At 43.6% G+C, this 224,028-nt stretch overlaps 1 protein-coding gene across 6 annotated transcripts; it reads right to left on the bottom strand.

Annotated features, from left to right (window-relative positions):
- Positions 1-9,090: 9,090 nt before the first annotated feature.
- LOC143784732 (excitatory amino acid transporter 1-like) lies at positions 9,091-222,249 on the bottom strand. Of its 6 annotated transcripts, XM_077273318.1 has the most exons (11): positions 221,579-221,673; positions 166,277-166,536; positions 101,912-102,162; positions 101,616-101,753; positions 100,293-100,497; positions 79,875-79,917; positions 57,724-58,058; positions 46,913-47,146; positions 17,989-18,183; positions 14,642-14,776; positions 9,091-11,641 (listed from the first exon to the last, which is right to left on the bottom strand). In XM_077273318.1, exons 3-11 carry the CDS (start codon positions 102,126-102,128, stop codon positions 11,449-11,451), a joined length of 1,695 nt encoding a protein of 564 aa, XP_077129433.1. In that variant the 5' UTR covers positions 102,129-102,162; positions 166,277-166,536; positions 221,579-221,673; the 3' UTR covers positions 9,091-11,448. The 6 variants fall into 6 exon arrangements, with proteins under 6 accessions (XP_077129433.1, XP_077129425.1, XP_077129443.1 ...); XM_077273310.1 differs by lacking the exon at positions 166,277-166,536 and having other exon boundaries at positions 221,579-222,249; XM_077273328.1 differs by lacking the exons at positions 166,277-166,536; positions 221,579-221,673 and adding an exon at positions 166,028-166,115.
- Positions 222,250-224,028: the final 1,779 nt, after the last annotated feature.

Genomic DNA, 224,028 nt, shown 5'->3' with positions numbered 1-224,028 from the left:
TTTCATAGAAAATGAAGATCGGTCTCAGGAGCGCAGAAAGAAGACTCGAACACCAGGTTGTATTTGAACCACAACGCGTTTCAAAGGATAACACCATCTTCATCAGGTGGGAAACTGCCCACCTGATGAAGACGGTGTTATCCGTTGAAACGCATTGTGGTTCAAATACAACCTGGTGTTCGAGTCTTCTTTGTGCGCTCCTGAGACTGATCTTCATTTTCCCTGCTATCGCGTCCTTCACTAGAGGTGTTCGGCTGGAAGCTGCTGGGGACTCTGCACCTTTTCTTCCCTCTCCCCTCTCTGGGTCTACCTCCTGGCGCTCCACTACTAAACTGCCTTTTGCTATAATCCAATTTTTTCATAGAATCATAGAATTTTAGAGTTGGAACGGACCTCTAGTGTCATTGTGTCCAACCCCCTGCTCAGTGCAGGATTCACTAAACCATCTCAGAAAGATGTCTGTCCAGCCTCTGTTTGAAGACTTCAATTGAAGGAGAACTCATCACCTCCTCATGGAAGCCTGTGCCACACAGTAATCACCCTCACTGTCAAAAAGTTTTTTTTTCTAATATCTATTCTGTATTTTCTCCCTTTCAGTTTGATTCCATTGTTTCTCGTGTTTCCATGTGCAAATGAGAATAAGGATAATCTGTCTACACTGTGACATCCCTTCAGATATTTGTAGAAAGCTATTAAGCTATTAAGTCTCCTGTTAGCCTTCTTTTTTACACGCTAAACATTCCCAGATCCTTTAACCGTTCTTCATAGGACATACTTTGCAGTCCTCTCACCATCCTGTTAGCTTTTCTCTGAACTTACTCCAGGTTTTCAATGTCTTTTTTTAAATGTGGTGCCCAGAACTGGACACAGTATTCCAGATGAGGCCTGACCAAGGAGGGATAGAGGGGGATAATTGCTTCACGTGACCTACTGTACATTCTATTTATAATCTGGACCTCGAGGGTCCTATAATCTAATCTGTATAAATAAGGGGGATGAGTGGAAGATTGCTTTTAATAAACCAGAGGGACAATAAAAAAAACCATTGTAAGCAAATTGGGTTCACTAATGCTCCTGGCGTTTTTCAGCACTTTGTAAATTACATTTTTTGTTGTCTGGCAGGTAGATTTGTGGTAGTCTATCTGGATGACAAATTGATTTATTCACCGGAACTTGAGTCACCTAAGGTACAGGGTCTGGCAGGTCTTACTAATACTCAAGGACAATAAATTATATGTCAAACCAGAGAAATTATTTTTTTCGGTTCAGGAGATCCCTTTTCTGGGATATTTCTTATCGTCCACCGCTTTTTGCATGGATCCGGTAAGAGTTTGGGAGGTACTGGATTGGGATCATCTTGAAGACTTAAAATCTTTTAAAAGGTTTTTAGGGTTCTCCAATTATTACCGTAAATTAATCAAGAGCTTTTCAGTAGTGGCCAAAGCACTGACGAATATGACCAGGAAAGGGACAGACTTTTCTAAATGGTCCAGTCCAGCCAGTGAGTTGCTACTTTAAAGAGATGTTTTGCTTCTGCATCGATTTTTATACAGCCTGACATCACTCAGCCATTTATTGTAGACATTCACGCATCAGAGGTAGGGGTTGGTGCTGTATTGTCATAGAGTTCATCTCCAAGTAAATGGTGTCTGTGTGCATACTTCTGCAAGAAACTGTTGTCCACAGTTAAACTATGAAATTGGTAATAGGGAACTCTTGACAATAAAGTGGGCTATTGAGGAGTGACATCATTGTTTTGGAAGGGGTAGTTCATCCGGTCACGGTAATCTCCGATCAGGGCTGGCTCTAGGTTCTCATGGGCCCCGGGCGAAAGAGTCTCAGTGGGCCCATTTAACACACACCACAATTCATGATGCACAGATATGGCACAGAAATATAGATATAGTACAATGCCAAAGATTTCACTTACTTCTTACATTACATGAGTGATTTCTTTTGTAAATTCTACAATAGCTCAGAAACCAGACAGTATAGTCCACCATACAGTATTATGGGCACCACATAGAGCTCCATACAGAATAATGAGCCCAATATAATGCTCCATACAGTATTATGGGCACCACATAGTGCTCCATACAGAATAATGATCCCCATTTATTGCTCCATACAGTATTATGGGCACCAAATAGTGCTCCATACAGAATAGTGAGCCCCATATATTGCTCCATACAGTAATATGGGCACTACATAGTGCTCCATACAGAATAATGAGCCCCATATATGGCTCCATACAGAATAATGAGCCCCATATATTGCTCCATACAGTATTATGGGCCCCATATATTGCTCTATAATGTATAATGGGCAACATAATGCTCCATAAAGAATAATGAGCCCCATATATTGTTCCATTCATAATGGGTCCCATATAATGTTCCATATTGTATAGAATGGGCCCCATAGAGTATAATGAGCCCCATATATTGCTCCATACAGTATAATGAGTCCCATATAATGCTCCATACAGTATATGATGGGCCCCATATATTGCTCCATACCAAATGGGCCCTATAAAATGCTCCATACAAAATAGTCCCCATATAATGCTCCATATATAATGGGCCTCATATGATGCTCCATGATGAGCTTCATATAATGCTCCATATATAATCAGCCCCATATACGATGCTCCATTGTATGATCGGCCCATATAATGTTCCATATATAATGGATCCCATATATGATGTTCCAGTGTATAATTGTCCCCATATATGATGCTCCAGTGTATAATCAGACCCACATATAATGTTCCATATATGATGGGCCCAATATATGATGCTCCAGTGCATAATGGGCCCTCTATATAATGATCCATATATGATAGATCCATACATGGTGCTCCAAACATCAAAAAAAGAAAAAATGAAATGCCTCTCATCGCTTGCCACTGCTCTGCTCTGAACTCCTCAGCGTCGCTGTCTTCTGGCTCTCTGCACTGTGACTGCTCAGGTAGAGAGGGCACCAATGTGACGTCATCATGCCCTGTGACCTGATCGTCAAACTCAGGAGACGGGGAAGACGCTGCAGCGATGGAGATGGGAGAGGTAAGTATCGCAAGTGCCGGGGCCCAGAACAGGTGGGGGGCCCCACTAGCAGGTGCAGGCACAGACACTGGGCCCCCATAGTGCGACAGTGTCCCTGACAGCGAGTGGGCCCCCCGCCTGTTCAGGGCCCTGGCACTTGCCCGGGTACGCTGGGTGCTGATGCCGGCCCTGTCTCCGATCATAAAAATCTTTTGTATTTGGAGTCTGACAAATGTCTGCCACCTAGACAGGCAAGATGGTCATTGTTCTTTACCAGATTTAACTTTTTTATGACTTATAGGCCATGAAATAAGAACATTAAGGTGGATGCTTTATCTCATTGTTTTCCGGAGGGTGAAAGTAATTGCGAGCCAGTTCCTATATTACAGAAAGGGGCAGTTATTGCTACTATATGTTCTGATCTGGAAAAAGAGGTCATAGAGGCTCAGGGGGATGCCCCTGCTGCCAGTCCTTAAGGTAAACAGTTCATCCCTGTGACACCTCAGTCTTAAAAATTTGAGTGAACATCATGATTCAGTCTTGGCTGGAAATCCTGGTACTAAAGCCACCATAAATCTTCTTACTCAATTTTTGATGGTCTAGGTTGTACGTTTGGGAATATGTGCCTGCCTACAGTATTTGTGCCTGTTCTAAGACCCCACACATTCATCCATCCTGGGCTCTTCAACCTTTGGCGATTCCTTGTAAACCATGAACTCATTTGTCTGTGGATTTCATCACTGATCTACTGGTGTCAGCAGAGAACACTGTAATACTGGTGGTGGTAGATAGATTTAACAAGATGGCTCATTTCATTGCACTAACTCGTACATGCTTTACCAAATGTGAAGTCTTTGGTGCAATTTTTTATTAAAGAAATCATGAAATTTTATGAGATTCTCTCTCATATGGTTTCCGACCGGTTCAATTTATTTCCAAATTTTGGAAAGCATAGGGATTAGTGATGGTGAGCAGTAAAATGCTCGGGTGCTCGTTGCTCGGGTCGAGCAAATTGGAATGGTCGGGTACTCGACCCGAGCAACGAGCCCAATGTAAGTCTATGGGAAACCCCAGCATTTTTACCGCGATCCCCCCGGGGGGCCTTTTAGGGTCTAAAAACATCTGAAATCGATGGGAACCGTGCTCAAATGACATGGGAACATAATGGGGAAGACCCCTGGAAGCATTTCTGACTTCCAGGTCACAGCTGTGATCAATGTTGTCAGAGTGTGATGCCACTTTTACAGGCGCACACTAAAACATACAAAAACAAAACCAAAATGGATTTTCCTGGGAAATGTGTTAAGGAACATCCTTTCAAGGGTAATAATTTGTATGCAAGGCAAAATAAAGAACCCCCCACAAAATGTACCACTTGGGCTATGTTCACACGTAGCGTTTTTGATGCGTTTTTCAACTTTAGCATTGCTTTCAACCAATACAAATGCATTCACTGGGAAATGTCATTTTAACATTTAACAACCTTTGCTGGCCATGTGGTGTGAGACATCATCAGACACATCTTGTATCCTTTATGAAGGAGAGACTCTTAAAGTCACAAAGCCTATTTTTATAGGGGCATCAGGTGGCATTAATATTCTTAAAGGGCCATTATTAAACAGTGGGTCTCCTATACTGTTCTTTAGCAGTTGCCCCTGGAAGAAGCCCTAAACAGTGATGGGTAAGAGTATTATTATTTGACTGGTTGTGGTTTATCTGGCTAGTTTTGTACATTTACCTCACTTGAGGATACACTATGGCTATGCTGATGTGACTACACCGGGTTTGTGGTTCCATTATTGCACTGTCACTTTATTTTGATATGGATTGAAATAATATATTCTTGCCTATGATGCTGTTTATGTGGTGCTGCACCTTTGTTGCACCTGCTTTCCCTTGTTTGTAACTCTGTCACTTGGTATTGATGCCATTACTATGTAAGCGCCTTTTTTTGTTTTAACTTTAATAAAATTTTGCAATAATTTATTCCATGGTGGATGGATTACTCTTTTTTCTTGCATGTTTACAAATTGTTGGGAGTATATTCACAGCTATTGCGATGAGTGGCTTGGGCAATTAGCCTAGTACCACTGCTTGCACTATGTGGTCTGTGCCTAAGATTTTGTATTCTCCTATACTGTTATAGCCTATGCAGTGAGTGGCTGGGCTGCCAAAAATTAGGATGCACCCCAATACCCCTTTGAAAAGACGTACAGGAGGGCCTCCTTAAAAAATTGAAGCTGAAAAACGAAGTAGCCTGAATTTCAAATAAGTTTTCACAGTGCATTGTACTGAGCATTTTCAATTTTAAAGGGTTTACTGAGACTTATTTTTTTTATTAAGGGCCTAAAAACGAACGGGCAGGTAGTTACAAATATCTGCCCGTTGTACCAATCGCTGATCTCCACTGACTTACAGTGGTCACAGACTGCTCATGCCCACGATTCTCTGGCTTTCACTGAGGTCACGTCGACAGAGCAGCTGCTTATTTTCCACTCTGCTCTATTGATGGAGCTTGGTTGCCAATGTCATGCTGATTGACAGCCAGCTCCCCGCTGCTTTACTGCGGAAAGCCAGCAGTCAATCAGCATTATGTTGGCAGTCACATCTCGTTGACAGAGCGGAAAAGAAAGAGCTGCTCTGTTGACATGAAGCTGCAGAAGGGCCAAAAGGAATGGTTTGCGACTGCTCTGAGCTGGCGTCCGGTAGAACAGGCAGGTAGTTACCAACTACCTGCTTGTCAGTTCTTAGGCACATATTAAAAAAATAAACTAGTCCCGGATAACCCCGCTCACATTAAATGTGGAACCATTCTCTTTTAACCCACCACCTTATTAACCAAATACACACACGTCTCATATTTCAATATTTCATGAAAGAACAGTTCTTTTAATTTTAAAAGCACAATATAAGCCCATCACCTTGAGAGCAGCTATCATTTTAATATTCTACACTTAATAAATCACAATGTTCCAGCTTAGGTCTGGACCAGTCTGTGTTTTTACAACAATAACATATATCAAAGACTAATCCATATACCTTAATTTACACATATGCCTCAGACTGCGGTCACACATTGCAGCCACAGTGTGTGTTTTTGCTGCAACCGCGTAAAAAAATGCAGCGTTTGCTGCGATTGTGGAGAAAAACCATGCTACGACCACAACATGTGAAAACAGCCTTAGAGCTTAGAAATCAATAAGCATCACACCCAATGTTATTTTGAATCATTAAATACAAACACATTTTCATATTGCAAAGATAAAACACCATCATAAACTGGAAAAACCGTGAAGGAAAACAAAACAAATATAATCAAAAAAGTCTATCACACAGTCAAAGTAATTTGAGATATTCAGATACCTAATCCATGGTAGCAGCATTATCATGGCTGTTAATAGATAAATTTATTATTTATATTACATGTCTTTATAACCTCATAAAAAAAATCATATTTTTATTGGATTATCTTCACAAAATTAAACTAGAGCTGAAATTCCTGTGCAGAACACAGTCAATATTTTCCTTAAGCCCTCGTTCTCGGCGCACACTGTCTGAACCCTATGATTAATGCATATGCCTGTCAAAGCATAAACTGTATATGTCTATCATTTCCATGGGGTTACATTCATTACTTTAACTAAAGGCTTGAGCGTTGTTTGTACAGAGTCTTACATTGATGAACAAAAGTATGCCAATATGTTTCACATATCGAAAAATAATTTACCGTACATAGCCCTGCTTCTCAGGGGATATTCACAGCATCAACCCAAGAAATATGACAAATGTCTTAATTAACTAATGTATACATCAGGGGCTTCTCCTGACATACACTGTAGTAATCATCAAACGGTCATCAAAAGTGTGTTCTTTTGGCCTCTGTCTGGTAGGTTGGCATCTTCATATGGTTTGTATTTTGAGTGTAGGAAAATGGGATGTGTTTCTTTATAACGGATACTTATGATGCCTCGGCATCCATCTTGCCTGTGGCCACTGTCAGACACACACCTCTTGAGTGTATGCGCCCTACAGTGGGCACAGACGCAATGTGTACCCATTTATTTATTATGTTTCCTTATATAGCACCATAATTCCACAGCACTTTACAAAATTTACAGATTATGGGGCTCATAATCTAAATTCTCCATCAGTATGTTTTTGGAGTGTGGATGGAAATGAGAAGAAACCCACGCAAACATGGGGAGAACATACAGACTCCTTGCAGATGTTGTCCTTAGTGGGATTTGAACCCAGGACTCCAATGCGGCAAAGCAACAATGCTAACCACTGAGTCACCATGCTGCATAATCTTACTTATGTTTCCTTAGTTCAAGGCCAGATAGATGTAGACGAGCATCAAATCATCTGTTTTTCTTTCACAGCCAAATTACATCCCAAAAATATTTGACAGCAAATCACAAATACATTTTTGGTCCTGCGACCTGTATGAAACTTACTGTACGGCAACCAAAGTAGCCCTAAAGGAAGAATACAATTAAAGCAGTTCTTCAGGACGAAAGGCTAATCCATATATCAGCGTTTGTTGTATGTATGATATTCACATGCTAGGTTTATATGCAGAACATCAATCAGCACAAAAAACTCAACCATGTCCTAGTATTGTCCGTTTTGAAGATAGGACTTGCCTAATTCAAATGAATACGTCAGTGAATTAAATATCCAGCACACTAATGCAATCCTTGAATTTTATTGCTGTCCATTTTTCACTGACCGTTTACTAGGAGAAATTTGGGAAAAATTATATTTTTTATTTTGAATATAAGAAAAAAAGGATGACATATGGATGAAAAAAGCTGACATGTAGCAAATTGTGCATCCTTATTTATCGTCCCTAAAAAAGATTCAAATCATACATTTTCTATCCTTGACTATCATACAACCTTCCCAAAGAGCCCAAAGAGGAAATGTATAACTTTCTAGAACTAAGGAAATATATTAGGGGGAAATTCTCTCTCCCTATATCTCTTCTGAAAAATCCCTTAAAAAAATACTATTTTTAACACCAAAAATCTATATACACTCTTCAGTTGTGGCATAACCATGTTTTGATTTTTCAATAGTTAAGTGGGAAGAAGATATGAATATATGTTTTTAGCCTGAGACATGGAAAGAAGCAATTGAAATAATATACAAATCAAACGTAAATGATGATATTCATGAGAATAATTTTTAAATCTTATCTCGTCGGTTCTATACACCTGTCAGATTAAAGAAGATTTTCGAAGACGGGTCGGACTTATGGAGGAACTGTAGCCAAAAAGATAACATATTACGTATTTTCTGGTCCTGTCCTAAAATAATCGACCTGTGGAAAGAAGTAGCTAATTTATTGAGCAAAATTAACAACTCTGTAGTTGAAATCTCTCCCCAACTAGTTTTGTTCTTGCTTGATTCAAATAGACTCCCCCCAAAAATTAAACATTTCGTAATCCATCTATTTGCTGTAACAAAAATACTTGTAGCATCTAAGTGGAAATTAATAGATGTTCCTTCCAATCCAGAAAGAATGAAAATAATGTCTACCCATAATTCTTTTGAACTTTCTTATGCTCTAAGAAATAATTATTTTAAAAACTACTATTCCACATGGTCATCTTGGAACCTCTTTCTTTCTTCAAGTCAGAATGACCCTTTTAGATAAAAAGCTTTATTATACGCCAAGAAGTACAATTACATATTTAACTAAGCAAATTGAAAACTGTTTTGTTCTTACTATTGCTTCAATAAGAATGATCTTTTTTTCCTGTCCCTACCCTCCACGTTCATCTGATCCAACCTTTTCCTTTGCTCTTTTCTTCCCTTACTCTTTGCATCTACTTTTCCTAATTCTTCGTTTTCCTCCACTTCCTTTTCCTCCTACCCTGACCCTTACTTATTGGTTTAATTGAATAAGTTTTAAGTCATTCTGTTATGTTTTATCATTCACTGTATTGACTATAACTATAATCCCCTCCCCAAAAATTGTTAAAAAATCCCTCAAATAAAAAGAATATTGTTGAAAAAGTTGACACATGGACCAAAATAGTCAGATCCAGCATACTAACATGAAATGGTTTATTTTATTTTTAGGAGAAAAAAACATTGATGTTTGCATTCAGTCTATTAGCTTATTGCAGTGATCACACATTCCGACGTTCAGTGCCGCAATCCTGTCTCTGACAGCAAAACTAGGGGACTGCAACTAGCTCCCCTTCACACATGGTGTGCCGTAGCTGTGGTTTGTACTTTCACTGTTCTTTGCATAAAAGTCTATAGGTCTGGGATATGGGATTGTAGATCTGGGAGAACCCATTTATTAAAAGTGGACTAAAAGAATAAAAATGTATAGCAAGACCGTGGGAAAAAAAAGTGGAAATAATTTTTTTCTGGTTACTATGAAACCACAATTGTAGGAGCAGTTTCATTTCTCAGTTACCTATTTTTCTGTTTGATATGATCACAATTATACAAAAAACTGTCCCAGTAGAACAGAATTATTTTCTGTGAATTGCTCTATGCATTTCCGCTCTTTGTGCCTTTATAGACTACTAGGGACCAAATAAATAGGAGGTATTTGCCTCTGTGGCATGCCTCATTGCAGAGTTATGAGCCATTATTTCTCACTTTTCTGTAGAGGTTGTGAATAGTATGTTAAAGTGAACCGGTCACATGAAAAAAGGCTATTAACCTCCAGACATGGGGCTAATCTACAGGTTAATAGAGTTCTGAACCGCCTGGCACCCACACTTAGACCCCCCTGTTGCCTTAAGGAAATTAACTTTATTCCCTCCGGCAGCGTTCGGCTTTCAGTCACGGGGATGCCTCCGGTGCGGTTTCTGTGCTCCCACACTGACTGACAGCAGCTCAACATTAGAGTTCAGCATTATGGTCGGGTGTCCATTAGTGCTGAGGGCGTTATTACATTTGCCGCACTCTATACACAAAAAAGTGATTGAACCCATGCTGGCACCACCCTCGTGACTAAAACCCTGTGGGGAGCTACTTATCAATAAAATGATTTACACAAAACCCTGTGGGGAGGAGTAAAGTACATTTCCTCCCGGCAGCGGGGTCTAAGTGCAGGCGCCAGAAAGGTTCAGAATGCTACTAACCTGCAGTTTAACCCCCTATCTGCAGGTTAATAGCATTTTTTCCACGTGACAAATTGGACTATAGACATAGCAAACAATTTATTATTTTCTGTGATAGTAAATAACTAGTGCCTGGATCAGAGAAGGTGGTCATCCTCAGGAGCAATAATGTACATACTTAAAGATAGAATTAAAAACTTATACTCACCTAACGTGCTAGTGACCGTTCTTGCGGTGTTGGCACTCGCCGTCCCAGGTACTCCCGTACTGTTGTGACATGTGACCCCGGCGCCCAATCAGGCCTGGTGTCACTGTCCCCATCTCTTATTCAATTGAACATGAAGAGGAAGTGAGACAGCAGCTGCAGGCCGAACTTCCTCTTTATGTTCGATTTGTCTGGCGGAGGTAGGGAAATGATGCCAAATCTGATTGGGTCGGGACCGCGAATTATGACACCGTTGATACGGCGCCAGCACAGGAGGCGAGAATAGACTTTTTTTTGCATTATTGGCCCAATCAAAAAGGGGTTGTCCAAGTAGTGGACAACATCTTTAATCATCTGAGCATAGTTTATATATGAAGCAGCCGTGGACAGGACCACATATCGTTTTCATCAATTATTAATTATAGCATTTACAATGTGCAGGTAAATACATAATTTCCATGTGCTTGTCTGTAGCACCATTTCAAGCCTGAATATTAATTAGCAACATGACTACATCTGCAAACCTGGATTGGCTTTTTTTCTCTTTTCTCAACGCAAAAGCCTTGAAATATTTGTGAGCTACAATAGTAAGCTTTTTTCTATTTATTTATTTATACTCAGATTTAGAGCGTTCCTCGCAATATCTTTTATTATTTCGTTAAAAGAAATAATTGTGATCACCCAGATATGTTACTGTGCATCCTCTGTGTGTATCCTTTACATCATGCCACATTTTTACACACAGTTGGTAACATACTAAACTTCTGGATCAGCAAAAAAGGAGCTCGGACATAAACTGTACATTATCCATAGAAATGACCTGCTTTGTAGGCAATTATCTACTTTCTGGGATTTTAAGCATTATTTTAACCGAGATCTTGCAGAAGTCTTCACAACGTAGAAGTGGTATTGCTGGAGAGATATGGCATTTGCAGAAGATCTTCACTGGAAAAATTCACCATGCCAGTTACAAAACCCCTTTGAAATTCACATCCATATTCTGTTGCATTTCCAAAATACTGTCCAAGGATGTGTTAAAAGTCAGACATGGGAAATACATGGAATGATGGGTCCAAGTCACATGTGCAGGAAAGAGATGACCGTACTCTCACATAGAAGTTTCTGAATGCTTCTGAATGTCATTATCGGCACAGATTAAATGATAGGGTTTTTCACTCTCCTCCAGTACAGAGTTTCCAAGTTCTGCATCTTGTTTCTGAAGTTCACGCCTTGAAAGGTGTTCAACTATGCCAGCTCCCAAGGAATCTCCAAGGACATTGGTAGTTGTGCGCAGACGGTCACTTAAAGACAAAATTGTAGAAAATAATTAATGCTGTATCACAATATAAGAAAGGAAGATGAAAACTTTTTGGGGGTTATTCATTAAAGGGAACCTGTCAGCAGTTTTGGCCGCTATAAGATACGGCCGCCGCCTTTCATGGCTTATATACAGCATTCTATAATGCTGTAGATAAGCCCCTGGTCCGACCTGTAAGATAAGAAAAGTAAGTTTTATTATACTCACACGGGGGGAGCGGGCCGCTGCGGTCTGGTCTGATGGGTGTCGCAGGTCCGGGTCCGGCTCCTCCCATCTTCTTGTAATGCCGCCCTCCTACTTGTTTCATGGGTCCCCGACATAGCGCTCCTGGCATAGCGCTCCTGCGCAGGCGTACTTATCTGCCCTGTTGAGGGCAGAGCAAAGTACTGCAGTGAGCAGGCGCTGGGCCTCTCTGACCTATCCCAGCACTTGCACACTGCAGTACTTTGGTATGCCCTCAACAGGGCAGATAAGTACGCCTGCGCAGGAGCGTGATGCCAGGGAGCAAAGAAGCAACAGGAGGGCGGCATCGCAAGAAGATGGGAGGTGCCAGACCCACACCTGCGACACCCATCGGACCGGACCGCCCACCTGGATGAGTATAATAAAAGTTATTTTTATTATCTTTCAGGTCGGACCGGGGGCTTATTTACAGAATTATAGAATGCTGTAGATAAGCCCTGACAGGCGGTGGCCATATCTTATATCTGCCAAAACTGCTGACAGGTTCACGTTAAGACTGGAGTAGCACACCCCAGTGTTAATGAAGCACTTGTTAGAATACACTGAATAAAGTAAGTTACGCCACTTTTGTGGCACAACTTATAAGGAATTTGACTGTCGGGAGTGACCATGTCTTGTCTCCCCCGTGCTACATTCATAATGGCGTAACTGGCTGTGACTGACATGTAAACAGCAAAAGTTGCAATATTAAAATTATTGAGACTTATTAAATTGGTTACCATCTTGATGAATTGTATTCACATTAATGTTGCATTTAAAGGGAGTCTGTCACCTCAAATTTACACTTCAAACCAACCACATGTGCCCAGATTAATCAATAATTGTGATTTTCTTGCTGGTCTAGATGAGGGGGCATGTTGAAGCATACACTCCTGATTCAGTAATAGGCGGATATCTTTTATATATCCAGAAGAGTGTGACGAATGGCATGCGCCTCCTTGCACCACTCCAGAAATCTTACTTCAATCTATGACTAGAGTAAGATTTCTGGCAAAAGGAACACAACAGCTCCTTTATTAAACAAGCTGTGGCATCCTGTTTCTGACGTGCCCCATTCCCGCTCCTCACAGTTTGGCAGAGCTGGCAGAGAATGGCATGAAAAAGTCACAAAATGTTTACGCAACTAAGCGTGTGCAAACTTTTAAGATTTTTCAAAGCAACTTAAGTCAGAATTCTGGCAAAATTGCTTAGAGGAGTTAGCCCCACAGTAGGAGATGATTCAACAATAAAAATAGTTTATTTTGTTTTTAAATCTGCTTCTCTGTTGCACAAAAAAAATCTTTAAAAACATTTTATTTGCAATATGCAAATAAATTTGTACAGTGCACCCTTGGTGTTGGTAAATTCCTCGATGCACCAGTCCACCACATAATTAGATTACTGCCACTTCTATTTTGATTGACAGCGCTGTCCGAAAAGAAACCGTGGTTATGTGATCACTGTCCCTGTGCAGGAGAGAGCACACAAATCACTCTCTCCTCGCTTCTGACATTGCTCATCTTCTCTGCTATCATTTCAGTGCAAGAGAGAACACAAATCACTCTCTCCTCGCTTCTGACATTGCTCATCTCCTCTGCTATCATTTCAGTGCAAGAGAGAACACAAATCACTCTCTCCTCACTTCTGACATTGCTCAACTCCTCTGCTATCACTTCAGTGCAGGAGAGAGCACACAAATCACTTACTCCTCGCTTCTGACATTGCTCATCTCCTCTGCTATCATTTCAGTGCAAGAGAGAGCACACAAATCACTCTACTTGCAGCTGACATCTCTACACAGCTACTGTATATCACAGCAAAGTCATCAGTGAGGAGTAAGTGATTTGCATGATAGCAGGGGAGATGAGAAATGTCAGCAGTTAGAAGAGAGTGATGCGCCTTCTCTCTCCTGCATAAGGACAGTGCGAACATAATGGAGGTTTATCAGTGATAGCTCTGGGAAAGCCAATGCTGTCAGTCAACATATAATGAGGCTCAGTAATCTAAATAAGTGGCTGGAACGGTTCACCAAGGCATACTGAGGATACAATGAGCATTTTCATTTGCATATCACAATAAAGTCATTTTTTCGGGCAACGTAGTATAGGGTTTTGTACTCAGCTGCGGTTGAGGTAGGCACAGGAAGCTGTTTCATAAAAATGTCCAGTCAGGCTTTTTTTAACTCACAAACCTGCTTAAGTATGAGTAAAACAAAATATAGCTTTCTCTGGCACAAAGAGAAAACAAACAGAAAATAAACAGTCCATTAGTACTGTGGGTCTGCCCGCTCAGGTCAGTATCTTTCAGCAAACACACTGGAGGTGTCCACACCTTCAGTCACAGTCACTGAATGAGACACTTTGTCTTTATTTTAGCTGCCAAATCACATCCCTGGGGTGGGGATATATGAGCAGTCATTCCCACCCATCTCTTATGACCGCCCTTCAATGTCGTAATAACTCTCAGCACTATATGTGCAGGAGCATGCTTTGCGAGCTCGCATCACGGAAGCTACCAGTCTTGATACATATCTCCCCTCAAGAACCTGTCCGATGGCCATCTTACAGTAGGAGTAGATCTAATGCAAAAAGAATGACTTATTGTTGCTCCATCTCCTATATGGTTATGTGTTAAGTTTGAAGTTTGTTAAAGGGAAGTCTGTCACCCCAAATTTACTCTTCAAGCTGTCCCTATTGTCTACTGGTTTCTTGTATTAAGTTATCTTTCCCTTATTCACATTTCCCATTGTATAGATACTTACAGGAACCAGTCTACTGCAATAATGAGCGTTATATCCTCAGTGGGGAGCCCTACTGATGTCAACACTATAACCATGGTAACCAGGCCAGCTTGAGGGATACCCGCAGCTCCGATGCTGGCAGCTGTTGCTGTGATACTGTGTGAATAATAAAAATGAGCTTCAGAAAATCTTCTTACACAGTGTATGATAAACAGAATAAGCATCACATTAAATCACAGTGAACAAGCGAAATCTACTGTAGATTCCAGACAACCTACTCTTCCGACTAGTTTAGATGCAGTATAATTAAGGATTATGTAAACTGAAATCTTAGCAAAATTTGTTGCATATTGATGTAGATCATGAATTAGCTGCATGAGCTGAATGGTATTCCTTTGTGATAAAGGTTCTAGTCACGCTGCTAAAATAAAACAATAAAAAATAGGAACATACTTTTCTATGGGATCAACTGGTAGTAAAATGTCTGACCACAATCAGAAAGCCCAATTTTATGTATTTATATTGCAATATTGCATACAAGAGAGCAGAACCCTGATGAACCAACATACAGTAGAGTTCTGTAACTCTGATCACAGATTATGAGTCCTCAAAGCAGGCTTGCTTTCTAAATTATTGTTAAAGTAGAAATATCTTCAAAACAAGACTATTTCAAACAGATTTTTATTCTAAGCAAAGAGCAGTTTTCACAATAGTTACTGGAATTCACAAAATAATGTTTTTTGCTGGTCACTTATCAGTGTAGTATTGCACAGGGTGAACAGAGTAATTTCATTATTATTACTGTCTGACTGTGCATAAACTATCTTTTATAATTATAGTAAAAAATATAATAATGAAAAATAGAACCTTCTCAAACAAGACTGTTACTACTACAAAAACATTAAAAACAAAAATTATCGCCAAAAGAATTTTGGATTCAAAGATTTTCTTGTTAACAGGTAGACATACGCAATAAGTATAAGGTGTAAAAAAAAACAAATAAAAAAAAACAGCACATACATAACAGAAATGATCACAGTCAATATGTTAGTCTAGAAAAATATACACTGCTCAAAAAAATAAAGGGGAACACTAATATCCCACATCCTAGATATCACTGAATGAAACATTCCAGTTACAAATCTTTATTCATTACATAGTGGAATGCGTTGAGAACAATAAAACCTAAAAATGATCAATGTAAATCACAACTAATATCCCTGGGCATGCTCCTGATGAGACGGCGGATGGTCTCCTGAGGCATCTCCTCACAGACCTGGACTAAAGCATCAGCCAACTCCTGGACAGTCTGTGGTGCAACATGACATTGGTGGATGGTGCGAGACATGATGTCCCAGATGTGTTCAATCGGATTCAAGTCTGGGGAACGGGCGGGCCAGTCCATAGCTTCAATGCCTTCATCTTGCAGGAACTGCTGACACACTCCAGCCACATGAATTCTGGCATTGTCCTGCATTAGGAGGTCTCACAAGGGTCTCACAGCATATGGTCCACAAGGGGTTTTGAGGATCTCATCCCGGTACCTAATGGCAGTCCTCTGACGAGCACATGGGGGGCTATGAGGCCCACCAAACAAATGCCACCCCTTACCATTACTGACCCACTGCAAAACCGGTCATGCTGAAGGATGTTGCAGGCAGCAGATCGCTCTCCAGGGCATCTCCAGACTCTGTCACATGTGCTCAGTGTGAACCTGCTTTCATCGGTGAAGAGCACAGGGCACCAGTGGCGAATTTGCCAATTCTGGTGTTCTGTGGCAAATGCCAAGTGGTCTGCACGGTGTTGGGCTGTGAGCACAACCTCCATCTGTGGACATCAGGCACTCAGACCATCCTCATGGAGTCGGTTTCTAACCATTTGTGCAGACACATGCACATTTGGGGCCTGCTGAAGGTCATTTTGCAGGGCTCTGGCAGTGCTCCACCTTTTCCTCCCTGCACAAAGACTGAGGTAGCAGTCCTGCTGCTGGGTTGTTGTCCTCCTACGGCCCCCTCCACGTCTCCTGGGGTACTGGCCTATCTCCTGGTAGCGCCTCCAGCCTCTGGACACTATGCTGACAGACACAGCAAACCTTCTTGCCACAGCTCGCATTGATGTACCATCCTGGATGAGCTGCACTACCTGAGCCACTTGTGTGGGTTGTAGAGGCTGTCTCATGCTACCACGAGTGTGAAAGCACAACCAACATTCAAAAGTGACCAAAACATTAGCCAGAAAGCATTGGTACTCAGATGTGGACTGTGGTCCCCACCTGCAGAATCACTTATTTATTGAATGTGTCTTGATAATTGTCAATAATTTCCATCTGTTGTCTATTCCATTTGCACAACAGCATGTGAAATTGATTGTCAATCAGTGTTGCTTCCTAAGTGGACAGTTTGATTTCACAGAGGTTTGATTTACTTGGAGTTATAATTCTGTTGTTTAAGTGTTCCCCTTATTTTTTTGAGCAGTGTATTACAGCAATAGTAGGTGTTAAGTTTCTCAAATAACTTTAATTCCTCCCCATCTTAGAGTGCTAGAATAATTTATCCACCTTTGTGTATATATATATATATATATATATATATATATATATATATATATATATATATATATATATATATATATATATAGATAGATATATATATAGTAGTGCGGCGGTGTACCCGCAGTGCAATTTAACAGGCAGTGACCCAAGAAAGTCCAACTTAAAGTCTTTATCGTCCAAAAATTGCACACAATTAAAGGCAGGTTTATCAACCGGATCGCAGCCAGGTCATCCAATACAGCCCATATGGCACCCCGTTGCCATGGATAACAGCACTGTTGTATCACCCTTGGGTGCGTCAGAAGCCGCCTTGTCTTGCCTCACACAAGCCTGTCCTGCATGGAGCTCCTGCTCTGCAACTTGCAAACAAACCACTGATGCACCCAAAGCTCAACACAGACTAAATGTGAATCGTGGACATGGGCTACTACCAAAACCTGGAGTGGAGGGAGAGATTTTCCCCACTACCAAACTTGCAAATGTCCCCAAAAATAAAAGCCCACGTCGGGTTTTTCCTAAAAATCTGACTTGGTCAAATAGTTTGACCAAATCCATACTTTCTTTTATTCTGCCTTGTAACCACAGGCATAGCTATGATTATAATGCACTCCAGGGGGTTCAATATACCTCTATGCACATATCTCTATGGGATACATAATGACCCTCGCAAATTACGCCTCCCACTGCTTCACTATATATACACATATACATACGCACAGACACATACCCACTCAAATAGATATGCACCTGAATGATTTGTATTCCAGGCAAAATCTTAAATACAGATAGTCCACGGATCTGGCTCAGAGCAACTTACCTGATGGTGATGATCTGCCCAAAGTTCAGTTCATAATTGTTTACTTGTGCAATAAAAATGGCAGCCAGTGCCTCATACAAAGCAGTCCCATCCATGTTTATGGTGGCTCCCACAGGCAGCACAAAACGAGTGACACGCTTGTCTACGCCATTGTTTTCTTCAAGGCATTTGAAAGTGATAGGTAGAGTAGCAGAGCTGTAGAAACAAGTCAGAAGGTGTCACACAATTAATGTACACACTCTAGTTACATACAGTAGTTGTTAATGGTCCGGCCTACTCAGCACCAAAATCATAAATACCTGAGGTCTATACAAAAGATATTTGGACTTCTCAATATGTCCATCAAATTCTTTTAGCACATTTGACATATACTGTACATATTCTGAAGTCTATTATTCTTCTCACGCATAGTGCCCCAATGAAATTGAGAATTGATATGAATGCCATATCATAGACAGTAGTTGGGAACATAATACTAATTGAAGCCAATCAAATAGGACCTTAGATGGAAATAGCCCACAGGTGGCTTTGAGTCTCCCATTTACATTACAATAAATCTAAGAAAAGCAGCTGCACTATGAAATGCTATATATGCAAACATTAAATATAGGTAGCTAGAAGGAATATAGAGCGCACATAGGGTCTTATCCGAGATAAAGGGAATATTCGTGAGAGATAGTATAAATTCACTCACCTATTATGGTTGTGTGAGACACAACCACTGCACTTAGCATTGGCGGCTGCTGCAAGCCCCGATGCGATGATCCTTTGCTAGGTGAAGAGAATGGGGCATCTAACTGCGCTGCTTGCCTGTCAGGATAATGTACCAGAGAAGTTTCGTGGTGATCACACCACTTCCTCAGGACAGTCAGAGCAGTCTGATGCCCCATTCTCTTCACCTAGCAAAGGAACATTGAATATAGCACATTTGAACTGCATTACTGCTATAGAAAACACCATAAAAATGAAGGGACCTTGCCCACAAATTGGCCATTTTGTGAGAACACATTAAATTTATGTTGACTGATGGTCTAAGGTGTACGGCGGCACTTGCTGAACATTGGGGAGATGTTGATCAGGCATGTCTGATTTCAAACTACTCATCGCATTGTTTGCAGATAAGTCGCCGGCTGACGTGTTAGGCCACGTTCACACGTTCAGTATTTGGTCAGTATTTTACATCAGTATTTGTAAACCAAAACTAAGACTGGAACATCAGAGGAAAAGTGTAATAGAAACACGTCACCACTTCTGTATCTATCACCCACTCCTGGTTTTGGCTTACAAATACTGATGGAAAATACTGACCAAATACTGAACATGTGAACGTGGCCTTAGCCAGAGGCTTTCTCGAAGGGAACACAAGAGCACCTGGCCTATTAAGCACTCCTGTGCGTGGGAGAGTTGGCTGAGATGGCTGAAAGATCGTCTGAAGCATCATTCGGCTGTCAGCCATCTATGTAATGTGTATGAAGGTAAATAAAACCCAGCAGTATATCTAGTTACAAAAGTCATTTTTAGGCAGTGGATGTAATTTATACTAAAACACGGAAACCTATTACGGTAACTCCTTCCATACTGTGCAACTTTCTATTTTTGCACTTCCTCCCGTTCATCCAAGAGCCATATCTTTTTCATGCTTTTGTTGACAGATGTATCAAATCTTGTTTTTTAGCGGGACGAGTTGTAGTTTTGAATGAAACCATTCATTTTACCATTCAATCTACTAGAAAAAAAACAAAAACAAAAATTCTTGTGCAGTGAAATTGTGAACAAAAACTCAATTCCACAATTGTTTTTATATTCATCATTGTTTGGTAAAATTGTCTTGTGAATATGATTCTCCAGATCCGTATGATTTTTCAGTTTCTGAGCTTGCATCAAAGAACGGGCCCCTACATGACATAATACTTTTAGAGATGAGCGAGCACTAAAATGCTCGGATATTTGTTACCCGAACCAAGCAATTCCTAATGCTCAAATGCTCGTTTCAAGTAATGAGTATAATGGAAGTCAATGGTAAATCGGACAAATTTTCTGACAGACCCTACAAGGAGAAAATAATAATTTTTTAATAATAATAATTTTTATTTATATAGCGCCAACATATTCCGCAGCGCTTTACAACTTATAGAGGGGACTTGTACAGACAATAGACATAACAGCATAACAGAAATCACAGTTCAAAACAGATACCAGGAGGAATGAGGGCCCTGCTCGCAAGCTTCCAAACTATGAGGAAAAGGGGAGACACGAGAGGTGGATGGTAACAATTGCTTTAGTTATTTGGACCAGCCATAGTGTAAGGCTCGGGTGTTCATGTAAAGCTGCATGAACCAGTTAACAGCCTAAGTATGTAACAGTACAGACACAGAGGGCTATTAACTGCATAAAGTGTATGAGAGAAAATGAAAAAATTAGAAAATGTAAGTGCAGCGCCCCGGAGTCCTGGTCGTTGCAGTACTATGGCTCCGCCACTAAGGGGGGCTATGGTACGTCTGATGGCACTGAAGGAGTTCATCTGACCAGGTATCACAGACACCAATACATTTCACAGCCGGGCCTCCAGGGGGAGCTAAGGGTTCTATTCATTAGGCCACTCCTCACATACTGGTAAAACTGGGGGTCAGGCAGGAAGTTAGAGAGAAAGCTGACTGGGTTGGAACCAGGCAACACCTTGTGGCAGAGGGTGTTGTGGGGGAAGATTCGGTAGGGTCCCTGTCAGGGGTGGGATCCTGACAGAGGCCTGGCAATTGGAGAGAACGTAACGGGACCGTGCCTGCTCAGTATAGCGGCGGTGCCCAAGGAAGGATTGGAAGCGAGATAGATTGTGCTGAGTGAGAAACGAGATCAAAGCAAGAGGAGAAATACCAGTAGGAGTCGTGCTGTAAGACCGAGGCAACATCCTACTGAGGCGCACAACCGGCGGCCGGAACGCCGAGGAAGTATTTATATATCTAGCTCCAAGCAATACTTCAAACCAACGGCAGGACAGTCAGTCTCAGGCGGGCTGTCTCACATACATCACCTATGAAGACATGGGGGGCGCACTAGGAGAGGGGCGACTCTAGGGTCCCGGAAGAGCTCCGAGCCTACTCGTCATACGGGTGCCGTCCCAACCATAACACCGGGAGGGACGGAGGAGAAGAACATCATCCGAACGAGTTGTGAGGGAACATAAGAAACAGACACAACAGTTGTGGGGAATTTCCGTAAGCACAGCAGGGAAGGACCACAACACATAGCGCTAGCAGGAAGGCACAGATTTCCACCTGCAAAGAGAACTCTGGAGGTGCCATTGGACCGGCTGGACTTGCGCAGCCTGGTTATCCGGAATCCGGACTGAGGACCCAGAGATCTTCAGTAAAGAGGTAAAGAGACTGCAACCTGGTGTCCTCGTTATTTACTGCACCGCACCATCACCACCGCCCTCACCTATCATTCACTGTACTTCGCCTCCCCACCAGCAGGGTCACGGACCGGGCCTAGCCACCGTGACAACCCCAGAGCAGAGACTCAGAGGCCCGGTACCGGGTACCCCTCGGCCCTGCGGCGGTGGGGGCGCTACATAAGAACCAACAAAATCCTCCAAAACCAACACTCTCAATATATAATGATTTTATTAATTTACATAATTTTAAGAACAATAAAAATTGGAAATGCAAGCAAACCATACAAATGATGGCGAAACTCAAACACTGGACATGAGAAACAGTTTATAAATGTATGCCCTAACTAGGGCAGTATAGAAAATAAAACATCCTAAGGTAATCATGCAACCAGTCTGAACAAAGATGTAAACAAAATCAATGCAGAGGTAAAGTGCATAGTGCAAAACGGTTGAGCTAAATGTAAGGATGTAGATGCACAATGAAGAATAGATCAATCTCTTAGCATAGTGCTATACTAATTATGTCGGTTCTCATCTGAAGGCAGGAAATATCAAAAAACATAATATGATGAAATCATTATAATATATAGCCTTCAAAGAGAAACCAAAACAATAATAATGTGCACACCATAACTCGAGGTAGCTAGGTATAAAGATGGCAATAGACAATGTAAATTCCCAGAGTCAATATAAATACCCTGTATGTAGTCACGTCCAGCGTACCCCTTAACGCGCGTTTCGATGTTGTATCTTCCTCAGAAGGGGTGCATAGGCTTCCCAATAGGATAGACCACCTATTTATACTAAGATCTCAACTCACAATACATATCCAATAATTAACACCTGTCTGCCGCCAAGGTCCATGCAGACCGGAAGTGACCTGCGCCATCTTGGGTCAGCGTGCCCCGGAAGTGCCCATCGCACCACGTTGTCATGGCAAAAAGTAGCCACAAAACAGCGTGCCTGGAATATCTCCTATCTGCAGCACAAGATCGCTATAACGATCAGTGCGCATGGCACAACTAGAGCACCTCCCATCTGCATCACATGATCGCAGATGAGTATGGGGCGGCCCCCAAACGCAGGGCAGCGGGGTACTCAGTACCGGGTCTCTCGGTTCTGGGGATGTCACGGTGGCCTGACCCGGTCCGTGGCCCTGCTAAGGGGCGCCCAATTAAAGATTTAGGTGAGGGTGTAGGTCGCAGTATATAACGAGGACACAGGGTTGCAGTCTCTTTACCTCTATTAAGGTTGAACAATTAATATAAATGTTCAATTCTCTAGTTGCCTACTCCTGGCCTAATGGATATTGATCATGTGCACTAAAGAAATACACCAGACACAGTCAGCTGTAACTCTCCTTGATCAATGTGTGGCTCAGCTCCAAGAAGGGAATTTATTAGTGAAAACACAATGTTATATATCTCCTGTAAGGGGGCTCGGTTAGCTCTAAAATGGGAGTGATCGGATGTATTCCATTGGTTAGTGGGTTGGGCATGAGCAAGTCCATGGGCGGATCCATGAGGTCATCAGGGTGGGTTGGTCCGTGAGGTCATCAGAGTGGGCGTCGCTGTGGGTGGATCCATGAGGTCATCAGGGTGGGCGTCATCTTGGATACCAGACCACACGGTCTGCTGAAACAGGAAATGGCGGCCATCTTCAGTGTCTTCATTGTTCATCTTGGATACCAGACCACACGGCTCTGGTAGAGGAGATGGAGGCCATCTTCAGTGTCTCACTTTGTCTGAGGAAAACTTATGTAAGGTTAAACAATACATGTTATAGGTTGCTTCTCTCAATTATCTTATGTGTTGAGGTTAATTAAGTATTTGATCTTATGGCTCTCCTCAACAGTCCCCCCTAAATACTTTATTAACCTTTTCTTTTATCTTGATCCCACCGTGGTTCCCTAACCCACCAATGTTAAGTGTTATTATGACATCAGAAGCTTCATGACAATATGGATGCTATAGACACCAGAGAATGTGTGACCAATTATGGGTATACCGAGGAGGTATATCGGAGCGTGTTACCAGTGTCCTCGGGACTTCCCTACCTGCTGGATCTATTACTCTCCAATCTCCCATCTCCATGGTTACTTACAGTAAAATACACATGTGACTAACCCTGATGTACACATCCTAGATCTGACCGTCTTGCCCGGGAGGGGGAATTGGAGTTTTCACCAGTTTGAGACAAGTTTTCCCTTGTGGAAAACCTCCCTTTGTAGCTGGACTTTGACAAGCAGGTCAGATCCTACTCTGTCCCTAACTGTCTAACAAGTTTATAATGTGAGAGATGGATCCAGGAGGCGCTCAGCAACCCTGACTGAAGTAGGAGTAGTCAGGAGCACTTGGTAGGGACCCTTAAATCTCAACTCCAGGGAAGTCTTTCTGACGAACTTCTTAACCAGCACGTAGTCACCGGGTTGGAAAGTATGGGTACCTTCAATGGAATCTGGATCTGGAATGGATGATAAAACTCGTGCATGTGTTACTGACAGTTCTTTAGTAAGGGCAATGACATATTTCACCAAAGTATCACTTCCTAAGGCTAGCTGTTGTGGAAAATATTGACCCAACCTTGGAGGCCCCCCAAAAAGAATCTCGTATGGTGTGAGTTTAGTGGGACCCCTTGGAGTGTTTCTGACTGAGTATAAGGCAATGGGCAAAATGTCTGTCCAAGGAAGTCTGACCTCCTGACTGGCTTTCAGTATTTTATTTTTCAAGGTGCCATTCAATCTTTCTACTTTCCCACTGCTCTGAGGGTGATATGGAGTATGTAAACCCAAATCCGCTCCCACCAGTGTCCATAGTTCCTTAGTCAGTGCTGCAGTGAACGCAGGTCCTTGGTCACTCTCAATTACCTCTGGGACCCCATATCTGCAGACTACTTCAGTCATCAGTCTCTTAACAGTCACTCTGGCAGTCATGTTTGTTACTGGATAGGCTTCGGGCCATCCTGAGAACATGTCAGTCACTACCAGTACATACTCGTACTTCCCTACTTTTGGCATTTGAATGTGATCAATCTGAATCCTCTGAAAGGGATAAAGTGGTTTAGCCAAATGTTTCTGAGTAACTTTCTGAGGCGGTGCTGGATTGCATGTTGCACACACAAGGCAGGACTTGCAATATTTTTGGGTAATAGTAGAGATTCCAGGTGCCATATAAGTCTTCCAAATTAGGTCATTCATCTGATTCTTGCCTCTGTGGGTGATACCGTGTGCCCATTCTGTCACTGAAGGGTACAGATTACGGGGTAGACAGACCTTTTTGTTCATCCTCCAGACTCCATCTTCATCCTTTTTAGCTCCTCCTTCTTGCCATGACTGCTTTTCATCATCTGATGTCTTGTCTTGATGTAGATGGATGATCCTCATAAGAGAGCCTTTAGTCCCTTCTTCAGTGTCTTGTGACACGTACACCGCTGCTTTTTCTTTCCCAAATGGATCCACAGCATAGGTTTTTGCTGTTTTGTCAGCAAAGAAGTTCCCCCTTGCTTCTGGAGAATCCAATCTCCCGTGAGCTTTGATCTTGATCACTGCAACCTCTGAAGGTAGATTCAGAGCGACCACAAGTTCTTGCATGGTAGCAGCATTATTACAGGAGTTCCACTGGACGTTAGGTATCCTCTGGCTGCCCAGATACTGCTGAAGTCACGAGCCACTCCAAAAGCGTATCTTGAATCCGTGTAGATGTTGACCACCTTCTCTGTTGCTTCCTGACAAGCCAACTTCAAAGCCTTAAGTTCCGCTTCTTGTGCAGACATGCGATGGTAGGGATCTGGCTGAGATGACCTGGTCATGTGTAACCATGGCATATCCCGTATGGAACCTTCCTGTTTCATCTGCAAATCTGGAACCATCAGTGAAGAACATCACGTCAGCATGTGGGAGTGGGTCTTCAGACACGTTTTTCTGGGAGGCTACTTCTTCATGCATTTGTTCAAGACAGTCATGATCCTCTGAGTGTGTAGAGGCATCTTCTCCGAGAGCATCAGTATCATCATCCACATCCCCCCTGGAAAGAGGAAGCAGCGTGGACAGTTTGAAGATGCTGCAGCGGACAAGAGTGACATTATCCGGAACCAAGAGCAAACATTGGAGTCTCATATGATGCTGCACCAACAGATGTTTAGGTTCCAACAATAGCAATTATGTCGTGTGGAGCCATTAAGAGAACTGGATGTCCTCAGATGATATCAGAAGTTTTGTCCAGAAGCATATGTGCAGCATGAACAGCTCTGAGGCAAGTCGGGGAAGCTTGAGACACAGAGTCCAGACGGGCAGAGTAGTAGCCGATTGGTCTTGTTCTTCCCCCATGTTTTTGTGCTAGGACTCCGGAAGCATGTCCTGCTACTTCACTGACAAACAAGTAAAAAGGTAGTTGATAATTTGGGATTCCAAGAGCTGGTGCAGACTGTATGGCCTGTTTAAGAGCGTAGAAAGCTTCCACGGATTTAGTACATAGTGGAAACGCTGACGTCTTGAGGTCATTGTACAATGGCTGCATCAGCTTTGAGGCATCTGGAAACCTTTGGCAACAATAATAATTGATAGGTCAGCCAACTCATCCGAGGCCCTTGTCTTAGGTTCTTGGCATAACTCAACACCAGAGTCCCATGTCTCGTCATGCTCCTGTAGAAAGGCATCGGCTGTTTTTCTGGATCTAGAACTTGGTTCAACAGAGTAGCAGCTTGCTGGGGTGTAAACTTGACGTAGAGGGTGGGCTCCTCAGACATGAGCATTGGCACTGTTGGCGGTGGCACCTGAAGCGGGAGTAGAGATGGCACCGGGAGTGCAGATGTAGTCCCTTGTGTATGAGGAGCCGGAGGAGGTAACAGTCCTGGAATGAGGGGCTCTATTTGGGCAGCTCCAGTATCATGGTATGGGCTCCAGGTGACGCAGGCAGTCTTAAAAGCTTTAACAGTCCTGTCCTCATTAATGTGAGTTATTGCTGCATGAAGTTGTTGAGCACTAACGTCTGGATGAATAGGGTCATAAGTAGGGGTCACAGTGTGTATGATCATTCTACATGGAAGATTGCCAGCTTTAGTCACCGCTATATCCCCAACAGCTATCTGACCACATGACTCAACAATGATTCGACTGTCAGCTTGAATAGTCGCCCCTCCTGCTTCCACTATAGCTCTAGCTACACCTCCATTGTGCTCTAACCGAGAATTGGCAGCATTAACGTATTAATAGCGTCTGTCTCCATTGTTGTTATGTCACCCTTTCCCACCACTACCAAGGGTCCCTCAGGAAGTTCTTTTTCAAAAATAGGTTGCCAACATTCCCTCCCCTTTGTGCTTCCTGTGCTATTGGTATCCCCCTCCCCCATTGAGCCCCCCCTTGATACAGTCGCCACCGTCCCATACAGGTGTGCGCTTGGCTGCGAGACAGCCTGTGAGGTACTGGGCATAGGGTTATGTAGACTGCGTGAGAGTGCTGTTGTGGAAGCATTGGGAGGAGAGGCCGCTGCTTGGAGCATCTCATGTGGGTGTGCGGCTAAATTGGCATTGGAAGTGATAGTAGAAAGGGTTGGTGCCTCATTGGAAACCACTGAGATAGGAAACATGGGTAAAGCCTGTTCACTTCCCGAAGGAATATAGTATTGACCGTTAGTGGTCATTACTGGGTAACAAGGATTTGGTGATGTGGTGTGTAGCCTTAATCTGAGATGTTCACCACCAGGAGCAGCACATTTGCCATCCACAACATGGCTGCCGTCAGAATTACATTTGCCATCCACAACATGGCCACCGTTAGCATTAACACCTTTGCCACCAACAAAATGGCCGCCGTCAGAATTATATTTACCACCAACAAAATGGCCGACGTCAGAATTATATTTACCACCAACAAAATGGCCGCCGTCAGAATTATATTTACCACCAACAAAATGGCCGCCGTCATAATTATACTTACCTCCAACAAAATGGCCACCGTCAGAATTATATTTACCACCAACAAAATGGCCGCCGTCAGAATTATATTTACCTCCAACAAAATGGCTGCCGTCAGAATTATATTTACCACCAACAAAATGGCCGCCGTCAGAATTATATCTACCACCAACAAAATGGCTGCCGTCAGAATTATATTTACCACCAACAAAATGGCCGCCGTCAGAATTATATTTACCTCCAACAAAATGGCCGCCATCAGAATTATATCTACCACCAACAAAATGGCCGCCGTCATATTTAGCACATGGCTCTGGGCCACCATTATACGGTGGTGGCCGCTCACAGGATATATTTTTGTAATACACAACTCAAAACTCTATTCTTTCTATTCCTTTTCTCTTCTACCCAATTTCCAATTTTTTTTTTATTTTTTTTTATTTATTTTTTTTTACAGACTTTCAGAGACTCTTTCTCCTGCCCTAGCAATAGACAACAATCCATTATCTTGTAGGATACCTTTTCTTTCTTTCTTTTTTTTTTTTTTCTAAGACAATCTTCCACTCCAGGGGCTGTAACCATCCCCCCTTCTGGCATTCCACACAATTTCCACTAATTTACACGAGTCTAACTTGCCATCTGAATTTGGCTTAGTGCCCATACGGCAGAACTGCATTAATTTCTCCATCTTTCTATAGATATACAGTATATATATATATCTATCTATCAAGATAACAAACACCAAACAAACAATAAGACGGGGGAGATGACTCAAACCTGAGATTCTAAAGGGAACTGAGTCTGCAGTACTCAGTTCCTATTGCTTCTTGTCACGTGGTCCCTGTCTGACTTCCGTGCTCCGTACTTTACAAACCAATTATTCCCTACTTTGTCAAATTGCTCCCTAACTTACCGGTCCCCGTGCAGAGTCAACTCACTCGATGTCACGGGGCAAAAAAAAAGAAAAACTATAAATTTAATTGGCTCGAACTGAGCCAATTCGCTCCAAGTTTCAATGAGCCGCTACACAATTTATTATGCCCGAACTGAGCCAATTCGCTCCAAGCTTTACCGGGCCCCCCTAGGCCGAGTCAATTACTCCAGGTCCTAGTCTCTCTTGTACAGAACTGAAAATCTTATCACAGGCGACAACCGTATACCACAGACAAAAATTATTTTTTTTTTTCTACACTTGCTCTCCTTCTCTAAAAAAAAAAAAAAAACCTGTTAATCCCGTTCTACCACATGCTTTCCTTTCTGTAAACACTTGCCTTTTTTTTTTTTTCCTGGAAACCTGTTCTTCCTGCTCCAAACACAATGCTTCTCCTAACTACTAGTCATCTCCCCTCTTCACAACATGTAACAGGCAGCAGGCAACTAAAATATGTGACGGTTCTTGCAATTAAATGACCAGCAGCGGAGAGACCCTTCTGCCGTCTTACAGATACCAAGGAAACCGGACACGGTCAGGCAATCTGCACAGGATACCCCGAAGGACACAGGTAAAGACTACAGATTATAAAAAATCAGCAGACTTACCGTGTTCTGTTAAGGAGTTGATCAGTCTCCAGGTTCGGGGTACTCAGTGCATCCAGCCGTTCCAGTCGCCGGTTTTCAGGGTTCAGGGCTCTCCTGCTGGCCCCAGGTTGGGCGGCCAAATATTAAGGTTGAACAATTAATATAAATGTTCAATTCTCTAGTTGCCTACTCCTGGCCTAATGGATATTGATCATGTGCACTAAAGAAATACACCAGACACAGTCAGCTGTAACTCTCCTTGAACAATGTGTGGCTCAGCTCCAAGAAGGGAATTTATTAGTGAAAACACAATGTTATATATCTCCTGTAAGGGGGCTCGGTTAGCTCTAAAATGGGAGTGATCGGATGTATTCCATTGGTTAGTGGGTTGGGCATGAGCAAGTCCATGGGCGGATCCATGAGGTCATCAGGGTGGGTTGGTCCGTGAGGTCATCAGAGTGGGCGTCGCTGTGGGTGGATCCATGAGGTCATCAGGGTGTGCGTCATCTTGGATACCAGACCACACGGTCTGCTGAAACAGGAAATGGCGGCCATCTTCAGTGTCTTCATTGTTCATCTTGGATACCAGACCACACGGCTCTGGTAGAGGAGATGGCGGCCATCTTCAGTGTCTCACTTTGTCTGAGGAAAACTTATGTAAGGTTAAACAATACATGTTATAGGTTGCTTCTCTCAATTATCTTATGTGTTGAGGTTAATTAAGTATTTGATCTTATGGCTCTCCTCAACACCTCTTTACTGAAGGCTTCGGCATCCGCAATCCAGAGCACTGCTAACAGGGCTGGCTGAGACCGGCCGGTCCGAAGGCACATTCTGAGTTCCCTTTGCAGGTGGAAATCAGTAGCCTTCCTACCAGTGCTGTGTGTTGTAGTACCTCCCTGCTGAGCACCACGGGATAGTCCTCACAACTGTCGTGTTTGTTTCTGTTCTTTCTCTCCGTCCCCCAGATGGTTTGGATAGGACGCACCCGTATGACGGGGTAGGCCTGGAGCTATTTTATAGGGACCCTAGAGACGACCCTCTCTCACAATTGCCTCCGTTGTCTTCATTAGGTGTAAAAGGTGAGACAGCCAACCTAAAGTTAACTGCCCTGCCGTAGTTTAAAAGTAATGCGTAGAGCCTATTACTTCCTCGGTGCTCCGGCCGCCGGCTACGCGCCTCAGAAGGATTTTGCCGATCTTGAGGCACGACTCCTTCTGGTTCTATCTCCTTTGTGCCGTGATCCCGTTTCTCACTTCTTCACAATATGCTTCGCTTCGTGTCCTTTCTTAGGAGTCTGCCGCTATAAGGTACAGGCACGGCTCCGTAATGATCTGTCTGTGCTAGGCCGCTGTCAGGATCCCACCCCTGACAGGTCCTCTCCCGAACTCTCCCGGGCTGCTTTCTCCCTAACTTCCTATCCAACCCCCAGTTTTACCCATGTGTGAGGAGTGGCCTAATAAATAGGACCTTTTGCTCCCCCTGGCGGCCGGAGTGTGAAGTGACTGTGATACCTGGCAAGGTGAATTCTTTTCGTGCAATCAGACGTACCATCACTCCCCCTGGTGGAAGAGCGACGCCACTGCAACGACCAGACTCTGGGGCGCTGCAAGTACACATTGCTATGGTGATGTGATACTTGAGTATGCCGAAAGCACATAGACGCAAGTAATACTGCCGTTAGTATGGAACCAAAGAATCTCATATGCCCAGCATAATGCTCCATAGACCTCAGACACAACAGGATGTGCATACGTATAGAATCATGCCACATAGGTCAGGATATAACCTTGTTAAAGGTTATTGAGGAACAATAATATTACTTCAGTCCCAGATAGATTTAGAACATCTTACCATATAAATAAAAGTTATTTTGCTTATCTGTTCATTCCCTCTCAAAAAAGGAAGATGTCATTATATAGAACATAGGGACATAATACAGAAAACATTAACCACATAATAGGACAAGGACCATGACAAACATAACACAAAAGTGACACAAGATAATAGAATCATAAGGGTGATGCATGCAGGCCCACATGGATCACCCTAAAATATGAATCTAAAAAAGAAAAATATGTAAAATAAAGTAAAAATGAACAGTAAAAATGAAAAAAAAAAATGAAAAAAAAATAAAAAAAAATATATATATATAGGGTATTGGCGCACTCAGGAAAAAATGGACCTCAGTTTGTTGTAAACATTTCTCCTATTAACCCTTAGAAAAATTGAAATCATGGGGCTAAAACAGCATTATAGTGGTAAAAATGTAGTTATTGTTTAAAAATGTGGTGTAAATATGATCAATGAGTTCATTGGGGGGGGGTCTAGTTTTGGGTTCAATTTTCTCATTGTGAAAATGAAAAAAATTGGGGGCTAAAACATTTTTGTGGGAAAAATACTTTTTTTCATTTTCGTAGATCATTGTTGTAAAATTCTGTGAAACACCTTTGGGTTCAAGGTGCTCACCACACATCTAGATTAATGATGAGTGAGCATGCTCGGATAAGGTGTTATCCAAGCATGCTTGTGTCCTAATTGAGCATTTCTGGCTTGCTCAAAAGAAACACTTGAGTCACCGCGGCTGCCTGTGTCTTGGCTGTTCAACAGCCACAACGCATGAAGGGATTACCTAACAAATAGGCAATCCCTGAATGTGTTGCGGCTGTCACACAGCCGTGGTGACTCAAGCATTTTCTTTTGAGCATGCCTAAAATATTCGATTAGGACACAAGCATGCTCGGGTAACACCTTTTGCTCGCTCATCACTAGTCTAGATGGATTCCTTGAGGTGTCTAGTTTGCAAAATGGGGACACTTGTGGGAGGTTTCCACTGTTTAGGCACTCGAAACACGACATGGCATATGCGAATGATCTCAGCCAAAAATTAAAACAGTACTCCTTCCCTTTTGAGCCCTGCCATGCGCCCAAACAGTAATTTTCCTCCACATATGGGGTATCAGCATACTCAGGAGAAATTGCACAACAAATTTTGGGGTCCATTTTCTCCTGTTATAGTTGTAATAATAAAGAAATTTGAGTCTAAAGTAAAATTTCTGTGAAGCACCTGAAGAGTTAAACTTTTTGAATGTGGTTTTGAGCACCTTGAGGGGTACAGTTTTTAGAATGCTGTCATTTGTGGGTATTTGCCCTCAAAGTAGCTTCAAATGTGATGTGGTCCTCAAAACAAAATTAGTCCAGTAATTGTATTTCCTGGAGTCCATCATGACGGCACGACAGGAGGTAGTACTACTCATCCTCTAGGGACAGGAAACACACGAGAGGTTAAAAAAACCTCCACCTCACCCTCAGTGTTTTTACCAATCACCACACCAGGATGGATGCAACTCTATTTTATTGAATTCTTGCACACAAATGTTCACTTCACATAAGCATTCAGAATTCAGGAGAGGGAATGTAATGGTGCTGCATTATGGACTCCTGGAAATACAATTACCGGTAGGACTAACTCCTACTTTCACTGGACGTCCCTCAAGACAGCACGACAGGAGAAATACCAAGTAAATGGCATCTCATGGTGGGACTACTGCCTAAAGGACTTTCTGTCCATAGGCTAGCTGTTGACCTGATATTACGTCTAGCTTGTAGTGCATACAAGATGTTATGCTAGACCAAGTTGTGGCCCTAAAAATCTGATCTATGGAAGCTCACACACTCACTCAGCCCAGGACACTGAAATTGCTCTTGTGGAGTGTTCCTTAATGTTAAGTGGGGTCTAAGGGGTAACGTTTCTCCTTGTGGAGAGTGACATACCAGCTCTGGCTTGTCAAGGTAAGGAGGCTTATTCGCCATGCAATGCTCGATACTACCAACAGGTGGCGCTATAGAGTTAAGTCCTCTTTTTATCTGAAGAGGCAATTTGCATATTAATATTAAGTGGACATTCTTTCTTTTCTGATTAATATACCAGAGAAATGGTTGAAGTAATTAATTTGGATAGGTTTGTCTTTGAGGCTTTCTTACCTTTATTCCTTCCTGAATGCTGTACAAACAGGTTTGAGTCCTGTCTCCAGGAATTTGTAGCTTTCACGTAATGCATCACTGATCTTCTTATGTCCAGAGTGTGGAATAATCTTTCTTTCTCATTCCTTGGAAGCTGACAAAAACATGGCAGGATGATATCCTGGATCAAGTTTGCCTTTGATTCTACTTTTGGCAGGAAAGAAAGGTTGAGTCTAAATCTAGACTAGGATTTGCAGATAAGGATCCCTTACTGACAACGTCTGGATCCCCCCTAACCATTTTGCAGAGGTGACTGCCACAAAGAATGGTGTTTTCATGGAGAGAAAGTTGATGCTACCCTCTTCCTGAGATTCAATGGGAGGTTTGCATAAGGCACCTAGCACTAGATTTAAGTCCTATGGTAGAATACTTTTCCTGATTGTGGGTCTCAACCTGGTAACAGCTCTAATAAATCTCATAACCCACGGGTTTTCTTCTAGAGGAAAGTCTATGAAGTCGCTAAGAGCTGAGATTTGTACCCTTAATGTGCTAGGCTTTAATCCTTTTTCAAATCCTCTTTGGAGGAAATCTAGGATCTTAGGAATATCTGGACAGGGTCATTCTTTAATGAATTCCCCTGCATATAAGCAGAATTTCTTTCATACCTTGGAATAGATAGCCAAAGTTACTGGGTATCTGCTTGCCTGCATAGTAGTTACTACCCTGCCTTATAGTCCTTAGGAGCTTAGGATCTGCCTCTCAGAATCCAGGCTGCCAGGCATAAAAAGTGTTTATCTTAATGTAGGAGGGGACCTGAGTAAGCAGGTCATATCTGTCTGGAAGGGCAACTGGATCTTCCAGGGCCATGTGGCATAACATCGGGAGCCAACGCCTTTGGGCCAGAAGGTGGCGATCAATATTTCCATTGCTCGTTCCTCCTGGATCTTCCTCTGTACCCTTGGTATAAGAGGAAATAGGGGAAATGCGTACAGAAGATCTGCTTCCCAACTAAGGGTACTGTCACACAGTGGCACTTTTGTCGCTACGACGGTACGATTCGTGACGTTCTAGCGATATCCATACGATATCGCAGTGTCTGACACGCAGCAGCGATCAGGGACCCTGCTGAGAATCGTACGTCGTAGCAGATCGTTTGGAACTTTCTTTCGTCGCTGGATCTCCCGCTGTCATCGCTGGATCGTTGTGTGTGACAGTGATCCAGCGATGCGTTCGCTTGTAACCAGGGTAAACATCGGGTTACTAAGCGCAGGGCCGCGCTTAGTAACCCGATGTTTACCGTGGTTACCAGCGTAAAAGTAAAAAAAAACCAAACAGTACATACTTACATTCCGGTGTCTGTCCCCCGGCGTTCTGCTTCTCTGCACTGTGAGCGCCGGCCGGCCGGAAAGCGAGCACAGCGGTGACGTCACCGCTGTGCTTTCCGGCTGGCACAGACACAGTGGAGAGAAGCAGAACGCCGGGGGACAGACACCAGAATGTGAGTATGTACGTTTTTTTTTTTTTTTTTTACTTTTACGCTGGTAACCACGGTAAACATCGGGTTACTAAGCGCGGCCCTGCGCTTAGTAACCCGATGTTTACCCTGGTTACCCGGGGCCTTCGGCATCGTTGGTCGCTGGAGAGCTGACTGTGTGACAGCTCCCCAGCGACCACACAACGACTTACCAACGATCACGGCCAGGTCGAATCGCAGGTCGTGATCGTTGGTAAATCGTTATGTGAGACGGTACCCTAAGAGACAAGGCATCTAGCCCTTCTGGATTGTCTCTTGGGTCTATGGAGAAAAATCTTGCTAAATTCGGAATTCCTTCGTGTTGCGAATAGAGCTACAGGTGCTTCTCACAAAATTATAATGTTATCAAAAAGTTAATTAATGTCATTTCTTAAATACAAAAAGTGAAACTCATACATTATATAAAGTCATTACAAACAGAATCCTCTATTTCAAGTATTTATTTCTGTTAATGTTGATTATGGCTTACAGCCAATGAAAACCCAAAAGTCAGTATCTCAGTAAATTTGAATACTTTATAACACAAGCTTGAAAAATTATTTTAAAATCCAAAATGTTGGCCTACTGGAATGTATGGGCCACCAACAAAATTCCTCTATAACAACTAACTATGATCCTCTTCACATGAGACAACATACAACCAACTGAGGTAGTGAAGTAAAAAACACGATCCAAATTATATAAAATATAATTCTTTATTCATATATTTAAACAGGGATATTCCATATATATCAATACATATACCATAATTATATATAATAACAAATAACCGTAAATATAATAAGCAGCAGTGGTGAACCCACTATTGCACATGGACTTAACTAGAATTAGGCAACAAAGACAGAATGTAGAGAGTGACCTGTCCCAATGCCGTTACTCCATCCAAAATACAAGAATATTATATCAACAATAGTCCATAGTTTATGGATTAATATGGCCCCTTTTCAAGAGTCGAACTAATGGAGCATGCCAATATAATATCTAAATAGATTTTATAAATAGATTATTTGGCCTATATAGATAGGGGTACGTATAAACTAATTTGGCATGATAACTAAACCGAGCCCATATCTACCGGGGTGAAAAAACATCAAAAAGATATATTATAATGAGGTGAATCTATCATCTGCAGTTATGTCGATATAGATAGGGGTAGATGTAAGCTAATATCGCATGCTACAAAAGCCCTCCAAGAGAACCAAACCCATGTCTACAGGGATGGAAAACCATTAAAGGACATATTATAATGAAGTGAATCTATTACCTGCGGTCATGTCGACAAGGGGTAAGGTCACACTGATACCTCGATGCGCGTTTCGCTGGCTCCGCAGCTTCGTCAGGAGGTAGCTACTAGTGTATATGGCGTCTATATATATAGTAGTAGTAATTACCTAACTGTCTGCAGCTGTAGCGGCGCGTACCCGGCATGTTGTCGCTCCGTACTGAGCACGGCGCTCAGGAATAACGTCTTCCGGTCACATGATCCGGTCAGCTGACCAGACCTGTAACCAAGACTACGCAATGCCTGTGTTGAGCGCAGTGCACATACCGAACAACAGCGCATGCCCGGGACGCGCACCGATCTGCACTTATAACAGGCTTCTCCTCTGGTAAGAACTCACCACTGCTCTCAGCATAATGACTGAACATAGCCCAAAATGGGATACGGATTGTGTGGACTATATTACCTCATCCATTAATGTGCAATTAAAAATATATACTATGAACAATTTATGCAATAAGTGCATATACATGTGCAATAAGCGTGAAGTATATATATATATATATATATATATATATATATATATATATATATATATATATATATATATATATATATATATATATAAGAATTACTTATTTTACACATACAAAATGGTAAAATACAATATATAGTATACATAAAATATATAAAGAGGACAAGCCCTTCTGATCCATGTATAGTGACAACATATCTACAATATATATATATCTAAAAGTGCAAACGTGCATATCTGAAATTGAAAAATTATTCAACCTAAAAAGGAAGGGAACAGAGCAATATGACCACCCATTGACATATAATATAATTACAATAATAAATATGAATCAGTCAGATTCCAATGTTGATATTGATGCAGGTGACCGAAATATCATAGTCCACTATGTTGATCATACATTGGGCCATTATTCATTTGTTCTTGCATCGCGGAATACGAACCAGAGAATAGATGCCTGTAATGCTACATATATATATATATATATATATATATATATATATATATATATATATATATATATGTATATAAACAGAAATAAGTTACTAAACAGAAAATAAAACAACAATACTCTAAATAAAAACAGACAGACAACATATAAAACTAAAATTCACGCCGTAATTTAAATGAAGGATTTGAAGCTTACCATTTCATTGAGACCCTTGGGTATAAGAGTATCGAGGGTCACTATCCATTTCGTCTCCCTTTTTAGCAATTCTTTTTGATAATTGCCTCCTCTGACACCTAACTGCACTCTATCTATGCCTCTAACTTTAGATCCACTAGGATCACTGTTATGAAAGGCTTTAAAATGCCTAGGGACTGTTTTAAGTGTGGTTATATCCTGCACTTGAATAGCCTTTTTTATATCATTCACATGTTCCAATATCCTGACTCTCAGTTGGCGTGTAGAGCGATTCGACGTCGCAGGTAACAAGAAACATATCATGTTCCAGTTGAACGTCATTCAGTCTCCTAAGGATATCAGAGGTATCCCTAATGAAAGAAGGCAGGGTCTCAACACTCCTCTGTAAGTAGAAATCAACAAAACGACACACATCCTCACAGAGACCACCAATTCCAGAGACTATGGGCCGTCCCGGTGGGTTGCGGGCATCTTTGTGAATCTTGGGGGTGAGGTAGAAAGTTGGAACAATCGGTGTATTATTTGTGAGTCCCTCTAACATTTTTTTGGAGATAATTCCATGTTCAAAACCCTGTATAAGGATTATATCCAGTTCATATTTGAATTTATTCAGGGGATTGCTTTCTAGTTTAGCATAACACTGTTTGTTATACAGTTGTTTTAAAGCTTCACGCTACTGGAATGTATGTTCAGTACATGCACACGATACTTGGTCTGGGCTCCTTTTGCATCAATTCGGCGTGACATGGAGGCGACCTGCTGAGGTGTTATGGAGGCCCAGGTTGCTTTGATAGCTGCCTTCAGCTCATCTACATTGTTGGGTCTGGTGTCTCATCTTCTTCTTGACAATACCTCAGATTCTCTATGGGGTTAAGGTCAGGCGAGTTTGCTGGCCAATCAAGCACAATGATGTTGTTGTTTGTAAACCAGATATTGGTACATTTGGCAGTGTGGAAAGGTGCCAAGTCCTGCTGGAGAATGAAATTTCCATCTCCAAAAAGCTTGTCAGCAGAGGGAAGCACGAACTGCTCTAAAAATTTCCCGGTAGACAGCTGCGCTTACTTTGGTCTTGATAAAACACAGTGGACCTACACCACCAGATGACATGGCTCCCCAAACCATCACTGATTGCAGAAACTTCAGACTAGACCTTAAGCAGCTTGGATTGTGTGTGTCTATCCACTCTTCCTCCAGACTCTGGGACCTTGATTTCCAAATGAAATGCAAAATTTAATTTAATCTGAAAACACCTTGGGCCATTGAGCAACAGTCCAGTTCTTTTTCTCCTTGGCCCAAGTAAGAAGCTTTTGGCATTGTCTATTGGTCATGAGTGGCTTGACACAAGAAATACAACACTTGTAGCCCATATCCTTTATACGTCTGTGTGTGGTGGCTCTTGACTCCAGCAGCAGTCCACTCCTTGTGAATCTCACCCAAATTTTTGAATGGCCTTTTCTTAATCCTTTCAAGGCTGCGGTTATCCCAGTTGCTTGTGCACCTTTATCTACCACACTTTTTCCTTCCACTCAACTTTCCATTAATACGCTAGGATACAGCACTCTGTGAGCAGCCAGTTTCTTTAGCAATAACCTTTTGTGGCTTACCCTTCTTGTGGAGTGTGTCAATGACTGCCTTCTGGACATCTGTCAAGTCAGCAGTCTTCCCCATGATTATGGAGCCTACTGAAACAGACTAAGGGACCTTTTTAAACTCTTAGGAAGCCTTTGCAGGTATTTTTGTTAATTATTTTAATTTACTGAGATAATGACTTTTGGGTTTTCATTGGCCATAATCATCAGCATTAAGAAAAAAAACACTCTGTGATCACTCTGTTTGTAATAACTCTATATAATATATGAGTTTCACTTTTTGTATTGAAGAACTGAAATAAATTAACTTTTTGATGATATTCTACTTTTGTGAGAAGCACCAGTATATGTGGAACCCTGCATCTCCGGGTTAGCTGGTGAAACACTTCTAGATTTAACTTCCATTAGGAGGACCAGAGATTTCTCCTACTGAGAAAATCTGCCACTTTGTTTTTGGAGGCTTTCACGTGAACTGCTGAGATGGAAAGAATATTTGCTCTGCTAAGGCCTGTAGGAGTTGGGCTCTCTGACCTCATGGCGATGTACAAAATAAATCGTTGTGACTGTCAGAAAATACCTTATGAAAAGTAGAAAAAGAAGAGGAAAGCACTACTGAAGGATGTACATACACACTAAACTTCATATAGTAATAACATAACTTTTTGTCACACAGGTTCCAAACATTTAAAAAAACAAGTAAAACCATGGGGGTCCCATCGCTCAAACCCCATAAAAAAACATGTAAACAGCGCAACTACAGATGGAGAATATACATAGGAATATCATAAACAATTGTATGAGAACACTCTGTGTCTATCTAGATTTTAGCAAGTAAACCGTGAACAACAATGAATTGATAAACTCCCAAAGATACCTGCATACCCAAAGATGGATAAATGAGGCCCCAAATCTCCTAATATATATATGACAAGCAGTATGTACAAAACTGGATATAAAGTAATCAGGATGAATAGCTTAAATGCTCAATCCAGCATGGTGAGGCATAGTATATGCTAGAATTGCACAAAGCATCAAGAATAGCCTCAAAATCGAGGCAGTAGCACATACGTGCAATCCACTGGCCCCAAGTAAGTGCAGTAAGATACACACCAGAATAGAAAGGTATTAAGGGCTCAAGTGACAATGTCTATACCACAGGGAAGCGGGAGGTCAGGCAGTCATAGGGAGCATGAGGGAGGATGGGAACCAAACCCTAGCCCCACGCATATCACCGTGTCAGGCACGGCTTTGTCAGGGGGAATTGTCAGAAAAAACCTTCACATGACAATTTCTAACAATATCTTGACATTGTTGCAGTGTCTCCCATACTGCCTTTAAATCTGTATAATTGGACGATCTCCTTCGATCTCCGGGGGAACATGTACCCTGAAGGTACTGACCTTCCACTTTTGCTCCCCAGCCTATCTGGCTTGCGTTGGTGGTAATACGGATGAAGAGGGATAGCATCCATTGTACTTATTCCGGAAGTCTCTTCTGGAATGTCTAACATGACTGGGAATCTTTAAGGCTTGCCGAAACCTTCATTTTTCTGTCTAGACTGGACGGATATCTGTTCCAGACTGACAGGATTGTTTTCTGTTGTTGTCGTGAGTGGGCCTGACTCCACTGTACACTTGTGATACAGGACGTCATCAGGCCCAGAATTCTTAACGCGTACCTGATGGAGACCATCTTCTTTTTCTGGAATTCCCGAATTCTGTTCTTGATTTCTCCTTCTTTATGAGGGGTAGGGAAGACATTGTAACACTCACGCCCAGACTGATTGGCGCGAGCGAGGATTGTGGACTCATTGTGCCACAAACCAGACATGGAGAGGCAGGACTAAGCAGCTACCTTGGTGTTCACTGGAGCTTCTAGTGGTGAGGTCAGGCTTGTGCGGCAGGTAGCTGCCAAGTACCACTCCAGAGCGGCGCCTGGCAGTAGCAGCTGACAGCTGACCCCCAAGGGGACAGGACACTGCAATGACAGGTGCAGGCAAGTACTGACAGGCACAGGTGATATGCCTCTGGCAGGCAGGCACTGCTGACCCTCTGGTAGGCAGGTGGGCACGGTTGACCTTCTGGCAGGCAGGTTTGCACAGTTCAGACTGGAGGAATAGGAACAGTTATGGGAAGAAGTGGGACACTGGCAGGTACGAAGGACACGGACTGGTAGGAACCATTTCAGACTAGGAGCAGTGTCACAAAGGACTGGGACAAAGGCGGGTATGACACGAATATGGGAACAGGTAGGATCCAGTTCAGACTCAACAAACAAGGAGCTGCAGATGCGGGACAAGGGCAGAGCCGCAGAGGCAGGACAAGGACAGAGCCACAGATGCGGGAAAAGAGCAGAGCCGCAGATGTGGGACAAGAGCAGAGTCACCGATGTGGGACAAGAGCAGAGCCACAGATGCGGAGAAGGAGCAGAGCTGCAGATGCGGAGAAGGAGCAGAGCCACAGATGCGGAGAAGGAGCAGCGCTTTAGATGCGGAACAGGAGCAGAGCCGCAGATGCGGAGCAGTTGCAGAACCGTAGATGTAGAGCAAAAGCAGAGCCACAGGGGCAGAGCAGAAGGAGAATTGCAGGTGAAGAGGACAAGCAGAGCTGCAGGTGCAGAGCAGAAGCAGAGCCGCAGGTGCAGAACAGAAGCAGACAGGACTAGATTCACACAAGTACTTACAAGGAAGTAACAAGTGTACACCAAGGTCGCAAGCATTGTGCAGAGACAGCAGAATAGAGATAGGTTTTGGTACAGACACTGCAAGTTTAAAGAGTAGGAACAAGGATAGACACCAGGGTAGGGAAGGCTCCTGACTAGAATATAAACAGGCTCAGGAATGGGACTTCGTTCTACAAGGTGAAACACAGGTACTAGTTCAAGATACAGGATTCCGGCCTGGGTATACAGCCCCCAGGGTGACAGAAACAGGACAGGAACTGGCAACTCAGAAGTTGAACACAGAGAGAATGTTGCTCAGGGATCTTCCCATTTGTGGAGATACCTTAAGTATCAAGTGCCTCTTGGCAACAGACTGGTGACACATTAGGAATGCGCAACCTGTCTCTTTAATAATCAGGAAGAGCAGGTGCCACCGCCCTAAGCTTACAGCCAGGAAGTATGTACACAGCAAGCAAAGAGCACATGGTTTACAGCATGCAACACGCAGAGGGCAGAATTCATTGCATGGCATGGAGTGGTGAGTAAGTCGGTGCATCTGCATGGTGGGAGATGGGAAGCCATGCAGTGATGCCGGCAGGGATGTTACAGACATCCTGTGATGTGAATCGTGGAGGACTCTAAAGAACACCTTTTGAGTATCTGGTCATAAGTTGGATTTTTACCAGTTGATGTGCCACCCTAGATCTTCTAGTGTGTCAGTAGTCTTGGCAAGCTGTTGATTGCAGAGGATGATTGAGTCTGCCACTAAAAAGATATTGTCCAGATATGGAATTACAATAATTACCTTCCTCCTCAGAAAGGCTGCCACCTTCATCATTATCTTCGTAAATATATATGGTGCTGTGGAAAGGCCGAATGGTGGACACCTGAACTGGAAATGGTGGATTGATTCCTGATGTTCCCACGCAAACCTCAGAAATTGTTGGTGTTTGGGATGGATGGGCACCTGGTAGTATGAGTCTTTTAAAACTAGTGTGCACATAGTGGAATCCTTACCTATTAATGGGATGATTGATCTGACTGTATGGTACGGTATTTGCCTGAAGAGTGAAGACTTTTTTTATGGAAAAAAAGGCAGGAATAGTGACCCTGACCAATCTCCGAAAGGGGTACCTGGCTGTCTGCCCCTGATCTTAGGAGGTTCCTGACATCCCCCCCCCAGAGTCTTTTTTAAAGGGGAGAGAGACTGGGGTCTGGTGATGCGATACTGTTGAGGGGGAGATGGGAAAAGTTATTTTCTGTATCCTTCCCCTATGGTTCTCAGGATCCACTGGTTTTCTGTAATGGCCCGCCAACCTGTCAGGAAAAACTGCCGTCTCCCTCCCACTTCTCTTGCGTCAGAGTCTCCCCAACCTTCCATTCTTCCCCTTCCACCAGTAATCCTGTTTGTGGGACTGATGGGGTCTACTAAAGGAGTGATACTTTCTTGATTTTTCTTCTGGGAACCCTTTCTGGTCATTGAGGCCCTCTCTAAATGTAATCTAAATCTGGACCAAAGACATTTGTGCCTAAGAATGGGATAGAGCAGAGCTTGTTTTTCAAATGGATATCCCCTGACCATGTTTTAAGCCAGATGGCCCGTTGTGCAGCATTAGATAACACGTTACTCCTGGATGCAAACCTCACAGACTCAGCTGAGGCATCTGCCATAAATTGTGTCGCCATTTTTAACATAGGGTAGGGAATCTAACATAACATCTCTGGGGGAGTTGGATTTTAATTGGGTTGTTAGCGCATTGATCCAGATACACAAGGACCTGGCTACCGTGTTGGCAGCTATGTTAGCTTTAATGATGGCTGCTGAAGATTCCCAACTTCTTTTTGGTAATCCCTCTGCATTTCTGTCTAAAGCATCCAGAAGGCAGGAAGAATCCTCAAAAGGTATTGAGATCTTTTTTGCCACTTTGGTGATGGAAATGTCAACCTTTGGGATTTCTTGCCAAATCTTGACCTCCTCTGGATCAAAGGAAAGATGGGCTTTAAAATCCCTGGGAATGACTAGTCATTTTTCTGTATCTTCCCATTCCTCCAGAATCATTGCTCTTATATGATTGTTGACCGGGAACACCATTTCACTGTGTTCTCAGCCCTCTAAATATCTTGTCCTGTATCGTGTGTGGAACCTGAGCCTCCTTTATTTTCATGGTAGCCCGTACAGCCCTTAAAAGATGGTCCATATTTTCAGATGAGAAAAAAAATACTACCTTTCCTCTGAGGGCATCTGGGGGATACTTTCTGATTCTCCCCCAACATTCTAATCTGAATAATAAGAATATGCGTATGCCTCCTCTGCAGACTCTTCCATCTCCCATCTGGCTGTCTTGTGACGGGAAGTACTCTGAGCTGGTTGTGATGGTAGAAGACTAGCAACAGTGCTTTGGACTTCTTCTCTAATCATGGCCCGCAGATGAACGGCAGCTTCCAGACCTCGGCACAGTGGTATCCGGAAGGAACAGAACGATGATAGACAACTGAAGTTCGGAGATGTGCCAGCGTGCAGGAGACTCCGAGTACTGCTTCCCACGTGATCAAGGACCTGCCAGTCACGTGGTAGAAGGTTTTGGAGCAGCAAAGGGCAATTTTGCTTGTCAGCTGCAGCTCCCACTGTGATCCCTCAAGGAGGGAGCAGTAATACAAATTGAAAAAAGTAAAGCGGTCTGGATGGAGCGCTGATGACAGAGGCCACCGGACACAGGTTAGGGATTAAAAATCTTTAATCACAACGTGTTTTAACAGCCAATCGCTGTCTTCTTCAGGTGACAATGGATAAAAAGGTTAACCTTTTTTTAACCTTTTTATTCATTGTCACCTGAAGAAGACAGCGATTGGCTGTTGAAACGCCTTGTGATTAAAGATTTTAAATCCCTAACCTGTGCTCCGGTGGCCTCTGTCATCAGTGCTCCATCCAGACCGCTTTACTTTTTTCAATTTTCTATTTAAAAGATAGGAATATTGCGTTCTTTTAGCTATAAGGTTCACCCTCATCACAATAGATTAAGGTCGCTATGGGGGTTACTTACACTGCCCAGTGACTGGTCGGCTGGTGCTTCTGAGCGAGAAGGCTTAGAATCCATTTTTCAGATTGTGCACACACACCCTCTGACAGCACTCTTTTATAGGGTTTTACCTTGTCCAAGTGGGCTTCATACTTCCCCCATAGCATTTCCTTGTGTTCCATGGTGAAACGCACAATGCGCCGTCCTGATACACTGTATCCCTCTAAACCAGATAGGTGTTCTAGGCTGGAATGCACGCGCCTCATCAGAAGGCATCCTGGGCCGGAAATGCGTTCAACGTTGGAACGCACACCTGTGTGTGTGACCCAGAAGTTTGGCGGGCAGCTGCACCTTGGCGCCGAGAGACCTCCGCAGAGAGAAGCGGCGAAGTCGGGAGGCAAAACGCGCTCTACCGACTGGGCTGAGGGACCCCTGCCCAGTGACGTATCAGCCTGGAGATTCTTGACAGTGTGAAGGGAAGAAAACTCCCCTGCGATCCCCCTGAGCTCCCAGGTAAAGCTTCTCTTCGTGCTCTGTCCTACTAGGGACAGGAAAAACACTGAGGGTAAGTTTTTTGGGGGGGATTTTAACCTCTTGTGTGTTTCCTGTCACTAGAGGATGAGTAGGACTACCTTCTAGAACTACTGTGGTCATGAGGGATGTCCTGGGAAAAATAGTTTTGTAAATTTTGTTGGAAAAATGTGAATCACTGGTCAACTATTAAAATTGTGCTTATATAAAAAGTAGACATGTGGGAAATATTTATTAACCATTTTGTGTGGTTTAAGGGCATAAAAATTTAAAGTTTGAAAATTGAAAATGTTTTTAAATTTCCACCAAATGTCTGATTTTTTCACAAGTCATAGCGAACAAATTTTAGCACTGTCATGAAGCACAATTTACAAAAAAAACCCTGTTTGGGAGAGAAGAACAGACAAATCGCGGCGCCCTAAGTGCATAAACACAATATTATAGTCTTTAAAGGGTGCACAATTTTATGCACTCACCTGATAAAAGACTGAAATAGCTTTAGATTATGTATCCTCAAAATTCCCTCTGAGATACTTTTCAATATACAGGGCTTGCAGCTTGCCTCGGGTGGATCCAAGTGAAAGAGCCAGAGTAGGGCTCACACAGGATGAGTAATTCAAGAAAAGCACATCCAGCCCATGAATGGCAGCGCTTCCCAGGACTCGCATCCAAAGATGATATTTTATATTTTTTATTTCATAACTTAAAATAGAAGAGATACAACGCGTTTCGGATACAGTATATATCCTTCTTCTGGTATCATAAAAACACAGTACAAATCCTCCTGAGGATTTGTACTGTGTTTTTATGATACCTGAAGAAGGATATATACTGTATCCGAAACGCGTTGTATCTCTTCTATTTTAAGTTATGAAATAAAAAAATATAAAATATCATCTTTGGATGCGAGTCCTGGGAAGCGCTGCCATTCATGGGCTGGATGTGCTTTTCTTGAATGAAGCACAATTTGACAAAAAAAACAAACAAAGAATCTCCGAATCAATGGGATCTATTGAAGCGTTCCAGAGTTATTACCACAAAGTGACACTGGTCAGAATTGTAAAATTTGGCCTTGTCATAAAGGTGAAAACAGACTTGGGGGTAAAGGGTTTAAGAAGCCCTCGGCACTCATTAGCTACAGTAATTGCATCTTTTTGAACTTGCTACCTGTATAAAAGACACCTGTCCACACACACACACACACACACAGTAACACTCCAACTTCTCCACCATGTGCAAGATCAAAGAGCTGTCTAAAGACACCAGGGACAAAACTGTAGACCTGCACAATGTTGGGATGGGCTACAAGACAATAGGCAATTAGATGGTGGGAAGGCAACAACTGTTGGCACAATTATTAGAAAATTGAGGAAACTCAAGATGACTGTCAGTCTTCCTGCAGGGCACGCAAGGTCTCACTGCTCACACCATCTGAATATCCAGAGGAGGCATGGGAGAAGGTCATGTGGTCAGATGAGACCAAAATACAACTCTTTGGTATAAACTCCACTCATCTTGTATGGAGGAAGAAGAAGGATGAGTACAACCCAAAGAACACCGTCCCAACCATGGAGCATAGTGGATGAAACATCATACATTGGGGATGCTTTTCTGAAAATGGGACAGGATGACTGCACTGTATTGAAGGGAGGATGGATGGGGTCAAGTATTGCAAAAATTTGGACAATAATCTCCTTCCCTCAGTAAGAGCATTGAAGATGGGTTGTGGCTGGGTCTTCCAGCATGTCAATGACCCGAAACATACAGCCAGGGCAACTAACAAGTGGCTTCGTAGGAAGCATTTCAAGATCCTGGAGTGGCTTAGCCAGTCTCCAGACCTGAACCCAATAGAAAATCTTTAGAGGGAGCTGAAAATCAATGTTACCCAGCGACAGCCCCGAAACCTGAAAGATCTGAAGATCTGTATGGAGGAGTGTGTGCAAACTTGGTCATTAACTACCGGAAATGTCAGACCTCTGTAATTGCAAACAAAACTTTCTGTAAAAAAAATATTAAGTCCTGTTTTCCTATTGGATCAAATATTTATTTAATTCAATAAAATACAAATTAATTATGTAAGAATAAAAAATGTGATCTTCTCAATTTTTGTTTTCTTAAAGATTCTGTCTCATAGTTGAAGTGTACCTACGATAAAAATTATAGACCTCTCCATTCTTTGTAGGTGGGAAAAATGGCAAAAATGGGCAGTGTATCAAATACTTAGTTCCACTATTGTATGTACAGTGTGTTCTATACGTCATGAAGAGACTATGTTTGGGAACAACTATTTATGAAAATTTTCAGTAAATTGAAAAATATATTAATATAATTTAGGTCCTATACAATTACATCTAGCAATAGATTAGCATATGGTTCTGACATGTCTTATTTTGTTTCCATTACGTACCTTGATGACGTTCCCAATGCAGTGATTAGAGCCTGTAGTAACCCACCAATGAATGGCCAGGGGTTCCTCCGAGTAACAATGAAAAATAACAATGGAAGTACAACCAAAGCGTGGATGAGAAGTCCTATTATGACAGTGATTGTGTACATTCCGAGCTGTCCCCCCATAACTAACAGATCGTCCATTTCAAGGATTTTTCCTGAGATGAGAAACAGAATTCCGATTGGAGCATACCTGTGAACAGTTAAAGAATGCGTTGCATGTTATTATACATTTTGGATATAATAATTTATAGTAGACCTAGGCATTTTTAATGCTTTAACCCTTTACGTACTGTGAGATAGCGCTCCCTGGGTGTGTTGGGGGACACTCGCTTGGCAACAGGATTAAAGCACTCAGGCACGGTTTCTCACATAAACAGTCTATTCCGGTTTATTTAGACTCATAAACCGCACACTGAACAGTTCACTATATAAATCAATGGAACATAATAGTCACCGACAGTCTGTTCCAATGGCAGATACTTCTCTGCCCGTAACCCCTTTGTCTGGAGTTACCTTACAGGAGCTGCTGCTCCACACACTGAGTCCTGTCAGTCCTGGTTCCCAGGAAAGCTGCCTAACTGGGATCACCGTCCTTGTGACCAGGGCACTTCAGATAGTCCAGACCCACAGAAGGAATGGTAGCTTCCCCATAACAGTAGCCATCACAGGCTCTGCAGATATGGCCTCTCCATGCGCTATTCAGGAAGTCCAGTCCCAGGAACTTCCAACACACAGGCCATCAGTCCATGGCCTCATCATGTGCTTCCAGGAATCTAGTCCACTCCAGGACATTCCAACACACAGGCCTTCCGGGACCTTACACTCTAACCATTCAGGTCCATACACACTGAACATGTGACCCAAACCATGGTCACATTATGTAGTTGTAACCACCCCCATAGGTGGGAGGTGTGTGTGGTTAGTCAGTCCTGCCCAGCTCTCTGACAAACCCTGCAAGCCTCCCTTTAAAGCTACAAACACTTGTGGAACTACAGGTCCCAGAATAACATTACTTCAGTCTTACAGTGCAGAGAATCTCCTCCGCGACACATACCGGCCATTTGGAATAATGCCAGACGTTATCTCACCATCATAGTTATGCCTGCAACTGCTATGCATTCCCATGGCCTCAATACGACTCCGTGCGTATTCTGAGGAGAACATGCAGTGCCCCCTAGCTGTAACAGGGGTCACTGCATCACAGTACCCAGACATTTTTTGGTATTTGCCCTTAGAATTTTTCCTCCCCTTGTTCAAAGGCTTTTTTTCTGTGATAAATTGTAGTTTTAATTACACCATTAATTTTAGTCAATACTTGTATTTTCTAATGACAAACTTATTTATCATCATGTTTTTCAACTCTGCACCAGATTCTCTAACTATACCTTACTGGAAGTTATCTCAAGTTGAGCCAGAACTTGTGTGACATTTTTTAGACACTTTTGTATTGTAACAGTTATATGAAGCATATGAAAAGATGACTTAGCTAAGGCCCGATTCATGCATCTGTTGTCGCAGACTGAATACAGACCGTGGTGCACAGACTGGCCATGGGTATCTGAACCCAAACTAGACATCATCATATATGTCTAAGAGGCTGTTGGGCTTGGGTGACTTGTCTACGTGTGTCATTAAGTGGGCCTTCTCAGTAACTGCACTGGTCAGGTCAAGGGTGATGCTGTGGAACACATGCTGGTGTAAGGTAGAGACAGTACACCAGGAAAATTAGTGGCGGCTGGGGATCAAGTACTGAGAGATTTCCACATGAGGTTGTGCAAGGCCTCAGTGTCCACGAGCCTACATTTCCAGGGCAAGCAGTCTGGAAATGTGCCATTTAGTGTTTGGACCCATGGGTGGCTGGGTATTTTCTTTCGTGTTCCAATGCCTGGAGCAGGGACAGCTGAACACTGCACTGGGACAAGGCATTGGACATGGTTAATGATCGTGCTTGCGAATGTGTAACGACAGGTGTAGGGCACAAGGCATCAACGCCTGTATCAGGGAATTGGCAAACACATAGCATAGTGGAAAAGGCACCAACAAACATCGATTGTGGACCCAAGAGTTCGGCACACCTAGTCTTTGATGACATGTGCCAAAGCATGCTGGTCAAGCCCCTGCTGATCTTGGTATAGCACAGGTTGCAATTGTCAGAGAGGAAATACAGCACTCCCGGTCAGGATCAGGTGTCTGGACAGGATCCAGATTCGTAATATACAGGCTCTAAGAAGAATCCAGCACTCCGAAGTGAGTATAATGAATAAAATTAGAATATTATAGTAGTTCTTATAGATATGGTGTGTTATAAGTGACTTTTTGGTCAGTAAAGACGTTTATCAAACATACACGTGTGTCGGGAAACAAAGTGTGGGAGAAGAAATAAAGCAGCCAGTGCTGTGTGTATGGGCGACATCCATTGCTAGACCATGGATGATCACAGGTTGCAATTGACCATTCTTTTATTGTCTGCACTTTCTTTAAAAAAAAAAAAAGTGCCAGACTGAGGAACACCTAACCCTTGGCCTGGGAACTTAACGTGTGTAGGTGCTCTGGGGAACAGTAGCCTGAGCTCTCCATCTGGCCACCCCACTGCCTCTTCCTGCCTGTTGCGGTGCTGTGGATGCCTCCCCCTTTACATTACTGGCTTTGCTCTGCATGGCAACTTCCCAGGTTGGGTCAGTGACTTCAACGTCCACCTCCTAATCTTTCATTTCCAAACTATGGGCCTCCTGACTTGTTGACTGAACAACATCAATTGTTGGCAATTGTGTCTTTTCATCTAGATCTTGAGACCCTAATTACCATTCCCCACCATTGTCTTCTGACTGTGGCTGCTCAAATATTTGGACATCACTCCATACAATCTCCTGATCTCCTCATGTCCCTTTTGCAACATGCAGGGTGAGAAGTCAGATCCAGTAAATGGAAATGTAAAGAGTTCTTCGGATTGTTTGAGTGTGGGATCACTTGATTCCTTGGACCTGCCATGGTGGGAAGAAGGAGAATCAGGGTGAGGATTACATGGTCCAAACTCTTGGCTAGTGAGACTGGACCGTGTGGAAGACAGGGTGGTGCTGGGAAGCATACTGAATACATTATCTGCCATCCAACCGACCACATGTTCATGTTGTTCTGGTTTCAAGAGTGGTGTCCCATGCCCCCATGCAAAGTGGGACATGAAACTAGGTCTCGTGGCTGAGCGTGTTTCTTTTGCTACCACAGCAGGCACAGTTTCACCTGGCCCACCGCCTCAGCCTCTGTGTGCACCATCAGCAGCACATCCACTTCACCATCCTTACCACACGCCTTGAACATTTTAAATTAGGTACATATTTATATTTCTACAAACTTTACAGTATTAATATGGAAAAAAAACATTTACTTTTAGGTTGCTGCAGCAGTATACCTATACAAGTACTGCAATAACAAAATTAAACCCTGCCTTTATGCCTCTAATCCAAAAACTATCCCTTATCCACCTGAATGAAGGTAACAGTGGTTATACTAAAGGCATAGCTCCCAACCGTCCCTCATTGTGCGGGACTGTCCTGGTTTTGATGCTTTGCTGGTCCCGCAGATAGCAGGAGAAGCAACCGACACGCCCCCTTGTGTTAAGCCATGCCCCCTGCAGTCTGTTTATCTTCCAGTGTGCGTGGTACAGCTCAGAGGGAGAGAGAGGAGACATGTTTGAGGTATGCGTCACGCCCCCTTGTGTTAGGCCACACCCCTTCCCCTTCGGGTATGTTCCTGAGTGAGTCTCCAGTGTGCGTGCGGTACAGAAATTCAGAGAGGGAGACACAGAGGGGACACTTCTGTTCTTTGAGGTACATAAGTTACAACACAGTCAGTCACCACCTCCAGGGCTTATCTGCCGAACACAGCCCTGGGTGCCACAATAAGCAGCATACCAGTGGACTGCTGAGCTAATCTCATGCCTGGCTAGTAAACTAATCGTGCGTGGAATGAGTGGGGCTGAGCAGGGTGGGATGGACACACTCACAGCCTCCTCTGTTACTGGCCTCTGCTGCGGTGATTGCAGATCGACGTATCAGGTATGGAGGAAGTCTGTGCAGTTAGCCGTGTGTGTATGAGGTGTACGGAGCGGAGCGGTGTGTGTACGAGGTGTATGGAGCGGAGCTGTGTGTGTATGAGGTGTATGGAGCGGAGCCGTGTGTGTACGAGGTGTATGGAGCAGAGCTGTGTGTGTATGAGGTGTATGGAGCGGAGCTGAATGTGTATGAGGTGTATGGAGCGGAGCCATGTGTGTACGAGGTGTACGGAGCGGAGCTGAGTGTGTACGAGGTTTACGGAGCGGAGCCGTGTGTGTACAAGGTGTACGGAGTGGAGCCGTGTGTGTATGAGGTGGATGGAGTGGCGCTAAATGTGTACGAGGTGTACACAGCAGAGCCGTGTGTATGAGGTGTATGGAGTGGAGCCGTGTGTGTACAAGGTGTATGGAGCGGAGCCGTGTGTGTATAAGGTGTATGGAGTGGAGCTGAATATGTATGAGGTGTATGGAGCGGAGCCGTGTGTGTATGAGGTGTATGGAGCTGAATGTGTATGAGGTGTATGGAGCGGAGCCGTGTGTGTATGAGGTGTATGGAGCGGAGCCGTGTGTGTACGAGGTGTACGGAGTGGAGCCGTGTGTGTATGAGGTGTACGGAGCGGAGCTAAATGTGTACGAGGTGTATGGAGCGTAGCGCGTGTGTACGAGGTGTACGGAGTGGAGCCGCGTGTGTATGAGGTGTATGGAGCGGAGCGCGTGTGTACGGAGTGGAGCCGTGTGTGCAAAGTGTATGGAGCACAGCCACGTGTGTAGGAGTAGCTATGTGTGGCCATTATATGGTACAAAGTATCATGTGCGGTCATTATACAGTATGGAGCATCATGTGCGGTCATTATACAGAATGGAGCATCATGTGGGGCCATTATACAGTATGGAACATCATGTACGGTCATTATACAGTATGGAGCATCATGTGGGGTCATTATACAGTATGGAGCATCATGTGCGGTCGTTATACAATATGGAGCATCGTGTGCAGTCATTATACAGTATGGAGCATCATGTGCAGTCATTATAAAGTATGGAGCATCATGTGCGGTCATTATACAGTATGGCGCATCATGTGTGGCCATTATACAGTATGGAGCATCATGTGCAGTCATTATACAGTATGGAGCATCATGTGCGGTCATTTTACAGTATGGAGCATCATGTGTGGCCATTATACAGTATGGAGCATCATGTGTGGCCATTATACAGTATGGAGCATCATGTGTGGCCATTATACAGTATGGAGCATCATGTGTGGCCATTATACAGTATGGAGCATCATGTGCGGTTCATTATACAATATGGGGCATCATGTGTGGCCATTATACGGTATGGAGCACTGTGTGGCCATATTTTTTTGTTTATAATTATTGTATATGAAACTGTGATCAGCAGTGCTAAATGGGTGTGGTTGGGACGTGGATATGGGTGTGACTCATTATGAATGGGTGTGGTTAGAGGCGTGGCCTAAAATTTGCCGCTGCGTACCACAAACTTTGTCCCTCTTTCCCATCTTCAAAAGTTGGGAGGTATGCTAAAGGACAGTATAAAACCCTGAAAGAACTTTTTGTTTAATGGTGCAACAGAGACATACAAGTAATACAACAGCAATATTAAACCCTGCCGATATGCCTGTAATCCAAAACTGTCCCTCCACTGAATACATGTAAGAACAGTTTTACTAGAGAAAGGAAAATATGTAGCCCTGAAAAGCATATTTCTTTTACTGGTGCAGCAGCGGTATACAAGCATTACAATAGCAATATTAAACCCTACCTATATGCTTGTAATCCAAAACTACACCTCAACTGAATGCAGGTAACAGAGGTTTTACTAGAGAAAGGAAAACATGTAGCCCTGAAAAAGGACTTTTCTTTTAATGATGCAGCAGCGGTATACAGGTACAGCGGTAGCAATATTAAACACTGCCTATATGCTTGTGGAGCGTCCCCACGCAAGGGCAATGGGGTACTCGGCAGCGGGTCCTTCGGTTTGGGGAATGTCACGGTGGCCTGACCCGGTCCGTGGCCCTTTGAGGGGTGTCCAATTAAAGGTGTAGTTTGTATAATGTTCGTGACGCCACCTGTGGTATTCGTTCAGGGCGACCAACGCTGCTTAGGGGTCCGCTGGGGTGATGTTATGGCAGCAAGATGGTATACCTTCCCACAGGTGAAGTGAATCCCCAGGGCTTCCCAGAAGTGTAGATAGTGATGGTGGATGATGTAAGGCGCAGTGAATTACGAGGACACAAGGTTGCAGTCTCTTTACCTTGTACTGGAAGCTTCAGTATCCACAGTCCAGGGTACAGATCACAGGGTAGGCAGAGTCAGGTCGATCCGAAGGCAAATCCAGAGTCCACTTATCCAGGTGGAGATCATTAGCCTTCCTACTAGCGCCTGTGTGTTGTAGTACCTTCCTGCTGAGCAACTCGGTAAGGTCCTCACAACTCTCGTGGATGTTCTAGACGTTGTTTCTTCCTCTCTGTCCCCCAGATGGTATGGATAGGACAAACCCGTATGACTGGGATGGCCTGAGGCTTGTTTATAGGGACCCTAGAGACGCCCCGACCCCCACAATTTGCCACTGTGTCTTCTTAGGTATTAAGGTCGGGCAGCCAACTTGGAATTGACTGTCCTGCCGGTCTCTGAAGTAATGCGTAGAGTCAATTACTCCCTCGGTGTTCCGGCTACGCGCCTCAGAAGGAGGCTGCCTGTCTCGGGGCAGAACTCCTCCCGGTGTTTTCTCCTAGTGCCGTGATCTCGTTTCTCACTCTTTACAACACAGTTCTCTTTGTGTCCTTTCTTAGGATGCTGCCACACATGGGGCAGGCGAAGCTCCGTAGCTTTCTATCCCGCTAGGCCTCTGTCAGGATCCCACCCCTGACAGGGACCCTCTGTCTGCAGCTCAGATGTTCCTCCTTCTCCCCCTGTCTGCCTGACAGGTCCTCTCTGGGTCAAACCCAGGTAGCGTCTCACTCACTTCCTATCCAAAACAACAGTTTTACCCTTCTGTGAGGAGTGCCCTACTAGATAGGAACATGGCTCCCCCTGGTGGATTGGAGTGTGAAGTGTGGTGTATGTTTGGTGATACCTGGAAGGATGGACTTTATTACCTTCAGACGTAATATCACTCCCCCTGGTGGAAGAATGACATTACTGCAACGACCAGGAGTCTGGGGCGCTGCACTTGCTCTAAAATAAGTACTCCCTCCTATAACAACTCTCCCTGAACTACTTCCTGAGGATAGTTTACAGAGCATTGTGGCCCTTGGTCTCTTATAAGACCCCCTGAAACAATGCAGCCGGACAATCAGAGTAATTCCAGTAGCCAACATGGCTACTTCATTACCGTGTATGTCAGGCAATTCCCGCATAATTATTGACTGCCTATCAGGGCGTGAAACATATGGAACAGGGGCTTGAGCATGGTGCTCAAGCACCCGTGATACTCGATAGAGTAACGAGCGTACCCGAGCACCCCGCTCATCACTATTCAGCACCTGTGTCTCTAACTATGGAGATAAGCTGCTGTAGGAGATTATTCTGATAAGTAAAACACTCAGAAGGAGACTGATGACGTCAGTACATGGCGCCTGCTCAGACCAGCAGTGGAACGAGGAGGAGAGGTGAGTATTGTATTTTTTTTATGGGGAGTGCGTTACACTATCACTCTCTCTCTCTATATATATATATATTGCATTATACTATATATAGATGCCTATAGGGAGTGTGTTATACTATATAAAGAACCACAACAAGATTCAGAAAACGGGGTGGCACCAGGATAGTCAATCTTCACAGGCTATTCTCTAAGCAAAAGCATGCAGACTTGAAACACTTCCAGACTAAGCAATCAAGGGTGGTGCACTAGTAATGTTCAAAAGTAAAAAAGGAGACTTCACTTATAGCAACCAATATAACAGATCTGGCACTCACCCCTAAGATGCTGTGATTAATGTCCTTTATTTGCTACGACCAGCATTTAAACATACATGGAGAGGCGGCAGGAAAATGAAGAGAGGAGGGTGCGGGGAGACAGGTGAGGACGACAGCCGTTTCGCACAAATGCGCTCCCACGGGTCCAAGTGCCTTGGACCCGTGGAAGTGCATTTGCACGAAACGGCCGTCGTCCTCAATTGTCTCCCCGCACCCTCCTCTCTTCATTTTCCTGCCGCCTCTCCATGTATGTCTAAATGCTGGTCGTAGCAAATAAAGGACATTAATCACAGCATCTTCGGGGTGAGTGCCAGATCTGTTATATTGGTTGCTATACTATATAAAGGCCTATGGGAAATGCATTATAATATATAGTGGCCACTGGGGAATGCATTAAACTTTATAGAGTCCTATGGGGAGCGCATTATACTATACAGGGGCCTATGGGGAGTGAATTAAACTATTAAACTATATAGAGGCCAACGGGGAGTGTAGTGTACTATACTGAGGCCTATGGAGGGTGCATTATACTATATAGACATATGGGGAGTTCATTGTACCATAGAGGCCTATGGAATGTGCATGATACTATATAGAGGTCTATGAGAAGTACAGTATACTATGTGGAGGACTATGGGGTACTTTATACTATATGGAAGCTATTTAGGGGGCCATTATACAGTGAGGGGATTACAGTGAGAGCCGTCATACAGTGTGGGAGATAATGTGGGGTCTTTGTACAGTGTGGGGGCAATTATACAGTGTTGGAGCCATCAGTTTATGGGCTATTAAGGGGTCAGTATACTGTGTGGGGGGAACAATACAGTGAGGTGGCATTATATACTGCTCAAAAAATAAAGGGAACACTAAAATCCTACATCCTAGATATCACTGAATGAAATATTCCAGTTGTAAATCTTTATTTGTTACATAGTGGAATGTGTTGAGAACAATAAAACCTAAAAATGATCAATGTAAATCACAACCAATATCCCACGGAGGTCTGGAGTTGGAATGATGCTCAAAATCAAAGTGGAAAATGAAGTTATAGGCTGATCCAACTTCAGTGGAAATGCCTCAAGACAAGGAAATGATGCTCAGTAGTGTGTGTGGCCTCCACGTGCCTGTATGATCTCCCTACAATGCCTGGGCATGCTCCTGATGAGGCGGCAGATGGTCTCCTGAGGGATCTCCTCCCAGACTTGGACTAAAGCATCCGCCAACTCTTGGACAGTCTGTGGTGCACCGTGACGTTGGTGGATGGAGCGAGACATCATGTCCCAGATGTGTTTAATCGGATTCATGTCTGGGGGATGGGCGGGCCATAGCTTCAATGCCTTCATCTTGCAGGAACTGCTGACACACTCCAGCCACATGAGGTCTGGCATTGTCCTGCATTAGGAGGAACCCAGGGCCAACGGCACCAGCATATGGTCTCCCAAGGGATCTAAGGATCTCATCTCGGTACCTAATGGCAGTCAGGCTACCTCTGGCGAGCACATGGAGGGCTGTGCAGCCCTCCAAAGAAATGCCACGCCACTCCATTACTGACCCACTGCCAAACCGGAAGAATGTTGCAGGCAGCAGATGGCTCTCCATGGCGTTTCCAGACTCTGTCACATCTGCTCAGTGTGAACCTGCTTTCATCTGTGAAGAGCACAGGGCGCCAGTGGCGAATTCGCCAATCCTGGTGTTCTGTGGAAAATGCCAAGCGTCCTGCACTGTGTTGGGCTGTGAGCACAATTCCCCATCTGTGGATGTCGGGCATTCGAACCATCCTCATGGAGTCGATATCTAACCATTTGTGCAGACACATGCACATTTGTGGTCTGCCGGAGGTCATTTTGCATGGCTCTGGCAGTGCTCCTCCTGTTCCTCCTTGCACAAAGGCTAAGGTAGCGATCCTGCTGCTGGGTTGTTCCCTCCTACGGCCCCCTCCAAGTCTCCTGGTGTACTGGCTTGTCTCCTGGTAGCGCCTCCAGCCTCTGGACACTACGCTGACAGACACAGCAAACCTTTCCACAGCTCGCATTGATGTGCCATCTTGGATGAGCTGTACTACCTGAGCCACTTGTGTGGGTTGTAGAGTCCGTCTCATGCTACCACGAGTGTGAAAGCACAACCAACATTCAAAAGTGCCCAAAACATCAGCCAGAAAGCATTGGTATTGAGATGTGATCTGTGGTCCCCACCTGCAGAATCACTGCTTTATTGAGTGTGTCTTGATAATTGCCCATAATTTCCATCTGTTTTCTATTCCATTTGCACAACAGCATGTGAAATTGATTGTCAAGCAGTGTTGGAGTTGTTTAAGCATTCCCTTTATTTTTTTGAGCAGTGTATGATGTATAGGAGAGCATCAAACTGCACAGAGTGGAGTTGTACATTCTGCAACCATTTTTTGAATGAAATAAAAAGCACAACAGGACTGATATAAGTGCCCTATTTTTATAGGGAATTTAGATTTCAGCCTAACACCTTTTATGAGGAAAGTGCATTATGGGAGCTTAGATGACAACTACTACAATAATTGGATGATTTAAGACTATCATAGTGGAAAGAAATCATGGTATTTGCCATCATTATGCTCAGAAATTATCAGTATACAGTAGCTCTGATTTAAGATCTTCTGGTCATTACTGCTAAGTTTCTTAGATAAAATATGGAAATGCTTGTAGAAAACTCACTTGCAATTTGTACATCAGCTTCACTGTTGTCTCTAAGAAACATTTCCTAGCTCATATCCACAAGTTCCACATGTTACATTAGCCTTACCATATTATGATTGCCACCAGCCTCATGATGGCTTCATTAAGACAATCAAAGAATTCCTTGAGCGCTCTTCCTTGTTCCTTCATGTTTCCAATCACCAGTCCAAAGCACATGGAAAAGACTACAAGGCCCAAAGCATTGACGCCATTTGCAGAACCGGCTGCAGGAACCACTTCCTCTATCTCCATCATCTCCTGAAGTCTTCCCATGGCCCGAGTCACATTCTCCACTATGTCACTTATGTTAACTGCCTCAGTGGGAAGTTCTGTTGGTACTGTAATGTTCTGGTCAGTTGGAGCGGGTATTTTGTAAACTTTTGTGTGATATTGTGTCTTGTACTGCATAGAAAAATATATACTTTATTACAAATTAGCAACAACAAGGATTAATGTTAAATTACAATATTGTCATAGTCAGGTCATAGTAGATATTTAACCTTTTCATGATCTTGGACGTACCCAGTACATCATGGAAGGGAGTGACTTCCCAATCTTGGATCTACTGGGTACGTAATGGCAAACATGTGGCACCGCAACCACAGTTGCAGTGATCACATTAAGGTGCCTGCTGTTTCTAACAGCAGGGCACCTGGGATCGTCATCATGGGATCGTCATCATGGGTGGTTTTAATGCCCCCCTCGCAACTACGATCGCTATGATTGGCTGTTCATAGCTTAATAGTCAGTCATAGCGACTTCACAATTTCTTGCATTTAAAGAGTCTGAAATACTGATGACCATCCTATAATCGGTGCTGTAACAGCATCGGTAATAGGCTGGAGCCTAGCAATGCCAGCATAAGTAGGCTCAGCATTGATTGGTGCAATGAAGTTAATCGCACCAGTCAGAGTGCAGACATGTGATCTGACCCTACAATGACAGCCGTGCACTTCCTCATTCCGGCTTGGATACGTTGCAAAGTGATGATTGGGTCGTTCTGTTGTGCTCTGCTGAGCCTAGTGGTGCCAAACGCGTTTTCAAGCCTGTGCCATCACTTCTGCGGGTGTTGCTAAAACAAGATGTTCCTGATCCGTTCTGGATCCCTGACTTTTCCGTAATCCAGTCTAATCCCTCACTCTTCCTTTCTCCACCATTTTACCCTTCTCCATCTCCCCTAACTCCTTCCACATCCCACCCTTCTGCCGTCGAGCGCTGATCAGTACTCGATCACTCGTTTCTTTGTCAATTTTTTACTTGTTCGTGCGTCCTGCAGCCGCCGAGCGCAAATGAATTATAGAAATCACTGATCGGTACCAGTGTTCGCTTTTTCCAGGACTTTTTTTCCCCATAGCTAATTTTTCTCGCTCCCCCTTTGCACCACCTCCGTGCGTGCGTCTTATAGCAGCTGCACATCACTGATCAGCACCCGTGCTTGCTTTTGGCCATAACTTTTTTATCCCCTTTTTGCACCACATCCATGAATGCATCCTACAGTCACTGAGCGCTGGTCAGTGATGCACATCAATGAACTGCATCCGGTTGCTGCCTAGTAAGAGGGTCAGGTATTGAACTAAACTCTACAAGCTGTGTGAGAGTACCTCAAGGTACAACCCACAGGTTTAGAGTGTATGAAGGGAAAGGCACCCAAATTCAACCTGCTGAATGCACCCTGTCCTGGGAGTGACTGGGAAAATTGTTATGAACTGGTGGCTTAGGAGCAACATCAGACGTGCTCTGGAGGAGGTGGTACCTGTACTGACCGCAGACCCTGAACTTAACACCGCAACTAGCAGTAGCCGTGGGATGTACCTACCAGTCCTAGACACCTCGACACAGCCGGAGAACTAATTACCCCTATAGATAGAAACGGAAAACTATCTTGCCTCAGAGAAAATCCCCAAAGGATAGACAGCCCCCCACATATATTGACTGTGAGAGGAGAGGGAAAAAACATACGCAGACTGAAAACAGAATTTAGCAAAGGAGGCCAATCTAGCTAAATAGACAGAATAGGACAGAGTACTATGCGGTCAGTATTAAAAAACCCTAGAAAAATCCACCACAGATAATACAAAAATCTCCACACCTAACTAAAGGCATGGAGGGAAAATCTGCTTCTCCAGAGCTTCCAGCTTGACTGAATAAATCCACACTGACAAAGCTGGCCAAGAAAAACATAGAAATGCACTGAACAATAAAGTCCACAGTATGTGGACTGCAAAAACCAAGCCATGACTTATCTTTGATGATTTGAACAGATAAGCAGGAGAATCCAGGAGGAGATGTGAATCCACCAAGGAACAATGAACAACTGGCACTAACCAAAGGATCTGGCCAGACTAAATAGCCCAGTCAGAATTGGTAATAAGTGGAAGCACCTGATGACTGAAATCCAAAGGAGCAGCAGTACCACTTATAACCACCGGAGGGAGCCCAAGAGCAGAACTCACAACATTACCACTTATAACCACCGGAGGGAGCCCAAGAGCAAAATTCACAACAGTACCCCCCCCTTGAGGAGGGGTCACTGAACCCTGACCAGAGCCCCCAGGCCGATCAGGACGAGCCAAATGAAAAGCACGAACCAAATCAGCCGCATGAACATTGGAGGCAACAACCCAAGAATTATCCTCCTGGCCATAACCCTTCCACTTGACAAGATACTGAAGCCTCCGCCTCGAAAAATGAGAATCCAAAATTTTCTCAACCACATACTCCAACTCCCCATCAACCAACACCAGGGCAGGAGGATCAACAGAGGGAACAACGGGCACCACATATCTCCGCAATAAAGATCTATGGAAAACATTATGGATGGCAAAAGAGGCTGGAAGTGCCAAATGAAAAGACACAGGATTGATAATCTCAGAAATCTTATAAGGACCAATAAACCGAGGCTTGAACTTAGGGGAAGAAACCTTCATAGGAACATGATGGGAAGACAACCAGACCAAATCCCCAACCCGAAGCCGGGGACCAACACACCAACGACGGTTAGCAAAATGTTGAGCCTTCTCCTGAGACAACGTCAAATTGTCTACCACATGAGTCCAAATCTGCTGCAACCTGTCCACCACAGAATCCACACCAGGACAATCAGAAGGCTCAACCTGCCCTGAAGAAAAACGAGGATGGAAACCAAAATTACAAAAGAAGGGCGAAACCAAAGTAGCCGAACTAGCCCGATTATTAAGGGCAAACTCGGCCAATGGCAAGAAAGCCACCCAATCATCCTGATCAGCAGACACAAAGCATCTCAAATAAGTTTCCAAAGTCTGATTAGTTCGCTCGGTTTGGCCATTTGTCTGAGGATGAAATGCGGAAGAAAAAGACAAATCAATGCCCATCCTAGCACAAAAGGACCGCCAAAACCTAGAAACAAACTGGGAACCTCTGTCAGACACAATATTCTCAGGAATGCCATGCAAACGAACCACATGCTGAAAAAACAACGGAACCAAATCAGAAGAGGAAGGCAACTTAGGCAAGGGTACCAAATGAACCATCTTAGAAAACCGATCACAAACCACCCAGATAACAGACATCTTCTGGGAAACAGGGAGATCTGAAATAAAATCCATAGAAATATGCGTCCAAGGCCTCTCAGGGACCGGCAAAGGCAAAAGCAACCCACTAGCGCGGGAACAGCAGGGCTTGGCCCGCGCACAAGTCCCACAGGACTGCACAAAAGAACGCACATCCCGTGACAAAGAAGGCCACCAAAAGGACCTACCAACCAAATCTCTGGTACCAAAAATCCCAGGATGGCCAGCCAACACAGAACAATGAACCTCAGAAATCACCTTACTAGTCCATCTATCAGGAACAAACAGTTTCCCCGCTGGACAGCGATCAGGTTTATCAGCCTGAAATTCCTGAAGAACCTGTCGTAAATCAGGGGAGATGGCAGAAAGAATCACCCCTTCCTTGAGAATACCAACCGGCTCAAGGAGTCCAGGAGAATCAGGCAAAAAGCTCCTAGAGAGGGCATCAGCCTTAACATTCTTAGAACCCGGAAGATACGAGACCACAAAATCAAAACGGGAGAAAAACAGGGACCATCGGGCCTGTCTAGGATTCAGCCGTTTGGCAGACTCGAGGTAAATCAGATTCTTATGATCGGTCAAGACCACAATACGGTGCTTGGCCCCCTCAAGCCAATGTCGCCACTCCTCAAATGCCCACTTCATAGCCAACAACTCACGATTGCCGACATCATAATTGCATTCCGCAGGCGAAAACTTTCGAGAAAAGAAGGCACACGGTTTCATCAAGGAACCATCAGAATTCCTCTGAGACAAAACGGCCCCTGCCCCAATCTCAGAAGCGTCATTCTCAACCTGAAAAGGAAGAGAAACATCCGGCTGATGCAACACAGGGGCAGAAGTAAATCAGCGTTTAAGCTCCTGAAAGGCAGAAACAGCCGCAGAGGACCGATTCGCCACATCAGCGCCCTTCTTCGTCAAATCGGTCAAGGGTTTAACCACACTGGAGAAGTTAGCAATGAAACGACGATAAAAATTAGCAAAGCCCAAAAATTTCTGAAGGCTCTTCACAGATGTGGGCTGAACCCAATCATGAATGGCCTGAACCTTAACCGGATCCATTTCAATAGACGAAGGAGAAAAAATGAAACCCAAAAAAGAAACCTTCTGAACTCCAAAGAGGCACTTAGACCCCTTCACAAATAAAGCATTATCACGAAGGATCTGAAATACCATTCTGACCTGTTTCACATGAGACTCCCAATCATCGGAAAAAATCAAAATATCATCCAAATATACAATCATGAATTTATCAAGATAATTCCGAAATATATCATGCATGAAGGACTGAAACACAGATGGAGCATTAGAAAGCCCGAAAGGCATCACAAGGTATTCAAAATGGCCTTCGGGCGTATTAAACGCAGTTTTCCATTCGTCACCCTGTTTAATACGAACAAGATTATACGCCCCTCGAAGGTCAATCTTAGTAAACCAACTAGCCCCCTTAATCCTAGCAAACAAATCAGAAAGCAAAGATAAAGGGTATTGAAATTTGACCGTGATCTTATTCAAGAGGCGATAATCAATACAGGGTCTCAAGGAGCCATCCTTCTTGGCAGCAAAAAGAATCCCGCTCCCAATGGTGACGAAGATGGCCGAATATGCACTTTCTCCAAGGACTCATTAACATAACTCCGCATGGCGGTATGTTCTGGCACAGACAAGTTGAAAAGTCGTCCCTTAGGGAACTTACATCCTGGAATCAAGTCAATAGCACAATCACAGTCCCTAAGTGGAGGAAGGGAACTGGACTTGGGCTCATCAAACACATCCTGGAAATCTGACAAAAACTCAGGAATTTCAGAAGAGGAGGAGGAGGAAATTGACATCAAAGGAACGTCATTATGAATCCCCTGACAACCCCAACTAGTCAGAGACATAGATTTCCAATCCAGCACCGGATTATGTACCTGTAACCATGGAAAACCCAGTACAATAACATCATGCAAATTATGCAACACCAGAAAACGACAATCTTCCTAATATGCTGGTGCCATGCACATGGTTAGCCGTGTCCAAAACTGAGGTTTATTTTTAGCCAAAGGTGTAGCATCAATGCCCCTCAAAGGAATAGGGGTCTGCAAAGGCTGCAAGGGGAAACCACAACGCTTGGTGAATTCTAAGTCCATCAATTTCAAAGTGGCGCCTGAATCCACAAACGCCATGACAGAAAATGACGACAATGAGCATATCAAGGTCACAGATAAGAGAAATTTGGGCTGTACAATACTGATAGTAACAGACCTAGCGACTCTCTTAGTACGCTTAGGACAATCAGAAATTACATGAGCAGAATCGCCGCAGTAAAAACACAACCCATTCTGACGTCTGAATCCTTGCTGTTCAGCTCTAGTCAAAATCCTAATACACTGCATAGGCTCAGGACTCCGCTCAGAGGATAATGCCATCGTGTGCACATCTCTGCGCTCGCGCAAGCGCCGATCAATCTGAATGGCCAGAGACATAGAATCATTGAGACCAGCAGGCGTGGGGAACCCCACCACAACGTCCTTAACAGATTCAGAAAGACCCTTTCTGAAAATTGCCGCTAAAGCATCCTCATTCCATTTAGTGAGCACAGACCATTTTCTAAATTTCTGGCAGTATGATTCTGCCGCTTCCTTGCCCTGACACAGGGTCAACAAGGTTTTTTCTGCATGATCCACTGAATTAGGTTCATCATACAATAACCCTAGCGCCTGAAAAAAGGTGTCTATATTAAGCAAGGCCGGATTCCCTGTTTCCAGGGAAAATGCCCAGTCCTGAGGGTCACCACGCAGCAGAGAAATGACAATTTTAACTTGCTGAATGGGATCACCAGAGGAACGGGGTTTCAGAGCAAAAAACAGTTATTTTTAAAGCTCAAAAACTTGGACCTGTCCCCAAAAAACAAATCAGGAGTTGGAATTCTAGGCTCTAGAACCGGAGTCTGGACAACATAATCAAAAATACCCTGTACTCTTGCAGCAAGTTGATCCACATGCGAAGCCAAAGCCTGAACATCCATGTCAGCGCCAAACTCCTGAACCACCCAGAGATTAAGAGGGAAGAGAAGACAAAGTAGACTGCAGAGAAAAAAATGGCTCAGCACTTTTCTTCCCTTCTTTGCATTTAACTCATTCTTGGCCAGTTGTACTGTTATGAACTGGTGGCTTAGGAGCAACATCAGACATGCTCTGGAGGAGGTGGTACCTGTACTGACCGCAGACCCTGAACTTAACACCGCAACTAGCAGTAGCCGTGGGATGTACCTACCAGTCCTAGACACCTCGACACAGCCGGAGAACTAATTACCCCTATAGATAGAAACGGAAAACTATCTTGCCTCAGAGAAAATCCCCAAAGGATAGACAGCCCCCCACATATATTGACTGTGAGAGGAGAGGGAAAAAACATACGCAGACTGAAAACAGAATTTAGCAAAGGAGGCCAATCTAGCTAAATAGACAGAATAGGACAGAGTACTATGCGGTCAGTATTAAAAAACCCTAGAAAAATCCACCACAGATAATACAAAAATCTCCACACCTAACTAAAGGCATGGAGGGAAAATCTGCTTCTCCAGAGCTTCCAGCTTGACTGAATAAATCCACACTGACAAAGCTGGCCAAGAAAAACATAGAAATGCACTGAACAATAAAGTCCACAGTATGTGGACTGCAAAAACCAAGCCATGACTTATCTTTGATGATTTGAACAGATAAGCAGGAGAATCCAGGAGGAGATGTGAATCCACCAAGGAACAATGAACAACTGGCACTAACCAAAGGATCTGGCCAGACTAAATAGCCCAGTCAGAATTGGTAATAAGTGGAAGCACCTGATGACTGAAATCCAAAGGAGCAGCAGTACCACTTATAACCACCGGAGGGAGCCCAAGAGCAGAACTCACAACATTACCACTTATAACCACCGGAGGGAGCCCAAGAGCAGAATTCACAACAGAAAATTGTGTGGGATTTGATGCACCCACTGCAAGATCAAGGTTATCATCTCTACATAGATAACTTTTATACCAGCATCCCACTCTTCAAATCCCTCTCTGTGCGAGCTACTGCAGCATCCGGTACTGTCTGCAAAAAACAAAGATGCCTCCCAAGACGTTAATTGGGCAGCTGCTCAGAAAGAGAGAGCAGAGCCCAATGTAGCGACAACATGCTGGTGGTCAAGTACAAGAACAAGAGCGATGTCCTTTCCTCGACCACCATACATGGTCCACAAGCCAGACTGTCCTGGGGAACAAAAAAAATATGGGAGAAGTTGATCTCACTGATCAAGTCCTCCAACTGTACAGTGCCATGAGAAAACCTAAGGTGTGGTACAAGACGCTGGTCATGCATGTCATACAGATGGCAATGTATAACATTTTTGTGCTATCAAGAGGGGAAAGGCCAGACCGGTACCTACCTTCAGTTCCAGAAGGTAGCGATCAAGGCCCTAATATTTGGCAGTTGGGAAGGAGCGGACCCCAGTACTTCCGGAACTGAATGTGCTCGTATCGTACCAAGTCAACATTTCCTCGGTGAGGTCCCTCACACCTCAAAGAAAGGAAGTTTGCAAAATAGGTGCAGAATGTGTTACAGAAGGGGGATAAGAAATGACATCATTTGGCAATGTGACACCTGCCCTGAAAAAAATTGCCTGTCTATAAAAGAATGCTTCAAACTGTACCACGCATCCATGTATTACTAAATGTATTTCTGCACAATTTACATAAGCCAACTTGATGCAGTCTACACAATTTACATATGCCACCACATTATAAAAGTCACATACCAGGAAAACACTTGATCAGTTCCAATACAGGGTCACCTATGGGGGAATTTCTATGGTTTAGGCACATCAGGGGCTCTTCAAACGCAACATGGCGTCTGCTCACGATTCCAGACAATTTTGCATTCAAAAGGTGATCATTCCCTTCCGAGTTTTGCCATGCGCCCAAACAGTAGTCTTCCCCCACATATGGCATATCAGTGTACTCAGGAGAAATTGCACAACAATTTTTGGGGTCCATTTTCTCCTGTTACCCTCATGAAAAAAAATAAAATTTGGGGAAAAAAATAAAACCTTAATTGTTTCCTTCAGTTGCTTCACAGGTACTGAAGCAATGTGGAAGGGTTAATAAACTTATTGATTGTGGTTTTGAGCACCTTGAGGGGTGCAGTTTTTAGAATGGTGTCACTTATGTATTTTCTGTCACGTAGGCCCCTCAAAGTCACTTCAAAAGTGATGTGGTCCCTTAAATAATGGTTTTGTAAATTTTGTTGGAAAAATGAGAAATCACTGGTCAACTTTTAACTCTTCTAACTTCCTAATAAAGAAGTGTTCTGTTTCAAAAAGTGTGCTTATGTAAAGTAGACATGTGGGAAATATTATTCATTAACTATTTTGTGTTACATAACTCTCTGGTTTAAAAGGCATAAAAAAAAGTTTGACATTTTCTCCAAATTTTAATTTTTTTCACAAATAGACGCAAGTCATATCGAACAAATATTACCACTATCATGAAGTACAATATGTCACAAGAAAAAAACAATCTCAGAATCAGTGGGATCTGTTGAAGCATTCCAGAGTTATTACCACATAAAGTGACACTGGTCAGAATTGTAAAATTTGGCCTGGTCGTGAAGGTGAAAACAGGCTTGGGGGTGAAGAGGTTTAAGAAAACTTATGAAAATTGTATATCTCTCACTAAGGCTGGTGTCACACATCGTAGGGAAATGCGGTCCGTTTTTTACAGGCATGATAAGCAGAAAAGTTCCTGAACAGTGATCCGTATTCAACGCGAGGATGCAATTTTTTCTCAAAAAATTATCCGTGTGCAATCCATAAGGCATCCGTACGGCGAGATTTTCTTGCCGGCTTGCAAAATGGACATAGAATGGATTCATGGGCTCAAATACTCGTGAAAACAATGAAAACATATATACAGTCTATATATACATATATATATATAAACATATAAACACACACATATATATATATATATATATATATATATATATATATATATATATATATATATATACAGTTAGGTCCATATATATTTGGACAGAGACAACATTTTTCTAATTTTGGTTATAGACATTACCACAATGAATTTTAAACAAAACAATTCAGATGCAGTTGAAGTTCAGACTTTCAGCTTTCATTTGAGGGAATCCACATTAAAATTGGATAAAGGGTTTAGGAGTTTCAGCTCCTTAACATGTGCCACCCTGTTTTTAAAGGGACCAAAAGTAATTGGACAGATTCAATAATTTTAAATATAATGTTCATTTTCAGTACTTGGTTGAAAACCCTTTGTTGGCAATGACTGCCTGAAGTCTTGAACTCATGAACATCACCAGACGCTGTGTTTCCTCCTTTTTGATTCTCTGCCAGGCCTTCACTGCGGTGGTTTTCAGTTGCTGTTTGTTTGTGGGCCTTTCTGTCTGAAGTTTAGACTTTAACAAGTGAAATGCATGCTCAATTGGGTTGAGATCAGGTGACAGACTTGGCCATTCGAGAATATTCCACTTCATTGCTTTAATAAACTCCTGGGTTGCTTTGGCTTTTTGTTTTGGGTCATTGTCCATCTGTAGTATGAAACGATGACCAATCAGTTTGGCTGCATTTGGCTGGATCTGAGCACACAGTATGTCTCTGAATACCTCAGAATTAATTTGGCTGCTTCTGTCCTGTGTCACATCATCAATAAACACTAGTGACCCAGTGCTACTGGCAGCCATGCATACCCAAGCCATCACAGTGCTTCCGCCGTGTTTTACAGATGATGTGGTATGCTTTGGATCATGAGCTGTACCATGCCTTCGCCATACTTTTCTCTTTCCATCATTCTGGTAGAGGTTGATCTTGGTTACATCTGTCCAAAGAATGTTCTTCCAGAACTATGCTGGCTTTTTTAGATGTTTTTTTAGCAAAGTCCAGTCTAGCCTTTTTATTCTTGATGCTTATGAGTGGCTTGCACCATGGAGTGAACCCTCTGCATTTATTTTGATGTAGTCTTCTCTTTATGGTAGATTTGGATATTGATACGCCTACCTCCTGGAGAGTGTTGTTCACTTGGTTGGCTGTTGTAAAGGGGTTTCTCTTCACCATGGAGATTATTCTGCGATCATCCACTAATGTTGTCTTCCTTGTGCTCCCAGGTCTTTTTGCATTGATGAGTTCACCAGTGCTTTCTTTCTCTTTCTTTCTCAGGATGTACCAAACTGTAGATTTTGCCACTCCTAATATTGTAGCAATTTCTCGGATGTTTTTTTTTCTGTTTTCGCAGCTTAAGGATGGCTTGTTTCACCTGCATGGAGAGCTCCTTTGACCGCATGTTTACTTCACAGCAAAATCTTCCAAATGCAAGCACCACACTTCAAATCAACTCCTGGCCTTTTATCTGCTTAATTGAGAATGACATAACAAAGGGATTGCCCACACCTGTCCATGAAAGAGCCTTGGAGTCAATTGTCCAATTACTTTTGGTCCCTTTAAAAACAGGGTGGCACATGTTAAGGAGCTGAAACTCCTAAACCCTTCATCCAATTTTAATGTGGATACCAGCACATGAAAGCTGAAAGTCTGAACTTCAACTGCATCTGAATTGTTTTGTTCAAAATTCATTGTGGTAAAGTCTATAACCAAAATTAGAAAAATGTTGTCTCTGTCCAAATATATATGGACCTAACTGTATATTATATATATATATATATATATATATATATATATATATATATAATATATATATATATATATACAGTATATACACACATACACACACACAGTACATTGGACACACTCTCATTTAAGGATTTTTCTGTATTTTCTTGACTATAAAAATTGTACATTCACACTGAAGGCATCAAAATTATGAATTAACACATGTGGAATTATATACTTAACAAAAAAGTGTGAAACAACTGAAATTATGTCTTATATTCTAGGTTCTTCAAAGTAGCCACCTTTTGCTTTGATGACTGCTTTGCACACTCTTGGCATTCTCTTGATGAGCTTCAAGAGGTAGTCACCGGAAATGGTCTTCCAACAATCTTGAAGGAGATCCCAGAGATGCTTTGCACTTGTTGGCTCTTTTGCCTTCACTCTGCGGTCCAGCTCACCCCAAACCATCTCGATTAGGTTCAGGTCTGGTGACTGTAGATGCCAGGTCATCTGGCGTAGCACCCCATCACTCTCCTTCTTGGTCAAATAGCCCTTACACAGCCTGGAGGTGCGTTTGGGGTCATTGTCCTGTTGAAAAATAAATGATGGTCCAACTAAACGCAAACCGGATGGAATAGCATGCCGCTGCAAGATGCCGTGGTAGCCATGCTGGTTCAGTATGCCTTCAATTTTGAATAAATCCCCAACAGTGTCACCAGCAAAGCACCCCCACACCACCTCCTCCATGCTTCACGGTGGGAACCAAGCATGTAGAGTCCATCCGTTCACCTTTTCTGCATCGCACAAAGACACGGTGGTTGGAACCAAAGATCTCAAATTTGGACTCATCAGACCAAAGCACAGATTTCCACTGGTCTAATGTCCATTCCTTGTGTTCTTTAGCCCAAACAAGTCTCTTCTGCTTGTTGCCTGTCCTTAGCAGTGGTTTCCTAGCAGCTATTTTACCATGAAGGCCTGCTGCACAAAGTCTCCTCTTAACAGTTGTTGTAGAGATGTGCCTGCTGCTAGAACTCTGTGTGGAATTGACCTGGTCTCTAATCTGAGCTGCTGTTGACCTGCAATTTCTGAGGCTGGTGACTTGAATAATCTTATCCTCAGAAGCAGAGGTGACTCTTGGTCTTCATTTCCTGGGGTGGTCCTCATGTGAGCCAGTTTCTTTGTAGTGGTTGATGGTTTTTGCAACTGCACTTGGGGACACTTTCAAAGTTTTCCCAATTTTTCGGACTGACTGACCTTCATTACTTAAAGTAATGATGGCCACTCGTTTTTCTTTACTTAGCTGCTTTTTTCTTGCCATAATACAAATTCTAACAGTCTATTCAGTAGGACTATCAGCTGTGTATCCACCAGACTTCTGCACAACACAACTGATGGTCCCAACCCCATTTATAAGGCAAGAAATCCCACTTATTAAACCTGACAGGGCACACCTGTGAAGTGAAAACCATTCCGGTGACTACCTCTTGAAGCTCATCAAGAGAATGCCAAGAGTGTGCAAAGCAGTCATCAAAGCAAAAGGTGGCTACTTTCATGTGTATTACAATGCCTGAAGTATAGATACTATCTCCACACCAACGGTATCACATTAATACCGTTTATGATGCTCTTTGCACGCCGGTTTCAGCACACTAAGCACTTTCTTATATTAATTTTGATAATGTCACTGCTTGCGTCCGTACACGCGCTATATAGCGTAATATATTTAATTACTCACTCATGGCTGTTTACATCTATGCATTACCCCCGTTTTTAGCAGGTGCTTTCATTGACATCTTTAGTCACGCTGCTTACTATGTTATTTAGTCTCAAACTTCGCACGCGGCACTTTATTATTGTTTTAGGTATCCATAGCAACGCGTCAGCTGGCGTATTTCACGCATGCGCCATGCTCTCTTTTTGGCAGATCTAACGCCCATCCTTCAGGCATTGTAATACACATGATTATACCCGGCTTTAGCAGGTGCATTTACATCTATGTATTAACATTTTTAGTCACGCTGCTTACTACGTTATTTAGTCCTAAACTTCGCACGTGGCACTTTATTATTGTTTTGGTATCCATAGCAACGCGTCAGCCGGCGTATTTCACGCATGCGCTATGCCCTCCCCTTGGCAGATCTAACGCCCACTCTTCAGGCATTGTAACACACATGGTCACACTTTTGCCGGAAGTAACTATTTCCTGGGCCCTCCTTCAATACAATTTCCTCCAATAGGTACAGTTTCTTGATATATAAAAACTGGCTTTCCCCCTGCCTAGACACGCCTCCTGAAGAAGCGGTCTGTGAAACGCGCGTCGGGGCAGAGGGACGCCGAGGTAAAAGCCACACTACATCGCTCTGGTAAAGTGCAGCATTACTTTGTCTTTATTTAGCTTTATTCTACACAAGAACTTTGCAATCACTAGTCTATGTACCCTAATTGGGCTCTTATCACGTTTATGCTTGTTTTATCGTCATACCAAGATAGTCTACTTGTTAGACATCGGTTACAACATTATTAGCATGCATTAACATGGTTGTCCTAAGGATTTAGCATTTGGGCAGTGTATCAGTTTGTTCTTTTACATAATTCTACTTATGACATTTCACAGTGTAACAGACAATTGTTGCACATTATACATTATTGCGCTGTTGCATGTTGGTGGCTTTCCTATGGATGTAGTCCCTCTTTTTACGGAACTTGCATTTTTTTCATATTTTTGTATTCATGTAACATGTTGACTTGGTTTTTATCTTTTTGTGTTCAATAAATTATATTTTATTCTAAAAGTACCACCTGTTTTGGAGTTTACTACATCACAGAAATTCCAAAAAAAGTGATTTATGTATTATGTATTCAGTGGTACCTGTCCCCCTGGTAATGGGGTATTATACTGAGGGCAAATTATTGTGAGTTATATATATATATATGCCTATATAAGTGTAGGTGCTGATATTCCCAAGAGAGCTCCAATAGGCCCCATAGAGATTGCAAAGAAGCTAGTGAAGGCATTCCATTATAATGAAAAGTAGTATGGAGGGAAATCAGAGACAGAAGGTAGAACTAAGGGTACTGTCACACTCTGCTTCCCGTTCTGACTGAGTGCCGCCGTAAAGTGAAAGCAGAGCGCAGCGGTGACGTCACCGCTGTGATCTGCTTTAACTTTACGGCCGGGAGTCAGTCAGCGCGGGAAGCAGACTGCGAGGGACCTGACGGACACCGGAATGTGAGTATGTAGTGTTTGGTTTTTTTTACTTTTACGATGGTAACCAGGGTAAACATTGGGTTACTAAGCGTGGCCCTGCGCTTAGTAACCCGATGTTTACCCTGGTTACAAGCGAACGCATCGTTGGATCGGTGTCACACACACCGATCCAACGATGACAGCGGGAGATCCAGCGACGAAAGAAAGGTCCAAACGATCTGCTACGACGTACGATTCTCAGCAGGGTCCCTGATCGCTGCTGCGTGTCAGACACAGCGATATCGTATGGATATCGCTGGAACGTCACGGATCGTACCGTCGTAGCGACAAAAGTGCCACTGTGAGACAGTACCCTAAGAGGAGACCAAGAGTGGTAATATCACCATATGGGGCAGCCCAGCATGTAGTGTCAGCAGTCAAAGAGTCAGGGGGAGAATAGTCCCAAGACCAGAGGAGTGTGGGGGAAGCCCCATGAGTATCGCTGCTCAGTGCAGCTTCGTCAGGGGAATGCATCTTGCGTACTTATCTTTAACATTGGGTACGCAGGCCATGCGAATGTATGCGGATATCTCCGCATGCTTCGGTTCTGACACTGCGGCATCCGCAACAAAATGCAACATGTTGCATTCAATGCGGGTCGGCGCAGCATCAAAACGATGCATGCAGAGACATCCGCATACATTCGCATGGCCTGCGTACCCAATGTTAAAGATAGGTACGCAGGACGCATGCCGACATAGGCGGAGCTGAATGGAAGAGGTGCGACAGTGGGTGGGGCTTAACGGAGGAACTACGTAGCCCTCCGCAAAGCCCTCGTCCGCAAATGTGAAACCAGCCTAACAGTTTGTCTGTTATCACCAGCCCCCCTCAATTGCAGTAATCCACCCTCCCTTGGCACCTGCCTGTGTGACAACAGTCTGGAACTTTGAGACAATGTTATCCCTTCCACATCCTCCTCTGCTTCCTCTTCCTCTTGGACCACCACCTCCTCCTGCAGGCTATTCAAAATCTGCTCAAGCATATAGATGATACTGATGACTGTGTCGTCAACACTAACCATCTTAGTAATTATTTCCAAACTGTGCAGAAGGGTGCAGAGGTCCTTCATCTGTGCCCACTCCGTAAATGTGATATGCGCCATGTCCGTACTGCATTGGCCCAGGCTATACGACATGACATAGTGCGTCAGGGCTCGTTGCTGCTGCCACTGGCCCTGCAACATGGGAAAAGAGTGGAATGCCACCGTTTTGACAATCGCATATCAACATGTTGGTTGGCGTGGACAAAGACCTCTGTATCGATTTAAGTAGATGGCCTGAGGGGTGCAAATGACAGAAGTGAGCACACAGCTTCCATGCTTTCTGCAGCAGCTCACCCAGGCCAGCATAGTGGTGGAGAAAACGCAGTACCACCAGGTTGAGGATGTGAGCCAAGCATGGCACATGTGTGAGCTTGCCTCACTGTAGGGCTGACACCAGGTCCACACAGTGTTATCGGACACATCCTTCCCTGGATGCAGATTCAGCGGAGACAGCCATTGCTCAAACTCAGCCTGGAGAGCTATCCACCACTCTTCAGCTGTATGACTGCGATCTCCAAGGCAAATCAATTTTAACACTGCCTTATTGCAGTAAGCCCTTGCTGCGCAGGTGATGGTGATTTGCTCTGCACTGGTGGAACACATGTCTCATGAAGGCAGAGGTTGGGGGCGCAGGTGAAGATCCTAGAGGAGAAAGAGGAGGCAGAAGCAGTGGAGGAAGTGTTAAATGTAGAGGTTTGCCCTGCAAGCCTTGGGGGATTCCAAGACTTGTGGAGCAGCGCCTGCCCCCACAGCCACCAGAGTCACCCAGTGCCCTGTCAGCGAGATGTAACGCTCTTGGCCATGATTACTCATCCAAGTGTCTGTGATGAAATGCACCCTAGCAGACATAAATTTAGTTAAGGAACAGGAGGTATTGTCTGCAACATGCTGGTGTAGTGCAGGCACAGATTTCTTAGAATAGTAATGGCGGCTGGGCAACTGGTATGGGTGGACTGTGATGACCATCAGCTTTCAGAAATCGTCTGCATCTACCAGGCTGAAAGGCAGCATTTTCATGGCCAACAGATTGGAGATGGTGGAGTTCAACCTCTTAGCTTTGTCGTGTGTAGGATTAAACAATCTTTTACGTGACAACATCTGCAGTACTGAGAGAGGGCGGAGCGCGGTGAACTGGACAAACTGCTGGACCGTGAGGGAGGTGCAAGCGGAGATGTTACGGTGGATTGAGAAAGTTGTGTTGTGATCTCTGACAGCGTGCCTGGAGTGGGTAAAGAACCCAGGTTGTGCAGTCGGAGACCTGCATCTCAATAGTTGTCATGGTAACAGAGGAGGAGGAAGAAGCAGTAGATGCGATTGATGGGACGGCTGGGCAGCACGGTGGCTCAGTGGTTAGCACTGCAGCCTTGCAGCGCCGGAGTCATGGGTTCAAATCCCACCAAGGGCAACATCTGCAAGGAGTTTATATGTTCTACCCATGTTTGCGTGGGTTTCCTCTAGGTTCTCCGGTTTCCTCCCACATTCCAAAGACATACTGATAGGGAATTTAGATTGTGCGGCCCATCTGGGGCAGCGATGATAATGTGTGCAAAAACTGTAAAGCGCTGCAGAATATGTTGGCACTATATAAATAAAGAGATTATTAATATTTATTATGATGATTGTTGAGGTCCACTGGTCCGCATTTTAGAACAGTGGGATTCGCAGAGTAACGCATGTTGATTGCGCATGTGAAAGTTTATACATGTAGTAGTCAAATTATTGCACTTTTTACCTCAACTCCATTTTTTTTGCAAAGTTGGCAAATTACATGAGTTGTCTCATCCTTTGCAGTGTCAAAAAAGGCCCAGGCTAGGCAACCCATGCCACCCCTGCAAGCTGCAGACCTGCGGATGCTTCTGGTCACAGCCACAGTTGTGGCTGAGGTTGTATTGCTCGTCGTGGCTGCATCACTACATGTTTATGCCGTATGGCGTAACGTAACCACCTCGTCTTCCTCCTCCGATGACCAACTCAGCTGTGTGCCTCTGTGTTCATGCCAACTGGGATCTAACACCTCATCATCATCATCCTGTGTGTTATCACATTCCTTTCCCTTGGAGTCGCCCTCCTTCTGTTCCTGCCCTGACAGCACAGTACAGTCTGCATGAGCCTCAGATATCTGAGTCTCATCAGGATCACTCCCCCCAGGGATTAATGTGTGGTGACGAGGATGAGAATGCTGCTCGGACTATACTTTGTCCTGCCCTGGATCCAAGCTAAAAACATTTTGGGCATCGGTGTACATTTCCTCCTCTTGCCTCTGTGAAGCTTTTGAGTACACTTCTGATGACCATGGCATAGCATGTGTGAACAGCTCTTCAGACTCACCCATCTGTGGTTCTCTACAGTCAGTTGTACAGTTGGAGAGTTGGGACATGGGGGGAAGCAAGGGGAGTTTGGGTACCACCTCTGTGGACTGTACTGGTTGTGATGTTGAGGTGGAGGAAGAGGAGAAGAGGCCACTTGAAGCTGCGCTTGCCATCCACTCCAGCACATGCTCTTTCTGGGCTTCATCAACAAGGCATACCTGCCAAAGAAAGTTAATGGAGTAGCCCGTCCAGTAACGGAAGTTGTTGTCTTTGCATAGGATGTGAAGTTGTTGGTTCACTAGTGCTTTCACAAACATTACCACCTACCCCATGTACACCTTGAACACCAAGCCTAATTCCCCTTCCACCATGGTATGGCTTTTTCCCAGTCATGTTGCTCAGATAGTGTGGTAGGAGCACAGTATAAGCAACAAAAACTTAGATTTTAAACTCTGCACCATCTCTGCAAACAGCTAATTTGAGCGGCAGTTTATGACAAGGTGAAATATGTCGTGCTGTATCATTTTAGTCACAGAAGAAAGAATTGTTTGAGTGTGGATGAGGTGTTGTGAATTCTGTTGTGGGTTCTGCTCTTGGGCTCCCTCCGGTGGTTATAAGTGGTAGTGTTGCTGTTTGTCCTTCACAGCAGTCATCAGGTGCTTCCACTTTGGACGGGGCTATTTAGTCTGGCTTCACCCTTTAGTGAGTGCCAGTTGTCCATTGTTTTTCTGGAGGATTCACATCTCTGCTTGGTTTCTCCTGCTGGATTGTCCAAATCATCAAAGATAAGTCCTGGCTTTGTTTTTGCAGTCCACCTGCGGTGGACTTTATAGTTCAGTGAATTGCTATGTTTTTTCTTGTCCAGCTTTGTCTGTGTAAGGATTTATTCAGCCAAGTTGGAAGCTCTGGAGTCGCAGAGTTACCCTCCATGCCTTTAGTTAGGTGTGGAGATTTTTGTATTCTCTGTGGTGGATTTTTGTAGTAATTTAATACTGACCGCACAGTACTCTGTCCTGTCTTTTCTTTCTAGGTAGAGTGGCCTCCTTTGCTGAATTCTGTTTTCAGCCTGCGTTTGTAATTTCCCTCTCCTCTCACAGTCAGTATTTGTGGGGGGCTGTCTTTCCTTTGGGGATTTTCTCTGAGGCAAGATAGTTTTCCTGTTTCTTTCTTTAGGGGTAATTAGTCCTCCGGCTGTGACGAGGTGTCGAGGGAGTGACAGGAACATCCCACGGCTACTTATAGTTGCGGTGTTAAGTTCAGGGTCTGCGGTCAGTATAGAGGCCACCTACTCCAGAGCTCGTCCATGCTGCTCCTAGGCCACCAGATCATAACAATGAGGTCTGTATGACAAAGAAGATATGCTACAAACAATTTTTAACCCCTTACCGACATGGGACGTACTATTCCGTCCGATGTCGGCTCCCCCGCTTTGATGCAGGGCTCCGCGGTGAGCCTGCATCAAAGCCGGGACATGTCAGCTGTTTTGAACAGCTGACATGTGCCCGCAATAGGCGCGGGCAGAATCGCGATCTGCCCGCACCTATTAACTAGTTAAATGCCGCTGTCAAACGCAGACAGCGGCATTTAACTACCGCATCCGGCCGCCCTGCCGGATATGACGTCATCGCCGACCCCCGTCACATGATCGGGGGTCGGCGATGCATCAGGAAGGTAACCATAGAGGTCCTTGAGACCTCTATGGTTACTGATGCCGGCGTGCTGTGAGCGCCCCCCTGTGGTCGGCGCTCACAGCACACCTGCATTTTAGCTACATAACATGATGATGATCGCTGTTATGTAGCAGAGCCGATCGGGCTGTGCCTGCTTCTAGCCTCCCATGGAGGCTATAGAAGCATGGCAAAAGTAAAAAAAAAAAGTTTTAAAAAATGTGAAAAAAATAAAAAAAACACAAAAGTTTCGCCCCAATCAAAATAAATCAATAAAAAAAAATCAAACCTACACATATTTGGTATCGCCGCGTTCAGAATCGCCCGATCTATCAATAAAAAAAAAGCATTAACCTGATCGCTAAACGGCATAACGAGAAAAAAAATCGAAACGCCAGAATTACGTTTTTTTGGTCGCCGCTATTTGCATTAAAATGCAATAACGGGCGATCAAAAGAACGCATCTGCACCGAATTGGTATCATTAAAAACGCCGTCTCGGCACGCAAAAAATAAGCCCTCAACCGACCCCAGATCATGAAAAATGGAGACGCTACGAGTATCGGAAAATGGCGCAATTTTTATTTTTTTATTTATTTTTTTAGCAAAGTTTGGAATTTTTTTTCACCACTTAGGTAAAAAATAAACTAGTCATGTTAGGTGTCTATGAACTCGTAATGACCTGGAGAATCATAATGGCAGGTCAGTTTTAGCATTTAGTGAACCTAGCAAAATAGCCAAGCAAAAAACAAGTGTGGGATTGCACTTTTTTTGCAATTTCACCGCACTTGGAATTTTGTTCCCGTTTTCTAGTACACGACATGGTAAAACCAATGATGTCGTTCAAAAGTACAACTTGTCCTGCAAAAAATAAGCCCTCACATGGCCAAATTGACAGAAAAATAAAAACGTTATGGCTCTGGGAATGTGGGGAGCGAAAAACGAAAACGAAAAAAGCTCCGGGGGTGAAGGGGTTAAATTAGGTCATCCCTACTGTACGACGTTCGTAACAGAAGAATTTTTTTTGTGCCTGTGGATTAGGCCTCTGTAACAGACTAAATGCTGCAAACAATATGAAAGTGAGATGTCCCCTACTGGACATTAGTAACAGAAGTGATTTTTTTTATATGGGTGATGCCTGTATAACCTAGAAGATATGCTCCAAAAAATTTCAAATTCGAATTTAGCCTGCTGTATCGTTTGTAAACCCCCCAAAATGTAGTTTTTTCTATGTGCAAAAGCTCTGCACACACAATTTCACCACCACAAAATTACAACAGGGGATATGGTAGGTTGTATCATATTTAGCAACAGAAAATCTCGGAACAATTTCACCACACCAATAAATGACAAGGTGGGATATGGCATGCTGTTTCACATTTAGCTAGTGAAAAAATAAGATTTAGAACGCTATATTCATGCTTGGAGCACAATAGAAGCAGTGCACAACATACTTGTATGACTTGTGCCCTGCTGTCTTTGTCTGTGGACCTCAGTAACGGCAAAAAAAAAAATTGCTGGAAGGTCAATGTCATCGCCACACAGGACACTACCTAGCTAAACTATCTGAGTAAGAAACAACCACCTAGCTAACTAGCTAAAATCTAGATGCTAACACTGCCAGCATCAGGAACAGCCTCTGTGCTGTTACAGTGTCAAAATGACGCTAAAACAAGATGTCCACTATTTACATGGAGAGGGACATGCGATTTCAGCAGCCAATAACACAAGCCGTTGGGTCAGGACATTGTGGATGTTTCCTGCGCCCTGATTGGCTAGCCGCAATGTGCGCACAAAGTTATGAAAAAAAGTTACTGTTTACAAACACGCCGCTCCTCTGAGCTCTGCAAACACCTCCCCTCAAACACGTGTCGCACGCTCATGATACACCACCATTATTGTTGCAAAAGTGCTGAAAATACTTTTGTGGCAACGCAAATATTTTACTGCACTTTTTACCGAATGTTACCGATTTTTCCCGATTTTATAAAATTTTGCTCGTGTTTGTAATCACGAATCCGAATGTGCCATATAGGTGCTGAATTTATGTTTGGCTATTTTTTTCCGAACAAATTCGCTCATCACTAATGTGCACACGATCAGTAAACGCTGCGGGTTGGATGCTGCTTATTTGTGCAGCATCCAACCCGCAGCGTCCAGATGTTACAGCATAGTGGATGGAATTTCAAGAAATCCTACATCACTTAATGAATTTGATGAATCTTCTGTGTCGTGCACCTCACCAGAAATCTTGCCTTATTTAGGAATTGAAAAAAAACATTTCAGGTTTAAGAAATTCCGCCACTTTCGAAAAATAATCATACCCAGTCCAGCCCTGGCTCCTCCCAAGTATGTGCACATTTTATATGTGTGCCCAATGTAAATATGCATGTGTTTACATGGGTGGTCATTGACAAAGGTGAAGGGCAGGCCCAAACACAAGACCTACACAAAGGCTAAGCTTTAGCCTTTGTGTAGGTCTTGTGTTTGGGCCTGCCCTTCACCTTTGTCAATGACCACCCATGTAAACACATGCATATTTACATTGGGCACACATATAAAATGTGCACATACTTATACATTATTTGCACATTTACACACATTATCCATGTATATACATAGTACAAACATGCACTCCAGGAAAAGAAGGTGCTGCACAGAACTTTAGTTCTGCCCAATAAAATAGTTTAAGATGATAAAAATAAATTTACATGTTCATAAAAAAGACAAGTGACATGTGCATTACATACCTGTTTAAAGCAGGCTTCCACCAGATTGGGCGGGAACATGTTCCTTTAGAAAAAACAAACAAATACAATTACATTAACCCCTTACTGACAGAGCAAATTTTAACCTAAAGGCCCCGTCTCACTAAGCGACGCTAAAGCGATCCCGACAACGATACGACCTGTCAGGGATCGTTGCTGCGTCGCTATGTGGTCGCTGGTGAGATGTCAAACAGTGAGATCTTCCAACGATCGCAGCTGCGATCTCACTATTTGACATCTCACCAGCGACCTGTAGCGACCTGTACAACGATGTCACATGGGAGCTATTATGACGATTCAGTGTCTGAGTCGTCAACGAGGTCGTTGGTAAGGTGTCAAACACAGCGATGTGTGCTACCCAGCGGGACCTCAACGATCAAAAAACGGTCCAGGCCATTCCGACACGACCAGCGATCTCACAGCAGGGGCCTGGTCGCTGCTACGTGTCACACATAGCGAGATCGCTACTGAGGTCGCTGTTGCGTCACAAAACTTGTGACTCAGCAGCGATCTCGCTAGCGATCTCGCTTAGTGAGACGGGGCCTTTAATGACCAGGCCATAATTTTGATATGTGACCAGTGTCACTTTATGTGGTAATAGCTCTAAGGGTATGTTCACTAGAGATGAACAAATATTTCATTGTTCGGTTCGGATTACGATCACCGAATTTTCAATATTGCAATAAGCTGTCTGGGCCAGCATTTACAGCTTTCAATTGAACATCACAGTAAGACGAGGTGGGTGAGGGATCAGTGCAGGCTTCCTTTGCTGGGAGCCCTGATACCACATGCAACACCTTTACCTGCTTTCATGCTGAGCCACACTCAGGTGGCACAAATATCAGTTTTGTAGTCTACCATTGTCAGAAAAATTTAAGGATAGTAACACGGGTAGTTGAGTCCAAGGAAGTGAAGGCCTGATGGTCTCGGAGGCTTACCGCTACAGGCAACACGCATGAAGGAGACCCAAACAGGAGTGTTCACATTACCAAAAAGTATTGGCAGACAATACCAAAGTGCATTTATTACACCACAGTATAGATAGTATAATAGAGACTGACCGGTCTTCCACTACGCCCAATATAGCAGTTGGAAACCCAACCAGGAGTGTTCACATTTCAAGAAATGAGGGCCTTACACCATAAAAGTGGCATCAATTTCAACACAGTAGAAATAGTATAATAGGGACCAACAGGCCTTCCACTACACCCAATACAGCAGATGTACATCCAACCTGGAGTGTTCACATTTCCATAAATTATTGTCAGACACCACAAACATGGCACCCATTTCACCACAGTAGAAATAGTATACTAGGGACCAGCAGGTCTTCCAGTACACAAAATACAGCAGATGGACACTCAAATAAAAGTGTTCACATTTCCAAAAATTATTGGCAGATAATACCAAAGTGGCATCAATTTCACCACAGTATAGATAGTATAATAGGGACTGACAGGTCATCCACTACACCTAGTCTGGCAGATGGACACCCAACCTGGAATTTTCACATTTAAAAAATGAGGGACTGACACCACTGAAGTGGAATAACTGTCACAAGAATAGAAATAGTATAATTGGGACCGTCACGTCTTCTACTACAGCTAACCCAGCAGATGTAGACCAACCATGACTGTTCACATTTCTACAAATCATCAACAGCCACAGCAGAAACAGAAGCAACAATAAAGATATCACAGAGTGCAGTTACAGGACATTAATGCATCACAAGAAAAAATGCAATATCACCCAGTCTGTACAGTCTGGGAATGGGGTGCAAAGGTCCTTGGAGATCCATGACTTGTTCATCTTGATGAAAGTTAGTCGGTCTACACTTTCAGATGACAGCCAGCGGCGCTTATCTGTCAGGACACCACCAGCAGTGCTGAAGATACGTTCTGAGAGAGCACTGGCTGCTGGGCATGATAAAACCTCCAAAATGTGAAAGTGTCTAAACCCTCTTTGATGCCCTCCTTGATGGTATTGATAATCAGTTCTAGATACTCCTGCACCATTCTCTCCATTCATTCACCACGTGGAAGACTTGGGCCGGGGTCACACTAGAGAGGAATATGGACGTATGAGAGGTGCAAAAACAACGTATTGCACACGGACCAATGTTTCTCTATGGGGCAGCTCCTATCTGCCGTATATTTCTCGGCCATATTTATGGGCTGAGAAAATCGCAGCATGCTGCATTTGTCAGCGTATTGCGCAAAAAAATCAGCAGAAAAGTTACTGAACAGTGATCCCTATTCAACGCGAGGATGCGATTTTTTTCTCAAAAAATTATCCGTGTGTCATCCGTATGGCGAGATTTTGTTCGCCGGCTTGCAAAATGGACATAGAATGGATCCATGGGCTTAAATATTCGTGAAAACATATATACAGACTATATATATATATATATATATATATATATATATATATATATATATATATATATATACAAAAAAAGATAAAAACAGCACAAGCTCACCGACGGGTGCCAGGCCTCCCAGGCAGGACAGTCCACTCATCCACCCAAATATCATAGAAATTGGAAAAAGGGAGGCAGCACTCCAATATTTGCAAAGGTGAAAAAAGCTGTGACGTTTATTTCAGACCCACATCTTCATACGACGTTTCGGCTCACACTGAGCCTTTCTCAAGGCTTGAGAAAGGCTCAGTGTGAGCCGAAACGTCGTATGAAGATGTGGGTCTGAAATAAACGTCACAGCTTTTTTCACCTTTGCAAATATTGGAGTGCTGCCTCCCTTTTTCCAATTTATATATATATATATATATATATATATATATCTCAAACCCGACAGGATATGACACATGGTTTACATACAGTAAATCATTTCATATCCCTTTTTTTTTTTAAAAATATTCCTCACTAATAATGTAAGAAGTGTCTGTGTGCAAAATTTGGGAGCTCTAGGTGTTAAAATAAAGGGTTAAACAACGGAAAAAACTGTTGTGGGCTCCCACGCCATTTTCTCCGCCAGAGTGGGAAAGCAAGTGACTGAGGGCAGATATTAATAGCCTAGAGAGAGACCATATGTAATAATTATAGGGGATAACTCAGGAGACTCTTTGCGTGGAACAAGACAACTACAGGACACAGTTTTATAAGTGGTAAAGTCTATATTATCACACAGTGATTCAAACAGGTGCAGAGAGAAACTCAAGTCCACAACACTTGGTGCAAATATCAAATGCAGCTCAGCAGTCTATAGGAAACTTCAGAGGAAAATGCAATCACGCTGAAAGTCTATGAAGCACAATTATTCTTAAGGATACTTGACACGAATAAGTCCTTGCTTAGTCCAAAACACAGATAGATATGCTTATAAGGCAGTTCAAACAATATCTTAGCTCAACCAGGGAGGTCTGGGTAATAGTCTCAGGTTCTTGCAAAGCAGCAACAGCTTATATGTCCAGCAAATGCAGATGGAAGTAAACACGAGCAGCAGATGAAGGAGGATTACTGGAACTGGTGTATGCAGCAGGAACTCAGAGCAGAGTAGCAGGATAACCCCACAGGTTCACAGGAACAGGTATATAGCTAGGGAGTCACCAGAGGTCAGGAGCTGGATGCAAAGCAGAATACTCTAGCACAGACTGAAGGCTGGGGTGGAGTTTTATAGCAGGAAGACACAGGGCACATGAGACCAAAGACGCCATCTTGAAAAAGGGCAGTAATGCACAAAAAGGTAATAAAAAATGTTCAGAGTCCTGACATTACTCCCTCCTTAGAAGCGGCCTCAGGACGATCCTGAACCTGGTTTCTCAGGGAATCTCTGATGAAAACGAGAAATCTTCTGTTGGGCATTGATGTTTTCCACAAGTTCCCAAGAGTCTTCCTCAGGGGGATATCCCTGCCATCTTATCAGATATTGGAGCCGATTCCTGCAAATTCTGGAATCAACAATTTCCTCCACCACAAATTGTTCTTGCCCATCAATCACCACAGGCTGCGGAGGTGGCACAACACGTCCCTGGAAGGTATTAGGAGATACAGGCTTTAGTTAAGATACATGAAAAACTGGGTGTACCTTCATAGTCCTAGGCAGCTTCAGCCGGCAGGCCACAGAGCTCACAATACCGTTGATCTTGAAAGGGCCAATGAATTTCTGTCCAAGTTTTGTGAAGGAACGTTTAACTTCAGATTTTTAGTTGCTAACCACACGGAATCTCCTACCTTGAACATGGGTGCAGGTTTACGGAATCTATCAGCAGATCTCTTATAACGTTCTTGAGCTGTGGTCAGGGATTCCTTCAGAACCTCCAGATTTTGCCTCATTGCAGTCAGCCTTTCCTCCACTGCCGGAACCGGAGAATTAATTGGAGACCTAGGTAAGATACACGGATGATAACCCAAATTGGCAAAGAAAGGTGTAAATTTAGTGGAGGCGCTCTGAGAATTGTTATATGAAAATTCGGCTAACAGCAGCAACTCCAACCAATCATCCTGGAGATGGCTGACATAGCATCTTAGATATTGTTCCAGCGTCTGGTTGGTACGCTCAGTCTGACCATTTGTCTTGGGATGGTAAGCGGAAGAGAGACATACATTAATATTGAGTGCAGAGCAAAACCCCTTCCAGAATCTTGAAGTGAACTGCACTCCACGGTCAGAGATGATCTCATCCGGAACCCCATGCAACCGAAAGACATTCTGTGTAACCAAGTTCACTGTATCTTTAGCTGAGGGGAGGCCGGTGCACGGAACAAAATGAGCAGCTTTAGTCAGGCGATCAACTACCACCATGATTGTATTCATGCCCCCCGATGTAGGCAGCTCCACAATAAAGTCCATTGATATAGACCCCCAAGGGCGGGACAGAATAGATAATGGTTGTAGAAGACCCGTAGGTGCCACATGAGAAGTCTTGTAACAAGCACATACCTCGCAAGAGAGAACATAGTCCTTGGTATCCTTCAGGCAAGTTGGACACCAGAAGAATCAGCTCAGGAACTCTTGAGTCTTCTGTACCCACCTGTGACCATAGTTACATAGTTATTAAGGTTGAAGGAAGACTTTAAGTCCATCTAGTTCAACCCATAGCCTAGCATGCCCTAACATGTTGATCCAGGGGAAGGCAAAAAAAACCCATGTGGTAAGAGTAAGCTCCATCATGGGGAAAAAAATTCCTTCCCGACCCCACATACGGCAATCAGACTAGTTCCCTGGATCAACGCCTTATCAAGGAATCTAATATATATACCCTGTAATATTATACTTTTCCAGAAAGGTATCCAGTCCCCTCTTAAATTGAAGCACTGTAATGAGTCACTCATTACAACATCATATGGCAGAGAGTTCCATAGTCTCACTGCTCTTACTGTAAAGAATCCGCGTCTGTTATGCTTAACCCCTTAACGACCGCCGATACGCCTTTTAACGGCGGCCGCTAAGGGTACTTAAACCACAGCGCCGTTAATTAACGGAAAAAGGAAAAAAGTTTCCATTAAATGGAAAAAGTGAATAGCGTCCCCCAGAGTCGGATTTTCTCTGGGGTCTCGGTTGCCGAGGGTAGCCGAGACCCCAGAGAACATGATTCGGGGGGTTTTTACCGACCCCCGAGTTGCGATCGCCGGTAATTAACCGTTTACCGGCGGTCGCAACAAAAAAAAAAAAAAACGCGATTTGCCGTTTAATTTCTCTGTCCTCCGATGTGATCGCACATCGGAGGACAGAGAAATGTGGTCCCCGATGGCCCCCAATAGCCCCCCAATACTTACCTACCTCCCCCGGTGCTCCTCGTGTCTCCCCATGGGCGCCGCCATCTTTTTTCCGGGAAAAAATGGCGGGCGCACGCGCAGTGCGCCCGCCGCCCGGCACCCGGATGTTCTTTGGGGTCTCGGCTGCCGGGGGTAGCCGAGACCCCAAAGAACATGATCGGGGTCGATTTGCACCGACCCCTGCTTTGCGATCGCCGGTAATTAACAGTTTACCGGCGACCGCAAAAAAAAAAAAAAAAAAAAAAGCGATCAGTTATTTCTCTGTCCTCTGATGTGATCGCACATCAGAGGACAGAGAAATAGGGGGATTCGGGGACCCTATCATACTCACCCGGGGTCCCTGGGTCCTCTTCTGTCTTCTCCTGCCAGCCGGCTTTTTCATCATGGCGGGCGCATGCGCAGTGCGCCCGCCATCTGCTGCCATCTGCCGGCCGGCAGGAGAAGACAAGTTGGGGCTAAAATTAGGGTTAGGGTTAGGGTTAGAGTTAGGGTTAGGGTTAGAGTTAGGGTTAGGGTTAGAGTTAGGGTTAGGGTTGGGGCTAAATTTAGGGTTAGGGTTAGGGCTAGGGTTAGGGTTAGGCTACTTTCACACTAGCGTTTTTTGGCTTCCGTCGCAATGCGTCGTTGGAGAAAAAACGCATCCTGCAAAAGTGCTTGCAGGATGCGTTTTTTCTCCATTGGCTTGCATTAGCGACGCATTGCGACGGATTGCCACGTCGCATCCGTCGTGCGACGGATGCGTCGTGCTTCGGCGGACCGTCGACACAAAAAAAACTACATGTAACTTTTTTGTGCGACGTCCCCCACATATTTCAGTGCCACGTGCCACGTATTTAAGTGACACGTGCCACGTATCAAAGTGCCACGTGCCACATATTTCAGTGCCACGTATCAAAGTGCAACGTGCCACGTATCAAAGTGCCACGTGCCACGTATCAAAGTGCCACGTGCCACGTATCAAAGTGCCACGTGCCACGTATCAAAGTGCCACGTGCCACATATTTCAGTGCCACGTGCCACGTATCAAAGTGCCACGTGCCACATATTTCAGTGCCACGTGCCACGTATCAAAGTGCCACGTGCCACATATTTCAGTGCCACGTATCAAAGTGCCACGTGCCACGTATCAAAGTGCCACGTGCCACGTATCAAAGTGCCACGTGCCACGTATCAAAGTGCCACATGCCACGTATCAAAGTGCCACGTGCCACATATTTCAGTGCCACGTGCCACGTATCAAAGTGCCACGTATCAAAGTGCCACGTGCCACATCTTTCAGTGCCACGTGCCACGTATTTAAGAGACACGTGCCACGTATCAAAGTGCCACGTGCCACATATTTCAGTGCCACGTGCCACGTATTTAAGTGACACGTGCCACGTATCAAAGTGCCACGTATCACGTATTTCAGTGCCACGTATTTAAGTGACACGTATCACGTATAAGTGCCACGTGTCACGTATTTAATTGCCACATATTTAAGTGCCACGTATCAAGATTTTCCATGGAGAACAGACACATCCAGAGATATGTCTGCTCTCCACGGCTGCAGCAACACACTGACAGGAGCCATAGTTCCTGTCGGTGTGTCACTGCGCATGCGCGAGCGAGTTTACCGGCGGTCATTGACCCCGGCACTCTCGCTTAACGGCAGTGCTGCGTGGGAAAGTTCAACGCAGCTGTACTGCTGTTAACCGAGACGCCGGAGTCATTGAACTCCGGAACAGTACGCGATACACTGCTAGGAGCTTTGCTCCTGGCAGTGTATCGCCGGAGAGCAGCCGATCGGCGTGGGACACTCGTTTTATGGATTCTGCGGACAGGGAGTATGAATTTGGTTTATTATTTTTGGATTTTTTCCTGGAGGATCGAGGGCTTCGCCTACAAGTGTGCTGTTGGTGAGTATATACTCTGTGTTATATGTTGTATGTACTGTGTGTCATGTATGTGTATTGTGTGTAGGTGTTTTGTGTAACTTTACAATTGTGCTAAGTCGCCGGACACAGGGACAACTCTCCCATCCTAATACCGGATGGGAGTAGTAGTCCCATACGGCGACTTAGCACAATGGTGGCACTAGCGTCGCATGGGGACACACACACGCACACACACGCACACACACGCACACACACACACACAGAAGGACTCCATGCTGCTTCACTGGGGGGCGGGGGCTTCCCTCTTCCTGTCCGACGTCACGTCCGGTCCTGGGTGTCAACCCCTCCGTACAAAGACGCCGACACCCAGGACAAAGGCGCTGTGTGTGGAAGGTAATATGGGGCCCTAGGGGGATACGCAGACACGCCGCTGCGTAAAGAATTGACATGTCAATTCTTTTTACGCCGGCGTGTTTGCAGACAAAAGCGCCGCGTTTTTTTGCGGTGTGTCTGAACGGCAAAGTGAATTTCTCATTCACTTTGCCGGCAGACGAAAATGACATTGCGCATTTTTGAAAAGCGCCCGCAAAATAGCGCTCAAAAATGCGCTATGTCTGAAAGTAGCCTAAGGCTTCTTTCACACTTGCGTCGGTACGGGGCGGTCGCAATGCGTCGGCCCAATGTACCGACGCACGTTGTGAAAATTGTGCACAACGTGGGCAGCGGATGCAGTTTTTCAACGCATCCGCTGCCCAGTCTATGTCCTGGGGAGGAGGGGGCAGAGTTACGGCCACGCATCCGCGGAAATGGCGGACGCGACGTACAAAAAAAAGGTTACATTGAACTTTTTTTGTGACGACGGGGGCTAAAGTTATGGTTAGGGTTGGGGCTAAAGTTAGGGTTGGGGCTAAAGTTAGGGTTAGAGTTGGGATTAGGGTTAGGGTTTGGATTAGGGTTGGGATTAGTGTTACGTTTGGGATTAGGGTTGGGATTAGGGTTAGGGTTGGGATTAGGGTTAGGGGTGTGTTGGATTTAGGGTTTTGATTAGGGTTATGGTTAGGGTTGAGATTAGGGCTGTTTTGGGGTTAGGGTTGTGATTATCGTTAGGGTTGTGATTAGGATTATGGATCGGGTTGAGATTAGGGTTAGGGCTGTGTTGGGGTTAGGGTTGGAGTTAGAATTGGGGGGTTTCCACTGTTTAGGTACATCAGGGGGTCTCCAAACACGACAGCCAATTTTGCGCTAAAAAAGTCAAATGGTACTCCCTCCCTTCTGAGCTCTGCCGTGCGCCCAAACAGTGGTTTACCCCCACATATGGGGCATCAGCGTACTCGGGATAAATTGGACAACAACTTTTGGGGTCCAATTTCTCCTGTTACCCTTGTGAAAATAAAAACTTGGGGGCTAAATATCTTTTTTGTTGGAAAAAAATATATTTTTTTATTTTCACTACTCTGCATTATAAATTTCTGTGAAGCACTTGAGCTTTCAAAGTTCTCACCACATATCTAGATAAGTTCCTTAGGGGGTCTAGTTTCCAAAATTTGGTCACTTGTGGGGGTTTCTACTGTTTAGGTACATTAGGGGTCTGCAAACGCAACATAACGCCCGCAGACAATTCTATCAAAGTCTGCATTGCAAAATGGCGCTCCTTCCCTTCCGAGCTCTGCCATGCGCCCAAACAGTGGTTTACCCCCACATATGGGGTACCAGCATACTCAGGACAAATTGGACAACAACTTTTGGGGTCCAATTTCTCTTGTTACCCTTGTGAAAATAAAAACTTGGGGGCTAAAAAATCTTTATTGTTAAAAAATATATATTTTTTATTTTCACGACTCTGCATTATAAACTTCTGTGATGCACTTGGGCATTCAAAGTTCTCACTACACATCTAGGTAAGTTCCATGGGGGGTCTAGTTTCCAAAATGGGGTCACTTTTGGGGGGTTTCTGCTGTTTAGGCACATCAGGGGCTCTCCAAACGCGACATGGCGTCCGATCTCAATTCCAGTCAATTTTGCATTGAAAAGTCAAATGGCGCTCCTTTGCTTCCGAGCTCAGCCATGCGCCCAAACAGTGGTTTACCCCCACATATGGGGTGTCGGCGTACTCAAGACAAATTGTACAACAGCTTCTGGGGTCCATTTTCTCCTGTTACCCTTGGTAAAATAAAAATTTGGAGGCAAAAAGATCATTTTTGTAGAAAAAATGCGATTTTTTTATTTTCACGGCTCTACGTTATAAACTTCTGTGAAGCACCTGGGGGTTTAAAGTGCTCACCACACATCTAGATAAGTTCCTTAAGGGGTCTAGTTTCCAAAATGGTGTCATATGTGGGGGGTCTCTACTGTTTAGGCACATCAGCGGCTCTCCAAACGTGACATGGCGTCCGATCTCAATTCCAGCCAATTCTACATTGAAAAAGTAAAACGACACTCCTTCTCTTCCAAGCTCTGCGGTGCGCCCAAACAGTGGTTTACCCCCATATATGGGGTATCGACGTACTCAGGAGAAATTGCACAACAACTTTTGTGGTCTAATTTCTCCTGTTACCCTTGTGAAAATAAAAATGTGGGGGCAAAAAGATCATTTTTGTAGAAAAAATGAGATTTTTTATTTTCACGGCTCTACGTTATAAACTTCTGTGAAGCACTTGGGGGTTCAAAGTGCTCACCACACATCTAGATAAGTTCCTTGGGGGGTCTAGTTTCCAAAATGGTATCACTTGTGGGGGGTTTCCACTGTTTAGGCACATCAGGGACTCTCCAAACGCGACATGGCATCCGATCTCAATTCCAGCCAATTCTGCATTGAAAAAGTCAAACGGTGCTCCTTCACTTCCAAGCTCTGCGGTGCGCCCAAACAGTGGTTTACCTCCACATATGGGGTATCGACGTACTCAGGAGAAATTGCACAACAACTTTTGTGGTCTAATTTCTCCTGTTACCCTTGTGAAAATAAGAATTTGTGGGCGAAAAAATCATTTTTGTGAAAACAAATGCGATTTTTTATTTTCACGGCTCTACGTTATAAACTTCTGTGAAGCACTTGGGGGTTCAAAGTGCTCACCACACATCTAGATAAGTTCCTTGGGGGGTCTAGTTTCCAAAATGGTGTCACTTGTGGGGGGTTTCCACTGTTTAGGCACATTAGGGGCTCTCCAAACGCGACATGGCGTCCGATCTCAATTCCAGCCAATTCTGCATTGAAACAGTCAAACGGTGCTCCTTCACTTCCAAGCTCTGCGGTGCGCCCAAACAGTGGTTTACCTCCACATATGGGGTATCGGCGTACTCAGGAAAAATTGCACAACAAAATTTGTGGTTAAATTTCTGTTTTTACACTTGTGAAAATTAAAAAAAATGGTTCTGAAGTAAAATGTTTGCAAAAAAAAGTAAAATGTTCATTTTTTTCTTCCACATTGTTTTAGTTCCTGTGAAGTACGTAAAGGGTTAATAAACTTCTTGAATGTGGTTTTGAGCAGCTTGAGGGGTGCAGTTTTTAGAATGGTGTCACACTTGGTTATTTTCTATCATATAGACCCCTCAAAATCACTTCAAAGGTGATGTGGTCCCTAAAAAAAACATGGTGTTGTAAAAATGAGAAATTGCTGGTCAACTTTTAACCCTTATAACTCCCTAACAAAAAAAAAAATTGTTTCCAAAATTGTGCTGATGTAAAGTAGACATGTGAGAAATGTTATTTATTAACTATTTTTTGTGACATATCTCTCTGATTTAAGGGCATAAAAATACAAAGTTTGAAAATTGCAAAATTTTAAAAATTTTCGCCATATTTCCATTTTTTTCATAAATAATCGCAAGTAATATCGAAGAAATGTTACCACTAACTTGAAGTACAACATGTCACGAAAAAACAATCTCAGAATCAGCGGGATCCGATAAAGCGTTCCAGAGTTATAACCTCATAAAGTGACACTGGTCAGAATTGTAAAAATTGGCTCGGTCATTAAGTACCAAATTGGCTCTGTCACTAAGGGGTTAAACCTTTTTTCCTCCAGACGTAGAGGATGCCCCCTTGTCCCTGTCACCGGTCTATGATTAAAAAGATCAGCAGAAAGGTCTTTGTACTGTCCCCTCATATATTTATACATTAACATTAGATCCCCCCTTAGTCTTTGTTTTTCCAAACTAAATAGCCCCAAGTGTAATAACCTATCTTGGTATGGCAGACCCCCTAGTCCTCTAATAACCTTGGTCACTCTTCTCTGCACCCGCTCCAGTTCAGCTATGTCTCTCTTATACACCGGAGACCAGAACTGTGCACAGTATTCTAAGTGTGGTCGCACTAGTGACTTGTATAGAGGTAAAATTATGTTCTCCTCATGAGCATCTATGCCTCTTTTAATGCATCCCATTATTTTATTTGCCTTTGTAGCAGCTGCCTGACACTGGCCACTGAATATGAGTTTGTCATCCACCCATACACCCAGGTCTTTTTCATTGACGGTTTTGCCCAGAGTTTTAGAATTAAGCACATAGTTATACATCTTATTACTTCTACCCAAGTGCATGACCTTACATTTATCCCCATTAAAGCTCATTTGCCATGTATCAGCCCAAGCTTCTAGTTTACATAAATCAGCCTGTAATATAAAATTGTCCTCCCCTGTATTGATTACCCTGCAGAGTTTAGTGTCATCTGCAAATATTGAAATTGTACTCTGAATGCCCCCTACAAGGTCATTAATAAATATGTTAAAAAGAAGAGGGCCCAATACTGACCCCTGTGGTACCCCACTGCTAACCGCGACCCAGTCCGAGTGTGCTCCATTAATAACCACCCTTTGTTTCCTATCCCTGTGCCAACTCTCAACCCACTTGCACATATTTTCCCCTATCCCCATTATTCTCATTTTATGTATCAACTTTTGTGTGGCACCGTATCAAAAGCTTTTGAAAAGTCCATATACACTACATCTACTGGGTTCCCTTGGTCCAGACCGGAACTTACCTCTTCATAGAAGCTGATCAAATTAGTCTGACATGATCGGTCCCTAGTAAACCCGTGCTGATACTGGGTCATGAGGTTATTCCTCTTCAGATACTCCAGTATAGCATCCCTTAGAATGCCCTCCAGGATTTTACCCACAGTAGAGGTTAAACTTACTGGCCTATAATTTCCGAGTTCAGTTTTTGTCCCCTTTTTGAATATTGGCACCACATTTGCTATACGCCAGTCCTGTGGTACAGACCCTGTTATTATGGAGTCTTTAAAGATTAAAAATAATGGTCTATCAATGACTGTACTTAATTCCTGCAGTACTCGGGGGTGTATCCCATCCGGGCCCGGAGATTTGTCAATTTTTGTGATTTTTAGATGCCGCCGTACTTCCTGCTGGGTTAAGCAGGTAATATTAAATTGGGAATTATTATCACTAGTCATATTGGCTGCCATGGGATTTTCTTTTGTAAATACTGCTGAAAAAAAGTCATTTAGCATATTGGCTTTTTCCTCATCCTCATCCACCATTTCACCCAGACTATTTTTAAGGGGGCCAACACTATCATTTTTTAGTTTCTTACTATTTATGTAGTTAAAGAATATTTTGGGGTTATTTTTGCTCTCTCTAGCAATGAGTCTCTCTGTCTCAATCTTTGCTGCCTTGATTTGCTTTTTACATAATTTATTAAATTTTTTGTATTTATTTAATGCCTCCTCACTACCTACTTCCTTTAATTCTCTAAATGCTTTCTTTTTGTCACTTATTGCGCCCCTTACAGCTTTATTTAGCCATATTGGTTTCCTCCTATTTCTAGTATGTTTATTCCCATACGGTATATAGTGTGCACAGGTCCTATCCAGGATGCTAATAAATGTCTCCCATTTTCTTTGTGTACTTTTATGTCTCAGGATATCGTCCCAGTTAATTGCACCAAGATCCTCTCTCATCCAGCCAACTTGGAGTCATGTACCAACTTGAGGATCTGCAGACGGATGACCTCAGGGACGTAGATACATCGATCTCTGTACCACATGCCACCCTTAAAGACAAGATTAATATCCACAGGTGGGTTGGCCAGAAATACATCACCGTCATAGGCCTCCCTGCACTCCTTCCACAAGTCCTGATCGTGGCTAACTCCGATGAAATTGGCATCAGATAGAATGGTCTTGGACGAGGCTCCAGGTACGGAATCCGCAGCATGGATTTGGGATAAAGCATCAGCCTTCCCATTATGAGAACCTGGACGGTACAAGATAAAGTTAAATTGATTTAAAAATAAGTTCCAATGAGCCTGACGAGGAGAAAGACATTTAGCGGATCTAAGGAACTCTAAATTGCGATGGTCAGTTAGCACTATGATCTGTTGTGCAGCTCCTTGCAGATGATGCCTCCATTCTTTGAAAGCCGCAGTAATAGCCAGCAATTCCTTGCCTCCCACGTCAGAATTCTTCTCTGCTGAGGTTAGTCTATGGGAAAAGAAAGCACAAGGATGTAGCAGACCCTTCTCTCCAGTTCTTTGGGAGAGAATAGCCCCCAAAGCATTATCAGAAGCGTCCACCTCCACAATGAAAGAAAGTGTTGGATCTGGGTGTATCAACAGCGGTGCTGATGTGAAACAGATCTTAAGCCGATCAGAAGCTTCTTGAGCCTGTGATGACCACTTAAAGGACTTTTCCTTCTTTGTCAAGGAAGTAATGGGACGGACAATATCAGAAAAATTTCGAATGAAGCGTCTGTAGAAATTTGCAAAACCAATAAAACGTTGGACCTCCTTAACGTTCTTGGGTACCGGCCAGTCAAGGATAGCCTGAATCTTACCAGATTCCATGTTCAGCCCCTGGGAAGAGATGATATAACCTAAGAACTGTATCTCAGAACAATGGAACTCGCATTTCTCCGGCTTAATATACAGATGGTTCTCTTTCAGACGTCTTAAAACAGTTTTGACATGTTCTTCATGTTCCTGTAGAGAGTCAGAAAATATTAGTATATCATCCAAATAGATCACTACAAACTGGTCCAACAAATCTCTTAAAATGTCATTAGCAAGGTGTTGAAACGTTGCAGGGGCGTTACAAAGCCCGAAGGGCATCAAAAGAGATTCAAAGTGTCCATACCGGCATCTGAATGCTGTCTTCCACTCATCCCCTGGACGAATACGCACCAAATTATAAGCCCCACGAAGATCCAGTTTAGAGAACACCTTAGCATGGCGGACTCTTTCCAGTAATTCAGGAATCAGAGGCAAAGGGTAGAAGTTTCGTACGGTTACCTTATTGAGTTCCCGATAGTCAACACAGGGTCTCAGGGTCCCATCCTTCTTCTTTACAAAACAGATAGGTGCCCCTGTTGGTGAGGAAGAAGGACGTATGAAGCCTTTGGCCAGATTTTCATCAATATACTCCTTTAAGGCTTGAAGCTCAGGTGCCGCCAAAGGGTATACGTTACCAAACGGAATAGCTGCCCCAGGAAGCAACTCAATGGGACAGTCATAATGCCTGTGTGGAGGAAGCTGATCTGCATTCTTCTTGTCACAGATGTCAGAGAACTCTTTATATGCTGGAGGTAAAGAAAATACCTGTACATGTGGTTCCATAGCCGTGGACTCAGGGACAGCTTCTGTTAACACTGAGTTGCTCCTTGTTGGAAAGATAATCTCCTTGGTCTCCCAGTTGATAATTGGGTTCTGAGAACGCAACCAAGGAATGCCTAAAATCACAGGAAAATGAGAAGAAATTAGCAAGAAAGAAAGTTGCTCCTGATGATTAGGCTCCAACAAAATTTCAAGGGGTACGGTCTCCTGATCCACAGGCCCAGAGATTAAAAGTGACCCATCCACTGTTTCCATGGTAATTGGAGAGGCTCTTTGCTGAATTTCAATACTATGTTCCTTGGCAAATGCGATATCCATGAAATTGCCACCTGCACCTGAGTCAATCATAGCTGCACTGGAAATCCACTGTCCTGAACACAGGATCTTAATAGGGAGAGAACAGTGAGAGTTCTTTTCCTTAAGCTCCTTGGGGGGTGAAGTCATAGAAAGCGAATGGAATACAGCGTTTAAAGGCAGGCTACATTCAGAGATGTCAGATTCATCATCACAGTTGTCATACTCCCCTACTGCTGCTAGCACCTTGTTAGTCCGTCTAGGACACTTAGGACAATTGATCAAGAAGTGGTCAGACTGGCCGCAGTAGAAACATAGACCTTCACGAAGGCGATTCTCCCGGCGCTCATTGATCTCGCGCCTCTGAACGGAATCAATTTGCATGGGCACCTCCTCCACCTCCCAAGATGTTTTACCTGCAGGCTCTTTGGAAGGAAGGGAAAAGTTAGAAATACGGTCATATGCAGCAAACTTCTCCTGCCTACGCTCAGTAAGGCGAATGTCAATGCGCACACAATGCTGTATAAATGTCTCTAGCTCTTGTGGTGACTCAGAGCGAGCTAGTTCATCTTTTACAATACTAGACAGACCCCTTTTAAAAATAGGCAATTGTGCATAACTGTCCCAATTGGTATCTATCGCTAATCTCCTGAATTCAGTAGCATACTCAATAACAGAACGTTTTGCCTGGCATAAAGATGATAAAGCAGATTCAGCGGTTGCACGGCGATTAGGATCATCAAACATTAATGCTATGGTGGCCAAGAAATCATCCAAGTTATTAAACCGTGGGTCACGAGACTCAATCATCGGATTCGCCCAGGCGAGCGCTCGTGCGGTCAGCAGCATTATTACACACAATACTTTGGATCTATCATTAGGAAAACGGTCAGCATCCACATCAAAATATAGCATACATTGATTCACAAAGCCACGAAATTTGTCGCGATCACCATTAAATCTGAATGGGGGCAACTTAGGTGGGCTAGCTGGTGGCGGTTGCCCAGAGGGAAAAGTCGCTTGTGCAGCTATTTGCGTGCTTATGTCCTGAAAAGCCCATCCATACTGGGACTCTATGCCAGCAAGTTTGTTTTCCTGGGCTGCCATGCGGGTGCATAAGTCCTTCAAAGTATGTCCAAACACTTGTTGATTGTGTTCAAAGCTTCCAAACTTCTTTTGCAGACCTTCCACATCTTTCTGCAGTGATCTAATTATGGAAAACACCTGCTCTAGTCTGCTTTCTGCAGTCATTGTTCCAGCAGTCTCTTATTTTTTAGGCTAGAGTATCCTGTAATAATTATAGGGGATAACGCAGGAGACTCTTTGCGTGGAACAAGACAACTACAGGACACAGTTTTATAAGTGGTAAAGTCTATATTATCACACAGTGATTCAAACAGGTGCAGAGAGAAACTCAAGTCCACAACACTTGGTGCAAATATCAAATGCAGCTCAGCAGTCTATAGGAAACTTCAGAGGAAAATGCAATCACGCAGAAAGTCTATGAAGCACAATTATTCTTAAGGATACTTGACACGAATAAGTCCTTGCTTAGTCCAAAACACAGATAGATATGCTTATAAGGCAGTTCAAACAATATCTTAGCTCAACCAGGGAGGTCTGGGTAACAGTCTCAGGTTCTTGCAAAGCAGCAACAGCTTATATGTCCAGCAAATGCAGATGGAAGTAAACACGAGCAGCAGATGAAGGAGGATTACTGGAACTGGTGTATGCAGCAGGAACTCAGAGCAGAGTAGCAGGATAACCCCACAGGTTCACAGGAACAGGTATATAGCTAGGGAGTCACCAGAGGTCAGGAGCTGGATGCAAAGCAGAACACTCTAGCACAGACTGAAGGCTGGGGTGGAGTTTTATAGCAGGAAGACACAGGGCACATGAGACCAAAGACGCCATCTTGGAAAAGGGCAGTAATGCACAAAAAGGTAATAAAACATGTTCTGAGTCCTGACACCATAGTTATTGGCCCCCCCCCGGCTAAAAATACCTGCCCCCAGCCACCCCAGAAAAGGCATATCTGTAAGATGCGCCTATTCTGGCACTTAGCCTCTCTCTTCCCACTCCCGAGTAGCAGTGGGATATGGGGTAATAAAGGGTTAATGTCACCTTGCTAATGTAAGGTGACATTAAGCCTGGTTAATAATGGAAAGATGTCAATAAGACACATATCCATTATTAATCCAATAGTAGGAAAGGGTTAAAAAAACACACACATTGAGAAAAAAGTATTTTAATGAAATAAATACACATGGTGTTGTAATAGCTTTATTATACACTCAATCCAAATGACGACCCTTGTTTTCTGAAAAAAATTAAAAAATAAAAACAACAATATCCCACACCTGTCCGCCGTACAGTCATGTCCCACGATGTAAATCCATCTGAAGTGCTTAATTATTTTACAACCAGGAGCCTGCTAATGCAGCTGCCCCTGGCTGTTAAATCTGGGAAATTAATGGAATACAGGGGAACATAGCTACCTAGACTTGCGGTGCTGCGCCCCCTACTGGCATAACCTCATATGAACTCTAGCGTGAGAAAATATTCTGAAAAAAAAATCACAGGTTCAGCCCTCAACTCATGCTCTCACCAGGTGGTGCTTCTATGGAAGCAGGCATTAATGTGAAGTCAAATGCGGGCAAGATCATAAATAAAGCAGTATACAAAGACAGGCCAGTTTATCTATAATGTTGCCTGTGTCATGTGGGGTCCGGTGCAGCCCCAACGCGCGTTTCGTGTGGGCTTCCTCGGGCCTTCCGTCGGGGCTGAACCGGACTCCACATCACACAGGCAACATTATGGGTAAGCTGGCCTGCCTTTGTATACTGCTTTATTTATGATCTTGCCCTCATTTGACTTCACACTAATGCATGCTTTCATAGACCAGGAAGCCTGTACCACCTGGTAAGAGCATGCTTTATATGAGCTGAGGGCTGAACTTGTGATTTTTTGACAGTATCCCTGGGTAACCATATTGCAAATTATTGGCACTACAAGCACTTTATATAGTAAATAGGACATTAGTGCCACCTATTCAGGTCTAGCATTATCCAAACCCTGTACACACCTGTGATGTGCATATGTTCTTCACACCTGAGCCTTTTCTCTGCATTTTGACTTTCCCTATACATACTGTATTGTGTGCTAAATTCTTTTATGCTTTTTTGCTAAATAAAATTAATTTGTATTATACACTTTTGGACTTATACTCCATGTTTTTTGTAGGACCCATGTTATTGGGAGTGTCCAATTATATTCCCTACTGGTCTTTTACTATGGCATAGGACCAGTTTTGATATTGTAGTTACTATGTTTCAGCAGAATCTCGTATATGTACCCATATACGTATACGAGATTCGTAGTCTTTGGGGCTGTTCCGTGCCTTTTACACAGACTGTATTGTCAGTGAAATACTCAAGAAGATATGTCCATTTCACTCTTACCATTTTTTGTGCATGTAAAAAACACCGACATCTGAATGAGGTCTATAAATGATTTACACTAAATAAAAACCAGAAAAAAAAAACATTTTTATTTTGCTAAATTAAAAGTAAACTTATTTGTTTGGGTGTTTTTTTTTTCAGTCAACCTAATAAAAAATGAAAGCTAAAACAATCAAAAAATATTTGGACCCAAACCAGTGAAATTATCAGTTACAACTCAAGCGCTCATATGGCATATGGCCTTGAAGTAAAAAGTTAGAACTTGAAATTGTTTTGTTGGAAGCTTGAAAAGTAGGCAACAATAAGGATCTGAGTAACTCTGACACGGTTTGAAAGGACTGAACAGCTGGGTAGGAATATCTCTAGAACAGCAAGTCCTCTGCGGTCTTATTAGTTTGAATTGACAAATTACAAAAAGGTTAATGGAACTTTAGAAAGGTTGCTGACCACATAGCACATCCCAGCTTGTCGCATATGGGACTGTGTAGCCATAGACCTGTGAATGTTCCCATGGTAAGCCCTAACCACTACTGAAAGTGCCTAAAATGACAATGTGAGTATCACACCTGAACCATGGAGAAATTGAACAAGGTGGCATGTTCTGATAAATCACATTTTCAGCTTTATCACTTTTGACGTTGCATGTTCATCCCCTACCTAGGAAAGAGATGGTAACAGGATGCACTGTGGAAGGAGGGCTAACCAAAGGATGAAGTGTGAAAATATTCTTGGAAACATTGGTTTCTGACATTTACCTGGATGTCACTATGAAATGTACCACCTTCCTAAACAATGTTACAGTTGCTTTAAAAGGGTGTACTTGGTCTACATTACATAATCCATTGGCCTTTTTTAGCACTTCCAGACTGCAATAATATTTCAGGAATGGTTTCAGGAACATGATAATGAGTTCACAATATTGACTTGGCCTCCAAATTCCTCAGATCCCAAACCAATAGAGCATTTGGTGTATGTGCCGGAACAACTAATAGAATCCATGGAGCCCACGCTGTAATTTCAAGAGAACCTGTCACTCGATTCACAGGCAGCATAAATCAGAATCTGGCTGCAAGATTGCAGTCAGGTACATTTTTTTCTTACCGCCAGACAGAGTGTATATAGTTTGAGGCTTCTCCCCACACCACTCTAAGTCTCTCCCATGTGTGTATTTAGTGAGAGACCTATCAATCATTTCTAGTGACGCTGTGAACAGCTGGCCAGGGTCGGCACTGGACTAGCTGGTTTGGGAGGCATGAATCAAGTGACAGGTTCCCTTTAAAATACTTGTTAGGATCTGATGCTAACATCTTGGTGCCATATAACACAAGACACTTTCAGACAGGTCACTCACCACTACTTTGGTGTCACAACTTGGGACAACCAACACAATATTAGGTAGGTGTTTTGAGTGGTATGATTTGAATGATTGGTGTTTTTTGAAGGTTTCATTAATATAAAACTGTCATTCTTACCTTACTAAATCCAACATAGCATCTGCAGCCTGTACTCTCTCAATTTTTCCTTGGGCTGTCATAGTCTCCTTACTGCCTTTGCCTGGATGAATGATGATCACCATAACAATGCCAATGAAAACGGCTATTAGGGTAGTTACAGTGTAGTAAACTACTGCTCGCAGCCCCATTTTACCCGAGGCTTTGCTGTCAAGAGATGCCATGCCTAAAAAAATCAATATGGAAAATGAACAAAAAAGGAGAATTGAACATTTCCCAACAAACTAAAGCTGAATTATATCTCCCAGTCAACCTTGTCCTAACTGGGATTGTACTAAGTTGACAACTCCCTTTTTGGGTTGAGATCCCAGCTAAGTGACATGTATTCTTAAAGATGAGATAATACATATTTATGTGATCCTCCAAGTGGTTCCTTACTGGGGACATTGTTGGACTTGGGTGCTAAGGGCTGCCAATTACACGGACTCTGAGAGCCCACTTTTCAGCTGCATGTAGATATTACAAAAGCCTCATTCACAAATTTACCTATTCTTCTATATAATTACGAACTGGGTAGCTTTGTTAAATGCATATTGTAGTGAATCATGTGCATTGCGTCAACCACTGCTTATACTGTATAAGAGGTATGGAGGGCACACTCCTGCACAGGGGCCCACCGGGGGATTTCCTTGTTCTCCTATGGACCAGTCCAAGCCTGACTAAGGAGATGATGAAATAGTAATTTAGACGTCCTGTTTAGATCACAATTTTAAAACGATTAAATAAACTTTGTTGCTGTTAATCAATTGTGGACCCGTTTTTTCTGCAAACTTGGACTAAATATGGCAACGCATCAACTCACCAACTCTTCCGCCATGGCCTCTAGCCCTGTGCAATGGCTCTTTCTTGTAGAGATAAAATGTTATAGAGGTGTATGGCTGCAATCCGTTTCCCTGGTGTAAACTTCATTAGAAACTACTATAGGGCTGAAAAGAGCCCCATACTACTTGATGTTGGTACTTGTTAGCGAAACAGGTCATGTGGCTTTTGTGCATGTATTAAGGTGCCATCCTATTTTGCCAATATGTATATTATATTTCTAACATATTACATTTAAAGCATCAATAATGGTGCAATAGTCCAAGTTTCAAAGAGGAAATCTTAAAGATCTGCTCTGGCGATTGCATTCTGGGATGCATTGTCTTCATCATCCTATTATAACTGACCTGTGGCATTGTAGGAAACATATTCAAGGACGTTCTGTCAACAAGTTTGCCAGCTATTTTCTGTAACAACCACGAAAACTGTGAACTATAGAACAGTGAAAATAAAAACGATGATTACCTGTTACCAAACTGGACACTATAAGAGGTAACACTAGCATCTGTAGCATTCTCATAAGCAGTTCTCCAGGAAAAGAAAAATACTTGATCTGCCGGTAAGACATTTTGTAGGGCCTTAGAGCAAAAGCCAAAACAATACCTGAAGAAATTACAAAAATATATTAAAAAGAATATATAAAAGATGTTTAACATAATGCATAATTAGAAATCGTTAGTTATCATATTGTCTAAATTAGGACAATCAGATTATTAATCCCATGAACAATAGATCAACAATAACAGCTCCAAATAGCATACCCAGCACGACAGCAGCAATTGTGAGGATCACAAAAGCATTTCGATGGAGAAATCCACGGACACTTTTTAACGTCATTGTGCGCATTTGATTTCCAGCTCGTGATGCTCTCTTTCTCATAGCATGCTGCCAGCTGTGCGCGCAACCTTCAGCTTTTTCACCCTTTGCTATATCATCTTTTAGGAACAAGTTGTCAGAATTTCCATCTTTCTCACCCATCTTGCAGATATGAAGATTAAATTAAAAATTAAGTCTGTAATAAAAAAAAAAAAAAAAAGAGAGGTTTGAAATTACTGCTTAAAACATCTTTGCAAGGCTGGTTTCACATTTGCGTTTTTTGCCGCTGCATTTTAGCGCAAAAAAACGCATGCATTTTTTTTCCTATATTTAACATTAAAAACGCATGCGTTTTTTTGTATGCGTTTTGCCGCATTTGATGACGACGCATGCGTCTTTTCTATGCTTGCGTTTGGTTGCAGAAATGCAACATGTAGTAATTTCTAGAGGCTTTTTTTGCCGCAAAAAAACACATGCGTTTTTTTGCGGCAAAAAAACGTATTGCTGTCTATGTAAACGCATGCATTTTTAAGCACATGCGTTTGGTTGCGTTTTAAACGCATGCGTTTCAATAGAAAAAAAAACAAGAATACACACTGATAAGCCCCCCCAACCATCAAGGTGATAAAGGGATCCAAACTCTAACACTACCCCTACCCCTACCCCTAACCCTGATAAGCCACCCCCCACCATCAAGGTGATAAAGGGATCCTAACCCTAACCCTAACCCTAACCCTGATAAGCCACCCCCCACCATCAAGGTGATAAAGGGATCCTAACCCTAAAGGTACCGTCACACTAAGCGACGCTGCAGCGATACAGACAACGATGCCGATCGCTGCAGCGTCACTGTTTGGTCGCTGGAGAGCTGTCACACAGACCGCTCTCCAGCGACCAACGATGCCGAGGTCCCTGGGTACCCAGGGTAAACATCGGGTTGCTAAGCGCAGGGCCGCGCTTAGTAACCCGATGTTTGCCCTGGTTACCAGTGTAAAATGTAAAAAAACAAACACTACATACTCACCTTCGCGTCCCCCGGCGTCCGCTTCCTGCACTGACTGAGTGCCGGCCCTAACAGCAGAGCGGTGACGTCACCGCTGTGCTGTACTTTCATTTTGCGGCCGGCGCTCAGTCAGTGCAGGAAGCGGACGGCGAGGGACGTGTGACAGACATCAGAGGGTGAGTATGTACTGTTTGTTTTTTTACATTTTACACTTGTAACCAGGGTAAATATCGGGTTACTAAGCGTGGCCCTACGCTTAGTAACCCGATATTTACCCTGGTTACCATTGTAAAACATTGCTGGTATCGTTGCTTTTGCTGTCAAACACAACGATACACGGCGATCTGACGACCAAATAAAGTTCTGAACTTTAATCAACGACCAGCGATATCACAGCAGGATCCTGATCGCTGCTGCGTGTCAAACACAACGATATCGCTAGTCAGGATGCTGCAACGTCACGGATCGCTAGCGATATCGTTTAGTGTGACGGTACCTTAACCCTAACCCTGATAAGCCACATCCCACCATCAAGGTGATAAAGGGATCCAAACCCTACCCCTAACCCTGATAAGCCACCCCCCACCATCAAGGTGATAAAGGGATCCAAACCCTAACCCTAACCCTACCCCTAACCCTAGCTATTTCTATTTATAGTGGGTTTTCTAGATGATTTTGATGATTGGCAGCTGTCACACACTTCTCAGCATGCGTTTCAAAAGCGCAAACGCAGGAAAAAACGCATGTTGACGCGTCAAAACGCCGCGTTTTTTTACCGCATGAAAAAACGCATGCGTCTAAAAAAAACAGCGTTTGCACGTGTTTACATGCGTTTTTTTCACCACCTGCGTTTGCGTTTTAAACGCTGCGTTTTTAAACGCAAATGTGAAACTAGCCTACACAGATGAAAATATGCTTGAACCCAAGAGTGAGCCATCCGACAGTCGCTCCATTTCTACCAAATGTGTGATGGAGACACCTTATAAAGCTTTCTGTGGAAAGGAAAGCAAAGAGGAAGCAGAAGGCCAGGAAATTACCATTGAACAGGAGTCTTGGAGTTGCCGTTTCTCCGGGATTGATGTTGCAGATACAAAATAATTTGTTTTAATCTAAAAATCAAGTTTCAATAAGTTATCCAATTAGGTTATTTGTTTATCAGGTTTCCTCTCTTTGAAGGGGCCTCTTTGCTCTGAGAGCAAATATAATTTTTCAGGTTAGCAAATAAAGAAATCTCTCCTAGAATACTTTTGTTTTTTTGAGTGAGATAAAAAAGTATTTACATATATTTTCTTTTACAGCCAAAGAGAAAGCTTTTTGATCTGTTAAAACACCATCTCACAAATTTGGTGACTTGGCATCTCGATTAGCAACTCTATCTCTCCCTCAGCCTCTCGATGCTATCAACTTTTCCATAGGTCCTTCTCATCTTCCTTTCTCAACAAATTCATCTATGTATAAAGATGGTAATTCACTTGCTCTAGTCTTCTGATTCTAGTGTCTAAATTTATTAGCTATCCTCTCCCGATATTTGGCCACAGTCTTCTGCATACAAATTTTATGGGACTGTTCGAGATAGAAGAGTACAACACTCAGCTACCTCGATTGGTCTGATAGACTTTCAATGGATCACCGTTTGAATGCTGTACTCGAAATGGGATATGAGGACCCTTATTTTCGTGATCTGTGGAGAGTGATCATCAACTCATCACTTATTATAGGGATAGCAGATAAGTTGTGATTGCGGGACAACTCCTTTAAATGCTAAACATATATGAATATTTTACGTAAACTCACCATATGTTAGAAAAACAGTTCAGTACATGGATAGTAATCAGTGATTGGTATCAAATATCTAAAAAAACATTTATTTTAAACAGCCTCGTGGATACATCACATTGCTGAAGAAAATAGACTGAGAAGTTCACTGGTAAAATACTGGTGGGGAGACATGTATCATTCAGGATGTTAGCCTCAGTTATATGAACCTGGAAAAATGCTCCAGCATACTAAGTGTTAATAGGCCATATTAAGGGCTATGCTTTTGTGAACAGCTGAAGAGTGGGTGGGAGGATGTACACCATATCTCCACCCCAGGGTGTGGTTCATCAGGTAAATGTAGAGACTTTGGACTCATTAAGGCCAGGTTCATACTGCATTAAAGCAACCCGTTCAACGCATAGCGTTGATGGGCTGTGTTAATGCTATAGCATACACGCCATCGCGTTATGCTATACTGCTAGCACAGAGGATTCATCTGTGTTAGCGGTGACGGAGCCTCTGACGCTGCAGCCCGCATCCGAGGCTCCGTCACTGAATGACGGCACATCGCTATTGCATGCCGATTATGGCATGCGTTGGCGATGCGCCTGATAATAGGGGTTAATGGCAGCGTTAACGAACTGCATTACACCGCGGTGTAACGCAGTCCGTCTAACGGACTGCCATAATGCAGTGTGACCTCAGCCTTAGTGTTTGTTGTGCCTGGAGAGGAGACCCCCAGAGCTGAGCTGGTGCTAAAGACAACTGAACCTTGCTTTTGTTCCCCTAAACAGGTGGATTCCCTGCAGCCACACACACATGAACGGTATGCTATTTTGTTTTCCCAGATATGCCAGAAGGGCCATTTTTGTTTACTTAACTTTGGACTAGTTTATGCAGCACGGTTGTAATAAATCAGTTGAAAACTTAAATGGAAAGTGTTCCTGTGACTACCTCTTTAAGCAGCCAAGTGAGTCAATCTACCACAATTGATATACAAGAAAATCTATAGAAAAAGAAAACAAAAAGCAGCACCAAAAGAAAATAAAGGGTGCAAAAAATCCTTCCAGGTATATACCAAACCTCATGCTATAATCCAGAAAAATGAAGGCAGCACTCCAATAGAAAAAAGTAAAGGTGGTTTATTGGCCCATGTGCGACGTTTCAGTCCTTTGGTCCACATCCTGGACTGAAACGTCGCACATGGGCCAATAAACCACCTTTATTTTTTCTATTGGAGTGCTGCCTTCATTTTTCTGGATTATAACAAGAAAATCTATAGCAACACATCATAAAGCCAAAAATCTTTGACTATTTTAATAAAGCCAATGGTCACATACATGCTTGTTTTCATCAACTGTTAGTAGGAAGAGCTCTCAATTATTAAGTAGCATTAACTGCAGGGGGGTTGCGAAAAGAAAAACAAGCTCCACAATACTTTATAAAATATTTGTTCATTCTATCCCCCTGCAAGGAAAGCAGCTACCGACCAAAAGCATTCAACGATCGTATACCATTACCTGCCTAACCATTGTCCATTCTCTCTCATGTTTCATTCATGATAGACTGTACATATACGGTAGTTACAAAACAGCTACAAAAAATGCAATTCATACAATATAGTCCAGGAACAGGATGCCTAATATGATGAAATACAGCTGAAGGAGCTTTGCTGAAAGGTGAGATGTGGGGAGATACTGTATATAATGTGACTTGCTTCAGAATTTTCGTTGCACATCTGTTTTGGACAAACATATGACTCTTTCAGTTTTTATGCCACTTGCGCCAAACGCAGATGAGTCTTACCAAAAAGCCAAATAAATTGATTACAATTTACATCTATAGTTGGTCTTGCTTTTTCTCTGCTGGTGCATGGGCGGCAGTGATTGCAAAAACTAATTAAACGGCCTTTGAAAAAGTTAGCTGCATTTTACTCCAGTGCATAGGCCAATTACAGCTCATCCAGTGGTCAATGATTTTTCTTACAGACCCATTTTCACCAGTGTTTTGTAATCAGATTTTGGTCACAATATGATCAATGTGTCAGTTTTTACCATCAGAGATTCATCTTTTTTTTTTTGAATAGGAGAATTTTTTTCAAGCTTAGGCTACTTTCACACTAGCGTCGTGCACTGCACGTCGCTATGCGACGTTGCGGCGCACCGACGCTAGCTGTGGAAGCGCCGCACAACAGGGGGCAGCGGATGCTGTTTTTCAACGCATCCGCTGCCCCATTGTGAGGTGCGGGGAGGCGGGGCGGAGTTCCGGCCACGCATGCGCGGTCGGAAATGCTGCAGACGACGCACCAAAAAACGTTACATGTAACGTTTTTTGGTGGCGACGGTCCGACGCAACACGACGCAACCGTCACACGATGGTTGCGACGTGTGGCAATGTGTCACACTGCGTCGTTAATAATAGTCTATGGAGAAAAAACGCATCCTGCAAGCACTTTTGCAGGATGCGTTTTTTTCTCCAAAACGACGCATAGCGATGTGCAGTGCACGATCCTAGTGTGAAAGTAGCCTTATATCAAAAACATACAAAAATCAGATATCACACGGATAGCATCTGGGTGCTTTCTCACTTTTCCACACACCCGTAGACTTGCATTGCTAAGTTTATTATTATTATTTATTTATATAGCACCATTAATTCCATGGTGCTGTACATGAGAAAGGGGTTACATACAGTTATACTGTAGATATCGTTTACAGTAAACAAATTTACAGTGACAGACTGGTACAGAGGGGAGAGCTCCCTGTCCTTGTGGACTTGCATTCTATGGGTTTGATTTATTACTTGGATCAAAATAGGATGTGTCTGCACGTTTTGGTGTGGACTGCTCATCTGTAAAAATGCTGTACACAGATTATAATTGGTATGACTACTATCTATGAAAAACTAATGTCTGATTGAGCCCTAAGTGTGAGTTAATGTCTTTAGGTACAGCCCAGATGGGCAACAATTTATTTTATGTGAGTATTATACTTTCCTTTCTTTGTGATAGGAAAATATCTTAAAATACAATCACTGTTGAAAAGAAAGTTCTTCCTGGGCCCAAAATCTTACCCACTAAGGCTCAGTAGTTTGTGCATGCTCATTATTAGATGGCAGATGGTGTTCTAGAGGATGCTCCTCCCAGATATGGATCAGGCATCAGTGAGCCCCTTGAGAGTGTGTGGAACTACTTGATGACTTTGGAAGCACTGATGTCCCAGAGGTTTTTAATTGGATTCAGGACTAGGGAATGCCTACAAATTTTGACCACATGAGGCTGGGCAAAGTCCCACGCTAGGAGGAACTCAGGGCTCATCCTGGTTTTTAACACAAGTCAATGTACTTTCAGCTATTATGAGATCATTTGTGTTACCCTTCAAGAATATGCCTTCTGACCCACCGCCAAACTGGCCATGCTGGATGGTGTTGCATGCAGCACTGTGTTCATCACTGCATCTCCTGACACTTTAACATGAGCTCAGTATGAGCAGACTGTTCTCATTTGTAAAGTTAAAGGGATATAAATGGCGGACCTTCTAATGCTTGTGTTCTCTGATGAATGCCAATTGAGCACCGACTGAGTCCAGGTCCTACTACAGGAAGTGAGGCCTTTGTGCCACCATCATGGAGTCTGTCTTGTTAGAAACATGCACACTAGTAGTGCACTTTAGCTATACAATGTAGAGCTCCTTCAATGGTCTCTCTGCCCATCCTCAAAGATAGGAGCATATACTGGTTCTGCTGCATTTTTTATGCCCTTCTATCACGCTATCCAGCTCTCCTCATGTAAACTTGTGTCCCGATTTCCATGCCATGCTCTTAAGGCCTCCTTCACACATCCATAAAAAACAGTACAGGAAAAAATCACTACTGGTCTCATCAGTGTGCCAACAGTGTTTTTAAACTGTGGTTAAAGAAAAAAATTACAAAGCTTCTCCTAAACTTTTCAATGTTAAACACATACAGCACATGGAGGCCAGTAAAAACAGACATGTCTCAGTGTGGTTTACACAGATACATGGTGAATGTACAAAAACTAATGTGCACAGCAACATAGGTTATAATAGGTACATGTGGCATCCAAGAAAAAAACGGATACCACGTGTACTGGAAACGCACACATTGAAATTGGCCTAACACTATGCTGGGAGGTGTAGCAAGTCTTTTTGTCATTGCTCTAATTGATGCGCCATCATGGAGGAGATATAAGTAGTGACAAGGACAATAAAAAAAATGCCAAATTAGACAAGAATCAGTCATGAAAGATGAGTACAGTATTTATCTGTGGTCACCAGCTGAAAAACGATTACATTTTCTTGAGTCGTCACCTGTCGTCAGACTCATTTGCACCAAAGCAGGTGAAATTGAGTTTATACTGTGATGCTTAAGTGCTCACCTCTTTGAGGATTATATACAGCTCTAATGTGGCGCCCCTGGGGGTCCAGTCGCCACAGAGGTATTGCATCTCATCCAGAGGTGTGGTATCCCACTCTCAGGTAAGGAGGGAGCACTATCCAGGACTCTAACACCAGCATCCAACACCTCACCACTCCAGTCAGAGCACCTGGGGCATACCCTTTGAGAAGATGGCCTCATCCCAGACTGGAGAGGGTTACTAGGTAGAGGGTGTGGGTGGAAAGAGTAGAGTTCTCATGGAAACAAAAGGGGAGGAGCTAATTAGGAGGGAAAGTTAGTCAGAGACTGGGAGAGTGTAAGACTGCAGAAAGAGGCTCCCTGTCAGAGGGAGCTAGAGAGAAGCTACAGAAAGTGAGAGAGAAAGAAGGAGTCCTAGGCGCACAGGTAGTGAAGAATCCACCAATGGGTCCCGCATCCACGCCTACTACTGTTGGGTGGAGGGACCAGGTCGCAGTGGGATAACTGGTCCCCAAGACTAGTGGAGAACCTACAAAACTCAGATAGCAAGCCGGAGGCTGTGGTATCTGTAAGTGCCATAGCCACATCAACACATATTCGCTGAAAAGGCAGCTACATAGAACCAAGGGGACTCAGAGTGTTGCTGGCTTGGGACACTGTGTGTGAAGGTGCAGGGCAGGAGAGACGGGAATCAGTGCAGTGAGATGGCCAGGAAAGGAACATAAGAGAGGAGTCCTGGAACGGTGTACCCCAAATCATCTGGGGGTTGGCTGGACCACAGACCCGAAGGACACAGTACACGACCGGAGACAGTAATCTGCAGAACTGTGAGTAAAGCGTTGAAAACTGCACTCAGCTGTGTCCTCTGAATTATTCCTGCGCCACTTGCCCTGCACTACAACTACCACAACAACCATCATCACAATTAACCCCTATATCTGCCCTGAGGACTAGCTCTGCCCATGGAGAGCTGAAACATCTTTGCTGCGTCACCAACTGCCCCAGTAGATCTGAACTGCAGCGTCGGATATATTGACCGAACACCACAGGTGGCGTCACAAACAATTCTCTTTTATCATTTTCATTGGACGCCCAGGGCCACGGACTGGGTCACTGCTGCCGTGACACATCTCTTTAAGAACCGGCACGGTACCGAGTATCTCCACTGACAAAATTTAAGAGACCACCACATCAAAACCCTGTCATGGGCAGCCCAATCTCCAGACCTGAACCCCATTGAAAACCTCTGGAATGTAATCAAGAGGAAGATGGATAGTCACAAGCCATCAAACAAAGAAGAACTGCTTACATTTTTGAGCCAGAAGCAGTGTGAAAGACTGGTGGAAAGCATGCCAAGACGCATGAAAGCTGTGATTAAAAATCATGGTTATTAAACGAAATATTGATTTCTGAACTGTTCCTGAGTTAAAACTTTAGTATTGTTGTTTCTAAAAGATTATTAACTTGTTTTCTTTGCATTATTTGAGGTCTGAAAACACTGTTGTTTTTTTATTTTGACCATTTCTTCTTTTCAGAAAAAAAATACAAAATGTATTGCTTGGAAATTCGGAGACATGTTGACAGAAGTTTATAGACTAAAAGAACAATTTTACATTTTACTCAAAAATATACCTATAGAGAAAAAAATCAGACAAGCTGAACATTTTGCAGTGGTCTCTTATTTTTTGCCAGAGCTGTATATAGGAGTGATTAGAGTTAATTAGTATCAGATGGGCAGAAGTGCCATTGTCAGGCCATACCAATCAATATTACAGTAGTGGATAACTCCTTTAATAGCTATAGTGAAGAAAAAATATTTAACTGAGCCAAGAAGAATGTACCTTAATAACCAAGCAGCATATACTGTAGTAGTAGAAATAATTCTCTGGGCCTGATAACATGTCAACCATTGCTTAGCAACTGACTGGAGCAGTGGGGTAGAGAAGAAGTCTGTCTGCCAGTAGTTGTAGTTGTCTTCACCCTCAGCTAAATTCAGTCCTCAGACATCCGTGATTTTTCTCACATATAAAAATATGGACATTTATTAATCAGGTTTTGGATCCTATTTACTTTAGTGTTTGGTCTTTTTGTCAATTTTTACCATCAGAGTTTCATCAGGAATTTTTCACGGATGTAAAAAAAAAAAAAAATTACAAGGCTTCTGCTTTACATTGCAATGTTAATCAGAAATGGCACATGGATTGGACCACAAAACTAGAGACCTGTATGGGTAATTTTGATCTGTGACTGGTATCAAAAATGGACATGTGGCTGTGATTTTTTGTGCAGCAATGGTCGCCACAAAAACATAGATGTGTGGACAGCACCATAGACTATAATCGATATGTGTTTAATACGTGAAAATAGTGGACTTCTGAATGAGGCCCAACACAGCATTGGCAGTATATTTCAGAAACGTAGGTGTAGCAGTGGTGGGGGCGATGGATTGCTCCCTGACATGCCAAGGGTTAAATGCATTTGATGTTCATGTATGTGATAAAGGTATGATACCCAGTGGGGTGCAGTTAGCTGAGACAGGCTTAATTGCAGTGGTCAGCCCATTTGGGAGGGGGAACAAAGTTGATAGCCGGTTCAGGAAGTGATAGAGTCAGTCAGTGTGTGGACAGCAGTGTGTAAAGTTCTGGGCCTTGGTTAAGAGGCTGCCAGGTACAACTTGGGCCAAATTCTCGGCGCAGTGGATTGCCAAAAATACCCTTCCGTGTGATTCCATCTAAGTGGCCTGGGGCAACCCCGAGATGGACGTCGGGGACTTGGGGCACACTCAGCTTGTGAAGCTACAGGGAAAGATGGACTCAGATTACATGGGGCAGAAGGTATTGCAATCCGGATATACTGCTAAAGGTGAAGAAGAAGACTCCCTTGGACTAGCAAAGCCAGTGAGAGGGACATGCCACCTATACCGAGAGCCAGGGCTGAAGTTGTATCCGGTACCTGAGGGAAAGATGATAACCCACTGGGCCTTATCCTCTATATCTGGCTGCAAATACTGTTATTCACCATTTGGGTGGTTTTATAAACTCCATGTCTCCTGGATTATTTGCTGCTGGGTTCCTGGATTCAGACGTAGAAGAGGCCTGCTGCCCCAAAGTAAGTGTGATGCCCCTCACACATAGCAGCACACTGGTACTGAGACATGAGATGTCCGTAGAATGCCAAAGCGAGTGGAGACTGAAGTTCGCCCACAACTACTTTGCTTGGGCATCTTAGATAGGGTTACTATGTGCATACACAGCTACCTCTACCTATCAATCATGATGGTGGGGGAGAGCACTGTCCTCATGAAATCCCCAGACAAAATATGAGTCTAATTCATTAACACTGACATTGTACCCACCAGTGTTAATGAGGGGACATGCAATTGCAAGATTTTCCAAATTTAGTAAGATCACTTACTGAAGTACATGTACATTTTTGTTGAACGTTACGCCACTAATAGGGCAAAACTTTCATAAATTAGATTGGCGAGGTGTAGTACATTTTGGCGAAGCTAGCCAGGACTGGGGTTAAAATGTCTAAAGTCAGAAAGATTTTGTGCAACATCGGAGTTACTCAAAAATTTAGCGACTTATAAAAGGGTGTTACACCAGAAAACTGGCAGAAATACCTTACTGAATCGGTCGTCTATGTGTCAAGTTTACTCTTACAAGGTTCATAGAGCAAATATATATTATGCTAATTGGCTGCTGTTTTGGCTTTTAGAATTATTAACCTGTCGTTGTGATACATGGCCTGTACTTATCGTAGCATATCAATCTGACAGATCTGCTTTTACACTAAGATTCTTTCTAAAAATATAGTCTCCGACTGTTTTTCTAGTAAATGAGTCCAAGACACTATAGGGAATCTATAAGGATTGCACATCGTTGCTATGACATTGCTATAGAAACCCCATCAGTTGCTACGTGGGTGCCTTTCTGCTGCTATAAGTGATTTTTAAATTGTAATTAAAGATATCTCTTATTTGTGAAATTAGATCACATAAAAATCTCTTGGATTTCCAATGTGTGATGTTAAAGTCCTTTATAAGTGATTGTTATGCATATTACAATACGCAGACATGGGAAAAAAACAAACAAGACTGTTCATTAAAGATACATGCTGCACCAAATCATTAGACTGCCAAAACTATTGACTTTAAATCTTGGCAGGGCAACCCTGGTCTGCTGCAGTCTTTTCATGGTAGTTGTGTGAGGGGTTACAGAGGACAGCTTATACCCTGCACCTGCTTCTACGTTCTTGAATGTCTGATATATATATATATATATATATATATATATATACACATACATATACATATACACACACACACGTATATATGCAGCGCCCCAGAGTCCTGGTCATTGCAGTATTGTTGCTCTGCCACAAGGGGGAGTGATGGTACGTCTGATGGCACTAAAGGAGTTCACCTGACCAGGTATCACAGTCACACACTACACTTCACACTTCGGCCACCAGGGGGAGCAAAAGGTTCTATGTATTAGGCCACTCCTCACACTCTGGTAAAACTGGGAGTCGGATAAGAAGTGAGGGAGCAGCTGACTGGGTTTTGCCCAGGTAACATCTAGTGAGAGAGAGAGTTGCTTGAGAAGACTCAGGGAGGTCCCTGTCAGGGGTGGGATCCTGGCAGTGGCCTAGCACGAGACAGATCGTTACGGAGCCGTGCCTGCACCTCATTGCGGCGGCATCCTAAGAAAGGACACGAAGCGAAGTATATTGTGGAGAAGTGAGAAACGAGATCACAGCACAAAGGAGATAGAACCAGGAGGAGTCGTGCCCCAAGATCGGGAACATCCTTCTGAGGCGCATAGCCGGTGGCCGGAACGCTGAGGAAGTAATTGGCTCTACGCATTACTTTGAACTACAGCAGGGCAGTTAACTCTAGGTTGGCTGTCTCACCTTTACACCTAATGAAGACAACGGAGGCAAATGTGGGAGAGGGGCATCTCTAGGGTCCCTATAAAATAACTCCAGGCCTACCCCGTCATACGGGTGCGTGCTATCCAAACCATCTGGGGGATGGAGAGAAAGAACAGAAACATACATGACAGTTGTGAGGACTATCCTGTGGTGCTCAGCAGGGAGGTACTACAACACCCAGGCGCTAGTAGGTGGGCAACTGATTTCCACCTGCAAAGGGAACTCTGGATGTGCCTTCAGACCGGCCGGTCTCAGCCAGCCCTGTTAGCAGTGCTCTGGATTGCGGATGCCGAAGCCTTCAGTAAAGAGGTAAAGAGACTGCAACCCTGTGTCCTCGTCATTTACTGCGACCTACACCATTACCATTTACTCATCAAGGGAAGCCCTGGGGACACACTTCACCTGTGGGAAGTTACACCATCTAGCTGCCATTTCATCACCCCAGTGGACCCCTAGTAGCGTCGGTCACCCTGACCGAATACCACAGGTGGCGTCACGAACACTTGACAAACTTTAACCTACACCTTTATTTGGGCGCCCCTTAGCAGGGCCACGGACCGGGTCGGGCCACCGTGACACCCCTAGAACCGAGACCGAGGGACCCGGTACCGAGTACCCCGCTGCCCTGCGTTTGGGGGCCGCTCCAAACATATATATACATAATGTTCTATAATGCGTGGTATCTTAATGCGGCTATGCTGTATAATATATATTTATATATGTTCCGGTACTGTATAGATAGGGAAAGTGTAGTATTTGGACTAGCCCACTAGAGGGGGGCATTGTAGGATAGTATTAAGAATAAGATAGGAACTGGTTAAGTTAGGAGGGGTCAACTGTGTAAGATAGAGAGGGCTTCCTTAATTGAGTCAACGTGTAAGTAAGGGAGCCCAGTTTTTTTTCCTTTTTTTCGCAAATAAACGCAAGTCATATCAAAGAAATGTTACCACTATCATAAAGTACAATATGTCAGTGTCAAAATCACCGGGATCTGTTGAAGCGTTCCAGAGTTATAATCTCATAAAGGGACAGTGGTCAGAATTGTAAAAATTGTCCTGGTCATTAACATGCAAACCACCCTTGGGGGCAAATGGGTTAAAGAAGGGAGGTGTGTAAGGTGTTACAGAGGACAGGTAATACCCTGCATCTGCTTCTATGTTCTTGAATGAGATATTATATATATATATTGTTATGTTGTATAATACCTTGTACCATAATGCTGCTGTGCTGTATTATATATATATATATATATATATATATATATATATATATATATATATATGTATATATATATATATATACTGTATGTTCCGGTGATGTATAGATAGGGAAAGTGTAGTATTTGGACTAGCCCACTATAGGGGGCATTGTAGGATAGTAATAAGAATAAGATAGGAACTAGTTAAGTTAGGAGGGGCCAACTGTGTAAGATAGAGACGGCTTCCTGAATTGAGGCAGTGGGGCCTGGGAGCCTGGGCAGGGCAGCTGTGCCACACAATGTTCAAGTAAGGGATCCCAGCTTATCCAGCTGTGCAAGCGATACTACTCTGTCCTCCTCCTCCTCGACCTGTCAGCTGTCTTTTACACAGTGGACCATTCCCTATTATTACAGACCCTCTCATCCCTTGGCATCACAGACTTGGCCCTATTCTGGATCTCATCATACCTAACAGACCGGACATTCAGCGTCTCCCACTCACACACCACCTCCTCACCTCGCCCCCTATCTGTCGGAGTCCCACAAGGTTCAGTCCTTGGGCCCCTGCTCTTCTCCATTTACACCTTTGGCCTGGGACAGCTCAGAGAATCTCATGGCTTTCAGTATCACCTCTATGCTGATGACACACAGATCTACATCTCTGGACCAGATATCAACTCCCTACTAACCAGAATCCCTCAATGTCTGTCCACTATTTCATCCTTCTTCTCCGCTAGATTTCTGAAACTTAACATGGACAAAACAGAATTCATCATCTTTCCCCCATCTCACATGACCCCCCCCAACGAACCTATCCATTACAATAAACGGCTGCCCACTCTCCCCAGTCCCATAAGCTTGCTGCCTCGGGGTAATCCTTGACGCTGATCTCTCTTTCAAACCACATATCCAAGCCCTTTCCACTTCCTGCCGACTTCAACTCAAAAATATTTCACGAATCCGTACATTCCTCAACCAAGAATCTGCAAAAACCCTAGTCCATGCCCTCATCATCTCTCGCCTTGACTACTGCAACCTCTTGCTCTGTGGCCTCCCCTCTAACACTCTCGCACCCCTCCAATCTATTCTAAACTCTGCTGCCCGACTAATCCACCTGTCCCCCTGCTATTCCCCGGCCTCTCCCCTCTGTCAATCCCTTCACTGGCTCCCCATTGCCCAGAGACTCCACTACAAAACCCTAACCATGACGTACAAAGCCATCCACAACCTGTCTCCTCCATACATCTGTGACCTCGTCTCCCGGTACTTACCTACACGCAACCTCCGATCCTCACAAGATCTCCTTCTCTACTCCCCTCTTCCCACAATCGTATACAAGATTTCTTTCGCGTATCACCCCTACTCTGGAACCCTCTACCACAACACATCAGACTCTCGCCTACCATCGAAACCTTCAAAAAGAGCTTGAAGACCCACCTCTTCCGACAAGCCTACAACCTGCAGTAACCACCGATCAACCAAACCGCTGCATGACCAGCTCTATCCTCACCTACTGTATTCTCACCCATCCCTTGTAGATTGTGAGCCTTCGTGGGCAGGGTCCTCTCTCCTCCTGTACCAGTTATGACTTGTATTGTTTAAGAATATTGTACTTGTTTTTATTATGTATACCCCTCCTCCCATGTAAAGCGCCATGGAATAAATGGCGCTATAACAATAAATAATAATAATAACTGTAATTTGGGAGATGAAGAATACAGGGCAGTTTCAACATGGTTGCAGTAAACTATATGGGGAGATGCCTAACTGTCCAGGGCGAAAGAGACAGGGAACTCCTGAAGGTAGTTAGGCTGGCCAGACAGAACGCTGCGGTATCGGAGACGACTGTACGACCCTGTAATATTCCTGGGGGTGTAAGGGATGGCACAGGGAAAGGAAAGGTTATGATGTGTGAAGGATCCTGTGTTGTACCTGTGGCTAATCTGGACGAGCTGAGACAAGAATTGAATAAAGTTGTTCATTTAAAACTGGATTTGGACTCTGCCTGTCTTTGCATGATATTTGGGAAAGGAAACCCCCAGCAGACTGGAGAGGACTCTGATGTGCAAGTAAGTGAGCCATCCAATGCACAACAGAAGGGACAATGTATTTATGTGATGGAGAGCCAGGTTGTGCAAGTACTGCCACTCTCAGCCATGACTACCCCCCTGGCCTCTGTTACAGTTACACAGTGCCTTACAGTTACACAGTGCCTTACATTTACCTTTGGCCTGGGACAACTCAAAGTACTATGGCTTTCAGCACCATCTATATGCTGATGACACTCAGATCTACCTCTGTGGCCCAGATGTCACCTCTCTGCTCTCCAGAATTCCTCAAGCTCAATGTGGACAAATCTGAACTAATTATCTTCCCTCCATCTCTTAGAACTTCTCTACCTGATCTATCAAAATAAATGAAATCACACTTTTCCCTGTCCCGGAAATCCGCTGCCTCAGAGTAACCCTTGACTCTGCCCTGTCCTTCAAACCACACATCCAAGCTCTCGCCACCTCCTGTCTCCTCCAGCTCAAAAATATTTCCAGGATCCATCCTTTCCTCAACCCTCACTCTACCAAAATGCTTGTGCATGCTCTAATCATCTCCTACCTCGATTACTCCAACATCCTCCTATTTGGCCTACCTTCTAATACTCTAGCACCCCTCCAGTATGTCCTTAACTCTACTGCCCGACTAATTAATCTCTCTCCTCGCTACACTCCTGCTTCCCTTCTTTGCAAATACCTTCACTGGCTCCCATAACAAAGCCATCCATAACCTTTCTTCTCTGTATATTTCCGAACTAATCTCCCAATATCTTCCCTCACGTAATCTCTGGTCCTCCCAAGACGTTCTTCTCTCCTCCACGCTTATTCGCTCCTCACCCAATCGCCTCCAAGATTTCTCCCGAATATCCCCCATCCTCTGGAATTCTGTGCCCCAACACGTCCGGTTATCCACCACAGCTTATAACCTGAAACGACTGCACGGCCAAGTCAATACCATCAGAGCTACTGCAACCCCCGACCTACTGTCTCCTTCCCTACAATCCTGTAGAATGTAAGCCCGCAAGAGCAGGGTCCTCTTCCCTCTGTACCAGTCTGTCATTGTTAGTTGGTTTACTGTAAGTGATATTTTTATTTTGATGTAACCCCTTATGTACAGCACCATGAAATCAATGGTGCTATATAAAATAAATAAAAACAACAACATTTGTTTCACCTGAAAAACCTAATGACCGTTACTACCAGTAGCATCATATTGTTACTGAAACAGCAATTTCCTGAAAAATTAAGTGATTTTATAAGGAGGTATGAAAAAACAGTTGTACGCACACCTATTGATTTTAATAGGGACTGTGTAATCCTTCAATTTTCCTTCGGTGGTGATGAATATTTGCTACCAAGGTTCCTATGCAGGTGCCCATTGAAGGTTACAGTGGCGGGACACCTTATGATCAGCTTATCATTTGAGACCTTAAACAAAAGAGCGTTGACATTGGGCAACCCCTTTAATCACTTAAGGTACCTTCACACTGAACAACTTAACAACGATAACGATAGCGATCCGTGACGTTGCAGCGTCCTGGATAGCGATATCGTTGTGTTTGACACGCAGCAGCGATCAGGATCCTGCTGTGACATCGTTGGACGGAGCTAGAAGGCCAGCACCTTATTTCGTCGCTGGCTCACCCGCTGACATCGCTGAGTCGGCGTGTGTGACGCCGATTCAGCGATGTCTTCACTGGTAACCAGGTTAAACATCGGGTTACTAAGCGCAGGGCCGCGCTTACTAACCCGATATTTACCCTGGTTACCATTGTAAATGTAAAAAAAAAAAAACACTACATACTTACATTCCGGTGTCTGTCGCGTTCCCCGGCGTCCGCTTCCCTGCACTGTGTCAGCGCCGGCCGTAAAGCAGAGCACAGCGGTGACGTCACCGCTCTGCTTTACGGCAGGCGCTTACACAGTGCAGGGAAGCGGACGCCAGGGGACGCGACAGACACCGGAATGTAAGTATGTAGTGTTTGTTTGTTTTTTACATTTACACTGGTAACCAGGGTAAACATCGGGTTACTAAGCACGGCCCTGCGCTTAGTAACCCGATGTTTACCCTGGTTACCCGGGGACTTCGGCATCGTTGGTCGCTGGAGAGCTGTCTGTGTGACAGCTCTCCAGCGACCACACAACGACGAAACAGCGACGCTGCAGCGATCGGCATCGTTGTCTATATCGCTGCAGCGTCGCTTAATGTGACGGTACCTTTAGTGACCGAGCCAAATTTGACCTTAATGACCAAGCCAAATATTACAATTCTGACCATTATCACTTTATGTGGTAGTAACTCTGGAAACTCTTCAACAGATCCCACTGATTCTGAGATTTTTTTTTCGTGACAAATTGTGCTTCATGATAATGGTTAAACTTCTTCGATATGACTTACATTTATGAAAAAAAATGGAAATTTGCAAACATTTTGAAAATTTTGCAATTTTCAAACTTAATTTTTGTGTCCTTAACCCCCGGAGCTTTTTTCGGTTTTGCGTTTTCGTTTTTCACTCCCCTCCTTCCCAGAGCCATAAGTTTTTATTTTTCTGTCAATATGGCCATGTGAGGGCTTATTTTATGAGGAACAAGATGTACTTTTGAACGACACAATTGGTTTTACCAAGTCGTGTACTAGAAAACGGGAAAAAAATGCCAAGTGCGGTGAAATTGCAAAAAAGTACAATCCCACACTTATTTTTTGTTTAGCTTTTTTACTAGGTTCGCTAAATATTAAAACTGATCTGCCATTATGATTCTCCAGGTCATTATGAGTTCATAGACACCAAACATGTCTAGGTTCTTTTTTATCTAAGTGGTGAAAAAAAAAATTCCAAACTTTGTTAAAAAGAAACAAAAACACAATTTTCTGTTACCCGTAGCGTCTCCATTTTTCATGATCTGGGGTTGGGTGAGGGCTTATTTTTTGTGTGCCGAGCTGACATTTTTAAGGATACCATTTTGGTACATATACGTTTTTTTTATCGCCCTTTGTTGCATTTTAATGCAATGTTGCGGCAACCAAAAAAACGTAATTCCAGTGTTTTGACTTCTTCTCACTACGCGGGGATTCATGATACTCCGTGCATACCTGAGCACCCAAAGCGAACTCAAGTAGTGTGCACTTGCGCAGAACACTAGCTGTCACATCGTCATCATTTTTTATTTTTTACTTTTGAAAAAACTCCAACCCTAATACAACCCCATCCCTAGCCCTAACACAACCCTAACCCCATCCCTAACCCTAACCGTAAACCTAACTGCAAAGAATAGAAAAGATTAAAACATTTTTATTTTATAATTTGTTTTTCAAACTAAGAGGGTGACAAAGGGGGATTTGATTTACTATTTTTTTTTTATTTTGATCATTGTGAGAGACCATATCACAGTGATCAAATGAACCAATAGGAAAAATTCCCTATTGTTGCTGAGTACCGGCCGGCAGATTTCGGCAGGCTCACTGCGCATGCCTCCACCATTTTTTTCCAGGAGGATGACACAGTGGGTTGGGGGACGGAGCAGGAGGAATTGGGGAAGGTGGAGGTATCAAGGGGGACCCCATTTCTCTCTTTTCTGATGCGCTAGATCATATCAAAGGAGAGAGAAATGAATCTTGAATCTTTCCTTTTGGCACGCTGGCCTTCTGTATCCAAGGCTGGCTACATCACAGTCATCTGACCAGAAGCACTGGCTAATTCCGTCCCTCCTGCAACTTCTCTCCTTCTAGTCATCTTTGCAGGGTTTTATTCAGGCCTGAAAGCCACATGGCATTGCAGCGTTTTATCCACTGTATACCTACAGAGCGAGACCACGCAGTCTAGTTAGCATGTGACGGCAAATATTAAAATCACATACTTGTGGTTACCCTGCCTCTGCTCCCACCACTGGGGAATCATCACAGCATGCACTGTGAGGATTCACAAGTCTGCAGTCACATAGAGTGGCTATAGACTTGTATCCAATGCCGGACAACCCCATTAACCCCTTTTCGACATCGGGTGTAAATGTATGCCGATGTCAGACTCCCTCCCTTTGATGTGGGCTCCGACGCTGAGCTCACATCGTTTTGAACAGCTGACATGTGCCTCTAACAGCCCCTGATGGAATCGCGATCCACCCGCAGCTGTTAACCCGTTAAATGCCGCTGTCAAACTGACAGAGGCATTTAACTCGTGCTTCCAGCAAGTGCGCTGGAAATCCCGCCCATTGGCGCCTGTGTCACATGACCGCAGGTCACCGATGGGTTGTCATGACAATCCAGAGGTCTACAGCAGACCTCTATGGTTGTCATGGCCGGATTGCTGTGAGCCCCGCCCGATGGTCAGTCGATCTGATCATCACTTGTATGTAGCAGAGCCGATCGGGTGATAGCAGCGGCTAGTCTTCCATGAAGACTATTGAAGCATGCCAAAAGTTAAAAAAAGTTTTTAAAATTATAAAAAAAATAAATAATTATATAAAAGTTCAAATCACCCCCCTTTTGCCCCATTCAAAATAAAACAATAAAAGAAATTCAAACATTCACATATTGGGTATCGCCGCGTTCAGAATCGCCCGATCAATATAAAAAAAAATTAACCTGATCGCTAAACGGCGTAATGAGAAAAAGAAGTTAAAATGCCAGAATTACTTTTTTTCATTTGCTGAAACACTGCATTAAAATGCAATAACTGGTGATCAAAATCATAATCATAATTAAAAATGTCAGCTCGGCACGCAAAAAATAAGCCCTCACCCAACCCCAGATCATGAAAAATAGAGACACTACGGTATTTTAACAAACTTTGGAGTTTTTTTTTCACCACTTAAATTAAAGACAACCTAGACATGTTTGGTGTCTATGAACTCACAATGACCTGGAGAATCGTAATGACAGGTCAGTTTAGCATTGAGAGAACATGGTAAAAAAAAAAAAAAACACACCACAACTGTGCAATTTTACCGCACTTTGATTTTTTCCCATTTTCCAGTACACGATATGTTAAAACCAATGGTGTCATTCAAAATTACAACTCGTCCCGCCAAACACAAGTCATCATATGGCCATTTTGACCAAAAAATAAAAAGTTATGGCTCTGGGAAGAAGGGGAGCAAAAAATGAAAATGCAAAACCAAAAATACCTCTGGTCGTTAAGGGGTTAAGGCTGGAGCTCCAGGGCGATGTTGTGTTGCACAACAGCAGTTGTCTGACAAGTCAAATGACCAAAAACACTTGTGGAACTTGTGTGTGACTTGCTATGGCACAACTATTTTAGAGCCCTGATTTTGCTGTTAATAACAGCCAAGTTGTTCACAAGTCGCATGTGAGTTGCATTGAAGTCTGTGTTTTGAGCGACCAGTTGCAGAAAACCCAACACATTTGGAAACATTTGCGACTGTGTCGCATGTTGCAACGTAGCACCTTAGGAAACCATTACATCCAACTTCCAATATTGCAATGTGTGGCTACAATTTCAGTGTTGCGTGACACATGACGCCATGTAGCCCTGGCCTCTTACTGCCTCATATATTCTATTTCTAGAAACAGTTGTATCATTAAACTTTCCCAAACATGCAAAAATGTAGAAGATTGTGGATTTGTATTGAACTATAAAACGCAGTGTTCCACCCCTCAAGCGATGAGTCCAACAACAGAATAAAATCTTAATCACAACATGAAGGAGTGATGTCGCTTATGCCCCGTGGTGCTGCTTTCTTTCTACAATAGACCTGCTCTAAATGCGTATGCATTGGCAGAACTTTGTTTTTTCACAGCATGGCGGACTGAGAACTAAATATAAACAATGCCTATGAACACACACAGGCAATTAATGTAGTTAAATTTTTCTAAAAGAAGATAACTACAGTTTGAAGTATAAATTATACCTATAAAATAACTTTTCATTCATCACCTTTATATCAGTCTACATGTTCCAACTAAACAGATTGTATTAATGCATGCTAATTGGATAACGTGAACTTAGTTTTCAGTATCTGCTCTGGCATGTGGAATTCACAGAAAAAAATAGGAAGATCTATATCTTTGTACCGTGTTAGCCAGTAGAGAGAAAAATATTTAGATTTGAGAGTCCTCAGTGGTTGATACCTTTTAATGGCTAACTGAAAAGATGGGAACAAATTGCAAGCTTTCGAGACTACACAGGTCTCTTCATCAGGTCAATAAAAGGTTTTTTCTTCAGTTAGCCATTAAAAGGTATCAACCACTGAGGACTCTCAAATCTAAATATTTTTCAGATACAATAGAAAATTCTGTCTGTGACATCAGTAATATTAGGTTAGTACTTAAAGGGATTATCTGGAACTATTTTTTTTTCTCAGCGGCTAAGACCTGCCAACCAGGTAGTTTCATGGACTGGTCAAGGACTGCTTCTACTGACAATTCTGCAGCTTCATTTGACCTAATGTCAACAGAGCAGCTCTTCTCCTTTCAGATTGCTCTGTCCACAGGGCATGACTGCTGATGTCATGCTGATTGACAGCCAGCTCCCCGCAGTTAGGCAGCCAGCTGTCAATCATGACATTGCCAGTCATGTCCCGTCAACAGAGCAGAGTGGAAGAAGCTGGTGCTCTGTTGACGTGACATCAACAGAAGCTGTAGAACCACCAGCAGGAGTGGTCTGTGACCAATCTGCGCCAGGCACAACAGGCAGGTGAGCATTGACAAAGAACGCAGTTTGCATTCGAAACGTGTTGCTTGTCCTTGGAATCTTTTAAAATACTTTTTCAATAAAATTTTGCAATTTTTATGAAGCTGGAACCCTTCTTCCTCACAACAGGCAGGTAGTTAGCAACTACGTACCTGTAAGTTTTTAGGCCCATAAGGAAAAAATATATATCAAGTTTATCAAGTTAAAAAGTCATTTGCTTTGAAAGGTAAATAAAGTATATAACAAGTACCAAATTTACTGTGTTAAAGATGCTTTTTTCACCAGCTGATCAGATTTAGAGTAATTGTAAAAAGTGCCAATGTATCAATGATGAGCTCTTTTTTTCTGCTACATATAAGCACATATTGGTACAAGTGATTTTGTGATGTTGGTAAAACAGTTAGCAGCGTAGATCAAAACTTTGGCAGGAACATATGTTTATAAGTCAGCAACAATGGTAAAAGCTGTACCAAATTTGTCATTTTTAATTCATATATTTGGCAAAATTTGCCCCATTTTCACTGACTTATAAGTGCATGCATCCCAAAACAGTTTTTTGATGCTTTTTGCCCATTGTTCGCTCTTAAAAACCAGTGTTTACCAATCTCCATAAACCATGGACCTGATGGCGATAAAAAGTTCCAACAGTATACCCTATTGCTAGATCCAGTACTGTGACCGGGGTAATTGGAGGCAAATTTCTTTTCCAAAGTTTTTGCCCAGTGCTCTACCTACAAAAAGGGGCAACATTTTGGCCTACTCCCCTTCCTATTTAAAACATTCCCAGTATATAAGACCACAAACTGAATACAGAAACCATTCCGGATATCAAACACCAGACCCTCTTAATAGGGACCCCCACACTATATACAGACTCCTGGCCAGAACGTCCCTGTAAACAGACCATCCTGGAATTTTAGAGTGGACCACACCTCTCCTTTTCTCCACCAAAGATCACCTATCACTAATCGTAGACCCCCATAACTCTGTCAGACAAACAAACTCCTTTATATGACTGCATCCTGTAGAAGTGATGACACATCCGTTAGCTTCCCCCCCCGCAGTAGTGACATCTATGCTCCCCTTTCCACCAGTATTATGACATCCATAACCCAGTCATTGAAATAACCCCCCCAATTTAACAGGGTCCCCAATGTAATATCATCCATCACCCCTTGTTATAATAGTCCCCACAAGTACAATGACATTATTGCCCCCTCAGAAAAATAACTTTTGCTCCGCCAATATAATATCCCCCCTCACCACAGCTCTCCTGCCAGAAGCAAGCTTTTGACCCACTGACACAGTTCACTTTCTCCTGTGAGTCCAGCAAACATATCCTGGAGGTTGCACAGTGATTACCCAGTGGTCTTAACCCCCCCCCAGTGGTCAGGAAGTTATCCCTTCTCCCATGGATAGGGGGATGACTTCCAAACTTAAGACAATTCCGTTAAATGTATGCAAAAAAACACTGAAAGCTAATATCTCTATACATTATATATGTTTCTATACATGTATATTTCATGTTGAGCACCTACCTCTAATCTCATGTAATCTTTAGCAAGGTCTCCGATATATCCTTGTTGACATTAATACAGACGGCACACATTCTGTTATTACCAATCACCAATCCAAGAATGATTTGGTCCTTATTCTCTGTATTTTGTTTCTAGTTCTCCATCCTGCTCACTAATCCTGGTCTAATCTGTCACTGAGCTTCCTATGTTGATTCTTGTTCTGTACTACGCACCCAATTTCCCGTCTGTATTTAAGAGATATTTCTAGGATATCCAGCCATGGACTGCTCTAATATCATGATAGTTTATTTGGGTCACAAATGTTACAAGGAAATTCTTACAGAACTTCTAAAAAAGACATACCATACTTTGGTTTCCATGTTATGGAGAATATTATTAAATCATAATTAACCACAATTTCAGCACACAAATTACCCACCAAATTTTCTTGACCAAAAGCCAAATGGGTATTATCTCATCCATGCACCACAGAAAATCCACAGAGTAAATTAAGCAACGGTGCACCTTTGAAATCCGTGGCATGTCAGTTTATGCCATGGATTTCACAGTGGCACTGCAATGTGATGGGTAAAATGTCTGGTGAATCTTCAGCACTGAATCTGCAGCAATGGAGTCATGACCAGCCCTTCTAACTAAAGAGCAGAAAGAGGGAGAAATCACACAGCGTATCAAATTTTGGTCACGCCCCTGGCCACAGCCCAAATCCACGCCCATTTACTATTTCTTTTTCCCCTGGCAGAAGGAGACGTCAGAGGAGTAGTGGCAGCGAGGGCACTCAGCAGATGCCCAACACTGCAGGGAGAAGACCCAAATCCGGGACTGTCTGCTGTATCCAAGGAACTCCGGTCCAACGTCAGGTCAGTGCTACCTGGCAGCTGAACAGGAGACTGTGGATCTCTTACCTTCTGGCGTCCGCGGCATGGCTTTTGATTAGCCATGGCTGGTGCAAAGTAATATCTGCGTCCTGCAGTTAGTGTTGAGCATTCCGATACCGCAAGTATCGGGTATCGGCCGATACTTGCGGTATCGGAATTCCGATACCGAGATCCGATACTTTTGTGGTATCGGGAATCGGTATCGGGATTAATATCAATGTGTAAAAGAAAGAATTAAAATAAAAACCGGTTTTTACGTACCGGTAATAGGATTTTACAGAGTCCATGACAGCACCCACAACGAGAGAGGGGATCCGCCCACCTTCCGGACAGGAACCTACAGGTTAAAAAGGGGCGGTCCCCCTCGCCCTCCAGTTTGTGTTCCAGAGTACAAGGGATACCGCCAATGAATCAGTACATGACAATATTATCTTAAACACTACTAAATACCACCACCTCTATAGAGTGATCTCTAAGGCACCCCTTCCAACAGAGTGCAGGAATAAGTAACCAAATACGGGGGGGGGGGGGGAATGTATGGGTGCTGTCGTGGACTCTGTAAAGTCCTATTACCGGTACGTAAAAAACGGTTTTCCTATCGCCACGACAGCACCCACAACGAGAGACTTTCAAAGACTATTTAACTGGGAGGGACCACAGCACTAAGTACTGAACGGCTAAACTGTAAGCTGGAATTTGCAGATAGATCAAGGCGATAGTGTTTATAAAAGGTGGAAGGTGATGACCAAGTTGCCGCCTTACATATCATTTCAATGGGGACATCTGCCTTCTCCGCCCAGGATGATGCCATGGCCCGAGTGGAGTGCGCCCTGATGCCTTCTGGTGGTGTTATTCCCCTAGCAGAGAAGGCAAGACATATCGCTTCTCTAATCCATCTAGCGATAGAGTTCTTCGTGACACCAGAACCCTTTTTCCGATTCTGGAAAGAAATAAACAGAGCCCTACTCTGTCTCCCGCTTTGTGTCCTATCCAGGTACTCTAATATTGCCCTCCTAACATCTAGGGTATGATATTTCTTCTCCTCTTCTGAACCTGGATTTTCATAGAAAGATGGTAAATAAATCTCCTGACTTCTATGAAATTTAGTTGCTACTTTTGGCAAGTATGCAGGATCAGGTTTTAAGACAATCTTATCCTGGAGAATTATTAGATAGGGAGGATATACTGATAACGCATGTATATCACTGACCCTCCTGGCAGACGTTAATGCTAAGAGTAGGGCTGTCTTTAAGGTTACATTTTTTATCGAAATAGAATCTAATGGCTCAAAAGGAGGTTCGGTCAATGCCTCAAGCACCAAATTTAGGTCCCAAGGGGGTACTCTTGTAATATGGATTGGGTTAGAACACTGACATGCCTTAATAAACCTAGCAACCCATCTATTACCAGCTATATCACTGTTATATAGAGCTCCCAAGGCTGAAACATGAACTCTCAGAGTGTTGACTGCTAAACCCAATTCCCACCCTTTCTGAAGAAATTCTAAAATAGCTGAAATTGGAGCATTATCTCCTAATGGTTGCTGATAAAACATAAGGAATTTTTTCCAAATTTTTGTATAAATCTTTGTAGTAACCTCCTTCCTGCTTTTCAATAAGGTAGCTATTAAAGCACTAGAGAACCCCCTCTCCTTCAGAAGCTCCCTCTCAAGTTCCAAGCCGTTAAGTGAAGAGTCTCCAAATTTGGATGACGAAATGGACGTTGAGAAAGGAGTTCCGGAACCACTGGCAATACCCAGGGATCGGTCACAGACATTGTCCTGAGGAGAGAAAACCAAGGCCTCCTGGGCCAGAAGGGGGCGATTAAAATCACTCTGGCTCTTTCCTCCCGGATCTTCCCGAGAACTATCGGAATTAGACACATAGGGGGAAAGGCGTATGCCAGCTGGAAGTCCCAACGGACACGAAGGGAATCCACTATGAATGGTTGGTCTGCTATGTGTAAGGACGCGAACCTCCTGACCTTCCTGTTCTCCCTGGTGGCAAACAGATCTATTATCGGTAATCCCCACAGATTGACTATTTGATCGAATATGTGTTGGTTTAGGGACCACTCTCCCTGACGAAGGGAATGGCGACTGAGGTAGTCCGCCTCTATATTGAGCTCCCTTTTATATGAACCGCCGACAGGGATTGTAAGTGATTCTCGGCCAGAGACAATATCTGTGCTGTAGTGATCATTAGGGATCGTGATCTTGTCCCCCCCTGATGATTGATGTAGGCCACCACAGTCATATTGTCTGTTTGTATTTGTACATGCGAATTCCTCAGGGATGGTAGTAAGCAAAGAAGAGCCTGATTGACTGCAGCAAGCTCTCTTAGATTTGAGGAATTCTGGGACTCTTGAGTCGACCAACGCCCCTGGGTTAGACTGTCTCCCATATGGGCTCCCCAACCGAACGGACTGGCATCTGTTGTAACTATGTTGTCCGGAGTGATGGTCCAGAGAACTCCTTTTGATAAATGTGCTAGATTGAGCCACCATCTCAGATCGTGAAGAGTGGCGGTTGATAGACTGAACCTTCTGCTCAGAGCACCGTGAAGATCTTTTTCTGCCTGAAGAACTTCGTATTGAAGCATTCGGGTATGAGCCTGAGCCCATCTCACCGCCGATATACATGCAGTCAAAGATCCTAGCAGAGACATTGCGTCTCTTAAACTTAAGTTTGGAGCTTTCCTTACGGCCGTGACTCTTTGAATGATTTTCTGCTTCTTCTCTTCTGGTAGGAAGGATGACTGATTTTCTGAGTCTAGAAGAACTCCTAGGAACATTTGACATCTTGTGGGTTCCAGTTTTGACTTTTTCCAGTTGATTATCCACCCGAGTTCCTGTAAGGATGATATTATGGCATTTACCCTAGATGTACACTGAGCAATTGAATTTCCAACTATTAAAAAATCGTCTAGATAGGGCACTACAAGGGTTTCCTTTTCCCTGATATGGGCCATTACTTCCGAAACAACCTTTGTAAAAACTCTAGGAGCCATGGACAGGCCAAAGGGCATTGCTAAAAATTGGAAATGTTTAACCTGATGGTTTACCCATACGGCCATCCTGAGGAATTGCTGGTGATTTCTGTGAACTGGAAGATGGTAGTACGCATCTTTTAGATCCAAAACCGACATGTAGCACCTAGGAAATAAAAGCTTAGTTGTTGATTTAATGGATTCCATCTTAAAAGCGCGGTACTGAAGATATTTATTCAATTTACGCAAATTTATGATAGTCCTAAAGGACCCATCAGGTTTAGAGATTAAGAATAGAGGAGAATAAAAACCCGTTTTCTCCTGATGTTTTGGTACCTCTTCAATAACTCGCTTTGTAAGCAATTGTTGAATCTCTAATTCTAAGGCCTGTTGTTGGGCCGGAGTGTCCAGCGATGTTACAACAAAATGATTTGGGGGAGTTCTCAAAAATTCTAATTTTAATCCTGACTCGACTACCCCCATTATCCAGGCACTAGAAGTTATCCTTTTCCATTCCGCTGAGAAGAACCTTAGTCTTCCCCCTACTGGTAGATCTGTTTTATTTGTAATTACGTCTACGTCTTGAGAAAGATGAAGGGTTCTTATAGTATCCACCTTTCTTCTTTTGATCCGACGTCTCCCAGTCACGATTATATCCCTGCTGGTCTGACTGGAATTTCCTGAAGGGCATACGCCTCCGGAAGGCATTCCTAAAAGTGGGATTAAATATTTTAGGAAATCCCTTTTTTCTGTCTTCTGCTTTTGCAAGGATGTCATCCAGCACCGGGCAGAATAGGTACTCACCCCTACACGGAATGGAGCACAATTTGGCTTTTGCCTGAGCATCACCCTTCCAGGTCTTTAGCCAAAGTGCCCGTCGGGCTGCATTCGAGAGACCCGCCGATCTTGCAGCCAATTTCAGGGAATCAATCGAGGCATCCGCTAGATAAGCCGCTCCTTCTCTGACCTGAGACAGGGAGTTTAACAATTTATCCCTGGGTACTTTAGCTTTAAGCTGTTCTTCCAGCTGAGTTACCCAGACCATAACAGATCTCGCCGTACAGGTGCCTGCGATTGCAGGTTTAAAGGCTCCAGATGATGCTTCCCACAACTTTTTAAGAAGCATGTCAGGCTAATGGTAGCGAGGCTGTTTTCGAGGTAGAGGCTACTGCCGCATCTACTTTTGGGATCTTCATCCACTGGGATAAGGTGTCATCCTCAAAGGGGTACCTTCTTTTTGCGGCCGAAGGTAAGAACCCTTTATCCAGCTTGTCCCACTCCCGTTTGACCAGATCCTTAATGGTATCTACCACCGGGAAAGCTTTCCGATTTCTCTGGCTGAGCCCTGCGAACATGATCTCTTGGGTTGTTTTCGGTTCTTTACTCTCTGCCATACCCATAGTTGCACGGACAGCCTTAATTAAAGTCTCCATATTGTCAGTGGAAAAGCAAGGCCTTCCCTCCTCATCTGAGGAAGATGGTGATGGGCACTCCGAGCACTCGCCCTCTTGCAACGAAGGGCTGGAATCGGATACTATTTCCACACTACTCTTCTCATGCCGTCTAGATCTAAGGGACGATTTAATTTCTTCCCTAATTACTTCCCTCAAATCCGATACACGGAGGGGGGCCTCTTCTTCTAACGTATGGCATATACACGTCTGACATAATCTCTTTAAATAGGTGTCAGGTAGTGGTTCTGTGCATAACGCACACTGCTTATGTTTAGACTTTGAGACCTTCTTCCCCTATAACAAAGCATAGTATAGAAGACAGTTGCATCAGTCAATGGTTCAGATTTTAAACTCACCACTGCTGATGACCTTAGAGTACCGGTTTCTGAGGGGGTGAGGTGAGACGCGACGTGCCAGGGTCCTGCTGTCCACGTGCCACATCTCCACTACGAGATCTGCTGCTGCTCCTTTCTCCTAACTGTCGGTGTTCGGCGTCTCCTGTGGAAGACATGTTGCCGCACACCACTCACCAAGCGCTGCCTATTTTCAAAGGTCCCGCGCTCCTCCTCCCGGCCTCCTCCGGAAGTCGTTAGATCACTTCCGGGTCATAAGCGCCGACCTGCTCCCGCAGCATCGCGCGCGTGGACGACCCGGGGCAGCGCGCCTTCCCCCGGGAACGCCACCTCGACCGCTCGGTCCTGCCGCTCCTTGCCAGACGAGGGGGGAAGCTGGAAACAGGACTTCCCCCGACGCTGCTTCCGGGCCCCCGACTCTGCCGTTCTCACCTGGACACCGCACAGAGGCTTGGCGGACCCGGGTAAGTGAACGAAAAACCCTGTAGGCTCCCGCCGTCCGGACAGGAACCCAAACTGGAGGGCGAGGGGGACCGCCCCTTTTTAACCTGTAGGTTCCTGTCCGGAAGGTGGGCGGATCCCCTCTCTCGTTGTGGGTGCTGTCGTGGCGATAGGAAAAATAGGGATATACTCACCTCTCCGGCGGCCCCTGGACTTTACCGCCGTAACCGGGAGCCGTTGTACCTAAGAATGCACGCTTGAAGGGCCTTAGATGACGTCACGGCGCTCTGATTGGTCCGTAGCGGTCGCGTGACCGCTACGCGACCAATCACAAAGCCGTGATGTCACCTAAGGTCTTTCAAGCGCTTGAAAGACCTTAGGTGACGTCACGGCTTTGTGATTGGTCGCGTAGCGGTCACGCGACCGCTACGGACCAATCAGAGCACCGTGACGTCATCTAAGGCCCTTCAAGCGCGCATTCTTAGGTACAACGGCTCCCGGTTACGGCGGTAAAGTCCAGGGCGCGTCAGAGGGTGAGTATATCCCTATCTTTTATTTTAATTCTTTCTTTTACACATTGATATGGATCCCAGGGCCTGAAGGAGAGTTTCCTCTCCTTCAGACCCTGGGAACCATACAGGATACCGTCCGATACTTGGTGTCCCATTGACTTGTATTGGTATCGGGTATCGGTATCGGATTAGATCCGATACTTTGCCGGTATCGGCCGATACTTTCCGATACTTTCAAGTATCGGACGGTATCGCTCAACACTCCTGCTCCTGCTCATTTCTAGTTGGGACCTGTGGATTTATTTTTCTGTTCCTTCATTCACAGTCTGAGCCGCCCGAATTTTCTCATCTTTATGTATCATCACGATACTACATTCGATTTTTGGGGGTCTGTAGGCCGTGTGCACACATTGCATAACTACTGTGTTTTATTGTTTTCTGCAGGATCCGCACCAAACTACTCAATAACAATCTTCTCATTATTTGATGCATTTTTGATGCAGATGTGAAGCAGCATTTTTAATGTGTTTAAATAGTACAGAAAAGCTTTGATTCTGCAATTTTTTTTATACACGTCTTCTATGTGGAGCCTAAAAAACAGCACACAAGAGGAAAAAGCACTAAAACCTGCACTGTTTAGCAGAATCTTTTGACTCACAGTGAACGCAGTTTTCATGAAAATCACATCCACTTTGCTTGGACAGTTAAACAGCAGAATTTATGTGCAAAAAAAGCAGCAGAAAATGCAGAACATTTACACTACAAGGTCTAAATTGTTAAGAAAATGTGATTCCATGAAATCTCCACCCTAGGTGCATCTAAAGACGCTGCTGAACTGTTTCTTTTTTTCTTTAGAGACGTCTTCTGAAAAAAAATGCATGAAAAAACAAAAACGCTGTTGCATTTTGAAGCGCAGAATCAAAGCTTTTCTGTACTATTAAAAAAAGTGTTAAAAATTAAGCTTCATATCTGCACCAATATCGCATCAAATAAATGGGAAAATACATGAAAGAAACACAGCAAACACGCAATAATCAGAGAAGATTGTTACTGCGTTGTGAGTCGAGTACACCTTCAGAAAAAAGGCAACAGAAAGAATGCACCATCTGCGCTACGTGTGACCATGGCCTCAGCATTACAGTTTTAATACATTTTTTATGGGTTTAATAGAAAAATATCAATCACACCATTTATTTTACCTCATTTACAGATTCCCGTAAATAATCTGATTGCGGTGTTGTGCAGGTCATTATGATTACAGGGACACCAAATATATCCGTGTTATTTGCTGATTTGCGATGTTTATTATTTTTAAAAAAAAATGCATTAAAAATGACAATTTTTTCATTATCAAGTGGTTTTCATCATTTTTAGTAATGTTACAGGATGAAAAAAAATCTCTTATTCTCTCTGTAGAATAAAAATACCTAGAAATCCACTGCTATGCACAATGTATCTCTGTGTCTCAGTATGATCTGCCTGTGGAGTCAGAGCCTGCAGCACAGATCAAGTGCACAAATTTCTCCCCATTACATCATCAGAGCTTGTGGCTCAGTACAGTAGGCTCCTGCTTGTAATTTTGAGTTTGTAGGCAGACTCACAAAAATAGAGAAAATTACATTTTTATAATTGCTGCTTATTTTTTTTTATTTTTATTTTTATTTTTTACTACTTTTATAGATACTAAAAAATCTTTTCCTTCACATCAGTGTACATGGACCATAGAAATGCAGGTGCATCTCACAAAATTAGAATATCATCAAAAAGTTAATTTTTTTAATTCTTCAATACAAAAAGTGAAACTTATATAAAGTTATTACAAACAGAGTGATCTATTTCGAGTGTTTATTTCTGTTAATGTTGAAGATTATAGCTTACAGCCAATGAAAACCCAAAAGTCATTATCTCCGTAAATTAGAATACTTTATAACACCAGCTTGAAAAAATTATTTTAAAATCCGAAATGTTGGCCTACTGAAATATATGTTCAGTAAATGCACTCAATACTTGGTTGGGGCTCCTTTGGCATGAATTTCTGCATCAATGCAGCAAGGCATGAAGGCGATCAGTCTGTGGCACTGCTGAGATGTTATAGAAGCCCAGGTTGCTTTGATAGCAGCCTTCAACTCGTCCGCATTGATGGGTCTGGTGTCTCTAATCTTCTTCTTGACTATGCCCCATAGATTCTCTGTGGGCTTAAGGTCAGACAAGTTTGCTGGCCAATCAAGCACAAGTGTGAAGTTTCCACAATCAGTGATGGTTTGGAGAGCTATGTCATCTGCTGGCAGGGGCTGACTGGCCCAAGGTGGCAAAGAGGCAAATGCCCCCCGGGCCACTCCCCCAGCAGCTGTTCAGGGCCGGCTGCCTGGTGGTGGCTACAGCCACACAGCAAATTGTGCGCAGCCATGTCCGCTGTACTGTGATGCGGTCGGCAGCAGACACAGCCGCATCACAGTTAGCGCACACGTCTGCGCTGGGGCCAGGAGCTATGCTTGGCTGTGACCTTGATGGCTGCACAGCTTCTGCTCCCTTCATGTTCTCTATACTTCCAGGTTAGGTGTTGAACATGCGCGATGGCATCATCACGCACACGCCGACATGTCCCGAAAGCTAGAAGCAAAGAGGTGCTGCAGGGGATCGACTGGTGAGGTAAGTATGAAAAACTTTTTTGTTTTCTTTATAAAATAAATTTAATGGTGGGTAACTGCAAGTGATTAAGTGGGGGGTGTAAGGAGACTGCACATGATGGAATTTGGGGGTTAAAGGAGACTGCACATAATTGAGTGAGGGGGTAAGTGGGGCTGCACATGATGAAGGGGGAGTGGGGCTGTACATGATGAAGGGGGAGTGGGGCTGCACATGATGAAGGGGGAGTGGGGCTGGACATGATGGAGTTTAGTGGATAAAGGAGACTGCACATGATGAAGTGGGGAGAGTGGGGCTGTACATGGTGGAATGGGGCTGCACATGATGATGTGGGGGTAAGGGGGATTACGCATGATGAAGGGAGAGTGGGGCTGCACATGAAGTGGGGGGTAAGGGGGACTGCACATGATGAAGTGGGAGGGAGTAAGGGGGACTGCATATGATGAAGTGGGAGGGAGTAAGGGGGACTGCATATGATGAATTGCGGGTTAAGGGGGACTGCACATGATGAAGTGGGGGTAAGATGGACTGCACATGAAGTGGGGGGTAAGGGTGACTGCACATGATGAAGTGGGTGGGTAATAGGGACTGCATATGATGAAGTGGGGGGAAGGGGACTGCCTATGATGAATTTTGCCTGAGGTGGGACTGCTCATGATTAAATGGAAGGGGGATAGGGGGCTGCAAATGATGAAGGGGCACTGCAGGTGAAGTGAGGGGGTGATAGAGGACTGCAATGAATGAAGTAAGGGGACTTCAAATTAAAGTGGGGGGACTGCAAATGATGAATTCAGTGTGAGGGACAGGGGACAGCAATTTATTTGAAGGTGGGGGTGGGGAGAGCAAATGATCATTGAAGAGGGGGTGGGGAGAGCAAATGATGATCTAGGGGAAGAACAAATAATGAATTTTAAGGGTGGGGGAGTAAATGATGTATTGAATGTGGGGTAGAGCAGTTGATAATGAATAGAGCGTGGGAGAGAAAGACATGACAATGAATTGGAGTGGGAGGGGCATGTAACTATAATGAATTGGGGTTAGAGTGGTAGGTACATAGTGGGGGGCGTTGAGGATGAAGTGACTGGTAATGAATCGGGGGAAAGAGTACAGGTGCTAATTCATTTATATATTAAATGGGGAAAGTGGCTATTTATAGTTAGTGGGTGCACAGTGGTGGATTATAATTTATATTTGGAATGGTGGGTTAATAATAAATAATAATTATAATTTATTTCTATAGTGCCAACATATTCCGCAACACTTTACACTTTCGAGGGGACTTGTACAGACAATGGACATTAAGCATAACAATAAACACATAGATCAACATATACCAAAAGGAATGAGGGCCCTTCTCGCAAGCTTACAATCTATGAGGTTGCATAATAACCAATTATATATTGATTGTGGGTGCACCTCTGTATTCAGATGTGTAGTGTAGAAGAAAGGGAAAAAGTGGGGAATGTGCTCTGGAAGCCGTGCTCTAGGTAACTGTTATTTTGTGCAGAGATGAGTCCTGGCTGGAAGAAGTGACGGCGGTCTGTGCTGGATGAAAATGAAAAGCAAAAATGAAGGACTTCAGCTAGAGACGTCACTAGTGAGTCAGTGTATTACCTATACACTGACACTATACACTCTATATTATATACAAAGCTTCTGTGTATAATGTCACTGGCAGTGGTGATCACTGTATTACCTGTTCACCGACACCTTATACAGATCTCCTGTGTATAATGTCACGAGTGATTACTGTATTATCTTTACACTGACAGTAAATACAGAGTTCCTGTATACAATGGCACTTAGCATTGTGATTTTTTTAAATTAATGATCAGTATTGTAGTATACAAGTAGTAAAAGGTGTGCACTCCCTGACAGAAGTTGTGTCGCTTATCCATGTTATGTAAATAAAAGCTTATAACCTGACGTTAAATTCATCCATTGGTTGTATAAATTATTCTTTTGAAAGTTGAAACCCTCCAAAATGTGGTTTAGGTTACAAAAATAAATTGGCATCAATGCAGAAATATTGATCGGTTAATGGACACAGAATGGTCAGATTTTACCAAGACAAAAGTTTTGTCGCCTGGTCATATAATGCACCCAATCCTAGTTTACATCCTCACGTGTGCTCAGTAAATGATCGGTTAATTAGTGTGTGTGTATAAAAAGAAACCCAGCACCCCAGACCTTCACTTGAACTACAACTTAGGCTCTGACAACATGCCGAAAATCCACCCTGCGACCAAAGCCTGGATTATCAAGAGACCAGATCCACTGCAGAGGTGGCGGGCACCTTTAATGTGTCTCAGCATCAAGTACAAAGAATTAAAAAAAGATTTGAAGAGACTGGAGATGTGTTTGATAAGCCCAGGTCCAGCAGACCCCGCAAGACAACTGCTCAGGAGGAATGTTTTTTTGGTTAGAAAATCCAAAGCAAGCCCCTCTTCCAATGCAGCAGAGCTCCAACAGGCCTGGTCACTTCAAGTCCCTGTGTCAACTTGAACAGTTTGTATGGTTCTGTCCGAAATGGCCTCCATGGTCGTATCAGTGCCCAGAAGCCAGCACTAAACAAAAGGCAAATAAAAAAAGTGTCACATTTGCAAAGCCCCACAGCCTGCTAAACAGATGGACGCTGGAAAAGTGGCAGAAGGTGGATTTCTCTGATGAATCTTCAGTAGAATTACAGCACAGCAGCCGCAAATACTGCAGGAGACCTACTGAAGCCCGTATGGCTCCAAAATACACCCAGAAAACAGTTAAATTTGGTGGTGGAAAGATCATGGTCTGGGGTTACATTCAGTATGGGGGTGTGCGAAACATTTTCAAGGTGAAAGGCAATATCAATAGCCTAAAATATCAAGAAGTATTAGCTACCTCTTATATTCCAAATCATAAAAGGGGTCAAATTCTGCAGCAGGATGGTCCTCCATCTCATGCATCCATCTCTGCAACAAAGTTCCTCCAGGCAAAAAAGATCAAGGTGCTCAAGGACTGGCCAGCCCAGTCACCAGACATGAGCATCATTGAGCATGTTTGGGGTAGGATGAAAGAGGAAGCTTGGAAGACAAAACCAAAGAATCTGGGTGAACTCTGGGAGGCATGTAAGAGTGCATTCTTTGCTATTCCTGATGACTTCATTAATAAATTGTATGAATCATTGTTGTAACGCATGGATGCAGTCCTTCAAGCTCATGGAAGTCCCACAAAATATTAAATATGACTCTAATAGCACCACAACTTCCTTCACCAATGTTATGCAACATATATTTGTATTTTAAGTTAATTATTTGTTTGAATATCACATTACTTTCTGTGGGCGTCAAAACTTTTGTCTTGCCAAAATCTGACCAATCTGTGTCCATTAACTGATCAATATTTCTGCATTGATGACAATTTATTTTCTTAACCTAAACCACATTTCGGAGGGTTTCAGCTTTCAAAAGAATAATTTATACAACCAATGGATGAATTTAACGTCAGGTTATAACTTATAACCCTATAACTTATAAGCTTTTATTTACATAACATGGATAAGCGACATAACTCCTGTCAGGGAGTGTATGGTGGCATCATTGGTCTTTGTATAGAGTGTAGTTTCATGTAGAGGTAATGGTGATATTATAATATGTATTCACTGTGTAGTGGTGATTGTACTAGGCACTGTGTAGCTGTATTGTTGTATGTTTGTAAGTAAGCTCCGTTATGGCACCATATCTAAGCAGTAAGCTTGGTTCTGGTACTGTATCAATGTAGTAATCTAGATTATGGTACCGTATGTATGTTGTAATCTCGGTTCTGCTCCAGTTTCTATGTAGCAGGCTTGGTTCCACGTAGTAGACTTATTAAGCTCGGTTCTGCTCCCTTATGTCTGTAGTAAGCTCGGTTCTGCTCCCATATCTCTGTAGTAAGCTCGGTTCTGCTCCCATATCTCTATAGTAAGCTCTGTTCTGCTCCCATTTCTCTGTAGTAAGCTCTGTTCTGCTCACATATCTCTGTAGTAAGCTCTGCTCTGTTCCCATATCTCTGGAGTAAGATCGGTTCTGCTCCCATATCTCTATAGTAAGCTCTGTTCTGTTCCCTTATCTCTTTAGTAAGCTTGGTTCTGCTCCCATATCTCCGGAGTAAGCTCGGTTCTGATCCCATATCTCTGTAGTAAGCTCGGTTCTGCTCCCATATCTCTGTAGTAAGCTTGGTTCTGCTCCCATATCTCTATAGTAAGCTTGGTTCTGTTCCCATATCTCCGGAGTAAGCTCGGTTCTGCTCCCATATCTCTGTAGTAAGCTCTGTTCTGTTCCCTTATCTCTTTAGTAAGCTTGGTTCTGCTCCCATATCTCCGGAGTAAGCTCTGTTCTGCTCCCATATCTCTATAGTAAGCTCTGTTCTGTTCCCTGATCTCTGTAGTAAGCTCCGTTCTGTTCCCATATCTCTGGAGTAAGCTCGATTCTGCTACCATATCTCTGGAGTAAGCTTGGTTCTGCTACCATATCTATGCAGCAAGCTCCGTTCTGTTCCCATATCTGTGTACCAGCCTGTTTTTAAAGCCTATTATATCTGCTACTTTAATGCAGTGGCCAAATATAAGAAGGGAAAAGGAGGGCCACTGCCTTGAGATTGCCCCCCAGGCTGAAAAGTGCCAGCCAGCCCCTGTCTGCTGGTATACGTACACTGTGTTTTATTAAGACCAAAGTCAGCGTGGCCGTCTACCAGGTAATTTTAGAGCACTTCATGCTTCCCTCTGCCAACAACCTTATTAGAGATGGAAATTTAATTCTCTAGCTGGACTTGCCACCTTTCCACACTGCCAAAAGTACCAATATCTGGTTTAAAAAGAACAGTATCACTGTGCTTGATTGGCCAGCAAACTCGCCTGACCTTAACCCCATAGAGAATCTGTGGGGTATTGTCAAGAGGAAGATTAGAGACACCAGACCAAACAATGCAGATGAGCTGAAGGCTGATATCAAAGCAACCTGTACTTCCATAACACCTCAGCAGTGCCACAGACTGATCGCCTCCATGCAACGCTGCATTGATGCAGTAATTGATGCAAAGGAGCCCCGACCAAGTATTGAGTACATTTATTGAATATATATTTCAGTAGGCCAACATTTCAGATTTTAAAATCATTTTTTAAGCTGTTGTTGTAAAGTATTCTAATTTACTGAGATGATTTTTGGGTTTTCATTGGCTGTAAGCCATAATCATCAACATTAACAGAAATAAACACTTAAAATACATCACTTGGTTTGTATTGACTCTACATAATATAGGAGTTTCACTTTTTGCATTGAAGAACTGAAATAAATTAACTTTTTGATGATATTCTAATTTTGTGAGATGCACCTGTACATTGTTATATATACAATGTATTTCTATGGACATGTATAATCTGCTCCTGGGTTTACTACCTGCAATATAGGTCAAGATGACCAAATTCTCTTATCTACATAATTGGTAGAGCAGCAGCTTGCAAACATGGAGATGCGAGTAGAAGTCCCAGTGAGTCTAGAGAGGCCGTACTGGGGCCCCTGGCCATCAGGGGAGGCCGACATGACGAGGTGACGTGGGAATATAGGGAGCTGACAGGTCTGCAGTGGGCTACGGGGTTAATGCTATGGTTATAGGAGGAGTGGAGTTTGAATCTGGGGCGTAGGTGGGGTCAGAGGTGGGGTTAAGGGGACCATATAAATGGGGGTGGCCATGTTAGTGGGGCAACCATTTTAGGTACTCACCGGCCAAGTATCGAAGCTTTAGGGTACCTATCACAATTATGGATGTGGAGGTCTTGCTGCAGCGTTTGAGGGACACGCCGGGCACTCAGGGTACGGAGTGGTTGCAGGCCTCAGTCAGTGGCCTGCTGCAGGGGACAGTGGCTGGAGCTTCCAATGCTCCATCAGCAGGACGCCAGCTGTGGAGGTCCTGGCCTCCGGCATGCCTAAGTCCGGAAGTCACTCCCCGGGTCCGGCACCATATCAGGAGCCCCTCCGGGGACCCTCCAGCTATCAACAGTGGCTGCAGGCCGGCGGCATCATGTCTCCAAGCTGGGAGGAATCCAACCGGGCGGCGGGATCTGCAGCAGGGGGAGGGGTCGGCCTCCCTCGCATCAGAGCGGCAACTGGTTTCGGGACCTGGAGCGGCGGGCGCCTGTGCTACAGCAGGGCCCGCTCGTCAGAGAGGGGCTCATGAATCGAGGGGGTGGGGGTCCTGCCGGGTTGCTCCTCAGCATCGAGAGAATAACGGTCGGCAGCCGGCCGGCCCAGTAACCAGCACGCTGCAGGTGGCAACGCAAGATGTGCCAGGACTAAGCGCAGCTGGCGGGGAGGAGGGGGCGACAATTGTGATAACTGGAACAGGCGGGCAGCAGTCGGCTGCCTCAGTCAGCAGCTCAGCAGCTTCTAACCAAGATGCAGGGGAGGTCGACACCAGGACGGCAGCAATGTTTTCAGCACAGCGGCGGCTCCGAGGGTCCCTGCACAGGTGGCCAGCTCAGCTGCTGAGAGCAGCGGGTGATTTGTGAGGCAGGGAGACCCGGGAGCTGCCGACTCAACAATGGACCGGCTCAGAATGGGAACAGCGCACCCTCGTCAGGATTTGGGACCTGCAGCAGCCAGGTGAGAGTGAACAGTTTTTTCCATTTAACCCCTGCTTAGCTCCTTATGAGTTTAGGGATCAGGAGGCATTTTCAGGGGGGCTAGCGGGGGTATGGGTTTAATATTACATGGCCTGAGGGATCTAGCTAGGTTGTGGTATGGGGGCCCACAAGGAGGGGGGGTCACCGTCAGCCACTTGGATAAGGAATGCTGAGAGGTTTACGGCTTCCGGGGTATCACTGGGTTTTGAGGGGGGTTTGGTTAATTCTGGTCAAGGGACAAGTGTTTCAGCTTCTCCGGGGGGTAGAGTCAGGGCATCTGAGGGGGGTGCAAGATCAGGCGACTCGGGAGGCACAAGCCAAAATACGGGGGCTGGCAGGGAAAAAGAGAAGGATGATGCGGTACGCTTGGACAATAAGGCTAGGGCGGAGGTTTATGTATGTTTTGAGGGACCGTTGGGGTCCCATTTGAAGGAAGAGGTTAGGGTAAAAATATGGAAGGGGGATTACGTTGATATATTTTCATTATTGCCGTTGGAACTATTCAATCTTGATAGGCTGAGGAGAGATGATTCCAAGAAGGAAGACGAAGAGAAGAGGAGGTACCGACTCATTCCTCGGACCTTCTCTAACTGGTTACAGGCGTTTGCTATTTTAGCAAGTGTGATAGGCGAGAAGGCACCAGAAAATTGTTCGGGTCTTTTTTGCTCTATGGATGCGATAGGGGAAGCTTATTAGGTTTATGCTGGTCAGGGTTGGCTGAGATATGATGAGCAGCTCCGTCAGCGGAATGCGGTCCAACCTAGTATACGGTGGGACCACAAGGATATAGCCTTATGGATGAGGGTGATGGTTCCATCGAGGGTGAGTCAAGGGGGTCAGCCTTTTCAAGGAGGCGCCGGGAGTTCGGGACAGTCAGGACACTCGGTCGCAATGCAGAAGGGACTGTTTTTCGTTCAACGAGGGGACCTGTAGATTTGGGAGCAAATGTATATTCAAACATGAATGTTCAGGGTGTGGGGGCACACATGGTGCGGCTAGATATCTTAGAGGGGGCAAAGCAAGAGGGGGAGACATTGTTGTGAAAAGTGGAGACGCCAGTGCATCTGGGCGCGATGGTAGCTTATCTAAATAGATACCCTGACATAGCAGCGGCGTCATTGTTGAAGGAGGGTTTTGGGGAAGGATTTAAGATTCCGTTTGTTGAACAAGATGTTCGTTTGTCAAAAAGAATTTAAAGTCGGTGATGCAGTTTCCAGTTGTAGTTTCTGAGAAATTAAAAAAAAAAAAAAAAAAGAAGTGGAGTTGGGAAGTCCACGTTTTTCTTATTTGGAAATGCACTATTAAGATCTATAGGCCGGACACTGATCTCCCTGAGGGTTTTCTTTACTCGTCAGATTTTGAAAAATGCCGGGTGAGAATAGAAAGAGCATGTCAAGTGAAGTGCATCTTGGTGGAAAATTCTCCAAAACTAAGCTGAGTGAAATCAAAACAAAAAATGCTGCAAAAAAGGCTTCAGGAAAAAATGCTTTAAAAAAAAAAAAAAAAAGTGTTTAATACCACTTCAGGAAATAAATTGCTTCACCAAAAAAAGAGCTTTTGCCAAAGTGGTTTCCACTAGAAAACATTGTTTTTGACAGCTTCAAAAACTCTGTGTGCACCATGGATATGAGATTACTTATATTAAAGGTCAATTTCAAATCTCAGAGAGACAGAAGAGTTTGGGAATATAAGCGGATGACGACCTTTGACACACTCAGTGCAGGAATGAATGTATAGCATGGATTTATGTCTTTTTACATCAGTTAAGGAATTTGCTCCTCAGACCGTGTGGGGTCATTATAACAAAGAACCAGACCCCAATCAGAGAACAATAAAACATTCAAGCTCCTTATCTATGAACTGTTCCAATATTTATGGACACAACTGTTTATCACTCTCACATAATGGTAGTTCTGCTTCACGTCACCTGTCTTATCTATGGCATTATTTCTGGGCTGTATTGTGCCTAAAAATGTGATTCTTGAGAATTTGTATTAGTCTATGCCTGATGAAGGGACCTGAGTAGTCTCGAAAGCTTGCAATTTGTTACCTTCTTTTCAGTTAGCTATTAAAAGGTATCAACCATTGAGGACTCTCAATTCTAAATATTTTTCTATCTACTGGCTAATACGGTACCAATATATACATCTTTCCTATACCTAAATACAGTTTAGGCATTTGACCCTCCAGTTGACACCTCAAATATCAGTATATATGGCACATTTATCATGAAAATACCTTGTACCCTCCTTATGAAGCATCCTGATTAGTGATGAGCGAACGTGCTTGGATAAGGTGTTTTCCGAGCATGCTATTGTGCTAACCACATGCCTGTTTGTTAGGTAGCCGCAACACATGCAGGGATTGGCTAACAGCCACGAGACCTGTAGCTGCTGAGATTTGAACATATTTTTTGAGCACGCCAAAGACACTCGGTTAGCACAATAGCATGCGTGGATAACACCATATCCGAGCACCTTCGCTCATTACTAATCCTAATGCCATTTGTGCATTTTGTCTCATGGTGCTTTTCTTTTTATTTTGCTTTCCTGTCCAAAACATCCAAAAAAACTCCTTCTCTACTCCCCTCTTATCTCCTCTTCCCACAATCATATACAATATTTCTCCCATGTATCCCCCCCTACTCTGGAACTCTCTACACCAACACATCAGACTCAGGCCTACCATGAAAACCGTCAAAAGGACCCTGAAGACCCACCTCTTCCGACAAGCGTACAACCTACAGGTCCTTCTCAAAAAATTAGCATATAGTGTTAAATTTCATTATTTACCATAATGTAATGATTACAATTAAACTTTCATATATTATAGATTCATTATCCACCAACTGAAATTTGTCAGGTCTTTTATTGTTTTAATACTGATGATTTTGGCATACAACTCCTGATAACCCAAAAAACCTGTCTCAATAAATTAGCATATTTCACCCGTCCAATCAAATAAAAGTGTTTTTTAATAACAAACAAAAAAACCATCAAATAATAATGTTCAGTTATGCACTCAATACTTGGTCGGGAATCCTTTGGCAGAAATGACTGCTTCAATGCGGCGTGGCATGGAGGCAATCAGCCTGTGACACTGCTGAGATGTTATGGAGGCCCAGGATGCTTCAATAGCGGCCTTAAGCTCATCCAGAGTGTTGGGTCTTGCGTCTCTCAACTTTCTCTTCACAATATACCACAGATTCTCTATGGGGTTCAGGTCAGGAGAGTTGGCAGGCCAATTGAGCACAGTAATACCATGGTCAGTAAACCATTTACCAGTGGTTTTGGCGCTGTGAGCAGGTGCCAGGTCGTGCTGAAAAATGAAATCTTCATCTCCATAAAGCATTTCAGCCGATGGAAGCATGAAGTGCTCCAAAATCTCCTGATAGCTAGCTGCATTGACCCTGCCCTTGATGAAACACAGTGGACCAACACCAGCAGCTGACATGGCACCCCACACCATCACTGACTGTGGGTACTTGACACTGGACTTCAGGCATTTTGGCATTTCCTTCTCCCCAGTCTTCCTCCAGACTCTGGCACCTTGATTTCCGAATGACATGCAAAATTTGCTTTCATCAGAAAAAAGTACTTGGGACCACTTAGCAACAGTCCAGTGCTGCTTCTCTGTAGCCCAGGTCAGGCGCTTCTGCCGCTGTTTATGGTTCAAAAGTGGCTTTACCTGGGGAATGCGGCACCTGTAGCCCATTTCCTGCACACGCCTGTGCACGGTGGCTCTGGATGTTTCCACACCAGACTCAGTCCACTGCTTCCTCAGGTTCCCCAAGGTCTGGAATCGGTCCTTCTCCACAATCTTCCTCAGGGTCCGGTCACCTCTTCTCGTTGTACAGCGTTTTCTGCCACATTGTTTCCTTCCAACAGACTTACCATTGAGGTGCCTTGATGCAGCACTCTGGGAACAGCCTATTTGTTGAGAAATTTCTTTCTGGGTCTTACCCTCTTGCTTGAGGGTGTCAATGATGGCCTTCTTGACATCTGTCAGGTCGCTAGTCTTACCCATGATGGGGGTTTTGAGTAATGAACCAGGCAGGGAGTTTTTAAAAGCCTCAGGTATCTTTTGCATGTGTTTAGAGTTAATTAGTTGATTCAGAAGATTAGGGTAATAGGTCGTTTAGAGAACCTTTTCTTGATATGCTAATTTATTGAGACAGGTTTTTTGGGTTATCAGGAGTTGTATGCCAAAATCATCAGTATTAAAACAATAAAAGACCTGACAAATTTCAGTTGGTGGATAATGAATCTATAATATATGAAAGTTTAATTGTAATCATTACATTATGGTAAATAATGAATTTTAACACTATATGCTAATTTTTTGAGAAGGACCTGTACAGTCACCTTCATTCCACCTTACCACTGCATGACCAGCTCTCCCCTTCTGTAGTCGCACCCATTCCTTGTAGACTATGAGCCCTCATGGGCAGGGTCCTCTCTCCTTCTGTACCAGTCAGTAACGTGTATTGTTTAAAGATTATTGTACTTTTTTTTATTATGTATACCCCTTTTCACCTGAAAAGTGCCATGGAATAAATGGCGCAATAATAAATAATAATAATAATAATAATCATAACAATAAATGGTGTGAGAAGCTGGCCTTGTTCTAAATACTATCCGACTAATGAACATAGAGCGGAATCCGCAGCTCTAAGGGATGCAGACTTTTTACAGCAGCAAGGAGCACTGGTTACGTCACTCTTATTGTTGTGTTTTATTAGAGATTTACTTGCTCCTCAGATCAGCCTCAGGAATCAATGTTTCCATTCAGTGAGAGTAAGCAGAGGAAGACATGCAGGCTGGATGTTATGCATACATAAAGCCAGACCCAAGACTGGTAATCGAGGGAAGCACTCATTATATTACTCTCATAAGTGTCCCGGGGGCCACGAGCCATGGTTTGCCCAGTTACTAGTCCCTTTATATGGATGGAGATATTAGACCCAGTGGAACCGTCACCACATGGGGTCTTGCATGCAGTGCTAGGTGCTAGGTTCGGCCTGAGAAAAATACCTCCACCAATGCATAGTTAATTTTGTGGAGGAGGGTGTGAACACTTCTGCCCATTCAGGGGGCTGATCCCAGGGAGGGAGAACAGTAAGCCACATGTTTACTGAGGGAGTTGGTGCAGTGATGTCAAGGGGCGAGGATGTATTGCTGAGGTCCTGGTGCCGTGTATGGATGGCCTATGGAGTTTGGAAATCAGTTGCCAGCTTGGCTGGATACATGTGCTATGGTCATGGAATCTGTCATCTGGATTTGAGGAACTCTCTCAAGGACTGTTGCTGCTGGATACATGTGCTACGATCGTGTTATCTGTCGTCTGGAGGAGAGTGAACTGTGACTTCAGACTATATTGGCGAGAGATACAAAACCTGTGGGCCAACCAAAAGTTGGGAGACAGCGAGTCTTGCCTGGCACAGGAGCAGTGGAACTACCGGCCCTGGGGAGGGGATCTTGCGGACTGGGTGGAATGTATTTTTGACATCTACTTAGAGTTGTTGTAAATCCATGGATGTAAGGAAAAAACAGTTGCATCGTTAATCTGCCTAAGTGATTATTACAACCCACAACCTCAGATCTTCACAGAAGGGGTGGGGGAGTGTTTAAGGACTTCTCTATAGCATTGTCCATAGAGTTGTTAGAGGTAACTGAGGTTACTTTGCGATAAAGAGCACTAGGAGCCTAAACACAAAAGGTAGCATGATGATTTAGAAGAAGGGCACCAAGTATATTCACTATACATACCATGTATAGTGAAATTTTAGGTATCGGCTAGAGGGTTGCTAAAATTTGGCACAAAGTCATTGCTACGATCTATATCTAACATCTGTGAAATTCTTAGGAAACAGCTGGCATCTTCAGCTTCCATTTAATGTAATAATACAACACCTTAGAACAGTTATTCTGCCAAGTGCAATAAATTACAACCAATGTGTCCTGGCATGACCAATATAGGAATGTAACCAGTTAGTGATCACTCCCCTACTTCCTGGTAATTTGTCAGCAGGAATTTGCCATCAGCAATTGGATCCCTGAAAAATTATTACAGAAATAGTTATTAAAGGGCTTGTCTGGCCTTAGGCACTCTGGGTGACTCCAAACTTGTGAATCCACACATCGCAAGTATAACGTTGATGGGTGTGGACCCACTGTGCCACGGGCCGGGCTTACCCTGGAGGGGTGTGATTAAGCAACTACCTGGTTTTTGCTTTGGCCTCTGGTGGAGAGGTTAGGCTTGGCTGCAGGTAGTCACCAGGTACCACTCCAGGGCATTCTCCAGGTCTGGGGCACGGGTTCATGGTACATAAGAGCAAAGACTAAACATGGTTAGACAGTTCAAGGTCAGGGCAGGCAGCACATGATCAGTAGGAGTAGCAGAGGTCAGGAGTGGAGAGATCAGGCAGGATTAGAGAACTGTGGGTTGAAAACGGGAAGCAAAATACAAAAGAAAGCATACACATGAACAAACACGGTTGAAACCAAATGTTCAGGCAATGACCGGTGGGAGGAGCTGCCCTATATAGAGCTTGCTCACATGGGATAGGCTGTGGAGCCAGATCTCTGCAGAAAAGAGCAGGGTTAAATTCCTGCAGAGACTACCCACGCCCCCTAAGGTCAGATGGAACGACCATGCTTTAGTATCAGTGCAAAGGAGTGCAGCAGGAAACAAATCTCAGTAAACGGACCGGATGCCATGCGGCGAATGGTGTGCCACTGATGTGACAGCATGCACTGCGCAGTGCCAGGCATACGACCGCAAGTAAATGATTTGCGATGAGGACATAACAACTAGATGGGCATGGCTTCACTCAATGCAACCCTTTTAAAATTCACATGGATATCAGAGGACTAATAGAGACTGGCAGTGTAGCAACAGATATAAACTATCATACCTCAAGTTCATGATAAGTAGGCAAATTCTAATTTTAGTCGTAGAAGGAAAAAAAAGTTTCTAGGTTTCTCTAATCTTGTACTGTATGATTTTATGTCAATGTTCTTCCCTGTTAGTTTATCAGTAATGAGATGAACAGATGTTTTAAAAATATTAGAAGACCCAGTTATCACCGTTCCAATTTCAGAAAGAAAAGATGGTAGGGAGGTCCTATCACTTTTACCGTAAGACTCTTTTGGCAATTTATTAAATAGCAATAACCTATTATAACATTATTGGAATTTCTGCATCGCATTAAACTCTCTTCCAGGCAGGATTTTGGCTTGCTTTAGTTGTATGAAAAGACAGGGGCAATCACAGGTTTTATTCTAAAGTTTATTATGAAACATGTTTGCTGAAGGAGAAGTAGATTAATATTTTACTACGGAAGCTGATTAACTTCCACCCAATATGGAGCTTTTTTTCTTCCGAGCGCCACTCATACATTCGTAATTCATACATTCGTATATTGAGCAAATGTCTTTTTTGTATTCTCTGAACATTTTGTATAGATCTGACCCTGTGTGGCATAACACATTATGCCTTAGGCATATCGGTTCCGCCAACACTTCAATAATGTACATTGATAAACAATATGAAAAATACATAAGCTTAGGTTTTTGTCTGCACGGACTTTGCATTGTTACTTAATCTGCCCATGTCACAGGTCTGCTGTATGACTAATTGAAGTGAGGAAGATGGATTCATTACAATTACCCAGAATATGGAATGGTGAAATGCATTTAAAAAGTAAAAAAATTCTTGATCCACACTGATATAATAGCATGTTGTTCTCTCAGCAGTGTTAGGCATGGGTCACAAGCCCAATAAGCTGTATTAGCATCTTATTTGCCAACCGTCTGAGATGGAATTTACTAATGAAGTATTTAATAAAATGGAAAAGAAAATGAGCACTGAAAGGTATTGGACTTAGAGGCAGGTTTAATAGCCATTTTCTAGGTGTTGCCAGTGGGTAATTATGGGATTATTTCAGGTGTTTGATGTTGTCTTCTGAATCAGATATAGGGGCAGAATCGTTAAGTATGGCGCTGCACCGCCAGCCTCAAAAAGGGCTCGCTAAAGTACGATGTTCAGAAATGAATTAAGAGACGCATGCCACTTAATGAATTCAGTACTTTTATTTCATCAGCAACTTGTGAACGCCTGCCAGAAATGCAGAAATTGCCAGTCGGCAACTGGAGTAACATTTCTGGTGGAAGAAACGCTGCCACTTTGCTGAATTTCACGGGAGGGCATAGGCATGCTCTGGCTCCACCTCAGCTCTGCCCATTTTGGCAAAGCTGCATTAAATTGGCAGCCAAATGCCACACCATTTTTTCACAACACCACATTGTAGAAACATTTTGAGGCTTTTTAAAAAAAAAAAAAGAAATTATGCTAGTTTTCTGGCGTAAAAGCATTGATAAATCAACCCCATAGTGCTTTAAAAGCGTGTACTCTTACCACAAAGTATCTACTATCCTTCTTGCCTTTCTAGTATTAGCATTCCCATATTTCGGCAGGGCCCAAGCTGAACTTACATATTTACCCAAGACCTCTACTGAACTTCTTTGGTGCTGGGAGGTGATACCAATACAAAGACTTCACGGTTTTACCCCAAAAGGCCAGACCCTTTCTAAACATAAAAAGAAGAAATCTATACAAATAGCTTCCTATTAAATATATTGGTTCATCAGATAAAAATGTTACATTGATTTGCCAGGTGTGAGATATGAATATAGAAAATGGAGACGCATAAAATGGGGGAAATTCATTTGCCCTTTTCTTTTATTACCCATTCAGAACATGATTGTGTCTTTGCTAAAATTGTACTAAAATGTTATTACATTAAATTGTTAAGTATTTGTGGATGACAGTAATCAAAACTAAAACTAGGACAAATATTTTATATCGCTGGTGTTTATTCTTCATTCTACTAAAGACCGATAGAAGCAAACACATAAGCAGAAGAGCAAAAAAGAATACAACATAGAAAACCTAGATTGGAAGATACATCTTCAAGTCGTGATCATTAACAAAAAATAAGAAATAATACAGAGATAGAACATTTCCATAAATAGGTTTCGTACTAAGACCACTTGTTATCCCTTCATTAGTATAAGTAGTGTAGTTGACAACTCCAGCTACACAGCTTTTCCATCTAAAATGCAAAGCATGTGAGGAAAGTGGAGGGCATATTGTATGTGTATTGGAAGGCAGAAGAACCCTATATCTAACAAAAAGTAGAATTAGGGAATATTAGAATAGGAATGGAACATATTTGGATAGTTACATGCCAGATGTTCAGAATGGAGAATATATGTAGTCAGTAGAGTTGGCTTGTCATTTATATTAATTATTTTCATAATTAATTGGATGTACATTCTGATTTATTTTGATTTGGAGGAAGCCAGATACAAATGTGTCCCTTAAAGCCCAATAATTAAAGGCTTGTAGGTATGTGACATGATGATGTGACGTGACCTGTGATTAAGATTTTTGTTCTTATATGTAAACAAGGTAAGCATTAGATTTCAGTAGATGTAATTATTACCTGTTCCAAAGATCTCGTTTCCACAGATTTCCCCTCGTGTTACTGATCAGATGGAGTATCTCAAGATAGAAGAAATACAGAAATGTGTAAAAGGAGGCAGAGCAGGGGCTGCCTACGTGGGAGGGGGTGTTACAGAGTGAGAACCAGAGAGGAGGGGAGAAAGAAAGTGAGTGGGTGAAAGACGGAAAAAAAAAGGAAAGCATTGGAGTAAAGTTATGCGACTAACAGAAACGCTTATACTTACCTATAGCTTGAGGTTTACAAATCTGTAAATTTATCATTAACGCTTCCATTTGTGACAATTTTCCAAAATGTTGCAAAGTAGACTTATTGTTATATTTCCACTGCTCCTCAAGCATCCAATTCTCAGCCTAGGTTTACATGCAATGACTTGTGATCATATTAATATGATGATTAGAAATGATTAAACAAATACTAAATGAAAGCAGATAGGAAAGATGAAGATTCATTTTTATTGCAGTTTCACATTGTGATTGATGAATGACTGACTGACTTAGGCTGTTCACTCACATAAGATTTTGAATGTCTGGAATCTTTGCAATTATGCATAAATATGGATTCACAAGCAACATAAGAGACTAAACTGTTTGATGAGGTAACAACACTGTAAGTTTGAGAACAGAGGCAAATGATTGTCTGAATTTGGCTGTCCAAGTCCAAAAAATTCTAACCTGACAGATCACGTTTTTGACCGACTAGTGTGACACTAGTCACTACTCATGTCTTAAACAGAGAGGTGAGACAAAAGCAAAGTCAGGTCACATTCTGGGGTCAGAATTCTAAAAATGTAGCGGATCAAGACAAAGGGGCCAGGCAAACAGATGGTCAAAGGCAAATCTAAGGTTGAGCAACAAATATCAGAATGTTAGCACTTAAAGCTCAAAGCAGACACACAAATCACTTGAGCAGAGACCTACAAGACCCAGGATCTCTCCTCTGGTCAGTATCCCTTCCAATGGATGAGATGCTTGACTTGATTACAGACTTCCTAAGAATCCACAATTTTTTCTACCCAGCACTCTAAAATGTCATTGATTGAAACCAGAGGAGGCAGTAATGAAGGAGACAAAATTGAAGGGACAAATTCCTACTTGTGTAAGATGTTAGCAATGCGAAGGGACGAGGAAGCTTCAACCTAAAATCCACCGGATTGGCCACATCCAGAATCTAATAGGAAGTTGGAACCAATGAACTTCGGACCCAACTGTGACAATGGTACTTTAATATTTTTGGATGGCAACCAAACCTTATCACGTACTTTTAAGACAGGACCTAACAAACGATCGATTTCTATAAAAATCATAGTGCTCTTAGGGAGAAGGAAGGATGGGAGGTTCTGAAGAAGAAACTGAACCAAGACTGTGCAATAGTGCTTCAACCTTCACATTCTTGGACCCCGGTCTGAACGTGATCGAGAAATTATATCTAGAGAAAAACCAAGGACCATCTGACCTGCCTAGGAGTTAGCCATTTATCTAATTCAATACATGGTTCTTGGAGATCTAGTTGGATTAGAAATGAAGCAGACATAAAACATTTGGTGAGAACCCAGATCAGGAAAAAAAAATCGAATATCTTCAAGGTAAAATCACAACATATCTCCCAAAGCAACAAAAAAAAATATAATTAAAAACGTTTTGAAATAATCCTGATGCATTGGTTAACCCAAATGGCATGACAGAGTTTTCAAATAAACCCTCAAATGTTAAAAAACACAGTTTTCCACTCATCTCCCATCTTGATGCGGATCAAATTGTAAGTCCCTATATGGTCAAGTTTGGAAAATCAGCAGATCATATAGGTCGGGGATAAGTAAAAGTGGGTAAGAGTTCAGGTCTCAGAAATCGAGGCAAGGACGGAGGCCACCATCTTTCTTTTTTACACAGAAAAATCCAGCAGCTACAGGGAGGAAGAAGGACGGATATGACCTTTCTGTAAACTTTTGTTTATATAATTTTTCATGGCTGTACATTCAGTCCCAGACAAATTGTAAAAGAAAGCTTTAGGTAATTTGGCATTAGGGATAAGATCAACAGCACAATCATAAAGATGACGGGGAGGTAACGTTTCCGCCTCTTTATCTACAAACACATCTACTTTTTTTTTTTTTTTTTTTTTTTTTAAAGGTACCCCTGCAGACCCTCCAGACAAGAAGAGCATATTTGTACAGAACGGAGACATTTCTTAGAACATTTAAGACTCCACTTAATCACCGTGGAGTTACGGGGGGTCAGCAGGCACCCCGGTCCGCTAGCTGGAACCACATGGACCAGGAATAGTCCTGACGAATGCCAGCTCTCCTTTTAATGTGGGCATAATGCTACTTAGACAACACAGGATGAGGGTAAAACAGTGTGGTAATACTTTATTGAACCACAAAACAGGCAGATAACACATGGAACAGTCCCAGAGCTTCTACCTTCTGCAGATTCGATGGGATAATGGCAGCAGTGGCATGCACACATAGAGGAGGTAACAACAAGCTTAGGAAGATGACCGTCCATTGATGTACAAAGCCAGTTGACCCGAGGGTCATAACCTGGCTTCTCTGAACATCTCCATGGAGCTAGGCGACCGGCGAGTCCCAATCCTGACTTCCTCCAAATGTATCCATGGTTCAGCGATTGTCAATAGAGCAGATCTGCATTCTCCCAACCAGGTCTGAGGTCCCCTAGCTTGTTTCCTGTAGAATGATAGATGTATGTCGATCGTGATGGAGCCATGATGTATTGGCTGCAGTCCTGTAGGGCCCATAGATGTTTTGATATCTCGGCTGAATCTCTGGCTGTCTCTCCCTCTCTCTGTCCCTCTCGTAGGGGCATATCACATTTTTTATGTATAACAAGTGTCCTTCAGTCAAGCATCACAGATAAGGGGGAGAATGGTGACGATCAAGTCACATTGTTTGATTATGTAATCTATTTGTATAGATTTTCTTCCTCTGTTTGGGAATGCGAACAAACTGTCTAACATGGACAATGCATGTAATCAATATATCAGCAAACATCATTGTTCAGTGGCCATACATTCCTGTTGTACAAAGATGGCAGAAAATAAACTGTAGGAGTCTAGGAGATAATATTAGAGGTAATATTCGTCCTACAAGAGGAGTCAATACTTCAGACAACAGTTTATGATTCTGGTCCTACACAATTTACGTCTGTTTAATTAAGATACAATGCCGTTTCTCCACAATCACCTTCTGACACTAATCAATAACAGGATTGTGAATAAGCAGCCATGGAAGCCCTAGAACCGCCCCAGCAGGCAAAAAAAAAAGTCATAGAATGATAATGTTGGAAGAGACCTCCTGGGTCATTTTGTCCAACCCCCAATATTGCCTTGCACTGGCGTGTACTCCGGCGGACAGAGAATGAACTTTAATCCAATATTGCAGCCAGCATGCAGCCAGCGGGTAAGGAAAGGGTGAATCAAACACCCCAAAACCCCGCCCATATGACCCAAAACCGGTCCCGCCAAATTCAGGTGACAGGTTCCCTTTAATCAATAGGAAGGGATGTGACTGGGTGCTGCCGTGGACTCATTAAAAGAGCATTACCGGTAAGTAATCCGGCTTTTTACCCTTCGCCACGACAGCACCCACTGGAGAGATTTCCAGAGACCAGCCCCCGGGGAGGACATCATGCTGAGGACAGTCCTGCCAAAGTTTAGGTCAGAAGTTGATGAAAGATCAAGCCTATAGCGGTTATAGAAGGTAGAAGGAGCCAACCACGTTGCCGCCTTAAATATGTCCTCAATTGGAACGTTTCCCCTTTCAGCCCAAGAAGATGCCATAGCTCTGGTGGAATGTGCTTTAATGCACTCCAGAGGTTCCTTATTTTTCATGGAGTAGGCCAGCCACATAGCGTCTCTAATCCACCGGGATAAGGTGCCCCTCGTGACTCCATACCCCTTCTTTTTGCCCTGGAAGGATATGAACAGAGCCCTACACTGCCTCAAACTTCTAGTCCTTTCAATATACTGTAAAACTACTCTCCAGATGTCTAGAGTGTGAAACGAGGGGGGGGTACTGTTGTGAAATTGGATTTTGGGCTCCCCCGGTGGCCACTGGTGGAATTGAACTGGTGTGCATCATCCTCTCTGTTCACCTGTTTCCATCAGGATTTGGGAGTCGCTATTTAGCCTTGCTCCTCTGTCACTTCCATGCCGGTCAACATTGTAATCAGAAGCCTTTCTGTGCATGTTCCTGCTGCTAGACAACTCCCAGCTAAGTTGGACTTTAGTCCTTGTTTGTTTTTGCATTTTGTTCCAGTTCACAGCTGTAGTTTCGTTTCTGTGTCTGGAAAGCTCTTGTGATCTGAAATTGCCACTCTGATGTTATGAGTTAATACTAGAGTCTTAAAGTAATTTCAGGATGGTGTTTTGATAGGGTTTTTAGCTGACCATGAAAGTGCCCTTTCTGTCTTCCTGCTATCTAGTAAGCGGACCTCAATTTTGCTAAACCTATTTTCATACTACGTTTGTCATTTCATCTAAAATCACCGCCAATATTTGTGGGGGCCTCTGTCTGCCTTTCGGGGAAATTTCTCTAGAGGTGAGCCAGGACTATATTTTCCTCTGCCAGGATTAGTTAGTCCTCCGGCCGGCGCTGGGCGTCTAGGGATAAAACGCAGGCTACGCTACCCGGCTACTGTTAGTTGTGCGGCAGGTTTAGTTCATGGTCAGTTTAGTTTCCATCCTTCCAAGAGCTAGTTCTTATGTTTGCTGGGCTATGTTCTCTTGCCATTGAGAACCATAACAGTTTGACCGGACACAAAGGGTTAAATTAATTGACAGAGAAAGGAGAGAAAAGAGAAGTCTGCTGAAGATTTTTTTTTTTTTTTTTCCTTCAGTTCTGAGTGTGCTTGTAATTGAATCTCTTGCAAGTCTGCCTATATTGCAGCCTTTCTCTCTCTCTCTCCTTCTAATCCTGGAATGGCTCTGTGTTCACCTGTTTAAAATGGATATTCAGAGTTTAGCTGCAGGTTTGAATAATCTCACCACGAAAGTTCAAAATTTACAAGATTTTGTTGTTCATGTTCCTATATCTGAACCTAGAATTCCTTTGCCTGAATTTTTCTCGGGGAATAGATCTTGCTTTCAAAATTTCAAAAATAATTGCAAGTTGTTTTTGTCCCTGAAATCTCGCTCTGCTGGAGATCCTGCTCAGCAGGTCAGGATTGTGATTTCCTTGCTCCGGGGCGACCCTCAGGATTGGGCTTTTGCATTGGCTCCAGGGGATCCTGCGTTGCTCAATGTGGATGCGTTTTTTCTGGCCTTGGGGTTGCTTTATGAGGAACCTCAGTTAGAACTTCAGGCGGAAAAGGCCTTGATGTCCCTATCTCAGGGGCAAGACGAAGCTGAAATATACTGCCAGAAATTCCGTAAATGGGCTGTGCTTACTCAGTGGAATGAGTGCGCCCTGATGGCGAATTTCAGAGAGGGTCTCTCTGATGCCATTAAGGATGTTATGGTGGGGTTCCCTGTGCCTGCGGGTCTGAATGAGTCCATGACAATGGCTATCCAGATCGATAGGCGTCTGCGGGAGCGCAAACCTGTGCACCATTTGGCGGTGTCTACTGAGAAGACGCCAGAGAATATGCAATGTGATAGAATTCTGTCCAGAAGTGAACGGCAGAATTTTAGACGAAAAAATGGGTTGTGCTTCTATTGCGGTGATTCAACTCATGTTATATCAGCATGCTCTAAGCGTACTAAGAAGCTTGATAAGTCTGTTTCAATTGGCACTTTACAGTCTAAGTTTATTCTATCTGTGACCCTGATTTGTTCTTTATCATCTATTACCGCGGATGCCTATGTCGACTCTGGCGCCGCTTTGAGTCTTATGGATTGGTCCTTTGCCAAACGCTGTGGGTATGATTTGGAGCCTCTTGAAACTCCTATACCCCTGAAGGGGATTGACTCCACCCCATTGGCTAGCAATAAACCACAATACTGGACACAAGTAACTATGCGGATTAATCCGGATCACCAGGAGATTATTCGCTTTCTTGTGCTGTATAACCTACATGATGTGTTGGTGCTTGGATTGCCATGGCTGCAATCTCATAACCCAGTCCTTGACTGGGAAGCTATGTCTGTGTTAAGCTGGGGATGTAAGGGGACGCATGGGGACGTACCTGTGGTTTCCATTTCATCATCTATTCCCTCTGAGATTCCTGAATTCTTGACTGAATATCGTGACGTTTTTGAAGAACCTAAGCTTGGTTCATTACCTCCGCACCGGGAGTGCGATTGTGCCATAGATTTGATTCCGGGTAGTAAATACCCTAAGGGTCGTTTATTTAATCTGTCTGTGCCTGAACATGCTGCTATGCGAGAATATATAAAGGAGTCCTTGGAAAAGGGACATATTCGTCCTTCGTCATCTCCCTTAGGAGCCGGTTTTTTCTTTGTGGCTAAGAAAGATGGCTCTTTGAGGCCGTGCATTGATTATCGGCTTTTGAATAAAATCACGGTTAAATATCAATATCCGTTGCCACTGCTGACTGATTTGTTTGCTCGCATAAAGGGGGCCAAGTGGTTCTCTAAGATAGATCTCCGTGGGGCGTATAATTTGGTGCGAATTAAGCAGGGGGATGAGTGGAAAACCGCATTTAATACGCCCGAGGGCCACTTTGAGTATTTGGTGATGCCTTTTGGTCTTTCAAATGCCCCTTCAGTCTTTCAGTCCTTTATGCATGACATTTTCCGTGATTATTTGGATAAATTTATGATTGTGTATCTGGATGATATTTTGATTTTTTCGGATGACTGGGACTCTCATGTCCAGCAGGTCAGGAGGGTTTTTCAGGTTTTGCGGTCTAATTCCTTGTGTGTGAAGGGTTCTAAGTGCGTTTTTGGGGTTCAAAAGATTTCCTTTTTGGGATATATTTTTTCCCCCTCTTCCATCGAGATGGTTCCTGTTAAGGTTCAGGCTATTTGTGATTGGACGCAACCCTCTTCTCTTAAGAGTCTTCAGAAATTTTTGGGCTTTGCTAACTTTTATCGTCGATTTATTGCTGGTTTTTCTGACGTTGTTAAACCATTGACTGATTTGACTAAGAAGGGTGCTGATGTTGCTGATTGGTCCCCTGCTGCTGTGGAGGCCTTTCGGGAGCTTAAGCGCCGCTTTTCTTCCGCCCCTGTGTTGCGTCAGCCTGATGTTGCTCTTCCTTTTCAGGTTGAGATCGACGCTTCTGAAATCGGAGCTGGGGCGGTTTTGTCGCAGAGAAGTTCCGATTGCTCCGTGATGAGACCTTGTGCTTTTTTCTCGCGTAAATTTTCGCCCGCCGAGCGGAATTATGATGTTGGGAATCGGGAGCTTTTGGCCATGAAGTGGGCTTTTGAGGAGTGGCGTCATTGGCTTGAGGGGGCTAGACATCAGGTGGTGGTATTGACTGACCACAAAAATCTAATTTATCTTGAGTCCGCCAGACGCCTGAATCCTAGACAGGCGCGCTGGTCGTTGTTTTTCTCTCGGTTTGATTTTGTGGTGTCCTACCTGCCGGGGTCTAAGAATGTTAAGGCGGATGCCCTTTCTAGGAGTTTTGAGCCTGACTCCCCTGGTAATTCTGAACCTACAGGTATCCTTAAGGATGGAGTGATATTGTCTGCCGTTTCTCCAGACCTGCGGCGGGCCTTGCAGGAGTTTCAGGCGGATAGACCTGATCGTTGCCCACCTGGTAGACTGTTTGTTCCTGATGATTGGACCAGTAAAGTCATTTCTGAGGTTCATTCTTCTGCGTTGGCAGGTCATCCTGGAATCTTTGGTACCAGGGATTTGGTGGCAAGGTCCTTCTGGTGGCCTTCCCTGTCTCGAGATGTGCGAGGCTTTGTGCAGTCTTGTGACGTTTGTGCTCGGGCCAAGCCTTGTTGTTCTCGGACTAGTGGATTGTTGTTGCCCTTGCCTATCCCGAAGAGGCCCTGGACGCACATCTCGATGGATTTTATTTCGGATCTTCCTGTTTCTCAGAAGATGTCTGTCATCTGGGTGGTGTGTGATCGTTTCTCTAAGATGGTCCATTTGGTTCCCCTGCCTAAGTTGCCTTCTTCTTCCGAGTTGGTTCCTCTGTTTTTTCAAAATGTGGTCCGTTTGCATGGTATTCCGGAGAATATCGTTTCTGACAGAGGTACCCAATTCGTGTCTAGATTTTGGCGAGCATTCTGTGCTAGGATGGGCATAGATTTGTCTTTCTCGTCTGCTTTCCATCCTCAGACTAATGGCCAGACCGAGCGGACGAATCAGACCTTGGAGACATATTTGAGGTGTTTTGTGTCTGCGGATCAGGATGATTGGGTTGCTTTTTTGCCTTTAGCGGAGTTTGCCCTCAATAATCGGGCCAGCTCTGCCACCTTGGTGTCTCCCTTTTTCTGTAATTCGGGGTTTCATCCTCGATTTTCTTCTGGTCAGGTGGAATCTTCGGATTGTCCTGGAGTGGATGCTGTGGTGGAGAGGTTGCATCAGATTTGGGGGCAGGTAGTGGACAATTTGAAGTTGTCCCAGGAGAAGACTCAGCTTTTTGCCAACCGCCGGCGTCGGGTTGGTCCTCGGCTTTGTGTTGGGGACTTGGTGTGGTTGTCTTCTCGTTTTGTCCCTATGAGGGTTTCTTCTCCCAAGTTTAAGCCTCGGTTCATCGGCCCGTACAAGATATTGGAGATTCTTAACCCTGTGTCCTTCCGTTTGGACCTCCCTGCATCTTTTTCTATTCATAATGTTTTTCATCGGTCATTGTTGCGCAGGTATGAGGTACCGGTTGTGCCTTCCGTTGAGCCTCCTGCTCCGGTGTTGGTTGAGGGCGAGTTGGAGTACGTTGTGGAAAAAATCTTGGACTCCCGTGTTTCCAGACGGAGACTCCAGTATCTGGTCAAGTGGAAGGGATACGGTCAGGAGGATAATTCTTGGGTGACTGCCTCTGATGTTCATGCCTCCGATTTGGTCCGTGCCTTTCATAGGGCTCATCCTGATCGCCCTGGTGGTTCTGGTGAGGGTTCGGTGCCCCCTCCTTGAGGGGGGGTACTGTTGTGAAATTGGATTTTGGGCTCCCCCGGTGGCCACTGGTGGAATTGAACTGGTGTGCATCATCCTCTCTGTTCACCTGTTTCCATCAGGATGTGGGAGTCGCTATTTAGCCTTGCTCCTCTGTCACTTCCATGCCGGTCAACATTGTAATCAGAAGCCTTTCTGTGCATGTTCCTGCTGCTAGACAACTCCCAGCTAAGTTGGACTTTAGTCCTTGTTTGTTTTTGCATTTTGTTCCAGTTCACAGCTGTAGTTTCGTTTCTGTGTCTGGAAAGCTCTTGTGATCTGAAATTGCCACTCTGATGTTATGAGTTAATACTAGAGTCTTAAAGTAATTTCAGGATGGTGTTTTGATAGGGTTTTTAGCTGACCATGAAAGTGCCCGTTCTGTCTTCCTGCTATCTAGTAAGCGGACCTCAATTTTGCTAAACCTATTTTCATACTACGTTTGTCATTTCATCTAAAATCACCGCCAATATTTGTGGGGGCCTCTGTCTGCCTTTCGGGGAAATTTCTCTAGAGGTGAGCCAGGACTATATTTTCCTCTGCCAGGATTAGTTAGTCCTCCGGCCGGCGCTGGGCGTCTAGGGATAAAACGCAGGCTACGCTACCCGGCTACTGTTAGTTGTGCGGCAGGTTTAGTTCATGGTCAGTTTAGTTTCCATCCTTCCAAGAGCTAGTTCTTATGTTTGCTGGGCTATGTTCTCTTGCCATTGAGAACCATAACAGAAGGGTGGATCTATTGATAGGGCCTGAATGTCGCTGACTCTCCTTGCCGATGTTAGTGCTACTAAGAAGTCTGCTTTTAGTGACAGGTGTTTTAGAGATGCTGTATCTATAGGCTCAAATGGAGGTTCTTTTAGAGAGTCTAGGACTAGGTTTAGATCCCAGGGAGATACTCTAGGTATGTGGACAGGAGTAACTCGTTCACAGGCCATGATAAAACGGGACACCCATTTATTCCCTGCAACATTATGGCCATAGAGGGCGCCTAGATCGAATACGTGGACCTTTAGTGTATTTGCAGAAAGACCTAACTCTTTCTCTTTTTGTAGGAATTCTAAGATAGGTCTTATCGAGATTTCTGAGGGGTCGGAATTTGTATGAAACTGAAGACATTTTTTCCATATTTTGGCATAGATCTTTGTAGTAGATGGTTTTCTGCTATGCAGGAGTGTATTGATTAGTCCCTTTGAAAAACCCCTAGAACTTAGTATCTGCCTTTCAAATTCCAGGCCATCAGGTGGAGGTTGTCCACTTGGGGGTGGAAGAAAGGTCCCTGAGAGAGTAGGTCTGGGATTGAGGAAAGGACCCATGGGTCTGTCACTGACATTGTTTGTAGGCACGAGAACCATGGTCTCTTGGGCCAAAATGGTGCTATTAATATTATCCTGGCCTGCTCTTCTCTGATTTTCCGTATGACTTGAGGAAGTAGAATTATCGGAGGGAAGGCATATGCTAGATTGAATTTCCAAGGTATTTGAAGAGCGTCTAGAATGTCCGGGTGGTCCGAGATGCAAACTTCTGCACTTGTCTGTTTTGTCTCGTAGTGAACAGGTCTATCTGAGGATGGCCCCATAGTAATGCTATCTTGTGGAAAATGCGAGGATTTAGGCACCATTCTCCCTGTTGTAGAGTGTATCGACTTAGGAAGTCCGCATGTTGATTGTTCTCTCCGTTGATGTGAAGGGCAGAGAGAGAGAGACAGCAGATGTTTTTCATCCAGGCTCAAGATCTTTTCTGCGGAAGACAGAGCATCTGATCGAGTACCCCCTTGTTTGTTTAGGTATGCCACTGTAGTAGTGTTGTCTGAAAAGATTCTGACATGTTTTCCTTGAAGCTGTGGAAGAAATTTACATAATGCATAAGTAACTGCATTTAGTTCTTTTAGATTAGATGAATATCGGATTTCCTCTTTATTCCATATTCCCTGGCAGAAACTATCTCCCATATGTGCGCCCCACCCGTGGGGACTAACATCAGTAGTTAAAGTATGGGATGGTGTTATTACCCAAGGAACACCCCCGCTAAATGTTTACTATCTAACCACCATATTAAGGAAGCTAGAACTTCCTGCGACAAGGTTATCTTTGATTCGAGGTGACCAAGAAGTTTTTTCTCTTCCCTAAGAATTTGATGTTGCAGTGTCTGGGTATGGTATTGTGCCCACTGGACAGCTGGAGTACAGGAAGAAAGAGATCCTAACAAGGACATTCCTTCCCTTAGGGACATTCGAGGTTCATCAATCGCAGCAGTTACTTTTTTTCTTATTAGTAATATTTTTACCTGAGGGAGTAGACATCTTTGTTTTGTAGAATCTAGATGAAACCCTAAAAATGTCTGGAGGGAAAGTAAGATAAGTCTGGATTTTTCGAAGTTGATGATCCAAGCCCAGGTCCTGTAAAGATGAGACAGTGTAAGCTAAGCATTTAGCACAGTGAAGGGTCGAATTTCCGACAACTAAAAAGTCATCCAAGTAGGGGATGATTAAAGTGTCCTTTTGACGAAGGTAGGCCATCACCTCTAACATCACTTTGGTGAAGATCCTTGGTGCCGTGGAGAGGCCAAAGGGCATAGCCGTGTACTGGAAATGATGGATTTCCCCTTCGAGTGTTACTGCGACCCTGAAGTATCTTTGGTATCTGTTATGGATAGGGAGATGGTAATATGCATCTTTTAAATCAATACCCCCCCATCTTACAGTTTGGAAAAAGGAGCTTAATGATAGATCTAATGGATTCCATTTTAAATTTATGATTTTGAATAGATGTGTTGAGCTTTTTCAGATTTATAATTGTTCTCAATGAACCATCGGGCTTAGGGATTAGAAATAATGGAGAATAGAAACCACTACCTTCTTGTCCCTTTGGAACTCTCACTAATACATTTTTATCTATCAGGCTTTGAATCTCTAGTTCAAGGGACCCTTTTTTGTATCGGTGATCTGAGGGTTGTTATAATAAATGAATCGTTGGGAATTTGGAGGAATTCTATCTTAATTCCTTCTTTGATGATATTCAGAATCCACGAACTTGATGATATTTTTTCCCATTGTGGGAAGAATAATTTTAGTCTACCGCCTACTGGGGTGACCGGTGTTTTAATATTTATTATCTCTGCGGAAGGTGGTCCCTTAAACATAGTACCCCTCTGCTTTTCTTCTTTTGTGGCCCACCGCATTGACCTTTCACTCTGTCTTTTTTTCCCGAATGGTCTCCTTCTGAAAGTCTTCCTATAGAAAGGAATTGAGGGGTCAGGGAAAGCTTTTTTCCTTTCTTTTGCCTTTTTGAGGATATCCTCCAGAGCTTTTCCAAAGAGAAACTGGCCCTCACATGGGATAGCACAGATCTTGGTTTTCGACTACATGTCCCCTTTCCAACTTTTCATCCATAAGGCTCGTCTGGCATTATTCACTAGACCCGCTGATCTTGCTGCAAGGCGTAGTGAATCAGCTGATGCATCAGCCATGAAGGCTGCTGCCCCTCTAATCAATGGTATAGCATCTCGCAATTTGTTGGTCTAATTGATCAATCCAGACAAGCATCGATGTAGCAGTGCATGTACTGGCAATTGCCGGCTTGAATATACTGTACCTGTGGAGCTTCCCATGATCTCTTTAATGATGACTCTGCTTTCCGGTCAAGAGGATCAGAAAGTAGGCCTGCATCCTCAACTGGTAAGGTGGATTGCTTTGAAGTGGAGGCGACCGCTGCGTCCACTTTAGGGATCTTAGTCCATGATATTAATTCATCATCACTAAAGGGGTATTTTCTCTTGGAGGCTGATGGGAGAAAACATCTTTGACACTGTTTTTCCCATTCTCTCTTTATTAATGCCTTAACTGCTGGGATTACTGGGAAAGCTCTCCGTTTCCTCTCCGCTAACCCCGCAAACATTATATCTTGTATGGTCTGGTCATCTTTTGTTTCTTTACAACCTATTGTGCTTCTGATTGATTTTACTAAATTGTCTACCCCTTCAAGAGGAAAACATGACCGACCTTCAATATCTAATGGTGATGAAGATGAGGATGATGCGTGTGAGGAGTCCAAGTCGACTATTTGATCATTATCAGAATCGGAGCTGGTTGCTACTTTTCCTTTGCTAGTTTTTTTTAAGGGGTGCGCTGGCTTGGGTGATGGTTTGTAATTCTTCTCTAATTATGGCCCATATATCCGTAACTGACATAGATGGACTTTGCATGGTTTCACTAATACATTGCTTGCAGAGCTTTTTGGGGTAGGAATCTGGGAGAGGATGATCACATAAAGCACACTGTTTATGCTTGAATTTTTATTTCTTTTTGGCCTGGGGGGGGGAATATGGCAGAAAATAGTGTCAGCTTAATAGATAGAGAGGTAACACTCACCCCGTGAAGCTCTTTGGTACCGGATCAGGTGGCCGAAGCGTCGTCCTGGATCTAGAGTCCACGGTATCACTTTTACAGCTTACATCTGAGGACCTCCTGCTGGCTGAATCCCCTGCTGGGTCCACCGTCTTGCCTGGGGCTGACATGTTGCATCTCTGTCTTCCCGCAACAATCTCCCTTTAAAAGCCATTTCCTTAAGATCCGGGGTTTTTTTGTTTTTTTTATGGCAGTATACTGCGCATGCGCATACCGCGCTTTCCCCCACCGCTGTTTTGTATGCCCCAGAAGTTCTATGATCCCTTCCGGGCCAGGCAAGAACCTTGCGCTGTTCGGCGCATGCGCGGCCACGCTTCCTACCTCGGCCAGCGTAATGGAACGCCGCTTTATCCGGCGTCTCGGCTGCTGGAGCCTGTGCGGCGGACACCCGGACCTCCCATATCCCAGCCGGCGTCCCGGGGCCATTTTTCAGCCCGCACTTTTCCCGCAGAGCTTCTCAGTGAGACCGGGCGGCCTCCCCTGGACCCGGTCCTCACTGTATCCATCAGACGAGAGGGGAGCCGTCTAACGGGAACTCCCCCGATGCTGCATCTGGACCGCAACACCTGCCATTCTCGCAGAGACCGCACAGGCGGATGCCCCGACCAGGTATGTTCTCCTGTGGAATTATCCTGAGGTTCCCTTAGGAACAGGAAACCTAAACTGAGGAAGAGAGGCGGACCGCCCCTTTTATTCTCTTCTGTAGGTTTCCTGTTCCTTGGGGTAGATCCCTCTCTCTCCAGTGGGTGCTGTCATGGTGAAGGGTAAAATCACCTCTCGTGGCAGTCTTTCCTACTTTTTGATCACCCTCACTGTCAAAAAGATTTTTCCAATATCTAATCTGTGACTCCTCCCATTCAGTTACATCCCATTGCTTCTAGTATTTCCTTGTGCAAGTGAAAATAAAGCTGATCCCTTTACAGTAGGACATGCCTTTAAGATTGAATCTGTAGAAAGTTAAGTTTCCTCTCAGCCTTCTCTTTTGCAAGTTAAACATTCCCAAAGCCCCTTACCGTTCTTCATAGGACATTGTTTGCAGACCGGTCACCATTCTGGTCGCTCTTCTCTTAATTTTCTACAGTTTGTTCATGTCTTTTTTAAAATATGGTGCCTAGAACAGCCTTCCAGATTAGGTCAGACCAAAGAGGAATAGAGGGGAAGAATTACTTCAAGTGATCTAGACTGTATGTTTCTGTTAATGCAACCCAAAATTGTGTTTGCCTATTTTGCTGCTGCATCACACTGTTGACTCATGTGCAGTCTGTGATCTATTAGTATACCCAAGTCTTTTTCACATGTGCTGTTGCTTAGGCCTATTCCTCCCATTTTGTATGTGCTTTTTCATTTTTCTTGCCCAGATGTAGGACTTTACATTTCTCTCCTGTTAAAAACGATTCTGTTAGTTGCTGCCCAGATTCTCCATGACAAGACAGGAAATAAATTCAGAGTGAAGCGTTCCCATTTGAAGCATGAATACCACCGTTACTTAATAAAGTTTGGAAGTAGCGGTATTTTGTCAATGTCAAAAATTTTAATGGATTTTTCCAGACTAGCTATCCCTAATCCTAATTTCAGAACCAATCTCCAATCAATAAAGTTGGCTGCAGACCTTCATTCAATGAAAGCCAATGCTGACAATACCTGGTTCTTGAAGTATAAAACGTATTAAGCAGTGCTATATCTGAGGAAAAAAAGTTACCTGAATGTCTGGGTGACCCAAATGACAATCACCCACACTTAGGCATTTTCCTGATGGCTTGTCTGCTTGGGAGGGCGAGTTGGACAGTCCTTTAAAAAAATGTCCTGCAAGATGACAATTTAGTAGAGTCCAAGATCATGTCTGCATCTTTCTCCACAGCACAAAAACTGGCAACTCCAGCCTCCAATGGCTCCACCACTGGTAAAAGGACCTGCTATGGAGGAATATAACTGGCACCCTGCTGCTCACCATATCTTTCATGAATTCTGCAGTCCATCCGTACGGCCTAGGTCAACGCATCCATCAGAGAACTAGGGGAATCGTGAAGAACCAGAGCATCTTTAAGAGGAAGTTGCACCTGAGAGCTGCATCATTCATCATGCATAGAACATCAGTGGAACATTGCCAGAAATCGGTCCCGTAGTCCTCAGTAGTGCAGCCGTCCTGTACCAGGTTCATGATCTTTGCCTCAGCGACCTGGATCCTTTCGGGTTTATCAAAGATCAAACCTAAGGCATCAAAAAATATGTTAACAGAAGACCATTCTGGGGCATGTGGGTATAAAGAAAATATCCAGGTCATAGAGCCCTTTTCAATAGGAACATGAGTATCTCCACCCACTCAAACTTATCCCCTGAAGACAGAGGTCGCAGGGTATAAAATAGCCTACAGCTCTCCCTGAACACCCTAAACTGTTTTTTTTTCCCTCTTGGGAACATTTATCAGGAAGGCCCATCACAGGTTCAGGAGAGACCAACTGTACGTAAGAAGGTACCTTCACAGCCACAGTCGTCAGTGGAGAGCTATAGCAAGATTTCAAATTACCGTAGTTATCGACTCTGCTACTGATTTTGTGACGATTCAAGTCTGGTATTCTTTAGCCAGATCCAGAATCATCTGTTTCAGATTTGCCACCTGGTCACACAGCCTGTGAACAGGATCCATGCTGGTGAAAAAGTCAAATGTACAGATGTACAGGCCAGGTAGTAATGTGACATTACTCACGGACAAGCCTTGAGTTGGGGAAGTCAAGGAGTCAGAGGATGAGAGCCAGAAGGCTACGTCATAAACAGAGGGGTGAGGCAAAGGCGTAGTCAGGTCACAGTATGGGGTAAGAAATTCAAAAAGGTAGCGGATGAAGATAAAAGCGGCCAGGCAACTGGATGGTCAAAGGCAAATCTAAGGTCGGGCAACAAAGATCAGAATACTAGAACTTAAAGCACATAGAGACACACACCACTTGAGCAGAGACCTACAACTTAGAGGCAATCAACCAGCTAAATTGCTTGAGAGTCACTCAGAACAGGAGACTCCTGTAGGAAACCCAGCATGCCCCAGACCTCATTGGGTGCCTGGACTGCCATTCAGCAGCTCAGCACGCCCTTGCCCCAGATTGGAGCTACCACTCACCACACTGAGTGGAGGAATCGTGACAGCACAATTCCTCTAGAGTGGGCTACCGGACCCACAAGTTTCCCAGAACCTTTAGGAAACCCAGCATGCCCCAGCCCTGATTGGGTGACTGGACTGCCACTCACCACACTGAGTTCAGCATGCCTAAGCCTCAGATCAGATTGGACCGCTGAGCTGTTCATCACAATATAATGACAGCTCAACATGTCCATGCTCCAAAATGGATGCCTGAGCTGCCTCTCACCACACTGAGTGGAGGAATCGTGTGTACCTTTGGCCATCAAGAATAGTGATGAATGAATTTGTTTGAAAAGCAATTGCCAAACAAATTCGACATGAATATGGCACATTTGGATCTGTGATCGGAAACAAGCAAAATTCTATAAAATCAGAAAAACAAACTGACATTCGGTAAAAAGTGCGTGATAATATTTGCGTTGCCACTAAAGTATTTTCAGCACTTTGGCTACAATAATGGTGGTATATCATGAGTGTGGGGCACGTGTTTGATGAGGGTATGGAGTTTGCAGAGCTCAGAGAAGCGGCGTGCTTGTAAACAGTAATTTAATTTTTTTTCTAACCTTATGTGTGCACACTACTGCTAGCCAATCAGGGTGCAGGAAAAATCCACAATGTTCTAACACAATGGCTTGTGTCAATGGCTGCTGAAATCTTCATATGTTTTAGCGCTATTTTGACACTAACAGTGCAGAGGCACTGCTCTTGACGCTGGCACTGTTGGCAGCTAGATTTTAGGTAGTTAGCTAGGCGGTTGATTATTACTCAGATAGTTTAGCTAGATAGTGTCCTGTGTGGCTGAAATGGACCTTGCAGCAATATATATATGATTTGTGCTTCTGTGCATGAAGAAATATTTTTGAGGGCAGTTGCTATACTGATTCACCATGCCATAACTTACCTTGTTATTTAGTGGTGGTGAAATTCCAGTGTGCATAGCTCATGCACATTAAAAAAAATATATAGTTTTTTCTGTTGCTAAACATGATACAGCCAGCCTTATCCCACATTGTAATTTTGTGCCAGTGAAATTGTTGTGTGCGCAGAGTTATGCATGTTGCACATAACAAACGTGAAACAGCAGGGTAAGATTTTGAAATTGTTTGGAGCATATAATCTTGGTTATACAGGCGTCATCCACAGTAACAAAAAATATTGTTCAGTTACTAACGTTGTACAGTAGGGGACATCTTACTTTGAAATTGTTTGTAGCATCTATTCTATGGTTATAGAGGCATCATCCACAGGCCCCCCAAAAATTCTTCTGTTACTGATGTCATACAGTAGGGGAGATCTAATTTAAAAATTTCTTTGAGAATATCTTCTTTGTCATAGAGGCCTCATCCACACTCAACCAATTCTTTCTTCTGTGAGTAACACTTTCTTAAACTTGTCATTTACTGACGCTGAAATTCAGCTGTTTGGAGAGCTGGTGCAGAGTTTAAAATCTAATTTTTTTGTTGCCAATACTGTGCTCCTACCACACTTTCTGAGCAACATGACTGGGAAAAAGGGAGGTTGTGGTGGAAGGGTGATTAGGCTTGGTGTTCAAGGTGTATGTGGTGTAGGTAGTAATGTTTATGAAAGCACTAGTGAACCAACTTCACGTCCTATGCAAAGACAACTTCTGTTACTGAATGGGCTACTCTACTACATTTCTTTGGCAGACGCACAGCGGTACATCTTGTTGATGAGGCACAGAAAGAGCATGTGCTCAAGTGGATGGCAAGCGCAGCTTCAAGTGGCCTCTCCTCCTCTTCCTCCACCTCAACATCACAAACAGTACAGTCCACAGAGGTTGCACCCAAATTACACTTACTTCCCCCGTGTCACAAATCTTCAACCGTACAACTGACTGTAGGGAACCACAGATGAGTAAGGCTGAAGTGCTGTTCACACATTCTATGCCATGGGCATCAGAAGTGCACTCAAAAGCTTCACAGATTCAAGAGGAGGAAATCTTCACCGATGCCCAAATTTTTCTTAGCTTGGATCTGGGGCAGGATGAAGTCGAGTCCGAGCAGCATCCTTACCCTCGTGACCAGACATCAACTGCTGTTGGGAGGAGGTGTTCTTGAGGAGACTCATATCTGAGGCTCACGCGGACTATACTGTGCTGTCAGGCCAGAAGAGGAGGGCAACTGTAAGGGCGAGGAATGTGATAACACAGATGATGATGAGGTGATAAATCCCAGTTGGCGTGAACACAGAGGCGCACAGCTGAGTAGGTCATCTGAGGAGGGAGGAAGGGAGGTTACATTGCACCATATGTCGCAGACACATAGTGATGTAGCCACGACAAGCAATGCACCTTCAGCCACAATTGTGTCTGTGACCTGCAGCGTTCGTGGGTCAGCAGCTTGCATGGGTGGCAAGGTTTGCCTAGACAGGGCCTTTTTTGACACCGCAAAGGAAGTACCAACTAACATAATCTGCCAACTTTGCAACAAAAACTGAGTCAAGGTAAAAAGTGCAATAATTTGACTATGACATGTATGAACCTTCACATGTGCAATCAACATGCGTTACTCTGGGAATCCCACTGTGCAAAAATGCAGACCAGCAGACTTCAACCATCATCCGCCCCAGCAATTGCATCTACCACTTCTTCCTCCTCCTCTGTTACCATGCCAAATATTGTGACACAGGTCTCCGACCGCAGAACCTCGGGTTCTTTAACCGCTTCAGTCATGCTGACAAAGAGCCCACCATCAGCTGTAATGGAAGCAAACATACCTGCTGTTTTTGACCGATAGAGAATGAGCACACCACAGCCTTAAAAATCCACCATAAAATCTCCGCCTGTACCTCCCTCACGGTCCAGCAGTTTGTCCGGCTCACAGTACGCTGCCCTCTCTCAGCACTGCAGCCAGCCCTTGGTCCCACAGTTGTGGTCACATAAAAGATTGTTTCCTCCAACGCATGACAAAGCTAAAAGGTTGAACTCCACCATCTCCAATCTGTTGGCCACGAAAATGCTGCCTTTCCACCTGGTAAATACAGATAGTTTCCGAGAGACGATTGTCGTCGCAGTCCCCCAGTCAACATTGCTTTTCTAAGAAAGCTGTGCATGCGCTACACCAGCATGTCACAGACAACATCACCCTTCCTTGACTAAATCTATGTCTGCCAGGGTGCATTTCACCAGACACTTGGGCGAATAAGTCGCCGACTGGGCATTGTGTGACTCTGGTGGATGTGGGGGCAGGCGCTGGTTCACACGTCTTGGAATTCCCAAGGCTTGCAGGATACAACTCTATATTTCACACTTGCTCCACTGTTTCTGCCTCCTCCACCTCCTCTAGGGCCTCCACCTCTGCCTTAATGAGACAAGCGTTTCAACAGTGCAGAGCGAATCCCCACCACCTCCATACTGTGCAGCCAGGGCTCTCCACAATCAGGCAGTGTTAAAATTTATATGCTTTGGAGATCACAGTCATGCAGCTGAAGAGTTGTGGACGGCACTCCAGGCTGAGTTTAAGCAATGGCTGTCTCAGCTGAACCTGCATCAAGGGAAGACCATGTCCGATAGTGAACCTGGTTGCGGCCCTACAGTGAAGCAAGCTCACACACGTGTCTTGCATGGCTCGCGTTCACAACCTGGTGGTACAGCGTTTTCTCTGCCACTATCCTGGCCTAGGTGAGCTGCTGCAGAAAAAAAAGCTGTGTGCTCACTTCTGCCATTCGCACCCCTCAGGTCATCGACTTGCATTGATACTGAGGTCTTTGTCCATGCCAGTTAACAGGAAGATATTCGATGTGACAACAAGGTGGAATTCTATTCTGCACATGTTGCAGCAACTGTGGCAGCAGCAACAAGCTCTCACACAGTATGTTATGTCTTATAGCCTGGTCCAATGCAGTATGGACATGGGGCACAGTTTATGGAGTGGGCACAGATTAACGACCTCTGCACCCTTCTTCACAGTTTTGAAATGGCTGCTAAGATGGTTAGCGCTGACGATGCTGTCATCAGCATTACTATTCCAGTCATCTATATGTTGGAGCAGACTTTGAATAGCCTGCAGGAGGAGGTGGTAGTCTTAGAATATGCAGAAGGGATAACATTGTCTCACAGTTCAAGACTGTCTTCGCACAGGCGTGTGCCAAGAGAGGGTGGATGACTGCAATCGAGGGGGGCTGGTGATAACAGACAAACTGTTAGTGAAGGTGCAAGAGCCGAGGAACTAATGGAGGAGGAAGAGGCGATGGGCTAGCAACTGTCAGGAGATGAACAAGGATATTCATCCTCTCTGTTGTTCGTGGTTGGCAGGAGGGAAAGGAGGAAACAGGCATCAGTGTTACCAAACCACCAACACAGCATGTGCTTGGACCTCATGGAAGAGCTTGACACATGAGTGCCTTCTTGCTGCACTATCTGCAACATGAACTCAGTATACTTATGATTAGAAGTAGTGCCGACTACTGGGTTGCCACTCTGTTAGATCTGAATTTTGCCAGAAGCTTCCCACCCTGGAAAGGGACCCACGAATGCTGGAGTATCGAAACACACTTTTACACAACCTTAAGAGAGCTTTTCCCCAAGACAGCAGTGAGGCACAGTGTGCATCGCAGCTCTAGAGTCGACTTCCAACCTCCGGCTCATCAATGCTAAAACATTAGCAGCAGCTGCAGTATTGTAAGTAGAAGAAGCAATTTCTGTGAGTCGTTTGACACTTTTTTTTTTTAGACCAGCTCGTGCACCAGTACAACAGAGTCCAGGTCTTAGGCTATGTGCATACGTTCAGGATTTTTCGAGTGGCATACATTAAGCATCCTATTATTAGAATGCAATCTGCAATTTTTGTGCATATGCTGCGTTTTTTTCCGTGGTGGAATTGCATTCTGGAAAAAACGCAGCATATTCATTCTTTGTGCGGAATCGCGGGGGTTCTGCACACATAGGAATGCATTGTTCCGCTTAATTTCCGCATGGGGCTATGCCCTCCATGCAGGAAGTAAGTGGATCAAGTGCGGCTACGTCATCACAGGTCATTCTCGCAATGCATTACTGGGAACGGGAGCATTGCGAGCATCAGGAATGCTGCGGGGACGCCAGAAGGTGAGAATTGTCACGATTTTTTTTTTTTTTAATTATTATTTTTAACATTATATCTTTTTACTATTGACGCTGCATAGGCAGCATCAATAGTAAAAAGTTGGTCACACTTGTCAAACACTATGTTTGACAAGTGTGACCAACCTGTCAATCAGTTTTCCAAGCGATGCTACAGATTGCTTGGAAAACGCTAGCATTCTGCAAGCTAATTATGCTTGTAAAACGCTAGTCTTTAGTGGGAAAACGCATGCCAATTCCACATGCATTTTTCCCGCAGCAGGGAGTTCCGGAATTGCTGCGGAAATTTCTGCTGCAATTCCAGACGTGTGCACATAGCCTTACACATGGTGAACAAATGGAGAGGATGGTGTAGGAGTATCTAGAACTGAATATCAATACCATCAGGGAGGGTTTAGACCCTTTCACATTTTGGTCTTCCAAAGTGGATGAGTGACCTGAGCTCGCCTTACACGCCTTGGAGGTTTTATCATGCCCAGCAGCCAGCGCTGCTGGTGGTATCCTGAAAGATATGTGCAGCAAGCAGTCACCTGAAAGTGTAGACCACCAGACTTTCATCAAGATGAACAAGTCATGATTCTCAAAGGACTTTTGCACCCCAATCGCAGACTGTACAGACTAGGCGATGTTGCATTCCCTAGTGTGCTGCATTAATCTCACATAACTGCACTCTGTGATATCTTTAGGGTGGCTTCTGTGCCTGATGTTGCTGCAGCTGTTGCAGATGTTAACACAAATTAATGTTAACATCTAACAGTCATAGTTGGTTTACATCTGCAGGGTTGGCTGTAGAGGAAGATGTGTTGGTCCCTATGATACTATTTCTACTCTTGCGAAATTGATGCTACTTCGGTGGTGTCAGGCCCTATTATTTGGAAATGTGAAGACTCCTGGTTGGGTGTCCATGTGATGGGTTGAGTGCAGTGGAAGATATGTCCGTCCCTATTATACTATTTCTAATATAGTGAAATTTATGCCACTTTGGTGGTGTCTGCCAATAATTTTTGGAAATGCGGAGAGTCCTGATTGTGTCTCCCCATCTGCTGAGCTGGCTGTAGTGAAAGAGATATTGTTCTCTATTACACTATTTGCACTGTGGTAAAATTGATGCCATTTCAGTGGTGTCTACCAATAATTTTGGTAAATGTGTAGACTCCTGGTTGGGTCTCCTTCTTGCGTGTTGCCTGTAGCAGTAGGCATCCGAGATTGTAAGGCCTCCACTTCCTTTGAGTCAACTACCCATATTACTACTATCCTTAGATTTTTCTGACAATAGTAGTCTGTGAAACAGATATTTGTGCCCCTGGAGTGTGGCTGAGCATGAAAGCAGTTGAAAACAGTTGAGCTGTTGCATTTGGTATCAATGCTTCCAGCACAGCAGGCCTACACCAATCCGTCACCCACCTCATCTTACTTTGACGTTCAACTGAAAGCTGTAAATGCTGGCCCATACCTCATGAATGGCTGATTGCTGCTGTGCCATGCTACAATTTGTATGGTGAAGTGAATTTAGGCCGCTTTTCTGCTGTCTCCACCTAATTTGATGTGTTTGGACATCTTTTGGGTCCGCTTTTTGTACATGCATTTGTTTTTGCCTCCCAGTGACTGTAAAAGATAATTGCTTATCTTTTCATGTTTTAAAGAACAGTAGCAGGACAGGGGACATATAAAGTGATGGCTGAAATGTTTTGTTACACACGTTTATTTCCTTTCTGTGTATAGGAACAACTCAAATAAACTGAGGGAAAAAAAAGAGGTAATTTGGACATAATTTCACACAAAACTCTCAAAATGGGCCGGAAAAAATTGTTGGCACCCTCAGCTTAATATTTGGTTGTGTAGCGCCCCCACTGCTGCAGGGCCGAGGGGTACCCAGTACCGGGCCTCTGAGTCTCTGCTCTGGGGTTGTCACGGTGGCTAGACCCGGTCCGTGACCCTGCTGAGGGGCGCCCAATGAAAGGAGTGGATGGTGATGGTGGTGGTAGTGCGGGGCAGTGCTGGTCACAGTAAATAACGAGGACACCAGGTTGTAGCCTCTTTACCTCTTTACTGAAGGCTCCAGGATCCTCAGTCCGGAATACGGTTAACCAGGCTGCGCAAGTCCGGCCGGTCCGATGGCACCTCCAGAGTTCCCTTTGCAGGTGGAAATCTGTGCCTACCTTCTAGCGCTTGTGTGTTGTGGTCCTCCCCTGCTGTGCTTACGGGATAGTCCCCACAACTGTTGTGTCTGTTTCTGAAGTTCCCTCACAACTCGATTCTGATGTTCTTCTTCGTCCCCCAGGTGATATGGCTAGGACGCACCCGTATGACGGGTAGGCTCGGAGCTCTTCCTGGACCCTAGTGTTGCCCTTCTCCTGTTGTTGCCCCCTATGTCTTCGTAGGTGATTTGTGTGAGACAGCCCGCCTATAGCTGACTGTCCTGCCGTAGGTTTGAAGTATTGCTTGGAGCCTAGTACTTCCTCGGCGTTCCGGCCACCGGCTACGCGCCTCAGTAGGATGTTGCCTCGTCTTACAGCACGACTCCTACTGGTATTTCTCCTTGTTGCGTTGATCTCGTTTCTCACTGAGCACAATAAACCTCGCTTCTTGTCCTTTCTTAGGGCACCGCCGCTATCTCGTGCAGGCGCGGTCCCGTAACGTTCTCTCAGTTTGCTAGGTCTCTGCCAGGATCCCACCCCTGACAGGGACCACCCTGAGTCTCTCCCCGCAACACCCTCTGCCACAGGATGTTGCCTGTTCGATTCCCAGTCAGCTTCTCCCTAACTTCCTATCCAACCCCCAGTTTTACCAGATTGTGAGGAGTGGCCTAATACATAGTACCCTTAGCTCCCCCTGGAGGCCAGACTGTGAAGTGTATTGGTGTCTGTGATACCTGGTCAGGTGAACTCCTTCAGTGCCATCAGACGTACCATAGCCCCCCTTAGCGGCAGAGCATCAGTACTGCAACGACCAGGACTCTGGGGCGCTGCAGTTGCACACCCTTTGGAATAAATAACTGCAATCAATTGCTTCCTATAAGTATCATCAAGCTTCTTACACCTCTCAGCTGGAATTTTGGACCACTCTTTCTTTTTCTCTCATTTTTGGGTGCTTTCTCCTAATTGCAATTTTAAGATTTTTCCACAGGTGTTCAATGGGACTTAGATCCAGACTCATTAATGGCCGCTTCAGAACTCTCCAGCGCTTTGTTTCAACCCAGTGCTTCTTGAAGTATGTTTGGGGTAATTGATCTGCTGGAACGCTCATGAGTTAGGACACAAACCCAGCTTTCTGGCACTGGGCACTGCATTGCTACCCAAAATCCTTTAATAATCTTCAGACTTCATGATGCCTTGCACTTAGTCAAGGGACCCAGAGGGAGCAAAACAACCCCAAAACATTTGAACCTCCACCATATTTGACTACTGTAGGTATTGTATTCTTTTCTTTCTAGGACTCATTCAGTTTTCAGTAAGGCTAGTTTCACATTTGCGTTTAAAACGCAAACGCAGGTGGTGAAAAAACACATGTAAACGCGTGCAAACGCTGTGTTTTTTTAGACGCATGCGTTTTCTCATGCGGTAAAAAAAACGCAGCGTTTTGCTGCGTTTACATGCGTTTTTTTCCTGCGTTTGCAATTTTGAAACGCATGCTGAGAAGTGTGTGACAGCTGCCAATCATCAAAATTAGGGTTGAGTGAAACAGATCGGCCAATTTCAAAAGTCGCCGACTTTTGGCAAAGTCGCGTTTCGTTATATATATTTATAAGAGAATAAACAGAAACAGGAGCAGCACAGCTCAACTTGACATAAAAGCACAGCAATATGGAATGTGTCAGAAGATACCAAAATATATGGCAAGAGACTGGAGGTGCTAGCGTGGAAACAAGCAATCCATCGTAGAAACAAAAGTAGTAGAACGCCAAAGCACTCACCAGTCTCGCAGTTTAGAAATGCTTTATTGCTTCATACATAAATCATCTTCACGGCACACAGGGAGGACGGATAAAGTGCAGGAGTGCTACGGACAAGACGACGGCCGTTTCGCGCCCAGTAACAGCGCTTCAACGGGTCTAAGTCAGGGAGGAAATGACGCCAGTATACATAGGTGAGTATAATCAATAACCACCTGTGTCAAATTCCCACCTGACCAACGAAAAGTGCATAGTGTGATTAAAAACAAAGTAAAACAATGTCTACAGCACAAAAGTGTATCAAAGAACATATATAAATGTCTACGGGGAAATAAGTTAAATATCAGAATCAGACCATATCCGAGTCTATATCTCTCTCATGCAACGCCAATAGTCAAACATATAAACATCATGTGTAGCGTCTTTTTCCTTTTTTCTGTTTTGTTGTTTTCTCTTTTTTATATATATGACGTTCAAACGTCTCAAAAGATTCTGTTGAGGAAAAAAAGACATCCACAATATATAAATCAATATTGCAAAACATGACTGCTTAAAAGCGAAACCACAACAGCGAAAAAACAAAACACAAACAAATATATACAAAGAGGAAAGAATAACACCATAAAAGGAATGAGTGTCTCCTTATATCAAAAAAGCCTCACAGAAAAATGGACATGTCTATCCTATCATTCATCCCAGCTGGGCCCATGGCTCGGGTGCGCATGATCCATTTGGCCTCAGTGCACAATAATATTTTATGGAGATCGCCTCCCTGAATTGGGAGTGAAACTCTTTCCACCCCTGCAAAGGTTAACACCTCAGGGTTTCCACCATGTTGCTCTTTAACGTGCTGGATGAGTCTGGGGACACCTTTCCCTGATGAAATCGATTTCAGATGTTCTCTGAACCGTATATGTAATTTACGGATGGTTTTACCGATGTAAAATCTCCTGCAAGGACAGAACAGGACGTAAACTACATAATCTGTCTTGCAGGAGATAAATTGCTGCACAGTATGTGTAACGGGGCCGATGTTGATAATTTGTATAATAGATGATGAGATATCTATACACCAGGATAATACCCCGTTTTTAGGTGGTGTTCCCTCTTCCTTCATGCCCCCTACTTCTCCGGGCAACATGATTGATCTATTTGAAACTCTTGTCTTAAAAGACATGGAAGCCTTAGTATACAAACAGGCTCCTTCTAATTTAACTTCTGAAGAATCTAAGGCCCTGAAAGAAATGGCAGGTTGGAGTGATGTTATCTTCCGCCCTGCTGATAAGGGCGGCAAGACTGTCCTGTTGCCCAGAGAAGTTTACATAGCTGAAGCTGTACGGCAATTATCAGACAATTCTATATATTCGAAGTTACAAAGCGACCCTACCATAAAATTTAAGGGGGAATTATGCACCTTTCTTAGGAAGGCAGTGGAAAATGGAATCATTTCCCAAAGGAAAGCTGAGAAGTTGCTTCCCAGTTTTCCGACTAAACCTCATTGGTATTACCTTCCCAAAATCCACAAATCTCTCACATCTCCCCCAGGGAGACCTATCGTAGCGGGCATAGGTTCTCTTACAGAACCTTTATCCCAATACATAGATTGGCTCCTACGCCCTTTGTTGGTTAATGTCCCATCTTACATCAAGGACACCAATTCTTTCCTGAGCCTAATACAGGGTTTCGAGTGGCGGCCGGGGCTCTCCATGGCTTCCATTGATGTGGTCAGCCTATATACCAATATCCCTCAGAGACTTGGAGTAGACACCATAAGACGCATTTTGCGCACTACTGACAAAAGCCAGGGATATATTGATTTTGTGTGTGAAGGTTTAGACTTCATACTCACACACAATGTCTTTACTTTTGCAGATAATTGGTATAGGCAGACCACCGGGACTGCCATGGGGACCCCGGTCGCATGCACGTTCGCGAACCTGTATATGGCTGTTTTCGAGGAGGATTATTTTTATTCGGGCAAAAATGGTTTCTTGAAACACATCCAATTTTTTGTGAGATTTGTGGATGATCTATTTGTGATATGGGATGGTACAGAAACTGAATTTGTTTCTTTTGTTACCTATCTTAATGATTGCAATACGATGGGTTTGTCATTTACCTATAACTTCGGGGGGTCTAGTCTTGATTTTCTAGACGTTTCGGTTGAAGCGTCTATGGATGGTTTAAGGACCTCTGTCTTTAGAAAACCAACTGCGGTTAATTCACTTTTACACTATAAGAGTTTTCATCCTTACCACACTAAGAGGTCATTGCCGTACAGCCAGCTAGTAAGGACTCGTCGCACCAATAACACACAGGAGGGCTATAACAAACAATCCATGGAGCTCCTAAATAGATTTTCAGAAAGAGGGTACCCCCAGCATTTACTGGAGTCAGCGGTGAGTCGCGTCGAGGCCGGTACGTCGTCCCCCCCTCCCCAGACCTCTGCCGGCCCCGGACAGCGATTCACTTTTTGTTTTCAATATAGCCCACTAGACCGGGAGGTGAGATCCGTGATCCGTAAACACTGGCATGTCCTGGAAAGAGATAGAGAACTTGCAGACAAAACCACAGGGGGCCCATTAGTCTCTACGAGACGAAGTACTCGTCTTAGAGACATCTTGGTTCAGAATCGACTAACCAATAATCATGGTACTTGGCTAGAACGTTCTGTCCCCAAAGGCAACTTTCGTTGCGGCCACTGTCGATATTGTCGGTTTCACACTACAGGCCAAATTATCAACATCGGCCCCGTTACACATACTGTGCAGCAATTTATCTCCTGCAAGACAGATTATGTAGTTTACGTCCTGTTCTGTCCTTGCAGGAGATTTTACATCGGTAAAACCATCCGTAAATTACATATACGGTTCAGAGAACATCTGAAATCGATTTCATCAGGGAAAGGTGTCCCCAGACTCATCCAGCACGTTAAAGAGCAACATGGTGGAAACCCTGAGGTGTTAACCTTTGCAGGGGTGGAAAGAGTTTCACTCCCAATTCAGGGAGGCGATCTCCATAAAATATTATTGTGCACTGAGGCCAAATGGATCATGCGCACCCGAGCCATGGGCCCAGCTGGGATGAATGATAGGATAGACATGTCCATTTTTCTGTGAGGCTTTTTTGATATAAGGAGACACTCATTCCTTTTATGGTGTTATTCTTTCCTCTTTGTATATATTTGTTTGTGTTTTGTTTTTTCGCTGTTGTGGTTTCGCTTTTAAGCAGTCATGTTTTGCAATATTGATTTATATATTGTGGATGTCTTTTTTTCCTCAACAGAATCTTTTGAGACGTTTGAACGTCATATATATAAAAAAGAGAAAACAACAAAACAGAAAAAAGGAAAAAGACGCTACACATGATGTTTATATGTTTGACTATTGGCGTTGCATGAGAGAGATATAGACTCGGATATGGTCTGATTCTGATATTTAACTTATTTCCCCGTAGACATTTATATATGTTCTTTGATACACTTTTGTGCTGTAGACATTGTTTTACTTTGTTTTTAATCACACTATGCACTTTTCGTTGGTCAGGTGGGAATTTGACACAGGTGGTTATTGATTATACTCACCTATGTATACTGGCGTCATTTCCTCCCTGACTTAGACCCGTTGAAGCGCTGTTACTGGGCGCGAAACGGCCGTCGTCTTGTCCGTAGCACTCCTGCACTTTATCCGTCCTCCCTGTGTGCCGTGAAGATGATTTATGTATGAAGCAATAAAGCATTTCTAAACTGCGAGACTGGTGAGTGCTTTGGCGTTCTACTACTTTTGTTTCTTATATATATTTATATTTACTTCAGTGCGATATAGCAGGAAAGCCGATTGCCGGCTTTTCATTTCTCCTGCCTAAACCCGACATGATATGAGACATGGTTTACATACAGTAAACTATGTCATATCCCCCTTTTTTTTGCATATTCCACACTACTAATGTTAGTAGTGTGTATGTGCAAAATTTCGGCGCTGTAGCTATTAAATTTAAGGGTTAAATCGCGGAAAAAATTGGCGTGGGCTCCCGCGCAATTTTCTCCGCCAGAGTGGTAAACCCAGTGACTGAGGGCAGATATTAATAGCCTGGAGAGGGTCCACGGTTATTGCCCCCCCCTGGCTAAAAACATCTGCCCCCAGCCACCCCAGAAAAGGCACATCTATAAGATGCGCCTATTCTGGCACTTAGCCTCTCTCTTCCCACTCCCGTGTAGCGGTGGGATATGGGGTAATGAAGGGTTAATGTCACCTTGCTATTGTAAGGTGACATTAAGCCAGATTAATAATGGAGAGGCGTCAATTATGACACCTATCCATTATTAATCCAATTGTATGAAATGGTTAAAAAAAACACACACAATATTGCAAAGTATTTTAATGAAATAAACACACAGGTTGTTGTAATATTTTAATGCTCTCTCAATCCACCTGAAGACCCTCGTTCTGTAACAAATTAAAAATAATAAACCAACAATATACATACCTTCCCGTAGATCTGTAACGTCCCACAATGTAAATCCATCTGAAGGGGTTAAAATATTTTACAGGCAGGAGCTCTGCTATAATGCAGCTGTGCTCCTGCCTGTAAACCCCGGGGAATGAAGGTAATGTAGGTCAATGACCTATAGTTACCTTCAGTCGCGGTGATGCGCCCTCTGCTGGATGTCCTCATATGACGTCGAGCGTGGGAAAAAGTTACATAGACAGCAATACTTTTTTTGCCGCAAAAAAAGTATGCTTTTTTTGTGGCAAAAAAACGCCTCTAAAAATTACTACATGTTGCATTTCTGCAACAAAACGCAAGCATAGAAAAGACGCATGCGTCGTCAAACGCGGCAAAACGCATACAAAAAACACGCATGCGTTTTTAATGTTAAATATAGGAAAAAAAACGCATGTGTTTTTTTGCGCTAAAACGGAGCTGCAAAAAATGCAAATGTGAAACCAGCCTAAACCATAAAATGATGTGCTGTACCAAAAAACGTTATTTGGGTCTCAACTTTTCACAAGACAGTTTCCCAGAAGGATTTTGGTTACTCACATACATTTTGGCAAACTTTAGCCTAGTTCTTTTTTTTTGTCTCTGTGTCAGCAGTGCGGCCCCCCTGGGTATCCTGCCACAGCGTTTCAGTCACCCAACTGACAGACGGGAGACCCCCTATAGTGCTCACGTAGCGACTTCAATAAACAGAATTGTGAAAATAATCTTAGGTTAGGTTTGCGCTAGTGATGAGCGAATGTGTTTGTTTAAAGTGATATCTGAGCATGCTCGTATGCTAATAGAGTATCTTCGGCATGCTCAAATACAATGCTTGAGTCGCCGCAGCCGCATGTCTCGCGGCTTGCCTAACAAACAGGCAATCCCTGCTTGTGTTGCGGCTGTCGAACAGCAATGGCGATTCGAATATAGTGTTCGAGCATGCCGAAGATACTGTATCAGTACCCAAGTGTGCTTGTATAGCACCTTATCCGAGTTCGTTCATCAATAGTTTGCGCTCATTTGGAGCAAAAAGAAAAAACATGGCAGGGAAATGTGCATGTGCAAACCACATGCCGGACCTGTATTCATGCAGCTTCGCACATTAACTTTTAATGGGATCAGCCAATAATTATATTTGTATGGGTGCAACCTGGCAGAAAGAATAATCAAGAATGTTGGATTCCATCATGCCCAATCTTTTGTTTTCTCAGGAAATAAGCTGCTGCCAGATGTGTCTTCCCCGCTCTCAATTGCAATAGACACGTACTGTACATTCAGCAGAAGTCAGAGAAGATGGGGATTGTATGAATGGCCGATACTAGTTTGACCTCCCATAAAACAAATGAGAAAATATTTCCTTTATTGGACAGAAACTACCGTTTCATAATGCATTATAGAATTAATATTTTTCTATGAGGAGCAATGCTGTAATAACATTTCATTATGTTAGTCCAAGACTGAAGTTCTTTAACCCCTTACCACCAAAGCCTGTTTTCATCTACCTGACCAAGCCCCATTTTTCAAATCTGACGTGTCACTTTATGTGATAATAACCGCGGAACGTTTCCACACATATCAGTGATTCTGAGACTATTTTTTCATTCAAATTTGTACTTCACAATAGTGGTGAATTTTCATCAATAAGTTTTAAGTTTATTTGCGAATATATTGAAAATTTGGTGAAAATGTAGAAAAATGCATAATTTTTAAAATTGCTATTTTTAGGCCCTTATAAAACAAAGTCTTACAGCACAAAATAGTTAATAAATAGGATTTCCCATATATCTGTGTTATGCTGGGAATGTTTATCAAATGTCATTTTATTTTTTGAGGATGTTAGATGGATTAAAAAGAGCATTTTCATTTTTTTCAACAAGATGTAAAAAAATCCATATTATTGCAGACCTATAAAACTTTGAATTTACTTTATGGACCTACCGTATTTTTCAGACTACAAGACGCACTTTTGTCCCCAAATGTTAGGGGAAAATGGGGGTGCGTCTTGTAGTCGCAATATACTTACAAATCATGCGGCAGCGGCGGCGGTCCCGATGCAGCCTCCCTTCCCATGCTGGTGCTGGTGCGGCTGTGCTGCGGGCAGGGGCTGTGCTGCGTGCAGTGGCTGTGCTGTGGGGCTGTGGCAGCAGCTCTCTGGGCTCAGTGGGGGCTCCGACGGCATTTCGTCAAAGCCCGGAGGCCCCCGCTCATAATGGCATGTTGCGGTGGCCTCCGAGAACATGGGCGCCGGGAAAATGGCCGCCGGGCCGGCGCACACTCAGATTCAAATCTCGTCAACGAGATCTCGTCTCCCGAGATCTCGGGGCGAGATCTCGGCAACAAGATCTGAATCTGAGCGTGCGCCAGCCCGGCGGCCATTTTCCCGGCGCCCATGTTCTCGGAGGCCACCGCAACATGCCATTAACGGATGAGCGGGGGGCCTCCGGGCTTTGACGAAATGCCATCGGAGCCCCCACTGAGCCCAGAGAGCTGCTGCCACAGCCCCGCAGCACAGCCACTGCCTGCAGCACAGCCACTGCCTGCAGCACAGCCACTGCCCCGTAGCACAGCCACTGCCCGCAGCACAGCCACTGCCCGCAGCACAGCCACTGCCCGCAGCACAGCCACTGCCCACAGCACAGCCACTGCCCCGGAGCCCAGCCACTGCCCCAGAGCACAGAGCCTCCACCTCTGCCCCAGCACAGAGCACCAGCCTGGGATGGGATTTCCTGGAGGCCAACACACTAGCCTGGACCACCGAAAGACCCCTGTGACCACTTCTCCACCTGTGCCGATCCCTTCACTGGTAAGCTGAATTCGGACTGTAAGACGTACCCCCAATTGAAACATTATTTTTTTTTCCTTATTTTTATTCTGAAAATTTGGGTTGCGTCTTATGGTCCGGTGCATCATATAGTCCGAAAAATACGGTATATGTCAGAAAACCCCTAAAAGGAATACGATTTTAAAAACTGTACCCCTCAAAGTATTCAAAACTGCATTTAGGAAGTTTCTTAACCCTTCTGTTGCTTCACAGAAATTAACATGTTTATGTGGGCTTCCTCCGGGTTCTCCAGTTTCCATCCACACTCTAAAGATATACTGATAAGAAATTTAGATTGTGAGCCCCAATGGGGGTTTTTATGTGGTAGAGAACTGGAGCATATATACCAGGAAGTGGCCCAGAATGGGGGACATTATACAGTATACAAGGAAGGAACGCAGGACAGGATGAGGGCATATATACAAGGATTGGAGCATGTATACCAGGATAGGGGACTTACGGTATATATCCGGGAAGGAACATAGGATGGGGTGCATATATATTAGGTTGGGTGGCATACAGTATATACTAGGAAGGAGCCCTGGATGCTGGTATATACCAGGAAGGAGCCCAGACTGGGGGGGGAATATATCTGGATGAGGGACATATGTACCAGGAAGGAACCCAGGATGGGGGGGGAAATATATAAAATGATGAGGAACATATATACCAGGATGAGGCCCAGGATATCGGACATATATACCAGGATGTAGCCCAGGATTGAGGACATATACAGCTCTGGCAAAAATTAAGAGACCACTGCAAAATCTTCAGTTTGTCTGATTTTTCTCTTCATAGGTACATTTTTGAGTAAAATGTAAATTGTTAATTTATTCTAAAATTCTTTAGATGTGAGAGTCCTCAGTGGTTGATACCTTTTAATGGCTAACTGAAAAGATGGTAAATTGCAAGACTACGCAGGTCCCTTCATCAGGAAAGACTGATCATTTATTCTATAAACTTCTGACAAGATGTCTCCGAATTTCCAAGCAATAAATTTTGTATTTTTTTTTTTGAGAAAAGGAGAAATGGTGAAAATTAAAAAAAAAAAAAAAATACAAACAAAACAGTGCTTTCAGACCTCAAATAATGCAAAGAAAACAAGTTCATAATCATTTAGAAACAACAATACTAATGTTTTAGCTTTGGAAGAGTTCAGAAATCAATATTTTGTGCAATAACCATGATTTTTAATCATAGCTTTCATGCGTCTTGGCATGCTTTCCACCAGTCTTTCACACTGCTCTTGGGGCAAAAATGTAAGCAGTTCTTCTTTGTTTGATGGCTTGTGACTATCCATCATCCTCTTGATTACATTCCAGAGGTTTTCAATGAGGTTCAGGTCTGGAGTTTGGGCTGCCCATGACAGGGTTTTGATGTGGTGGTCTTAGTTTTTGCCAGAGCTGTATACTATGAAGTAACCCATTATAGGGGGTATATATACTAGAAAGAGGGATATAAATACCAGCATGAGGGACATATATACCAGGATGGAGGATAGGTATACAAGAAAGGAACCCAGGATGGGGGCATAAATACCAGAAAGGGGCCCAGGATTGGAAACATATTAACCAGGAAGGAATTCAGAATGGTTGACATATTTACCAACTAGAAGCCAAGTTTGGGGTTAATATGTACCAGGAAGTAACCCAGGATGCAGGAAATGTATACCAGGAAAGGGCCCAGACTGGGTGACATGTATACCTGGATGACGTACATATATACTTCTGGAAGGGGACCAGGATGCGGGACATAACTGAATTATGGGGAGATTGCAAAACGCATGTCCTTAAAAGGATTTATAATGCTACAAGGGCAAATACATCTGACCAGCATGATGGGGGCAGGTCCATAGTTTGCTCATCGGGTTCTAGTTAAACCCCTGCACTCATGCATCTACCCTTCTTCTTGTGCATGTGTTCATTGCTAAAGTTGCTCCTGTGAAGAAATGAAGTCACAGGAAGGGGTGAAGCCTTCCCCAGTAGACCCCAGACCTGATACCAGGAAGCAACGTAGTTCTGTAGCTCCTGGTGATGAAATGAGGCTCGTGGATAAATTCGGAGACTGAGGTGCTACATAATAAAGCAATGCTCTTTTATACATAGGACTAAGTGTGAGTGATCTGAGGTGGTGTTTTGGGAGCACAGATAAGTTGATGTCCCTACATGGGGCTATATGTTGAAGGGTTGCACAGGGAAGGGGCCGCTGCTACTTTTATGGGACTGCATATTGGGGGGCTGAACAGGGAAGGGGGTAATGATATGTACATAGGGATGCATGGGAAAGGGGTAATTTTGTGTGTTTGGGGCTGTGTGCTGGGGGGCTTCGGTTACGTGTGGAAATGGGCGTGATATGCAGGCTGCGTGGATAAGGGGGTGATGTTACACGTGTGGTGAAGAGGGTGGTAATATGCGTATTGGGCTGCGCGGGAAAGGAGGTGATGTTACTGACGTGAGATTATGTGCCTGGGGGCTGCATGGTGAAATGGGTAAGGTTATGTGAGTGGGGAAGGGGGTGATGGGTGCATGGGCCTGCTTGCATGGGGAAAGGGGTGATGTTACACTCATGGGGATGCGTGCTGTGGGGCTTCATGGGGAAGGGGGTGATTTGCCTATAGCGCTGCGTGAGAAAGTGGGTGATGTTACTCATGTAGTGCTGCATGCTGGGGCTGTAGAGCATTACATCAGCAATCAGGAAAGGGAAAGTTGATGTCCCATCCTGGAACAAGGTAAAAAATTAAAAACATAGTTTTTAAAAAATGGTAAAAATGTGTGTTTTTTTGTTTGTTTATTAAATCACAAAATAAAAAAACAAACGATGAAAAAAATATTTTACCATTAAATACATGTAAAAACAAAAGTACACATATTTGGTATCACTGCATCCAGAAAGACCCGATCTATAAAACTGTCTCACCGGTTAACCCCTTCAGTGAACACTGTAAAAGTATTAAAAAATTATACTTTTTCTTCATACCGCCAAACAAAAAGTGGAATAAAACACGATCAAACATTCGAATGTAAATAAAAATCGTATAACTGAAAACATTATCTTGTCCTGCAAAAAACAAGACGTCATGCAGCTTTGTCAGCGGATGTGGCAAGGCTCTTTACAGAGTCAATATTGACTTTTAAGATTACTACATCCAATAGATGGCACTAGAGTTCTCTTCCTCTGAATGGACTTGCTGTTTAACCAAAGTAAATTTCTAGACAAAAATCCTATTCTGTTTTGCGAGTAATCAGCATGGATTTATTGATCACACTGTAAAGGTACCGTCACACTAAGCGACGCTGCAGCGATAGCGACAGCGATGCCGATCGCTGCAGCGTCGCTGTTTGGTCGCTGGAGAGCTGTCACACAGACCGCTCTCCAGCGACCAACGATGCCGAGGCCCCCGGGTAACCAGGGTAAACATCGGGTTGCTAAGCGCAGGGCCGCGCTTAGTAACCCGATGTTTACCCTGGTTACCAGCGTAAAAGTTAAAAAAACAAACAGTACATACTCACCAGCGCGTCCCCCAGCCTCTGCTTCCTGACACTGACTGAGCTCCGGCCCTAACAGCACAGCGGTGACGTCACCGCTGTGCTTTCACTTTCAGTTTAGGGCCGGCGATCAGTAAGAGTCAGGAAGCAGAGCCTGGGGGACGCGCAGGTGAGCATGTACTGTTTGTTTTTTTACATTTTACGCTGGTAACCAGGGTAAACATCGGGTTACTAAGCGCGGCCCTGCGCTTAGTAACCCGATGTTTACCCTGGTTACCAGTGTAAAATATCGCTGGTATGGTTGCTTTTGCTTGTCAAACACAGCGATACACGGCGACCTAGCGACCAAATAATGTGCAGACCTTCTAGCAGCGACCAGCAATTTCACAGCGGGATTCTGATCGCTGCTGCGTGTCAAATACAGCGATATCGCTCCCTAGGACGCTGCAACGTCACAGATCGCTGGCGACGTTGCTTAGTGTGACGGTACCTTAAGTCTCTATTTGTGCCTTTTTGCCTGTTTTTTTATTTGTGCCTTTTTAAAATCTATTTTATACCGTACATTTGTGAGTTTTTTTAGTTTTGCTGTTGTGGGGGTGTTTTTTGTTGCTTTAGAGGTTTGTGGTTGATTCATGAAGTGCAACTTTTTAAAAAGTCACAAAATTTTGAGCAAATGTATACTACTTCCACTTAGGTTAAGTTCCCACGATGAGCTTCTTGATGAGCTTTTGATGTTGCAGATCTTCTGCACCCATTAGGTACGACAGGTTACCGGTACTTGCATTTTTTCGAAAATCTGCAACATCAAAAACTCACCAAAAGTTCAGTTCAGATCCACTCCCCCAACCTCTTAATATTTTCCATTGGAGCTGAAGGAGGACCTCATACCCTTTAGATAGCTGGCCAGTATTTTTGAAATCACCACTTTTGGTCAACATGAATCTACTATAGTTTGTTTGGTCAGCCGGAAGCCAAGTATACATTAGATCTGTCATGCATAATCAGCAGATATATTCTGGGAAAATCTCCTCGCATTTACATTGGCACGTCCACAGACTATAAATAGTAAACATATGCCCTCAGTATCTGGCAGCCCCATTTGTATTGAAAAGCAATACAAAATACAATTTTCTTTATTACTGCATATAAATGTATATTATGTGGTAAACATTTTATAATTACACTTATTGGTAGGCATATGTAAAAATTTGGGCTCATTGGCTTTGGTAACTCACTGTATGCTCCCTAGTGTGGTTAGCTTGGTGTTTTGGTACATTGGAACTTATACCCCTCTAAATGACCATGTAAGAGGGGGTCGTATATAGCAATCTTGCTGGTATATCGTATCTTTTTCTACCCCTCCCGGTTTAGATATCTTGTGGGTGATATAGGTTCCAAGTTTATGCTTATACTTCCAATTCACTACACATTATTATAGTCTACCAATTGTCTTATCGGTGTATGGTTTATGCGAGCAACTTGATGATTGTACAGTGAGTCGCCGAGTGTGCTACTTATGGGTTATGTATTTATGTATTAAGTTGCTATAAGTCTTTCCCAGTCATTCTATATCTCGCTCTTTTTTAGAGCCAAAAGTGCTGTTCACATAGATATCACACCTTGTATCTACAAGGATACTTTATTGTACTATTACCGGGGAGTTCTGTCAGGGGGTTGGCTTTATTATGAGCCAGTGGATATTGTATGTAGGTCACATGTGTGACCAATTTTAATGTTTTAACTTTTGCTCTATGTGTCTTTCTTGTGTTTTTTTTTGTGTTATAATATATAAATAAAATTTGTACTTTTATACTTGATCCATTGCCTCAGGTGATCCCCTTTCTATGGTCTATTCCTTGTTGCTCTTTTTTGTACATATGTAAAAATACCGTATTTTCCGGCGTATAAGACGACTGGGCGTATAAGACGACCCCCCAACTTTACCAGTTAAAATATAAAATCTTCTTAAAAGTCGGGGGTCTTCTTATACACCCTATGTCGTCTTATAGGGCCGGTGAATATGTGCCTTTTGGGGGGGGGGGGGAGTGATCCTGATGACGAGGGGGCGTCTCACAGGAAAGTGAGTATCCCCCATTACCTTATCGTAGCGGTGCAGCGTGGGGGTCTCAGTGCTGGGAGCGGCGGCGGCGGCGGCTGCTGTGCTCTGGTGCGGCGGCTGCTGTGCTCTGGTGCGGCGGCTCCTCTTCTGTGTGGGGCCTCTGTGCTGTGAGGTGGCGGTGGCGGCGGCATATCTTTATCCAGTTGGGGCTCCTCCGGCATCTCCTTAGCCCTGGAGGCCCCGCCGCAACTCCATCGGTGCAATGCAGCGGCCATTTTCCCGGAGGCAGCTCAATAGGTGCGATGCGGTGGCCTCCGGGAAAATGGCCGCTGCTCAGATTCAGATCTCGTCCCGAAATCTCGGGACACGAGATCTGAATCTGAGCAGCGGCCATTTTCCCGGAGGCCACCACATTGCACCGATGGAGTTGCGGCGGGGCCTCCAGGGCTAAGGAGATGCCGGAGGAGCCCCAACTGGATAAAGATACGCCGCTGCCGCCGCCACCTCACAGCACAGAGGCCCCACACAGAAGAGGAGCCGCCGCACCAGAACACAGCAGCCGCCGCCGCTCCCAGCACTGACACCCCCACGCTGCACCGCTAGGATAAGGTAATGGGGATTACTCACTTTCCTGTGAGACGCCCCCTCGTCATCAGGATCACTCCCCCTCCCCACCCACCATATACACCGGCGTACAAGACGATTCCCGGCGTATAAGACGACCCCCGACTTTTAAGAAGATTTTCGGGGGTTAAAAAGTCGTCTTATACGCCGGAAAATACGGTACATACATATAGCTGCACCATGTTGAACTAAATGATCTAGATAAGGGAACTGACTGTAAACTAATCAAATTTGCAGACGATTCAAACCTAGGAGGGATAGCTAACACTAGAGAATACAGAGAAAGGATTCAGAAGCATCTAGATAAGCTTGAACAATGGGCAGTGACTAATAGAATGGTATTTAACAGGGAAAATGCAAGATTCTACATCTGGACAATAAAAACAAAAATTACATCTACAGAATGGGAGTAATAGAACTAAGCAACAGCACGTGTGAAAAAGACTCGAGTATACTAATAGATCACAGACTGCAGATGAGTCAACAGTGTAATGCAGCAGCCAAAAAGGCAAGTACAGTTCTAGGATATATTAAAAGAAACAGAGTGTAGATCACGAGCAGTAATTATCCCCCTCTACTCCTTGGTCAGGCCTCTCTGGAATACTGTGTCCAGTTCTGGGCACCACATTTTAACAAAAGACATTGAAAAACTGGAGCAAGTTCAGAGAAGAGATACCAACATGGTGAGTGGACTGCAAAGTAGGTCTTACAAGGAAACGTTAATGGATCTGGGAATGTTTACCTTGCAAAAAAAAAAGGTTAAGAAGAGACTTAATGGCTGTCTATAAAATCTAAAGGGATGTCACAGTGTAGAGCAGTGTTGCCCAAGTTCAGTCCTCAAGAGCAACCAACGGGTCATGTTTTCAGGATTTTCTTAATATTACCCAAGTGAGAATTCCATCATCTAGACAGGAAACAATTCCATCACCTGGGCCATACTAAGAAAATCCTGAAAACACAACCTGTTGGTGGCTCTTGAGGACTGGAGTTGGGGAACACTGGTGTAGAGTGATCATCGTTGTTCTCACTTGCACACAAACAAGAGAAGCGATGGAATGAAAATGAATGGGACAAGATACAGATTAGATATTAGACAAAATTATTTGACAGTGAGGGTGATCAATGAGTATAACAGGCTGCCACAAGAGGTGATGAGTTCTCCTTCAATGGAAGTCTTCAGAGGCTGGACAGACATACATCTGAAATAGTATAGTGAATCCTGCTTTGAGCAGGGCATTGATGTTTTTCATCTCACCAGTGTGTTTAATGGCTTGACTGGCGCAGTACTATGCAAATGTTCCGATACGCGCCAAACGCTTTGCTATGAGACACACCTATCGTTTTGGCACCAGGAAGGGCGTCTTCCTGTTTAAAAGGGCAATTTAAGGTGGGCTAGACAATGGAGATGCATGTATTATATATTTTTTTGCTTGTGCTGTCTTGGACATGACAGGACTGGATACTCCACTGATGAATCATTTGTGTGGAAATGCCTCTGGAGAAAAAAAATATATAACTCTCGTACCATTGGTTACTGGTCCATGATGGATATCTGAATTCCTTCCAGCACCATTTAAAAGGGACTCATCTGAACCTTTAATGAACTTCCCAAAATAAATCTGGGTGAGACCATTTAATTTACTTACCTGAGCCTCCTTATAAGGGCTCGCTCCCACTTGCGATGTAATCGGATGAGTGCAATTCGATAAAAAAATCAACTTGCACTTGGCCAAATGTTAACCTATATGCCATCCGTGAATTGGATCACACACACAGATATAAGTCTATGAGAGCATGTGAAATATCGTACTGCTCTCAGATATCACCCGCAGACACCAGCAATGGAGGAGATGGAGAAAATAATCTCTTCCGCAGCTGTGCTGCGATCCTTTCATGTGAGAGGATCGGACCATGGAGAGCACTTACACTTGGCTTCCTCTCGCTGGAGAGCAGGAGCAGAATGTCATCAGCATCTCGCATAGGATGTGATACGCTAATATGTCTACAGCCTAAGGCCGGGGTCACACTTTGCGTAGGGAAATACGGTCCGTTTTTTACAGGTGTAATATTCAGAAATGTTCCCTAAACAGTGATCCGCATGTCATCCTCCGTTTGTAATCCGTATGGCATCCGTACTGCGTTTTTTTCTTGCAACCTTGCAAAATAGACATATAATGGATCCATGGGCTCAAATATTCGTGAAAACATATATATAACCCCATGTGTGTATTTATTTAATTAAAATACTTTATTCATAATGCGTGTGTGTATTATTAACCCTTTACTACTATTGGATAAATAATGGATAGGTGCCTTATTGACATATCTCCATTATTAACCAGGCTTAATGTCACCTTACATTAGCAAGGTGACATTAACCCTTTATTACCCCATATCCCACTGCTACTCGGGAGTGGGAAGAGAGAGGCTAAGTGCCAGAATAGGCACATCTTACAGATGTGCCTTTTCTTGGGTGGCTGGGGGGGCCAATAACAATGGTCCCTCTCTAGGCTATTAATATCTGCCCTCAGTCACTGGCTTTCCCACTCTGGCGGAGAAAGTTGAACGGGAGCACACGCCAGTTTTTTCCGTGATTTAACCCTTTAACAGCTAGAGCCACCTAATTTTACACGCACACACTTCTAACATTAGTAGTGAAGAATATTTAAAAAAAAATAAGGGATATGAAATGGTTTACTGTATGTAAACCATGTCTCATATCCTGTCGGGTTTGATAAGGAGATAGCAAAAGTCTCAATGAGATATATACAGTATATATTATATATACACTCACCGGCCACTTTATTAGGTACACCATGCTAGTAACGGGTTGGACCCCTTTTGCCTTCAGAACTGCCTCAATTCTTCGTGGCATAGATTCAACAAGGTGCTGGAAGCATTCCTCAGAGATTTTGGTCCATATTGACATGATGGCATCACACAGTTGCCGCAGATTTGTCGGCTGCACATCCCAAAGATGCTCCATACAAGGCAGGATGGATCCATGCTTTCATGTTGTTTACGCCAAATTCTGCCCCTACCATCCGAATGTCGCAGCAGAAATCGAGACTCATCAGACCAAGCAACGTTTTTCCAATCTTCTACTGTCCAATTTCGATGAGCTTGTACAAATTGTAGCCTCAGTTTCCTGTTCTTAGCTGAAAGGAGTGGTACCCGGTGTGGTCTTCTGCTGCTGTAGCCCATCTGCCTCAAAGTTCGACGCACTGTGCGTTCAGAGATGCTCCTAGGCCTACCTTGGTTGTAACGGGTGGCGATTTGAGTCACTGTTGCCTTTCTATCAGCTCGAACCAGTCTGCCCATTCTCCTCTGACCTCTGGCATCAACAAGGCATTTCCGCCCACAGAACTGCCGCTCACTGGATTTTTTTTCTTTTTCGGACCATTCTCTGTAAACCCTAGAGATGGTTGTGCGTGAAAATCCCAGTAGATCAGCAGTTTCTGAAATACTCAGACCAGCCCTTCTGGCACCAACAACCATGCCACGTTCAAAGGCACTCAAATCACCTTTCTTCCCCATACTGATGCTCGGTTTGAACTGCAGGAGATTGTCTTGACCATGTCTACATGCCTAAATGCACTGAGTTGCCGCCATGTGATTGGCTGATTAGAAATTAAGTGTTAACAAGAAGTTGGACAGGTGTACCTAATAAAGTGGCCAGTGAGTGTATATCCCTATACTATGTGTAGACATTTATTTGATCCATTCTATTCTAACCTGTCAGTGCGATTTTACTGTACACTGCACTGAATTACCGGCTTTTCTATAGAACACCGGTGCGTATTTCTCGCAAGTCACACTGATGGTCCATGTGTAATCCATATTTTTCTCACCCCCATAAACTTTCATTGGCGGATTTTTTGCGCAATACGCTGACAAACGCAGCATGCTGCGATTTTCTACGCCCGTAAAATATGGCTGCGAAATATACGGCAGATAGGAGCTGCCCCATAGAGAATCATTGGTCCGTGTGCAATGCGTTGTTTTTGAGCCTCTCATTCCACTCTCATACGTCCGTAAAACTCTCTAGTGTGACCCGGGCCTAAGGGTTCATTCACATGTATAAAAAGTAGCTGAGATTCTCAGCCAGAAAAGTTTGAGAGGATCATGCGATTGTCATGCATTTTTTCCTGACCTAGTCTCACCTAGCATCCATATGCCATACTAGTGTGAGAACTTTGTCACGCAGCATGTGGTGACGTCATTGAGGTGACCGGGGGTTCATTGGCTGTGAACTCCGGTGACCTTTCTCACGTCAGCACTAGACACTTGTTCTGGCTGGCTTACTGAGCAGTCACGTCATGCCACCGCTGAACAAACCATCTGGATGTAGTAGATCTGGAGTTCTTCGTGGGACAACAGCACATAGGGATTATCAGGTGAGGAATATGGTGGTTATTATTTTTTATTTTACATTAGTAAATGGGTGGGGAGTTTATTTCAAATAAAGAAGTCTGTGTTTTTTTTAAAGTACTTTAGTGTGTGTGTGTGCGTGCGTGCATGCGTGCGTGCGTGTGTGTGTCTCTCTCTATTACATTTGACTATTGGATCAGTAATAAGGGTGTATTATGGATGCATCTCCATTACTAACCCCTGGACTTGATGTCAGCTGACAATACAAAGCTGACATCAGCCCCAATACTATTACCCCATTTGTCACTGCACCAGGTCAAGCGGGAAGAGCGGAGGCTAAGCACCAGAATTCGCACATCTAATGGATGCACAATTTCTGCGGCGGCTGAGAGCTGATATTCTTAGTCTGGGAAGGTAAATCTAAAGGGTTTCCAATTATTGAAACAGTGACTGGCACTTGACATCAGATAATTACAGTTTTCGGGCTAACATACAAGATTGCCAAGCAAAGAGGTCAAGAAAATGAATAAAATATCAATACTTTATTAATAATTGTTAAAAAAATCAGAATACACGTTTAAAATAATGTGATAGAAAAACAAGAACGGCCTAACTAGGGGGGGCACTGGGCTGTGATACAAAATCCAACATATTTATTATCAATTACATATAGATATTCAGATAGCTCAATAGCTATAAATCAAATCAAGTAAGATTCTAAGAGAATTTATAAGTATACACACTGCGTCTGCTGCCTGGCTAAGTGAAAGCTATAACAGTACGCAATCAAAGAAAATATAAACAATACATATTACCAGAGTAGCAGTGTAGTTGTGTAGAGCACAGCCGCAGGGAGATCACAGCATCCCTCCTCACCCCGACGCACGTTTCACATCCAGCCTCTTCCAGATGCGTGTTTAGGATGGATGGATGGATGGATACGAGGGTTTTAAGTGAGCTGGCACCAATAGAAAAGTGAGAGAGAGAAGTGTGACCGCATGTGGGGATATGATTGGATCGCCGAACACTATTGTCGCATGAAAATTCCTCATTCCACTAGAATAACGTCAATGCACGGAAATGCACTCCCCAGAACGCACACTGGACCGCAAACGGTCAGGTGGTGAAGAGCATCCGGAAGTGCGTAGGGGGAGGGGATGAGCGCATACGCACCATCCAGGAACCAAGTCTGACCGGCTGGAGATGGAGAGGTATTTAAAAAGAAGAAAGGTAACAAGCAATCATGTATGAAAGTCCAGATCCAAGTAGAATATAGAGGAACCACCAATGGACAGTTACAGCAGGAAAAGACCATAATGTTTACATACCCAAAGTGATGTAAAAAACTAAATAAAAGTGCATTTAACGCTACAACTTAGGTGAAATATACAATATATTATTTTATTAATAAGTTAATATAGCTATGTTCTGCATACTAGCAGGTGAGAGTGAAGGAACATAGAGTACTAAAATGAGATAATTAAGACAGAACTATGTCTGTCACCATGGAAGCCTGTAGTATTGTAGTATTAAAATGACACAGTGCAATATCCATGGCCCCTTACTAGACTATTAATATCAGCCCACAGCAGTCTGCTTTGCCTTTGCTGGCTATTAAAAATAGGGGGACCCCACATCAGTTTTTTGGATGAACTTGAGACCCCTGATAAGTTAGAGGACTTTATTCAATTGTGCATCCAAATTGCTTACAGACTCACTGAACAAAGAAAGACTGAGTATTTGGAAACAACCCTAACTACTCCTTTACTCAATCAGCATTAAAACACCAACAGGAAATGGAAAGTGTGCCTGAACCTATGCAGATTGATGTAATTCGAAAACCTCTCTGCAGTAGAGAAGGAGGGGCAATATACAGAAAATGTACGCCTCTTTTGTGGGGCTCTGGACATTTTGCCATTAACTGTCCTAATAAAAGGACTATAGCCCTCACAAATGCCAAAACTGCACGTGATTTAGACCTTTTTGAATGGCAAAATCTGGTTATGCAAACCATCTCATCTTTAATGCAAGATAATGGCAAAGAGTAATCACCATCGTCTCATTTTGTGGTTCCCACACAGGTCATAATTGGAAGCCACAAAATATAATGCTCTGCCATGTTAGATTCTGGAGCAGGAGGAAATTTCATGGACTTACAATTCACACTTGATAACAACATTGAAAGTAGGACTAAGTCCATGCCAATCGATATTGAAACTGTGGATGGATCATCTTTATATTCTGGACTTGTTACTCAAGAGACAATTGAACTGAATCATCATGAAGCAGTTAAGGTACCTTCACACGAAACGACTTTGTAACGATATCGCTAGCGATCCGTGACGTTGCAGCGTCCTGGCTAGCGATATCGTTTAGTTTGACACGCAGCAGCGATCAGGATCCTGCTGTGATGTCGCTGGTTGCTGAATAAAGTTCAGAACTTTATTTGGTCGTCCGATCGCCGTGTATCGTTGTGTTTGAAAGCAAAAGCAACGATACCAGCGATGTTTTACACTGGTAACCAGGGTAAACATCGGGTTACCAAGCGCAGGGCCGCGCTTAGTAACCCGATGTTTACCCTGGTTACCAGCGTAAAAGTAAAAAAACCAAACAGTACATGCTCACCTGCGCGTCCCCCAGCGTCTGCTTCCTGACACTTACTGAGCGCCGGCCCTAAAGTGAAAGTGAAAGCACAGCGGTGACGTCACCGCTGTGCTGTTAGGGCCGGAGCTCAGTCAATGTCATGAAGCAGACGCTGGGGGACGCGCAGGTGAGTATGTACTGTTTGTTTTTTTTACTTTTACGCTGGTAACCAGGGTAAACATCGGGTTACTAAGCGCGGCCCTGCGCTTAGCAACCCGATGTTTACCCTGGTTACCCGGGGACCTCGGCATCGTTGGTCACTGGAGAGCGGTCTGTGTGACAGCTCCCCAGCGATCAAACAGCGACGCTGCAGCGATCGGCATCGTTGTCGCTATCGCTGCAGCGTCGCTTCGTGTGAAGGTACCTTTAGTCTTCATATTATTTACTCTTTAAAATTCCTAGTTATTCTAGGAATTCCCTGGTTTTTAATTAATGGCAAGTCTATCAACTGGGCATAGAGGACCATTACTTTTCCATCTGAGTACTATAACAACAATTGCCATACTAATTTATAAATTCAAGTATCCAAGATTTATCTTCAGAATTATGATAAACAACCACCTCAAGACCAGCAGTTCAGTGAGGACTAACAGGAAGAAAGCCAATCAACTGTCTTCTCATTGTTCTTATGACTGTCCCATCGAATTGCTACCTAGGAGCATCCATTCCGTTTGGGTGAATTTACAATCTTTATGAACCAGAATTGAAAGAACTAAAGGAATACCTAGGAGAAAATTTAGAGAAAGGCTTAATTCAACGTTCTACCCTTGTTTTTTGTAGAAAAGAAGGACTTTGTATTGATCACAGAGAAATAAATAAGATTAGCATTAAAAATCGCTACCCACGCCCCTTAATTCCTGAGTTGCTGGAGAGGCTGCGCTCTGCCAACATTTTTACCAAACTTGATCTAAGAGGGGCTTATAATCTCATACAAATTCGCCCGCGAGATGAGTGGAAAGCCATCTTTAGAACTAGATATGGACATTCTGAATACCTGGCTATGCCTTTCGGCCTTAGCAATGCCCCTGACACCTTGCAACACTTCATTAATGACTTTTTTGAGATTTCTTGGATCGATTTGTTGTTGTTTATCTCAATGACATTCTTATATTTTCAGATACCTTGGAGGAGCATCGCAGGCATGTCCAATTAGTCTTGAAAGGTCTACAGGAGAATCAGCTCTATATCAATCTCAAAAAATGTGAATTTGAACAAACCAGAATTCAATTTCTGGGATATGTTATCTCCCCAGAAGGTCGGACCATGGATCCCAGAAAAGTCAGAACGGTAGTGGCCTACCACAATAAATCTAAAAGACGTCTAGTGCTTTATAGGATTTGCAAATTTCTACAGAAGATTCATTAAAAACATTTCAAAAATCATTTTACCAATTACTTCACTCACAAAGAAAACCAAAGTGTTTTCTTCGTCTCCAGAGGCACAAGTGGCTTTTGACAAACTAAAGACTCTTTTCACTTCGGCACCATTACTAGTCCATCCAAATCCTGAACTGCAGTTTGATGCCGAACTCTGTAGTGGTAGCTGTTTTGTCACAGTGAGTTGGAGACAAGATGTAGCTCTATCCATGTGCATTCCTTTTTCATACCATGTCATCTGCAGAAAAGAATAATGACATTGCAAATAAAAAACTTTCAGCTACTAAAGTTGCCTTCACCAAATGGAGACATCTTTTGAAAGGGGCCAATCATCCGGTGACTGTCCTTACTGACCACAAAAATTTCAAAATATATTCGTACAGCTAATAGATTGTCTGCAAGACAAGCACATTGGGCCTCATTTTTCTTCAGGTTTAATTTTATAATTTCTTGTTGGCCTGGTTCAAGAAGTGTCAAGGTTAATGTTCTGTCCATATTTACTGAACCTGGACCTCAGAAGAGGTTAAACACTGACTGTACCATTCTACTCCCAAAAATTTTTTGGGGAATACTGAACAAAGAAGAATTTTTAGCAAAGATTTAAGATGGACATCATGCTGACTTTTTTCTTTTCTTTTACCATGGAATAGAAAATACCAGTCACAAATTATAACAGTACCCACCAATATACTGACTATTGCAAAATTCAATGAAAAGGAGAATCTGAGTCATTATATATTACAAGTGTGATGCAGTGACCCCTGTTTCAGGTAGGGGGTGCTGCATGGTCTCCTCAGAATATGCATGGAGGTATATTGAGGCCATAGGAAAGCATGGCAGTCGCAGGTATAACTGTGGTGATGAGACAAAGTCTGGCATTATTGTGAATGGCCGGTATGTGTCGCAGAGGAAGTCTGTGCTGCAAGCCAGTAATGTTGTTCTGGGACCTGTATTCCCACAAGTATTTGCTCAGTTTTTAAGGGAGGCTTGCAGGGCTAGTTTGAGAGCTGGGCGGGTCGAACTAGCCACACACACCTCCCACCTATGGGAGTGGTTACAACTATGTAATGTTACCAGGGTGTGGGTCACATGGTTCGGAGTATGGACCTGAATGGTTCTGGGCTGGAAGGTCCTGTGTGAGCAAAGGCCTGGGTGTTGTGAGGTCCAGAGTGGGGACCGGATCCCTGAAGAGCACCTGGAGAGGCCGTGATCCTGAGTGGCCTCTGTGTTGGGAGGTCCTGTGTGTCGACCGAATCCATGAAGAGCACGAGGTGAGGCCATGGATCTGCAGAGCCGGTGATGCTACTGTGTGGAGGAAGCTATCATCCTTCGGTGGGTCTGGAACTGACTAATGTATGCTTGCCAGGCAAGTTGGTGATCCCCGTACGGCAGCTTCTCCAGAGGAGGACAGGACCCATGTGATGCCAAGTGGTGAAAATTTGCAATGCTGTCAAGCAGGTAACCCAGTCTGTGTGTGTTTGGCTCCAGAGCGAGCCTGAATATTGGACTCTACCAAATGGTCACAGTCCTGATGGAGCAGAGCCATGCTATGAACACTGTTACTTTGTTTTGCCATGCTGATAAATAAACAAAAAAGAGAAAAGCGTACACTGAAGAAAAGGGAGACCACCCAAATATATATGAACCAATAAACTTTATTATAAAGTGCACACAGACCTACAACATGTATAAAACCATTTAAAAGCAGAATTACAAAATCTACTCTGTAAGATGTAAATAACCCCTCCCCCCCTTACTCAAAACGTCAGATAATAAATATTAGATGTAAAGTAAGCATAAACTCCAACAATAAAGTAACGTGCCTGTACCACAAATATAACTAATGCAAGTGGCACCTGTACAATAAGAGGTGTCAATCTAACTGGATAAAAAAGAGTATACCTCTAAATATGCATGTAAAGAACATCCACATATCATTTAAACAAGTTAGCCCAAATACAGCAAGTGACTATTGAACATGACCAATGCTCAACCAGATGGTTAGTAAAAAAAGACAATGTGGAAATACGTTACTCTTATGCGGCCAAAAATTGCAGGTGGTCACGTGGTCCTGTGAATCATGGCTGGAGCAGGCAATAGATGACAAAGGTAAGGACAGGGGGGGGCCAAAGCCCAACGCATGTCGCCACACAACGGTGGCTTCGTCAGGAGCAGAGTAAGTGACAAGCTGTATTTGGGCTAACTTGTTTAAATGATATGTGGTTGTTCTTTACATGCATATTTAGAGGTATACTCTTTTTTATCCAGTTAGATTGACACCTCTTATTGTACAGGTGCCACTTGCATTAGTTATATTTGTGGTACAGGCACGTTACTTTATTGTTGGAGTTTATGCTTACTTTACATCTAATATTTATTATCTGACGTTTTGAGTAAGGGGGGGAGGGGTTATTTACATCTTACAGAGTAGATTTTGTAATTCTGCTTTTAAATGGTTTTATACATGTTGTAGGTCTGTGTGCACTTTATAATAAAGTTTATTGGTTCATATATATTTGGGTGGTCTCCCTTTTCTTCAGCGTACGCTTTTCTCTTTTTTGTTTATTTATCACTGTGCTTTTGTACGCTGTGGGATTGATCCCCTTATACTGGACTGTTAGTCCTTTAGATGGTGCCCTCCATATTTTGCTTATTCCTTTGTTTTGCCATGCTATGAAGGCTGTTACTTTGTGTTTTGTGCCGCTGGGGTTTATGGAGTAATAAACCCAGTTGAACTTTTTAAGAAAATACAGTCCTATGTGCATTTATCCCGTTGTGAGTATTCTTCAACCCATTAGTGAGCGCTGCATCACACAAGATACAATTTTATTTGTACAAAATTAAATCTATAAATACATATAATAATTATAAAAGGTTTTTACTTATGAACATGTACAGTATATGGATGTTTAAAAGAATGGTGATCCACATAGGTGACTGTTATGATCCTAGTGGCTGAGGATCACAAAACGGACTAGCTAAGTTTATGAACATAGACACGAGCTCTAGGGAGGTGGAAACTGGACTGACCGCAAAACCTGATCCTAACCAACACACTAAAGGTAGCCGGTGAACGTGCCTAAAATCCTGGACGTCTCGACGCAGCCTGAGAAACTATCTACTCCTGGAGGGAAAGTAAGACCTCACTTGCCTCAAGAGAAATCACCCCAAAGATATAGGAAGCCCCCAACAAATAATAACGGTGAGGTAAGGGGAAAACACAAACGTAGAAATGAAAACAGATTCAGCAAATGAGGCCCGCTAATACTAGATAGCAGAAGACAGATAGGGAACTGTGCGGTCAGTAAAAAACCCTATGCAAAATATCCACGCTGAGAATACAAGAACCCCCACACCAACTAACGGTGTGAGGGGAGAAACTCAGCCCCCTAGAGCTACCAGCAAGCAAGGAAATCACATATTAGCAAGCTGGGCAAGAAACAAAAAATAAACCAAGAAACATATGACCACTGATGGTCAAAAAATGAACCAAGCAAAACTTAGCTTCTCTTGAAGAGACTGATAACGAAGGACTGCAGGAGAGCTCCAAAATAGCACTGAAGACATTGACAGCAGGCAACAACTGAGAGTCCAGGTGAACTAAATAGGAAACCAGCTAACAGATAAGGAGACAGCTGATCAGCCTCAGACCTGCAGAATGACACAAAGAACCACCAGAGGGAGCCCAAAGACAGCACTCACACAGTACCAGTTGTGACCACAAGAGGGAGCCCAAAAACAGAGTTCACAACAGGTGACAATGTGGCCGAAGACTAGAAACAGGTTTTAAATAACGAAATACCGCATTTAATTAGTACTGACCCAATTAGTAAATAGCCACATGGTAGAAAAAAAATGGATCAATTCAGCCAGCTTCTCGCCAGGAAAGACCGGATGAATCAATCCAGTTAACACCATGCTTATAAATAGCCCAGATTGGCACAAAATAATACCAGCATTCGTTACTGTATATCATACAAATAAAGTAATCAAGTCAAAGGGTTAATTACCCATGTGAAGGTGAATCCTGCCCAGACCGTGGCTACGTACACCGGGGCTATGTACCCCGAAGGGAGTTTCGCAAGCATTGATGTTGCTTCTTCAGGGGGGCTTGGACCTACCTCCCTCTAAGTAACTAGGGGGCAGGTCAGTGAGGGATCAGTGACCTGTCAGCAGTCTGCATTATGAATACCTAATCAGAGTACCACATGAAGACCCCCACAGCCCCGCCCCGAAGCACAGGCATATCATTAACTCAAAACTGAAAATAAAGATTAAACAACAACCACAAGACGGATTTCATCACCCCAGATATCAGTGTAATCAGTATAACGGCGCTGACCTGACAGTGTGTGTAGGTTACTGTGAACAATCCTGCTGACAGGTTCCCTTTAAGTTTATGGCAAGCACTTGTGTAAATAGCATATAGTAAGGTGCTGTGTATATTTATAGTGTAGGAAGGTGTATATAATATGGTGCTGTGTGTATATTAGACAGTGTGGACTCTATACTATATACACACGCACATCTCTACACTGAATAATATACACACCACATACCAATACCAGGCTTTATAACACAGTATATAGTGTGGAGCTCTGTATATGTTGTGGACTCTCCACTACAAGTTATATACACAGGCGCAGTGCCCAATAAATAACTATATCACAGCTCCACAGGACATACAACAATATAGTCCACATATTGGTACAGTACACACATAGTAAATTGTGTGGAGCCACTACACACCCACACATACATACACACTCTGCACGGTACCACTTCTCCTGTCCTGTATACTGGGTGTAATTCTTAGTATTTGTATTAAGGCCATGTTCACAAGTTCAGTAATTGCCTCAGTATTTATAAGCCAAAATCAGGAGTGGGAAAATCGGAGGTAAAGTATAATAGAAACACGTCACCACTGTATTTATCACCCACTCCTGGTTTTTTATTGCAAATACTGTTGTAAAAGCATTAAGCTACTTATGGGTAGCGGCATTTCTCGGAGGCCCATGACAGCACGACGAGAGAGGGGATCCGCCCATTAGGAACAGGAAACCTACAGATACAAAAGGGCGGCACCTCTCCCCTGCATCAGTTGTATTTCAGAGCCTTGAGAGGACTACCACGGTTAGTGGCACACAAAAATATACATTATATACAGTTTATATACAATATTATAACCCATATATTGGAACTGGGTATCATACGTGAGATATATACATTATAGGAGGTGCAACCCCCACGTGAATAGGGAGGGAACTAAGGGTGCTGTCATGGGCCTCCGAGAAATGCCGCTACCCGTAAGTAGCTTAATGCTTTACTCGGACTCCCATGACAGCACGACGAGAGATTTACAGAGATATAATGTACCTTAGGGAGGGACTATGGCCTGCAGCACCCTTAACCCGAAGGTGAGATCAGAGGAGGCCCCCAAATCCAACCTATAGTGTTTAAAGAAGGTGGACGGGGATGACCATGTGGCCGCCTTACATATCTGGTCGATTGATACTCCAGATTTTTCCGCCCAGGATGTAGCCATGGCTCTGGTGGAATGCGCCCTCAGATTCTGCGGAGTCGGACCCCCACCCGGTTAAAGATAGAAAATGGTTCTCCGCTGTCTGGAATAAACGGTCCGCCACTCTCATCAGAGATTTGGAATGAGTTCCACCCTGGTGATTTATGTATGCGACCGCCACCTGGTTGTCCGAGAGGATCTTGACGTGGTGACCCTGCAGATATATGAGGAATTTTTTAACTGAAAGTTCAATTGCCATTAACTCTCTGTGGTTGGAGGAGGCTGATGTTAGGGGGTCCCATAGACCCTGAACTATCATGTCATCCATGTGTGCTCCCCAACCCGAAGGGCTAGCGTCCGTTGTTACAATACGTGTCACCTGTGTCACCCAGGGAACTCCCGCCGATAAATTGTCAATGTTTAGCCACCATCTAAGAGATGTAAGGGCTTCTGGACCCAAAGTAATCTGACTCTGCAAGGACCCTTGTAAAACTCTATCATTAACCAGTACTTCGGACTGTAAAGGTCTGGTGTGAAATTGGGCCCAACGGACAGCGGGAATGCATGAGGTTAGAGATCCTAACAGTGACATAGCCTGTCTAAGGGTCATGGATGGTTTATCAATTGCTTTAGACACCTGTTGTTGGATGTGTAACAACTTGTCAGGCGGAAGACAATACTGTTGGGTTTCTGAATTTAACAATAGCCCTAAGAATCTCTGTATCATTTGGGGCTGTAATCGGGATTTTTCATAATTTACGATCCACCCCAGATGCTCAAGTTTGGTTGTGGTTGTTTCTAGTTGGGAAAGGCAATGGTCTGCTGAACTTCCTACTATAAGGAAATCATCCAAATAGGGGACAATCAGGATGTCAGATTCTCGCAAGTGCGCCATGACTTCGGCCACTAACTTTGTAAACACCCTAGGAGCCGCTGATAAGCCAAAGGGAAGAGCTCTAAACTGGAAATGACGAATCTGTCCCCCCATTGACACAGCTACTCTCAGGAATCTCTGGAAGTTTTCATGTATCGGAACATGATAGTATGCGTCCTTTAAGTCCACAACTACCATGAAGCAGTGTTTAAACAACATTTTTATTGCTGTACTGATTGTTTCCATTTTGAACGATTCATTGACCAGAAACTCATTAAGGCCTTTGAGATTTATGATCGTTCTAAACGATCCGTCTGGCTTCTTGATCAGAAAAAGAGGAGAGTAAAATCCCCTCCCTTTTTCTGATTCTGGGATTTCGATCAAAACATTTTTGGAGCATAAGTTCATGACCTCTGCTTCCAGGGCTGCTTGTTCAAGGGGGGGAGGAACGTAAAGGGGTTAACTTAAATTTATCTCGAGGCCAGTGATCTAAGTCAAGCCTTAGACCTTTTGATATAATGCCTCGGACCCATTTACTGTTCGTAATATCAAACCATGCTGAGGAGAATGCTGACAGTCTACCCCCCACAGGGATTTCTAGTCATTGGTCCGGTTTTTTCTGTTCTTTTGAGGAACGGCGAAACATGTAGCCCGTACCTCTTCCGCGTCTATCCTCCCATCTAAAACTCTCTCTAGAGGGTGAGGACCCGCGTTTTTTTCCGCGACCAAATCTCCTTCTATTGAAGGGCCGATGGTAGGATGCTGAAGACGGATTAGGAAATTTCTTCTTGTCATCCCCCGCTTTCTCCAGCAACTCATCCAGAGTTGGACCAAAGAGATATTCCCCTTTACATGGGATGGCGCAGAGTTTAGTTCTGGATTGAATGTCGCCTGACCAGCACTTCAACCATAAGGCTCTACGAGCCACGTTGGAGAGTCCTGCCGCCTCTCATTCTGACTGAGTCCACAGACGCGTCTGACAGAAAGGCCGCAGCATTCTGAATTGTTGGTAGAGCCTTCAGAATAGTATCTCTGGAAGCGCCGTCCTTGAGCTGGGACTCTAACTGATCCAGCCAGACCATTAAAGATCTGGCTGTACATGTCGCGGCAACTGCTGGTCTGAGAGATCCAGCCGCCGTCTCCCAGGTACCTTTAAGGAAAGTATCTGCTTTTCTGTCAATGGGGTCCTTGAGAGTCCCCATATCCTCAAATGGCAATGAGGCTTTCTTTGATGCTTTTGCCAATGCCGCATCCAGCTTAGGGGCTTTATCCCACGTATCCACAACTGGATCATCAAAAGGGTACCTGCGTTTTAATGCAGGCGGTAAGGAACCCTTTTTCTCCGGTTTCTTCCATTCCCGGAGGATCAAGTCCTGGATCTTCTCGTTCACCGGAAAAGATCTATGTTTTTTACGATCCAACCCGCTGAACATCATCTCCTGTTTTGATGGCTGCGGCTTGGGTTCTTCTATACCCATTGTGCCCCTAACCGACTTGACCACTTTGTCAATCTTATCCAGGGGTAGACAGAATCGTCCAGACTCCTCATCTGATGAAGAGGAGGAAGGACTGGAGTGATAGGCACCCTCTTCTCTTTCTTCCTCCGAAGAATTAGAGTCCAGGGGGGTCCTATGTTTTGAACCTCCCGCTTGGGATAGGGACCGTAGGGATTCCCTTACTTCCAAACGGATCATCTCTTTTAGGTTTGCTGCACTCACAGATTCTTCCGCTACCTAGGGGAGGACAATATAGGTGATAACTACTATCTGACCTAATGTCGCTTCCACCCAACCACTCCTGTAGACCTCACCGTCTGTTGTATACAGGGGGCACATAGCTTTTTGGGACAAGAATCTGGTAAGGGGACTCCACAGAGGGCACACTACTTATGTTTTGACTTGTCCGCCTTCTTCCCCTAGAATGATAAAGTATAAGGGGACCGCGTCACAGAGTGAACTTTCACGTAGATCACTTACCCGTGCGCCAAAGTAAAGTACCGGAATACGAGGGGGTTCTTTCCTAGTCGAAGCTCTGGACCTCTGCCCGGATGAGCTTTTACGACTGGACTGGTCGCTTCTGTCCTTCTCTTTGGGCTTCTGACGCACCTCATCCAGCAACTGCTGCTGCTGCTCACCACCACTCTCCATGATGAATTGCAACCAAAAGCAGGGTTCTGAATTCGTCATCTGCTTAAATCCCCCTTGGATCCGGTCAGCAGATAGGCCAGCGCTATCCCAATTGGCTCAGGACACAGCAGGGAGGGTAGGAAGCCTTGTGGGAAAACCGGTGTCCAGGATGCGATGGGCGCCGCCATTTTGGATTGACTGCGCATGCGCAGACACCCGGCGACCCGGAAGCGGCTACTAACTCCGCCCCCTCACGTCACCGCACCAGGAAACGCTCCAGCACACGCTGAGAGAGGTGCAGGACGCCGGGGACGGATCGCAGCGCTCCGGGTGTTCACCCACACATCCCTGACGCCGGCACCCCACATGCACGCCGCACCGCTGCACCGCCAATGGAAGATACTTACCGGCGCTTGACACTGATGGAGGTAGGAAATCCTCCGGACTCGACTCCGCTCCCTGCTGCGAACGCCACTGCGTGCAGTCCAGCCAGGACCACCGTGGCGTCTCCAGGGTTCTCCGCACCGGCTGAGGTAGGAGACCCCCCCGCTACCGGATTCGGCCGGCCGGCCTGGGCTCCTTTAGATTAATCTGTAGGCACCCGTCCCTTCAGGAACAGGAAACCAACTGATGCAGGGGAGAGGTGCCGCCCTTTTGTATCTGTAGGTTTCCTGTTCCTAATGGGCGGATCCCCTCTCTCGTCGTGCTGTCATGGGAGTCCGAGTAAATACTGATCAAATACTGACCATGTGAACATAGCCTTATTCTGTATGTACACACACTTCTCCTGTCTTGTTGTCGGAGAGGCTGCATTGAACTAAGGGAAGGTCATTATTGGTTTGTTTTTTATATTCCCATGGGCAAACATAAATAAATCTTGGAAAACCTGTTTAAATGGGTTACCCCAAGTAATCCCCTCTCCTCAGGATATGGGATAAATTGCCAATTGCTGGAACCCCCATAATCCCGAGAACCGGAGCTTTGTAGAGCACCATGTAAATTGAGATGTGGTCTATTCTGCGCACTGCTGCATCATTAACGTGTGGCTCTTCAAATAGCTCCTTTAATGCACCACTCCAGCATTTTTTTATTGCACCACTGGAGTGGTGCTTTAAATGTAAGTCCCCTGCCCCTGTCTCATACTTACCTTCCAGTGCCTTCATTGGTCTCCAGCATTTCTCCGGTTAGTCTCCTGTAAAAACGGACCTGCTCACAGCTCTAGTGTTTCATGGAGCAGCGCGGAGGTCACTTTTTAGTGCAAGTCTATGAGAGCCTCGTCCTGGCTCTCATAGACTTGCATTGAGAGCTTGTGATGTAACTTCTGACTTCCGGCTGTCAGAAGCTTACAAAATGGCACCGTGGGACTGGAACAGTTCTGAAAAGCAGGGAAGATGCCAGAGAGTGAGGATATCACGCTGGGGCTAGGGAGCCTACACTTAAAGCGCCACTCCAGTGCTGAAAAAAACCAAAAACACTAGAGTAAGTAGATAAGAATACACTGATCTGGGGTGGGACGTGTTTTAGTATATGGGCTGGTGGGATTTGTGTGGCAGGGCTGCTTTTTTGTCCCAGTCCAGCCCTGAAGGAGTACCAGTGTCTACATGGTGATTTGTTAAATGAGTCCTCCCAGGTTTCCCTGTGAAGATTTCTATGAATTCTCTGAGCACCCCAAGTAGCAATGACTTCTGACTGTGGGATAGCTCAGGCTTAATCTTTGCTGACTCCAGGGACTCCATACACTGAGCTCCAGCCCCCCAAGTCTAAGGGCAACTCACCCTCCCCCTCCTCAGGCATGCTGCAGACAGGTAAGACACACACCTCCCTGTCATTGTGAGCTTTTAAAATTATTACATGAAAAATCTTCTGATGCCGTGTATGTTCATCCAGGGTCACAACATAGGCAACATAATTTAAACGCTTATATACAGAGTATGGTCCCTCCCATGCAGCCTGCAATTTGTTCCGCAAGATAGAAACTAACAGTTAAACCTTCAGCCCATCCTCATAGGCCCTTGGTTTGGCTTTACGGTCATACCAGACCTTCTAGTTGATTTGGGCCTAGGTCACTTTTTGATGACCCAGGTCGCTCAGTTTCTGCATTCGCTCTAGAGCCTCAGTACATGTTCCATCACATAGACTCCTGGAGTTGTAGGGTCACGCTCCCAGCAGTCTGTAAATAAATCAAAAGGCCCCCTGACCTTTCTCCAATACATGATTTCAAAGTGGAAGAATCTTGTTGAGGCCTGGGATACCTCTTGGTATGCAGACAAGACATGATGGATTTAGTGGGTCACAGTGGTGATTATAACATAGCAACACTACGAACTATGATCCTAAATACATCTTTATATAGATGTATGGTAATTACTTAATAAAATTAAAAGTTCAATTTTATTCACATTTCTCTTCCCCTATTTCCTTGGCTATCTAACAAATTCCGGTGGTGTCCACCTATGTGAATAATGTCTGATGAGATTTTACTTCTTGTCATTGTGTCATTGTATATCTATAGAGTTCTGTTTGGACACAATGTTTGTTTAATCTCTAGACTACGAATAAACACTTTTGGGGGCTCCTGCTTACTCATAAGTAGAACTACCCCAAAAATAAATTTAATAGAGAAATTAAGATTTCCAACCAGCTACAATCCAGGCGAGAATGCCTAAAGGACAATATCAGAACAATACTTAATATGAGAATTATTCAACAAGAAGAGGATCATTGATTGACAATTTGGAAATGGATGACCTCTTAAAAATTTTTTTTTAGAGACATTCAGATTAATCATATGGAAGCAACATGGACTGAAGCCTAGAACAAGAACCGATTTTCAGAGGTCTGTGGGTCTCAATTTTTCCTTGTTATGATCTGACTAAGCCTAGTTTGAAAGAGAGATGGGAGGTGACCTTCACGGAATGTTCACGTTAATACGTCAATTAATTAACACTTTTATTGAAGATGAAACATATATTATAGAGAAATTAGAGAAGGAACTTGGCGATTTTACCCCTAAAATGGACAAACTAGACGGGAAACCTGATTTTGAGGAAGGCTTTCAACAAAATTTGCAATATATTGAAAAGATAGAAACCAAAATTAAGACACGTAAAAGGAGAAAACATCTCAGAGATAAGTCTGACCATTCTAATGGTTTGGCCTATAATTAGGGGAAAAAAATATCAGCCTCAACATGATAAAATGTATCCTAATAAAAAACATGAGGACCAAAAGCGTAAATTCTCAGGTACTTATGCTGAGCGTAGCAACGTATCAGAATCGAATTCTGAACAATTCTCCCACCGAGTTTGGAGAGATGATCAGGATGGCAAGACTAACCTCACCGTGCCTTTTTTATGGGACAGAGGCTACTGGGGTTTCAGGGGTTCGACCAAAAACTGGAGGAAGGAACTGAACAGATCGCTAATGACATGCAGTCATTGTGAATAATTAACTTTTCTAAACATCCGATAACCGATGTAGGTAGACAAAAAATAAAACTGCTCTCAACAAATTTAATATAATCAAGGATTTGTATCTCTTTGGTTGAAAATTAGTCTTCAAAAAGATTTTAACGTTACAAATCAAAATTGAACCTCTCATACAAGATACAGGAGATTCCTCTTTTTCTTCTCTCTAGTTAGGAAATACAAGCAGTGAAAATCTTGGAAGAATTAAGTAGTGACATACAGGAAGAAAGGAAGACATCGAGTAGTCTAGTGGGGTCTAGGTGGGAGAAGGAAGTCTGTAAGCCCAAATCCACTAATATGCTACCCTTACAAATCTGACCGCTGTTTAAGTTTTAGTTGATATGATCACCCTGGATATATTAGTATTACCTGAAAATACTATAAGACCATGGGTTGACTGAGGAGAGACGAGTAACTGGTGAACTGAAACAGTGTGATGATGTGGTTTTTAAGCTCAGTAATAAGGGTAGCAAAATTGTAATTTGGCCACAAGACAAATATATTCAGGAAGCAAGAAGACAACTTAACAATAAAGAGTGCTATAGATCTCTCAGGACTGGAGCGACCCCACAGCCCAATTTCTGGAAGAATAGAATAAGATTATTATCCACGGGTGGGAGATAAGAGCAATTTTTCATTCTCGATTAGACTATTTTGCGGTTAGAAATCCAAAAAGTGGCAACATTTTATATGCTTGATGTCCACAAGGATCTTGAAAACCCACCCGGTAGACCTATTGTCTCTGGTATAGGAAACCTGAGAGAAAGCCAGTCTATGGCTAGATCAGGAATTAAGAGGATATGTATACGCTCTTTCCTCCTATATCAGGGACACTATGCAAATATTGCAGGAATTGCAGGGTACTAAATTAGGTCAGCAGGAATTACTCCCCACCTGTGATGTTGAGAGTCTGTACACTAGTATAGACCAGGATAGGGGCTGTGGGACTGTTAATTTCGCTCTTTCAAAGAATTTTGATTATAATCTAGAACGTAGAGAATTTGTTCTGAGTCTCCTGAAATAAATTCTAAAAAGGAATTATTTCCTTTTCAACTTCTATCTAAAAATGTGGGGCACCGCAATGGTAGCGCCCGTTGCACCTACGTTTACAAACTTATATCTAGGATGGTGGAAGGAGAAGTGTGTTTTTTCTGAGGAAATGTCATCTTTTGTAGATCAGATTGTAATGTGGAAATGGTACATAGAGGACGTTCTCATAATATGGAGAGGTACGGAAGAATATTTTAGAGAGTTTATTAACGTCCTCAATAATAATAATCAGTTACATTTCAAACTTACAACCTCCCTCCATAAAGGCCACATTATATTCATGGATATAATAATTCAGAGAGACTCAGAAAATGGAATTCAGACTGATCTATATAGGATGCCGAAAGTACTCACTCTGAAACAACCATTAGGGCCATTCCTAAAGGTGACTTTCTGCAATTATGCCGAAATTGTGCTACATTTGAAGGATTTAAACATAGAGCCAGAGAACTGAAAGGGAGACTTCCTGAGAGAAATTACTCAAAAAGATGGTCAAAAGAGCATATGACATTGCACTGAGAACAGAGAGGAAGCATCTCTCGATTCCAAAAATTTGCACTCAGAACTCGAATAACTGTATTCAATTTATCGAAGAATATCATGAAGATTGGCCAGCAATGTTAAGCATCCTGAATAGCCACTGGGATATTCTCAGACCAGATAGAGATCTTCAAAAATATCTAACCTCAGGTTGTGGGAAAACTACGGCTATCTCAAGCCTATTAGTATGCAGTCATTTTAAACGCACCAAGAAAGTATTAACACCACGAGTTCCTGGATTTTTTCCCTGCAGAATGTTCAAGGCCTGTCAAATATTGGTCCTCAAAAATCTTGCACAGATGCTTTTGGAAAAAATGTTTCATCTCCGTCAACATCTTAACTGCTCCTCTTCTTGTGGAATATACTACTTGGAATGCACTTGTGAGTTAAAATATGTGTGTAAAATCACGAGAGATCTGAAAACCCACATAAGAGAGCATATTATGAGAATTATTAATTTTGACGAAGATGAACATACCAGTAATTAACAGAATAAAATCTTCCTTCCTACTCCCATCGCTATTTCAAGAATGTGCATGGATAACATTGGAAAGAACTTAAAAGGATGGGCAATTTACCAACAGTAACTGGATATTAAAGGAGGAGACCTAGATCTGACACTCCTTAGAAAATAGAGTGTTGATATTCAGGATGAATGCCGTCAATCCTCATGGATTGAATGAAAATTTCAATTTCGGTTGTTTCTATAGGATGATTTCATGGCTTGATGGGACTATCCTCTCATTCACTTCTCCTTTTCCCTTTTCTTTCTCTATATGGGACTGAGCTTACCCTCCAATATACATATTACTGCTGTAGTGCATTCTAATTATTTAAACTGAATATAAGGGTAGATATGATCATAAAATTGTGGACAATATGTCCATTAGAGCTTGTCAATTTACAGTATATACTCGAGTATAAGCCGAGTTTTCCAGCACTTTTTTGTGCTGAAAACACCCCCCTCGGCTTATACTCAATTGTCCCAGAAGCCGGCGGGGAAGGGGGAGCAGCGGGTCACAGAGGTGGGAGCCGGCGGCTGTGGCTAAAGCCTGTGCCACTGGTGTAACAGCGCACAGTGCCAGCCGCCGGCTTACAGCACATATCCTACTCACCTACCGGCGCGCCCTTGCTGGCACTGCATCTCCTTCGTTCCGGGGCCAACAGCTCTACCTGCTGAGCGATCTCGTGGCCCCGCTCATTAGGGTAATGCATATGCACGTCTCTCCAATCCCATTGGCGTGGAGTGCATATTCATTACCTTAATGAGCGGGGCCATGTGATAGCTTGGCCTGAAGAGAGAGTTGCTGGTGCCGGAATGAATGAGATGCAGTGCCCCTAGGGCGCGTAGGCAGGTAAATAGGATGTTTTTTTTTTTTTTTTTATAACAGGAATCATGCATACAAGGATAGGGGATAAACAGCCATGCGTACAATGACAGGGACGAGGGAGCCATGCATACAATGACAGGGACGGGGGGCCATGCATACCAGGATGGGGATGAAGGGACAATGCATACCCGGCTTATAAGTCAATAAGCTTATCCAGTATTTTGTGGCAAAATTAGGTATCTTATCCCCTTAGTAATAAAACTATTGTACTGCATTTATAAAAATAACTAGGGAAGAGCTTTTTATATGTGTAGATTAACTCAATGGAGGGTTGGTGAAAACAGATCCCTTTCAAGGATAAATTTTTTTACTCTATTTGCTGTACATTTCAATTGATTGAAAATTACCCAAACTGAATATAAGGGTAGATATGGCTGTGAAATCATGGACAGTATGTCCATTAAAGCCATTTATAATAATTTATTCTTATTCACTCTGTAATTAAATCCATGTACTACAGAAACAACTTGGGAAAGACTCTAAATATGTGCATAGCAATTCAATGGAACATTAGTGATGATAGGTCCCTTCGGAGATAATAATATATTCAACTTGCTGTAAGGGATTGTGGGGTGACTGGTGGTCACGTGGTTAATGGGAGGTATGTGTCACAGGGATAGATGCTCCCTGTGATGCAACCCGGAGTATTTTGTCTTTAGTGCACATAAGCACTGAAGATGTTGTTTAGTGCACCTGGGTCCAGGTTGCGGGTAGCCATGAGAGATGGGAGGGTCTGGCTACCCATATACCTCACTTCTGAGTGGGGGTGCTCACTGTACCCCTTTTCCCTGCAGGAGTTTGAGGACCTGCAGTGATGTCATGATCATGTGACCATTGCATGTGATGTTACCTCACCTGTGGGTGTGGTTACAGGCTACCTAATGGAGGTGTGTTTGGCACATGTGATTGAGTGGTTGGGAGTCTGTCAGAGTGGACAGATTTCCATATGTCCTGGCTGGACACTACAGAGTGGCCTGTGTGCTGGATGGTTCCAAGTGGGGACGGATGTCCTGAACAGCACACAGAGACCGTGTTTAGGCAAGAGAGCCTGCGTGCTGACACGGCACAGCCTGTGTGCCCACAGACCTGAGAGAGCAGAGCTCTACTATCGACATTGAGGATTTATCTGTCTGATGTAAGACTGTTTTCCTTTTGTTCATGCTTCTATGGTTTATGGAGAGAATAAACCACACAGACTGTTTTAACTGGAAAAACCATGCCTGAGTGCTTGAATCCCGTGCCGAGCGAGTGCCCCCAAGACACGTAGTAGACGAAACGCTACAGGATATAATATAAACCCTTTTTGGTTTAATATAGATCTAATTTGAGCTGATGAATAGCATATTAATAATAGCGGTTAGCGCAAAGGAGTATCGGCAGAGTATCCAGACCCGCTCAATCAAATTGACCAGCGGGTCTGGGTTATGGTGACTAAAACAGTGGGAGTATTAACCTCACTTTGCCTGCTGGCTGATTTAGGTTATACGTTGATCATCAATGGTTACTAACATTCTTCAATACTGAAGATTTATTATCTAATACTCCATAAGGGTGTTAAATGCAAATCAAACCTCATGATTATTGTGATATCCAGAGTGAGGACATTATATTATATATATATATATTATATATATATATATATATATATATATATATATATATATATATATATATATATATATATATATATATAAAAAAAATTGTAAATCCAGTCGGGAGTAATGTGTCCCAAGGGGAACTAACAGTTATAGCAATATCGAAGAGGAAAAATGTGCCTTTTTTTTTTTTTTTGTGCATTTGTAAATTTTAGATTTTTTGTATAGGTTTCTAAAATTTGCATCAAGTAAAATTATATTTCAAGTAAATATTTCATAATTGTTGTTATGGCACATTTTCTGTCTTCGGTATTGATATTCATATATATAGGTCAGTTGACAGCACATTGATTTATCCATAAATGCAGGGATATATAATGCACTATAGACAATAGACAGTGCATATAACATTTGATGGCTTCATTTGAACAGTGCACCTCATTTAATTCTGACATGGTCCACGGTCTCTCAGGTGCTTCCAGGAAGACTTCACTCACAGGAGCTTCCAACACCGACCGTTCAGGACCTTGCACATGGAACAAACAGATCCATACACTCTGACCCATGTGAACAGACCTCAGTCACATTATATGGTTGTAACCACTCCCCTAGATGGGAGTATGTGTAATTAGCCAGTCCTGCCCAGCTAACCCAATAAGCCTGCCCTTATAAGTAAACACAACAAACTCTTGTGGAACTATAAGTCCCAGCATAACCATATAATTTTGGGCTTACAGCGCAGAGCACCTCTGCGACACATACCGGCCATTTACAATCCTGCCGGACTTTGTCTCATCACCATAATTATGCCTCCAAGCGCATCCTGAAGCACACACACAGCGCCCCCTGGCTGTAACACGGGGTATCACACCACTGTATATATATCTCTACTATATAATTGTCTAAGGGTCACTTCCGTCTGTACTTCTGTCTTTCTGTCACGGATATTCATTGGTCGCGGCCTCTGTCTGTCATGCAAATCCAAGTCGCTGATTGGTCCAATAAGCGGCGGGCACAGTCCGGCGGCAAAATGGCCGCTCCTTACTCCCCGCAGTCAGTGCCCTGCGCCCGGTCCATACTCCCCTCCAGTCAGCGCTCACACAGGGTTAATGGCAGCGGTAACAGACCGCATTATGCCGCGGGTAACGCACTCCGTTACCGCTGCTATTAACCCTGTGTGTCCCCAACTTTTTACTATTGAGGCTGCCTATGCAGCATCAATAGTAAAAAAATGTAATGTTAAAAATAATTTAAAAAACCTGCTATTCTCACCCTCCGTATTCCGCCGAGCCGCACGCGGCTGCCACCATCTTCCGTTCCCAGAGATGCATTGTGAAATTACCCAGAAGACTTAGCAGTCTCGCGAGACCGCTAAGTCTTCTGGGTAATTTCGCAATGCATCCTGAGAACGGAAGATGGCGGCAGCCGCGCGCGCATCGTCAGAGCTTCGGTGGATCACGGTGGATGAGTATATCACTATTTTTTATTTTAATTATTTTTTTTAACAGAGATATGGTGCCCACACTGCTAAATACTGCGTGGGCTGTGTGATATACTGCGAGGGCTGTGCTATATACTACGTGGGCAGTGTTATATACTACGTGGGCTGTATGATATACTGCGTGGGCTGTGCTATATACTACGTGGGCAGTGCGATATACTGCGTGGGCTGTGTGATATACTGCGTGGGCTGTGTGATATACTGCGTGGGCTGTGTGATATACTGCGTGGGCTGTGTGATATACTGCGTGGGCTGTGTGATATACTGCGTGGGCTGTGTGATATACTGCGTGGGCTGTGTGATATACTGCGTGGGCTGTGTGATATACTGCGTGGGCTGTGTGATATACTGCGTGGGCTGTGTGATATACTGCAAGGGCTGTGTGATATACTGCAAGGGCTGTGTGATATACTGCAAGGGCTGTGTGATATACTGCAAGGGCTGTGTGATATACTGCAAGGGCTGTGTGATATACTGCAAGGGCTGTGTGATATACTGCAAGGGCTGTGTGATATACTGCGAGGGCTGTGTGATATACTGCGAGGGCTGTGTGATATACTGCGAGGGCTGTGTGATATACTGCGAGGGCTGTGTGATATACTGCGAGGGCTGTGTGATATACTGCGAGGGCTGTGTGATATACTGCGAGGGCTGTGTGATATACTGCGAGGGCTGTGTGATATACTGCGAGGGCTGTGTGATATACTGCGAGGGCTGTGTGATATACTGCGAGGGCTGTGTGATATACTGCGAGGGCTGTGTGATATACTGCGAGGGCTGTGTGATATACTGCGAGGGCTGTGTGATATACTGCGAGGGCTGTGTGATATACTGCGAGGGCTGTGTGATATACTGCGAGGGCTGTGTGATATACTGCGAGGGCTGTGTGATATACTGCGAGGGCTGTGTGATATACTGCGAGGGCTGTGTGATATACTGCGAGGGCTGTGATATATACTACATGGGCAGTGTGATATACTGCGTGGGCTGTGTGATATACTGCGAGGGTTGTGTGATATACTACATGGGCAGTGTTATATACTACGTGGGCTGTGATATACTGCGGGGGCTGTGCTATATACTACATGGGCAGTGTGATACACTGCGTGGGCTGTGTGATATACACTGTGTTCTAAATTATTATGCAAATTGGATTTAAGTGTGATAAAGAATTAATTGTTTTGTTTTTCAAATAAACTCGTGGATGGTATTGTGTCTCAGGGCTCAATGTATCACTGAAATCAATCTTAAACACATGTGATAATTGGTTTTCCAGATGATTCTAATTAAAGGAAAACTACTTAAAAATGATGTTCCACATTATTAAGCAGGTCACAGTTTTCAAGTAACATGGGAAAAGAAAAGGATCTATCTGCTGCCGAAAAGCATTAAATAGTGCAATGCCTTGGTGAAGGGATGAAAACATTAGAAATTTCCCGAAAACTTAAGCGTGATCATCGTAGTGTTAAGAGATTTGTGGCTGTATCTGAGCACAGATGTGTTTATGCTGATAAAGGCATAATGAGGAAGATTTCTGCCAGGCAAGTTCATCGGATTAAGAGAGCAGATGCTAAAAAGCCATTACAAAGCAGCAAACAGATATTTGAAGCTGCTGGTGCCTCTGGAGTCCCTCGAACCTCAAGGTGTAGGCTCCTTCAAAGGCTTGCTGTGGTGCATAAACCTACTATTCGGCCACCCTTAAACAGTGTTCACAAGCAGAAATGGTTGCATTGGGCCCACACATACATGAAGACTAATTTCCAAACAGTCTTGTTTACTGATAAGCGTTGAGCAACCCTGGATGGTCCAGATGGATGGAGTAGTGGATGGTTGGTGGATGGCACCATGTCCCAACAAGGCTGCAACGTCAGCAAGGAGGTGGAGGAGTCATGTTTTGGGCCGGAATCATGGAGAAACAGCTGGTAGGGTCCTTTAAGGTTCCTGAAGGTGTGAAAATGACCTCTGCAAAGTATACTGTATAGAGTTTCTGACTGACAAACTTTCCTCCATGGTATAAAAAACAGAAATGTGCCTTCAGGAGCAAAATCATCTTCATGCAGGACAATGCACCATCTCATGCTGCAAAGAATACCTCATTGGCTGCTATGGGCATAAAAGGAGATAAACTCATGGTGTGGCCACCATCTTCCCCTGACCTCAACCCTATAGAGAACCTTTGGAGTATCATCAAGCAAAAGATCTATGAGGGTTGGAGGCAGTTCACATCAAACCAGCAGCTCAGGGAGGGAAGAAATACAAGCAGAAACTCTCCAAAAACTCACAAGTTCAATGGATGCAAGAATTGTGAAGGGGACATCAAAGAAGGGGTCCTATGTTAACATGTAACTTGGCCCGTTAGGATGTTTTGGAGTTAAATAGATTTTTTATTCAGTGAATGTGACCTCCTAATGTTGCTAATTCCACAAATGAGCATTTTCAGTTCTTTAAAACATATCAAATGTTTAGAAATTGTACTGTGCCTAATAATTTGGAACAGTGCATTTTAAGTTTCTATTCATTTTGGAGATAATACTGTTATCATTGGGAGGTTTCTTCAATAAAATTTGATGTATACTCTAACGGGTGATTACTTTTATTAGACTGACTGTCATTTGCACCTACCATTTAGGGAAATCCGATACAAATGTCAGTTGCATAATAATTTGGAACATAGTGTACTGTGGGTGCTACGCTATATATTACATGGGTAGTGCTATATAGTACGTGGGCTGTGTGATATACTGTGGGGGCTGTGCTATATTCTACATGGGCAGTGTTATATACTATGTGGGCTGTGTGTTACTGTGGGGGCTGTGCTATATACTACATGGGCACTGTTATATTCTACGTGGGCTGTATGATATACTGCATGGGCTGTGCTATATACTACATGGGCAGTGTGATATACTGTGGGTGCTGTGCTATATACTATGTGGGCTGTGTGATATACTGTGGGTGCTGTGCTATATACTACGTGGGCTGTGTGATATACTGCGTGGGCTGTGCTATATACTACATGGGCAGTGTGATATACTGCGGGGGCTGTGCTATATACTACATGGGCAGTGTGATATACTGCGTGGGCTGTGCTATATACTATGTGGGCACTGTTATATACTGTGTGGGCTGTGCTATATACTACGTGGCTGTGCTATATACTATGTGGGCTGTGCTATATACTACATGACCGGCCGCGAACAATCAGCGACAGGCTGTGTATGCAATGTATTATTCTAAAATCTTTATAAATAAACTACATACATATTCTAGAATACCCGATGTGTTAGAATTGGGCTACCATCTAGTATATATATAATTTTTGAGGTGACAGATTCCCTTTAAACGATGCTGTCTGTGAATGGACGATGAGCCACGTTGTGCCCTTACAAATAACTGTATCTTCCTATACAGACAACAGGAAATATTACTTCTAGTTCAGACCAGGTGCCAGGATTGACATCTACCTCCAGCGAAAGCCCCTTTGTGCTTACAATACTGTTATATCCAGTTTCACCCTTTTGTCAACTAAATGTAACTCTACTGCTGTTATGATTTCCCTTATTGATTATATATTTCCTCTTATAATACTCGTTACTCAAAATGAGCATTCAAGCATTAGCAATTGCTCGTTTCAAGTAACGAGCATGCAAGTGCTCGCTCATCTCTAGTGAGTAGATTGTACCTCTTTTAAGACTTTTATTGGTGTTGGTATTCACTTAAGGTGATCTGTTGGTGTCAATTTTATTGACCAGATTGCTCTTTTACATGATTTAGTAAAGATTACGTTTTATAGTTACACATTTTGTATTCCTTATTACCATATTAGTAGGTTACCTACAGAAACAATTGCTGCCACATTGATTTAGCTGGCAGGAGCCTGATGAAAAGAACAGTGTTCTTGTAGCTTAGTCACCTCACTCACTTATCATGTTCTCTGTTAAAACGATTAGTTATCTGAATCCGCCATTAATAATGAACCTAGCACGTGCTTTCTACGCCAGATACTTTAGTAGTGATGGGTTAGTTCCGACATTAAGACCATTTGCTCTGCTGGAAAGGTTATGATGTTAAGACAAACACTGGCATACTTCTCCTTGAAGATTTCATGTTACAAAAATTCTACACCATGTAGTCAAAACGGTTTTGCAGACTGTCATAATATAGAAAGGTGGATTTTAGGTTTCAATAAACGTATACAATCCTGGCATATGTCAAAAGGACACTATTTTGGCATCTGCTGTGTGACTTGAGCCCTATGGATATTGTTTGGTAGGTGCGCCATAATCTTTTCTGGTATATATACACATACACAGTGTGCACACTTATAATCCCCGCCATGCTTGATACACATTGTTCAAAGAGTCTATAAGTCAGACAGAAGAGCACAAGTTCACGTTAGACGCAAAATAAAACAAAGATGTGACCAACCCTGTCCTTGTGTAAACCCTTCACACCTATTTTCCTAAAGTACATTCCTAAGAAATAATAATAATTGATGATTGAGAGTTAGAATTTACATTGTTGTTATTTTTTATGGATTTAGCACTGAAAGAGAAATAAAACAGCAAGTAAAGTAAATATATTGAGTGACATAATCTCATGTTCACTCGGTCCCACTAATTAACATCTGCAAACCCAGAACGGTCAAATGAGAAAACTAGGATTTGCTATCCTTGAGGTTTTTTTACTTGTTAAAGCTAAAAAGTAGACAATGCCAAGAATCTGCCCCTGGAAATACTTATTCCTGAACATATGAGACTCTATGATTTTACTTTTCTACATTTCTGGCTATTATTTCCTATCTTTGAAAAGCAACCAAAACCAAGCCATGTTCAGCAAGGACTGCGGTACGTTTGTCCCCTGAGTGCTGGCTTGCATGTGAAAAGGTCTTCTAGCTGTACTTTAGTGCCAAGCTGTCTTCCATTGAGGATCATGTGGTTTTCCCTTGTACTAGACTGCTATATTAAAATTGGAGCCCCTTTACGCTCAGTTCAGCAGACCTATAGACCCCTCCATAGTGGGTTTCTTTATGTAAATGTAGGAAACCCACCATACATTTGCTGGTGCTGCTTGCACCTAAGTCAGTGGCTAGTATTCCAAAAATTAAATGTATAATCTTTAGGAAAAAAATACAGGAAATCCGCAACTTTTAAGGCATAAAGCACAGAGTAAATACATTCCGACCTAAAATGTCATTGCGCAGATAAAAACAGCTGTATACTTACAGTGGAAACTGAGCACGCACCATATGGATTGAGAGGTAGAAAGAGACCTTGCATAGCTGGAAGCAAAAGGGTGGAGGAGTGTGACTGTGGGTGGGAAGTAACCCTTTTACCGCCAAATGAGTCTTACTACTTTGCATATTAGTGTGTTATCTCAAGAGATTTTTTTTTTCATTTTTGCTTCCAGTCATTTGTCTGTAATACAATTATTAGGTCACTGTGCTCTTGCCCTGCGCTGACAATGTAGGGGCTCAGACGTCACCTTCTGGACATTTATATTCCATCTCTACGAATGGCTTACTCTAGTATTTCTCATAAAATAAATACACCGAACAGGTTGTGCTGGTATGAGTCCTCTGTACAAAATATTATATCCGCTCTCATTTTATACTGTGTATATTATATATGTGTTTTATATGCATAGTTGTACAAACTACATGACATTCCTAATCTAAAACCAGGCAAGGATCATCAGTCTGAAGGGCTTTCCGCATGGGAACATGTGGTTGATTCATAAATGACTGTGCAGCTAATATTCCAGCGTCCAGAGGTGTGTGAGGACATGTGTATGCTCGCTGCGCTGGTGGACATTTCATTGGTGCAGCCGCACAGGGGCCCAAGAGGTAAGGGCCCCACTTCCATCTCTACAGCAGGCTTAGTTGTGCATTTGATTAGTTACTTTACAGCAAAGGGCCCATATAGTGTTCTTGCAGAGGGGCCCTCCTCAGTCTGTGGTCACCAGGGTCAAAGCTGAAGTATGCAATACAGACAAAACACTAGAGAAAATCATGCCTTTTTTGTTGTTTCATATTACTGCATTTTTTAAAGTTTCACTTGATTAAAAATCACATAGATAAACTATCCCAATTTGCAGTTAAACAGACAGGTTTACTCGCACTGATTATTCCTGACCAAATTTGCATTATTTTTTTGCTCAGGAATTTTTTTTTTTATTCTTGTACAACTCCATTTATTACTCTAGTTAAAGGAGTTGTCATAAGATGGCATACGCCCTATTGGGGTCATATGAATATCATAGAGGGTGGCCCCAGCTTGAGTACCTCCTCTTAACCCCTTCATGACCCGGGGTATTTTCATGTTTTCGTTTTTCAATCCCCTCCTTCCCAGAGCCATAACTTTTTTATTTTTCTGTCAATATGGCCATGTGAGGGCTTGTTTTTTGCAGGACGAGCTGTAATTTGAACCACATCAATGGTTTTAGCATGTAATGTACTAGAAAACGGGGAAAAAATCTAAGTGCGGTGAAATTGCAAAAAAAATGCAATCCAACACTTGTCTTTTGCTTGGCTTTTTTGCTAGGTTCACTAAATGGTAAAACTGACCTACCATTAGGATTCTCCAGGTCATTACAAGTTCATAGACACCAAACATGTCTAAGTTCTTTTTTATCTAAGTGGTGAAAAAAATTCCAAACTTTGCTAAAAAAAAAAAAAAAAATTGCACCATTTTCCGATACCTGTAGCATCTCCATTTTTCGTGATCTTGGGTCAGTTGAAAGATTATGTTTTGAGTGCCGAGCTGACGTTTTTAATGATACCATTTTGGTGCAGATACGTTCTTTTGATCTCTCGTTATTGCCTTTTAACGCAATGTCGCAGCGACCAAAAAAACGTAATTCTGGCGTTTCAAATTTTTTTCTCGTTACGCCATTTAGCGATCAGGTTAATCCTTTTTTTATTGATAGATTGGGCGATTCTGAACGCAGCGATACCAAATATGTGTATGTTTGATTATTTTATTGTTTTATTTTGAATGGGGCGAAAAGGGGGGTGATTTAAACTTTTATATTTATTTTATTTTTTTTAGATTTTTTAAAACATTTTTTTTACTCTTGCCATGCTTCAATAGCCTCCATGGGAGGTTTCAAGCTGGCACAACTCGATTGCCTCTGCTACATAGCAGCGAAGCTCAGATCACCCCTATGTAGTAGAATTACAGACTTCCTATGAGCGCCGACCACAATCCGGCATCAACAACCATAGATGTCTCAAGGAGACCTCTGGTTGTTATGCCGACGCATCATTGTCCCCCGACCATGTGACGGGGGTCAGCGATGCGTTTGACAGTGGCATTTAACTAGTTAATAGCAGTGGGTGAATCGCGATTCCACCCGCGCCTATTGCAGGCTCCGGCGGTGAGCCCGCATCAAAGCCGCGACATGTCAGCTGTTTTGAACTCTAGCGTGGGAATTTTTCTGAATATTTTCTCACGCTCAAGTTCATATGAGGTTATGCCAGCAGGGGGCGCAGCAGGGCAAGTCTAGGTAGCTATGTTACCCTGCTTACCATTCATTCCCCATTTTTTACAGGCAGGGGTGGCTGCATGAGCAGGCTCCTGCTTGTAAAATTATTTAACCCCTTCAGATGGATTTACAGCGTGGGACATGACTGTAACGGCAGAAAGGTATGGGATATTGTTGTTTTTTTATTTTT

Source organism: Ranitomeya variabilis, chromosome 1 (genome assembly GCF_051348905.1).
Source record: "Ranitomeya variabilis isolate aRanVar5 chromosome 1, aRanVar5.hap1, whole genome shotgun sequence".
NCBI classification, from domain to species: domain Eukaryota; kingdom Metazoa; phylum Chordata; class Amphibia; order Anura; family Dendrobatidae; genus Ranitomeya; species Ranitomeya variabilis.
This window is presented reverse-complemented; position numbering and strand designations above follow the sequence as displayed.

Coding starts and splice junctions, on each gene's coding strand:
- LOC143784732 (XM_077273310.1), bottom strand. CDS start 102,128: ATGGGTGAGAAAGATGGAAATTCTGACAACTTGTTCCTAAAAGATGAT. Junction 47,147..57,723: donor CTGGTGGCAATCATAATATG/GTAAGGCTAATG, acceptor AACTGTTCACAG/GTATGCTCCAATCGGAATTC. Junction 11,642..14,641: donor ATTGCAGTAGACTGGTTCCT/GTAAGTATCTAT, acceptor TTTGTCTTTAAG/TGACCGTCTGCGCACAACTA.